Raw genomic sequence first — 288,358 nt, 5'->3', positions numbered from 1 at the left:
GGAAATTAGTATGGAATCACTATGATGTAATGTGAAAGTACTTAGTAAACTCTGACATGTTGTGTACCTAAAGGAATTGTTACAAAGATGTCCATTCCCACACACACACAAAAATTGCATTCAGCATCCTTTTGTGTGCCAAGCACTATACCAGACCAACCAGAGAAGAAGAATAAAAACAGGACAAATTCATCAACTACAAAACACAAGGCACGATGCCAGAGCTATGGGGGATAAAGAGATGGGTGAGGCACGGCTCTCCTTCCTAAACCCACCTCTCCCCCTCACTTCCTCTTAAGACACCTACTACTTTGTACATCTTTAAGAGAATAATTGTTTCTTGTTTGTCCCAGACAAACAAGACACTCAGTACACTGAGTTAGTTACATGGAGGAAATACTCATGAAATATTTATGGAGTTCTGTTCAGTTACGATCCCCAAACCAGGTTATTACATATCTCACACACACACACACACACACACACACACACACACGCACACCTTGGAACTGGAGACTGAAATAAAAGTGAGTGCTAACTTGTATGCTTTATTAATATAAGTGTAAGTAGCTGTCTGGGTCCATTAAAGAGGTCTTCAACCACAATGGACAAATAATTGGGCCACTGAGGATAAATTTTACTGCCTCTGAAGCCACTGCAGCTTCCTGCTCAGGCGGCCAGTGTTCCCAGGAAAAATGAGGCCTCTTGGAGGCCTATAAATTCTCCTACTTATATAAAAATAAATATTTGCCTTTTCTCTGGCAATAGGAAAGCTCTGGAATGTTTGCCTGCCTTCTTGTCTGCCCATAGCTCTGGCCCTGAAACTTGCTCCAGTTAGCCACAGTCCTTAGCGCTGATGAGTTCTGATCAAAGAAAGCTCCAAAAGTTGCTGATCATGAGTTTTCATATAGGGTTTGAGGCACCAGAACTGGAGAGAGCAGCAAAGATGCTGTGTAGAGCCTGGAGGGGAAGTGGTCCAAATAGCTCTTTGGATATAACAGTGTCAAATGTGAACATGAGAAAGGAGCAGGAGGTTTCATTCTGGTACTAAATCCATCCATTCTTCTTCCTGTCTCCTGTTCTTTCTCTCAGCATTTCACACCTACATCACACCAAAAAATAAAATAAAATAAAAAAACATGAACTAGAGCTTGGGGTGTGGGACATGACAAATAATGGTAGTAGTTTGATGGAAGGTTCCAAGAAAAAAAATCTCTGAAAAATTCTAGCGCAAAATGACCAAGAGCCCCTTGTCACCTCTATTGTCCAGGGACAAATAGTCACAGGGACTTGAAGCTGCTCTGAGTTTGTGTATTATATTCATCACATGCCTACCTTAAGGTTTTCTTTTCCTTTCAGTCCCACAGATTTTTGGGAATGGTAATGACAGCTTCAGTCCCACAGAGAGCTATGGAACAGGTAAAGAGCATCGTTATAACTTCTTCTCCACCCCCAGGTTCTTATGTAGTAATTTCTTAAAGACTTTTCCCATTGCCCCCTTTCTAATGAAACTGTTTTGCTCAAAGGAACCCATAAAGACCTTCTAATTCATTCCCTTTATGTTATGCATAGGGATACTGAAATTAGATTGGATGAAATTTCTTCCTGGATTGAGGATGATTTGTTTGAATATAATTGTTATAAAGAAACCCATGTTCCACTATATTATGACTCAGTTCCAGGGCTCCCACCTACAACCACTAATATCATGCTCTCTTCTCTTGGATTTCCTTAGTCTGCCCCAGCAGGTGGGATTTTCATCAAGGAAGATGCTTTTTCTTTTCCACCTCTGAAATGTCTTGGAACAAAAGCAGGGACCTGTGTGAAGCACAAGGATCGACTTTGGCCATTGTCAACACCCCCGAGAAACTGGTGAGAGCATGAGAAAGATACAGTAATGCAGCCCACCTGACACCAGTCTCAGTGGGAGGAGGGGTGGGACAATTTGACTGGTGGAGCTGGGGTGAGGTGGGGGATGAAGAGGTGGCTGTCTGGGAGCTCAGGCTCCTTGTTCTGAACCTGGAGCTGGGGTAGCAATGGGGTGTGCTCCTCAGGTCCATTTGAGCTAGTGAAATCCATGAGGCACAGCAGTAGACTGTTATCCTGGGGATGGGTTGGGACATTTAAAGTGCAGGGAATGACCAAATGAGCTGATGTGTATCAAAGTTATTTAAGAAATATAGAATACTTCAAAGATGTAAGCTATTAATGTATCATGCCAGTCTGCCTCATTAATAAGGAAGATGCCAATTAACAAAATGAGTAAAACACAAACAATCCTATATAATAAGAGGCTAATATGCAAATCGACTGAACAGCAGAACGACCAGTCGCTATGACACACACTAACCACCAGGGGGCAGACACTCAATGCAGGAGCTGCCCCCTGGTGGTCAGTGCACTCCCACATGGGGAGTGCCACTCAGCCAGAAGCTGGGCTCACAGCTGGCAAGCACAGCGGTGGTGGTGGCAGGAGCCTCTCCTGCCTCTGCGGCAGTGCTAAGGATGTCCGACTGACAGCTTAGGCCCGCGGGCTCCTGGACTGATGGAGGGCACAGGCCAGGTTGAGGGACCATTCCCCCCCCCCGCCCCCCCAGTGCACGAATTTCATGCACCAGGCCTCTAGTTAGGTCATAGAATTGGGATTGCAGTATACAATTATGATAATAAAAAAACCAACACTATGCAAAAAAGCTTTGTTTTAGTATCTCCTTTTATGCTCATAACAATTCTGAGGAAGTATTATTATCTGTAGTTTATATATAAGGAAATTAGGGCACAGAAAAGTAATTTGGCCAAGGCCATACACCTACTAAAGGACAGCAGATGGAATTGAGATCTCTCTACCTCCAAAACCCATACTCTACTCAATTTTAGACCCTAATATATTTTATTTTGTAGTTGCCTCTTCAAACCCTAAGCATTTGCTGAGTGCTAGGCATTGTGCTACATACAATAATCGTGCTTCTTTCCCCTCTATCCCTCACCCTTCTTCTAAAAAGTACTCCTGTTATTGAGAAGAATTTGTAAGAGGGTCTTCTGTGAATCTGGGATATAGATGTCCAACAAAGAGCTAAGAACCTCCATGGGAAGGAAAAGTACTTTAACATAGAGAACCAGGAGCAAGAGAGTGGGGAGAAAAGAAAAAAGATGAAAGGAATGGAACAGAAAGTCAATAGTCTCATTGTCTCTACTAACCCTTACGTTTTGTGGCATCTCAAGTGTGGTCCTTGGCATTCTCTACTACTTGGCATTCTCCACCATGCCAATCCCAGAGAAAGCTCATCACACTAGTGGTTTGCTGATGATTCTCAAGTGTGTATCTCCAGCTCGGCCTTTTCCAGCTAGCCTTCTCTAGATCAGACTTTCTCTCTCTCTCTCTCTCTCTCTCTCTCTCTCTATATATATATATATATATATATATATATATTCTCCTTTGATGTTTCAAAAGCATCACAAACTCACCATATTCAAACTGAGTCATTATATTTTACTCCAACTGCTCTTCCTCTTGAATTCCAAATACTTGTGAGTATTTGTGTCACCCAAGAACAAATGCTGACAGTTTCTGGGACTTGATCTTTTCTATTGTCTCCTAAATTAGTCGCTAACCAAATCCTTCCCTGTCTTCCTATAGCAATAATTCACCTGTCATCTGGATTTCTTCAAAATTCTTCTAACTCCTCTCTTTATACCTAGTTTTGACCAGTCTTACCTATCCCCCACAGAACTGATATAATAAAATATGTAAGGCTTTTAACTGTCTGTGCCATTTGCCAAATTAAAATGGGTTAAAGTCCAGCTTCCCCAGCATGACATACAGTACAGCCTCTGCCTTCTGCCAAGGGTTGTGTGCCAGTCCATCTCCCTTCTAGCTCTGCACCAGCCACATTGAACATCTTCTAGTTCCTCAAATGCTCCAGGTTGCTGTGCAGTCTGCTGTGATCTGATGCCCCCTCTTCCAGAAAGGATAAGTCCTGACCCATGTTTTTGCCTGAAAAACAGCTATCTCCCCAAATTCATTTCATATATCACTTCACCTATAGTCTTTCTGGAAAACCCCAAATCCATGTAGAATTGATCACTTCCTCTTTCTGCCTGTGCCAGATCTAGCATGTATCTCCTGGGACACCTCACTATGCTGGTTAACTCATTATCTTCTCTTATTAGACCTGTGTATCTTCAATGTGTTTGGCATGACTGAGGTTTTAGAAATGGTGGTGAAATCTATGCACCTCTTCCCAAACACATTACACAGGCACAGTATTTTGAATAAAATTCTAACAGCTTCATAGATCCCCTTGGAAACTACCCATGGTTTCCAGCAAAAGGGCTAAAGGTTAAGAAACCTTGTTTTAGACCAGTGATGGCGAACCTATGACACATGTGTCAGAGGTGACACGCGAACTCATTTTTTGGTTGATTTTTCTTTGTTAAATGGCATTTAAATATATAAAATAAATATCAAAAATATAAATCTTTGTTTTACTATGGTTGCAAATATCAAAAAATTTCTATATGTGACACGGCACCAGAGTTAAGTTAGGGTTTTTCAAAATGCTGACACGCCGAGCTCAAAAGGTTCGCCATCACTGTTTTAGACCATGGGTCAGCAAAATTTTTCTTGAAGAGCCAGATAGTATACATATATTTCATGCTTTTTTGGGTCATAAGGTCTCTGTCACTACTACTTTACACTGCCATTGTACCTCGAAAGCAGCCATAGACAATATGTTTAAAAAATGGGCCTGGGTGTATTCCAATAAAACCTTATTTACAAAAATGGGCTACAGTCTAGATTAGGCCCACTGGCTGTAGCTTGCCAACCCTTGCTTTCAATAATAATTTCTTCAGGAGAAATGAATTTGTTTCCATATCCCTAGCATTGTACAATGCCTGGTATGTAATTGACACTCAAATGTTTGTTAAATGAGTAAATTTGTTAATTAATTTTTTTAAATAATAAAATTAGATATGTTGAGGAAGGAGAACATTGAGAAAGGAGGAATAAAGGCAACAGCCATGGGGATAGAGAGAATATCTAAGTGGATTCAGATATCCACTAATTGCGGAAGGTATATGAAGAGTACAGAAGAGGCCAGGAGTTCCCAGACTTCTGGCTGGGGTGATTTGTTGTTCATTAATTAACTATGATGTCTTGGATTAGCACCAAGTTATGAAATACTCAATAAACACTGATTATTTCTCATGGAATTATCTGCTTTAGGAATACTCTTTAAATCTCCGTATTTTCTCAAGGAATTCACTTGACCTCAAAAACCTCATTCAGAATGTAAAATTTCTGGCAAGGAAAACAATGCTATGCAGAGAGAATCTAATAAAGGTACATTTAAAATTGCCTTTTTTGAGATAGTATAGGGCAGTGGTCAGCAAACTGCGGCTCGCAGGCCACATGCGGCTCTTTGGCCCCTTGTGTGTGGCTCTTCCACAAAATACCACGTGCAGGCGCGCATGTATAGTGCGATTGAAACTTCGTGGCCCATGTGCAGAAGTCAGTATTTTGTGGAACAGCCACACTCAAGGGGGCCAAAGAGCCGCATGTGGCTCGCGAGCCACAGTTTGCCGACCACTGGTATAGGGAATGTGTTAGAAATTGAAATCTTTAGAGCCCTACAGCAGACTATGCAGATCTACTGCACCAGAGCCCAACAGCCTGTGTGAACAAGAGCTCCAAGTGGTCCTGACGCTGTGTGTAGACTGAGAATTACTTCTCTAGGATTTATGTTGAGTGTCAGCCACAGAGTCCTCTACCAGCCTTCCATATTCCCAGAATTAGATATGATCATGGGCCCACTAGCCCCAGGAAGCAAGAGCAAAGAACCTTCTGTTGAACTGTTTGCTTATTTTTTAATTCCAGAAGTTTCTCCAGGTCATAGCTGGAGCTGAGAAGTATTTTATTGGCTTACTATACCAGCAGGCAACGAAGAGGTGGCATTGGATCAACAACTCCGTTTTCAACGGCAAGTATGTGAACAACCCACATTTTTCTAGGGAACTTTGTTCACTTCAGGAGTCCAGATCTGAGATTCAGTGGATTTGTCCTGGAAGAGCTTAGACCGAGTTCTCTGTTCGGTTTCTCTCCTTTCTTCCAACCCATCCATTCCCAGAGATACTTTTTTTGGTAATTTTTTTATTATGGAACACACCAAACATTTCTAAATAGAGAGAAGAATATTCATACAACAAATTACTTTGTTCAAATTAGGACCCAAACAAACCCACATACTAGTACATACCATTTGTTTGATCTATCTCATAAGTCTCTTTTAACCCACAGATCATATTTTATTACTAAGTTCTGACAAGTTTCCCAGATGTGGCTTCTTTATCCAAAGAAATATAATCATTAGCAACTTGTCTCTGTCTTAAAGTTATAAACTTTAATTCCCAAGAGCTATCTCCTATCTTTCATTCTATGGACATAGCATTGGTGGAGAACATGGTATTGCCAGTGTACATCTGAAGAGGCTGAGTCAGATAGAAAGCAAGTCCGTTCCCTGCCTGTAACTGGGCTTCCCACAGAGGAGTGGAAATTAATATTCACTGTCAAATAAATGCCAGACACTTTACACATGTCATTCCTGCACTATCCACAACGATGCTACAGAAAAAAAAGCTTTTGTTAATCCCCATTTCACAGACAGTTGGATGGAGGATAAGTGACTTAGAAATGTGTTGAATGTCACCAAGCTGAGAACTGATGGAGCCACATTTTGATCCCACATACACTTGACTTCATAACTCTTGACCTTTCCATGAAGCCAGACTCTTTCCAGTCAGCCTAAAAGAGCCTGACTGACAGAAAAAGAGGTGTGAGAGGCCAATGAAGTATTTCTTTCCTAAAGCCACCTGCTGCCTAGGACAAGAAGCATCTTCCTCCTCTCAGTCCTCTTGCTGTGCACATAGTTCCTTCAGTACTAAAACATTACTTCTGGGAGGAAGTGGAACAAATGACCCATGTGGTGCTTCTAACCAAACACAGTGAGTCAGTCCGAGACTGTGCGTCCATAAACATTCACATGAGAGTTGACAGGAAAGGGTCAGTTTGGAGATGGATTTGGGGATAAAAGGGGGACTGGAATCAGGAAAAGGCAGGGCTGAACTGATGGGCCTTAACCATGTTGTTTTCTCATTCAGTATTACCAATCAGATTCAGAACTTCAACTGTGTGACCATAGGCCTTACAAACACATTTGATGCTGCATCATGTGACGTTTCGCACCGCTATATCTGTGAAAAGCGTGCCAAATGATCGAGTTCTCTGTGGTCTCTGACAAGAACAACCAACATACTTATGAAGATAGCAAAAGAGAACATTGACAATTGGGACTGATCCAAGAAATAGAGAATATCAAATTACTGTGTCTGTCTTCTACGGGTTACTGGCTGAGCTCCCTAACCAATCCTCGGGGCTAATGCACGGGCCCCTTTACAGATATACTTGCATGTACACAACTGAGGCAACCCCCCCATTCTGAGCCAGCAATTCCTCAAGAGTCCATTTCCTGTGAGAGTCACATCTGTGATTCTTTTTTATCTGAACAAGTCATGAAGTCAATGATCCCTTCGTGCATCTGTAGACTAGAAGAGGCCTGGCTGTTTGGGGGAATGAGCTCCTGTATTCCACAAGGGGGACTGGATACTAGCCATCTCCAGGAAACATGAACAGTTTTGTGGAGGCAACGCAGTTGGTATAAAGACAGCTATGTTTCTGTAGAACTGAGCATTTCTCATTGGTCAACAGGGCTGAGCCTGTTGCTAGGGTCTATCCGATCCTCAGAGCACCTGGCCATACTACCAGGGAGAAACTGCAGACTGAGCAGGTGTGAACCTTATTTAGAGAGTAGCAAGGGTGGAAGATGAATAAACTCCACTTCTGTGCCCCCATCTCTGTTCCCAAGAGACCCCTCCACACACCCTTCATCCCTGCCCCTGGTCTGAACTGAGGCCAGGCTCTGGGAAGGACTCTTGGAGCCGAGCTTGGAGCAGAGAGAGTGTTGTTCCAGGGATTGAGGAGGAGTCTTGGCAGGCCAGGAATCTGCTAGGAAACCCCTTTGAAGACAACCCAACAGTCAAGATGATCAAGCCGACTGAATCTCTGTTCTTCAACAAAGCTCTAAGAGAGACTCAAGCTAACACTGTTCTTGGTCTTGGCCTGAATCTCCATTTTAACAGATTCTGATTATCTGATCATATTTGTTGAGTATATTTTAACAAACTGGGGTAGTCTCCTGGGCCCCAGTGATCACAACATATTCCTCTTTGCAGTTCTGTAGCAACCCTGCCAGGTACAGCTTTGCACTGGTTGACATCACACTGATCCCAGACAAGTCCAGCTGATCAAGAATTAGAAAAGAAGGGGAGGGATGCTCAAGGAAACATTGGGTGGAGGCAAGGAGTGGGCATATAGGAGAACGGGCACACCAGGAACAAATGCAAATCATTCTGGAGGAAATAAGAGTCCATTTGGCCCGATGGGAAGGAAGGCAAGAAAGGTAGAAAAATCATCGGGTATCCTGTCTGTTCTCTGTACTCAACATAGGCTACAGACCCTCCTCAGTGCATGAAAAAGAGAAAAGAGATGCCCATGGGTTTTCAGTAGCAAGAATTAAACCATGAGAGACTGTACAAAATAAATGGAAATTATAGTCACCTAAGTAAAATGCTTACCATTTATGTCTAATAAAATAAATGTCATTAGATGGATGTCAAATTAAATTATTGTCAGTTTTACTTTTATTATTATACCACTAAGCTCTGTTCCTGTGTTACTAAGCGTCATAGTTTTTGGTTAATTAGCATGCCACTTATTTACAATTTTAAAAAATGATATAATTAGAACTTGCTTGAAGGAGATTGCCAGAAACAATTTCTGTTTGGGGTAGAGTGGATGTTGGAATTATATTAGTAGTCTCATGGTGTTCACAAAGACCAGTGCTGCAGTTGAGGAGGGAGGAAAGGCTAGGTGTGTGGTAAAAAAAAAAAAAAAAAAAAAAAAAGAAAGAAAAAGCAGAATTCTAACCAAAGTTAAGCCCCAGAATTCAGACAACAGAGTGAAAACCACAACCGTCTGTTTTGAGAAGGGAGAACTGTGGTTGCCACACTTCCTATGCGATGACAGGAGAGATTGCAAACTTTTAGAGTCCGGAAATGTAGACATCTAGTGATTTCCCTAGGAGACAGCTCAAATTTTCCCCAAGAAAAGGAGGTGTTCTATACCAGTTCTAAAAGAGGGCCCATGAGATGGGCTGGGGTGCTGATGGGGAGTATATAGGAAATATGTGGACTATGGTTTAAGTTTATTACTGGGGTCAGGGGTGGTCAGATATTAGGATAGATAAATGTCACCTTATAGGATAGCAGCAGTGTGGTTTTCATTTTTTTATTATATATATTTTTAATCCTCACCTGAGGATATATTTATTGATTTTTAAAGATAGGGGAAGGAAGGGGGAAGAGAGAGAGAGAGAGAGAGAGAGAGAGAGAAACATTGATCGGTTGCCTCCCATATGTGCCCCAACTGGGGTTGAACCCACAACATAGGTATGTGCTCTGACCTGAAATCGAACCCACAACCTTTTTGGTTTACAAGACAATGCTCCAACCAACTGACCATCCAGCTGGGCTGTGTTAGAGTTTTTTAAAAAAAGCAATGTAAATCTAATAAACCACTGGATTCGAGTTTTGACTCTGCTTCCAATATGGTATGGGAATCTGTATAGAATTCTTATGTTTTCTGTGTCTTAATTTCCTTATGTATAAAATGGGGCAGTAATCTCTCTCTCACAAAATTCTTGCATATAATAAATAAGAACCTCACTATGTGTCTCAATGGTGATAAACAATAGGGGAAGCCCTTAGTGGAATATTTGCAGTTAAGACCTTTATCTTAGAATTGGCTCTTCAATTTGACTTTTCATTCTCTTTATAGTGTCCTTCGATGCACAAAAGATTTTAATTTTGATGAATTCCAATTTATCTATTTTTTTCCTTTTATTGCCTGTGCTTTTGGTGTCATATCCATTAAATCACTGCCAAATCCAGTGTCATGAGACTGTCCCCTATGTTTTCTTCTAAGAGTTTTATAGTGTCAGGTCTTATATCTAGATTTTTCATCTATTTGGAGTTAACCTTTGTATATGGGATAAGGCAACAATCCAAATTCATTCTTTTGCATGTAGATATCCAGGTTCTCCAAGTGCCAGGTTTTTAATCTCATAAGATTGAAAATAATGTTCTATACAATTTTTTCCTTCTTGAATCTAATTATAAGCATATATCTAGATTACAGAAGCAACAGACTATAACAACAAAAGCAAATTACTACATGTAATATTACCCTATCTTAGACAAACATAATCTTACACCCCTGGACTGAAGTTAGGCATTGTGGTAGATTATATTATTGTTCACAAATTCACTGTCCCTCCCTGCAGGAGGACAATCCTTTCCTATCCTGCTGATAGCAGGCTTGGCCTTGTCACTTGCTTTAGCCAATGAAGACTGACCACAATTTACCATACTCTTCCCTGCCCCCACCCCAGTTGGAGGCTGGCCCATTAGCCTGGACTATACAGAGGACAATGAGGAGCAGAGAGACAATTGACCCATAGCCAAATACTGGGAACAGAATAAACATTTGCTGTTGTGAGCTATGAAGATATTTGAGGTTGACATCATAACATACGTAGACTATCTTGATGCAAGAATGAATATCAAGTAGTTCACATAAAGATATACAATTAGCATTGCACAAGTTAGCAGTGTAGGTTATTTAGCACACTGGTTAAGCAGATGAACTCTGATGCCAGACTGCCTAGGTTTGGATCCTGGGCCCCTACATACTAACAATGTGACCTTGGGCAGTCCCTTCCTGTCTCTGTACCACAGCAATGCTTTTCCTAAGCTTGCAACTTTTATGTTAAAAACTAAAAATATTTCCTAAAATATTTTGATTTAACAGGTAGCTCCATTTACCAAGTGTCTTCCAGTTAGAGAAATATGTGTATGTAAATAGCAGTTATTCCTGTATAATAGAAGAAATAAATACATAAATTCATAAATTAAAAAGGGTGAGAGGTTGAATTACTACATCCCTAAGACACAAAATAAATGCAATTATTTTATTTTTATAGGCAATATGCACACATGATTACACAAATAATAAAAAAAAATCTTAAAAGGCATGCAGTGAACAGTCTTGTTCCCTTCCCCATTCTTTGTGCCCATCCCCCTACCACAATCCCATAGGCAACCACCTATTAGTTCCTTATCATGCTGTTAACAAGCAAATCTATATATATAAAAGCCTAAGTGACTGTTAGGACCGAACAACCAACGGGAACAACCAGAAAAACCAGTCGACCGGTCACTATGACGCGCACTGACCACCACGAGGCAGGTGATCAATGCAGGAGCTGTCCCCTGGTAGTTAGTGCACTCCCACAGAGGGAGTGCTACTCAGCTGACTGACCAGTCATGGCAGCCCACCAGCCTGGCAGCAGCCACTCCCTCCCTCAGTAATCCTGCAGGTCCAATCTCTGGAGAACAGGCCAGGCACCCATGGACCAGCACCACTGGCATGATCCCAACTGCGCTGCAGGCCTTCTGGAAGTCAGCCTTGGGCACCACGGCCGCTTCCCCTCTCTAGATGTTCCACAAGGAAGAAACAACATAAAAGCAACTGCCAGGTGACTCCCGATAATTGGCGCAAATGTCAGTGGGACGGATCCAGATCCCAGGCAGGCAAGGGCATTTTACCGCCTGCCCTGAAGGGCTGATTGCGTCCCCCCACACCCGGACCTCACCCGTGCATGAATTCGTGCACCGGGCCTCTAGTATAAATACAAATATGCAGCAGGTCTTGGGCAATTTGTTACAATGTTGCCATAGGAACTTAACTCTCATTTATATCAATTCACTTATGGCAAAACTGGCTTTATACTACATCATTTTGCCACTGTTCCATGGACCTATCAACAACATTAAGTGAGGACTTACTATACATTCTTTTCTACTTCGTCCTTACACAAAAGGCTGAATACTGAAATTCAATGTGAAAGTCAATGTACTTTGCTTTTCTCACTTACAAATATGGCTTGGAGATCATTTCTAACCATTGAAAAAAGAGCTTCTTTATTCTTTTCACAGCTACATAACATTTCATTGTACAGATAAACATAATTTTTTTAACCAGCCACCTATTGATATCCCATTCAATTACTAATATTACAAAAATGTTGTAGCAGATGAAACTGTGCTTATGACATAAGCAATGGAAACAGTGGCTGGAACAGAGTGGGGCAGACTAGGGGGAGGGCAAGGTTGGGAAATGCAGGAAATGAGGCATGAGAACAGCTCAGTGAAGAGCTGGATAATAGCACTGTAAACTTGGGGGTTGGGAGGAGCACAGGAAAAGGAGAACTAAGAAATACAGTGGAGAATCAGAGCCACAGACAAAGCCTATAAAGAGGAATCAGGAGAGAACGTGGGCAGGAGACGACAAACAAATGACGGGGACAGGAAGCAGCAGAGGGTGGTGTCATAGACCATGAAAGAGCTGGAGAATGTGGGAAAGGAACTTCCTCTCAGCCTGGGAGCCAGCTTGGTTTGTCACTTCAGCCCCATGCAGCAGCTCTGTTGCCCCACCTCATTTGTGACAGGCAGCATGATCTGGGGCCTGTCAAGTGAGAGAATACCTCCTTACCTAGCTCTTCTCAGAAAGTCCACGACTTAAGAGATGTGTCTGTATGTAAAAGTCAAACCACCCTGGGATTGCAAAGGTGCCCAGAATTGTGGAATGAGTTCCTTCTCTATACTATGCAGAGAAGAAATGAGGCAACCGGACTTTGGGAAAGAAAACCAACGAAATATGTGTGAGCCAGAAAAGGAATAGGGAGCTTTACATGTAGGACACAAAGCACAGGACATATTATGGGAAAATGATTCAAAACCTAGAATTAAGTAGTCATTCAATTCTTCTGTTGGAGAATATTTTGTCTAGCCTTTTCTGTTTAGAAATCTAAAGATTTCATATATTATTTTTACATTTAGTTTTTAAAAGTTTTACTGTGAAATATGTCATAATTTGAAAAAGCATATGTGTTTGCGCACACACAGGGTAGAGCAAAAGTAGGTTTACAGTTGTGAGTATGCAAAACAAAGAGTTTATTCTTGTATTATTATTTACTAATTATTGTATTATTTTCCATACAAACAACTGTGAACCTGCTTTTGCCCCACCCTGTATATGTATCTATAACAAACTGGATTTTAAGATAATAAAATGAATTTTTTAAGATAATAAAGTAAATTTTCAAGTTAATAAACAACCACATTAAAAACCATGGCCATGACTTAAAAGATAAGACTTTTGTTGCACACAGACTATTTGATGATGACAAGATGCAGCTCCAAAGATAAGTAAGTACTTTTCAGCTTATTCTAGAATCCATAAGAGTTTCCCCATGTAAAAGCCTTAGGGCATGAGAATCCCGCCCCCACCCCAGCATGCACCCTTGTCTCTCAATTCACAGGACATCCTATTTCCAACTGCTCTGACCTACCATCCTGTCTACTTCCCTGCTCATTTTTACCAACACCCCTTCCATCCTCAACGGCCTTAACTGTCTTCTATGCTTGTTATGCAATGCTCTGCAAAATACTTTTAAACAGTTACAAGAAACTATCCCTAACCAACCCCATCCAGATATGATTATTTCTTTCCTTTGTATCCTCCAAGACAAGGCTCTATTTGCATTGTATTCATTCTAAAGTTTTTTTTTCTCCAGTTGTATTTATCAGTTTGGGGTTGTTGTGGGAAGTGGGGTCTAACTAAGACACCATCACAAGAAAAGAGCTATTCTGAGACAAAGTAATGAGTCTTTCCCTAACTTGCTGGCTCCCTGAAGTGGATTACCCAGCTCTTTCCATTATTGTTAGAATGAAAGCCATCCTCCACCTCTCATTCAATAAAGCTCTGAGATTTCTCATTTCCTCCAGCTCTGAGATTTTGATGCCTCTGGTCCCCAGATGACAACAGAGAAGTGGGGTCCAGAAGGAACTTCCATCTGTTCTGTATGGTCTCTACCCCGGGGCTAGAATACAAGAAAACAGTTGCTATAGAGGCAACATCCTTCACATCCTTCACATTCTCTCTATAATCCCAGCAGGGGATACAAGACCTGGGCAGTTTGTGCCTCTAACCAAACTGCCGTCGTCTCCGTCTCATAGAGCAACTTGGAAAATTCCAAATAGCATATCTGCTTGTCTGTGACATTCCATTTTCTCCAGAGCCCTGAGAAAAGAAAAAATATTAGAAGACACCAAAATAGATCACATGGAGTTCCTTAGAATGTCTAGGCTCCTTCCCTTGACCTTGAGTAACAGCCATGCAGATCTTCACTTAAATATCTTCTCTTCTTGGGCCCTTTTCCTCTCATCACTTCTAATGCAATACATGGACAATTTCACTAACTCTTTTAGACTGTATTTTTCTTTCTATTGGCTCTCATCAATATCTCAAATCATGTTATACATTTACTTGATTATTCATTTATCATCGAAATCCCACATTAGAAAGAAGTACCTTGAAGGCAAGCTCTTTTTCTTGTATCACCACCAGTGATAAAAAGAGAGTCTGCCAATATCTCATATGACTGTCAGCTGATTTCTCAACAGAAACTATGCAGGCCAGAAACTATGCAGGCAAGAAATATTCAAAGAGATGAATAGCAAGAACCTACAACCAAAATTACTCTACCCAGCAAAGCTATCATTTAGAATTATAGGTCAGTTAAAGAGCTTCACAGATAACAAGCTAAAGGAGTTCACCACCGCCAAACCAGTATTATATGAAATGCTGAAGGGTATTCTTTAAGAAGAGGGAGAAGAAGAAAAATATAAAGATAAAAAATATGAACAACAAAGTGGCAACAAATACATATCTATCAACAAGTGAATCTAAAAATCAAACGAATAAAAAATCCGATGAACAGAATAAACTGGTGAATGGTATAGAATCAGGGGCATGGAAATGGAACAGACTGACAGTTCTCAGAGGGAAAGGTGTGTGTTTGGGTGAGAGATTAGACAAAGATCTTATATGTATGTATACATTACCTATGGACACAGATAATATGGTGGTGAGGACCTGGGGCAGGGTGGGAACCAGGTGGAGAGGAGCTATGAGGGGAAAAAAGATGGACATAATAACTGTAAAAATCTCAATAATAAAGATTTTTTAAAAAGAAAATAAAACTTGAAATCAAACCAGAAAAGAAGATCTAGAGAGCATAAGACATAAGGAAAAATCATTGTTCAGTTTATGATATCTGTAGGGGCATGTGACAGGGAAAACAGAGAGGGTGAAAGTTCAAGGAAGTTTTTTTTAAGTAGGCAATTCTTAATAAAAGAAAAAACAAATTGAGAATTTGAGCAATACCTGTATAAGTATATTGTTTATAAATATGTACCAGCAGAAGTAGTTAAACATAGCTGCCTCTGGTTATGGATTATCACTGGTTATCACTATATGAATCATTTAGAATTATTTGATATTTTTTCTTTTTTATTGTGGTAAAAAATGCTTAACATAAAATTTACCATTTTAACCATTTTAAGTGTACAGTTCTGTGGCATTAAGTACATTCACATTGTTGAATAACCATCATCACTATCCATCTCCAGAACATTTTAATCATCCCAAGCTGACACTCTGTACCTATTACTTAATAACTCCCATTGTCCCCTTCCTCACACCCTTGATACTCATTTTTTTATTTTCTGTCTCTATTCTAGTTACCACATATAAGCGGAATCATGCAATAGCCATCCTTATGCATCTGTCTTATTTTACTTTTACAATATTCATCCATGTTGTAGCATGCATCAGAATTTTATCGCTTTTTAAGCCTGAATAATATTCCATTGTAAGCATATACAACATTTTGTTTATACATTCATCTATCAAGAGACTTTTGGGTTATTTCCACTTTTTGACAATTGTGAATAATGCTGTTATGATTGTGGATAATGCTGTTTTCTTTTATTACAAAGTCTTAAGAGTTATTAATAGTAAACTATATAAATACGTGGGTATAAAAGTCAGTGTTCAGGTATGGCACATGAATGGGAAAATCCCCAGGGTTGGGTTGACTGCTCTGATTCAGAGCTTACAGTTGCTATCCACTTGTGGTGTACCTGAGTGCGGCACATGACGTCAGGCACAGTGTTCAAAACCAACATGGGCTCTTAGGATGGCAAGGACGGAGGCTGAGGGTATAACGGATGAGGATTCTAACCTACTAGGATGACCTGATAAAGGTACAGGACTTCTTAGGAGTTGTAAAGCTACAAGAGAACTTGGTGCATTGGTATCATGACCATAGAAAGACAGAAAATGTGAAAGTAAAGCCACAGGTATATGCTGATGAGAGAATCAGGAGCAAGCCTAATGTCACAAAGGAAAGACAACTATGCCTTCATTTAAAATGAGACATAGAGAACAGGTATGAGAGACAGAGGAAAGATTGACCTTCTACCATCAAAGAGCCCCTACTCAGCACAATGGTCAGGCAGAAAATTTACAATCATGCATTAATTGAGAGAGTATATTCCTTGGGGCTTTCACTATAGATTCAGCAGTGTCCCAATCAATATCCCAGCAAGCTTTGTTTAGATATATACAAAATGATTCCAAAATTTACATGGAAAGAGAATGGTAATAGAATAACCAAAACAGTTTTGAAAAAGAAGAGTCATTTTTTATATTATTTATTTATATCACAAATTGATCTAACCACATGTATACATATATTCACCTAAATATGATGCATATTGATATCTCCAACACTACTAGTAATCCACTACTAGATGCCTTATTCTAGCCTTCTCTCCTTGCTCATCTGTAACTTTCCTATCCACAGTGAAAGACCCAGGCCCTACCACCTGCCATCCTTTATTTATTTGCTTAGCTGTAGTATACACATCCAGCAATTTCAGAATTGTTAACTCATCCCCCCAGTGAAAAACGACTTTACTGACAAGAGTACTATGATTGGGCACGGTTCCTTTTCCTAACTTAATCTTGTAGACTCCAGTCTAAACACTGCTTTTCAAAGTCACTTCCCTTTTTCCTCACCACCTCGGTGAGGTCATCTCATATATTTATAATGTTGGGAAGGCTGTCTTATGTGCACAGTCTTTTGTGACCTACTTGGCAACATAAAAATGGCAGAAATATTGATAGACAAGAGTGGTGCAACAGAAACTGGGATGGAACAATATGGAACCTGAGACATACAAATTTTGGGTCTCAGTGTAGAGCTGGAAGACAGCTTGGTAAACCCGCTCCTTGTGAGGGAGAGGAGGGGAGGGGAGGGGGAAAAGGAATATAGAAATGTAGCTACCAGAGAAAGGAGATGAAATGCTCCATGTCAGGGTTGAACAATGTGAGAGGCTGCCTGTTTTCTGCCCTCCATGCAACCTCCCTCAGCCAGGGGCATAGTTAAGTTCAACTCTCCCTTGTTACTTTAGCACCAAGAATACAGCCCCACTGCCCTTCCACATTGGGGGCTGGCATGATGATATGAGTGATGGCAGGCAAGAAAATGTCTCTTTCAAGACCTTCCCTCCACACCCTGAAGAAGTGTCTGTATGATCATCCAGCCCTGAGGTTAGTAAGAGGTCAGGGCTGTGGAGTGAGTTCACTCTCACTACTGCCAGTCAAGGAAATCTATAGGGAGGTACTGTCACTGTTGGACCTTGGGGTAGAAACCTCAAGAAATGGGTGAAGCCTGAGGCTGGACTTGGGATCATGCAGAGAAGTAAGAGAGGGACCTTTAGGCAAAGAGATCATGAAATCATAGGACAATATAGGCGAAGATGACCCCAGCCCTTAGAATCAAACATTTAGGTCAGCTGAAAGAAAATGAAGTATCCTTTTCCTTGCTTTTTCCAGTCAAAGATCTGATTGTTCTTAAAAAAAAAAATCACACACATTTTGTATATCTACATTTGTCAAATTTATATTGTAAGACATATAACTACAGAAGTATAGATAAATGTATTCATTGCACTTAACAGTTAATAAAGTGAACTCACATATAGGAACCATCCAGTTACAAAATGGAACAATTCCAATTTCTTAAAATTCCCTTGTAGATTACAAACTATTTGTTGATGAAAAAGATCATTTCAGATTTGAATTAGGGCTTTCAGATTACTCGGTTCCATGATGATGAGTCCATGATTGTCTTTAGGACAGAACTAACCCTTGAGGAGGTGACAGCAGCGTTTCATGACATCTCGAAAGGCCTCTATGAATTTGTCATTCCGGAGGGTGAAGATAAATGGGTTCAGAAAAGGAGTCACTACTAAAACCATCACTGATGCTACCCTGTTGTATTCAGCTGCCTGCGTTTGCTTGGGTTTCACGTAGAGGAACAGGCAGGTGCCATAGCCGATCACAACAATGGTGAAGTGTGAGGCACATGTGGAGAAGGCTTTCCTCCGGCCAGAGGCTGAGGGGATCCTGAGGATGGTGGAGATGATGTAAGTGTAGGAGACAATTGTAGGGATCAAAGAACCAACAATAATGAAGACAGCCATTAAAAAAAGAATAAGCTCTGTGAAAAGGCTGTCATCACAGGATAGTCTGAGTAGCTGCCCTCGATCACAATAAAAATGGTCTAACACATTTGATTTGCAGAAGGTAAGCTGAAATGTGGCATAGACTGGCCAGATTTGAAAAAGGAACCCAAACACCCATGACATAATTACCACCCAGATGCAGGTGTGGCTGTTCATAATGATGCTGTATCTCAAAGGGTTACAGACAGCCACATAACGGTCCACAGCCATGACTCCCAGTAATACCAACTCCGACGTGCCCAAAGAAAGGTACAAGTATAGTTGTGCAGCACAGGCAGTCAAAGATACAGCCTGCATCCCAGGGAGCAACAAGCCCCAGAGCATCAGGGGGACGGCAACAGATGTGATCAGGATCTCTAGGACAGAGAGGTGGCCAAGGAAAAAATACATGGGGGACTGCAGACGTTTATCAATACAGACAGTCACAATGATGACTATGTTTCCCATTAATGTCACTGAATAGAGGAAGAGGAAGACAGCAAAGAGGATATTGTGTCGTTCTTTGGAGCCATAGAAACCAAGGAGATAAAAATCAATGGCACTAGAGTAATTCTTCAACATTTAGTCCTGTGTTGTTGCTCTTTGTGAAATCTAGAGAAAAAGAGAGAGAAAACATGTTCACAATTTCAAAAGACTTCAGAAAACATTTCCTCTGCTCTTAGGCTCCCCATCATGATCAAGTGGGCTCATCTCCTACTATTCTTTGTATAAGATTGATGCTAAATGTTTTATGAGAAACATATAATATATGAAGACAGATGTATATGTCCAACAAGATGATCAAAGTCACCAATACTATATCCCAGGCATAAAAACCCACCCACCCCATATGCACCCTGTCCCTTAATTCACTAGAGATCCTACCTCCAACTCTGCTCTAACCTTCCACCTGTCCAGTTCCCTGAGCATAGGTGCTCAGTTTTACCACCATCCCTTCCATCCTGAATGCCCTAAGTTACCCTTCTGTACCTATTATGTCCATGCCCTGCCAAACTGCTGCATCTCAGCAGTTACAAGGAAGTCTTCCTAGCCAATCCCACCATACTTGATTACTTCTTTCCTGTGTTTCCTTTAAATGTAGGCTCCCTTTGCCTTCTGTTCACCTAATGTTTTCACTGCACTCTTCTTTATCATCATTTCTGCTTTTTAGTAGGGCTGCTGGCAGGGAGGTGGGCTCTACTCAGGACATTATCGTAAGAATTATTTTGAGACACAGTATTGAGTCTTGCCCTGACTTCTGGGGAGCTGACTCCCTGGAATGGATTATCCACTTCTTTCTCCTTATTCTCATGGTAAAAAGCCATCCTCCACCTCGCACTTCAGTGAATGTGCCTCCTCCAAGATGACAGAGGGAGTCGGGGTCCACAGAAGTGCAGAGGAGGCTTGGACTTTGATCCCCAACTCCCATCTGTCCATCATGCCCTCCATCCTGGGAGCAGGAGACAAGAAAGCAGCTAGAGTTTACAGGCAACATACTCTAACTTCACCTGGTCTCAAATCTCTAGTTCCGGCAAGGAGACAGGCTTACTGTCCTGGGCAAGCTGTCCTGATCACCAACCAGGCATGATCTGAGTCCCACAGAGAAGCTTGGAAAAGTCTCCAGAGAATATCTGCTCATCCATTTTCGTCAAAGTCCTACAAATGAGGGAAAGTGTCAAAAAAACACCAAATGAATCTCACTGACTTGGGATCTCTGGGCTCCTTCCCTCACCACACGCAGGTCACTGATCGAATGTCTCCAGTCCATGGGCACTTCCCCAGGCATCCTCTCTAAAACAGCACAAGCACTTACTCATATTGGACCGCTCATGAGGCTGTATTTTCTGCTCATTGGCTTTCATCAACAGCTGAAATTGAAGTACCTTAAGGGAGTTTTTTTGTCTTTCTTATTCACTGTCACATCTCCAGTGCCAAGAACAGAGTATGCATTCTTTTCATGTTTATTCAATAAATAAATCAATGAATGAATCACAAACAAGTCAATGGATAAACAAAGGGTATCCATCCTGACCTGCTTTCTCTCCTGTTAGAGGATAGGGTGCTCTTTTCACTCCTCACTTACAAAATGGCAGACATAAAAGAAAAAGGGAGGAGGGAGAGAGCAGGGAACTGAGTGGTGGCAGAGAGCTGTGTTCATTCGCAGCACTGAGAAGGGCAGAGTCTGCTCTCTGCTGTGGAGAAGGAACCTGATATACAGTCATTCACTCTGCAGCTCCTTTAGTCCATGCCTCACGCTCCAGGTGTCCTTGTGCTGAACAATAACAAATCCAAGAACTGCCCATCCTGAGCCTCTCCTACTCTGACTTTCACGGAGAGGAACCCTTGGAAGACACTCACCTCCAGAGAAGGGGACTTGCCTGGAAAGTTGCACAGCTCTCCAGGGATCAGCCCAGGCTACCTGCTGCCTGGCTACTGCTGAGCTTGCTCTGTGGGCCAGAACAGCTCCTACTGTCTTCACTTGTGGCGGTGGGGGGGGGGGGGGGGGGGGTAGTGGGGGGTCGGGGGATCCAGTGGTAACAGTGCTGTGGGGAACCCAGTTGTCTCCCTCTGTCTCTCTCCCTCCTGCTTTCCTTCTCTCTGTCCCCGAGGAGAGTTACTCACTGAGGAGCTAAATTTGTCAAGTTCAGACAAACCCTAGGGATGCTGTGAAGGGAAAGCCAGAGAAACTTTCACTCCTCCCTCCCGAGGCTAATCAAACTTTAGAAGAAGGAAAAGTTTCTGTAACGGGAAAACTTGACGTATCCCAGCCAGGAGTTTCTCAGTGCCCAGGCTGCCTTCCTCCTGGACCCCAAATCCTGGTTATCACCAAACAGTCCAGGTGGTAAATGGCCAGCCCCCTGCTGCCTGGTGTGACTCTCCCTGATGCCAATTAGCCCTGCAGAGCCTGCTGGACTCTCAAGCAGAAGACACCAAAGCACACATCCAAAACCCAGTGGCCACCAATACCCTCCATCAAAAAGTTTTTCAGCTCATCTTTCCCAAAGATCTGCTCTCCGTCTACCAGATACTCTCTGACCATAGTTATGGGAAACCTGGTAAGAGAAATAGAGGATCTGCCACCCAAACCAACCTCTCAAGCAGCTCAGGCCCCTGCCCATTCCAGACTCTCCAACAAACATGCATTCCAGCTGCGGCTGTTCAGCCATATTTCCCATCTAGGTCTTCAGATGCAACCCGGGCACCTTCCTGAGCTGCTTGAATTGAGAGGAAAAGGCTGAAGAACCCACATACTGAACTGATCCCAAAAAGTAGGATATAAAAATGAGGGTGGCTGGGGTGCTAGATAAAATAGAAAAATAACACTTAAAATATTTGCATTTAGAAAACAATTTCCATTTTATATAAAATTAGCACAATTCGTGCCGAAACCGGTTTGGCTCAGTGGATAGAGCGTCGGCCTGAGGACTGAAAGGTCCCAGGTTCGATTCCGGTCAAGGGCATGTACCTGGGTTGCGGGCACATCCCCAGTAGGAGATGTGCAGGAGGCAGCTGATCTATGTTTCTCTCTCATCGATCTTTCTGACTCTCTATCTCTCTCCCTTCCTCTCCGTAAAAAATCAAAAAATATTAAAAAATAAAATAAAATTAGCACAATTCATGTTAAAAACTAAAATTGTGTCGAAACTGGTTTGGCTCAGTGGATAGAGCGTTGGCCTGCAGACTGAAAGGTCCCAGGTTCGATTCTGGTCAAGGGCATGTACCTGGGTTGCGGGCACATCCCCAGTAGGAGATGTGCAGGAGGCAGCTGATCGATGTTTCTCTCTCATCAATGTTTATAACTCTCTATCTCTCTCTCTTCCTCTCTGTAAAAAATCAATAAAATATATTTTAAAAAAAACAAAAAAAACACTAAAATTGTATAGAGGAATATAAAACAAAATGCAAATGTCCTTCTCACTAATGCCTGATTTTCCTGATCTACCTCCAACAGGTAGACTAATAGGACTTTCTATTGTGTCCATACAGAAGTTTTCTGTGCATACACAACATATCTCTAAATAATCTTTACTTGCAATTTTAGTAGAGATATTGTCCTGTTACTTTCTTTTTGTTATATGTATATGTGCGTGTGCATTAAACCTTCTCATTTGAGCACCCATATATATCTCACATTTCAAGTTATTGTTAAATAAATATTCACCTTATGAAAAAGCCATCATTTACTTAATGAGTAGCCTGCTGATAAACATTATTTTTCACAGCATAAATGATGCTGCAATAAATATCTGCACATGTAAGCCTGTGCATTTGTATAGTTATATCTTTCTATTAAATTTATTCACTGTTACCAAATTCTCCTCTGAAAAGTTGTGTCAATTTATAAACTCTTGAAAGGAGATTATATTGGGACCATCCCCCTAGCCTTCTGCAGGGATTTGCAGAAAATTTCCTTTCAATGCTAACCCTGTGCAGATCCCAGAACGACACTAACATATCAGGAGTTAGTGAGTACACTGTGAAGTAAGGAAACGACCCAGAGGTCCTCATCCCCATGGGAACTGTGCTGCCAGCTGCCCAGGCCTCCTCTGTCCTAGCATCTGCCTGGGAGCCTCTCAGCAGCTGTGTTGGGTCATGTGATGACTGCTTGAGAAATGTGAAGCCAGGCTGATGGCAAATGAGGAATGACAGCAGGGCTGCATCTGGGAATGGCTGAGGGCATTTCCCCAAACCTGAAAAGGGATTATTGCTTGGCTGCCAGACAGCTCAGGGCATCTTAATCTACATGTTATTGCCTCCTACTGGCCAAACACCTGAACAGCCGTAGGCTAATTCCCCCATTCTGACAATGCTTGTGTCTGCCCTTTGAAGTGTATATCTCTGCCTCACCTCAGGACAAGTTGTGTTAATAAAAAGCATGGGGTCCTGAGACGAGGAGACCTTAGACCCAAGACCTTAGAACTTAGATCTTAGTTTCCTTTAAACTAGGCTCCTCTGACCCCCAAGTGCCTTTCAAAATTATGCTTCGTCTCTAGACTCTTATTTAATCTACGCACAGCCTTCTCCAGATTGCTGAACCCTTCTTGATGCTGGAACAAGAACCCCGTCATAGGATGGGGTGTAAACTAGTAAAACCCATTGGAAGAAGTTCATACATTTCTTTAAAGCTAAATATATACCCCTATCCTATGATCCAGCAATTCTAGCTCAGGTATTTACCTAAGAAAAATAAAAGCATATGTCTTCATCGCACAGAATGTCAAACTACAGCGGGAAGACTGGGGACGGTTTGGGGGCGGGAAGAGGGGGTAAGAGATCAACTGAAGGACTTGTATGCATGCATATAAGCATAACCAATGGACATAAGACACTGGGGGGGGGGGAGGGGAGGCTGGGGGAATGTCAAGGGGAGAAAAAAAAAAGGAGACCCATGTAATATTCTTTATAATACTTTAAGCAATAAAAAAAGAGAAACTGAATAAATAAATAAATAAAGCAAAAAAAAAAGCATATGTCTTCACAAAGACTTCTATTAGAATGTTCATAGCAATTTAATTCATTCTAGCAATGGGCACTGAACAAATATCTATCAACGAGAGAATGATACGGTCAAGCCTCATTATTCACAGATCCTGTATTTGTGTATTCATCTGCTCGTTAAAATTTAATTGTATCTCCATTTGCCACGCTTTTGACGTGGGCATGGATGCTCTGAGCAGTAAAAATGTGAGCCATAGGATGCATATGTTCCACCTGAGGCTGAAGAAGGCTAACCTGCCTTCTTGTTTCAGCTCTCAACTGCCAACAAGCATCTTCTTAGCTATCTAATCATGTTACCATGTTTTTGGCATTTTTGTGCTTTTTGTTGGTGATTTTGCTATTCAAGGTGGCTCCCAAGTGTAGTGTTGAAGTGCTATGGAGTGTTCTCAGAGCAAGGCTGGGATGTGCTCTGTGGAGAAAACAAGCTTAGATAAGTGTCAGATAAGCTTTATTCAGTCATGAGTAATTGTGCTGCTGGCTGTGAGTTCAATGTTAATGGATCAACAATATATATTAAGTAAGGTGTTTATAAAAATGTTGTGACAGAGACTCAGCAACTTTAGAGGATGTAACTATCATGAATAATAAAAATCAACTGCATATTCGTATGAGGAAATACTATTCAGCAATGGAAAGTAACAAACTGCCAATCCATGCAATACAGACGAATCTCACTCATACATTGTGCTGGATGAAAAAAGCCAGACACCAAAGAATGCATACATTCTAACTCCATTATCTGATGCTCTAGAATAGGCAAAGTAATCTCATCTATGTTTTTTAAAAGCCCCAAAGTGATTGCTGTGGAGCTGGGAGGAAATGGACTGGAAAACATTATGAGGAAATTCTGGAATATATTATCCTCTTTATATATTGCTGAATTCTATTTGCTAAATATTCTATTTTTACTTCAATGTTTGAGAGATACTGGCCTGTCATTTTCCTTTCTCATAAGGTCTTTCTCAGGTTTTGGTATCAACGTCATTTTGGCTATCACAAAATGAATAGGAAAATATGTCCCTTTTTTCTATTTTATGGAAAAACTTAGTATTATTCCCTCCTGCAGTGCTTGAAGGTTTTCATTAGTGAGCACATCGAGGCCAGGAATTTTCTTTGTGAGAGTTTTTAATTATAGGTTGTGGTAGCTAATACCCACCCACCCCACCCCCAAAAATCTGCACCCTACTTCCCAGAACCTGTGACTGCTACCTCACATGGTGAAAAGGGCTTTAAGATATGGCTCTTGAGATGGGAGGTTATCCTGGAATATCTGGAAAGTCTTGTAATATTTCTTGCCTTAAGTCTGCTATTTCTAATGTTACAGAACACCCCCAGGTTTCTTAAAGCTTATTGTTTGCATGTTATAACAATTTAATTTCAGTTTGTCTTTATATTTTAAGTACATAACATGTAGACATCATAGAGTTGGTCTGATAATCTCTGCCTTTTAATTGGAGTGTTTGGTCCATTTACAAAGACTATGATTATTGATTTTTTAAAAATTTATTTAGGTGCATTTTTTTCTGGATTAATTAATATTTTTATTTCCAATTACAATACCTTTAATGGCATTTAGATATATCTTTGGGGATTATTTTAGTGCTCGCTACTGGGATTATAATATGTACTCTTGAATTATCACACTCTACTAAGTGTTGATATTATAACACTCTACATAAAATCTAAGGTACAGTTACACTTATGCCCCTATCTACTATGATATTGTTATATATATTAAATGTACAGGTGCTATAATCCCCAAAATACAGAATCATAAATTTTGCTATATTGATTCATATGTCTTTTAAAGGAATTATGAGAAGGAATAATCTATTTTACAATTGTAAGAGATCTGCATTTATAGTCCTAAATTCTACCTTAGTGATTATCTTAGGCCCTTTATTCTTACTTTTTTGTCCATTTGTCCTGAGACATATGTCAGAGAAGCATTTAGGAATGACTCTCCCAAATGTGATAGTTATGTGACTGAGTCAAAAAAAAACTCATAGATTAGAAAGCACCGAAGAGGTTACCTATTGAGAAAATCTTCTCCATAACATTATTAATTGATGGGCATTGAAATATAGCTTGACAATTTCTAGGGATAGTGAACAGAGCCTTACCAACTTAATATTTAACTGTTGAACTATATGTCTAACCTTAAACTAACAATGTAACTTTCGCCCAAGGTCCAATTTCTATCTTTCTGAGTTTCATGGATGTTTAAATGTCTTCCCTCTTGAATCTTAAATACAAAGTATTATCCATCCCAATAACTATGCCGTGGAATCTTAACCTTCCAACATCCAGACTACCCACCTTTGGATGCAAGGTGTCTTGCTGTGGGTGTTCTTTTATATGTTCATGTGCTTTGTACTTAGAGACTTCTAACTGCAGAGACAAATCTTTCAGTTCTGGCAGATTTTCTTATATTTTCTTTTACAATTTGTTTATCTATGTTTCCCTTACTCTATCTTTAGGGATCTCTTATATTCAGACATGGGATTCCTGAATTAATCCTTTAAATTTCTTAACTTGCTAATTTTCCAACTTTGGGGCTTATTTTTTATATTTTTGTGGATATTTCTTCATTTTTTGTCAACTTATGTATAAATTTACTTTTGCTAGTCCTAAAATTATATTCTAGGAGCCCTTTCTTATACTTGTATTTTACATAGTATCCTCTTCTTCTTTAGTATTATGTTCTATTTTCTAAAGATAAACATTATAGGGGTCTTTTTTGTTTTGTTTTTTTCTATATGATCTCTGTTTTTCTCAAAATTCCTTTTTTTCTGTTTATTTCTCTCATAGTGAAAGTTCTTCTCAAGTATATCTATCTTTGACATTCCTTTAGTAATTGTTTTTTTTATTTTTCTCTCCCTCACTCTTCTTGTGCTATAAATTTTGTATCTGTAGTCCTAAAACCTAGAGCTTTCCCAACTTAATACTTTTAAAGGGAATAAAGTCTTGTCTCTGGTTATTGTGGTGGGTTGGTGGAATGTGGACAGAGCGAAGAATGTCCTGGCTTGAGAGATGACTGAGGAGATGACTGAGGATTGTCCCAGTTTTAATTGGCCAAGTGGTCACCCTACTTGTGAAATAGGTATTTCCTTAGCTACACAGAAAATGCAGGGGACTCTTGGTGCCTAACTGCTCTGTATACAAACTTTTCACCAATACCCTTACACTCCTATGGTGGCTGGCACCTCCACATGCTGAGTCTCCCAATGGTTCTACTGGATGCATGGACCTGCTTCTTTTTTGTTTTCCCCTTTTCACAAACTTAGTTTGTATTTCATTGTCTTATTTTTCTGGAAAACACTTCACTCTGCTTTCCATATAAAAAAAAGTTTTGCAAAATATCATCAATTTTACCTCCACCCCTCCCTATTGTCTTTGCCCTTGTTAACTTCTTTTGTACTCCTATAGTGCCTTTTACTATGGTTGGGAGAGCAAGTAGAAATAAATGGTCAACTGAGCATTTTAAACTTAAAGTCAAGCTACTTATTTCTTCTTTTCCCTTTACTATAACATCCTGGGTGAGGGTCAACTCTCTGGTTTTCAGGAATCTTGATCCTCCTGATGCTTTACCCGCTATGTTTCAGCCGTGGACTAAGGGCACATAGGAGTTATTAGGTAAGCATATATAGTGAATGTGGTGCCATTTGGAGAGAACCAGAGCTATGAACTAGAGAACTAGAGCTGCATTTTGGTGGAGAGGAATGGGAAAGAGTTGAAGAGTAGCTTGCCAGAAGCCGGTCCATCCTTGCTGCTTGACACAGTCGCTGCAGGGAAGAAACATCTGCACAGCATATGTTTCAAGGGACCTGGCGTATATAGCATACTGTTCTTAATATGTTTGCTCCCCTTCTTGGCGCTATGTGTTTTAACCAAGGTCACCTCTCCGAGAAAGGTTGTTTCCCCAGGTAGGGATTTTTCCCTGAAGTTAGGGAGGGAATAAAACCCCTTAACTAAGTGCCAGGCGGGTAGTTAATCACTTTAACTACGAACAATCACGATTAAGCTACATAATCTTTACTCCCTGGAATGGAGATAAGAAATGCCCTAACCTTTGGAATAGAAATTGATAGGATTAAAATCAACTGGTATAAATGCAGATGTAACAAGATAATAAAACACAGAACCTGGCTGGAGATCCTGGCTAGAACCTGGCTAGAGAACCTGGCTAGAGAACCTGGCTAGGCTGCTGATCAACTGAATGCTGTCTCCGTGTCATTCCTTCTTCGCCGACTCCATACACACCTTTGGGAACCCCTGGACCAGCTGGGGTTGGACCCCAACAGTAGCTTTAGGAAAGGTTCCTCCTCTGACCTCTCTCTCTCTCTCTCTCTCTGGTGCGTAAGGAGGCATGGAGAGAAGAGGTACGAGTAGCTCTGGTCACAGAGACTTGGAAAATACCCTCTTCTCTTGGTCTATAGACAGAACCTGGCAAAAGGGTCAGGGACAGTAGATTAGGAAAGTAGAAAAAGGAATAGGCATAAATTGCCCCTAAATAGTGCAAGGAACCAAGATAGGTCACTTCCAACGTCAATGCCATTGACACTATAATTGAAGAAGAAACTTTTTTCACAATATGTAACACAGACATCTCAATGCAGGGCTACCCTCTGACTCAAGACTGCTGATGTTGCACTAGGAAGTGGAGTGTGGGGTACACCTGTGTGTGTGTGTGTGTGTGTGTTTACACTTGCATGTATGCACTCACATGCGTACATCATAGGAACATAATTTACAGAGGTTACTTTCTAGTTAACAGACAGCTGTTTAATCCTTCATTAACATCTCCAAATGCCATTAGACAGTAGGTAAATATCTCCATCTTTGAGCATCTGTAAATGTCAGGAGGCATCTCTAAATCAGGAAAAATATTTTTCTCCACCTGAAAAGTTTCTTTGCACTGAAACCCAAGGGACCAATTATTTCCTCACTTTGAAAACTTTGTAATAACTTAAAGCAATTATCTCCTTCTTAGATGGTGTGAATTTTCCCTTGGCTGATACTAATATATCAGGGCACAAATCATTCAGAATTTCCTCTTGATAGACTCTTTGCTGCAACTCTCCCAACCTCTGAATCATGGCCTCCTCCCCATCACAAGCCAAGCACACAAACCTTTCATTCCTACTCTCCTCTTCTAAAGTGATAAAGTTCTTGACTTCTGGGTTTGGAAATTGGTTTAGGATAAACAAATCACCCCATCATCATCAGAATCACACAGAAACAACTCTGTCTCAGATCTAGATTAATATAAAATACATGTTATTATGACAGTAGTAGTCAGGTATTTTCTTAACTTTAGACCTGAAGGACCTCACTAAAGGAGTATTTTAAAGTTATTTGCCATTAATTTTCTACAGACCTTTTTCCTTAGTGACTATTCTTCCAGATCTTACTGCTGAAGATAGTCTGAGAGTTAGAACCTCAGGAATCTTAAGCTTTGTATTAACTTGTTAGGTAAGCTAGATCAAATAATTCAGCTTCCAAAATCTATTAGAATTGGGAGAAAGGGTATCTTGAAAATTGGGAGAAAATCTGTCCTAGTGAGATTGATCCTTATATTCTTTGGTTCCCTTACATTTTCTCTTGATTTGTCAGAGGCCATGGGCATATGTAATGTCATGTGAGAAACTCTAGGATGGTATTTGCATGTGAAGTGAAATGTGAATTGAATACAACAAGTTGCTAAATGGAAACCTTAAATCAATTAGTTTTATAGTATCTTAAATCAATTAGTTTTATAGTATCTTCCTTCAAATCCAAAGATGAAACTTGACTTCAATTTCTTATCTGACTGATTGAGGGTGAGCATAGCAGGGAGACTGCTTATGTGAACTACTCATTACTCCTCTGCAAAAGTGGCCTAAAATGGCTTTCAGGAACTCAGCATGGTGGATAACTATGTTTCCCATATTCTTACTTCATCTGCACCCTGATTCATAAAGGAAGTAAGAGGTCTAAAGAATCTTCCATGTTTCTAATACTGAGAATATACTTTATGTTGAATAAGGTTATTTTCTGACATAATAAGGAAATCACTATCACACATGAGAAAAATAACATTACTTCAGTAATATAAAATGTATAGTCCATATTAAAATTTTCTAATTTTTTACAAAAATACCTTTATAGCTTTATTAAAGCTCAAAGATCCTAACAAGGTTCATGTATTGCATTTGATTTTTTAAAAATTTATTTTAATTGATCACATTTCCTCCAATTATTTTTAGCCTTTTATTTTTTTATAAACCATTTTCTTTTTAAATTTTTCAATTACAGTTGCCATACCATATTGCGATTACATATTTATATCTTACAAAGTGATCACACTAAGAAGTCTCATAGTCATTTGGCATCATAAATAGTTATGATAATATCATTGATTATATTTCCTATGCTGTACTTTAATTCCCCGTGACTATTTTTATAACTGGAAATTTGTGCTTCTTTATTCCTTTCACCTTTTTCTCCCATTTCCCCAGTCCCCCTTCCATCTGGCAACCCATGTTTGTTCTCTGACAGTTTTTTATCATAAACGGACGTTGGATTTTGTCAAATGCTTTTTCTGCCTCTATTGATATGCCCATGTGATTTTTTTTAAATCCTTTATTTTGTTTATGTGGTGCATTGCATTAACTGATTTACAGGTATTGAACCAAACTTGCATCCCAGAAAGAAATCCCATTTCATCAAGGTATATGATTTTGTAATGTATTGCTGAATTCAGTTTGCTAATATTTTGTTGAGGATTTTTGCATCTATGTTCATCAGGGATATTGGCCTATAACTTTATTTTTTATAGTGTCTTTGTCTGGTTTTGGTGCCATGATAATGCTGGCATCATAAAATGAGTTTGGCAGGTGTGCCTTCTTTTCAAATTTTTGGAATAGTTTGAGAAGTACTGCAGGAAGCCCAACGGTCTCTCTTGGACTTTCTCCTTCCTTTTCTCCCCAATGCGTCCCCAAGGAAAGCTATACACTGAAGAACCCCAGGGATGCAATCAAGGGAAAGCCAGGGAAACTTTCAGCCCTTCTCTCCTAAAGCAAATCAAATTGTTAAACTCTTTAAAGTTTTTTTATGGGAAAACCTAAAATCTCCCATATCAAGAGTTTCTTAGCAGCCAAGCTGCCTTCCTCCTAGACCCCAAGTCCTAATTACCACAAAAGAGTTCACACCAGCCTCCTGTTCTCTCCTGTGTATCCACCTCATCCCTTTTAGCCTTACAGAGCCTAAGAGACCCCCGAGAAGAAGATACCACAATTAATTCCAAGGTGCACATCAAAAAACCACAGGCCAGAGATGGGCAAGTGACAAGAGTAAAATGGTGGAGTGTGCAGTAAGTATTTCCACAGAAACTTCAGAAGCTGTGAGAACTTTGTCAGAATTTTGAAAACATTCAAAAAGTGAAAGCAACCAAGGAAACTGATTCAAGAAAAAGACAAATTAGAAATGTTAGGAAAGCTTTGTGGTGTTTTTACTTCTTTTTGCCCACTCTTTTGGACAGCAACCTTGAAACAGCAATCTGCATTCCCAGCATGGGACCCCATTTCCTGGTTCTAGAGCGAGCAGAGGAGACCTTATGCAAAGTATTAAGCATGTGTGTTCTAACCAGTCTGGCTACCTGATGGATTCATACAGGAGGTTCATCTTTGTTTAATGTAATACAGAGCTTATTCAGAGTGAAAAGAGATGAGCATTGGTCAAATGGGCTTTACTAAAAATCTGCAGCCACCAGAGGCAAAAGATTATTGTTAAGGATACAACAGACCATCTAAAGCAGCGGTTCTCAACCAGTGGGTCGCGACCCCTTTGGGGGTCGAATGACCCTTTCACAGGGGTCGCCTAAGACCATCGGAAAACACATATATAATTACATATTGTTTTTGTGATTAATCACTATGCTTTAATTATGTTCAATTTGTAACAATGAAATTGGGGGTCACCACAACATGAGGAACTGAATTAAAGGGTCATGGCATTAGGAAGGTTGAGAACCACTGCTCTAAAGCCTCAGCAGGAAAACTGGGGGAAGTTTTTTTGGAAAATTAGGGGATCTAAAAGCATATGCACTTACTGGGGAATTTAAAAACCCCATACGTATGTACAGGGCAAGATGCATATTCAGAAAAAATCTGAAAAGACACCAACCTTTTGCTTTAAGTAGGACAAACTCAGAGAGATCTATACAAAGGCACAGTATAGTCAAGTCAAAAGAGAAAGACAAGGAGACAATCCTCAAATCAGCAAGAGAAAAACACTTTGTCATGTACAAGGAATCCTCATATGATTAACAGCCAATTTTTCATTAAAATAGGACAGTGAAGGCAGTAACATAGCACATTTAAAGTGTTGAAAGAAGCCCCAGCCAGTTTGGCTCAGTGAATAGAGCATCCATCCTCGGAGTGAAGGGTCCCGAGTTTGATTCATGTCAAGGGCTCATATCTCAGTTGCAGGCTTGATCCCTGGCCCTGGTCAGGATGTGTGTGAGAGGCAACCAATTGATGTGTCTCTCTCCCATCAATGTTTTTCTCTCTGTGTCTCTCCACCTCCTTCCCACTCTCTCTAAAAATCAATGGGAAAATATCTTTGGGTGAGGATTAACAGAAAATAAATTAAAAAGTGTTGAAAGGAAAAACTGTCATCCAAAACTTCTGGATCCAGCAAAAATGTCCTTAAAAATGAGGGATAATTAAGACAATCTGAGATAAACAAAACCTGAGGGAGTCTGTTTCCTAAATTAAATGCCAAAGAGAGTCCTTCAGGTTGATATGAAAAAACACTAGACAGTAACTTAAAGCCACATAAAAATATAAAGATTTATTAATATAAAAGCCAGGGTTAATATAAGCCAATTTTATTGTTTTTTGGTTTCTTTTTTTGTTTTGTTTTGGTTTTGGTTTTTGTAACTCCACTTTATTTCCTGTATAATTAAAAAATAAATGTACAGAAAATAATAAGTATGTCTTTCTTTGTTAAATTATAGAAATCCTTTCTGTATTGGATAGTAAACTTTATAGATATATGATTTGCAAATATTTCATCCTATTTTGTAGGTTGTCTTTTCACTTTCTTGATAATGTCCTTTGGTGAACAAAAGTTTTTAATTTTGATAAACTAATTTATCTATTTTTCTTTTGTTTCTCATGCTTTTGGTGTCATATCTGAGAATCTGATGGCAAATCAAAGTCATGAAATTTACCCCTATCTTTTCTTGTAATATTTTTATGATTTTAGCTCTTATATTTAGGTCACTGAACCATTTTGAGTTAATTTTTATGAATGGCATGAGGTAGGGGTCCCACTTCATTTTTTAACAGGTGGAAATCCAGTTTTCCCAGAGCCACTTGTTATTGAAATTATTCTTTTCCTATTGAATATTTTTGGAACCCTTGTTGAAAATCAATTGGCCATATGAGTTTGTTTCTGGATTCTCAATTCTATTCTAGTGGTCTACATATCTACCCAATACACTTGTAACACACTGACTGTTTTGATTATTGAAGCTTTGCAGTAAGTACTGAAATTGTGAAGTGATTGAGTTTTTTATACATATAAGTAAGAAAGTCTTTGAAATGTAGGATAGTCAATATCTAATATTAGAGAATATGTGGTCAAATGACTTACTCAAGGTCACACAGCAATTTAATAGCAAAATGGATTCAATGCCTAGGGTCTCCTGATTCCTGTCTAATGATCATTATTAATACAAAATACTGTTTTGTAGAGGGTTTCTTGTACAAAATAAATTGTTCTTGAAGATCTCTTAGAATCTACAAACTTTGAAATTATAAGACTCAAAATATTCTGTGGAAATCACTTGATTTGGGCACATAATAGAAGTTCAGTGAAATTTCCCCACACATCTTATTCTATAGTAAACTCCAAATAGATAGAAGGGCTAAATGTAAAATTTTTTAATGGAAAAAAGAAAAATTGGTAAATTTCCTTTAAAGTTGAGAGTACAAAAATATTTTCACTGTGATACAAAGCCCAGAAGCATAAAATAAATAATAGATTTGACTACATAAAAATGACTTAAAGTTTAACTTTTGCCTGTCAAAATAACCTTGAGCAGAGTCAAACACAAGACAAATAAGACTGGCAAAATGATTTATTAGGAAGACTGAAGCAGAACAGAGAAAACTGTTTTCTCTGATGACCAACTCCTTGAAGGTTCAAGGAGGCTCACAAAGGGGTGGAGCAAGGGTGGGGGTGTCTGCCTACTGTCCTGTGAAATGTGGAGACTAGGGTTCTTTCTGTTCTGTACTAATAGGAGACTGATACTTTTGGATTATATTTTGTGATAAAACATCCTCAAGAACACACATAAAAGGAAGAGAAGTTGATGGAGATAAACATCTATATATATATAAAGAGCCAGGGGCCGTCACATCCGAAACAACTGAACGGATGACTGAACAGGCTTGAGTGAGGCGACAAGGCCGGCAGGGGGGTTAGTGATGGGTGACCAAACCACTGAGCAGCAGACTGTGTGGGATGACCAGGCCGGCAGGGGGCAGTTAGAGGCAACCAGGCCAGCAGAGAGGGGCTGTTGGGGGTGACCAGGCCGGCAGCGGGGGGTGGGGGGGGGGTGGGGGGGGGGACGGGGGAAGTTGGGGGCGACCAGGTTGCCAAGCAGAAGCAGTTAGGGGCGATCAGGCTGGCAGGGGGGCCAGCAGTAAGGAGCCAGTGGTCCCACATTATGAGAGGGATGTCAGACTGCCGGTTTAGGGAGTAGGGCAAGAGATAGAAGTGTTCAGGGACAACCTCTCCTAGAAACCAGTGAGACAGGGAGTAAATGAAACTACCCTAATAATCACCTATCACACTCTATCATACAATCCACCCTTCTGATTATATCCAGTTAATCTTCTGTGTTCACTTGCCCTGTATTGTCCCCCCATTCTGGACTACTTACTGTTTGCCAAGTGCTTACTTACCAAATGTTATCCCTATCTCCCTGAATTCAGACTCCTGTTCATGCTGGTTCTTGAAATGCCCTCTCTTCCCATCTTTGTTCATTAATATTTTACCCAGAGTTTATGGACTAGCTCAAATGATTGCTCTTTAAAGTAAGCTGTTCTTCCCTATAGATGTGCTCTCTTCCTCTTGGAATTTCTCAGCACCTAGAAAGCACTCGGCACCTAGCCTCAACAACTTCACAGGTTCAGCACTGCACTGTCATTATTTGTGGATATGTCTTATCCTAGTTACATGGCTTTTAGTTCACAGTTCCTGGATCAGGGACAGGGTTCATTTTTGCAGTGTTCATAGAGTCTGGTGCAGTATCGAACATAGTGCAAGTATTCAGTACATTTTTGTTAAAAGAGGAATAAATGTACTTGTGAATAAATGAAGGAGTTCCCAGATGCTCATTTCTAGAAAAGTTTTGCCAACTAAAACCCAAATGTTGCCGAAACCGGTTTGGCTCAGTGGATAGAGCGTCAGCCTGTGGACTGACGGGTCCTGGGTTTGATTCCGGTCAAGGGCATGTACCTGGGTTGCAAGCACATCCCCAGTAGGAAATGTGCAGGAGGCACCTGATCGATGTTTCTCTCTCATTGATGTTTCTAACTCTCTATCTCTCTCCCTTCCTCTCTGTAAAAAATCAATAAAATATATATTTAAAAAAATAAAAAATAAATAAAAAACCCAAATGTTCTTTGATAAATGCAGACATATATTGTGATCTTCAAAGAGAGTGATGTTCTTCTGAAAGAACAATGATAGAGCAATTTCAATTTATAGTATACCTATTGTGTGTCAGAGGCTTTACAGCTGTACGTTATCTCATTCAAACAATGCAATAGCCCTGCTGCCAAAGGACATGATAACATTTATTGAAATCTTACTATCTACTATGTCCTTTTCTAAGAACTAGATACTTATTATGTGATTAATAATCCACAGCTATTTGGTGTGGTAGTAGTAGCATTACATACCCAAGATTCTCATAAGTTGGAATAAAGCCAGGATATAAATGCCAGCAGCCTGACTCCACAATCTCATTCCTTAGTCAATAGTTATTCTTACCCATCTGTGGAATGGCAAAACTGAGTGCGGTTTAGAAGGTTTAACTTTCCCCCAGACACACAGTTAATTAATAGTGAGGCTGGATTTTGAAAGTAGAGCTATATGATTCTACAGCTTCATATCAACCCCTAACATCTACTACCTGCCTTACAAATGAACCTCCTCTCCTGTGTAATAAGCTGAAAGATATTTTGAGTGGCCAAGCTTTGGGCCTCAATTCAAGAAGGCAGGATGGAGTCTAGGAGAAATAATAATCTGGAATTTCTATAGATTTATATACAGCTATAACTATTATAAATATCTATAGATATGATAGCCATCTATAGGTCATCTAAATGCCTAAGAAAACACATTTTTATTTTCCCCCATCAAACATAATGCTATATCAAATTCCTAGCAGGTGCTTCAGGGTCTTAAACCATCAATCCCATTTCCAAATAAAGAATAAATGCAATGAAATGTGAATTATTTAATGCATAAATGGATGGGTCATGTAAGGCCCTTTGACATCCTCCAAACCATTCAAGTCCACCAACGGGATGGAGGTGTGGGGATGGAGATGGCAACAAGAACAGAACTCGAGGCTGTGAGGCTTCTGTAGAACTAGCATTATCAGGAATATGTATGTGTGGTGTGTAGACCGTATTGAACTGTTTGCTACTGTGCTGTGGAAAAAAATTACAAACCAAAAAGTAAATATTTAAAAACACTTATGGCAACCTGCCTTGGTATGAGATCCAGAAACAAATCCAGGAGTTCCCTGATTCTGAACTTCAGTTGCCTTATTAGAATAAAGATGGCTCTTCAGAAAGCAGAGATACGGATTAAAGAGCTGACACTATTTGAAAGTTACAAACCCGGGGAAGTAAGGGTGATGAATTAAGTGGGAGTGAGGCAAGGAGAGAATGAAGCAAAGCTACAGGAAGATGTGAAAGACAAAACCACACCTCAGAGCAGCCCCCAGCAGGGAGAGAACAGTGGGAGTTTGTGTAGCTCTCCTCTCTCATTGCTCATTGGTCAAAGTTCATGCACAGGATATAATTACTCAGACTTCTTAATGGTACTTTCTACCCCTTGACAGCCACTCAGGAAGCCAAAACCAAGGCCAAAAATAAGTAAGTAAATAAATAAATAAATATGCCCTTTTGTAGGTTTTAAAGTAGTGTGGCAACTTGGCATGATAGGTTCAGTATACAGGTATGAGAGCTATTCATGCTCAGAGCTTCAACTCAGCCTCCAGCCAGCCAGCTTGGAGAGCCCAGAAAGGTGGCACCAGCAAGATCCAGGAGGCAGATGCTGCCTTTGGAAAGAAGAAGGCAGTTGAGAAGATCTGAAGAGATCCAGAAGGTTTAAAACACAAATGGCCCCACAGAGAGTCCATGAAAATTCGACTAAATAGTAAGAATGAACATATGAAGCACCTAGCATGCTTTAGTCTAGATGGATAGTAGAGGTAGAGGAGTTTTTAGAAACCGTATCATTTGCGATTTTTTTTTCATTTACTTGAGTAATACTTTTTTCCACTATTATTTTTTTTAGCTTTATTGAGATATAATTGACAAAATTGTAAGACATTTAAAGTGTACAATATGATGATGTAATACACATATAATCTGTGAAAGGATTCTCCAAAGAGTCAATGAGCACATCCATTACCCCACATTTACTTTTTTTTTGCCAAACCATGTTTTTCTAATTTATTTTATTCTTTATATCTTTATTGTTGAAAGTATTACATATGTCCCCCTACATCCCCCATTAACCCCCTTCAACCCACCCCATTTCCTGACCCTAGACCTTCACCACCCTATTGTCTGTGTCCATGGGTTATGCATATATGCATACAAGTTCTTTGGTTGATCACCTCCCTCCTACCCAACCTCCCCTATTTTCCTTCTGAGATTCCACACTATGTTCCATGCTTCCATGTCTCTGTATCCAATCTGTTAATCAGTTTATTTTGTTAATTAGAGTCCACATATGCATGAGATTATGTGATATTTGTCTTACTCTGACTGGCTTATTTTGCTTAGCATAATACTATTCAGGTCCCACCATGCTGTCTCAAAGGGTAAGAGATCCTTCTTGTTTACTGCTGCATAGTATTCCATGGTGTAACTCTAAGGCACAAAGAAGTTAACTAATTCCCAGAGCAGTGAACTGAGGCTCCACACTGATATGACCACACTTCCTAAAGACTAAAATTGTAACCCACCTTACCATTCTTTTAACATTGTTTCTATAAATCAGGGGTGGGGAACATCCAGCCCATGGGCCATATAAGGTCCTCGAAATCATTTGGTCTGGCCCTGCCAAGGCATTAGGGGTGAGTTTATTAAATGTTTGACCAAATAGAGCAGGCTAATTTTTAAGCTGATAATTTTGTATGGCCCTCGAATTATACTATAAACATCCAACTGGCACTTGGCAGAATTAAGGTTCCCCAGCCCTGCTATAAATGATGACCTGTTAACTAATAAGTGTCTACAGATAAACAGCCTATTCACTTAGGAATTCTAGGAACTAACTTCAAAAGAAGAAGACTCCAACTTTCAGATCTTCAAACATTACAGCTCTGGGAGATTTGCTGACCTTCAACCAGTTATCCGAACAGATTGTGTTGACTTGCATGTAGTCCTCTCAACAGAGAATTCTCAATCCCCTCCTTTTGATTCCTTGTTCTGTTTTTCTTCTTCCTCCTCCATCCTTATAAAAACCCTTGCCTGTGTCAAATTGTTAAGACAGTCTTTGCAACAAGAGTGTGCCATCTTCTCAAGCTGCCGGCACTTTAATAAACCACTTTTTCCATCCACCAGCCTGTCTCTTGATTATTGGATTTTGTGCAGTGGGCAGCCAAACGTGGCTTTGGTATCAAAACTACCTAATGAGCACTACCTGTCTAACAGTGAGCCTAACTCTCCCCAAAAGGCTCCGAAGCACAGCCTTTACTGCTTGTTTGTCAGCACACTATCTGGAAGTAATACTGGCCATAAACTATTATAGTAGTTAAAACTGTGATAGATACATGGGATTCTATTACTATATTTTTGTGTTTGAAATTTCACAGAATAAATAGTATATGTAGAGAGCTATCTTTTCACAATAAAAAAAAAAACTGTTATTCTTCCAGAGACCAAAAATATTTCATGTGAAGCTCACTTCCCAAATATTAAATATTACTGCTATAACATTTTAAAACCAACAATGACAAGAACAACATTCAATTAATTTATTCCAGGAGTCCAGTCTGATTTCTAGCCCCTTCCACTCTATCTAGTGTGGTAAGAATGACCTGAAGCAGTTCTAAAGAAAGCAGTGTGGAGTCAGGCTCCTTCAAAGACCCTGAGGCAGTGGTACCTAGAATTGGCAACCACCTGCTATCAAAACAAAGTCTGGAAATTAAGTCCTTTATTAAATGTCTAATACAGCTCATTATGCAGGGATTCAACAGCAGCAGCCACATTCACTGTGCGTCTCAATTTTCTACACTGTATCAACAGTCAGTGGTGTACAAAGCTCTGAGAGCCACCTCTCGCCCAGCCTTCCAAATACTGGTTCAGCCAGTGTTTTCCGAATTCTTTCCACAGCTGTTCTTCGAGTCTATTCAAACACTGCTTCCAAATCAAATATATGAGCTTTCCCCCCTCCCCCCCGCCCCCCCCCGCCGAACCCTGTGAAGCCCATGGTGACCGCCAGCTGCGGGTCCGGTCTGACGCCTCAGAGCCTGTCACTTCGCTGGGCCCGGGGCGCTCCGTTGCCGCTACCTGCTGCAGAGCCAGCAGCGGCAGCAGCCCACACAGCCGCCTTTTTAAAAATTGTTTAAAGTATTACATATGTCTCCTTCCCCCCCCCCCCATTAACCCCTCCCTGGCCACTCCACCCCCCAGGGCAAACCCCCACCGCCCCAGTGTCCGTGTCCATTGGTTTTGCTAATATGCATGCATAAAAGTCCTTTGGTTGATCTCATACACCCTCACCCCCTCCACAGAACTGCCCCCCTCTTCCTTCCATCCTCGCCTTCCCTCTGAGGTTTAACAGTCCCTTCGGTGTTTCTCTGTCTCTGGAGATGTTTTTAATTGTAGTAACAGAAAGCCCAGCTCAACAGAGGCACTGGTGCATGGAAAAGAAAGTTCAAGTTCCCAAACCTTAATCAGCTGAGCAGTATAGTCCAAGGGTTCAGAGCATTGTCTCCAGAGATAGACTGCCTGGAATTCAAGAACCAACTCCAGCCGAAACTGGTTTGGCTCAGTGGATAGAGCGTCAGCCTGCGAACTGAAAGGTCCCAGGTTCGATTCTGGTCAAGGGCGTGTACCTGGGTTGCGGGCACATCCCCAGTGGGAGATGTGCAGGAGGCAGCTGGTCGATGTTTCTCTCTCATCGATGTTTCTAACTCTCTATCTCTCTCCCTTCCTCTCTGTAAAAAATCAATAAAATATATTTAAAAAAAAAAAAAAAAAGAAAGCCCAGCTCAAACTGTCTAACACACTGAAAGGAATTTAGATGATAACTAAAAATATCCAGAGAGAAGACCTAAACTTTAGCATAGTTTTATCAGGACTTTAGGTACATTTGTAGGCAATTCTCGTTTTGACCTCTTCTATGGATGCAGTTCATCCTTAGCTTCCCTGATGGTTGCAAAAACAAAAACAGCACTTCCAACATCCCATTCACATGACTCATTGCCTAGGCTGTGGTCGGCAAACCGGCTCTCAAGCCATATGCGGCTCTTTGGCCCCTTGAGTGTGGCTCTTCCTAAGCCTTAGGAGTACCCTAATTAAGTTAATAACAATGTACCTACCTATATAGTTTAAGTTTAAAAAATTTGGCTCTCAAAAGAAATTTCAATCATTGTACTGTTGATATTTGGCTCTGTTGACTAATGAGTTTGCCGACCGATGGCCTAGAGCAATGTCTCAACCTAGTTTATTACAGGGTTATCTCAACACTGAACATAATTAAAGGGGTAGATGTTCAATAAGCCAAATTGTGTCATATATCCACCTGAACCAAGCAAGGGATTTCACTGATTAGCTTAGGTCAAGCAGTCCACACCCGTGAAGAGGATGATTGTGACATAATAGAGGAGGGTAGAGTTGTTATAGGCACCTCTCACCAACATGAGAGATGTTATTGGACAGGACAGCCCCCTGAGCCAGTGGGAAAGGGCTGTCCCCAGTCCCGATCCTTGTCTTCTCATATAAATAAGTTTATAGGAGAGACCTTAATTGCGTTGTGAAAAGCTAACTTTTAAAAGCAATTAAAGCATGCACCTTTATTGAAAAAGCAAAGCAAGCAAGCCGATACATCTGGATTATGAAGCACAGACGGGCTCTCGGCTAATCTGAAGAGCAGGTTGGATGGGGGTCTGGGGCATTATATACCCTCCTGTCTATAGCTCTCAAAATTCCTCTGCTGACTATTTTGTTACAGATTCATTCTCAAGGTCTTTTTTTTTTTTTTTTACTTTGTTGTGGCCTTCCCAGAATTCATCAGAAGCACCTGGCAACTTTATCTTGCCAAGCCTTGAGACTTCTGGCTTCTCTGCTTAGGGAGTAAAACTTACTTTTTTCCTTTCTCTTTTTCCCCTCCATTTATGCATTCTCCCATTAGGGAGGTTTTTTTTAACCATTTTCTCTAATTTCCCTGGCTGGGGAAGATAATGGTTTGTTAGTTACAAGCTGGCTGCAAATTTCCCACATTGTTTGGCCTTGTTTTAATTTTCCTGTCTCCGTTTCCCTATTCCTCCTGCCCTGAAATCCTGTAACAGAGTGGATGCTAAGAAGGCAATCACTGTGTCCACTGTCAAGACAATTAAATCTAAGCCTTTTTTATAGATTTTTAAATAATTTAAACCCAAAACACAATGATTTTCCAAATTTACATCATTCATCAATTCTAGGCCAAGAATGGAATTACAGTCTCCTGAATATCAATCCCCTACATATTTCCAAAGAAGGAGGTGAGCTGGGGAAGAAAAGATATAAAGTCAGAAGTATGCAAGCAACTGTGTATAATAAACACGGTGAGATTAGAATAGTTTACCCAAGAACCAATAGAAATCAAGATTTCTGGATGAACTCTCCAGGAAGCTGGAGTACGTCCGGGATGAATAAATAAAAACAGAATAAATTAGGGGTAAATAGAAGCCAAATATTAAATATCTGCTTATGAGTTTCAAAGGGATCTTTGAAGTCATCTATGAATAAAGTTATGGACCCAAGAATGGTGATCTTTCTCCTCCTGAGCTAAAGGTGGCACATGATCAATCAGAAGTTTGGAGACAAGATGGGAGCCAGAGTGCAGAGAAGAACCACCTGACCCAACAGGGCAAGCCTTCCTGTTCCCTTTGTTGTGTTCCTCACTTACCATATTGAAATCTGCTCTCAGCTAATCTGAAGAGCAGGTTGGATGGGGGTCTGGTATCCATTTCAATGCAATGGACTTAAACTAAGAAGAAGGACATGGAACATTAGCCCATGCAAAAAGAAAAAGAAATCCAAAATGGAATGCAACAGTGATTTGTGGCATGTCAGGAGAGGAGGTAGATGAGAGAAGACAGAGCACAAGAAGCCTAAAGTGCTTGGTAGACAAAGTTAAAATGAGGATAGGAAAGAAAAGGCTTTAGAACCAACCATCTATGGGATTTGAGCTTAGGAGAAATTGAGAGTAATTAGAAAAGTAGTGACACTCTTACAAAAATTAGTAGTGTGATGAATGGTCTAGTCTCAGAGATAGATGATAGATAGATAGATGACATATAGATAGATGATAGATAGATAGATAGATAGATAGATAGATAGATAGATAAATTTAGCCTTTTCTTTTCATATTGGGGTGTGAGATGAGATGGAGATAAGGGAAGTAGTACCAGAAAGATCAAGTCCAGAAGATATAAAGAAGAAAAAATGCCCAATAATTGAAGAACTGGTAACCAAGCAATTAGAAAGCTTGATTCAAGCCAGAATATTTACAGTATAATGGTGAGAGATCTATAAGTCTGAAGCCAGGAAAACATAAAGGACAGACATGGAGGTAGGTTGTTAGAAAGATCTTCCCAGTGAAAAATTCAGGTTGCAACTAGCTTAGCTGGCTGAGGATAATACACCATCTGGTATAGATAAGTAAAGATGGAGAGCATGTCTAACAACTTTAGTAGGAATTAAGTAGGCAACAAAAAGGTGAAACAGGTGGAAACTGTTAAAATTACTAATCACTGCCCAATTCCTGAACCCCCCTGTGCACATTGAGCATTTCCCATATTATTTCTGATGCCCATTACTAGTCTCAAGAGAAAGATTTCATCTAATGAACAAAATAAACAGATGAACAAAATAGAAGCAGGGACATGGAAACATGGAACAGACTGACAGCTGTCAGAGAGGAGGAGGAAGGGGGACTGGATGAAAGAAGGTGAAGGGATTATCCAAAGAATAAACAACAATATGGTGATGCCCAGAGGGAAGGGGGTCAGGCTGGGCAGAGGTGGGAAAAGGGGGGAAGGAGAATGGCGACATCTGTAATAGTGTCAACAATACAAATAAAGAAAGAAGAATGGCTTTTGTTGTGTGAGGTTTTGTGAAAGTAGGTGATTTATATCAATCAGATAGCAACTTAAACAAAAGAATCCCAATATTTCACAGGACAAAACAAATTATGTTTCACATTTCTTGAATGCCGAATATTTTACATGAAAATGGATAGGCTTTAATTTAGAAATCAGTTTAATCTATCATGTATTAATGTATCCTATCTAATAAAAGAGAAACATGGTAATTAGCCATACCTCCGCTACCTTTCCCATTGGCTAATCAGGGCGATATGTAAATTAACTGCCAACCAAGATGGCGGCCGGCAGCCAGGCAGCTGACGCGAACAGGGAGGCTTGCTTGCTCCAGTGACAGAGGAAGGCAGGTTCCCCGCCTGCCTTGCCAGCCTCTCAGCTGCTCTCTAAGAAACATTGTAATAAATATAGAAGCTAAACAAAACCCCAGAAACCTGCTTTAATCAGCCGGGCTTCAGCCAGCAGGACCACAACATTGTTTCAAATACAGAAGGTAAACAAAGTCCAGAAACCTGCTTTTTAGAGCTGAAGCCAAGCCTCAGAGCTAAAGCTGGCCCAGAATAAAAAAAAAGAAAAAAAGGACAGGTTGGGAGCTTCAGTCACCCGCCAGCCTGAAAATGGCCCTCAGCCCCTCATCCAGGCTGGCCAGGCACCCCAGTGGGGACCCCCACCCTGATCCAGGACACCCTTCAGGGCAAACCAGCAGGCCCCCACCCGTGCACCAGGCCTCTATCCTATATAGTAAAAGGGTAATATGCCTCCCAGCACCAGCATCAGCAGAGCCGTGAGGCCTCCCGGCACCAGGATCAGCGTGACAGGGGGCAGTGACCAAACCTCCTGATCGCCCTGTGGCTCTGTGTGTGACGGGCCGGGGCCACAACCTCCCTATCCGCCCTGCTCTGTTCGTGACAGGGGAAGGCGCCCCAACCCCCTGATCAGCCCTGCGGCTCTGTGTGTGACAGGGTACGGCGCCCCAACACTCCCCCATGGGCCCTGCTCTGTGTGTGATGGGGTAGAGCCATAACCTCCCCATCGGCCCTGCCCTGAGTGTGATAGTTGCGGTGCCCCAACCCCCTGATCGGCCCTGCTCTGTGGGTGATAGAGGCAGCACCCCAACCCCCGATCCGCCCTGCTCTGTGTGTGACAGGGGGCAGTGGCCCAACTCCCCCATCGGCCCTGCTCTGTGCATGACAGGGGGCAGCACCCCAACTCCCCAATCAGCCCTGCTCTGAGCCCGACCAGGGGCTGCACCTAGGGATTGGGCCTGCCCTCTGCCACCCGGGAGCAGGCCTAAGCCAGCAGGTCATTATCTCCCGAGGGGTCCCAGACTGCGAGAGGGCACAGGCTGGGCTGAGGGACCCCCTCTCCCCCCCCCCCCCCCCAGTGCACAAATTTTTGTGCGCCGGGCCTCTAGTATATATATAAAAGGCTAAGCAACCATTCGACTGTCCGACCAGTAGCTGACCACCAGGGGTCAAATGCAGGAGCTGCTGAGCGGTGGTGACTTGGTAGTGGCAGTTCTTGGGTGACGCACCCTGGAACCAGAGAGGAAGGACCCTGATTCCAAGGTGCGTCACCCGAAAACCACCCTCTCACAATCCAGGACCCCTTGAGGGATGTCAGAGAACCGGTTTCAGCCCAATTCCCACAGGCCAGGCAGAGGGACCCCACCTGCTGGAGGGACCCCAAACACTCCACAGACACTCTTTAAGCTGCAGCACTGCCCCAGGTGAGGCTAGCTGGGGAGGGACATCAGGAGGTTGGCTCCAGGGCGTATCTGGCCCTTCTGGCCCAGTCCTGCCCCACCAGCCACCTTCTAATTAATTTCCTTTCAATGTGCATGAATCCGTGCACTGGGGCACTAGTTTAAAAATACTGTGTAGAGAACACATATTTAAAAGTAAGCAACAGGTACCTCTGGGACATGCTTGTGGATGAAAGTGTATGCTCATGAATGCATGCATGGTAATAGAAAGTGTATCCAGGGACATGTTTGCAAACTCCTATGCATAAACCTCATGAACTCCACCATTCTCATGCCCTTTCAAAATGATTTGTGATTCTAAGCAAAAAAAAAAAAAAAAAAAAAAAAAAAAAAAAAAAAAAAAAAAAGCAGTAGCCCAGCCAGTGTGGCTCAGTGATTGAGCATGAACTTATGAACCAGGAGGTCAGGTTTTGATTACTGGTCAGGGCACATGTCCTGGTTGTTGGCTCAATTCCCAGTAGGGGGCATGCAAGAGGCAGCTGATCAATGATTCTCTCTCATCATTTATATTTCTATCTCTCTCTCTCTCCCTTCCTCTCTCTGAAATAAATAAAAACATATCTTTTTTTAAAGCAGTAAACTGGAAGGACAATGCATTAGAAAAAAATCATCCTACCATTTATGAAATCCTTGATATTCATATTATAGCTGTTGTTTAAATACAGAAATCCTTATTCCAAAAATTACACTGACTTTTGCATAACCTCAGCAAACCTAAGCAAAACTTGAATTCTAGAGATCTTTTAAGTAGCTAATGAAAAAGTTAACTATAACCACCCATAGACATACACAAGCACACACACATGCACACACACACACACACTGACCCTATAGACAGTTGGTCTTTAGAAGAATTGCTAAATCATCTAATCAATTTTTAGAAAATTACTGTTCACATACTGTAGCATTTGGTTTATATGTTGCCCAGATAGACTCCTGGTAGTTATTGACCCTCATTTCTACTTGTCTTTTTTTTGTTTTTAGGATAGAGCAGGGAGTATTTTAAGAGAAGTAGCTGAGTTAGTAGGATCCAAAACGCTTCCTGGGTCACCTCCACTTCTTGACACCAACATTCATGTTTTCAATGTTATAAGCAGGTATTCATGAGTTGGGGATAAGCAAGCAAGCAGTTAAAGAAATTAGAGGCATGCCAACACCCACAAATCATCACTGATCTCTTTTGAAATTTCAGCCAAGCCTAGATCCTAGGAAAGCCTGGGACTGAGATGCATAATGTGGTTGCCATGAGTCAGTTGGGATGTAGGGTGTCAGTGGAGCTCCAGATCAGCTTATTTCATAGAAATAATGCTCTTGATCCATGGACTGTAGCTGGAGAGGTCAGTGAAGACAATAGTGTGTCCTGTCAGAATACATCCAGTTGCCCAAGACATAACTCCTTTTAATTCATAGCCACATATGACTGGTGCAGCTGTGACCACCTGCCAGACAGAGTAGAGCGATCAGAACTTCCCTCCCATCTGAGAATTCCTCAATGCCTGAACAAAAGTGAAAGCCACTATATTTGCCATGCAAAGGAGCCCAGGATATAAGAAACTATTTTGAAGGCTTCTTTCCACTGTATTAACTACCTCCAGGAATCTATAGAGACAGAAATTTCAAAGCAGTAGCTGGAAACTGGAAAATAGCTTTGAATTCACAGAATATCTATTTCTCTAACCTCTAACACAGGGAAGAGGACAGAGTCATCCTTCTTCAGCTCCTTGCTCTCAGAGCTCTTAGGTTGAGTATAAATTCCACAGCCTCGACAAAGGAATGAGTGGTAACAGAGACACAAAGCCAGGAAGAAAAGCTACTGAGAATATGTAAAAATGAGATAAGGAAAGTTACCTGGCATGGCTGTTGGCTTCCTACTTTGTTTCGCATACAGAACATGTCTTCAAGGAATTTTTCACCCAGTAATTTTGTGCAGTCTAAATGAGGATTCAATTGTATACGAATGCTGTGCAGGCCATAGTCTTGATTTCCTAAGTACAAGAAATAAGAGAGATTTCCATTCCTGTCTGCATTTTCATAAGGCATCCTGCCTCCTCCTTCTTTGGGATTTATTCTTGGTTAAAATAGACTGTAGCCCTGGCCGGTGTATCTAAATGGTTAGAGCATCAGCCTGCACTCTGAAGAATAATTGGTTAAATTCCAGGTGAAGGGCATATACCTGGGTTGTAGGTTCAAACCCAAGCCCCAGTTGGGACACATGAGGAAGGCAATCAATCGATGTGTCTCTCTCACATCGATGTTTCTCTCTCTCCCTTCCACTCTCTCTAAAAATCAATGGGAAAAAAAATATCCTTGGATGAGGATTAACAACAAAAAAAAGAAATGCAGAGAAGAACTGATGTACCTCATCATGGATTAAACATGTCCTCCTGCTCAGTTTATCATCAATGAGCAAGCAAGATCTGAATCCAAGCTATGGTGTATTACCATAGACAATGAATTAATTTCCCTGAGTCTTGGTTTTCTCACTTAAAAGATATAAATCCTAAGAAAACATGATGTATGATGACAACCAAATAATATGTGGAGGGGACTTAGTGCCTAGTACATAATTAGTGCTCAATAAATGGTATCTATTGTTGATGTTGTAGTTATAACAATATCACTCCTGTTAGACAAAGGTAAAATATTATTTTCACACATTTTTAAGATTCAAATAAGTTAAATAATGTGTCCATAACCCTATAATAAATGGCAGGACCAACACTCAAGCATAGATACAGCATCCAGCCCCCTGCTGCATGGGCCAATATGATATACACATGTGACCCCTTGATTTAGGATTTGATTCTCAAAGGCCTAAAAGAGCCGCCTCTTCTACTTTAGGGAGCCATTGTGGTTGCTCCATTTCTAATTTCACACATGTGCTTAGAAATCTGGCACTGGGCCTATAAGTTCCAATCCCTTCCCCTAATTCCTCAGAGGTCTGAGGTGTGAATATATCTAAGAATACAACTAACTCTTCCTTTTGACAGTCACTCACCAAAATAATCTTCACCCTGTAACCAGGTGTGAACCAAGCAATCTTTAACTTCATTATTCACAAGAGTAGGCAACTGAAAAAACTCAGTGACAAAGATGAAAGGTAGAGACAACTTTATCAGCATGAGGTCATTTTTAGGAGAAGTGGCAGTGAAGTTTGGGTGAATGAAGATCTTCTCATAAGGTATAATCTCCCCTGTAAAGTCTTGAAAACTGTGAGAACCACCAAAAAAGATGACCTGGAGATCTCTAGAAAATGAAGGGGGGAAAAAGATACTATCATACATCACAAGGCTAATCTCTTTCTCACTCACTCACACACACACCCACACACACATACACACACATACATTTCCTTCTATAATCACCCACTTCACCTTCTCTTCTCATCTTTGTCCATTTGATCTTTTATGTGCAGCTACTACAGGTGGTCATGAAGTTTGTGCATTATGTAAATCCAATAATTTGCCATTTCCATAACCTATAATGTGATTGGGCTCTACTCTTAGCATAATTCCAGAGAGTAGTTCCAATTCAAGACCAAGAAAGTTGAAAGATGCATGCAAATGGGTTGTCAAAGCTTCTATGAAAATAATAGGTTCTATTAGGGAAGCTCCTTTGATGGGAGGGAACAAGAAATGTGAGATTGTACAAAGAAAGCTTGGAGAGTTGAAATATTTTTAAGTTAGGGAGGCTTGCCTGAATACACTATGCTTTACCTCTCTATCAAAACTTTGCTGGATCAACAAGGTTTTCTGATGGTCCTTTAGGAGAACAATAGTCAAAAATCCTGGATGTTCCACTGAGATCCATTTGAGATCTACTTACTATCCTGGCTCAACACTCTGGTTTCAGAACAGGACACCTCCCTGAGTCTCACTCAGGGGTCTCTCCAACCATGAAGGTAAGGTAAGCAGCACATAGGTAACTGAGCACCACTTTTTTTGTTGAACTCCCAAATGTCAAGTTTATTTTGTCTCCTAACAACAATACCATTTGCCTCTCAATCTGTTCTTGTAACTTTGTTCGGAGTTTATAAGATAAAGTCTAAAGCAGTGGTTCTCAACTTTCCTAATGCCGTGACCCTTTAATACAGTTCCTCATGTTGTGGTGACCCCCAATTTCATTGTTATAAATTGAACATAATTAAAGCATAGTGATTAATCACAAAAACAATATGTAATTATATATGTGTTTTCCGATGGTCTTAGGTGACCCCTGTGAAAGGGTCATTCGACCCCCAAAGGGGTCGCGACCCACAGGTTGAGAACCACTGGTCTAAAGGGATAAGACAGGAATGGGCCTGATAAGTCCATCCTTAAGCCAACCCCATGGACTGACAAGTTTAGAAGATCTCATAAAAGCAGCATCCTTTTGATAAACTTTGCCTTGGGTCAATTTTACAAGACATTGTACACTACAAGAGTTTTCCTTTGTCATGTTTTTGTGTCCCTGAGAACTACTGTCCTATTTTCACCTGCTTGGAGTGAAGGATTTTTCTGGGCCTCAGGTGGGGATGACAGGTCTTTGGTCAAGTTGTTTAACTGACTGTCGCAATTCTCCTTAGATCATATCAGTCTGTTTGGTTGTCTGTACCAAACATGTGCTCCCTTCATATGTAAATTCACATGATATCACTCTAAAGGGCATAATTTCCCATTCAAAAGGCTGTCAAGAAACTGCAGTGGCTACTTTGAGGAACTTTTGACAAGAGCAAGATTGTTCATTTGAGAGATACATTAGAACAAAAAGGGAAGAAACCCTCGTGATAAGTCTCTCTTGTCGGTCTAAATGAGAAATCACTTAATGGATCCCCTCCTCTATTTTCATCCCTGGGAATTAATAAGAATTGGTGTTTTAATTATTCAACATGATGGAATTGTTAGGTCCAACCTATGGTTTAAATCAGCTATAGCAGCTCTCTTGTGTGTCTGTGTTAATCAAATTGGCTTTTTCTGCTTCTAAGATTACTCTCCTTTCTTGTGGAAGAAAAATCACTCACATTTACAGTGTTAATAACTATATAAAATGGGTCCCTCATGTTTTCTCTTCCCCCTCAATTTCCCTTTTTACCTTCTCTTAAGAAACTACTTTGATTTACCATAAAAGATGTTTGCAAGTAAATACAGAAGTTTATATTGGAGAGAATTCATGATAAATAGATGACTCAGACAAATTATGTTGAGTGAATCGGGGCTTAAAATAACTCAGTGGCATGAAAAACTAAACTATGGTGGAAAAACAACAAAATAGTGGTTGCCTCTAAGGGATATTGATGGAATATAAGTGAAAAGGGACATGAGGAGGGCATTAGGATATTTTTTAACTTTAGACCTTGTTACATTAAATATTCATATTAGGAAGAACCAAGATGGCGGCATAGGTTAACGCCAGAGTTTGCTGCCTCGAACAACTACTTCAAAAATACAACTAAAAGACGGAACGGACATCACCCAGAACCACAGGAAGACTGGCTGAGTGGAAGTTCTACAACTAGGAGGAAAGAGGAAACCATACGAGACTCAGAGGAGGCACAGTGCTGAAGTGAAATACTAAGGTTCGGAGTGCATGTGAAGTGGGCTGGCGGCGGAGGGCACGGTTGTTGTTTTCAATCGGGAGGGAGTTTCAGACTCTGAGCTCCAGATCCAGGCGAGTCTCTAGGGACCCAGACTCAAACGGGAGAAGCAGGAAGGCAGCTTTCTCTCCGAGGTCTGCAGCGGTTGCAGAGCCGCTGGGGACGGAACTGAGAGCAGCCATAACTGCTCGCTTCGCACGCCCTGTAGATCCCCTGGGACCAGCCCCGCCCAAGCCCTGCACAGAGGCATTTGCCGGAGAGCCTCAGGCAAAGGCTAGATTAGCACCGCCCTAAAGATTCAGCACAGTAGCTCTCCCACTGCAGACACAGCTGACTCTCATAGCCAGCTAGCCTGGAGGTCAATTCAACCCCGTATTGCCGTCAACAATCAAGGCTTAACTACAACAAGACTGCGCACAAAGACCACAAGGGGGTGCACCAAGAAAGCATAAAAAATGCGGAGACAAAAAAACATGACAGAAATGGAGGATATAGAGCTAAAAAACGCACTTTTAAGGGCTTTCAATAATTTGCTAGAAACTGCCAATAAACTTGATGAGAGCCTCAAGAAATCTAATGAGACCCTCAATGTTGTGATAAAGAACCAACTAGAAATTAAGCATACACTGACTGAAATAAAGAATATTATACAGACACCCAACAGCAGACCAGAGGAGCGCAAGAATCAAGTCAAAGATTTGAAATGCGAAGAAGCAAAAAACACCCAACCAGAAAAGCAAAATGAAAAAAGAATCCGAAAATACAAAGATAGTGTAAGGAGCCTCTGGGACAGCTTCAAGCACACCAATATCAGAATTATAGGGGTGCCAGAAGATGAGAGAGAGCAAGATATTGAAAACCTATTTGAAGAAATAATGACAGAAAACTTCCCCCACCTGGTGAAAGAAATGGACTTACGGGTCCAAGAAGCGCAGAGAACCCCAAACAAAAGGAATCCAAAGAGGACCACACCAAGACACATCATAATTAAAATGCCAAGAGCAAAAGACAAAGAGAGAATCCTAAAAGCAGCAAGAGAATGAAAGTCAATTACCTACAAGGGAATACCCATACGACTGTCAGCTGATTTCTCAACAGAAACTTTGCAGGCCAGAAGGAATGGCAAGAAATATTCAAAGTGATGAATAGCAAGAACCTACAACCAAGATTACTTTATCCAGCAAAGCTATCATTTAGAAGTGAAGGTCAGATAAAGAGCTTCACAGATAAGGAAAAGCTAAAGGAGTTCATCACCACCAAACCAGTATTATATGAAATGCTGAAAGGTATCCTTTAAGAAGAGGAAGAAGAAGAAAAAGGTAAAGATACAAATTATGAAGAACAAACATGCATCTATCAACAAGTGAATCTAAGAATCAAGTGAATAAATAATATGATGTACAGAATGAACTGGTGATTATAATAGAACCAGGGACATAGAAAGGGAATGGACTGACTATTCTTGGGGGGGGAAGGGGTGTGGGAGATGCAGGAAGAGACTGGACAAAAATCATGCACCTATGGATGAGGACAGTGGGTGGGGAGTGAGGGCGGAGGGTGGGGAGGAACTGAGAGGAGGGGAGTTATGGGGGGAAACAAGAAGAACAAATGTAATAATCTGAACAATAAAGATTTAATTAAAAAAAATAAAAATAAAAATAAATAAATATTCATATTAAAATGTATAAAGTTCTTCCCAACTAACAAAGAATCAAAGCAATTCTAAATAAATCCCAACAGAATTTTTTAATTGAACTTGACAAGTTATTTTAAAATTTATTTTTAAAAAAATACCTAGGTGTTCCTGATTTAGAATAAGATACCTGGTCTACCCTATCAGATGTCATAGATTTATGATAAAGACATAATTATTATGACATTGTGGTATTGGTCCATAATAACTAAAACAATGGAACAGCATAAAGGGCCCAGAAACAGACACTTAGATACAGGAGCAGCATTGTGTATCACCAGAGAAAAGAGGGAACCATTAGGTAAATTATATTTGGATATTTGGTTTACTATGCTAAAAAAAAAACTCGATTCCTATTTCACACAATTCATAAAAATCAATTCAAAATGATGCATTTAAATATGAAATCAAAGCTTTAAAATCTGTATAAGTAAATTTAAAGGACTATATTTCTGATCTTAAGGTCATAATGAATATTTTCAACTAAGTACAATACCCAGTAACCACAAATAAAGATTGATAATTCAAGTGTTAAATTGAATTATATCAAAGTTAAGACTCTTATTCAGCAAAATACACCATAAAAAGAAGATCAAGCCACAGCTGGAAGAAGAAATTTTCAACACATATACAACTGACAAAAGAGAAATAACTGGATCATTTGTCAAAGTCCTACAAAACAATTTTCAAAAAATTCAAAACACAAATATTCAAAAGAGTAGTCCCTGCTTATTGTTTGTTGATTTGTTTATGGTAGCCATTCTGGCAGGTGTAAGGTGATACCTCATTGTCGTTTTAAACAGAACAAATGCCCATTAGTAGATAAATGAATAAAAGTGTTGTGGTACATTTATAGAATGGAATACTATGCAGCTATAAAAAAGAAAGATCTCTTACCCTTTGAGACAGCATGGAGAGACCTGGAGAGTATTATGCTAAGCAAAATAAGCCAGTCACAGAAAAACAAGTATCACATGATCTCACTTCTATGTGAAATCTAATAAACAAAATAAACTGATGAACAAAATAGACCCAGAGATATGGAAGAGACTGATGAATCTCAGGGAAGGGGGTGGAGGAGAGGGAAGACATTAACCAAAGAACTTATATGCATATATGGATAACCCATAGACACAGACAATAATGTTGTGAAGGCCTGAGGAGAGTGAACGGGATGGGGGAAATAGGGGGTCAATGAAGAGAGAAGAGGGGGACAGCTGTATACTTTCAACAATAAAGATAAATTTTAAAGAAAGATATTTCCTAAAAGAAACATTACTGGCAGAAGTAGGAGGAGAAATAAAATGCTAATAAAATTGGGAACATAATAGATATTTGATAGTCAGCAACAACAACAAAAGTTGGACAATGCCCAATGTTGGAAGAATGCTTATAAATTACGGAAGGATGTGTAAAAGCTAACATTTGCATCTTCTATGACCCAAAAATTCCACTCCTAATTATAGTAGTCTCTCCTTACCCATGGGCAATATGTTCCAAGACTCCCAGTGGATGACAAGCTGCAGATAGTACCAAGCCATATATATACTATGGTCTTTTCCTATATATACATACCTATGATAAAGTTTAACTTGTAAATTTGACACAGTAAGAGAATAACAACTAATAATAGAACAATTATAACAACATACTATAATAGGAGTTATGTGAATATGGGGTGTCTCTCTTTTTTCCCCCCTCTCTAAATAACCTATTGTATTCACCCTTCTTCTTGTGATGATGTAAGATGATAAAATGCCTATGAGGTTGAGAACTTACACCTTTTCACTTACAGGTAGCACTTTACAGCTTCTCTTTGGCATATCCAGAGGGCTAGCATTACTATTCGTGTGTTTTGGGGCTATTATTATGCAAAATAGGGTGACTTGAACACAAGCAATGTGATACCATAATCATTAATACCTTAACCCAAATGGCTAAGTGACTAATAGGTAGGTAGGGTATGTAGCGTGGATGTTTCATGTCCTGGGCAGGACAAAATAGAATGGCACCAGATTTCATCATGCTACTCAGAACAGATGTACAATTTAAAACTTATGAATTGCTTATTTCTGAAACTTTCCATTTAATATTTTCAAACTGCAGTTGACCACAGTTCACTGAGACCATAAAAAGCAAAACCATGGATAAGGGGGGACCACTGTGTTTACTCTAGAGTTACGCAACAGGCATACTTGCAGATATACACTGTGTGGCCAGATTATTATGACCACCTGATGTTTGTAGGCAAATTAGCCGTACACTGCATAGTATGGGATATAGAAGCCGAAGGCCTGTTCGAACACCTTTACTGTCTGCAGTTACCAAGATAAAACGTCTCCAATTCGCACAGGAACACAGTGATTGGACAGTCGAGCACTGGAAAAAAAAGTCTAGTGGTCCAATGAATCACATTTCCAGTTGCATCATGCAGATGGCAGAGTGAGAATATGGTGGAAACAGCATGAAAACATGCACCCCCACATGCATGAATACAACCTTCAAGCAGGTGGGGTCAGTGTTATGGTTTGGGGCATGTTTTCCTGGCATGATTTGGGCCCTTTAATTCATGTGGAACAACGTCTGAATAGCACAACATACCTAAGTATCGTTGCTGATCAAATTCACCCTATCATGTTGATGGCGTATCCCAATGGAGATGGGTTCTTCCAACAAGATAATGTGCCATGCCACGGTGCTCGTATTGTGCAGGAGTGGTTTCAAGACATGAGGGAGACTTTACCTTGCTTAGGTGGCCCCCACAATCATTAGATCTCAATCCAATTGAGCATTTGTAGGACGAAGTTAAAAGAGCCATCAGGCAGCTGGTTCCACAACCATCAAATCTCACAGAACTGGACAGTGCTATTCATCAGGCATAGTGTCAGATTCCTCGCATCACCTTTCAACATCTCGTGGAATCAATGCCAAGAAGAATCGCCCCAGTATTGAAGGCAAAAGGTGGCCCAACTAAGTACTGATGGGGTGGTCATAATAATCTGGCCACTCAGTGAAAATCAATATGGATACATACCAACACATATAAATATTGCAGGTATATACACAAGAATATTCTTTAAGGTGCATGGTACAAATATGCTTACAGTAACACTTTTCAAAAGTACAGAAACTAGAAATAACTCAAATGTCTGTTAAGAAAAGAATGAACAAGTTGTGGGACATTTGAACTGAAATATTATATCACAATTAAAAAGGAAATACAATCACACGCCTACCACTTTGGATGAATCTTAAAAAATATTAAGAATAATTTGCAGGATTATTTTTACATACGTGTAAGATATTGTACCACATTATTTTTCCTTCTGGACATGTTAAACAAAGGAATGTGGGACATTCCTTAGTCAAGGGTTATCTGAGTAGCTGAGCTCCCCTGGACCATCAGAAGCCTAGGATTTCTTGACCAGCACAAGAAGTATTGAGGCCCAGCTTTGGAGCTTTAGAACAGAGGGAACTGATCCTCAGTACTTACGGCAAGAAGCAGTGAGCTGCTGTCACCACCCACTGAGGGGCAATCAGTGTTCCCACACAGGGCTTGTAACTAGATTTCAGATATAATAAGTACAGCATATGACCTAAGTCTTCCATGTCTTCACTAACAAGTGGAACAACACCTGTGACACAGAGAGAAGAGAATCAATAGATAACCCAGCTGATTAAAGGAAGTGGACTGGTTATGGAGATTTTAGGATCCAGTGTCAGTCCGTATCAGTATTTACCACTTATTAATCACGCAGCCCCCATACTATGGTACTAGAAAATCATATGATAAAAACACTGTACTAAGCACTTCACATACTTTTAGACTTTTTTGTAGGGTAGATACATTTTATATTACTTTACATATTAAGAACTTAAACATTAGGAAAGTTCCTTGAGGCCACACAAATAGTGGATTATGGTTGGTTCAAGGTTTCCGACTTTAGTGTATCTGATTCCAAATCCAATGTATGCACTTATTCTCTACCTAATCTCCCTACTTCTTTCCAGACATCCTTGCTCATTTCTAGTCTCTTAAAATCTTACTATTTCTTAGCTCTATCCAGTCACAGTAATGCAGCCTTTCCCACAGCTCCCTGACTTTTCCTACTAGTCAACTGTAGGGATACTTTGGGACCAGACATCATGACTCCAAGAGAATAATTTCTAAAACCAAGACTAGAAGACCCTCTACAATATATAACTCTTAATCTACTTCCTTCCTCTGCACTCCAGCAATAGGGATGGTCTTTTAGTTAAGTATGTCCCACTTTATGACCTTCACACTTGCTGGTTCCTCTGTGTGAATGAAACAAGCTACCCATCCCCTACTGCACTTAACTTGGTTAACTACAGTCAGTCTTTAGGAAGCATTACATGTCATTAAAAGACAGACATTATTTTTCTCATTTTTCATATAAGAAAACTGAGGTTCAGAGAGGTTAGGGTATTTGTCCAAAACCACTTAACTATTAAGTAGAAGAGCATTATTGATTAATTACAGAGCCATACTAATTTCATTATGGGCAAGATACTTAATTTCTCTGTGCCTTAGTTTCTTATCAACTAAATAAGAACAATAATACTTATCTCAAAAAGTTTTAATAAGAATTAAATGAGTTAATATGTATAAAACAGGGTAGTGTTCATTACTAGAGGCCTGTTGCACGAAGAGATTTGTGCAATAGGCCTTCCTTTCCCCTGGCTGCTGGCACCGGTTTTCCTCCAGCACCGGCACCCAGGCCTTCGCTCTGGCCGGGCTTCAGCCGGAGCCGGCCCCGGGGCCGTGAGGCTTTCGCTGCTCCACAGGCCCCAGGGCTGTCAGGCTTCGCTACACTGCTTGGAGCCTATGTATGCAAATTAACCACCATCTTTGTTAGGTTAATTTGCATACTCTCCTGATTGGCTGGTTAGCATAGCGAAGGCATGGTCAATTTACATGTTTGTCTATTATTAGGTAAGATATGCTTTTATGGTGGTGGTGGTGGTTTGACTATTATTATTTACTACACATTTTAAAGCCCAAAGAACAAAATCTACTTTTTCCTTTTGTACCACACATCAAAATACCTACTGTCTTTGCTTTTTATTTTCTTTTATAAATTTCTATGCCCTCTTCCAGGATCCTATCTCCATCCTCCCTTTTGATATCCTCCATGTTTCAACCAGAGAAGGTTATCAGACATTCACAGAAGGTTTTAAGACCATAATAAAAAGGTGTAGTTAGATATAATAAATCGCTGAACCTGTACAGAAAATAACTAGTATATCACCTACTTCCCAAACTTCCATGTTCCTGATCCACCCGCTCTCCCTCTCCAACAAGCTCCAAACCTCTCCCCCCCCCCCCCCCCAAATAGAGTTCTAATCAACTTGGTCATCACTCACCAGTCACCATCAGTAAGGTTAATAGTACACACTTCATGTTGATGCCTGAATCCTGTTCTGAAGATAAGGATGTAGTGGAAACTAATAGGCACAAAGCAGGGATAGAACTTATAACCTGCGTGGGAATTCAGTGGGAGGAGGTGCAGGGGAATGAACCAGGATGAGGACTCTATACAGGTTTGTAGTCTCAAGGGCTCTCTTTCTGGTCTTGAGTCCCAGTGTAAAACAGGACAGTAGATATAGAAATCTTCTCAGCCTAAGTAAAAATCCACCCTATAGGAGGATGAGTTCCTAGGATTTTAGCTTTATCCACCTCATCTAGGGGAAAGAATTCCAAAGTAGGAGTCAATTAAACCTTCTGTGGAGTTAAAAATTCATCCCAAGTTCCTTCTCTTGCCTCTCAGTTTTTTCACCAGTTCCTTCCCCACAGTGTGTGACTTGCACCCCTCCCTCTACATGTCCCACTGACCCCTCTACGTTCTGGACTACTCTGATGAAGCAGAGCTGTCTCCACCCCTCTGTGTGACACTGACTCCCCTCCCCTTTAAGCATATGTCACACTCAGCCCACCCCTCCTCAGAACTGCTTCACTTGTACAGATCCATACCACACAACCACAGATATAAATTTGAATAAAAGTTTCCAACCAATACCCATACCAGTGGCCCCTGTCAATCTGTTCTTACCACACTGCTCCCTCGGATATGGCCCGTTTATGCTCACTTGCTCGCTCTCTCACGCGCTCTCTCTTCATCTCTCTCAACTTTCTCTCTAGCTGCCTTTTTAAAATTTATTTTTGGTGGCAAAATATAACAAGAGTATTACTTAATTGGTAAACCAGATGGCAGAATAAAACAATAATAGATTTAGAGTCCTATAAACTTGAGATATTCTGTGGAATGAGGCTGGGGACAGATATGTCTCCATATGTACAGAGAAGCTATAATAACAGTAATAAAGAACTTAATAACAACTAATTTACAAACATACGAAAAAATGTTGAACATCACACACACACACACACACACACAATCCACCCATTCATAAGATTCTAAAGTTAATTTTTTCCTGAGTATCTGCTAAAACCATTTTAAAATTATTTTTTTCAAAGAGAAGCTTTAAGAACTATCAATAACCTAAAACAAAAAGGGAAAAAATGAATGGGATTCATAAGCTTAAGGATGAGTTAAGGGCTAAAGTTATTAGTATTAAAACAAGAAAACCCACATTAAGTTTGGTAGACCTCAAAAAGAAGTGTATAGGCTGGCCAGGTAGGAGAGGGGTATCAAAGAGGGATGAAAAGAAAGGCTGATAAAGACAAAATGAGATGAGGATCAAGGGCGGTCCCTAAACCATTCTCAGGTTTATTCTTTGGGCAGCAGGGAACTACTGAAGAGTTTTAAGAAGACTAATATGACCTCATTTGGATTTTAGAGAAAAAACAATTCTGAGGCAGAGAGAAAGAGTCAATTTGGGAAACAATGGGTGGTCACATACATTAGATCATGGGAGACAAGTGTATGACCTAGATTAGAATGATAGCAATGAGAATGGGAAGATATGGATGGATTTTAGGAATTCCTCAAAATAGGGAGGATTTGGGGACTGAGTGGTAAGAAAAAAAGAGAAATCAAACAAGTGGAAGGTAGATTTATGTCCCAAAATAAGGAAAACAGTTTAAAAAAAAATGAATCTGAAAGGCTGGAGAAACGAGGGGTGTAATTTTAACATGCTAAATGTCAGGGGCCTAAGGAAGATGCCAACAATGGCCTCTAAAAGGCATTTGAAGATGTGGGATTGGAAGTCTGGGCTAGAGATACCAATTTGAAACTCATGGAGAGGTCGTAGTCCCCAGTGCTAACTTCCTCCAGAAAAATCTATTGTTTTTAGAGATCTTTTCCTAGATAGTGACCCTGTTTTTCTGCTCTTAGACCTCACACTCCCAACCCAGGCCTCAAACTCCCGTCCTACCCCATAGTATTTCCAAAATATCTGGGGGAAACAACCTCAGAGTAAGTATATCTCTTTCTCAACTTTTCACCTGTGTTAAGTAAGTCCATCCTACACCACAGAAAACTTCCCACAACTCCATGCTGTCTTGGAATCTCAGTATAAAGGGTAGGGCAAAAGTAGCTTTACAATTGCTCTTATAGAAAATAATACCATAATTAATAAATAATAATACAAGAATAAACTGTTTCATGCATACACAACTGTAAACCTACTTTTGCCCCACCTGCATTTCCTTAAGCAGCCCTCTCCACAATGTACCTCTGTGTTCATTGCAACATTCAGGAAAGTATGTGCCACATCCGCTTTTCATTTCACACCTGAGGGACTTGGTGTGAGGGAACTTTGTAAAGTTTTCCAAGATTCATGAACGCTAGTTGTTTAGTTGCAGCCTAGAGTATGTACTTGAAAAGCTGTTTATCCAGTAAGACTCAGATTTGACTTCTAGTCTTTCCAGTCATGTGTGATTTTGAGAAAATTACTTAAATTCTCCCTGTTTCAGGTGTCACCTACAGCTCCAGAAAAAAAATGCTATCAGCCCAGCCCTGTCTCCTCTTTCCCCGGCTGTGACATTGAAATGAGATTATGGGCTTAAGAAAATTTAAAGGGTTATAGTGATACATAGTGTAACTTACATCATATTAGAGTAAGTTAATATAAAATCACTACTAACAATGTCTGTAAAGAACTTAGTTCCGTGCATAGGATTCAGTAAGCCTTCAATGGGTGTTAGCTATCAGCATTACTGCTCTTTTTCTTGTTAAAGTGTATTCCCAATTATTCCAAGATGAAAGAGGCAGATAATCGGCTGAGAAATCTTTTCATTAGGTTAAAAAACCACTTAGAGATCCTGCCTTCTTAACTGTCATCAACATACAGTAGATCCTATAGCTGATGTAATCTAGAATTCAAAGCATTCTCCAAATGTCAAAATAACTGCTCTATGAATGCTTTTTATTCCTATATTTTCTTAGCTCAAAAATGTTGATCAGGACGGCTAGACTAAGTTGGTGATGATGACCGAGTGATGAAACAGTGACCGCAGGGAAAGATGAAGCTAGTGTAATAAAGAAGGGAGGGGCTGAAAGAAAGTATAAATAACTACTAGGGGGTTCAGAGCAAACTTGGGGACACTGTCTTCTTGAGCTAAGGTGCAGAATCCTGTCCCCTATAGTCCTGGCCTCAGACACTCCATGGGGAATATAAGTCCTGAGTCTAGAGCTCCCTTTCCCACAGACAGCTGAACTACTTTTAGTCAGGTGAGCTTTTAGGAACAGCAGATAGAGAAACCTGGATCCAGAAGTCTAAAGAGATAGGCTTCTTTTTCCTTCCTTCCCTGAAAGACCCCAATAGAGGTACAGTCCCCTCCTTCCCTGGTGCAGAAGGGCCTCCATTTGTTTATGTAGAACCCCATCCATCCCCTTTTAAGCCAAGAGCTGCTTTCCAATCTCATTGCCATTGCGTGTCCCCTATACTAACTATATCCACTGATTCTACCAGGCGTTCTCAAGGAGAAGACTGAGCTGAAAAAGTTCCATACTCTACTGATCTTCTTCTACATGTCACAGGGAAAGATCTAGATTGCTATGAAATTTATCTTCTGTTTGAGTGTCCTTGTTGGTATGTATACATGACCTTCTAATCTATCCTGTAAGATATGGGTTAATGTAGGATGGAGTAAGGCAGATGCATGTGTAGAAGGTGCAAAAAAGAGTCAAGAGAAAGGGTCATGAGCAGAATTAGCGTTTTCCCTTCCTATGCCCCATTCAAGGGCTCTCAGGACAGGTTGAGCCCACTCTTCCAGTGCTAATTGTTGGTTTGAATTTACTCCCAGACTTTATTTTATTTGTATATTTTTGCACTTAAATGGTTTATTTGTTGCTTCTTATTTTAGACCATTGAATTACTGGATTTAATTATTTTTAATTTAAAGAAAAGTTACCAATATTTCCTTTGCTGTTTCATATTTATAAATATTATTTATACAATCTAATATGTATGATGTTCCATTTGTACATGTACTTTTTCATTTCAATGTCCAACATTACTGTATTGGACATTTATGTTTCCAATGTTTAGCTACTATAAAGAGTGCTAAAATGAGCATACTTATTCATAATCTTTGTCTACATCTGATTATTTTAGTAGAATGGATTATTGGGGCTGGAACTATTAGATCACAGGTGATGAACCATTTATAATTCTTGATACCTATTTCTAAATTGTTTTTCAAAAAGTAACAATCAATTCACATTCCTACAAACAGTGAATGAGAGTCCTTCTCATTGTACTTTCCTTGATTGAATCTTATCAACATTAAACAAAAATGATTATTGTAAATATTAGATAAAATGGTATGTTATTTCAATTTACATTTTTATTAGGAAAAAATGTCAAATATTTCCTGGCCAATTACTTCTTTAAAACTGTACATATTCCTTTTCAACTAGGAAATTATTGATGATATTGTTATAAGAATGTCTTATATATGAAGATATTTTATTTTCTCAGGAGCATTTTTCTTCACTCACTCGTCTGTGCAGAAAGAAGACCATGCTCCCTATCTGGCATACCTCAAGTCTCACTTCAACCCCTGTGTGGGTGTCCTCATAAAAAAAAACTGGGTGCTGGCCCCAGCTCACTGCTACTTAACGTGAGTGTTGGGCATCCCAAACCCCCTCCAAAACAGCTACCACTCATTCTATATCAGTGGTTCTCAAATAGAGGCAACTTTCCCTCCAGGGCACATCTGGCAAAGTCCAAAGATATTTTTGGTTGTCACAATGAAATTGGGGTTAGGGGCAACTATGCTATTGGCATCTATCTAGTGAATAGAAGCCAGAGCAAGGATGCTGCTAAATGTCTAACAATGCACAGGACAACCCCCACAACACATAACTACCCAGCCCAAAATGTCAACAGTGTTGCCATTGAAGAACCCTGTTGTAGATATTATGCCTCAGCCTCTCATCAATTTTCTCAAGTTTTGTACTGGCAATATGAATGTGTTTTATAAGTTAAGGACCAGCAAATAACTTGTGATGTACTCAAACTGGATAAATTGAGGAGAATTTTCAAAAAGAACTAACAACAAAGGTATGGACAAGGGAAATAGGAACAATACAAAGAATAGTTCAGTACTCCCGTGGTTAGTATTAGAAAAGTGCAGCCCTACCTGGTTTGGCTCAGTAGACAGAGCATTGGCCCATGGACTGAAGGGCTGCAGGTTCAATTATGGTCAAGGGCCATGTACCTCTGTTGCAGATTCGATCCCTGGCCCTAGGGTTGGGGCAAGTGCAGGAGGCAACCCATCGATGTGTCTCTCTCACATCGATATTTCTCTCTCTGTCTGTCTCTCCGCCTTCCTTCCACTCTCTCTGAAAATCAATGGAAAAATATCCTCCGGTGAGGATTAACAAAAAACAAAGAAAGGTGTAGTTACTACCCCTAGACCTAAAGGGGTGAGGAGAGAATGGGAGGAGAGAGAGAGGGGATAGGGGAAGCAGAGCTAAAGGAATCATTTTATAAAAAGACCACCTTATATGAGTTGTAACCTTTGGTCATGAGACACAGCCAACAGCCAATCTGTGGCAACCTGCAGGAAAGGAGCCAGGAGGATAAATTCTCCAACCTCACACTTCTTCGTATGGTTACTTTCTAGTGCTTCCTACTTGCCAAAACCCATTGATTTAATCAACATATATCATGTTACAAAGGTACAGAGCAGGACAAAGTAAAACTGGGAGTGGATCTGATGAAGCAAACAGGAGCTACCCAACATTCAAGTCATCCCATTCTCTTACCTCTGCCAGAACAGAAATGCCCAACTGGATAGGTTGGCACTGGAAAGAAGGGAAATAATGTATCTGTGCTGTGCACAATTTTTTTTCATTCTTTATTGTTGAAAGTATTACATATGTCTCCCTTTTCCCCAATTGACCTCTCCCTGCCCGCTCCCGCCCCTCAGCACGGGCCCTCACTCCCCTACTGCCTGTGTCCGTTGGGTATCCATGCACAATATCCCTCTCCTCTACATTAAGGACACTGCATGAAAACATAGTAGTTAAAGGCTCCGCCACTGGCTATGGGACTAAGGGTGAATACTCTTATGTGCCTCCATGACTTTATCTGAAAAATGGGGATTAAAAGTAGAATTCACTTCATTAGTTCGTAGGAGTGTTAAATGAGGTAACCCAGAATCCAGATGGAGTCCTTGGCACAGTACCTGGCACATTGTGACATTCAATATCAGCTTTGGTGATGGGATGGTGATGGTGATGACAATGATGATGATGGTGATGGTGATGACGGTGATGACAGTGATTACTTCCAAACCCTCTCCCTCCAGAAATCTGAAAGTGTTGCTGGGAAATTTCAGGATCAGAGTCAAAGATGGGACAGAGCAGACCATTAGCCCCATCAATATTATCCGCTACTGGAACTTTACTGATAGCTACCCCCAGGATGACCTCATGCTCATTAAGCTGGCCAAGTCAGCCAACTTCAGCCACAAAGTCCAGCCCCTCGCCCTCGCCACCAGCAAGGTCCGGCCAGGCACCGTCTGTCTGCTTTCAGGTCTGGACTGGAGCCATGACAACAGTGGTGAGTGCACCTCTCACAGCAACTCAGGGCCATCAATTATCCCTCAAGAGGACCACTCATGTCTGTAGAGATGAGGGGAGGAGATTGGGAGGAACGCGGGGAGGGAGAGACTACAGGAGCAGTTTGGCAAAAAGAGACCCCCCACCCCAGAAGTCCAAAGCTCCTCCTTTGCCGGGATGTCTGATGCCCCACTGCCTCTTCAGGGCTTCGGCAGCTGGATCACAGGCCACCTCACTTTACAGAGGACAAGGGTCCTGATTGTCAGAGGCAGGATTCATATTAAAGAGGCTGTGCTCCTCCCTCTCATACAGGCTTGTTAATATGCAGAGGAGACCTCTGAGGACTTGATTCAGGTCACCTTCTATTCCCCCAAGCCTGGACACAGAGTAGAAAGAAAACTCTGCTTTTTACAGAGACATAAATGCTATTTCAAAATCCTCAGGACTGACTCTCATGAATGTCCAGGATCATTTCCTCCCCTTTCCTCATTCCTCCTTTTTCTCAGACACACAACCAGAACCCTGGTTGCAGTGGAGGGTGGAAGGGCTAAGTACCAGATTGAACAGGAAGGGTTCTCTCTCCCTATCTCCCCTCAGGCAGGCACCCTGACCTGAGGCAGACCCTGGAGGCCCCCGTGATGTCTGATAAAGAGTGCCAGACAACTGAGCAAGGAAGAAGCCACAGGAACGCCTTATGTGTGAAATTTGTCAAAGTGTTCAGCCGAATTTTTGGGGTAATCTTTCCTCTATTTTCAGCTTTCATGAATATGTATGTATCTAGTTAATCACTTAACCCTGATATTTTAAAAAAATAGAAAGTTTTCATCCTCTCAAATTTTTTGAGAATCTTATATGGCTGCAGCAAGCCCACGTTGTTTCTCCAGTAATGGGCTCTCCTTACAAATGTCTTTATTCATTTAAGGGCTTCGTGTCGGGCCTGCAGTTTGTAATACTTTTATTCTCATAGCTGCAAGTGAAAATGGGCATTGCTGACAAAAATAATTTACACTTTTCACAAATTGAAGCTGGCTTCACCAGTTCAAATAAATGGGGTTTGACTCATTTTATATGTAAGTTCTAAAGAGGTTTTTCTCTAACTTTCTCAAGATCACATAAGGCTAATTACAGCAAAGCCAGATAAATGTCTCTAGAGCTTCCTGTCTTCCAGTTCAGTGCTCTGGTCATGACCCAGCCTGCTACCTCTAGGCAGGGCTCGCCCAAGTTGGGGACTAGAGGGCTCCTTTGAGGAAAAAATCTGACCATCTCTCTCTCTGTCCCTCTCTCTGCACCATCTCTGATAGGAAGTGGCTGTCGCTACTGTCATCTGCAAAAACAAGCTCCAGGGGATCGAGGTCGGACACTTCATGGGTGGGGATGTCGGCATCTACACCAATGTTTACAAATATATAACCTGGATTGAGAACACCACTAAAGACAAATGAGACCCTGCTACTCGCTCTGCAGCCCACCAGCTCCACACCCAACTCTGCTACTTCCCCCAAACTCAAAATAAAAGTGTCCAGATAGAAATATCTGGAAGTATCATACAAGTAGCCTATGTTTTCTTATTTGATGGGGAGGACCAGGGGGAAAAAATGAAGTGAGCACTTGTTATACTGGATTGGGGGTCATCTACTATCTCATTTAATGCTCATAACAAACCTTTAAGGTTATCTTTTATCTCATTATAAATGAGAAAATTCTGACTGAAAGTGGTAACTTAACATTGTCCATAGCTGGTTAGATATCAGATCCTGGAGTGGAACCCCAAGAAGTCAGATTCTCAATCCCATGCTCTTACACTCAAAATTACAGGAGAGTCCATGTGGCATCACAGCACATGTTGTCTTTTATTTTCCTGCTACCTCTTTTTATCATTCAAAGGGCTTAAAGCTCTCACTTGGGGCTCACACCCTGGGTGCTGGCATAAGCTTTCCTAAGAATAGCCATGCTTGATTCCACTAATGTGCTGTCTGCAGCATGCAGCAGGGAGAGAGCTAGTGGATGGACAGAAAGTAAAAAACGGAACTCCAGAGAAGAGTCAACAGCCATGAATCAAGTAAAAAAGGAGGCTGGCAGTTCCAGAGCAAGGTGAATAAGTCACCTACATACAAGAAGAGCATACTTTCAGAGAAGCAGCAGAGCCCAAGAGGTAGAGGTGGCTGAGAGGAGATGAAGGATAGGTATAAATTGGACTTACCCACAGATCATGAGATTAACAAGGTCAAGAAAGTGGGTATCAGTCCTCTTGTTGAGGACTTGGTAAAGCACCTATCCAGATATGGAATTCAATACGTAAGAGGTTGGGGCATATAGAACAAGGATGGGTAAAATAATCTCCCAGAAGAAGATATAGGAAGCAATCACGCCGTATACATGGGCAATATTTTCTATTCTGAAGGTTTAAAGTACAACCTATACTTTATGACTTCTGTGTTAGACATAAAAATGCCCCCCATAAAGATGTCCACATCCTAACCCCCAGAACCCATGAATATGATATCTTACATGGAAAAATGCAGCTCTGCGGATGTGCTCATGTTTATGGACATTAAAATGGGGAAATTATCCTGGATTATCTGGGTGAACCAATGTAATCACAGGGGCTCTTCAAAGTAGAAGAGGAAGGCAGAATAATTGGCCAGAGAGATGCGACAACAGAAAAAGAGGCAGTAGAGATTCAAAGGATGAGAAGGACCTGACCCATCATTGTAGCCTTTGAGGATGGAAGGGAAGAAGGGAACTGCAAGGCAAGAAATGTAAATAGTCTCTAGAAACTGAGAAGGACCCTCAGCCACCAATCAGCAAGGACACAGGGACTTCAGCCCCCTCTAAAACTGCTCTTTCTAGCCCTAACCAGTTTGGCTCAGTGGATACAGTATCGATCTGGGGACTGAAGGGTCCCAGGCTCAATTCCGGTCAAGGGCATGTACCTTGGTTGCGGGCACATCCCCAGTAGGGGGTGTGCAAGAGGCAGCTGATCAATGTTTCTCTCTCATCAATGTTTCTCTCTATATCCCTATCCCTTCCTCTCTGTAAAAAGTCAATAAAATATATATTTTTAAAAATAAAACTGCTCTTTCTAAATCACCAATGAGTTGTATATTTTTAAACCTAAAGGTCAATTCTCAGCTCTCCTTTTACATGATATTATCAGCATCATTTGACAAAGTTAGTCATTTCCTCTTCCTGTACTTGGCCTCCAGGACATCATGATCTTTTGTTCACCAGCTACTTCTTTCCAGTCTCCTTTACTGATGCCACCATATTTCTATAATCTCTCAACATCAGAGTTCCCTGAGTTTTAGTCTTGGACTTCTTCTTTTATCTATTTACACTCACTTCCTTATTGACCTATACCAGTCTTATGATTTTAAACATCATATTTAATCTAACAACTTCGAAATGTACATCTCCATTTTGATCATTTCCCTTGACTTCCACATGTTCAGCTCTCTACTCAACATCTCCAATAAACATCTCAGATATAACTTGTCCAAAACAAAACTCCAAATCTTACCCCCAGATCAACATACTTCACCCACTGTCTTCCCCAGATAAGCTGATGACCCTGAAAGTTACTCAGGCCAAAAATGTTAGAATCACTTTTTTCCCCTCATTTTAAAATTCTTTAAAAAGTGGTATGACTGTTGAAAGAAAAATTTATAACACTGTATGATGAGATTTTCAATGTATTTTTCCATATTATTAGCCTTTTATTATTGTTCTAGACAGTATTACAGATGTCTTCAATTCCCCCTTTTTCTCTCTCCTCCCAGCCCCTGCCCAACCCTGGCCTTCACCACACTATTGTCTGTATTTATTGGTTATGCATATAAGTATATAAATTCTTTGGTTAATCTCTTCCCATCTCCCTCCACCCTCAAGATATATTGAGTAGCGAATAAGAAGAAGACAAATATTGCATGATCTTACTCAGGAGTAGAATCTAATGAACATAATAAACTGATAAACAAAATAGGTACAGAGGCAAAGAACAGAATGACTTCTGATTCCTCTCTTCTCTGATATCTCATATCCATTCTATAGCTAAATCCTGCCAGTTCTTCCTTTAAAACATTGCAACAATCTTTATGTCTTTAATATGTCTTTGAGTGTAAATTCAGTGTTTGTACATATAGAGTTAAGCAATTATCACCACTATTTAATTTTAGAATATTTTCATGATCCCTAAAGAATCTCTACACACATAAGCAATCACTACACATTTTCTCTATATTTTGCCCCTGGAAACCACTAATCTACTTATAATCACTATAGATTTTCCTCCTCTGGACCTTTCATATAGTAAATGGAATCATATGATATATATAGTCTTTTATGACAGGCTTTTTTCACTCAGCATTATGTTTTCAATTTGTATCTATGTTGTAGCATGTATGAGAACTTCTTCCTTTTTATGACTGAATAATATTCTATTGATATATATATATATATATATATATATATATATATACACATATATGCCCAAAGATATTTTATTTTAGGCAGAAAAAACATTTCTAGACTTTTCTTCTTGGTGTCATTTGAAATTAAGAATAAAACATTTACTAGAATAAAATGTAATGCAGAATCTTGTAATGCAGTCTGCTCTTTCGTAAAGCTCTATAAGCTTTCCTTTTATCTTTGATATTAAGTTTTTCTATAATGTGCGTAAGAGTGAAGGGTTCTGTCCCAACTTATTCATCTTGTTTCACACCCTGTGAGCCTTTTCAATCTAGTTTTTTTCATTTATTTTGTTTATTTGTTTTATCTATTTACTCAGTGCAATTCTTGGTCATTAATTCTTCAAATAATTTATTCCTTCTTTTCATTTTTAACATCTCCTTCTGGAAATCAATTTACACAGACACTTACCCTGTTATTTCTTTTATCTTTTTTTATGATTTTATTTTATTTTACACTAGGTGGTGGGCCAAAGCTATCCTCCTTAATAAAGTTGACAATTAGCTTCACTTAGAACATTTTTAATAAACCACATTAACAAAAAGTATTATTGCAAATTGTTCTGCAATCCAAACATACAATAGCTTGGAAAACAACGTTTAGAAAACAAAAGCCAATGTAAAAAGATAGATAAAAACAACTAGAACAGTGCAGATTTTGTATGGCTCTGATTTCACCATTTCTTACTGTATCGTCAAAGTCAAAAATCCTTTCCTTCCGCTGGCTCCATTGCTCAGGACTTAAAAAAAAAAAAAAAAAAAACACCTTTCTTCCTGAGTTCAGTTCACCTCAGGATCCACCCAGTATTCTCTAATATAGGCCTTTTCCTTTAAAGTCCCCAACGCTGATGTACCTTGTTTTCCCAACCTGAGATGTGTTACCCTGTCTGCTGCTGCTGCTCTGCTTGGAGGATGGCAGAGCTCTTGACGTTTCATCTGTCTTTTGCTTCTTTACAGCTTTTTCTGGAGTAATGTGCTTCTTCCTCTTTCACTTTGTCACCTTCACTGTCAGAATCACTGCCAGAAGAGCTCAAAGAAACAAGTTCTTTGATTTAGACACTGCTCTGCCCCCACCCTGTTATTTCTGTGTCAAACAGCCTTTCTTCTCTTTTACATGTTCCATCTCTTTATTACTTCCCAATGCCTTCTAAGAGAGTTATTTGAATTGGCCTTCCCATTCATCAATTCATCATCAGCTGTATCGATTCTGCTGCTTAATCTAATTGCTGTGTACTGAAGGGAAATCAGACTTGTCCTCTCCCCAGGACTCTCCACTAGGGCAGGAGTGTAACCTATAGTCAGCCAACCAGAGGCCCATGGCCAGGATTTTGGACCTTGGAGCTGTGACACAACGGGACCCATTCACAGAGGCAGTAGCAGTGTCCAGACCCAACGTTGACAGGTGCAATGTGGGGGAGGGGGGGTGCCAGTATCAGTCCTGTACAGTGACTTGGTTGTGTTCTGAGAGGTTTAAACCCTCTTAGTTCCCATATTGACACTGACTCTCTGGCCTTCCCATGGATTCTTTGAGATAGCCTATTCTCTTCCAACAGGTTTACTCTCTCATATGAAGTTGTACATATGAACTGGGTTCTGGGAGAAGTATAGGAGAGTTGAAGCGCCAATTACTTCCTCCTACATAATTCAGATTCTGTAGATACTGTCGTAAGTTGTGGTTCAAATAAATAAAGTTTAAAAACATAGTACTTAAAGTTTTAAAATGAATTACTGGTAGAATGACAAATAAATAAAACTAATCAAATTTAGGATAAGGGAACAGATGCATGGTTAAGTGAGATACTCCCCCAACTTGGATGAATGGGATTCAGAAGTTAAAGTTCAAAGCTGATAAAACCAAGTAAGAGAAGCAAATCTTATTATTTAGAGTTGTGAAAGAACTAAGAACTAAGGTAAATGGTAAAATATGACTCTATTTGGTTAGTGAGACATACTAGAGAGTAGAATGAGCAAGTGTTGCATTTCATTTTCTACACCATTTAAATATTTTTCAGTCCTCCTGTGGCCACATCGTCACAGATCATACCTCGTGATAGAAAGGAATGCTAGTATAGTAATATGTACATACAGGTGCGCATGGAGCCAACTGCAGTGCCGCAGCTCTGAGAATGCAAACTATAAAAGATTTAATTACATAGGAATCAAGTCAAGAACACAGATTTGCCTCCAGATTTGTTTTCTTGGATAAAACACAAAGCAGCCTCACACCCATCATGAGCTAAATCAGGTTCAGAAAAGGAAGGAAATCCAATCCCAAAAGGTGACTGGGAAAATGCAAGTGTTTTATTCCTAGGAAAAGCAAGTCTTAAAAATGTCCATCTGTCATGATTTGACCTTGACTTCCAGGCCAAAACCAAACTTGCAAGATTAGTTGCTTATTTAATCTGTTTAAAAATACTCATAAACTTGAGCATTCCACAGGCTAAGGCTAGCATAAATTCTTTCAAGTATGAACAAGAGGGACTTAAGATTTATTGGAATACACAACAAGACTTGGAGTCCAAAATTCTGGGACTGTTTTACCTGCATTTTTACCAATTGATAGTCGATGATCATCACTCCAGCCCAAGTATTTTTGTCTATAAAATGGGCTTAGCATCACTAACTGCATAGAGTTGCTATTAAAACGTAATTAAATTATGGACTATATACAAGAATACTTGATAAAATGTAAAGTCCTAAAAAAATATTAGGTACTATTATTATCATTACAACAGTTGGTCACAAAGGACATCTGCATAAACATAGCCATGGCATAATGAAAAATTCATCCTGCTACTAAAAATATAACCAAGGAGAAGCATCTCTCTATATGAAAAGATGGATTATCCCAGAAGGCAAAAGATGGTGCTTGACCTCACACAACTCACAGTGGTGTCAGCGGAGCCAGCTCTTCCCTTAAGGACTAGCATCCACATGGACCTACCATGAACCTCAGTCCACAACTTTCAGTAAGGAAAAGACACATGTTGGAGAAAATAGATTAATAGAATAGATTAACATGATATATAAGTGAAAAAAAAATAGGTGTATTAAGGATTGTCCATTAGATTCCAGCTCCCCTAGAACTAAACCTAAGTCATGAGTTTAAATAAGGCTAAAACTTAAGGCTGAGAAAGTACATAGAGAGAGGGATGGGATTCAGGGGAAGGCAAAGCTAGCTCTTCAGGAAGGTAGCATGTCCAGGAAAGAGCCTTGGCCCAGCAGTCAGGACACTAAGCTCTGGTCCCAGCACTGCCATAGGCTCTCTAGGAACCTCTGGGCCGGCCATGACCCTCTCTGGGCCTGAGTTTCTTTATAATATAAAGAGAGAGAGAAGTTGTAAGATTAGTGAGCACAGCAAACCGATCATTTAGAACAGGGGTCCTCAAACTACGGCCCACGGGCCACATGCAAATACAAATATTGTATTTGTTTCCATTTTATTTTTTTACTTCAAAATAAGATATATGCAGTGTGCATAGGAATTTATTCATAGTTGTTTTTTTTAAACTATAGTCCGGCCCTCCAACGGTCTGAGGGACAGTGAACTGGCCCCCTGTTTAAAAAGTTTGAGGACCTCTGATTTAGAAAAAATTTACTAAGTGCCTATGATGGGCTAGATGGTGTTCTAGGCACCAGGAACCTAGAAGAAAACAAAAGTAGATAGAGTTCCTGATGCTACAGAGCTGAGTCTACATCAACTCGAAGACATGCATGCTCAGACTCCGGCTTCAGGCTACAGAAATGCCAGCGTGGGCAGTGTGGATGGTACATGACCAGAGAGGATGTGGCCTGACCTCTTCAATGAGAAGTGTTCTTTTTGAGAGCAGAGCAAGTGCTCCTCACACCCTTCTTGCCTCAGTCCAGCTTTGGACTTTGAAGCTTAATACAGATCATAGTGGCTAACTGACTTTTATGACTCAAAGAACCTTCCACAAATATAAAGATGATTTGTTGTTTTTTAATTAGATAAATAGACCTACTATCTTAAGTAAATGAGAAAATTATTAGATATATCTTTTTTTTAAAGCTTATCCAAAATGACTAACATTAATGCATAGGTGAATTTTCATAAAAATTCATAATCACTGAATTAATTGTTCCTAATCTCTGTTTTCTATAATAGAAAAATGTAACTTATAGATGTAATTTTAAAAGAAATTAATTACTTACTATATATATATAGCATCCTTTTACCAAACATAAAGCCCAAGTGTTGATTTCTTTTTTCTTTTTCTCTTTATTTAAATATTTTATTGTTGACACTATTGCAGATGTCCCCCATTTTCTCCCCCTTTGCCCACCTCCACCCAAGCCTCTGCCCTCCGGGGTTGATTTCTATAATACATGAAAATAATGTACTTTGCATTGCCAAGAGAGAAATAATTTGATTTTTTAAAATATATTTTTATTGATTTCAGAAAGAGGAAGAGAGAAAGAGAGCAAGATAAAAACATCAATGATGAGAGAGAATCATTGATCGGCTGTCTCCTATATGCCCCTCACTGGGGATTGAGCCACAATCTGGTCATGTGCCCGACTGGGAATCAAACTGTGACCTCCTGGTTCATGGATCAGCACTCAACCACTGAACCACACCAGCCTGGCAGTATTGACTTTTATTCTGTATTTTCTGTTGCCCATTTGTGTGAAAAAAGGAAAAATTTAAAAGATGTAAAAGTCTTATAGAGATCTATCAAAGGAGTGTCTCAAAAGAGTATCCTGGCCACTTCTTTTTTTTTTAAATATATTTTATTGATTTTTTACAGAGAGGAAGGGAGAGAGATAGAGAGAAACATCGATGAGAGAGAAACTTCGATCAGCTGCCTCCTGCACATCACCCACTGGAGATGTGCCCGCAACCCAGGTACATGCTCTTGACCGGAATTGAACCTGGGACCTTTCAGTCCGCAGCCTGACGCTCTATCCACTGAGCCAAAATGGTTTCGGCCCTGGCCACTTCTTTCTCTGCAGCTCACAAGCCTCAGGATTTCCAAGCGCGCACTGTCTTCCACAGGATTCTCTGACAAGCCTGCTTTATCCTGGGATTCCCCATGATCAATATGACAGAATGAAGAGAAGGATAGGCAGCCATGACTGTCTCCGAGATGAAGACAGTGGTGAGATCAACAGGAGAAGACTTAGAGGTGATAGAGTAGGGGCTGGCCACGATGTAAACCAAGTAAAGTATAAGGAAACAGACCAAGGACTTCAGGACAGTGATGTGAGCCTTGGCTCGAGCATCATTCCGGCCAGCTGTATGGACCTTCATCTTCTTATGGTGTCTATACAGAGAGACAATTAACATCCCAGAGGAAATTAGAAACACCGAGAAAGGAAACCCACATCCTGCATTGAGCTGTAATATATACAGATACTGCCAGTCTGAAAGGGAGTACAGAATGCTGCCGTTTCCTTGGAAAGGACTGTGGGGCTTTAAGCCAACATCGGCTATAATTAGCAGATTGATCAGGAGGCACCCCAGAAGACACCAGGCACTCAGGCTATAGGCCCTCTGCTTCAGCCATAGGTAGACAGGGTGTTCAAAGGTCGTGATCTTCTTGCAGTAGAAGACACTGAGGAAAGTGGCAAACCACAGGCTGGCCTGGCTGACCACAACCCAGAAGACACTGATATAGCGAAACCAGATGCAGCTCTTGAAAATCGAAAATAGTATTAGGTCCACCATAATCAGGTACTGCAGGAGAAGTCGGCAGCCAGCCAGGCCCAGGACAATGAGATTGTAGGAGGACTCCTTGAGTTTTCTTACCCATTCTACAAAACTCCAGACCACAAGGACTCCATTTCCAACCAGGCCAATGAGAAATTCGGTCACTGCCACCACCATCAGCAGTCCTAGGGTGGCAGTATGCATAGCTGAGGAAGGAGTCCCTCACGATAGGCTCAGGAGGTACTCTGCTTCCCTGCTGACGAATGTGTACGGCTCCTGGCTGAGCTTCAGATCCCCTGAGGATGACACCACACTCACGGTAAATTTTCACATCACAAAATGTGGATTTAGCCTTGCCCTTCTGTAACCTGTCCTCAAGCAGAGTCTGAACAGCTGTGACCAGGAAGAGACAGTTCAGAAGTTATGATCCCCTCTGTATTTGCATACACATGAATGAACTCTGACCCTAGACTCAGAGATATGAAACAGTAGAACAGACACTAACTTTCCTCCTCCAGGGTCACAAGCTAACATCTAGACACCAGCATGTAATATGATAAGACCTCCCAACAAGAAAGGTGGGATCAAAACATTCTCAGATTCCATACCTTGCCAGATGTGAACTCTTATGTATAAAAATAAATTTTATTTTCATATAAAGAACTTTGAACATATAGGCATAAAAGCTGGATAAATGCAGACATTTTAAAAATATTTCATTATCAAAGAGATAGAAGTAGGGGAAGTTTTGAGAAGAAATCAATCAAAGAACCAAACATTAAGTGCCAAATAATAAAAAATATAGGTTAGGTAGAGAAGCCATTCTTGTTAATCAGGATCTTGAAGTCACTTGCCCTTTATGATAACGATCATCGCACACTTGACTTGGCATATACCTCACATTAAGGTCTTAGAGAAAGGAAATGAGGAAGAAGATGAGCTCAAAGAAGTAAAAAAAAAAAAAAGACAAGCACAGTTATCAAAAAATATAGGGAATGTGAGAGACTTTGCAAGAGCCTCTCTCTTGCAGCTCGGTCACCATCATGCCATCCAGACTGAGGAAGACCTGAAAACTTTGGGACCACATGAGCCACGGCCACGGGTAGCCAAGCACAGGAAACACCCGGGAGGTGGGGGTGGGGGCACAGTAATGCTGGTGGCTTGCATCATCACAGGATCAACTTCAACAAATATCACCCAGGTTACTTTAGTATGAGGCATTACCACCTAAAGAGGAACCAGAGCTTCTGCCCAACTGTCAACCTTGATAAACTGTGGACCCTGGTCAGTGAGCAGACACAGGCAAATGCTGCCAAGAGCAAGACTGGAGTTTTTCCTATCACTGATGTAGTGCGATCGGGCTACAACAAAGTTCTGGGGAAGGGAAAGCTCTCAAAGCAGCCTATCATTGTGAAGGCCAGATTCTTCAACAGAAGAGCTGAGGAGACGATTAAGGGTGTTGGTGAGCCCTGTGTCCTGGTAGCTTGAAGCTACATGGAGGGAAGTTCATTAAAATGTCCACAAGTAAAAAAAAAAGAATAAATAAATATAGGGAATGTGCTCCATTTATTGTCCAGATTCAAACTTCCCTGGGACTGGCCCAAAACAGATGTGTTTGTGGAAGACTAAATTCTAAGATGGCCCAAGACTCCCACTCAGAATAATCCTTCAGCTGCAACAGGGCTATGAATAAAATGGGATGGCATGTTTGTACTTACATTACATAGCAAAGATGAAGGGCTTCTGCAGATGTGATTAAGATCCCAAATCATTCAAGTTTGAGTTCATCAAAAAAGAGATCACCCTGGATGGTCCCAACTTAATCACCTAAAGTCTTGGAAGAGGGACAGGGCTCTCCTGCCAGCCTTGAACAGTCCAGCTGCCACATGGTGAGAAACTGCAGGAAGCCTCTAGATTCTGAGACTGGCCCCCAGTTGACAGCTAGTAAGAGAACCTTAGTCCTACAACTGCAAAGAACTGAATTCTTTCCACAAAAGAGTTCTCTGAGCTCCAGGGAAAGTACAGCCTAGCCAACATCTTCACTGCATCCTGTGAGACCTTGCAGAGCGAGTCCACTAAGGCTGTGCCCAAACTTCCTGATCCCAGAAGTTGTGACACAACGAATGCATGTCCCTTTAAGCTTCTAAGTTTGTGTTACTACACAGAAAACAGAAAAGCAGCACAGTGTTCAAACCAGGCTAGAAGCGACTTTGAGGAAATGAGGAGAAAGAGGAATTGGATGAGGAAGAAGGAGGAAGGCTGGGCTAGCTTTTTAGGAAGGCAGCATGAGCGTGGTGGAAAGAGTTCTGTAGGAGGAGTCGGGAGCTGCTTTTCTGTTTCCTGTGTAGCAACACAAACTTTGGACTCAGAGCTGTCTCAAGCATTCTACAAAGCTGCAGGCAAACCACTGCCCACTCTGGACTTCAACTGGTCTAATAAAAATACAATGGAGTTTAGGATCAGATTTCCATTCATTCACATAGGGTGAGAGTGTGTATTATGTGCCAGGCAGTGTACCAGGCACAGGAGCACAGCAGTGAGCATGCACAGCCCCTGCTTCCAGGGAACACACCTTGTAAGACCTGGGGCCTACGGCTGTGGAGACGCAGAAGAGAAGGTCATAATCTGCCACAGGCCAGAAAACCTGGGTGAGAGATGAACCTCTCCCTTTTTATTGAATTTATCAGGGTGACATTGATTCATTGCAGTGTTACTTACAATAGCCAAGATCTGGAAGCAACCCAAGTGCCTATCAGTAAATGAGAGGATAAAAAAAGCTGTGGTACATTTACACAATGGAATACTACTTGGCCATAAAAAAGACGGAAATCTTACCTTTTGTGACAGCATGGATACATCTGGAGAGCATTATGCTAAGTGAAATAAACCAGTCAGAGAAAGACAAGAGTAGGGTTTTTATGGTGACTTTTGACAGCAGACATAACTGCTCTTCTCTCATACCCTGCCCTTCTCTAGGTTCTGGGCAGTGAAACATCATACAAAGCATAGTAGCTGACTGATGTGTATCCAGAAAGCCTAGACTGGCCTAAAATATAGATTTAGATATAGATATAGATATAGATATAGATATAGATATAGATATAGATATATATAGAGAGAGATAGAAATTGTCATAAATATAATGGTTTCTTGATAGACTATTTTATTAGTGGTATTAAGCAAGGCTAGACCCAGTCAGAGAAAGACAAGTATTACATGATTTCACTCATATGTGGAATCTAATGAACAAAATAAACTGATGAATGAAATAGATCCAGAGACATAGAAGCATGGAACAGACTGATGAATCTCAGAGGGAAGGCCTGGGGAAAAGGCTCACTTATAGAGGGGGAGATTAACCAAAGAACTTATATGCATACATGCATAACCCATGGACATAGACAATAATGTGGTAAAGGCCTGGAGGGTAGGTGGGTGCAGGGTAGAGAAGGTTAATGGAGGGAAAAGGGGGACATCTGTAATACTTTCAACAATAAAGATAAATTTTAAAAAATAAATTAACATTAATTTTTAAAAGGCTAAACCACATAGGAAATTGAAATAATTGGTTAAATCCAATAACAAAAATGCTTGCCTAGACCCGTAGTTGAAGTAGACCTATGAACCAAAAGTTCACCAGTTTGATTCATGTCAGGGCACAAGCCCAAGCTGCAGGCTCAAAGTGTGGGTGTGCAGGAGGCAGCCAATCAATGATTCTCTCTCATCATTGATGTTTCTATCACTCTCTCCCTCTCCCTTTCTCTTTCTGAAATCAATAAAAACATATTTTTAAAATAATAAAAAAATTTTAAAAAGAAAAATGCTTTAAAAATATCTAGCAACTAATGTACAAAGTTGTATTTTTTGAAAATCACACATTATTTCAAAATAATAGCTATTTTCTACTTCCCTTCATCAGGGGAGACACAGTGTGTTGGTGAAGAAAATGGAATTATCTGAAGCAATTTAGAAAAATGTGATACTTCCCATGCAAAGTATAAAAACTCAGTTTTGTGTTCTGGGTTTTATTAAAATAATGTACTTTGCATTGCTTGGGGAGCAATAGCTCTGGTTTCTACTCTGTTTTTCATGTTACCCTCATATTTTATTCCAAAATCAAAGAAGAATTGAGAACAAAAATGTTAACTTTACTTAATTTTACAGTAAATTAATTGTATGCTGGCAACTGTCTGGAGTAGGGCTAACTAGATCTTTTACCCATGCCATGGCCTCTAGTACCTTCAAGCCCAGACCACCTTCCACAGAATTCTCCAATAAGTCTGATTCCTCGTAGCCATTACGATAGAATGTAGAGAAAAAGTGTAGGCCATTATGTGTGTCTCAGAAATGGGACAGTAGTGAGCTAGGAGGGGGAAGAGTTGGAGATTATGGGAGAAGGATAGCTATCACACAAAAAGGCAAGTCGAGGAGAAAGAAGTAGCTACACGATTTCAGTTTCAAAGACTCGGGTCTGAAACCTTCACCCAAAAAAATGCCCTCCCCCATGAAGTTGCAAGGCTAACTACAGCTCCATCCCTCTTCTACATCTGACATAGCTCACTGACCCTGTGTATTCCAGTACACAGGCAGCCTTTTCAGGGCCTCCTAGAATTGTGCCCGCATTGCCACTAGATGGCGTCAGGGCAGCTCTTCTATAGCAGCTGTTAACCTAAGGCAAAGCAGTTCTCTTAACGCGAGGAATGAGTCCAGAAATTCAGAAACTGAGACGCCTAAGCACATCATTAACAATCATGTGTAACAGGAACAAAAAGTGCAGCGTATATATATTCAGAATTTTTCCAGCCCCTTTCCCACCATCCTATGAAGAGGTGGGGTTGGGGCTCTGGTTTGGTATAATTTAGGTCCTGGGAGGGGGAAAGGAAGCATTCCTGGCCTGCGTGCAGCAAGGATCACAGTCTTAGAGGAAGAACGTGATAAGCACGAGCAGGGATGGAGACCGTGAATGAAGAAAAGCACAGAATGGGGCGACTCGGCAGATGAGAGAGCAGGAGCCCTTTTTGTCTGCTTCGGTAAGTATGAAGATTGGGGAAGAGAGCTAAGCACAGTAGACAAGATTCAGGAGACCCCTGTAGGAAGCTGGGCTTCATTCCCTTTCCCTTGGGAGTGAGCTGGACTGAGAGATTTCTAAGAAAGAGAGTCTGAAAAGGGAACTAGAGAATTGGGCAGTGGAGAAACCCAGCAGACACCACCTTAACCAAGCCATCGAGGGTCACATGACCAGTGATAAGCCATAATGATATCACTACCCATGAGGAGATGTGATGAGAAGGGCACTTCCCCTCCCCAAAGGCCCATAATCCCAATCTAACCATGAGAAAAAGATCAAACAAACCCAGATAGAGGGACACTTCACAAAATGCCTACACAGTAATCTCCAAAACTGTTAAGGGCATGAAAACCAAAGGGAGGTCGAGAAACATCACAGAGCAGAGTACACTAAGAACTGAGAACTAAATGCAACATGATATCCTTGATTGGATCCTGGCAAAGAAAAAGAATATGTGTGGGGAAACTGGTAAAATTTGGAGGAGGTCGGTAGGTTAGTGAATGGGTAATGTATCAATGCTAGTTTCTTAGTTTTAACAAATGCATTAGATTATATAAGATAATAACAGCAGGAAAACTGGGTGAGAAGAGGGATCTCTCTGTACTCTCTGTAACTTTTCTGTAAAATAAAATTAAATTAAAAATTCAAGCTTTGAGGGAGGGAGGGAGGGGAGGGAAGGGGAGGGAAGGGGAGGCTGTGGCTAGTCTCGCTGAAGGTTTCGAGTCTCGAAGGCAGGACTCAAAAAAGCCTCTGAGTATTGTCTGTAACTCAGAGACATGGGCGGAGAGGACCTCACTGGGAAGGAGCCCACTGAGGTCAAGGTTCCCAGGAGACCCGAGGGAACGGGAAACAGTGGGGTCTCTTTAAAGGGCAAGTAAGAACTTGGGCAGCACAGCATGGGCGCCCACCAAGGCCTCGAACACCAAGGGCAGAGCGGGGTCCTCTAGTGTGAGTGCAGGGCAAGCTTCCGATCGCATTTTCTTCTGGACACTTACAGACACTGAGCCCAGTTACTTCGTCTGCTTTCAGTTCACTGGCTCTTAAAGCTTCAATCGCCTAAAGAGCCTTTTTTAAAATACATTTTTTATTGATTTCAGAGAGGAAGGGAGAAGGAGAGAGAGATACAAACATCAATGAGAGAGAATCATTCATCGGCTGCCTCCTGCACACCCCACACTGGGGATCGAGCCCAAAACCCAGGCCTGTGCCCTGACCAGGAATCGAACCGTGACCTCCAGGTTCATAGGTCAACGCTCAACCACTGAGCCACGCTGGCTGGGCGAACCCCCTGAAGAGTCTTCATAAAGCGCTCTTTCCAGAGCGGGGTGGGGGCGCGTGCTGGACAAAGGCCCCAGCTGGGTGGTTCCCCTGCGCGTCTCTGAGAAAGGCCCACCCGCCCCCATACTGACAGGGCCAGGGCGGCCCTGCCTGGGCCCCCAGGGAGAGCCGGGCTTGGCCGAGGCTCGGGTTGGCTGGGAGGGTGAAGCAGCTCCCGCAAACCGGAGTGCGTCCCTTCCGCAGTGTTGCTCTGGATTGAAAAGCGCTGGTGCAGGAGAGATGTCCACTCGGAGCTCTCTCCCGCTCAGGCGTCCATGCCAGGCCTGGAGGCTACGGATGGGGAAACAGAACGCCGAGTTCTACAAACAGCTCAGGTGTACCAAGAATCCTTCCCAAGACCAGAGGTAACCCGGGCAGTGCGTCTGCATATCTGCCGTATGATCTACGCTCCTGCCAGCTTCCAGAGAGCTCCGGGTCAGGTCACATGCATAACCACATCAGTAGGTGGCAGATGGCCATGTTGAGTCTGCTATAGGCATGCACAGGGTCCAGGGTGAGCGTTCCTGAATTTCTAGACTCAAACAATACCTCTGTCCTTCCCTTCCTCTTCCTGCCACCTTTATACTTGGCCTAGGCTCTCAAATGCTTCTAAACCTCCTCCTCCTCCTCTCTGCCTTCACCCTCTCACTTCTAACCCAGCCAGCCCACCAAAGAGATAACCTTATCTGGAGGCCTGCCTGCTCAAAAGCCCTGAGGTGCCTCTTTTCCTTTAAGACTCCAGGCCATACCCTTCGCTCAGGCTACTGACTCCATGTCTCAAGTCACCAGCCTGACACACCCCTCCAAGCTCAGTCCCCACTGGCCCTCACTCTGACCATCAGCTCCAAGCAATGGATCTAGCTCAGTATCTACAATGAACCTTTTACTTTGGGCCCCGGTGCCATCCCTGCTCACAACACATATCCTCCCCCACACTCTAGTCAATTCCAATCCCAGATCCTTCAAGAAAGCTTTTCCCAGTACTGCAGGCAACACCCCGCACCAACAGAGCACCTTCTAGGTTCCAGGCACTGTGCCAGGCACGGGGCTGCATATAAAACACAGGTTCACCAACAAGAAAAAAAAAAAAAAAAAAATTCAAGCTTTACTTTTGAAAAGTTACGTAAAACTCGGTTACAGAAAACTGTATGAAAATTATGTTTTTAACAAGTTGGGCATTGTGTTTTTCCAGAGGAGACTCAGGAGGCTGAGGGGTTTCCCCTAACACTGTAAGATCATGCTAAGAAGAGATGGCCGACAGGGCTTTCTGGATCTCTGCTCATCCAAAGCCAAGTGCTCCCAGGTTCAGATGAGCCCTGGACCTCAATGAGACACACACCTCATGACCAGCTCCCTGTAAGGCAATGGTTCTCAACCTTGGCTGCACATTAGAATCACCTGGGAATCTTTTTAAAATCCCAATTTCTGGGCCTCATCCTCCGGAAATTCTGTTTCTTTGTTATGGGGTGGGGCCACAACCTAAGTAACAAAGAAACAGAATTTCCGGAGGATGAGGCCCAGAAATCAGGATTTTAAAAAGATTCCCAGGTGATTCTAATGTGCAGCCACGGTTGAGAACCACTGCTGTAAGGGGATTTATAAACGGGGCACTTGCAGCCATTCATAGAAAGACATTGTACTTCAATGTCAGATTCCGGTCTGCTTTCCAACTCAACCAGTGGGTAGCCATATCCTTAGAAGAGTCAATTGAACCTCTCAGATCTTCATATTCCTCTTTTTAAAAATTATAACCATGTTCACCTCACAGGGCTATTGTGATGAGAAAAGGACATATGAAATTATCCAGCCTGGTGTCTAGAAAATATTATTACCTAATTAATGTTACTTTTCTTTCCTTCCTTGGTGGTTTCTCTCAATAATCACTCCTTTCAATAAAGTAGGAGAGCGCCTGAAGTCTGATATAATTCACAGGATGCAAATACAGGAAGAACTGAGCTGCTACTTCTAAAGAAAGGTGGTCAGCTCTGTCTGGTTCCAGAATTTCTGGAAAGCAAGAATAAAGAAGGAAGACTAGCCCAGGCCTTTAAAAGCATCCACTAAAGTTAAAGATATAGAGACTTAGTGCATAATATCAGTGCAGCTATTTCTTTTCTTGAGATTCAGATCATCATTCTACAAATCTACACTCATTGTCCCAACTATGAGGGCAGCAAAATTGAGACAAATAATTTTCCTGTATTTAAAATAGGTCAGAAATGCTATTAAACAAATCAAGTATGTACCTATGTGTAGACAGCTCATTTGCAAGCAAGCTGTACCCAAATGGAGTCATTTATCAGGCCTCTTGCTCCTTCCTATTGAGGCAGTCTGTCCTGGCTTTTCCCTATGTACCCCACAGCCATCAGTCACAGTGTCCCAGCTGTTCTGACATAATGGTACTACAGGTCCCTGAGAAGACGGACCTCACAGCTGCCCCACCCAGCTTGGGGACGATGGTGTGCAGTCCGTGTCCCTCCCCCTGCTATTGTCTTTACCCTTCATGCTCCTTTTCCCTCTTTCCTATGGGACCCCCATTAATCCTTCCACTTCCTTGTCAATTTCCACATCAGACAAATTCTCACACATTCAGTTTCCTGTCACCCTTTTTCTCTCAGGGAATAAAACTGGTCCTGGGCCAGTTATCCAGATCCCTGGGGAGTTTTGTTTGTTTTAAATTTTGTAATGTTGGCATCATTGAAGGAGTCCCCCTTTCCCCACTCCCCTTTGCCCAACTCCACCCTCCCCCGCTTCCTACTTTCTTGGCTTTTACCAAATTATTGTCCATGTCCATGAGGTATGCATATATGTTCTTTAGCTATTTCCTTCACCTTCTTTATCCAGTCATTCCCCACCTCCTCCCCTTGGGCACCAACCAGTCTATTCCATGCATTCATGCTTCTGGTTCCATTTTGTTCATCAGTTTATTTTCTTCATTATAAATTTTAATGAGATCATATGGTATTTATCTTTCTCTGACTGCCTTATTTCATCCACAATGTCACAAACAGTAGTTTTATCAAAATGCTTTAAAAAATTACTGTTTGTACTTTGGGCATACATATTTTATTTTACAAATATTGGTATCATACTGCAGATTTTTTTTATTTCACTTACTAATATATCACAGGTATTTTCTCAGATCATATGAAGTGTTTTTTTGACTATAAGAATACATAACTATAAACTACTTCATCATGAAGATATATATTATTGTATGCATTTATAGTATAGCCTGAGTTATTTGAATAAGGCAAGAGAAACTACAGTGTCTAAAAGAAGGGAGATGCTTATTTCTCATGAACAGGCCTGCAGTTGGGGTGTAAGCAGTCAGAGCTGGTGTTACAGCTCCTCGGTGTCAGGAACCATGGAGCCAACTCTAAGATGGATAATTGTTCCACCTTTCCTAAATAGTCACCTCACCTGCATGGTCCAAGACGACCAAACATTACCTTCCAGCACAAGGACAAAGCCAAGGCAAAGGGGAAGGAAGGGCTTACCTGCCTAAGGGCGTCACCTAGAAATGACACATCACTTCTCAGACTCTATTGGCAGAACTTGATCACATGGCAACACCTACTTATAAGAGGAATCTATAAAATGTAATCAGTTGCCAAATTTTGATTAGCTAAAAATTCTTACTATGACAAAGAGGGGGAAGATAACAGGTACTGGGAACCAAGAGGGTTTCTGCTACTCATTTGGAGTTCTTATGTCATAACTTGCATTTAGTCACTCTCAGGAGTCTTTTTACTTCATAATCTTTATGTTCTAAAATAATGAGTACCTCCAGGTCTTGTAGTATAAAAAAAACTGGTTTGGCTTATCCTTACTAAATATTGCAGTCAAGATTCTAGTATTCAAAATGAGAAAAATCAGATAATTTGTAAAATTTGATGATTTCTCTTTTTTGTTGTTAATCAAGAGAAAGTTATTTTAACAAGACTATTTTAAGGTCTGCAAATATTATGTAAGTATTTTATAAACACCAAAAGACTGTATAAATTATTATTCCCCAATTCTCATTCCAAAAGTGATCAATATTCCATCTTCACATTCCTGCTCCTCTATAGCCATAATTCTGATGCTCCAACAGAGAAAAAAAATTTTTTTTAAAAGGCAGCATTCTCCATGAGAATTGTACAGTGCCCATACAGCTCAGTGCATAAATTCACAAAGAGATGGCATAAAGTCACCAAAAGTCAGGCACTCCCACTACCAGTCCAATGGCTTCTCTTGGTTTTCCACTGAATACCATATCATATGCTGAGGTACACTCTTTTGTAAAGTTGCACACATCTTGTGTTGATTTCACTATTTCAAACTTGCTTTTTAAAAAAATTTGAAGATGTAATTGGCCTTAATTAAGAGATTCTCAAATGCAACAGCTTCCCATCAAGCCACTAGAACAGCGGTTCTCAACCTGTGGGTCGCGAACCCTTTGGCAGTCAAATGACCCTTTCACAGGGGTCGCCTAAGACCATCCTGCATATCAGATATTTACATTACGATTCATAACAGTAGCAACATTACAGTTATGAAGTAGCAATGAAAATAATTTTATGGTTGGGTCACATAAAATTATGGTGGAACTGTCCTGGATTGGACTTCTTTAATACTAGTCACTCCCCTCCACCTAGCAACTCTGACCCTTCCATTCTTTCTAGTACAAACCTAGAAATTCAGTCCTCCATACTGTTTTCCAAGATATGCAAACAACCAGAGTCCATCAACACAGATGAATGTCTAAAGAAGATGTGGTACACATATACAATGGAATATTACACAGCCATAAAAAGATAACATATTTCCATTTGCAATAATATGGATGGGCCTTGAGGGTATTATGCTAGGTGAAATATGTCAGATGGAAAAGTACAAACACTGTATGATTTCACTCATATGTACAATATAAAACAAAAAAGAAACAAATGAGTAACAACAACAACAAAAAAAAACTCATTGATACAAAAAAACAGATCAGTGGTTACCAGAGGGAAAGGGGAGTGGGGAAGGGTGAAATGGATAAAGCAGGTCAATCAATATGGTAGCACATAGTAACTAGACTTTTGTTGGTAAGCACTATACAGTGTATACAGGTAACAAATTATAATATTGCATACCTAAAATTTATATAATATTAATAACTAATATTATCTCAATAAAAAAAGAAAAAAGAAGAAAATAAAAAATTCAGGCACTTATATTACAAAAAGGATAAACAACTGTCAGGGCTTAAACTACAGATATGTGAACTATAATGTATTAATTTGGGGGAACTTCCCATTATACTTCAGTAGCCAATAAAACAATGTGGTGATTTCTATTATCCAGGAATGTAATGCCCATGCAAAAAACATATGTAATACCGCAAACAAGTTCATTTTAAAAAGTGCCTAATTTAAAAATATTAGCAAAAAAATTTTGCAAGCTGAACTGAAATGCAGGCACTCAAAGGCCTAAGAAGTCAGATCACAATTACAAAGTGCATACATCAGACCACTGGGAAAACTGCTAACAGAGAAAAATCTTGCTCCCAAGCCATGAATTGACTCCAGCCACTGTTTACTACTGATATTCCACTATTTGTTGAAGCAAATAATCTTCTTTGCTTTGCTTTTAAGTTTAGGATGTATAAGAACAATGAGAACAGAATGTCCTGGAATGTAAAAGGTGGAAATTATTATACATATGGATCTGGTTCCCAAATCCATCTCTTTAGAAAGGAGGTATTGGAACAGGGTGGCAACTGTATACAGAATGTAGAGGAGGAGGAAATAAGCCATCAGCTTTATAGCACCCACATGAGCTTCAGTCTGGGGATTCCAAAAGCCAGTGGCGTTTCTCTGCATCTTCTGTATATGTCTCCTCAAGGAGTTTATTAACAAGGAAGCAGAAGTCACATTAATGATGAACTGGAGAAATGAGTTCAAGAACAAAGAGATCACCACTGACAAGGTGCCCTCATCGGCGCTAAATTCTGTGCCATTTCTCTCCGTCGTCACAAATTCAGGAAAGAGTAGCTTCTGTCTGAGCACAATATACAGAAGCATGGTGAAGGCAGAAAGCAACACACAGGCCAGCAATAGCCTGGGGGTCTTTGGGGAGAGATTTCGTTTCAGCAGAAGAAAAATTGAGTATTTCAAGTTAGCAATCGTCACACAGTACAAGACATTGAGCAAAGTTACAAACCAGAGGCTACTGGAGTCCAAAAACATCCAAAACAGCAGGAAAAATTTGGGTAAGTAAACTAACCTTTCAACATTTGGAGAGATGAAGCAGCAGATGTTCACCAGGGACATTCCCATCATGAGAAATCTGGTGATGCCTAAGCTGAACAGGATCCTATCCGAAGAGGACATTCCGTGGCTTTGGACCCAAGTCTTGTAATTGATCACTGCAATAAACAGATTCACAATGAGTCCTACAAAATCCAAAACTACTGAGATAGTAAAAACAGAGAGAGAGAATATTTGGAACATCTTTAGTCATGGAGGACTCAACAGCTGTGGTGCTGATGTTGGGAACAGGGGAAATACTGAAATGTAGAAGGAGGCACCAGCATCCAGCCAGGAGGGCATTTCCTTTTTCATTTTTCCCCAGTGTGGCAAATGAGCCATTAGTGGTCTAAGAGCCAGCTGCTTTTACTGAGATGCAAATCTTCCAAGGATTGTATTACTATTTCTTCATATCCTGTTTTCTTTAGAAACGCCTAATTCAAACAGCAAAGGTGGACCTGGGAATCTACTCCTCCAAGAGAAGGAGAGCTGAAGGGAGGAGTTTTGGCAGGCTCCAAGGACTGCAAAGCCAAACAATAGAGTTCCTTCCAGCACTGTTTCTGTCACTGCTCCACAGTGAGTGCAGCTTTCTTCACAGCAAGCCCAGATAATGGTGGGAATCCCCATGCCTCACTTCTATGCACCCCCATCCACACATCCATGAATTACTTGAATCCACCTTCTCTCACCCCTCTCATCTGTTATGTCACAGCTGTCATTCTGGCCATGCTGATGTTACCCTTCCAGGCAACCAATCGATGTGTCTCTCTCACATCGATGTGTCTCTCTCTCTCTCTCTCTCTCTCTCTCTCTCTCTTCCTCCCTCCCTCCCTTTCCACTCGCTCTAATAATCAGTGGGGAAAAAATATCCTCAGGTGAGGATTTTTTTAAAAATGTGATCCAGTTGGTTAGTATGATCAGTAAGCTGGTTCTGTCAGAAGTTATTTCTGAAGGATTCAATGTGGGAAAAGTGTTAAAACCCTTCACGAAAATTTGCCCTTCAGTCAAATATAAGTATCTTATGAAGATCCCTGCTCTGGAGTTCCCTGAGTATGGTGACTCTTCCTGTGTGTTTGTCCCATGGCTTGACCCCAAAAGCCATGTCTATGAAACTATTACAAAACAAATTGGCTCCTTGGGGATATGAAGGTTTTATTTTAGGGCAGCTCCCACTCTTACCCAACTGTGGATCTCATCTCCTTGCCCCTGAGCTGTGTGATGGGCAGCAATGACTCTGCAAAGAGGAAGGCCTGATACGGCCCTGCTGGTGAGCTGGATCCTGATCTATATCCACCTGAGTAGACGAGTGCCACAGTGGCCTGAAACAGTCTTGTACATCTGACTATTCACTGGAGCACAAGACGACTCCCTGGTGGGTGCACTGCAGTCATGAGTCCAAACTTTGCTACCTGGCAGATCTGTAGGGAAACCTTTAGGGCAAACAGTCAAAGCAAAAGGATGGCTTAGCTTAGCTTGATGAAGGCTTTGAAGAATGAGATCAGTCACGAATAAATAAGAATTACAAACTTGGAATTGTTTTCAAAAGAGTATCAATATTGCTTAGGAGGAAGAAAGAAGGAAGCTTACAGTTCTTTGGCTTTTCTGAGTACTTACTATGTCTCCAGCAATGCACAGGGACATTGCAAAAATTCGGTTAACCTAAAATAGTTCCAGGAGGGAGACATGGCTATCCCTAGTTTGGGGTGAAGAAATGAAGATCAAAGAAAGTAAGTGACTGCCAAAAAGCATAGTAGCTAAGTTAGAAGGTCTTTCTGAGACTCAGTTCTTTCAACTATACCAGGCTGCCCCTCATTGGTTTGTTCATTCACTAAATTGTTATTATCATCTAGGCACTAATATATAAGGTGCTAGCAAACAGAGAAGAATAACTCATATCCCACCTCCAAAACACATACAGAATAGTGGGAGAGGCAGACAAATAGACGTTTACATCAGTGTATTAGGAGCTATAAGGAAAAACAAAGGGTGCCTTGGGATGTTCAGGGGGGACATTTCACCCAGCCTAGGAGTTCAGAAAAGGCTCCCTTAAGGAGACATATAAATTAGGTCTTAAAGATGCAAAGTGGTTATTAAGCAAAAGGCTAGGGTGGGAGGGAGGATACTGGAAACAGAGGGAGAACTCTACCGAAGGAGGTGACAAAGAGTGTGGTAGGTTCAGAAAACAGAAGGATGGAGGAATGCAAAGGGAAAGAAGTGGTCAGAGATGAAACTGGAAAGATAAATAAGAGTGAACTACTTGTGCCATAGTAATGACTTTCAACATAAATAATCATTCTAATAACACTATTAGAGGCATGTACAACATTTTCGAAAAACATAGAGTAAGTGCTTAACTTTTTCTGAGAGAGCCTGAAGGAGGCAGGTCTGGGGGGGTAAGAAACATTAATAAAACTGATGAGTGAGAGAGGGAAGTCTAGGCAAAGAAAGCAGCTTACACAGAAGTGTAGCAGCTAGAACAGTATGTCACATTTGAGAAGTAAAGCAGTTCAAGGTTCTTTGGGAAAAGTAAGGAGTGGGAAGATGAAGCTAGGTAGGAAAATAAAGGCCAATGACAAATGGCTTTATGTTCCAACGTAAGAAGTTTAGACTTTATCCAAAGCAATGGACATGGAGGCGTTGGTGGTATAGTGGTGAGCATAGCTGCCTTCCAAAGCAATGGACAGCATTGCAGAACTTCAGAGAGGAGTATTATGATTGTCTTTTCACTCTATGAAGAACATAATCCAAGTAATATAAGTATGTTTTGCTGGAAAGGGATGGAATTGGAAACAGAAAACTAGTTAGAATCGTATTACAGTCACTCTGGTGGACTGAAAAGAAGAAATTGAGACTGAGGGACATTTGAGAGAAATGTTTGCAAAGTACAACCAAATGGATCTAGTGGCCAAATGGCAGATGAATACAGAAGCTGAAGGCGAAGAAAGAATCTGGGACAATTTCCAGAATTCTAGTGCACTTAAAGAAAATAAAACAAAACAAACAAACAAAAAACCCACACATCTTTTCATAACAAGAAGCATAGGCTGAAATGGCATTAGACTTGAAAAAGGTTTTAGGTGGTAGGGAGGAAGAGAAGGTGGACAGAATATTCAGACAGTCACGTAGTTCTGATACCATAAAAAGGGGAGGGGGAAAGAAAAAGAATGGGTAGGCAGAGCCACAGACTGCAGCACAGTTCTTCAAGCTTATGGAGAGTCCTTGGGTCCAAAGTGCCTGTTGGAAGGGTCTCATGTCAACAGAACAAACCTGCCTTAGTACCCCACAGTGCTCCATCACTAGGTGAGAGCAACCTTCAGGAAGTGTGGCCTCAAAGGAATGGATCTCAGCAGCTGGAGCCATCTGTCAAGTATGTGGCTACTGCAGAGAACTTTGTATTTTCATGACTGCCACAACAGGGAGCTAGACACAAAAAACACCAGAGCCAGAACCATCTGTGCTAAGATGATCCCCTCCTCAGAGCTGAAGCATCTGTTTCAATGATGCAGAGATGTCTTTATTGCCCACTAGCTAGGATGTTTTTGAGAACAGCAACTGATCTAGCATAGTGCTTGGTGCGAAGTGTTAGATGAATGTCTGGCACGACTGAGTAAACTGGAATCAAGATAAGCCAGAATCAAAACGGGGTGAGAAATGTATTTACTCCCGGACTATTACAGCAGCAAGCAGCAACTGGCCAGACCCACCCCTTTCTCAGAGAGATCTGTTAGCTGAGCAGTAAGAATACAAAATTCAGCCGCCACAAATATTTCATATATATTTCTCTCTGGCTGGAAGTACATAGTTGGAACAACCAGATAGAAAGGCCAAGAAACTCCACTCGTGAACTTCTGAAAATATATTTTCCAGGGCTAACCTGGAAATATTGTTCTGGTCACCTGGCCAGTTCCAACAAGTCACAATGACAATTTAATCATAGTGGAGTCAAACAAAATATACTCACTCTGCAAACTCAGATGTACAGAGAAAGCATAAGGTTCTTAATTTTGCCTACAAGTAATATGGTTTATGTCCTGAGCCCCCACCTACTGGCTGGGGGAAGTGTTTAACCCAATGGGATAATATGAAGAATGTCTTCAGCCCTAACCGGTTTGGCTCAGTGGATAGAGTGTCGGCCTGCGGACTGAAGGGTCCCGGGTTCGATTCCGGTCAAGGGCATGTACCTGGGTTGCGGGCACATCCCCGGGGGGGAGTGTGCAAGAGGCAGCTGATCGATGTTTCTCTCTCATCGATGTTTCTAACTCTCTATCCCTCTCCCTTCCTCTCTGTAAAAAAATCAATAAAATATATTTTTTTTAAAAAAGAATGTCTTCAGAAAAATGTTCAGTCTCTTCAGATTTATTTTTTAATCTTTATTGTTGAAAGTATTATATATGTCCCTCTTTTCCCCCCATTGATCCCATCTAGCCTGTCCCTGCCCCGCCCTGCCCCGCCCCAGGCCTTCATATGCATAGAAGTTCTTTGGTTGATCTTTTGCCACCAACCCCCACCTTCCCTCTGAGATTTGTCAGTCTGTTCCATGTTTCTGTCTCTGGATCTATTTTGTTCATCAGTTTATTTTGTTTATTAGATTCCATATATGAGTGAGATCATGTGATACTTGTCTTTCTCAGACTGGCTTATTTCACTTAGCATAATACTCTCCAGTTCCCTCCATGCTGTCTCAAACAGTAAGAGATCCTTTTTTATTGTTGCATAGTATTCCATGGTGTAGATGTACCACAGCTTTTTTTCTTTTTTAATATATATTTTCTTGATTTCAGAGAGGAAGGAATAGGGAGAGAGAGATAGAAACATCACTGATAAGAGAGAACCATTGATTGGCTGCATCCTGCACACCCCACACTGGAGATCGAGCCTGCAACCTGGGCATATGCCCTGATGGGGAATCGAACTGTGACCTCCTGGTTCATAGGTCAATGCTGAACCACTGAGCAACACCAGCCAGGCTACCACAGCTTTTTTATTCTCTCATCTACTGATGGGCACTTGGGCTGTTTCCAGATCGTAGTTATTGTAAATAGTGCTGCTATGAACATAGGGGTGCATATGTTCTTTCTGATTGGTATTTCAGGCTTCTTGGGATATATTCCTAAAAGTGGGATCAGAAATCTCTGAGACATCCTCCCTGTGCCACACTTCTCTCCTTTAATTAGGATCCAGTTGTATGGGGAGAAGGGCGAGATTAATTCTGCCTCCTGGTAACAGAGAAGTGTCTCGACCTCTCCCTTAGTATCCTTGTCTCCTCCAGCTTCTAGAAAGAGATCCTTATTCCTTGGTTGCTGCTTGACCTGCCAATATTCAAGACTGATTTTGCCTGTGCTTTTCTCCTACCAACTGCCAACAGAGAGCTTTTACGTAGTTCTCACAGAGGGGGGGAAATCAGGACTCTTACCTGTTCTACTAAAATCCCTTTTCTCTCTCCCTCTCTCCTTCCCAACATCTGCTGGGGACTGGGAGGTCTGCTCCTTCCATGTCCTCTTATTATCACCAGCAACAAGAAAGTTCACAGATTCACTGTCATAAGAGTAGGACACTATGAGCTACATATTCCAGACTCAAACCCTGATAGATTAAAATAGTAATAATATTGTAGTGCAGCCCTGACCAGTTTGGCTCAGTGGATAGAGCATCGGCCTACGGACTGAAGGATCCCAGGTTCGATTCCAGTCAAGGGCATGTACCTTGGTTGCGGGCACATCCCCAGTGGAGGTTGTGCAGGAGGCAGCTGATAGATGTTTCTCTCTCATCAATGTTTCTAACTCTCTATTCCTCTCCCTTCCTCTCTATAAAAAATCAATAAAAAATATATTTAAAAAAATATTATAGTGCATTTACTATGCTTTAGTTGCTAAGATACTTTCCATACATTATTTTATTTACTCCTCACACCAATCCTATAAAGCATGCCAATTTGATAGTGAAGGAAACTGAAGTCCAAGGAGGTTTGGTAACTTGATAGAACATGCATCTAATTAGTGGTGGGGAGTCAGGATTTGAACCCAAATTTGTGTGATTCCAGAACTAACTCTCTTAGCCACTATGTTATACATACTTCTAGTCCAGCAAAATGTAGAAATACCAGAAAATAATATACAATTGTCAGCAGCAGTTGTTGGAATTTATAAACCACTTTTGCTCTCTTAAAAAAGAACTTCTTGCAGAATAGGAACAAATAACATTGACTTTCCACTTATCCAAAGTTAAGAAAATTACAAACACAACTTTAAGATGCTCTACCTAGCCCTATTCATCAATGGTTGGCAAAGAGAAGGGACATTGCATAAAGCAAAGAGTACTCATAAGCACTGAAACTGAGAAATTTTGGAATGTATTTTTGTTGTTGTCTTTTTCATTGATAATCCTCTTGGACCCAAACTCATTAATTGTCAAGATCTATGAACTTGGCCCAAGAGGTAAGAGAGTACTAAAAATGAGAAGTGATCCCATGTGACAAAATAGAGGTTCTAATGGAAACTTGGAAGGTCTCATGAGCTACTGACATAAGTTGCTATTGAGTCACGTGTTAAAGTCCTCCCCAATACACCAGAGATAGATGTGTGTCAGAGGACACACGTGGCCATAGGAACAAGCTCTAACATATAACTGAACTCCCAATACAGGAACAATTCTCATCCCCATGCTTTCACCCAGGGAACCTGGTTATAGTGGAGGAAAGCCATGCTCTGGTCCCTTGTGTAGCAAACAACTAGATTTAAGAGTTAAGGGGTTTAGAAACTCAAGCTAATTCATTGAAAGCAAACAAAACAAACAAGATGGCCCTTTCCAGTGTTTCTCAAAACTGGGCCTGAGGTATTAATCAGGTAATTCTTCCCCATGCCCTGGGACTCAATGAGGAGCTGGCACTCAGCCAACTGGACTCCCACAGCAGACTCCCACCCAGGGAATTCCAGGTTTTCCAGCCACACTCCGGGCTCTAGTGGAATGAACAGTAGTGGTAACTTTAGCATGTTCACTGCACCATATCTAAATCTGTTAGGTCAGGGTAGGGTTTAATGGAGCCACAGGGAAATTGAAGGGAGGGAGCATTCAGAAGCTAGTCAAAGGCATCAAGAACCAAACAGCAGCCAAGCCAAAATCTCCAGGAAAATGTCATGTTCCATTAAAAGAGAGGAAAATCCCATGCCTGAGGCAGAAGGCAGAATCGGAATTCAGGGAAGGGCGGAGAACCAGAAGGTCGGAGCTAGGCAGAGAAGTTGTCAAAGTGACAGAAAGTAGCAACAAGTGATCAAGAGTGGGTAAGGAGCCGAAGCCAGTTTGGCTCGGTGGATGGAGCGTCGGCCTGCGGACTGAGGGTTCCTGGATTTGATTCCGGTCAGGGGCATGTACCTGGGTTGCAGGCACATCCCCAGTGGGAGATGTGCAGGAGGCAGCTGATCGATGTTTCTCTCTCATCGATGTTTCTAACTCTCTGTCTCTCTCCCTTCCTCTCTGTAAAAAAATCAATAAAATATATTTTTTTTAAAAAAGAGTGGGTAAGGATGAAACCGAGAGCAGGGGGTGGGTCAGGGTGAAAAGCAGATGTCAATCCAGACAGCATGGCTCTCCTCTGCTAAACTGCCCTGTGCTGAAGAGAAGCACAGATTTTTACCAATTACAGAAAGACCTGTTTCAGAATCCATTTTGGTAAACTGGGAATGAATATGAAATCATTCTTTTAAGTTTCAACAGATGCCTTTTTCAAAGAGAATTTTAAGTTATGTTGGAATTATGTTTCCCAGCAGCTTCAAGAGGCAAGCATTATTTTGAAAGCAAACAGATCAAACGACATTTTATTCCAGTAATTTTAGAAATGAATATATAAATCTCAGAACCATCCTAAAATTGATTTCTGGTTACATATGACCAAATGCAAGTAGTGTGGTGATCCTTCATGCTATGTCAAAATATAACAAAATAAGAACAATAACAATAGCAATATTTATGGAGTATTTTTATTCCATGTGGGACTCTAAGCATTTTTCATGTTGTTAACTCATTCATTCCTTCCAACAATTCTACCAACAGAATACCATTCCCATTTTATAAACAAGAAAAGTGAAATAGAGGGAGATTAAGGAACTTCCCCGAAGTCACCTTGTTCCTAAGGGCCGGGAGTCAGGATTTGAACCCAGGCTCTCAGGGTCCACATTCCGATAGCTTCACCTGGGAGAGCTCCGTTAATGATAAAATCCTGATTCAGAATTGCCACGTGTCCTGGGTATGTTCACAAGTTGGATAATTCTTCGTGATCTTAAGCAATAATATTCTCATTTACTTGTAGCCACGGTTCAGTGAGAGGAAGTAAATTAATGCCTATGTAATTGTATTAAAATAAATGTGATTAAACTTATAAAAACTACTTATATTATTTTTCAATAAAACTCTGAAAATTTAAAAGCAGATGTCCATCTGGGGTCATTTTAAAAATGCTTGGACTTTTGCTCAATCTAAAAAAAAACAGAAAGTACTTGAAATTTTATTTTAGAAAAATGGCAAAGGAAGGCAAGGACAATTGCAATGGAAGGAAAATGACTTCACCACTGGAAGACTGGATTGGAAATAGGATCCAAGGGTCTTGATGGTCATTCCTCAGCGTTGGTGTATTTGTGGAAACTTGTAACTTGTTGCAACTGCTGCACAGTTCATGGTTACAATGAGAGCTGCACCTGTTGAGCACTTTATACCATATACTGTGCTAAAATGCTGGCACACATGGTCTCATGCATCTCTAAGACTCTGTGAGGTGATCTCACAGTCCATATTTTAAATGAGGGATGAGAGGACCAGACAGGTGATTAAAGTAGCTCACTTAGGACAAAAGTCTTGGAAAATGGACAGAACCAGAATTCAAACCAAAGTCTGTAGGACTGCAATGCTTTTGCTCTTTCCCTCAAGTCCACTACACTGTTTTACTTACAAAAGCTTATCATTATCAGTATAAACTTTATCTTAAAGCTAGATATCAGCTCACTACGTTGAGCTCATAGTTATTAAAACACAACTCTATGACTACATAGTGACAGTGCTCTTAATATATTGACATTTTCCAAAGACTGTTTTACGGTCTCCAAAACAACCACGCAAAGAGAGACAAGAGAAGTGTCCTTCTGTTATTTTATGGGGAAAAGCGTTCTCTGGATCCAGGCTTCAGATGACCAGACTTATACCAGAGCAGCTCCACAAACGTCTGCTTCAGCTTACTGTTTCCCAGAATGAGAACAAACGAGTGGCAGGCAGGATAAAACATTGCACTTACTTCTGAAATCATCTTAGTCAACACAGTTCCTGATAGGAAATAATGGGACGATGTGAGTAAATAGGCAAGAAAGTAAAGCAGGAGGAGAAAGAGGAAGGAGAGGACCATTTTGATGGCCCTCTTGTGGGCCTCGGTGCTTGGATCGCTGGGGCTGGTTCTGTTCTGCTGCATCTGCCGCGTGTGCCTCCCCAGGGAGAGGATGAGCAGGATGTAGGAGGCCAAACACACAATTAGGGGAAGGAGGTTCCACAGTGTCCCAAGAACATGGATCACCTCATATTCATTCTTTAGCTCTCTAAAGTGCTCAGTCACATTCCCTGAGTCATCAGCTCCACAGAGAACATAATACATCTTAAACTGAGGAATCAGAGACATGGCATTACCACACGATAAGAGCAGCCCACACAACAGCATCCATACGACCACCCTGGCAACTTTCCACTTGAGCCAGAGGAATGTGGGGTGGGAGAAATTGGCGATTTTCAGGCAGTAGAAGATACCGAGACAGGTGGCAAGCCAAATGCTCAGATGGTTTGTAAATGTCCAGAAAATATCAGCAAGTTGTATGAATACTACATTATTTAATATTTTAGAAAAGAATATCATTGTTACAAAATCAGAAAAAAGAATACACAGCTGAACAATCCGGGAGAGAGCCAGGTTAGTGATGATGAAGTCACACAAAGAGATTCTCTTGCTCTTGACCCAGCTGCTGCCATTGACCAGCACAATGAAGCCATTCCCCAGCATTCCCAGAAGGAACAGAGTGACAGAAAGAAACAGAACCACCCACTTGGCGAGTCCTGACATTCCAGCTAGTAGGCAGACCTGATCTTTGTTCCTTCTGCTGCTGTACAAGCTCCTTGCTGATTTGAAATTTCTCCCTGTGAACCTGTTGCCTCTACCTGCTGCTTCACTGAACCTGTCTCTTTTCTTTTCCCAGTTTAGGCTGCTGTAGAGCATAGTTTATGGAACCTCTCTGGCTCTTTCGGGTTAGTCTGTCCTCTTCACAGATGACATGGATCTGTGATCTAAACTCAGCTGCTTGTTGCCAACATGCAAATAGATCCGTGTCCAGTGTCACACAGAGAAGGGAGAGATGTGAGTCACAAAGAAGATGGAGGACTTGGACTCAATTTCAAAGGGAGCAGGGCTCTGAGCCACCCAGGACAGAAGCGTGAGTGTCACTGGAAGAGTCACACAAATGATCAAGAGGGAGGAGAAACAGAAAGGGGAAATAACAGAATTCTACCATAAAGCACTGTCAAGTGCTCCCCAGGATCGCCCTGGAGGAAGGCCAAGTCTATAAATAGAAAAAGTTCAGCCAGTACCACTATTGTGCCTCTTGAAGTGTGCCTTAGTGAGGGGCCCCGAGTTCCTCCCAGTGAGCCATATTATCAGAAATATAACATATATCAACTATCCAAATACCTGCATGATAGCAATAATGGAACACAGCACATATGCTATTCAAAATACAAATGTTCAGAATACATGACCACTGTGTAGGGGTGGGCAGAAGCAGATCTGAGTTCAACCACCTCAGGAGGCAGTGGGATGACCCAGGCAGGTCACTGATATCCAGGTTCCTTTACTGATTTTCAAAGACTACAAGAACGTGTGAATAATGAATGCAGGCAATTCGAGCACTTACGGGATTGTACCTCTGAGCACTGTGCCATTGTGACATCCTTTTCAGTTAATAAAACTACTGTAATTATCATACCCTGCATGTCTTTTTCTATATGAACCACTGTAAATCTACTTTTGCCCACCCCATACTGATAAGTAGTTAAGCTGACCGAAATTACCCATAGATAGCACTTGTCAAGCAAAGGAGGCTTATTTATCTACAGCAATGCCTTACAAATGTTGACCATGACTAACAATAATATTTTATATGACATATATATGTGACAATCTAAATATAAGTATATATGTTGTATACTTGTGTGTGTGTGTGTGTGTGTGTGTGTGTGTGTGTATTTGGGAACACAAAGGTTTCACAAAACCATAGTTTGTGAAATATGGTTCTATATGTGTGGCTTTCTGATATTTTCTATCATATTCTACTTCCTTCAATGTTGCTTGCTGATCACAAACTTGATTTTGCAATCTACTAATGAGTTATGATAAATACTGTTTGAAAACACAGTATTTATCTGGAGGATGGAGAGAAATCAAGATACAGAGAGTTCAGCAACATTATCCAATGAAAGACAGAAAGTTATACTTTTAGGTCCTCTGAAAAGAACCTCACAGAGTAGCAGATGATAAGTCTGAATAAATGAGACAGTCTCTTCTGAATGCATGCCAAGGAGCCACTCATCTGAGCCAGGTAAGCGTCCTCAATCCTGGCATCACGTGGTGTACAATATGATTTCAGAATACTGCAGTGTCCACTCGGGCATAAGCACAGTACTCCTTAATCCCCCTCAGCTTTCTCAGCTTTCTTAACAGCCTGACCAAGTGCTCCCAGAGCTGCGTGCTGCAGAATCAGGAGGCTAGTTCCCAGCTATCTCAGGGAGTCCTGTAACAGAATCCTAGTTATAGGGCTTGTCCCACAACTTACCACCTACCCTGTTATGCTTTTCTGATGGCCTCGCTTCTAGATCCAGAATTTTGTTATTTTAACACCTCTTACATCCCCTCATGAGAAGAAATACACTAAGATCCTCCATCCATGTGTTAGAATTAACCAGTGAGAACAAGGTTTAGAATATCCAATATATTAGATAGATTATATGTCATATACTATTTCATGTTTGATCACACATTTTTACTAGCCCATTACTTTTACCCCTTCCAAAGGTAGAACTTGTAACTTTTTATAAGCCGATTTTTAGCAATTCAGGGTTAACTACAATTTTTCTTCCTTGTCTTTTGATCCTTGCCCAGGACAATGAGCACCACATTAGCTGGTGACCAGAGTTCAAAGACTTTGCTGGATACCATCACTACCACTGCTATTATTCCATCAGGGTCTGCTGATATGAATTATAAGCCCACAGTTATACCATTCTGATTTTTAACATAAATACTAAAATTATCATACTATGACTAAATGTCATAGCATTAGTAATGGTTGCTTCCAAATTGAATGCTGACCACGATCCACCAAAATAATTACATAACCTTCCAAATACAGTTCTATAAAGCCTGCAGCTTTAAACACAGTTTGTTGGGGGGATCAATACCACAGCCATGGTATCAGGTCCTTGGCTCTTGGACTGCAGTCTGCAGACATCTAGAAAGACTACTGAGAGATCATGCTGTACTCTAAACCATTCTTTTGAGTCAAAGATCAAAGCAAGTGCATCAGTCAGGGCCATGACAAGAAACAATTGGCACAAACTAGATGATTCTATAAGTTCTAAAAAGGGTTATTTAAAAAGGAGGACTACAGGTACACCTCATTTTATTGGGGCTTTCCTTTATTGTGCCTTACATATACTGTTTTTTTCAAATTGAAAGTTCGTGGCAACCCTGTATTGAGCAAGTGTATCAGCACCATTTTTCCAACAAGCTCAGATGATGGTTAGCATTTTTTTAGCAATAGAGTATTTTTAATTAAGACATGTATACTTTTAGACGTAATCCTATTGCACACAACAGATTGCAGTATAGTGTAAACATAAGTTTTATGTACTGGGAAACAAAAAAAAACTGTGTGACTTGCTTTATTGTGTTATTTGCTTTATTAAGATGGTCTGGACTGAACCTGCAGCATCTCCGAGCTATGTCCGTGTTTACAAGAGTGCAGGCAGAGTGTAAGGAACCCTAAACTGATAAGGCGGTACTCCGAGGCACAATACCACCACACCACTGAGAGAGAGAGTGGAGGGCCCTCCTGACAGCAGTTGAGATTTTTCAGTTGGGTGACCCTGAAGAGAGTGAGCTGAGAGAACAGACGTCAAACCCCAGGTCAGCAGACTAACAAGGCGTGCAGTCCAATATCATCTTCCGACCCTTTATTATCCTGGCTCTTTCTCCACAGGGACTTAGACATAATGGTCCAGGTTTTTGCATCATTCCTGCTTCTGCTACTAATCTGCATGACAACCGTGCTGATAAACATCAGCAGTGCACTCAGAATGACATCAAGACCAGTCCTGGATACCTGGTAACAATGCTGATCTGATGAGCACAGTCACACGTACACGGCAGAGAGATCAGCAATATAAATAATGATAAATGGGGTGCAGGCTTCCAGGTCTCTAAAACCATTATAAGGAGAGTACTCAATGGCAAGTATTAAGCTTGCATAGTGAGTCTCTCATCAGAGTCCTGAAGGCTCACCTTCGAACACATATGAATTCACATATTCTGTCTGTGGCTAATGTGGACAAGGCACATTTTGTCAATCCTGGTCTCTTACTGTACACAATCCCCTTGCACAGCACTGTACAGTTTTCCCACTCAGAATGAACACAGGCCTCATTTATCCCTTTCAGTTCCAACCCCTAAACTGATAAAACTATGTTTTACAAAAGCAGAACAGGTGTCCGTTGCCCAGATGTTTTCACTATCGTGATACAATAAACACCAGCGACAGGCCCCATTCTTTTATAGTGCTACCCCAAAATGTCCAACCAGTCATTTCCTACCAGACACTGGGAAGAGACACTCCTCCAGGGGTTTCTCATGCTCCTATAATCTTGCCAGATGTGCTAAATATGCAAGGCTCTGCCCAGGCTTCAGCTGGGCCACTTTTTAGTGTTGTTTGCTGCAAGCAACCTTGAAGAAGATAGAGGTCATGTCCCCCTCCAGGACAAACAGCAAGCAGTCTTGCCTACTGCTGACTATAAAAGCAGTGATTTCCCAAGCTCAGTGCACCTCTGCACAATGAAATCCATCTGGGCCCTCTGTGTTGCTTTTGTGGGACTTGTTGGACAGGTGGAACTGATACAAACATGCTGACGTTCATGCCACTTGCTCTGCTGTGATTCATGTGATCATTTCTCTCTGACCCAGAAGTTTCACGTCTGAAACTTCTGGGTCAGAGAGAATGAAACAGTGATAGGCTAAGTTATTGGCTTGTAAATCAAGTAAAATCAAATCCCAGACCAATTTGATCACCATTGCTTTTGGCAACCTATTCTAGCTATTTACTCGATGGCTCGTAAGCTCCTTCTACACTCCGCTCTACACTATGGGGTCCAGGATTCTACAAACCATTTCTCAGACTTCCTTTCCAGATGCCTTGCTATTAGTGTCTGCCAATATGAAAACTGGCAGATGAGGAGAAAGGAAAATCCTGCTTCTTGCTTCAACAGGGTGGCACTTGGTGGCAGTCCCTTTGATTAGGAAAAGGATGGGAATACAGACTGCAGGAACCTGGGGAAAAAACATCTATTCAGTGCTGCTAGCCCTGCCCAAGGCTGTACCTCTTCACCACACCAGAAACAACTGATAAACACTTCTTCAAGAAGGCAGCAACAGGCGCAGGCAGAGGCTCCAGCCCAGGGATGTTACCATTTCTGAACTCTGGGTATGGGACTGTCTCCCTTTTGGCTCCTGCAGAACCCCTTCCTTCTCCCCTCTCCCGCATTCTTGTAAATAATCCCTTACATTAAATGCCCTCAGTTGGAAATACTTATACTGGCTTCCATTTTCCTGACTGCACTCTGAATGATACCCGATCTTTCCACCAATTCTGTGGTTTGGAATCCTAGTTTCAACTAAGATTTAACATACTTTTCTGTCTCATTCTCCTTGGGTTTCTGGGTAACTTTCAAGAAGAAAAGACACACTGTTTAAACTATAATGCCATTTTCATACTGCAACTCCTGTCAATGGGTTTATAATGCATATTATTTTCATTATTTTAATGCCATCCACATGTTGATAACCCCAAAATGCACGACTTTGAGACCACCCTCTGAGCACTATGCTCCCATATTCATCTACCTATTTGATTTCTTTACTTGGCTCTATTACAGACATCTCAAAATTAACATATCCAAAACTAAATTCTTAATTTAGTCTCATTTTTTTAAATCCCTCTCACCCCAATCTTCCCTATTTTAGCAAATACCACCACCTAAGAATTAACTTGATTCTTCCCTTTCCTATCACCCCACACTAATTCATCAATGGCTTACCTATTTTAATTTTATATTTCTACTGCCTCCATCATGGTCCAAGCTGTCAGGATCTCTCATCTGAGCTACTCCGTGGTCTCCTACTTCATTTCTCCGACTTCTGATCTCGTACTCCATAATAGAGTCTCCATATGGCCACAAGAATGATCTTAAAATGTAAATTAAATCACTTCACTCCACTACTTAAAATACTTCAATGGCTCCCCAGTCCAACTACAACAAAATATAAAGTCCTTACATTATATTGTACTAGAGGCCCGGTGCACAAAAATTTGTGCACTCGCGGGTAGGGGGTCCCTCAGCCCAGCCTGTGCCCTCTCGCAGTCTGGGACCCCTCGGTGTTGACCACTTGCTGGCTTAGCCTGCTCCCCGGGGGATTGGGCCTAAGATGGCAATCAGACATCCCTCTGGCAACCCAGCAGCCCTCAGGGGATGTCCACTTGCCAGCGGGGAGCAGGCCTAAGCTGCAGTCAGACATCCTTAGCGCTGCTGAGGAGAGAGAGGCTCCCACCACCACCGCTGTACTGGCAGCCATCAGCCTTCTTGTGGCTGAGCAGAGCTCCCCCGTGTGAGAGCGCACTGACCACCAGAAGGCAGCTCCTGCATTGGTCGTCTGCCCCCTGGTGGTCAGTGTGTGTCATAGTGACCAGTCATTCCCAGTCGCTCTGCTGTTAGGGTCAGTTTGCATATTACCCTTTTACTATATAGGATAGAGGCCTGGTGCACGGGTGGGGGCCGGCTGGTTTGCCCTGAAGGGTGTCTCAGATCAGGGTGGGGGTCCTGCTTGGGTGCCTGGCCAGCCTGGGTGAGGGGCTGAGGGCCGTTTTCAGGCTGACCGGCAACTGAAGCTCCCAGCCTCTCCTTTTTTTCTTTTTCTTTTTTATTATGGGATTTATTTACCTTCTATAATTGAAACTTTGTTGCTGTCACTGGCACTCCCAGCTCTGAGGCAGCGGCTGCTGAAAGCAGGTACCTGGGGTTTGTTTAGCTTCTATAATTGAAACATTGTTGCTTCCAGAGCTCAGAGCTGGGCCGCGGCAGGCAGGGAACCTTGGCTTCCTCCATTACTGGAGAAAACTAGCCTCCTGTTCGCTTCAGCTGTGTGGCTGCTGGCCGCCATCTTTGTTGGCAGTTAATTTGCATATCCTGCTGATTGGCCAATGGGAAGCGTAGCAGAGGTATGGTTAATTACCATGTTGTCTATTATTAGATAGGATACTGATAATCTCCTCTGCGCATCCTCCTGCGTGTACCAGGATTCAAGATAAATTTTACATCACATGATTTAAGGAATAGGCTTTGGAGTAAGAGAAAACTTACATCATCAGAAATGAAAGCATGGCTCCTTCCCATCCTCCAGCGATTACACAGATGACCAGGTCATTGCTGGGTTACTAGTGTACTGGTGTTTCTGTATGCCAACGGGGCCTCCCTCTTGCTCTCACTTCTTATACAGAAAGGGTGAAAGTAACTTTGTCAGTAGAAGAATAAAGTCTGCTTCATGCTGGAAAATCTGGATTTGGGAAGCAATTATAGTTCTCTGGGAGGGCCAGCTGCCCAGCACCTGGGGACCTTGGAGCCCATTGGATGTTATAGTTCCCACTGCTAGGAGAAAGCCACCAATTCTGTGGGAACTGAGCTCATGTGAAGCACTTTTTGTTGGGAAAGTGGAAGAAATTCTCTTTTCCCAGCTGTTATCCAATCTAGATTGAACTCCTAGGGTCATTTTTTGGACAACTTTCTTCATTGTGGTATAAATTTCCTACAATAATGATCTTATTTCCCTGTTTGTCCAGGACAGTCCTGGTATGTGCCTGTCACTCCAAATTAATAATAATGCCCCTTTTGGTGTTTTACCCACTGAATACTCTGGCCATAGACTCAGTCCCTGGAACATAGAACCTCAATCCTATATAACAAAAGCCTGATATGCAAATCAACCGAATGGGGAAATGACCAGTCGCTATAACGTGCACTGACCACCAGGGGCAGACACTCAATGCAGGAGCTGCTCCCAGCCCGCAGGCCCCAACCAGTGGCAGTGGCAAGGGGGCTGGGCTGGCGAGCAGGTGGCACCAGGCCAGCCAAGGCGGATGCCAGCAGGGGCCACCGATCGCCCCACCCATCACCCAGCAGATTGGCCCTGATCACTGGCCAGGCCTAGGGACCCTACCCATGCATGAATTTTGTGCACCAGGCCTCTAGTCTACACTAATAAAAGAGAAACATGGTAATTGGCGTACGACCGCTACCCTTTTCATTGGCTAATCAGTGAATATATACAAAGTAACTGTCAGCCAAGATGGCAACCGGCAGCCAGGCAGCTGATGTGAACAGGGAGGCTTGCTTCCTTCAGTGACAGAGGACTCCAACGTTCCCCGCCGGCCTCTGAGCTTCAGTTGGAAACATAGTAACATTTATAGAAGATAAACAAAAGCCCAGAAAGCTCCTGTCAGTCAGCCGGGATCTCAGAGCTGGAGTCGCAACATTGTTTCGAATACAGAAAACAAAGGCCAGAAACCTGCTTTCAGCCGAGCCTCAGAGAGAAAGCCGGCTCTCAGCTCCAGTGACAGCCATAGAAGGTAAATAAATGCCAGAATAAAAAAAAAAAGAAAAAAAGGAGAGGTTTGGAGCTCCAGTCGCCCGCCAGCCTGAAAACGGCCCTCAGCCCCTCACCCAGACTGGCCAGGCACCCCAGTGGGGACCCCACCCTGAAGCAACAAGATGGCGGCTAATTTGCATACTGAAGGCAGGCGGCAGCAGGCAGGGCTGTCTGCGGTCTGGGACCCGGATCTGTGACCCTGCCGGGCAGGATCAGCGGAGCCTCGAGGCCTCCCGGCACCGGGATCAGCGTGACAGGGGGCAGCGCCCAAACCCCCTGATGGCTCTGCAGCTCTGTGTGTGACAGGGGGCAGCACCCCAACCCCCCCACGGGCCCTGCTCTATGTGAGACGGGGTAGAGCCATATCTCCCCATCGGCCCTGCCCTGAGTGTGACAGTGGCGGCGCCCCAACCTCCTGATCGGCCCTGCTCTGTGTGTGACAGGGTGTGGCACCCCAACTTCCCCCCCCCACGGACCCTGCTCTGTGTGTGACAGGGGGTGGTGCCCCAACTCCCCTATTGGCCCTGCTCTGTGCATGACAGGGGGGAGCTCCTCAACCCCCTTGATCAGCCCTGCTCTGTGCGTGACAGGGGGGAGCTCCCCAAACCCCTGATGGGCCCTGCTCTGTGTGTGACAGGGGGGAGCTTCCCAAACCCCTGATTGACCCTGCTCTGTGTGTGACAGGGTACGGAGCCCCAATCCCCCTGATGGTCCCTGCTCTGTGTGTGACAGGGGGCAGCGCCCCAACCCCCTGATCAGCCCTGCTCTGTGCATGACAGGGGGTGGCGCCACAACCTCCCCATCGACCCTGCCTTGAGTGTGACGGGGCAGTGCCCCAACCCCCTAATCGGCCCTACCCCGAGTGTGACTGAGGGTGGCATCGCAACCTCCCGATCTGCCCTACTCTGTGCATGACGGGGGGCGGCGCCCCAACTCCCCAATCGGCCCTGCTCTGAGCCCGACCAGGGGCTGCACCTAGGGATTGGGCCTGCCCTCTGCCACCCGGGAGCAGGCCTAAGCCAGCAGGTCATTATTTCCCGAGGGGTCCCAGACTGTGAGAGGGCACAGGCCAGGCTGAGGGACCACCTCTCCCCCCCCCCCCCCCCCCCCCGCCCCGAGTGCACAAATTTTTGTGCACTGGGCCTCTAGTAAATATATATTGAATAAGTGAATTTTTTAGAAGTTCAATTTTTGTTTTTAGCTCAAGTTTTATTTCAGTTTATTATTATTATTTTTTTTTTTACAGAGAAGAAGGGAGAGAGATAGAGAGTTAGAAACATCGATGAGAGAGAAACATCGATCAGCTGCCTCCTGCACATCTCCTACTGAGGATGTGCCCGCAACCCAGGTACATGCCCTTGACCAGAATCGAACCTGGGACCTTTCAGTCCACAGGCCAACACTCTATCCACTGAGCCAAACTGGTTTCGGCTTTATTTCAATTTTTTAATGTTGTTGGTTTTCAGGAAACATAATGAGAAAATAAGTGAACTAGAAGTTAGATCCTAGTCCTCTGTCTGCCATTTATTAATCTAACATTTCTTGAGCATTTACTATTGGACAGGCACTATGCTGGGTATAGGAAATGATGGGCTAGTGATCAAGAGATTACATAACAAAAAGATTACACAATGATGTCACTAATACAAAATGCACAGGTTACCCTAGCCAGTTTGGCTCAGTGGCTAGAGCATTGGTCCTTAGAATGAAGGGTCCTGAGTTTGATTCTGATCAAGGGCATGTAACTCAGTTGTAGGCTCAATCCCAGGTTCTGATTGGGGTGTGTGGGGAGGCAACTATGTGTGTCTCTCTCACATGAATGTTTCTCTTTCCCTGTCTCTCCCCCACCCTTCCACTCTCTAAAAATCAATGGAAAAATATCCTAGGGTGAGGATTAACAGAAAAAAAAACATGTTGGCACAGAGAAGGGACCAAATTCTGCCTCAAATAGTCACAGGCTTGAAAGAAGAGATGATCTTTGAGATAAGTCTTTAAAAATGAAAGGGAGTTCATCTGGCAAGCAAAGTAAAGAAAGGGAATTCCGTGCACTACATAAATAGAAGAGATAATGGTGGTGATGATTTTTCTGCTAATATCACACATTATCTGAGCTAGAAAATAACAAATATACATAGGGCTTAATTATATGCTATGCATAATTTTAAGGTATCTAGAGTAAGCCACTTAATTTCCAACCCATGAGGTAAGTTACATTATTGACCCCATTTTTAAGGGGCGGAAACTAAGACTTGGAGATTTTCATAGTAAGCAGCAGAGCAGGGATTCTTACTCAGGCACCTGGCTTCAGAATCCATTGCCTTCACTAAAGACCTTAGAGATCACCTATTGATGACATCTCAATAAATAAAAGGGAAGAAATGGGGCCCTGAGCAATAATATTAGATCAAGGACAAGATCTTAGATCCCCTTTCTCTTATACTTCAGGGCTTTATCTGCTCTGGCTCCCTATGATCCCCATGAACTCTCAAATCATGGATGTAGCTCAAAACAACAGGTGTTTAATGAGACCCTATATAATCCTCTGGGTCCCTTACCATGCCTTCAACATTACTCATTTTTCTGTATAACACACTGTATCATGTAATGGTCTGCTGCCATGGTAATTTGGAAAAACTCTAGAAGATAGTATCCTAGGATACTGGCATCCTTGTCCTAGCAATGCTTTATGCTATGTGACATTAGGCAGATTTCTTGACCTTTCTGACCCTTAGGTTCAAAAATAAATGAAATGAGGAGGGAACAGTCAATATAAATTAGTTGGTTAAGAGCCTGGGTTCTCAAATCAGATCTGGATTTGGATCTGAGTGCCTCTGCTCATTAGTTGTGTTACCTTGGGCAAGTTAATCTCTCTAAACCTCAATTTGCTCATCTGTAAAATAGACATAATAGTACCTACTTTATACAGCTGTTACAGTGATTAAACAACACAGTGCCTATAAAATATGTAATGCAAAAGTGTTCTCTGTTAGCTATTTTTTTTTTTTTTTAGTGAGGAGTGCACGGATATGCTTGTGGGTTAGCTACTATTATCATAAGCATTAACAGGATCATTGCACTATACATCACCTATACTTGGAACATTTTTATGGACTTTTTGTTTAATGTAGAATTTAATATGTATAAAAACTCATGCTACATATATGCAAGTTATAAAGCAGTCCATGTCATACTTAGGATCCAGTTATTTTGCAATGGGAGGCCTCCTCACTCCGGATTATCTAGTCTGCATTCCGCCAGGGGAAACATTAGGACAATATTTATTTTCTTAACCTAAGTGCTCCTTTATTTAACAAGGAGCTATTAATTAAGGGCCTTCATTAAAAACTACAAGCAAAATTAAACTACTTATTTGATGAAAAAAATGTGCTTATATATTGTCCAAGCTGGTTTGGCTCAGTGGATAGAGCATCAGCCTGGGGACTGAAGGGTCCCAGGTTTGATTCCAGTCAAGGGCACATGCCTGGGTTGTGGGCTTGACCTCAGTGGGGGACTTGCAGGAAGCAGCCAATCAATGATTCTCTCTCATCATTGATGTTTCTATCTCTCTTTCTCTCTCCCTTCCTCTCTGAAATCAATGAAGATATATATATTTAAATGTGCTTATATTCACTCTTTTTAAGGCCATGGCTAAAGTCTTTGTGCATTTTATGTCAAAGTTCCCTCCCCAAACTTAAAGTGATACATCGGGTAAAAGCCTGAAGGATTCTGGGAGCACAGGTAAGATTATACTTCTACTTGCAGTGGAACTCATCGAAGAGAAAGCGTAAGAATAGAGAGTTGATCATGTATTTGAAAATAAAGGTAAAAATGTGTACATTTATAAGGATTGGGTTTAACTACAACGCACAAAGAAGTGGCTTAAACAAGGTTTATTTGTGTCTCCCACAGAAGTCCAGAGGTAGATTGCCAGGACTGATGGTGTCTCCACGGTCATCACAGACCCCAGCTTCTTCTGTCTTCCATCCTGAAGATCGTCTCATGGTCCCAGATGGCTTTCATTTCAGACATGAAACAGCCAGATATGAGGGTCTGGAGAAGCACAAAGTACAAGACTCCAACAGAGTCACCTCCTTTAAGAAACTTGCCTGAAAGCACCACCAAATGATTTCTGATTGTACCCCCTTGGTAACCTTGAACTGCAAAGATTAGGAATGCAGTATTTCAGCTGTGCACACTGTTACCCCCAATAACACCTGGGTTCTGTAAATGCAGAAGGGATAATGGATATTGGGTAGTATATTAATCATGTTTCCTATTTTCTGTATTTTGTGATGCATTGACATCTTGGGGCCTTGCAGACCAGGGGAGGGACCACCCTCCTCCCAAGTTTAGCTAAGTCCTAGAAATAGTAAATGGCTTGCCCATGAGCATGCAAACCAAGCAATCCTAAGTCCCTGAGTCCATACGCTCCATTAGCCTCCTTTTATCAGGCTTCTACAGTACAGCACACTCCTCCTCTACCCAACATCACCCCAGGGCTTGTACCTGACAACCAGGGGCTGCCTGCATAGCCCAGAGCCTGCTGGAAATTATTTCCACGGTCCAATCCTGAACTTGCTCAGCTTGCCTATCCTGTCTTATCCATCCTTTCCCCATGAAAAACAAAAAAAACAAAAAACAAACAACAAAAAAAACACAATAAAATCTCTGGCCCATACACCCCCGCTTGCTCCTTCTGCCTCCTGACCTACCCTGGAGCTTCCCGTGTGGTCCTGCATGGTGTGGTGTGGTTCCTCCTCTTGGGAACAGTATGTAAGAAACTTCTCTCTCAAAGGCAGTTGTCTCCATGTCTGTCATCCCATCATATCCAATTAAAGCAAATCCCAGTAGCTGGGCCGGCGTGGCTCAGTGGTTGAGCGTCAACCTATGAACCAGGAGGTCACGGTTTGATTCCCAGTCAGGGCATAGGTCCAGGCTGCAGGTCCGATCCCCAGTGTGGGGCATGAAGGAGACAGCTGATCAATGATTCTCTCTTATCATTAATGCTTCTATCTCTCCTTCTCCCTTCGTCTCTAAAATCAATAAAAATATTTTAAAAAATAAAACAAATTCCAGGTATATTATAAGACAAGTAGGCATCTGCAAATCTTTCCCACATTATGGTTTTCCACAACAGAAAGCTGGAATCTAGACATTTAAAAGTTATTTCACAAAATCTGTTTACAACGTATTTGGCAGAAGAAGAAAAAAGTTGCTCGTCTCAACTTATCTTCTAAGCTCCAGGCTCATTAATCACCACCCTGACAAATATAAGCTTAAACTTACATGTTCAAAACTAAACTCATTGCTCTGGCTGTTGTGGCTCAGTTGGTTGGAGTGCTGTCCTGTGCACTGAAAGGCTGCGGTTTGATTCCTAGTCAGGGCACATGCCCATGCTGCAGGTTTGATCCCTGATGATAAATGTCTCCCCTCACCCACCCCACCACCCCCCTTCCTCCCTCTCTATAATCATTAAAACATATCCTCAGGTGAGGATTAAAAACAGAACACAACACTGCACTGTACACTCATTATCTTCCCTCTTCTCAAATCTGCTCCCACATCCATATTCCTTAGTCTCAGAAACAACGTGCCACTACCCACACAGCTGTCCAGGCTGGAGCTTCAGAATTATCTGTTGTCTTTTTTTTTTTTTTTAATATATTTTATTGATTTTTTACAGAGAGGAAGGGAGAGAGATAGAGAGTTAGAAACATCGATGAGAGAGAAACATCGATCAGCTGCCTCCTGCACATCTCCTACTGGGGATGTGCCCACAATCCAGGTACATGCCCTTGATCGAACCTGGGACCTTTCAGTCTGCAGGCCGATGCTCTATCCACTGAGCCAAACCGGTTTCGGCTTATCTGCTGTCTTTTACCAACTCTTCTGTCACCAGTAGACTCTGGGAGGGGGTATATGCTCTTAGTATCCCCAACCCTGAGCCTAATAGGAGCCTAACACATAACCGGTACACAACAAATGGATCAATGTGAACCCCGAATGCCCCTCATGTCACCTCTCACCCCCCCTACCAACCTTTCTAGGCTTGTTCAGTCCCTTTCTAACTGCCTCCAGACTTTCTCCCTCTAACCCTTCACGTACCTTCAATGTTCATTTGATGAGATGTCCATCTTAAAACTTTCTAGAGCAGTGGTTCTCAACCTTGGCTGCACACTAGAATCACCTGGGAATCTTTTTAAAATCCTGAATTCTGGGCCTCATCCTCCGGAAATTCTGTTTCTTTGTTACTAATGTTGTGGCCCCACCCCATAACAAAGAAACAGAATTTCCGGAGGATGAGGCCCAGAAATCAGGATTTTAAAAAGATTCCCAGGTGATTCTAATGTGCAGCCAAGGTTGAGAACCACTGTTCTAGAGCTCCCACTGCCAAAGTCCTCTGCAAGCTTTCAAGGCCCTTTCTGATCTAGCCTGACCCACTCTTCATGGTTCTCTCTCTCACAGCTTCATACACTTTTAAGTTTCTGGGCCTTTGTCCATCCTGATTCTTCTGTTAAACACTAACCTAACTATGCTCTTCTGTGCCCCACACAGGACTTTATTTCAACCATATTACACTTAGCTACACAGGCTCCTATTTGTCCTTCCCACACAACCCTCATCAACCTAAATCAGGAGCTCCTTCAATGCAGGACTCCTGTTATACTCATCCCTACACTCAGGCCTGCAGGATACATGGCATACAGCAAGTATCTAATTGACTTTTGAGTTTAAACAGATGCCCAAATTAATTGTAAAAAGCCATGGAAGAGTAAAAACAAACAAACAACAAAACATATCCCAAGAGGCATATGTGCTTAGTAATCATGGACGTTAGTAACAACAACAAAAAAGATCAAGTACAATACACTGAAGTTAATATGCTCTCATAAGTATCTATGGGATTTGATGCAATGGGCATGGTGACACAGTGACATGCCTTGTTTAAAATAACTACAGCAATAACAATAGCCCGTATGTGTTGAGCACTTGATCCAGTCACTCCGTGCTAATAAGTAAGCTACATATATTATTTATTATGCTCTTCACAGTAGACCTCTAAAGTAGATACTACTATTGTCCCTGTTTATTCACAGAAAACAAAACAACAAAAATCCAAGGCAAGGAGAGTTAAGAAACTCACCAAAGACCACTCAGCTGGTAAGGGAAGCAGGGATTCAAATCCAGGCTTTCTAACAGCATAGCCTTAAGGGAACTAATATGATAGACCACTTTTTCTCAAATGACAGGTGCAACAGAAAAACTAAAATGTCAAGATGTACTACTTTATGGACTAACAAGACTCTGAGGTCAAAAGCACAGGCGAGAGCAAAAGGATGAAGAGGAAAGAGACAAAAAGAGAAATTTCATTACTGTGGCTGCATGATTCTGACGGCCGAAAGAAACATCCACAGTCCTATCACAGACTGTGGGACTAGCACAGAGGCAAATATAGCAGCAAGAGGGGGCTCAAATATTGTCGATACCTGCCAAGTCTCATTCTCCAGTGAGCCTGACAAATTCTAGAACCATCTTCCTAACAATTTCTCTCTCCACAGGAAGGAAACAATGAGGAGCACACACAATGAACTGACTTTAACCAGAAGAGGCACTGCTTGGTTAAAAGAGGAATGTGAGAACCTGGTAGAGACATTAGCTGTGACTTATTTTCCTGTAGGCTATCGAATGAAAATCAGAAAGAGTAAAAAGATAGAGGTATTTCTCCCTCACGTGTGATTCTCCCCCACCAATTATGTATTAAACTAGAGACCTGGTGCATGAAATTCGTGCACTTGGGGGGGGGGGGGGCCCTAGCCCGGCCTGTGCCCTCTCACAGTCCAGGAGCCCTCGGGCGATGTCCAACTGATGGCTTAGGCCCATTCCCCGCAGGTGGACATCCTTAGCACTGCCACAGGAGACGGGAGAGGCTCCCACCACCACCACTCTGCTCGCAAGCCGTGAGCCTGGCTTCTGGCTGAGCAGCACTCCCACTGTGGGAGTGCACTGACTACCAGGGGGCAGCTCCTGCATTGAGTGTCTGCCCCCTGGTGGTCAGTGCGCATCACAGAGACCAGTTGTTCCACCGTTCGGTCGATTTGCATATTACCCTTTTATTATATAGGATTCCCTGTGAGATTCATATGCGTCCTGCATGGGGGGCTGGTCGAAGGTTAGCAGTGAGGAGTTGTGGATTCTAGGGACAATGGGAGTGGGAGGGTGCCAGGAAACAGGCAGTGGGAAGAAAACAAAATGAAAACTTCACATACCTAAGTTCACACTCAAGGTTGCCTCTTTTAAGCTATATGACTTCAATATGCTACTCAACCTCTGCTTAGGGTTTCCTCTTCCCAGGTAAAATGAGGCTAATACTACCTTCTTCCTAGGGTCAAAGTTAAATGAGACAGTGATAAAAGCACTTAGCCTGGCAGGCAGTAAGCACACAATAAATGTCAGCCATTCGTACGATTACTGTAAGAGATTTCTCTAAACTCATTACCTGTGATCATCTCGCATTTTAAATTTGTTTGCTGTTGCTCCCACCTATCTGCATGGCTTATAATGCAAACCCTGACAGATAACTCAGTAAAATGATCCTGCCCTCATTTTCATGTCAGTGTCTAAGTGAACTCCAACTGAAAAACAAATATTCACAATGCACTAAAATGTCGCTGTGCTAGGCTGAGCTGGACAGAGGCAAAGGGTAGTCTGAATCAACGGCAAACCTGCCTTATAGAACTGCATGGCCTAGCCAGGGTGGCTCAGTGGCTGAGCATCAACCTATGAATCAGAAGGTCATGGTTCAATTTCCAGTCAAGGCACATCCCTGAGTAGTGGCTCAGTCCCCAACAGTGGCCGTGCAGGAGGCAGCCGATCAATGATTCTCTCTCATCATTAATGTTTCTATCTCTTTCTCCCTCTCCCTTCCTCTTTGAAATCAGTAAAAATATATTTAAGAAAAAAAAAGAAAAGAATTGCATGTTCTTTAGGGAACAAAGGGAAACTATTACTAATTTCTCCTGAGCTACAAAGATTAGGCTGTAACCCGGTTGGCAATGACAAGGAATTCTCAAAACAGCCACAGAAGCATGTCTTTGGTATTTTTGGATATCTCTAGATTAATCATCCAGTGGTATTTAAGAAATGGATGTTGGCTGAAAACTGTATAGGCAGTGAACAGTGCATCTCATCTGGGTTGGTCTTTACAGTTGGTTGCTCTGGGTTGTGTACACATATTAAGGGGGAAATGAAAGAAAAAGAGGTTAGAAAAAAAAATAAAAGAAGTGAGTGTCTAAGCATGAGATGCCAAGATGCAGATGATGGGGGAAAAAACACGAATGTTTGATTACCTGTTCCCTCCAGTACATGAAGCTGTACTAGCTGAAGGTGACTGAGTTTAGCAAGCCTGCCTTGGAAATAATGGAAAGGTGTTTTTTTTCCCCAAAATGAAAACAGCTTTATTTTTTTCTTATTAAAAAAGTAATACACTTTCAATGCTAAAAATTAAAATTAGGACATATATATAAAAGTTTAAGGAAATAAGGAAAAATCACACAAAATCCCCCCATCCAGAGATCATAACATTTAATGTTTCTTCCTCTAGACTTTTCTAAGTATATAATTATATTAACTGCAAATTTTTTTTTGGAAACTGGGATAACACCACACATGCTGCTTGATACTTTTTCTCCCACTGTTCTATGTATCATACTCCTCTCTCCACTTAACATGGAATCTCAAAATCAGTCACAGAGCAGATTTCGGCAGGTTTATCCGACACCATACCTGAAAAAGGGAAATGTGGGACACACTTGGACCAGATGATCCCCACATTCTATTACTGCTATTGGGTTCCACATATCTCCTCTATGCCTAGACATGTTGGGAGCAGCAGATGGGGCTGCCTCAGTGGGAGGGCAAAGTTCGTACTCCCACAACCTGTCTGATTTCAATCGCCAGGTCTGCAGTACAAAGCACATCTGAGGCCTCCGCGTTGAACACCTGACTCTGCAGGCTCTGCCGCCCCAGCCTCAGAGCCTTTCAAGAAGTCTGCAGGGGGAGTTTGGAGAAGAGGTCCTCGGCTTACGAGGATCTCGTAGGACACAATTTCTGCCCCTGTGCCCCAGGCTCAGAATTCCTTTCAGGTGGTTATTAAGAGTCAATACGCAGTGTGTGAATTCTGAACCTGTTCAAGTCCAGCACCTCCTAAGCTTCAGTGAGCAGCATGCTCTCAGGCAGAGGGGAGAGGACATGTACCCCAGGGCACATATACATAGGCTGGGCCTGACCCAGATGGAATGAATAACTTCTATAGCAGCCAACCTCTAAAACCCTGCAGCAAACTAGAGGCGAACCTGTGGAGGACTGACGCAAACTTTAAGTACTAAAAGGTACACTGAAAAGCTGTGTTTCTTTCATGTGATCCTTGTTAGTAAATTATTAGTACTCTGTAATTTCCAGAACCTTATAATAAAAGCACACAATTTTCTGCATGAATACAAGTTTCTCTTATGTATATGTGCATCCAAACCACGTGGAAAAAGAAAAGGAAAATGTCATACTGAGGCTCCAACCTAGGGAGGCAAGGTTAAAGGTTGGTCAGGGGACTTCCCTGAGAGTTCTGGATGAGAATAAAAGGAAAGAGAATCAGAACCAGAGCCCTGTACCATCCTCTAGAGATGAACTACTTCACCCCTAGCTATATTTCAGGTCTTTATTGCTAGTAAACTTCATTTCATAAATGCTACTATTGAAACTATCCACAAACAAAAGATTTGAAGAAGGCAGGTTAGATACCAACCTGCTCAGCAACTCCCTTCACTTTGGGCTAAAGCTGAATATCCCACTGGGATCATGCATCTTTCAAGACTTATCCACTGTCTGTTCTATACCAAGCTCTCATTAAAGGGCAGGTACACAGAGCAAACAGCTAAGAAAATCAATATTTACAACAGGGAGATAGATGCCTAACATATAGTGATACTCAATAAATACTGAATCAATACTATAACAGAAATGCGCACAAAAAAACAAGGGGTCTTCCTAAAGGACATTATTCCTTTGCTATAGCGCAGATGAACCTGACAGTTCACTATTCTGTATACTTGTACATAGAAACCACCCCTAAAAGAATAAACAATTAGTGAATGTCGCATTAGACAGCAACTACCAAGGTTGATGGCACAAAAAGGGAAGTGGAGAGCAACAGTCAGGAGAAAGGAGAAATATTATCATTTTATATAAAAGAATATTTTAATTTTTGTCCTTAGAAACTATAAAGGCTATACATGATTTGGAAATGAGACTATACCAAACACTGGCCAAAGAAGAGTGGTCCGCTCTATGCCTTCTCTTTTGTCTGGTCACTCAGAAATATAATGTTATCTGTAAAGAAGCCAGAGTATAAATATTATTTTCAGAACACTTTTCCCATCCCATTTAATCATTCCCCTCTAATACATATATACTTCAGTGCTGTTACGTAAAAGGATTCTATGCCAATTCTCAAAATACTGAACAACTCTTGCTGTTCCCTAGAGGTATATACAATTGGCAGGATGGAGCTCAAAGCTGGGCTTCGGCTATCTGTCAACAATTCAGACCTTGTTAAAAGAGGTGGCATATTTCTTTTCTTCCCTGAACAATTAAGGTCTTCTCAGCAATGACTCTCTACCAAACAACAAGTCACAAACTTCAAAGCTTTCAATGCTCAGGCAGGTGCCATTAAACAGGCAGCACATCCTCACGTAGAAAAGGACCAGGCATAACACTCCTCATGCTGGAGGTGGGGGGAAGGACGGGGTTCAACACATGGCCTTGTCGGCAAGGACAGATTTATTTATGTTTTAAAGGAAGTTTGAACGCTCACATAGAAGACATTTTATTTTTAAATGTTAAAACAGAATGACTTTTTATATACTCATTCTTTGGAAAAGATTGACTAATCAATATTACAAAGAGAACATTTTTATCTAAGAACATCAGACATTACTCTTAAAATGCTGTTCCAGACAGAGTTAGTTTAGGACATGCAAAGAAAAAGAATTAGTAATACTTCCTGTATAACTCCAAAAGATCTAGATTCTTTTAACTTTGGAATTATTTAAAAATGGTTATTATATAATGACTGAATAATTATTGACTATCCAGTCTTCAAAAAATGGAATATTTTGGTGCAGAATGTTTATTTCAGAAGAGATTGTTAGAACTGCATCACTGTGTAAAGACAAGAGTGCCATTTGGTTTATAGTAAAATATGAAAGTGGTAAATGCTTCATAAATAAATAGTTAATAGAGATTTAGAAATTGTCAATTATTATGTTATTAGAAGCTTGGTTTCCCACTGCTGAAATCATAGGTGTAGATCTATATACCATATGGAGATCTGGAAAAAAATTTGAACAGTTGGATATGGCCAAAGGAAGAACAGGACATGGAGGAAATGATTTACTGTCAAGACACTCAAGAATTATGAAAACAAAATGGTCATGAAGAACCTTGTCTAAGGTCTGATAATGAAGGCAGAAAATTACCCATGCTGGTTTTTAAGGTCAATATACTTTCAAAAAAGCCAGTAAGAAAATACATATTGTAATTATTATTTACAACAAATTGTAATTTACCAATATGGTTTGGTGGGTAAAACATGAACTCTGGAGCAAGGAAGAGAAACATTTAAAAAAAAAAAAGTGTTAAGTAAAACAGACTTAAGTTGCCCTGGTCGGTTTGGCTCAATGGATAGAGCATTGGCCTGTGGACTGAAGGATCCCAGGTTTGATTCTGGTCAAGGGCATGTACCTCAGCTGCAGGCTCGATCCCCGGCCCTGGTCAGAGTGTGTGTGGGAGGTAACCAATCGATGTGTTTTTCTCACATTGATTTTTTTTTTCCTCTTTCTCCCTATCCTTTCCACTCTCTAAAAAAAATCAATGGAAAAATATCTTCTGGTGAGGATTAATAAAAGAGACTTAAGTTCTCAGATGTCCAGCCTTCAGAACTATAAGAAAATAAATTTCTGTTGTTTAAAAAAAATGAGCGAGACTTAAGACACATGTAATAATGTAAGATAATGTTTGGATTTATTGAGCAATCAAGGAATTCTGAACACTGTGATAACTGGTAAAAACAATTTTTAACAGTAATTTCTTAACAGCACTGTAGCTGTGTTTAAAGTGGAGCCCATATCTTTCAGAAATACCTACTGAAATATTTATGGATGAAATAATATAACATCTGAAATTCAAAATAACCCAGGTGGAGGAAAAGTGGCTGGAAGTTTAGATGAAGTAGTATCAGCTCTCAGTTAATAATTGTTGAAGCTAAATGATAAATGTTTTTAAAAAAAATTTCTCTCCACTTTTGTATGTGTGACATTTTCCAAAATGAAAAATTTAATTTTTAAATAATTTTGGCATGACTCAGAAGATCCTAAACATTGAGACATTATTACTACAATAAAATGTCTTTCATTCTCATCTACTTATCTATAAAAACAAAGTTTCTCGGTGTTTATATCCATAAAAATGAACAAAAGAACAGAATCAGTTCTTAACTACTGTCTTATTTTAGCACTTTCTCCAAGAATGGGGAAAAAAGAACCATGATAACACAATGAAGAAGAAATGTAACATTGAGCATCTTACTGTCAGAATTTTAAAAAATATTTTAAAATTTCTATTTATGTATGTATTTTTCTTACAAATATAACTGGATGAGTAATAGAAGATGCTTAACTATACAATCTATTAAGATACGCTTCGGAGGAGAAAATGGGATGGGAAAACAAGTTCAGAGAAAAGGGAATACAGTCATGTGCCATTTAACGATGAGTATAGGTTCTGAGGTATCGTTTGTTAGGCAGTTCCATTGTTGTGCAAACATTGTAGAGTTCCCTTACACAAACCTAGACAGTATAGCCTACTACACATCTAGGTTGTATGATATAGCCTAGTGCTCCTAAGCTACAAGTCTGTACAGCCTATTACTGTACAAAAATACACAAGATTAATCCTACCAGACCTGAAGCCCTGAACCTAACGGTCCCCTATACCTGAGCTCCTGAGCATTAAAGAGAAAAAAACCAACATAATATAGAAAAATGTTATCGTTACATGCAAACAAGTGGTTAGAATATGATGGAACTTGGAGACATTGTAGAAAATAGGTCTACCTTTCATCTACCTTTCATCTAGTGCCAATATTCCACCTTTGTGTGGAAATTACCAAAAAATCGGTACAGCGGTCTGGTAGGGTTAAGTCAAGCACAAGAAAAAATGATGCAATCAAGAGCTGCTGGGTGTAACACCCATTCTGTTTATAGCAAAGTTTTTTTTAAGAAGTAGAGAGAGTACAATCTAAAATAATGATAAAAAGTAAATACACAAACCAGTAACAGTCATTTATTATCAAGTATTTTGTACTATATATAACTGTATATCCTGTATTTTTATACAACCGGCAGCGTAGGTTTGTTGATACCAGCGTCCCACAAACACGTGAGTAATGCACTGTGCTTGAGATTACAATGGCTATGATGTCACTAGCCGCTAGGAAATTTTCAGCTCCATTATAATATTACTAGAGGCTTGGTGCATGACATTCGTGCACTGGGGGGTGAGGGGGCAGGGTCCCCTCAGCCTGGCCTGCACCCTCTTGCAGTCCAGGGCCTCTCGGGGGATGTCCACCTTCCGAGGGATCCTTAGTGCTGCCGTGGAGGTGGGAGAGGCTCCTGCCACCACTGCTGTGCCCGCCAGCCATGAGCCTGGCTTCTGGCTGAGTGGTGCTCGCCCTGTGGGAGCGCACTGACCACCAGGGGGCAGCTTCTGCATTGAGCGTCTGCCTCTGGTGGTCAGTGTGCATCATAGTGACCAGTCATTCCACCATTTGATTTGCATATCAGGGCTTTATTATATAGGACTAGAGGCCCAGTGCACAGATTCATGCACCGATGGGGTCCCTTGGCCTGGCCTGAGGGTATCAGGCCACAACCGGCTCTCCAACATCCTCTGAGGGGTCCCAGATTGCGAGAGGGTGGTTCTCAGGTGACACACCCTGGAATAGGTCGCCCTCCTCTCTGGTTCTAGGTGTGTCACCCGAGAACCGCAGCTGCCAAGTCACCACAGCTCGGCAGCTCCTGCGTTAAGCATCTGCCCTCTGGTGGTCAGTGCACGTCATAGCTACTGGTCAGAGCGTCTGCCCCTGGGTAGTCATTGTGTGTCATAGTTACCAGTCGGATGGTTGAATGGTCGGTTAGGCTTTTATATATATAGATAATACCACTGCTGTGTATGTGGTCCTTTGTTGACTCAAACGACATTATGCGGTGCATGACTGTACTATAAAATTTCCAAATGTTGAAGAACTTGTTCATAGATTTTTAAAAAATGATGATTGATATCAAATTGCTATGTTTAGATCCATTAATACATTGAAGAATAACAATATTATATTGAAAAAATGTTAATGTCAATTTAAAGATGTCCAAATGGATATAGTTTTCAAAATTTTTGTAGAATTTTCAAAACAGTTTGAAAACTGCTCTAGGGGATAACTTCTTCACCTTCTTTAAGCTGTGTCCATCTTTTCTAAGTTATTTTAATGAGAATAGTGATTTAAAACAAAACCATCATGGTAAGTACCAAAGAGGTTCTGAATACTAGTAAACCTGCACAAATGTCTAATGCCACTCAATTAATCTAACTCTATCTTCCCACATGCTTCTCCCTATTTAGGCCATATCCTTCAAAGACTCTAACTCCAATAAGAACTGGCACAGATAGTTCAATGTATACTCTACTCAACATTACTTGTGAACTAAGAAGGTCTGAGTGTAGAGGTAATTTTCTAAAGGAATAGGTAAGCGTAGAAACTCATAGCAAGCCCACAAAGCACACTCAGCATTCTTCTAGTGAGCTGCCTTAAAACCTCATTAGCATCAGTATCTCAGCCCCAGTGAAAGTTGCTTATAACACAACCAAGCTTTTAAAGAAGGGAAAGAACAGCTGTTATCACAAGCTTACCAGCTATGATTGTTGTTGCTTGTCGCCTCACATTATTTTTATCCATATATTCACCATAGTCTACTTTCCCTTCCACATAAATTCGAGACCTGAAATAAAATGTACAGTTTTTAGTCTGGAGATTCTAATATGCTTTACAAGAGTCAGATCAGGGGCAGTAATGAGAATACACTAAGGATGAAATATGTAATCACACATAACCTCATTTCTGCTACTACTATTTCATAAAGTTCAAAATTAAGTGTACTGAAACAGAATGTACACACATTCTCATCTCAGTAAAATGACTCATCTCAGTAAAAAGGACAATGTTTTCATCCTTGAGCTGACTGTGGTCCATAAGGAAGTTTAAAAAAATTTATTCAAAATCTTAAGCTAAAATTAAAAAAAAAAAAATTTTAAAGGCAAAGATAGTAAAAATGAAAGAGTAATCTAGTGACAGCCTTTAAATATCTAGGATTGATTTCAAATGTGTCATTTTCCTTGACCTTTGATTTTGGACTCCCTAATAGATTTGATTTTCACTTATTTTTCAATTCCTAAAGTTTTCCTCAAGAGACTTAGATAATTAAAATTCTAAATAGAGGTTTTCAGCTTAGTATTTCACTCAGTTAATTACTAAGACTATTTCTGCACTATCTAGAAGGATGAGCTAGAAGACACACCAGGTGAAATTGCATAGACATTTTCCTAGAAATTTTCTACATGTTTATATGTGTATATGCACATTACTCAGACATAGATACATACACAAATGGTGAAGGAGGTACATATGAAGAAAAGGCATGCAGTTATGGGAAAGAAATTGAAATTGTAGTGGCTGCTGAAATTACTTTTCATGAAATATGTTAACTGTGAATACAACTGCTGTTAAACACACCCTTTTGTCCTGTGGATTTGGAAAAAGCACTTTTTATTCATAATCAATACAAGCATTTCTAAAGGGACCTAGGTAGCCTATATAAAATAGTCAAATATAAAAAACTGACGTGTATAGGACCATAATACCTCACTGTGCCAGGCTTCACATTCCAGGTCCTCTGCTAAGGCCATCATGTGGAGGACAAGACGCACGACCCAGCCGTCAGTGATGCTGCCTTGTTCACAGGGCACTTGGTACATTTTGCCTTCCCTCTGGCCTCATCTGCTCCTATTTATATTCACGTCCTATTTTCCCTAAACTTTAAGTTCTTAGAATGCTAAACCAGGTTTTATACACCTTTCACACAGAACAACACCTGCATATACTATTAAGCACTGAATGAATATTTCCTGAGTTAATATAAATTGATAGTACTCAGGAACAAAGGAATTACACAATTCATGAGAACACTTGTTGTCAGTTTTTAAACCATTCAAACTGTAAGATTCTTCCTGCCCCCACTTACCCCTTTTTCACATACTGATATGCCACATCTCTGAGGCCTGGTCGGAATACTGAAATTCTGTGCCATGTTGTCTTTTGACTGACATCACCTAAATCACAAGAATAGGAAACATGGTGACAAATGCCAACAGACAAAATAAATGCCAAAGAACAACATGCCTGGCAAAACCAACATCACAGTGTCAAAGAGAACAAAACAAAGTCAGAGAAGAATGGTCTTTGCTAAAAGTAACTTATCTCTAGTTAATTAAAACTAAACAATGCCTCTTTATTGCTGATAAAATTATCACCCCAGTCATTTATACTCACCCATTTGGTAGGCTTCACTTTCTCCTGATTTCCACATTTCATTTGTTGCTAGAGAAAATATTGTGACTGGGTTTTTCCCTTCCACCTGTCTCATGACAGGATCCTGACCAACTCGCCCCAGTAACTGCACACGATTCAGGGCTGAAATACAATGTATAGATAAAATGAGGTTCAGAAAAGTGTCCTGAAGAGGGAAATCAGTTGAAATAACACATAATGAGAAGCTGGGAGGAAAAAAAGGTTGGTAAGAAAGGAGAAACTATTCTTAGAGTAGCCCACAAAACAAATACCAGTATTAAGTAAGCTCTTTATCTTAAATTCTTCTCTAAAATACCTTTAAAAAACCGTGTCACTAAAATAACATCTAAGATCTGAAAATCTTTATAAATACAAGAAAATATTTCTGTGAAACAACGGGTTTCATAAACTTTCAGTCCCTCAGACAAATAGCACATAACGCTAGGTAACTTAGATAACCAACTACGACTCAAGGAAATTATATGGCAGGAAAGTGACAAGAGGGAGTGAGATCTGATTGATAAAGAAGGGCCCAATTTACACTAGGCCCTGCAGCCTGATGGGGCAAGGCCAAGATCCAAGAGGCAAATGTGAGCCAAAGGCATGGTGACTTACAGATTATAAAACACCAGTGCACCCCTGCAACACATTTGAGAGAACATTAGCACATTGCTACAAATATACTTTAAACGTGGAAATTAGCTACTACTTACATCTTTCCAGAACCAAGCTGCTTACTGCTTCAGACTCATGTCTTACAAATTTATGAAACACCTAAAGTGGAAAAAATGAATAAAATGGATGTAAGTTTTTGGAATTTTCAGGGAAAAGCAAATGCAGACAGAAGACCTACTCACATATGGTCACCATCTAGTCAGCTGCTCCTACAGCATATACATCCACGGAAAACAAGAGATGTGCTTCCCATGTTCTCCATCACACGGTGCCAGAAGGACCATGCAACACTTAAGGGCAGCCCACTACAGAGCCCAAAGGTACAAAGGAGGCACTAGAGAGCATGCCCGAGAAAGTTACTTTATGGCCCTCTCCTGTTTCTTTTGTGATAACCCTCCTGTTTATGATGCTTCTGTGGCTGCACACAATAGGTAAAATCCAACATATGCTGAAAAAACTCATGCTTTCAATAGGCCAATAAAAAGGTCTAAGATAAACAAATTTGGTTCCCTGATAAAGTACAAAGATATGTCCAAATCAGTTCGTCAGAGAAAGGTAGTTGCTGGCACATAACAGCAGCACTCAATGATAATAACAGCTGTCGTCACTCAATTCCAGCTAAGTGCTTCAGCTCTTATCAATTCATCCTCAGAATATACCTATAAACTATGCAAAATTGTCCCCACTTTAGAGATGAAAAAAAAAATGAAGTTCAGAGAGATGAAGTAACTTGCCCAAAACCCTACAGAAAGCAAGGGGCAAGTCATGCCTAGAACCCAGAACCTTTGGCTGCTCTCCTCAGTATGCGGAGATGGGTTGGGAGGCAGTCGACAACAAAGAAGGTAGGTAAGGGTGTGCAGGAGGCAGCCTATCAATGATTCTCAATGTGTGTATATATATGTATAAATATGTGAATATATATATATACACATACACATGTGTATATATATATGTGTATATATATATATATATATATATATATATATATATAGTTTTTGTTAAGAAAAGAGTTTCAACTTATTCTGCATTATCAAGATCATCCTGCACAGACTACATGGACTCTTCTGTGAAGAGTCACCTCACAGTGTGATCTGACCCTAAATTCCTAACTGGGCAGGTCATAGTGGGTAGTCATTCCCCAAGCATATAACTTTTATGTAGTGAAAGGTTTATCTCTGCCTGAAGCAAGCCATTGTTTCTGTGCATCTAGGTTAACTCACGTTGGAAATAAGCCACAACTACCACCTTCAAGAGAGTACATAATCCTAACTACCTTGTAATGCAGTGGTTCTCAACCTTCTGGCCCTTTAAATACAGTTCCTCATGTTGTGACCCAACCATAAAATTATTTTCGTTGCTACTTCATAACTGTAATGTTGCTACTGTTATGAATCGTAATATAAATATCTGATATGCAGGATGGTCTCAGGCGACCCCTGTGAAAGTGTTATAAAGGACAGCCAAAGGGGTTGCGATCCACAGGTTGAGAACCGCTGTATGCAATCCCCACCTTGCTCTCTCCCACTTCCATGTAATCTTCCCTAAATTTCCTTCTTAATCTCAATAGCATCATGAAAGAAGCTGCAAAACTGTTATTCTCCAGAGCATTTCAGTACTTGTTCACAGGCATGTGTCCGCATTTTGGCTCAAACTCTCATAAAATTTCACACAAAAAAAGAAGGTAGGTGGTCAGAAAAGGAACCACATGCCTTATAGAAAAATGCTGGGACAATGATTCTCAGTCTTTGGATCAATAAAGATTTTAAATGTTCTCGAGCTGATCTAAATGTAAGTAACATGTTTTAATAAGGAATGACTCCCCATTATACATATATATGAAAAACTAGAAAATATTTTTGTTTCAGTGAACATTATTTACACAGGTAAAATCTGTCTCCAAACCTCCATATCAAGTACACATAGAGTGGGTGAGCTCAAAGTTCTTTTGCCTCTGCAGTCAAAAGCCTGAAGAAATCTAAACAGCACAATTATGGAAAAGTGATTGATTACCTGCAATACAGGTCTTCGAAACATTGCTTCTACTTTTCCTACAATCTAATTTTTAGTCCTTTCCTGAAGGAAAAAAAAGGGGGGGGGGGTAAATTAATACTACATCATATAGCAAGAGCACAAATTCACTAATCCTAAATTCCTAACTTGCATTCCTGATATTTATGCAATCCATCTTATGACCATACACATCAACATCCCTGCACCTTTGACGAGTTTTCCCCCCAAAGGAAACCTTACACCTGTACCTTTTTTATCCCCTTTAACTTCCTCCTCCTCCGACCCATACAAAAAGTTCCTATTCTGAGTTATTCTCGTTTCCATTCTATTGTCTTCTAAATTTTTATTAAAAGGCAAGCTCCCGGAGGGTAGGGATTTTTGTCGGATTTACTCACAGTCAAGTCCAATCCACCTAAAACAGTTCCTAACACATATGAGGGCTCCATAAATATTACAATGTCATGAAGGGACTTAAATCGGAAACTTGTTGCTGCAAAAATTGCCTCCATCCCGGTTAGTAAAGACTAAGGCAGATTCCTGGGCCCCGGCCTCACCGCCGGGGCTCCCAACCAGCCAAGTAGAGGGGCGGGAGGGGAGAGGGAACGCGGAGTCCTCCCCGCGCGGAAAGAGAAGGGACAGACAGCGACAGCACAGCACCACCTCCAGACCGACGCGGGGCTGCACGGACACCTGGCACAGAGATCACGCCTTCCTCCCGCGCTCACCGGACGCTCCAGCCGGGCAGCTCCGAGACCGGAGGACACTTCCCGACGCGGCCGTGACGCAAGACTCGCGAGAGGAAGGAGAAACCGGAAAGGCCGTGGCGTGCCTGATGGAAATGCTGCCGGCCATCGCCACGGGAAACACGCCCCCAGAACGCGTTAGTTCCGGGACCTTTTTTTCTGAGTCAACACCGCCAAGTGGTGAGTGGCGCTGATTTCAAGTTTATCATGAAACGAAATTATTTGATGAGGTTCCCACCCCGGCCCGGGAGGGGGCGAGGTAAGCGGCACAAAAGATAGCTCCGCCTCTGGAAAACACTGGAAAGGTCCCGGCCTCCTAAAGCAGAAAACAAGAAAAAGGTGTGGGGATAGGGCTTAGAGCGCCAAGTAAGGAGACGCCAAAATATTGGCAATCAAGGTAAATATTTTAATTCAATGTTTAAAAAAGTCCAAATCAATGAAAAAAATCCGTGCTGAGCAAAAAATTGAAATCTTAGTTAAATACAAGTATTCTGAGGCGCAAGGGGAAATATGTGCTCCTATAGTTTTATGTATTTAAAATTTTTTTTTCAGAACACTACGTTACTTGAAGAAATATTGAATATTTGAAAAGTAGGTGTATTAAAACTCAGAATATTGTTTTAGGTTTAAATATTTTATTTATACCGAAAACTATTATAATTTTACTTTCCTGGCTTTAATGGACATAAAATGGTCAATATTTTCAATATCTACTTCTTATTTCCAGTTGCAAGAATTGCCATGTCTGACAACATTTTTTACAAGTGTCTTAAATAATAATTTTAATTAACTTCAGCTTACAGGTCTTACTGTTATGCCCAGATTTCAAGATTCCCAAGAAACCACATCAGGGAGCCATCCAATCCAATGCAAAAGCATAAGAATCTGTATTTCAAGCTAACTTGAGCTCTCCATCCACCAGACTCACCGACACATCGGCTAGCCAAGTGGCCAAGAGAGAGCCAACCCCGCCCAGAGACCGGTTATATAGGGGGGGGTCGGAGTAAGGGGAGGGGAAAGGACTGTGCTCTGCCGATTGGCCAGGCGCAAGCCGGGTCCTGTTACACAGGATGTGGTCATATCTATGGTGCACACTTCCCTTGATTGTCATTGGTTAGTTTAAAATCCCAGGCGTGGCCAGCAGAGGCCTGGGCCTCCGGGAAGAAGGCCGCACGTGGCCCCAACATGGAGGATACAGGCAAGATGGAGGGCATAGCCCTCGCCCTTTCATTACCTTTATTTAAAATTCTGGTATTTTGTTAATTGTGGATATTTTTATTTTAATATTTTTAAAATATTGCATTAAAATATTATTAATCTTAAAGGTGGGTTTTTTGGACACCCCTTATATTTTGCCTCACACCCTAATCTTGGCCCTGATAATGAAGAGGGGTATGGAACCCCACAGATTGCAGAATACAGGCCAGAAAGGGTCTCCCCCTTATCGTGGCCCTGGCACTGCCCAACTTCTAGAAAGGAAGGTACCCTCCACATCGTTCCAACACGAAACTTTCCTCAGGACTCAGCTTAAAACCTTTCAATGCCTATTCTTGCCCTTGAAGGAAAAAATATGAATGGCTTAACATGATTTCCAACACACACGTTAACCCATTCTAAAAGTAGACTTACTAATTGTCATTGTCAATGTAGACAGTCCAAACCTGTGGAGAATTTTTACAAGCTTATTGAGCCAAACTGACGACATATGCCAGGGAGCAAGATCTCAAATGCTCCATAGAATGGAAGTTTTGCAGCTTATTTTATATATTAGAATCAAAGGAGAAAACTTAAGAAAGATGCATGAAATCCATTGATGGTAGGTTAAGGAGCTGGGAGAAAGCAGGGGGTGGCAGGAAACCTCTAGGATTGGATAAAAGGCAAAATGGAGAAACATATAGAGTGTCCCCCCAAAATGTATGCACACACAATCAATGAAAAAAAATCGTGCTGAGCAAATTTTGGATGATTATAAAGGCAGTGTTTATTAAAATACATTTCATTTTCAAAATTGAGCTATCAGCTGTTAAAGTGTGTATACACTGTTTTGGGACACCCTGTGCTTCTTTTACATTGGTGGGTAAAGTATAGTTAATAACATTTACAGCACATAGAGATGGTATTCAGAGACAAGATAACAACAAGGGGTTCTGTGACCTCACACTCTGGTGGTCTTGTGCTCTGGTGCTGAGAGTTGTGTCTTCCAGGCATAGAGAAAGGAAATTACTCTGACATTTCAAAGGTACTATAACTGGACAACCAAGGGGTCGGGCTGCCTGTGACCACTTGAGCCAATTAAGTGGAGACAGGGTTGAATCATATGTGAGCATTTATTCCAATAATGCCAGCAGTGTGGGAGAGCAGTCTGTCTCCCACACAAATCTGCTCTGACACCCGCCCCCCCGCCCCTTGCCAGTTGGCTGGTTATATACACACGAGGGAGAAGATAGCTACATGCAGCTGCGAGCTACAAGTGTAACAGGGAAAGGGGTGGGGGGAGGAGAGGGTCTGCAGTCTGGCCTTCAGAAGCTCAAAGTCTAACAACAAGGTGGCTAGTCTTCTATGATGTTACAAACAGCTCGGCCCCTTCCTGGGACCAGAGAATGGTCAGCGTTCCTGAGAAAAACTCCCGGAGGGGGTCAGGGTCCAGGTGCAGCAACCAAATCAAAGCGTGTCCTGTCCTTGGTTGTTCTCAAAACGTGTTTCTTGTTTGAGTAATGGACCCATTTGGGCTCTGAGATATCTTATCTTTTACAGGCCTGTTTCATCCTCCAGTTTCCAGGGTCTTTAAGAAAACTTCTCATCTATCATTAGTAAGGTGAATAATTATTAGACAGCTGTGGTTCTATTCTTATTATATGTCCTTCCCCGATAACAGTACTAGTAGATTATCCTAGATGCATAAGAACAATGGGCAGAGCTCACTTAAAGATTGGCCTCTGCCAAACACCTGGGATGCCCAGTTAGGAATTTGTGATCAGACTATCCTGTGGGCTTACTTTTGGTAACTGAGCTTGCCAGGCCTACCATGTGCCACCCCTACCATCACCACCACCACCACCAACCACTCCCCACCACACCCCGGGCTTGTAAGGTTTATTGCATAGCCCCCTTTTCATTCAGAGTATATTTCTAGATACTTAAGTTTTACTTCCACCTTCACAGTTTAGTTTTTGAAATGCCATTGTTAATAAAGATTTGAGGCTCTAAAACAAAGGTTTATTTGGGGTCTTAAAGGATTCAAATCCAAACAAGGCAGATTTAGGTAGCAACCCAACTGCACTCTGGAGAGAACAAAGGCAGGGAGGGTTTATAAAGGCAAAACCCACAAAATGTAATTCTTCCATGCAAATGAAGAATTGTTGGCCAGTTTAACAGGATTGGTTGGTTCCAGTATGCAAATGAGGCAGTGAAAACTACAAGGAAGGATAGGAAGGTCCTTATATGTCCAGGTATCAACTTTGTTCCAAGATGTTTATGGCTCCCAGGATGTTTATGGCTGGGCCTTGAGCTGAGTTCAGCAACAGGTGACAACTTAATAGCTGCTCTAAGAACTGTGGCACAAGGTGGGCCTCACTTCCTTAATTGCCTCCTGACTGTTTTTAAGTGACTCCCTTAGCAATGTTTATTCCATTTTATTATACTGCCTTCAGTCCTTGCACAGGTATTAATCATTCTACATTCTACCCACTAAGTTACTACTGTCAGTGCCCTTCAATGATATCCTATTTAAAAACCCTTCCATTTGAGTGGTTCAGTCAAATGAAACATTAAATGTACCCTTTCCTTCAAAGACAGTGTGCCCCCTTTAATCTCTTTGTTAGTGGTACCAAGATTCTCCCAGACCTGAACTTTGGAATTATGTTTAAAACTTCTCCCTGATCACCTACATCTATCCAACCATATCCAATCATTTGGCCTTAAAAGGTCTTTCTTCATTATGCCACTAATCTCTCCCTCTTTCTTTGTATTCACAATTAATTTGGTGTGAGAAGCATGGAAAAGGTTGTTTAAAATGAGTGAATGAATGAATGAATTAATTAATTAAAAAGCAGAAAGCACAATGCAAATTGAAAACAGACCCAGTCCCTTCCATACTCAGCAGTGTCTATGCAGCTACCTGCTCTTTTGGTGACTTCCTGCTCCCATGGAGCCCAGCAAAAGAAGAGGGAGAGAAACCAAGAGTCTGACACCAGGTACATTCAGGTGTCACTATAGAAATGGAGTAGAGTCCAGTGGTTCTCAACCTTCCTAATGCCACGACCCTTTAATACAGTTCCTCATGTTGTGGTGACCCCCAACCATAAAATTATTTTTGTTGCTACTTCATAACTAATTTTGCTACTGTTATGAATCATAATGTAAATATCTGATATGCAGGATGTATTTTCATTGTTACAAATTGAACATAATTAAAGCATAGTAATTAATCACAAAAACAATATGTAATTATATATGTATTTTCCGATGGTCTTAGGCAACCCCTGTGAAAGGGTCGTTCGACCCCCAAAGGGGTCGCGACCCACAGGTTGAGAACCACTGCACTATAGGACTGGAGTAGACCCTCACAGTAGTAGGTGTCAATTCCTGAGAAGACAAGTATAACCAAAAAATTCTGGTCTACACATTGCATACTCTTAATATACCTGTTTATAAATCACAAATTGTGGTTGACCTTGCACTGTACTGCAAAGGGCATGGCTGGATTCGAGAAGCAAGAGATAAATTAACTTGATTTTAAAACCTTGAACAAAGACTGGTTTTAAAAAATGACATAGAGCAATATGGAGCACTATACCCCATTTAATTGCATGGAAAGAATTGCTATTCCAAGACAGAAGAAAAAATGGTCTGATGGTTTATTCAGTTAAAAAATAACTTTAAAATTAAGGCAAAAGAAAATAATGCAGGGAAAAAAGGCCTTACAAACTATTTACAGGCTACATTTATTAATATGACATAATTAGCAAATGCCTTTATGACCAATATTATTTTATATCATAGCTTGGCCATTATAAGCTTCTAGGCCTGTGAAGTTGAGGCTGGAAGCAGACCTATTAGTACAAGCCTACCAAATTGTCTCACCTACCTACTCATGAAGCCCTTTCCAACATAAATTTCTCACTCTGTTAGTTACATATTACAAAGAAGAGTGCTTTCCCAGTATTTGGCTTTGGACAAGATAAAAACCTTTATTTACAAATATTCTATTCCTTTAAAAAATATATATATACAGGAAAAAGGATTTGGATAAAATATGATAAAAACCACAGGAAACAAAGCCAAATTCTGATCAAATCAAGGAGAAATTGGTGACACCCAGAAAATCAAATCCAGTCATAACAGTTACAACAGGGTCAGGACAAATAGACTGAGGGAGAACAACCACATCAAATTTCCCTCACACCCCTAACCAGTGTTTTTATCCCATAAGTTAATAGCCAGCTCAGAAATTTCAAGTTATACATAGCCTTACTTCTATCCACCTCAAATAATGGTGAAGTCATTTATATTTAATAAATACAATATCAAAGGAGGTGATGGTCTCCATTCAGAGAACACAGTAGGAAAACTAAAGTGGTTGAGAATTCTTTTACAAATACCATCAGATAACCCAGGGAATGTTTGTTGAAATCCAGGTGCATTTTCTTGTAAGCTGTTACAACTCAACATTTTTTTTCAATGTGCAGGAAGAGTCACTGGGGTCCTTCATAGATAATTAATGAGAGCAACGTCTTAGTTCATGGGCTGCACTGAGGGCTGGTTCCTTCTCTTCCATCCGTTCAGAAGCTCATGCTTTCCCATTGTGTCCAATGAATATAACAATAGAGGAGATTATGGTACCGGAGACCCTTGCTAATAAAGGCCTCAATAGCTTTAGTATCTTGGCTATAAAAGCTAAATTAGGAGTAGCTTTCGACATCTTTGGGTATTGAAGTGGGTTAAGCTTTCCTTTTACAAGAGATAGTTTGGCATGGTCAATATATATTGTGGGTTGATGTGAACTGAGTTCTTATGGGGAAGAATCCCCACAGGTGAAGCTTGAAGACTTTGCACTCTTTCCTCCCACTAGCCGTTTGGTGCTTCCTGATCTTGTAAGGGTCCCCGAGACCTCAGAGTCACTGTGGACTTTCCAGGGCTCCCGGACCCGCTTGGCTTCTCTCAGTTCCCTAGCAATGAAAGAGGAAAACCACGTGTTACTCCATCCTAAATTAGAGATGTTCATGATCAAAACTACCATATAGATAGAGATTTTTTTTATTTCAGTATTTATAGAAACAAGCCTAAGCTATACACAGAAAATTTGCTCCTGTGATTGTCTTAAAAAAAAGCCCGGCCCACAGGTGCTACAACATATGGCAGGTTTGGTTTCCTAAATCCTATTGATTGGGGCATAAATGGTCTTTAAAATAAGAAGAAGGGCCCTAACAGGTTTGGTTCAGTGGATAGAGCGTCGGCCTGCAGACTGAAAGGTCCCAGGTTCGATTCCAGTCAAGGCATATACCTTAGTTTCGGGCACATCCCCAGTAGGAGGTGTGCAGGCAAGGCATATACCTTAGTTGCGGGCACATCCCCAGTAGGAGGTGTGCAGGAGGCAGCTAATCGATGTTTCTAACTCTATCCTTCTCCCTTTCTCTCTGTGAAAAATCAATAAAATATATTTTTTAAAAAATAAGGAGGGAACTACAGATTATCCTGTAGTGCAGGCTGTGGCCATGGGTCAAATCTGGCCAGCCACCTGTTTTTATAGATGAAGTCTTATTGGAAAACTTAACGACACCCATTCACTTATATGTTGCCTATGGCTGCTTTTACATTATGTTGAGTCATTGCAGCAAAGATCACATGGCCCACAAGTGTAAAATATTTACTATCTGGCTCTTTATGAAAAAGTTTGCCAACCCCTGGTCTAGACAATTTCAAGCAGGCATCTGCCCCATCTCTATAATGGATGTCCATTGCTGGTAGTGACTGATGACAGTCACCTGTGCCTGCATAGCTGGTTTTGCAGAATGTACACACCACACCGAAGAAAAACGTATATTCCTGTGACATCATATCTACACTAATAAAAGAGAAACATGGTAATTAGCGTACGACCGCTACCCTTTTCATTGGCTAATCAGTGAGTATATGCAAATTAACTGTCAGCCAAGATGGCGGCCGGCAGCCAGGCACTGAAGCGAGCATGAGGCTTGCTTGCTGCTCCAACGTTCCCCGCCTCACTTGCCAGCCTCTCACATGCAAGTCTAAGCAACTATGTACTATGTTGCAAATAAGAAGCTAAACAAAACACCAGAAACCAGCCGGACTGAAAGCCAGCGGACCGAAACTTTGTATCAATGTTTTCAGCAGCGAGGCCTCAGAGCTAAAGCTGGCCCAGAATAAAAAAAGAAAGAAAAAGAAAACAAGGAGCGGTTGGGAGCTTCAGTCACTCGCTTCAGGAAAACAGCCCTCAGCCCCTCACCCAGACTGGCCAGGCACCCCAGTGGGGACCCCCACCCTGATCCAGGACACCCTTCAGGGCAAACCAGCCGGCCCCCACCCATGCACCAGGCCTCTATTCTATGTAGTAAAAGGGTAATATGCCTCCCGGCACCGGGATCAGCATGACAGGGGGCAGCGCCCAAACCCCCTGATCGCCCTGTGGCTCTGTGTGTGACAGGGGGCGGGGCCACAACCTCCCTATCCGCCCTGCTCTGTTCGTGACAGGGGAAGGCGCCCCAACCCTCTGATCAGCCCTGCTCTGTGCCTGATAGGGGGAGCTCCCCAATCCCCTGATTGCACTGCGGCTCTGTGTTTGACAGGGTGCAGCACACCAACCCCCTGATCGGCCCTGCTCTGTGTGTGACAGGGTGCGGCGCCCCAACCCTCCCTCCCCCCATGGGCCCTGCTCTGTGTGTGACAGGGTAGAGCCATAACCTCTCCATTGGCCCTGCCCCGAGTGTGACAGTGGTGGTGCCCCAACCCCCTGATCGGCCCTGCTCTGTGGGTGATAGAGGGTGGCGCCCCAACCCCCCTCCACTGGCCCTGCTCTGTGTGTGACAGGGTAGAGCCATAACCTCCCCATTGGCCCTGCCCTGAGTGTGACAGGGTGCAGCGCCCCAGCCCCCTGATTGGCCCTGCTCTGTGTGTGACAGGGGGCAGTGCCCCAACTCCCCTATCGGCCCTACTCTGTGAGTGACAGGGGGGAGCTCCTCAACCCCCTGATTGCCCTGCGGCTCTGTGAGTGACCGGGGGCAGCGCCCCAACCCCCTGATCCGCCCTGCTCAGTGTGTGACAGGGTGCGGCGCCCCAACCTCCCCATCGACCCTGCCTTGAGTGTGACAGGGGGCGGTGCCCCAACCCCCCAATCGGCCCTACCCTGAGCATGACTGAGGGTGGCATCGCAACCTCCTGATCCGCCCTGCTCTGTGCATGACGGGGCGGCACCCCAACTCCTCAATCGGCCCTGCTCTGAGCCTGACCAGGGGCTGCACTTAGGGATTGGGCCTGCCCTCTGCCATCCAGGAGCAGGCCTAAGCCAGCAGGTCGTTATCTCCCAAGGGGTCCCAGACTGCGAGAGGGCACAGGCCAGGCTGGGGGACCCCCTACCCCCCTCCGAGTGCACAAATTTTTGTGCACCAGGCCTCTAGTCTATAAATATTTGTATTTTGGATTCCATTTTTCTGGCTAATAAACAAAACTAGAGCAAAAAGATAGTAAGTTGCTTATTAGGAAGAATTGCCTGATTAAAGTCTTCATAACTCATTGCCAATACATCATGTTGTGGCCTTTTCAAGGTAATTATTTTTCGATGGATTGTGTATCCAAAATAAGTTGGACTTCTAAGCTTATTTTACACATGGACCATCTTCTTTTATATTTTTAATAGTGCACAGTGTATGTAAAAATCACTTTAAAATGCCTTTAGAACTCTGCTCAAACATCACTGCCTGACCTTTATACCAGCCCTATCTGATTAATTCCCATTTGTTTAATGAATAAATAGATTAACAAATTAATGCACACATGAATACAAGTTACAGGAATAAGTCATCAGACTGCTCCCTTTAGCTTGGAAAAATACCTCTTCCTCTGAACATGTACCAAGAGAGAATATCTGCCTGCCCCTGAAATTTAGTGGGATTCTAAAATCAGCCTCTGCCCACCTTGACTAGGATTACCTCGCATTGGGAGATCACCAGTTTCTTGAACACCTGTTGTCACTCAGAATCCCACTAAGTTTTCTTTACTGGTTGTATTTGCAATCTTCACTCTGCTTCCTTTGCATTAATTGAATTTTCTCTCTCAATCCCAGAGCCTTCAACCCTGTGCTACAAAGGGCTGCATGCTGCTAGTCTCTGTGTGGGCAGAGACCTACGTATTATAATATTGAGTTCCACTTGCAGACACAAGTTCCACTTATGAAACCACAAAGCAGATACACCAGTCATATCACTATGAGCAGTTCATAAAAAGGTTCTTTCTCAACTGCAGCATCCAAAATCTACCTTTCCAGTGTGGCTGTCTTCATCCTTTCCAAGTTGAGCTGCTGCTGGAGCTCTTCTGTTTTCCCCAGGGTGGGACGGAGAACCCGGCTTCTGGCCAGAGCTGCTGCAGAGGGTCTCTCCCTGGGATCAGGGTGGATCATGTTCTGATAATGTGAGGAAACAGAAGCTTCACTGTTTGGGAAGTCAGCCCACCCAAGCCCACACCAAGCCAGCTTCTGCTGTGGGTTTTGTGAAACTCTGCCTCTCCTTTGTGTGGAGGGAAGAAATAGATGAAAATTTACCTCCACCCTCTCTGGTAGGTCAGTCATCCATACCTCTGACTTTAAGTATCATAGTTTAGAGCTAGTGGGATGATTAACTACTCTAATGCCTTAATTTCAAGGAGGAAGAAACTGAAGTCCTAAAATAAAGTGACTTGTCTACGTCATTGACAAGACCTAGACAAATCCAGGTTACCCAACTCCTGGTTCAGTTTACTTTCTACCACAACATGCTCCTTTTTCACTTAAATTAAGGATACCACACCATAACAACATTCATACAGCACTTATCTTCAGGTGGGGGGTGTCTGTAACCTAAAATGATTTTAATACGGTAGAAAATGCCTAATTATCTGCAGCAATTAGCAGTGTTGTATAATGAAGAAAACACTGCACCTCCATCTGGGGAGCAACGGTCAGAGCCAGCTCCCGATTACTATGTAGTTCTGGGCAAGTCTCTTTTTTTAAAAAAAAATTTTTTTTTATTGATTTCAGAGAGGAAATGAGAGGGAGAGAGAGATAGAAACATCAATGATAAAAATCATTGATTGGCTGCTTCCTGCACACACCCTACTGGAAATAGAGACTGTCACTTAGGCATGTGCCCTTGACCAGAATCGAACCAGGGACCCTTCCGTTCGCAGGCCGATGCTCTATTCACTGAGCAAAACTAGAGCCTGGGCAAGTCTCTTTGCTGAAACTCAGCTTCCCTTTCCTGATATGTGGGACAGCGATGTTCATCTTCCAGCAGTTGTGAGAATTAAATGAATTAACATATATGTATTACCAGCACTGAGGTACTCAATACTTATCTACTAAGTTGAAGGGCAATTTACACATAAAAATAGGTGATTACACTGTGAACAAAAACCACTCTGAGGAAGGGTTTGTCTCCTTTCAGGAAAGCAGAAGTGGGGAAGGACAAGTTTGTGACTAAATTTGAAGTTTTCAGGGTAACTGTGGAACTCAAATTTAATCCCTAAGAGTAGGTATTTCTAAGGCTTTTAGGGATCCTAACAGATCCTGTTCCTTAAGCCCTGAAATAAGTCTTACATATACCTTTTGTTTTCTTAGTATAAGTCCAAACTTCCCGATAGTGTAGATTTTTTTGTACCTCTCTTTGTTTCAATGTAATATCTCCCTTTCCTAGTTCCTACAGATATCATTGAGTACAAGTGACACATAGATTCCTGAATTGACATTACCTTTCTTCCAACAGCTCAAATGAATGGTAGTATTGTCAGTTATTAATAAGTTAGCTTATACTTTCTTCTATACACTCAAAATTTAGGTGGTGTGTGTGTGTGTGTGTGTGTGTGTTTCAGTAATAACATCACTGTTACTATTGACAATGGTTAATTAAAACCCTGAAATAGGAGCAAAAAGAACAGGTTTGATTTTGGAGTTAATCAGTTATCAAAGGTGGAATACAAGTCCAGAAACTGCTGTGAGTCTAGGTCTTCTCAACTATGTACCTCACAGGGTTGTTCAGAAAGGCAAATGAGAAAAATGTAACAGGATATTTAAACCATAACATAAAAGGTATTTATGATAGTTTCTAAATGTCCTTGAGATGCTTTCAATCAGCCGTCTCTGCTGGGCTTCCTGGTCCTGATTCCCTTTTCCTCTGTCAGTGGCACTGCCAACATCGCCTTTTCCCTTTCCCTACCTACTTGCCATTACATTTTTTTAAAAAAAATCAGTATTTCCATCTTCTCTTCATTTCTTAAGAGGTATCACCTTGAGCAGATTGTAAAATTCTTCTGAGAGCTCCTGAGGAATGTGTGGAAGGTTACCCTCTCGGATATGATGCCACTCAGCACCATTGCTGGGTAATGACTCTGCTCCTGCAGCCATTGTCATTGTTAATCCCAAGGCAAATATGTCTCCTTTAGGGAGATGCCGATAATCCTTCAAAACAGAAGACAGGAAGGCTAGTTTGTTTGCCAAGTGAAGAGAGTCTAGATTAAAATACAACTGGTAAGAAAGGTTCATTTGAATGCATGTGAACTTAAACAGACACATCCTCCGTGGTTAGTGCTTTACCTCTAGGAAGATAGAGGATAGAGCACAAATCCACCCGATTAACATCACTGTGCCAGGCCTGACTCCACAGACATCCTAGAACAGCGGTTCTCAACCTGTGGGTCGTGACCCCTTTGGCGGTCGAATGACCCTTTCACAGGGGTCGCCTACGACCATCCTGCATATCAGATATTTACATTACGATTCATAACAGTAGCAACATTACAGTTATGAAGTAGCAACGAAAATAATTTTATGGTTGGGTCACAACATGAGGAACTGTATTTAAAAGGCCAGAAGGTTGAGAACCACTGTCCTAGAAGGTAGGTAATAACTAAAGGTCATTTCAATGACCAAAGCTGATATGCTGCCAACAGGAGAGTAGTAGAATAAAGATGGGCTGGGCCAATCAATTCTTTCTTCCTACTAAGCAATCCAGGAGTTTGGGAATTCTAAGAAATACTAGAAACAGTAAGGGACCTTTACAAAGAACAGTACAAATATTGATTAATCCATAAGTGAGCCAGCTTTCTCATGCTTTTTTAGGGAGAAATTCTCTCCTATTTTTGGTCTCCATTCTGAATAGGAAAAGAGATAATATCAATTTAAATTATAAATATATACTTTCCATTTCTTTCATTTGAGAGTCAAAAGGTTAAATGAATTATAAAATAGCCTCCGTTTCCCTAATCTATACCTCTTGCAAAATCTCTTTAGCCAGGAAGTGAATATCTCCCTCTTCCACTTTGGGTTCACTTATTGATGTTGCAAGACCCAAGTCTCCTAAAAAAAAAAAAAAAGAAATAGAGCTCTTTACAAGCATGTCTTTCTTAAAACAGGAGTAAATGGAGTCATCAGTAGACATTTTACAGGATAAAAGAATACAGGTCAGAGTATAAGGCAGACTCACCAATTTTGTATATCACATTGGTCGAGAGAAACCAATCAGCATCATTTTCAATGTCTTCTTGCACTATAGGAGAGTCCCTTTGTATCTGATGACAAATGAAGATGTTACCTGCAAAAATATAGAATTGACATAAATAATGATTCCTATGTTTTTTCATCCCAAAGACTCTTTTTTGTATCTGCCACTACAGCACCTTCCTCTCTTCCTCTTCTGCGCCTGTAACAACAGTACAAGGGGCCTCTCCTTCCCTGGAATCTCTCACACTACTTATGAACAGCTCAGTGATTGATAAGTGAAACTGATTTCAAATATCCTCTGAAGAGGCTAGTAGCCACAAAACAAAGAAATAAGAAAAACACATAATACAGTAACGACAGTTCCTTGAGTTTCATATTGATGAGGGCCCAAAGCATCCATTTCTGCTCACTTCAATCGGTGTGAATTAGAAAGGGTATAGCACCAGTAAACACAGTCAGGATGTAGCCAATATGTTGTCATTTATCTATGTGGTAAATTAAATAATTATTTTCAGACTTTGGCTTCACTATCTGAGAAAGTCTTTTCTCTCTGTGTTCCATGTGCCCAGGGAGAAAATGGTGAAAGCTGTTTAATTGAATTTGTTTAGGGGAAACAAATGAAAGAAAAGGACTCTGCCAGCAAACAGCATCTTTGACACTGATAGACAGATAGGCACCGATTCTGACAAGAGGGAGGTAAGAACTAAATACGGTTGGAGGGACAGAGGGGAGCATACTGACTCGGTTTGATGTCCAGGTGCACCATGCCAGCGTTGTGGATGTACTTGAGCCCAAGAGAGATCTGCAGAAGGATGTCTTTGAGTTTTGGCTCTTCAAAGTGATTGCCAGACTTCGTGTTTTCAGATATAGCAGCCTGTAAGCTCCCACCTAGGAAAGAGTGACCAAGGGTAGCCCCCAGAATGAGAGAAAGGGTGTGAATCTTACAGAGGAAAGCAGAGTAAATAATAAATTTCTTGTGAATAAATCCAGTCCAGCAAGTCTAGATTACTCCAATGTCAATGCCAAACATATCTTCCCCCTGCCCATACTACAGACATGTTAGAAAAGAAGAATTACAGGGCTTTTAAAGAGGAAAATGCCATATCCCAGATATCCAATATGTGGCCCTATTGTCTCGAGTATGCCTCAACTAACTAATTAAAGTTTTACCTAATTATTAACCAGGAGGCCAGTCAGCCTTAGTCATATAGCTACTATTAGTGTGATGATTAATTTCATGTCAGCGTCAATCTAGTAATTTAATGTAATTGATTCTAAGTTTAATTCCATTAAAAATATACAACCAAATAAGAACATTTAATGATTGTTAACCAAGGAAAAATATAAAACATCAATATACTCCCATCTCCAAGTTGAACCACAAGATTTGTGCCTCGGTTTTAATCTCCTGATTTATCATTGTTATCAATAATAAGTAAGGTCTGGGTTCATCTGACGCCCTGGTCTTAGATGCCCCTCTACTAAGGTATTAGAATGCTTACAAATCCTTTATTTCATTAATGAGCACTTAGTGATAGCCTCATCAGTCAAAATTATAGAGCTCAGTGTCTCCCTGGCAGTTATAAAGGCCATTGTTCCACCCTTTAAGTGTATATCAGAACAATAGGATTTCAGTAACAGTATTTTTTAGGAAATCCATATTTAAGAGTATCCTATATAAAAGATGAATCTATTGTGTTAAAGTACTTAAGTTCCGGAAGGAAAGGAATCCAGCCCCTTTCAGAAACACAAGGAGTGCTAAATGGGGTTTTTTTTGTTTTGTTTTTTATGGGAACCTTCTTAGGAAAGATTTTATGTACTACAGGTGACATTAATTAGAAAGGAAGAATAACTAAAGAATACGTTGGAGCTTGTTAAAAACTAAGTCAACTGGAAGCTAAGTTTACAAATGAGGTAATGAGATGTGACAGCGAGGGAAGGGCTACATCCAGGCCCATGTCCATTAGAACACTTGTTTCTCTATCAGCCAGGGTGTCCCTTAGGGCAGGGCTGCATCTTATCTTCACTTTCCCAGGTCGGGCACATAATAAATATTTTCTGAACTAAATGTCTATCCTGGCAACAGAGGGAAGAGCAAGATTGAGTCAAGGATCCCATAAAAGGACAGAAAGAAAGGAGTCTGGGGGTACTTAGAAACCCTTTAACATGTTCTTTTAGAGCAGTGGTTCTCAACCTTGGCTGCACATTAGAATCACCTGGGAATCTTTTTAAAATCCTGATTTCTGGGCCTCATCCTCTGGAAATTCTGTTTCTTTGTTATGGGGTGGGGCCACAACATTAGTAACAAAGAAACAGAATTTCCAGAGGATGAGGCCCAGAAATCAGGATTGTAAAAAGATTCTCAGGTGATTCTAATGTGCAGCCAAGGTTGAGAACCACTATTTTAGAGGATTAGCAGAAATATTTCTAATGCCCCCAAGAGCTACAGGTACAGTACTTAGTAAGGATAACTAGACCTGTGCTAGCAGCACTTGTAATTACTTGGAAGCTCTGTAGGTCACATTACAGTTAGCCAAGTAATAATTATCAATAGTAGAAGTTACTGAAAAGTACTCATGTATACAGTACACAAAGGTATTTGAATATCCTTATTTTGCTACAGCTAAAGCTGACTATCCACCTCTTATAGAAGAGCATAATTAGCTGTTCTTTACTGAACAGTATTAACAAGCAAGTATGTGTGAATAGACATAGCAATACTGAGGAACTGGTGTTTCGCAGAGGACACCGACTTCCAACGCCATATCACTCGGACAAACGTGAGAATCGCCATTCTAGCCATTCTAAAAAACTTCAGTAACAGAAAACAACACAGGAAAATACTGCCTGTTAGGGAGATTCACCGTCCAGCCCTGGACCTGATAGAACCTACCTGGTGTTTGCAGAACCTACCTGCTCCTGAACACCTTCAGGTTGCTGAGGCCGACCCAGAGGTAACTTGTAGGGGATCTTGGCAAGGGTGGGGGAGGAGGAGGGAACATTTAATTGGTTCAGGGCTCCAAAGGGACAATAGGGGAAATCAGATGACTGCTAGTCTCTAGGAGTTATAATCTAAGTTGTCTAAATCATATCTAATTTATCGTCTGAGTTAAAGCCATAGCTGATTGTTCAGACCTGACTGCTCTGACATGCTGGGGGCACAAGGTAAGGGTGGGTATGGGCAGACAGGACAGGAGACGAAAAAGATGAAGGTAGGGAATTGCCGCGGGGGGTGGGGGGGGGGGGGGGGGGAAACGAGCCACTGGTTACTCTGGTACCTTACAGATACTTTGAACTTATCTTTTGTTTAGAGCCACAGGGCAAAGTCTCAACATGAAGTATCCATAACTACAAACAAGACAAGGTAGAAGGACATTCTTTATTTTCCATGATTAGTTCACATTTGAAAGGTTCAAAGTGTGTGAATTACATTTGATAAATCATAGTTACATTTTAATTGGTAGGTACTCAGTGAAGTTTGAGGACCACCATGATGCATAGACAGTGATTCCCCATAATCCATCACATCCAGTCCATCTGGCTTTCGGGGCTTTCTAGATTTCCCACACTTTACTTTGTTAATCTTTCCTTCTATAGGGGTCCCCTCGGTCCCATTGTCTCCTTACTGTCTGCTAGGCTAGACCCACTGCCCTGTGCTTGTGGCTGTTTTCCTAACTGGATTCTTCCTTTCCCTTCCCTTCCCTATAAACTCTCCTAATCCTTCAGCATGGTCTCGTCAAGTCTTACCTCCTGTAGATTTTCTCAGGCTATTCTAATAACACTGACTTCTCTCTATGTATGGGGCATTGTCACTGTGCTAGCATTTGACATAGATGGTTGCTAATTCTCAAACTACTCCCTTAAGTCATTACTGCAGTCTCTCTACTCAGTGAGATTAAGTGACATCCCAGCGATCTTACAACTAATGTGCAGCAAAGCTGGGTATCAACCCCAGGTCTGCCGACTTCAAAGCCCTGGCCCCTTGTACCACTCCACGCTGCCTCTTGCTCACATTCCTCTTCTCTGGACCCTTTTTATCCATAGTTGTACATCTGGCTCTGCACCTAATTGTCTCCTGTGTATTCACTGTCACAGAGCAAGTGGAATAAAGCTCCTTGAAGATAAGGACTTATCTCACTCTACTGTGTTTCTTACCCTAGAACAGTGGTTCTCAACCTTCCTAATGCCACGACCCTTTAATACAGTTCCCCATGTTGTGGTAACCCCCAATTTCATTGTTATAAATTGAATATAATTAAAGCATAGTGATTAATCACAAAACAATATGTAATTATATGTGTTTTCCGATGGTCTTAGGCGACCCCTGTGAAAGGGTCTTTGGACCCCCAAAGGGGTCGCGACCCACAGGTTGAGAACCGCTGCCCTAGAGCTTAATAAGTATCAATCCTGTAGAAGGTAGTAAATGTTAGAAAGAATGAAAATGTGATTTGTAATAGGAACAATCACTTCATTTCTTTCTTTTGAAAATCTGAAATCTTTATATTGCCTCAAATATGTTTTGTTTTGCTTTATTGAGTAATTTTTATTTGATATTATCTTTGTCAGTAGCTAGAAGTCATAGAAATAAAAACTAGTATTCTTATAGAGAGGGGAGTAATGAAATAGGGAATCTCAGGTCACGATAAAAGGAAATTAGGAAGAGAAGATGACTAAAAAGTTTCTACCTTTCAATTCTAAGTATAAAGATGGGGTCCTTTTTCTTATCCCCAAGAGACATAGAAAAAGGGATTTGGGGTGAGCCCGTTGGAGGAAATCCCCCACAAAGTTCACAGGTAAGGCTACAAACAAACCAAGCTATAAGGAAACAACAAGGAAATGCCAAATAATTGCTACTCCTCAAATGATGGCAAGTTTCTATTCAATGTGATAGTACTTTTTCTACTTTACCACTCAACTTTCTGATGAAAAATATTTCTGAGCATAACAACACAAAACTGCTGTCATGTCAACCCCTTAGTCATGGATTAGAAATATGTTAAACCATAAGACCACTCTGTAACTTAAATAGCCCAGAACAACAGTTTTACTGGTTACTGTGTATGTACAGTTCTGAACGACCCTGGAGAATAGACCTGGAGTCACGTGTTTCAACCCCAGCTCCCTCCCCATGCCCTTATTCTGGTGAGAACACAGGCTCGTAAGCTTAAGAAGCCGCAAGAAGCAGGAACAATCCCAATTCAGGAGTTGGCTGTATATATTTACCACCTCCTAACCTCTTCCCTCCCTAAAATTGTAGGGACCATGCTTGCATCTTTTAGAATACCTAGCAAACGATAAAAGGGCAATTTACCATTCAAATCACTAGGATAAAGTTCTTTCTCTAGTGTTAGTTAAGTAAAGTGTGAAGGGAGTGAGAGCTTCTATGTATCAGCTACACATCAGCTTCAAAAGAAATATGTAATAGCATAAACCTGAAATTCCTTTTCAGCTCAGCTCATTTCCTCCAGCTCTTTGCTTCCAAGCAAAACTGCAGGGCAGACATTTTAGGTATGACTGTGCTACACCCAGCACAAACTACAAGGAAGAGGCAAAGGTTTTTTTCTGAAGACGTAATAGTTCAGCTCCCATCCTGGCCAGGTAGCTCAATTGGTTAGAGCATTGTCCCCATACTCCAAGGTTGCAGGTTTGATCCCCAGTCAGGGCATATAGAACCAACTAATGAATGCATAATTAAGTGGAACAACAAATCGATGTTTCTCTCTCTTTCTCTCAAATCAACTTAAAAAAATATTCATCTCCCTGTCCATAGACATTAGTCCACATACTTACCATTGCAGTATTCATTCTGAATGATCATGTGGTCATCTTCTACCCATGCAGAGTAGTAACGGACCACATGGGGGTGATGACCAAGTACAGCATGAGCATAAACTTCATGCAAAACCAAATTCCTGAGAGATAGAAAAGCATTGAGGAAAACGAATCAGGATAATATGCATGCAAATGTTTTTTGAAAAGACAAGATATGACTCATTATTAACAATGGCAGAACGCTTATTGAATGCTCACTACTTGCTTATTATTCTATCCCTAATTTTCATAATGATGCAGTGAGATACAGTGGCAAGGATAAAGGCTTTAGAAAGGTCAGTGAATGGTCCAAACTCAAGCAAGTGAAAGTAGACCTCGGACTAGAACCTTAGTCATCTTGACACCCAAGTCCATGGTTTTTTTGATTAAACATGGCACAAAGAAAGAGGAGGCTTAAGTGGTGCTACCTTAACAGCAGACGTGCTTTGGATCTTTATTTTACTGTATCATATTAAAATATCTTGATGGGCTTCATAAGAAGGCCACCATGGACTTGATTGTGGATATTGTCATGAGCCTTCTATCTTCTCTATGAAGGCTAGAGAGTCAGAGTCAATATTAAACTCGCCAATATGTAGTGAGGGGACACTCTTGGAAAGAGATATTTATAGTGGAACATGAAATCCAACCCAAAAAAAGCAAAATACAGTATTTGGTGAGTTTCAGTATAAAAATGATGAATTCTAGCCTGGCTATTGTGGCCTAGTGATTTAGTATTGACCTAAACCAGGTCACGGTTTGATTCCTGGTCAAGGCACATGGCTAGGTTGTGGGCTCAATTCCCAGTAGGGGACATGCAGGAGGCAGCCAATCAATGATTCTCTCTCATCGTTGATGTTTCTATCTCACTTTCCCTCTCCCTTCCTCTCTGAAATCAATAAAATATATTTTAAAAATGAAAGTGAAAATGAGGGATTCTAAAATTGATCATTTCAGATTTGGCATAAGTATTACATCCCCACAATTAATAAAAAAAAACATTTTTGAAAGTGTTATCCTTGTGAAAAAGAAGAACAATTATTTCTGGGAATGAAATTTAATTCTGTTAATTTTTCCTTCCTTATAGTCCTTGAAACTTGACTATAAAATTCATTATTAATGCAAAGTAGAGATAAACCATGGAGTTAACTACTTGGCAATATTTCTGATGAACTAAACAGAAACCATAAGATCATTCCATAAATTTACTAATTATTAAAAAGAAGTAAGACCAGTAGTAAAAGCCACAAAAATCACACACACACACACACACACACACACACACACACACATCACAAAATGACCCGAAATGATCATGGTATATTTTAAGAAATAATTTACATCTGATATGGAAAACTCAGAAAGGTTATAAATGTGAGACAACATACAATGGAGGGGGTGGAGTGATTTAAAAAAAAGTAGTAAATGTTTTTTTTTTAATGACATCAGTGCTATTATTTAAAATATTTTGACAAGAAAAAGCTTTCCAAATCCAAGTTTGTGCTTCTAGTACATTTCAAAGGTACTCACTCATTTGATAATTCTGCAAAAGAGTCCGTGGAGCGTTTTATTGCATAGACACATCCATCCAGCCTCTTAATGCACTTGTAGACTGTACCAAATTCCCCAACTCCAATCTTTTCTACCTCCATGAATTCTTTTTCATAACGGGAAGTCATGTTGGTTTCTCGTAGAACATATCTCTGAAATATTTTAATAAAAAGGTTAAAATAATCCTTCCTAACATGTTGTGAGCAATAAAATTGAGGCATGTTATATTCCTATATTTCTCTAAGTTTCCAAGAAGACTTCCGGGGCAAATCCATTGGATTTTATCTGTGTTGATAGTCATGGTACCAAGAACCTCCCCAGTTGCTGACTACCTTCTCTGCACTATATTTTCCTATCTGGTCATAATATTCTTATCTGTGTGTTCCTAGAGGGGATACTTCTACTCACAGCCAGAGCTACCTTACTGTCCTCAGCTGAAGCAGTGACTGGGAGCTGGGTAGGGCATGTTAGGGAAAAACACAAAACAACCTCCCTTGACAGTAGTCTACAGGTCTCACACCCTGGCTGTTAATTATCTCAAGTTGAATAAACATACTTGGGTTCAATTTGCTTCCTCAAAAATCTTAGTCTGGAAAACAAAATTATCAAATTTATTATTTCATATTATATGCTCAGATATGACAAACACTCCCCCTATTGGCCAAGTAGCAATATCACTGATTGCCCAGCTAGTAAATAACCCCAGGCAAATCATTGAATTTTTAATCGTTTTTCTCATCTCTATGAACCTCATCAGGTTCATAGCAACTACTCCTCAGGATTCTTTTAAATACTACTCAAGAAAATTGTGTATTTGTGTGTGTGTGTGTGTGTGTGTGTGTGTGTAACTTAGTATAATGCCAAGCACATAGTCAACTTCTCAGTAAATGGTGGCTCTGATTTCCATAAATTTATATGAACCTCAATCCACACTGATTTAGTTCCACAAACCCAACATTTTTCTAGTGTCTCCATAAGCATGAACTTTTAAATCTAACTTTAAGTTTTAAAAATCTTGACTCTTACTTGCACTTCATTTTCAACATCCAATATCAGTCAGTCTTCATCAGTAAGATCTATACTTTCCATTGTCCTTAGCCAGTCTCAAGCTCTGTTTCCTCCATGTCTGGATTTGCTGTAGCAACCAGCCCTCTCTCCACCTCCTCTAATAGTAAGAATTATTTTTGAAAAATGACCCTACAGAATAGGAAACACCTCATTGTTTCCCACGAGGATTCCAAACGTCTGATCAGAGGCCTCAAGGCTGTCTACTAGTCGCTCACCCACTCCCTTCCCATCCTCATCTCAGACTCCTAATAGGCCAGCTTACCATCCACATCATTCCCCAACCTCAACCCTTCTCCTTCTCCTTCTCCTTTTGCTTGCTGAACATTAAACATAGCCATGTTTTCATGATAAAGATCTTAATGGCAATGTAATATTTCCCTGACTTTAAACTGTAATTTGCTTGGCCATTCTATTATTGGACAGTTAGTACTCTCTCCTCTTTCATTTTATTTAGTTTTTTTTCTCTTATAGTTAAGTCTGCAATAAACACTTCTGTGATAATATTTTCAGCATTATTTTCTTAGGTTATATTATCAAATGATAGATACTGGATCAAAGATTGTGAACATTATAAAATCAATAGATGTTGACATATTGAAGAACTAAGATTTTATATATAAAAGTGGTTTCATGCCATTTTTCTCTGTTCTGTTTTTCTATTTTGGGACCTTAAATATCTTGGTTTTTCCTTCACTTCTCTACCCTATGAATACAGAACTTCCCCCAGATCAAAGACAGAAGCATTAACCTTTCATATAAAAATACTCCAAAGTAATGATTCAGCAATAATGATTCAGCATATATCAGACAATGTCTGGCAAAGTTAATAACTAGCTAGCCCTGGCCGGGTAGCTCAGTTGGTTAGAGCATCATCCCAATATGCTAAGATTGCAGGTTCAATCTCCAGTCAAGGCACATAAAAGAATGCATAAATAAGTGGAAGAACAAATAAATGTTTCCCTCTCCCCCTTCCTCTATAAAAAATAAATAAAATAAAGTAACAACTAGCTAATAATATAGATCCTGATGAGAGTCCAAATAAATTCATCTGCAAAGCAATTTGCTACAAAGTGCTGGGGGTAGGGGGTGGAGTGAAGAAAGGAAAGAAGGAGGGAGGGAGGGAGGGAAGAAGGGAGGAAGAAAGGACAGAGAATTGCCCTGACCGGTTTGGCTCAGTGGATACAGCGTCAGCCTGCGGACTGAAGCGTCCCAGGTTCGATTCCAGTCAAGGGCATGTACCTTGGTTGCGGGCACATCCCCGGTTGGGGGTGTGCAGGAGGCAGCTGATCGATGTTTCTCTCTCATCGATGTTTCTAACTCTCTATCCCTCTCCCTTCCTCTCTGTAAAAAATCAATAAAATATATTAAAAAAAAAAAAAAAAAGAAAGGACAGAGAAGAAAAGGAGGAGACAGAGGCAGGAGAATGAAATGACTGTTACGATAGCTGGGCCACAGAACTGTGCTCACCTTGGCAGGCAGCCCTTGTTCTACTTTGCCTTCCCCGGGATCAGCTTCCTCGCTTAAAAAAAAAAAGTGATATCAACATATGATCAGGATTAGCACTTATTGATCCTGGTACCATACTGGTTTCTGGGGCTATGAGACTAAATAAGACAATTCCTTCCCTTTTTCAATTTATATTTGGGGACAGGGAAAACCAGAAATTTCAATATAAGAACCCAGGTGAGGATAAGAGCAAGATATTAAGGGATACACAGACAGCATCCAATTAATTATTTCAAACATAAAAGTATTTCCCCAAAGAGAGGATATGTAAGCTAGGCTTCCAAGAATGAGTCAGAATGAGATAAAGGAAAGGAGCAGGGGTTTTAGGCAAATAGGACAATTTCTGCTGAGAATCAGAGGCAGGAACGCACACAGAACACACGTGAAACTGTCAGTGCTCTTCACTGCCACCTACACATTCTCCTTCCACCTCCCCCAGAACCTGGCTGTGCACCTATGAGGTTCCTGGTAAACCAGAAATATAGCAGAAGGAGGTCTGACCCTGGCTAAGATATTGTTGATGACCTTTCTTTTAACTACATAGAATTTAGAAACCTTAAATAACAAAGAATGTCAGAAACAATACACAAAGATTAAATAGAAATTATAAAACAAAAATTGTTGTAAAAATCTCAACTCTCCTCATCTATGAGTGTAATGCCAAGCTAATAAAAATACTAATAGGTTAGCTGAAGTCTCTGACAAACCTCCTCTTTGGCATGAGCAGTTGCATCCTGAATCTTTAAGCAAGATTTTAGTTTCTATCTTGCTTTCAGCCAAGCTATAGATTTTTCTTCTGGAGAAGTACAGAGTATTAATGGCAAATGGAGGGCATCACACTTGTGGAAATAAATTGATACTTGACATGTGTGACCTAAATTGGATATGACATTTGAAACTTTATTAAATACAATAAGTAAGAAAAATGCCCTCTCAGCACTAAGCAACGTTACTAAAGTGTCACCAATTCCATTGCCAGGAATTCAGATGAACTGTCTCGTCTGGCTGGCTTCAGTGCAAGTGAAACCACAAATTCTGATGACTTACAAATAATCCTAAGCAACTAAAACCAACAGAATTCTTGGTAACAAAAATGGGTGGTTTACTTATGCTGAAGTCCTGTTTACTTAAGATCCAGAAGACAGTGTTGAGAAAACCTATTCTAGGCCTAAGGCTGGTTAATATATAGTCATTGATCCCCAAAGAAACAACTTAAGGTAGCACATTCAATGCTCTGCAAACTTCAGATTGCTAGCTGTGCATTTATTTTGCCAAGTACATTATCAGGCACAGAGACTGGCTCATTTTAGAGGTGGTTTCTTTCTATGAAAAAGGAGCCTTGGGGGGACATGGTAAAGAAATGTCCCTGCATGAGACACACGGTGGTGCCGTTGGGCTTTTACCACTTCTGAAAGCAACGCTCTTCTCTTCTCTTCAGCCAGTCTTCCAACACCTGCAGAGAAGTTCAAATCCTTGCCCCACAGCTCTCATCACCAGTCAGACAAGCTGGACTAGAAACAGTAACAGACTCTTTGAAGTGTGAACTGTACTTTCCCCAACTGCTAACCTTCTATTGACCATAGGAGACCCCTTGAAGGCAATTCCATAGCCCATTTAACTTCCTAATGGAAGTCAGAGGTCTGCTGTCCTTTTATAGAAGGCACCTCACAGTACACTTCAGAATGGAAAGATGCTAGAATCTCTGTGACAACCCACGCAAGGGGAAACCAACATTGACATTTAGAAAGGAGGGGATATGTAACCAATGCCAGTTTCCTTCTAAAAGAGTTCTTGCTCCTAATCTCACTTCAACATTCTCTCTTCCTCTTGACCATAGTAAGATCAGTTCTCAAAAATCATTGGCCATGCTATACTTACGGATCTCCTCGGATTTTCCTCTTGCCACTGGATTGATGGAACTCTTTTCTATAGGACTCTGGGGTGAAGGGATTAATATTAACCAGAGCTAATGAGGTCATTTCATCTGTTATGGAGACAGGTGTGAGCCTAAAATGCTTAGAGCCTCGGGAGGGCAGCTTCCCTGTTGAAGAAATCATGGACTGGCTTGGCTGGCCCTAAGGATGACATAAGGCAAATTAGGATGATGTTAGTTAAAAAAAAGTTCCATACCAGTTAGCTAGTTAATATTTGAACCAAAGACTGTTATTGATGAAAGGGGTCTTGAACGTTATCTGGTTCAGTGCAAACTAGTTGCTTCATAACTGGTCCTCTGGTGAGAAATACAGATTCCCAGTCTACCACTAGATATTCTGATTCATGGGACCCACACAGAAATCTACTGTCATTACACTCCCCCTCTTTCCCCTAGGCCAGTGGTTCTCAACCTTCCTAATGCCCCGACCCTTTAATACAATTCCTCATATTGTGGTGACCCCCAACCATAAAATTATTTTCGTTGCTACTTCATAACTGTAATGTTGCTACTGTTATGAACCATAATGTAAATATCTGATATGCAGGATGTATTTAGGCGACCCCTGTGAAAGGGTCGTTCGACCCCCAAAGGGGTCACGACCCACAGGTTGAGAACCGCTGCCCTAGGCACTTCTGATCACCAGCTTGGAAAACCACCAAATTGAGTCCCACCTCCAACTTTTTAAGGATGACATTTAAGTTCAGACAAATGAAAATGACTTTAGAAGACCTGGTCCTTACATCTCAGACTGTGTACTTTAATGCCCCCTCATTCATTTATCGAAATTTGTGTTTGCTGCTGACTAAGTAGCTGACTCTGAGCTGGGTGCTGTGAGGGGTGCAGAGATGAATTCGAGCTCGTAAATGGTCCATTAAGTAGCTGTTCATTGATGTTTCACTTTGTAAGGGAAAGATTTCATAGACTCAACATGAAGGAAAATATTTCCAATTCCTCTTAAAATGTAGGCACCAAATCAAAAGAGCTCCATGAAGTGGGGTTAAAAAAAATGGAGACGTAATGCTCTAAGTCCTTGAGCTATAAGGCTTCGGAGTGGCTTTAATTAATATGTCAATGAGAAGAAAATGTGCAGGACTTACCACTCCAAGTAGGTTACAATAAGAGAACACAGGCCTAAAACCTAACGAGAACTAAACCAAAAGACAGAGGGGGAGAGGTCAAAGACAGAGAATTCTGATGAGACAGCAGAATGCCATTATGACCTAGATAGCAGGGGCCAGAGGAATACCTGTGTCATAGGTCTTCAGGAGTACATGGTAGACACAGGGGCCATGATAAAACCTCATAGTATAAGCATTATACTGTGAGGCTCTTTATTAAAGAATTCTACTCTTTCATAGTCTCTGCCCATGACTTTTCAATGTAGAAGCAGAAGGTAGATTACAACATGATTCACTGCATGCAAATGTAATTTAAAGAATGTGAGGCTACAAAAAAATGAATATTGAACTTATACATATTCACTAAGTGATTGATACAAGCAGAAATGAAGGAAGTACACATAGTAATCTAACATTTTTTAATTGATTTTAGAAAGAGAGAGAAATATTGATGTGAGAGAGAAATATCAATGACAAACTCATAGTCTTCCTGTAAGTTTATTATAGGGCTGAGTATTGGTTCAAAAGAAGTACAACTGGATAATATTTCTGTTGTCAATGTGATTCAGGAAATGGACCTGGAATGATAGTGAATCATTATCTGAGAAACAGTTTTTTTGTGATGCTGATCATCCTATGGAAAATAAAGCACATCTATCTACTATAAAAAAATAGTGGGGCATCCACACCTGGAATGCTGCACAGCTCTGGCTGCCACACCTCCAGGACAGCAAAAAGGGCCTGGACATTTTTCAGATAAAAGGAAGGAAAAGTGTTCACATCAGGGCAGATAATGTCAGAATTTCTAGTTTGGAAATGTGAAAGCTGGTAGATTCTGTGAGCTCCACTTAAAATAGAGGGAAGGATATTAGTTATATTAATAAAGATTGTATTGCCAGAATGACAGAATTATGAGTAATACTTTTGAAACCTATAAGAACATAGTTTTGGACCAGATTCATGAAAGGAATTTCATAAAAGTATAGCAGATTGAAAGTTTCTGGAAAGATGACCAGGTTGAGAGTATAAATATGCTCCAGAGAGTGGAGCTAATTCCGTAAGTTTAACAGCTCTATTATAGATGATTTAGAGAAAGAAAGGAAGTTTGGGCAACAGCTCCCTGACTTCTGAAGGCGAGAAGGCGGCAACCTCCCACTAAGGCGCAACATCATAGTGTATTGAGACTGGGAAAAACTTTAAGGGCCCAGTCACTATAATTAGTGCCCTGATGCTCGAATCCCTTCTATGTCTCTATCAAGTGGTCATTCAGTGACAAGGACCGTACTACTTCCTAAGGAAGCTCTTCTATATCTCCATCCTGCTAGGAAGTCCTTATGGTGAGCTGAAGACATTTTGGGTGATTTCTGGCCCTATCCTTTGGCAAGGCTAAACTAAACCAACATTCCTTCCCCATGCATCCTTGACTTTGGTATAACATCTCCAATTATTATTGCAGTAGCCTCCCTCCTCTGACCCTGAGCCAAACTCTATTCTTCATAAAGTATGTACTTTCCTAGTTGAATTTCCAGTTTCCCTCCCAAACTCTGTCCTCTGCCTGTCTCTCAAATCTTGGCATCATTCAAGACTCCTAACTCAAACCACTTCTCTCCTTACTCAGGCTACATGAACTTATCCACCTAAAGCTTCAACAGCTCCCTAAATGCTGACAGTGCCCATATATTGATCTCCAACTTAAATTGTCTCCCTGTACTCCAGACCCATTTATCCAATTGCATGACATCTCTGCTTTTGCCAAGCCTGTACATCCTCAAGTGTCACCTGTCTTGATTCAAGGTACCATGTACTCAAACAAGAAGCCTGGTTGCACCCCAGCTCTCTCTTCTTCCTTCAACTTCTCCATCAAGTCAGTTACCAATTCCTAAACATCTCTCAATTTATTGCTGTTGTAATTCAAGTCCTTCTCCTTTTTCAACAATTCCACTGTGAATACTGCCCTGCCTCCAGGATCTCTCCTGCTCCATTACATCCTTCATATGAAGGTCATGATTTTTCAAAGGTGCCTCTGGTCAAAACCATTTACTGGCCTTCTCAGCACTTTTAGGATAAAGTCTTGATCTAGCTCCTGCCTACCAACTCTGGCGTCACTGCCTGCACTTTCACATGTATAGACCCTGTCACTACTGAGTAACATGCAGTTTTCCAGGGGCAGCATGGTCTTTCCCCTCGACAATTTGGTAGAAGCTTTTCCTTTGGCCTCAAGTGCTCATTCCCTTCTTCTTTGCCTGGTAACCTCCAACTCATTCTTTAAGATTTCTCTCGAACGCTGGTCTCCTAGGAAAGGCTTCTCTGATATCTTGAGACTTAATTTCTAATTCTTTCTCATCATGTAGTACCACTCCTCTAACATATCTGATCTGAACTTTAATTATTGTTTCAGTATTGTATGTATCTTTATTTTGTGGGCACTCTTTGAAAGCAGTAAATGGGTGTGACAGCAGAGGGTCAGCTAGCATATCAAGGTGTTCAGTTAGCTTTTAAATGAATGACTAATATACACACCATGTCATGTTTTCTCACCTGTGTACTTTTGCTCAGCACCATATTCTCTCAGGCCACTCTCTACTTCCTATATGTTAAAACCATACCAACTTCATTGACCTTCATATGCTTCCTTCACCTTTATTTCTTTCCTGATCACCACTGAGAAGCAATCCACCCAGTGAACTCTGACCTCTCTTGAAGCACCTATTACATAGCGTCTATAGGCACATCTCCTCTTTCTCAGAGACTGTCTTATGCTCCTTGCCCACAGTAGGTTCTCAAAAAAAAAAAAAAGTCAGTGGATTATTGATTGGTAGATATTGGGACCTTTGAAAAACCCACCGATGGACACTAGAGTAGTTTGTCTACAATTCAGACAAGAAGCTTAGTATTTCCTGTAGACACAGTGCCCACACTCAGCAGGTACTAAAGAGACCTGCCGACAGTGACTGTGCTACAATCTGAAGCACAGATGTTATGATGATGAACTTAAGTACCTCAAGCTGAGCCAGCAGAAAGTAGAGCTAATACCATTCCTGAGGCTCACACACCACAGCACCAGCCTGTTAGAGGTAGCCCTGGCTTGAATAACACAAAAAATGTAGCAGGAGACCAGTTACAACAGGACTAGAGGAATATGCCAACTACTCAGGACGTTTGCTTATCGGCAATCCTTGGCTTATACAGAAGTGTCACAGGTTACCTCTTTGCTCACATATAACAGAAGAGCCTGAATGTTACAAGGCCAGGGAAGAGAGAGGACTTCCCTCTGGGAAAAGCAGCCATAAGGAGAAATGAATATGTTCAAACAGAGAATGTGAACATTCTTATATTAGGAAATATGAGTAAATAATCATAAAAGAATAGTTGGCATAATGGAAAGAATAGACTGAGGCCAAAAGATCAGGTTTCTAGTCCTGTCTCTGCCATTGACCTTGATTTTCTCGTGTATTGTGCACTTGGGGTGGGCCTAGATCTCAATATTCCTTCCAGTGCCGATATTCTTTAACTAGGAACTTTCCCCCACCCAACATTTATTTGTGGCCTCCACCAAATAGTTGCTGGCAGCAGTGGTTTTGGGAAGACAGCTGGTGAGACATTTAATTCTGTTTTCTGATAACTTGAAGCTCTTATTTATTTTTACCAATAAATACGGAATTGGGGATAAGACAGCCTGGGAGGCATATTCACCCTATACACATAACGGATCGGTCCTCTTTCTCTAATAGCTGAACTGAAGGAACCTGGGCCCCTCTCCCAAAAACTTACTCACTTTGGGAGTGACAGGACTCTGGCAGTACAGCAGCTTGCTTCTGTCATCTGGCTGGGCTGGTGTTGTAGGACACTTGGGTGGTTCTGACACCAGGGTCCCAAAACCAGGCTCTGGACTCACTTTGGCTTTTTCCTGAAATGTGTGGAGTCCGCGTGCGTCCCTCAGGGGTATCCTGGGTGGTGTAAACGGGGCCTCTGAATCCTTGGATTCAGACTGCTCTGGGGTGAGGGTCTGGGCCTCCCAGCCCTCCGGTGCTTCCTTCTGCTCTTTGTTCTCACTCTCTTCCTCACAACAGAAGTTTAATTTCTGCTTCAGTTCTCTGTTAATACTGTTGTCATCCATCTCAGCCAAAGAACTTTCCACGGTAGGCGAGAAGGCCTGTCAGAGGGGCACAGTATCGAGATGCAGAAGTCGGGAGAGAACCGAGGCCAGCCAGTTCCGCAGTCCTAACCTGCCTTTCCCTCTGCTCACTCACCGCCGCATGAGGCACACCCTTCATTTTCTCCCTTAAGGACCACGTGTCCTAAGATCTCAGCTTGCCCTTATTTCCATTCTGATTAAAGAAAGTGCCAGCAACGCTTTGAGTAATTAAATTCAATTTATGTTAAAACTCTTGTGGACATCACACATAGTCTCCCTGTACCCATGTGCTACAAGCTCATTATTGGAAAGAAATCATTTTCACTCTTTTACACCTGCCATTTAGAAATCTCCCCCTCCCCTCTCTCTCACTCCCCTCCGATGGCTAAAAGGAGTTCATTAGAATTCAGCATCACCTGGGTGTAATAACGATCTAACACAGTGATTCTCAACCTTGGCTGCACATTAGAATCACCTGGGAATCTTTTTAAAATCCTGATTTCTGGGCCTCATCCTCCGGAAATTCTGTTTCTTTGTTACTAATGTTGTGGCCTCACCCCATAACAAAGAAACAGAATTTCCGGAGGATGAGGCCCAGAAATCAGGATTTTAAAAAGATTCCCAGGTGATTCTAATGTGCAGCCAAGGTTGAGAACCACTGCTCTAACATTTCCAGGCTGGAGTTCATCTCCCTAATGGACACACACCTTAGGTCTTTGCCAGATACACCTGGCTTAACTTCAGCCCCCCACAAAGCCCCAGCCACCCTCCCACCTCCAGGTATTGACAGTTAAAACTGTCAAGGAAACATACAAATTTTCAAACTGACAAAAGAAAAGCTAGAAACATCAGTGACACATAGAAGCAGATATGTATCCCTTGAAAATGGCGATTACTTCGGCCTCCAAAGCCTTATTTTGTAAAACATGTTTTCTTGCAGTTTGGATATCTTTAGCATACATTATTCAATTTCAGTCTCAGAGAGGCACCCGCCCCCCAAACCAGGAAGTGTAAAAACTCTTTGAAGAAAAAAAAAGTCACCCATACCACTTTATAAGAGAAAGTATGTGAAAGGCAGCCCGTGAAAAAGGAAAATCATGTACTTGAGCCCCTCCATTGACTCAGGTAACACACAGGAGAGTTATTTACATGATAAACATGGGCCCAAAGAGAGAGAAGTCCTGAGGGTGAGTCTGATGTTGTCCTAAGCAAACTTAATTTCCCTTCTCTTGATAGTCTTTGGTTCCCCTTTGCCTGTCACCCACTTTCCACTTTCTCTCTTCACCAATCCCTTCACCCCTTCTCCTCTGTCACTTCTTTCCCATTTCCCACCTGCTTGCCCCAAACCTCACAGCAGTCGGTTCTCCACCCAATAGCCAAAGGGATGCTTTTTAAAGGATCCAGTCCTCAGATCCTCTGGGGCTTCCCATTCCTCTCAGAATTCACAGCCAGCCCTGATACCAAGGCACACAGGGCCTTAGGATCCACCCCACAGCCTGTCTGATTCCTTACACATTCGGCTCTAAGCTCCTTCCTGTCCCTCCAGATGCCAGTCTTCCCCACATGTCTCACTCGTTGGGCTTCCTCCAGGTGTCCCCTCAAAGGTTATTTATCAGAGAGGTCTTCCCAACAACCCCACATAGTCCCCATCACCCATCCTCTGGCCCCTTACCCTGGGTCACGTTTCTTCACAGCACTTAGGGCTATCATATATTACATATCTAAAGGTTCATTTAAAAAATCCTGTCTCCCCCATCCCATCCCCAATAGAATTTAAATACCATCAGGACAGGGACTTAACTCTTATTTGATGTTCTATAGCCATTACCTGGAACAGGGCTTGACACATAGTAGGTGCTATGAATCAAGGTGCATGCTGTACATTGTATGTATCCTCATGATGGACACTATCGTCAAAGGAATATCTTTTATGAGCTTTCAAATTTTTAAATTTCAACTCCAATGCAAATTTCAGAGGCCTGAAAGGCAGGGATATGTTGATTTTAAGTAACTCAGTAAGTTTGAATATATATTCTATTTTATCAATCCCTACACCAACCTGAGCTCAGCCTCTGAGGTATATGAGTTACTGTCCTTTCAACACCAATCAGTGCCTGCAGCCCAGAAGATCTGGGAGAAGTGAAGAGAAATATCAGTGCAGATGGGGCTGATGTTGCAGCTACTGTGGTCTAATGCATGAAATAGATGTTAGGAAGTCGGGAATCAGAGACAGATCAAGAACCCCAGGATGTCTCTGGATGGCTTTGGGTCCACAGTGTCATGGGACAGATAGGGTGTAGATAGTCCCTAAACCATTAGGAAGATTATTTTCTTCACCTCCTCCACTCACATTCTTAATTTCACCCTGTTACACCTCAGCTTGTCCCAGAGTCTGAACTCCTATCTGGACCACTATATTTGCCCTGGTCAACTAATTATGCAGACTGATCATGGAGGTGCAGAAACCTCACCTGGTAGGAAGACTGGTCCAGGCAGAGAGAATAAAATGGCTTAGTTATATAAGTTTGTTGATTCTTCTCCAGTAAATATGTAAATCTTATGCCATTTGAAGGGAAAAAATATCTCACTGTTTTTTTTGGGGGGGGGGGAACTGGATAAAATGATTTTAAATTTCAAAAGGAAAAATAATTGTCAAAGAAATAGCAGATTTAAAAAAGAGTAGACTACCTCTCTGAGAAATAAAACTTTAAATTATACCAGCATATTGTTTTTTTAAAATATATTTTTATTAATTTCAGAGAGGAAGGGAGAGAGAGAGAGATAGAAACATCAATGATAATAGAGAATCATTGATCAGCTGCCTCCTGCACACCCCACAGTGGAGATTGAGCCCACAACCCAGGCATGGGCCTTGACCAGGAATCAAACTGTGACCTCCTGGTTCATAGGTCAACACTCAACCAATGAGCCACACCAGCTGGGCTACATATATATTATTTTATGCACATATACTTAGTGTGGTGGTAGTGTAAGAATAGATAAGTGAATGGTGAAGAATACATAGATTAGTAAATATCAGTAATTTAATATTGTACTTTAAAAGGGAATTATAATCATAGGACCCAGAAGGTTTTTTTATAAGTGGTGTAGCAGTTATAGGGTAACTATTCAATTAAAAAAAATTTAGAGTCTTATTTCATATCACATATAAATATTGAATAGATTAAGATATCAAATGTGGAAAATCAATCAATAAGTAACTAAAGAAAGAAAATAAAAGTGAATGTTGGTCAATTTCTGGGTGGGGACCAACTTCCCAAATGTTAAAGCAGCACAAGAAATCACCAAAAGAATTGCTAACTTTGACTACATAAAATTTAGAACTTCAACATTTCATCAAGCAGTTAGGCAGCATTAAACTACACAGTAAATTGGAAATGATATTAACAAAAATTATGCCAGCCAAAAGATGAATATTCTTAGTGCATATAGACGTTATGCAAATGCAAATTGATAAGAAGAGTATCAAGACCCCACAGGATAAGTGAGCAAAAGGCATCCTGATCAGACAATGCACTGAAGAGGAACCACAGTCAATAGCATATACTTGGAAACTAAGATTAGATGCAGTCACAAAACATTATCTTAAAGCAAAATGTCATTTACATGGAAAAATTGGCAAAAAATATTCTAAGTGGCAATATCTAACTTGGACAGGAATGAAATTAAATTGATGCCCTTACACACTTGTGAGTCAACAATTTGGCAGTACAACCGAGAACCTTAAGAACATGAATACAGTTTAACCCGGTGTTCCCACCTCTGGCAGTCTGTCATAGTCAGCAACCTCAATGGTTGGTTGCATTTGCCCTGCCTGTCACCCCTCATTCTCGATTTCATTTCTTGCTTGCTAGCTGCCTTCCCTGCCAGGCTGTAAGCCTGACGAGAAGGGATGTCTGTCTTCTCCACAGCAGGGCTTGGCCTGTAATAAGTATCTAGTGTTAGTTCAGAGTGGAATTTGGCCAACGCTTGAGGCACAACAAAAAAAGAGAAAGGGCTTGATTTTCCAACAATGAGAGTGAGAATGGTTAAGTAAATTTTCCAAACATACAATGAAAACCATTAAAATAATGCATATAAAAAGTTCTAACAGAATAGCAAAATGGTTGTATTCTGAGGTTAAAGAATAAACATACAAATTATATACAGTATGATTTCTACATGTAAATATAGAAAAGAAAAATATCTAAATCTATCATCTATTCTAAGATATACCATTATTTACCTGCCACTAAGAATAAAAAGTGCCCATGATGGGTAATTTAAGATGATACACTGTATACAGCTGTGACAAATAAACCTCCCATGCGGAGAGGGCCAGAAACTTGCTTCTCTCCATTTTGCCTTTGGGTGGAGGGAGAACAAACTCCACCAAAGAATTGGAAATATAACCCAGGGATCACCCTAGCTTTCATTTTAAATTCATACTACCAGCGTGGTTCAAAGAACCTCAAGCAGAGAATTTAACTCAAAATAGTCTCAGCTTGGTGGTGTCTCCAGATGGCTGACAAAGGCAAACACAGGTCTCCTCTGTGAGCCCGGGACCTCCGTGGGGCCTGCAGCAACTACGAGTCACCATAGCAATGTGAACAAGTAAACATTTTGCACCCTAGAATTGATGAAGTAGGACCAGTAAAATCTTAACAGGGGCCAATTCAGTGGTGAGATTATAGATCAAAAAATACTTTAATATAATGTATTTTATATACACTTTATTTTTAAATATATTTTTATTGATTTCAGAGAGGAAGGGAGAGGGAGAGAGAGAGAAACACTAATGAAGAGAATCATTGATCGGCTGCCTCCTGCACGCCCTCTACGGGGGATTGAGCCCCAATCTGACCATGTGCCCTTTGAGAACCCCATGTCAAAATTTTAAAATAAAATTATTTTACTTTCCACATACTAAATATATCTTTATTATATAAAATACACCCTGTAAAATAGATCCTCATTAACATTATCCTAGAGTCTCTGAATGTGCGTGCCCTTTATTCCTTCTTGCTCCTCACACTCGTTTTCCACCAGAGCTATTTTAATAGCTAAATTCAATGAGTTTCCTTCCTACCATCTTATGAAATTCAGTAGACACAGAGAAGATAAATCTCATGGTCAGACTGTGACTGTGTTAAGAAGGGTGTCATCATGAACATTTTGAACACCCACTATGTACAAACTACTAGGGTAAGGCTGGCTGGAGGGGCCAGTCATACAGAGGTATACATCTCTACTTGCCTTCGCTTAGTTGACAAATACTTGGTAAGTACCTGTTCGCAAGGCAGTGGGGATTTGAAGAGAGACCTGATGGCTGATGAGCTAGAACCCTCATGTAAATGAAATATGGAAAAGGCTCTAGGTTTAGGATTTGGACATTTTGGCCTCCTGTTTACATAGAAAATTGATTGGGATGAGTATTTTGAATTTTTTCCTGGCTTATATTCAGCTTCAGGATATTAAACTAAGGGATGCTGGGGTGGGAGGCTGGGCTCACACAAAAGACCAGGAAAGGGAAGTCCTTCAGGGGAGAAAGAGGAAAGTCACACCTAAAGCTGGTGTCTTTGGAACTTGATGAAGGATTTTCTAGAACCCCTTTCTGTATTTAGAATAGTGATAGCGAACCTTTTGAGTTCGGCGTGTCAGCATTTTGAAAAACCCTAACTTAACTCTGGTGCCGTGTCACATATAGAAATTTTTTTTTGTATTTACAACCATAGTAAAACAAAGATTTATATTTTTGATATTTATTTTATATATTTAAATGCCATTTAACAAAGAAAAATCAACCAAAAAAATGAGTTCGCGTGTCACCTCTGACACGCGTGTCATAGGTTCGCCATCACTGATTTAGAATAACTTCTTAAATGGCTCAACCCTCGGACAAATCTGGTGGCTAAAGCACTCTTTTACAGGAGGGGGAAATAAGAACGAGGAATAGCTATTAAAGTAATGAGAAAAAACATGGTGAGGAGGGGGACTTGTTCAGATGCCTAATTCATCCAAGGTTCAGGAGGGCGGGCAGCTTGCCCCTCTAAGAGGACCCAGTGGACTCATGCTAGGTGTTACCCAGAGGGCGTTTATGAAGATTCTCGTCCGGTGTGCCAGAGATGCAGCGATAATATGATTTAACCCATCTTCCCAAGGAGATGCTCAATGACTGCCCAAGGCTGCTACTTCCAGGCTAAAACTATGACAGAACAATAATCTATTTATGCAGCATTTCTCCCCAAAAGAATAGGAACTGCTTTAATCATTTATAGATTTAGTTCAACCTTTCCCCTACTCTCCCACCCCAGGACAACTGCCACCAGGACCTGTGGAAACAGTCTGAAATGGGTGGGGAGCCCCAGAGTCCAGGAAGGCCAGGGCCAAGGCACTATCCGGCTCATCCCAGGGCACACCAGGCTGCGTTATAGACACACTACCCCAGGCCAGACACCAAAGCTCCCAGCTCCAGGACACCAGCCCCATCCCAAAGCCCGACAGCACCTTGCAGCCAGTACTCCCTCTTCTCCACTTCCCAGCACAGCGGTGGCCCTGGCCACACATCCAGGATTATGTAATGCACATCTGTCATGGTCCATATGACAAGGGGGCTTTCAAAGATAATGGTGACATGTAAAAAATTCACGGTGGAACAGTTATCCCACGGAATTCTAGGTGAGAAGAGGCCATAAGCCAGGCACAGGTAAACAGATCCAGGTGGATGCGCGCACCGTCAGCACACATTTCCTGTACCCGAGCGCCTAGGCATCCGTGCACTCTCCAACTGGGCACGCAGTTCCGCGAAGCCTGTAGGGAGGACGCCCGACGCCCGACGCCCGTGGGAGGGCAGCGGGGCCGGGCGGGGCCGCCGGGGCAGGTGCGGGCGCGGCGGCGGGAGCCGGCCGCGGGCCGCGGGCGAGGGGAGTTCCGCACCCGCCCCTGCGCCCGCCCCTCTCGCCCGCGGCTCCTCCTCGCTTCGCCATGGTGGAGCGGGGCGACGCGGCGCCGCTGCTGCGCTGGGCCGAGGGCCCCGCCGTCTCCCCGCCGCAGGCCCCGGAGCTGCAGGCTGGAGGCCGGGGCTGGGGCGGGGGCGGCCGGGGGCCCGCGGAGCCTCCGAGGAGGCGGGAGCCCGAGGAGCTGGGCGCCTCCGAGGTGCTGCTGCAGCCCGGGCGCCTGGAGCTGGGCGACGTGGAGGAGGACCAAGTGGTGGCCGTGTTCGTGGTCACCTTCGATCCCCGCTCGGGTGAGAGCCTCTCCGAGACCCGGGGCGGGAGGGGGTCGCCCCCCAACCGGGCCTGGGGGGCGGCGGGGGAGGGGCTCGCTGCGCGCGCACCCGCACCTACACACCTGCACCCCCACCCCGCCGCGGGCTCCGGCGGAGGGAGCAGGACGTCCCCGGCAGGATGTCCCCTGGAGTTGGGGCGCGGGACGCGGGACGCGGGGCTTTGTTCCGGGCGCCCTCCGACCCCCTCTCCTTCCGTCAGGCTGCCGCTCAGCAGTTCGCAGCCCGCGCGCCCATCCTCACTGTCGTGTTTGTGCTGCTCCCATAGAGGGTCCTGTTTGTGGCTTTTGTTTTCTTTCCTTGCTTGGCTAAAAGGGTTTTTTTTCCCCTTTAAGAGCTGGACCGCCGCCCCTCCTCCCCCCCCAGGGTAACTCCTGAAACCAGTGTCCTATGCTCCCCACCTGGCCCAGACGGTAACTTTGCAAGCAGCCAACTTTACTTTCTCTGACCTTATTATTTTGCGGAATTAACGCCGGCGGCATTAAGGGATAGGATTGAGGGACTGAGCTGGAGTACGAGGAAAGAAAAGGGAAGCCTACTTAGGGAGGCTCTTGCTGGGTTGTTTGGCGATTGAGGGGTGATGGCACATAACCTTCAGCCGGCCACCCAGTCAGGAGGTGTACACTGTGGTGGTGGGAGACTTCCCGGGGTCAGAGGGAGTGAAGAGCCTCTCAGCTGGTCCTGGCCGCCAGGGGCCTCTCCCTGAGAGAGCTGCTTTGTGGTCATTATGGGAGGCAGGAGAGCTGAGTGATTCTATGGTTTAAGAAAACCCAGGTGTGTCTTTGTGTCCACAACTCCAGTGGAGTTACTGGAATGTGGAGTGCCTGTTAGTGAAGGATATACATAACGCTTCTTCCTGGAATTCCCCTCCCGGTCCTCCAACAATGAACAGGGATCCCATTATGAAGAATTTTATGGGTGCCATGCAGTAGGAGAGTGAGGTGGGGGTGCAGACAGGCAGGAGAGAGGTCCTGGCAGGATGCTATAACTTTGGTCAGGGATTATCAAGCAGCAAGACACAGGAAGTGACAGTGCTTGGGAGGAGACCACGCCATTCTGACTGTTCCTTGGACCCATCCCAATGGCTTTCAAACTTTTTTTGACTGTGACCCACCCTATGAAATGAATTTTACATCACAACCAGTACACTCACATGGATACATATGTAACTCAGACAAAAGTTTCATGAAATAGTACCAATCCCTTCTATATGTAGTGCACACAGGTATTTTCTATTCCATTTGTTAAAAAAAAAAAAAGTTTTTAAATGCTATTCACATATGGTTAGGCCTCCCAGAGACCAGTAGTTTGAAAAACTGCTCTTTTTTGACCAAAGTAACCCTTACTAGTTAGACAAAACAGATACTTTGTAACTAATATATTCATTATGCCCTACCCCATCACCTGCAAGTAAATATAGCAGGGCCTCAAGTAGCATTGTTTCATTCAACTAGTTTGGTTATAACGTTGATGGGGTGGGGAGGGGGATCAATTCCTGGCTAGGGCCACCATCTGTGGAGTTTTCACATTCTCCCTATCTCTTCGTGGGTTTTCTCCAGGGACTCCAGCCCCACCCCCACTCCCACCCCCACCCCGGAGAGGTGCACATGAAGTGAAGGGCATTGCTAAATGGTCCCAGTCTGAGTGTGTGGATGTTAGTGTGTCCTGCCATGGAAGGGCATCCTGTCCATGGTGGATTCTCACCTGTGCCCTGAGCTGCCGGGAGAGGGTCCTGCCACCTGCTATCCTTAACTGGACGCTTTGTTTGTGTTAATTTTCCTTAAATGCATGTATAGCTAACATTTATTTCAACGTTTAATATTTAAAGTATTTTGGGTCTTTAATTAGAACTTTGGTGATGTTTTTGTTACGAGAAATATGGCATAGGAGTTTAATTCTTTTTTATACCTTTTTTACCCTTTGGTAAAATTGATTTCGTTATATGTCATTTTGCTTTAAAGTCACAGTTTCCAAAACCCTAGAGACAGTGTTAAGTGAGGCCTTACTGTTGATGGGAGCGTGAGATTCATTCTGTGAAGTGTTAGGGTAATAGAAGAAATGGAACATTAACAGTGATTCAGCAGTGGTAGCTCTGATGGCAGAGTTTAGGGAGGGGAAGGAGAAAAGAAAATCCTGTATTAACCACAGATGGAGTTGATTAAATTGAAAAGCAGAGCTGGCACCCTCCCTGCCTTGCCAGTCACAGCTGGTGAGCATGGTTTTGTGGGTTTGTGTGATATAGACACAGGTGTGTATGTGTAATGGTTTTCAGATTAAGGTTAGTGTGGGAAGAAGGCATTGTAAATGCCACCTGGACACTTACTTTAAGTAGGCAGGCATTTTACTACAATGGTGTTTCATTTGATTCTAATCACCGCTCTTACTTGGTGATCATTTATACCCAGTTTATACATGAGAGTATAATTCTTCTGGATACAGAAGAGAGTAATTCCTTTATACATTTAGATACAAGGTTTGGAAAGCTGGGTTGAGCATCTGTAGGAAAAATCTGAGAAGAGGGTAGAGACATAAAAAGATGTTCTTTTCATGGGACTCATGGTTGAAAATGATAGTTGTTGGATCTATAAATGGAGTGAGGACTTAGGAGCTTGTGCGCACACGCACACCCGGGCCTTCGCACACTCCGTCTTTATCTGGAGCAGGGAGGCCCTAGGATGGCGGTGCTGGCCATCTGGGCTACAAAGCTGCTATTGAAACTGGGCCCCGATGCTAACGATGCAAGCTGATGGGAGAGGTCGGCAGCCAGAATATTGCTTTTTCATGTGTTCAACCCACTATTTAGAGCCTTGATTTAAAGTATTTTGCTCTTTGGGTTTCTAGTAAAATGTTCTTTTCTCTGCTTAATTAAGGGAAAAGATATTGCCACATTTGGAAATCATGCCTCTGTCTGTCTATGGAGGTGACATAGCTGTCTCACCATGAGACTGAGGACTTGTGTGTGCGCCTGAGGCAGATAAAGCTTCGGATCTACAAAGCATGACGCCTGTGAATCTGTTTCTTTATAAGATTCACTTTGAATGGCTACATTTTCCCCAGAGTTATTTTGTGGGTGTGTGTGTGGGGAAATTTCTGTGCTGTGTCTGTGTGTGCATTGGGGCAATGTTGAGGCGAGGATGGCTGAGGCAAAGAGAACCCATTGAGGTTTTTAAAATATTTCTATTCCCTTCGTTCTCCTGATTAGGGATGAATTACTACTACCTGTTCTTCCCTCAGTCTCTACCAGTGCCTAAATTACATCTAAACACCTATTTAATTTAGTGCATCTGAATGTTCCTATGTTTATGTCAAATGAATGCTCCTATGTTTATGTCAAATGAGTGTACAGAGATCACTCACACTAATTGTAGTCTGCATGTGCTTTCTGTGTAGTCAATGACATATGAACATTTTTCTTTTAAACAGTGGAGATGGTGGAGGTGCACTGGGGTTAGGGCTAGGTGTGGTGTCTGGGACATGACTTGGATACTGCCCAGGTCATCTGACTTGTGCAAACAATAAATGGCTCCAGCCATGGGTGGGAAAGTGACAAAGAGGAATGGGAATGGAAAATTTGGAGCATAACTTTGAGATGCAAAGAGCAGTCCTGAGAATGACAGGCTGAAAGAGGCCAGGAGAAGGCCAGTTCTGAGAGCCAACAGGAAAGTCTCTTAGGATGATCAACTCTGTTGTGTCCTTTCTCTGAAGTTTCCATCTGATGCCAATGATACAATTGTGGTTAATTTCACTAGTCCTGCAGTGTGGAGTCTTTCCCAGGTGACTCACCTGCTGTGGTTTTCAGGGAGAAGTCAGTTTGTGGCCATCTGCTGTGAATTCCTCTTCTTCTCTTGAAAGTCTATGGAGGGTAAAGTAGGAGTGGGAATTCTAATGCCCACTGGGTATTGAGTGCCCACCGTGTGTCAGGAACTAATCTTTCCAACAATCTTCTAGACTGTAATGATGAGAAAAACTGATGAACAGAGCCTACGTCATCTTACCTCATGGGGTGGAGAGGGACAGAGCCCAGAGGCGATCCAGCCCAGCCTGTCTCCAGTGCCTGACCTCCTTCCCCACACCGCACCGCCCAGGGTAAAACGATACCTGAGAAATGGAAGGGTTTTTCCATGTCAACTGAATGCACTGGAATTCAGGCCTGGATGGCATGTGGCTGACTCAAAACCGTCAGGATGAGTTTCTCTCTGCCCCAAGTTTCTTTATACTGCCTCTTTGTTCATTTGTTTTGGAAATCTCCTCATTCTAGGTGACTTTAAGACTACATATTTAAAACTAGTTAAGAACAAAAATGAAATGATATGGGCTACTTACTTTTCTGGTGTTGGATTGTGAACCAAATAATCGTTTGAGGTCTCTTCCATGTGGAGTTGGGGCCATGGATTCTTGCCTTTGTTCATGAGGCAGGATTCCTCTGTTTCCCCTTTGGAATTAGGGCACATACACTAGTATATGCTGATGGGAAGAAGCTGTGGAAAGAGTGAAAATCAAGGCATACGTATGTTGGAGAGGGGAAACCTGGGTACAGGGAGCTGTAACTAGACCTTCCACTGAGGCAGCCACTGCTTATGACACGAAGACAGCAACAGGAAGTTCTTGATTGGGAAACACCCAACAACAAAAGAGAAGGAGGAAGGAAAGTCAGGTATTTCCCATTAGAAAGAGATCATTTTGGTTCAAGATCATTGCCTTTTCTACTTTAAATATACTGTATGAGATGAACTTTCTAACAGGCGGCAGCAACTAATGTCTATTCTCCCTAAAGAAATGGTGGTTGATGGAATCCAAATATGCCTGGGTGTGGTCATTAGGCAGCCCTGTATGTGGATAGGTCAGAATGTATCTGACCTAGCGTAGGAGCTTGTGACACATCAGCCCTGGGAGGCCCTCACGCAGAGCTGCCAGGCTGACCTTGGAGTGGCAGGTACGTCTGCAGCCAGGACCAGCAATGCCCCCTGGGTAATTGAGCTGCCAACCCAATAAGCTGTTAGTCCACGTTCCTTTAAACAGGGCTTATTTGCTTTTGCAGGAGCATGAGTTATGTTCCACCAATATTTGCTGAATGACTGGCTGATTGTACACAATGCAGATTGTCATTTTACAAGGGGACAGCCTCATGCGGTCATGTGGACCCCTCCTCAGAAGTCTCTTTGCAGCAAGAGGCTAGGCAGGACCTGTAGATACCTGCCATAGGCCCAGAAAAGGGTGAATGGGGAGATGGAAGGAGAGAGAATTAAGGGGAAAAGGCACTGCCAACCATGATGCATCTCTCTTTGATTGACTACCCCTGAGTGAGCCCTTCTGTTGAATCCGTCCAGGCCCCAGGTTCCTGGCTGAGCTCCTAAAGTGCGGTGAGCATGTTTGCAAAACCAAAGGGCTTGGCGTGTGTAGACAGCCTGGGAGAGGGAGTGTTCAGGTTTTCTAGCAGTAAGTGGCTTGCCGCAAGGATACCTATGTTTGAAAAATCACTCTCCTTTAAGCTCTACAAGTTCCTTATACAAACTGGTTTCCAATATCTGAGAATAGTGGAATATTTCTGTTAAAGGATGACCTTTAGTCATGATGCCTCTTCATCCCCTTGTTTATAACACATCACCTCAATTGTTTTTTACTTTTGCAAAGGCCCTTGTGCTTGCCTTATGTTTTTACACATCTCTATTATTTCAATTATGTTCTCCAATTTGTATGTTGAAATATTTTAAGTCCCAGAGAATCTGGAAGAATAGTACAGTGAAAACCTATATATCTTTCATGAGAGTCCTCACTTGTTGGCATTTTACCTTATTTGCTTTATCCTTATGCAGTCAGTTCTGCTGTAATGTGAAATATGCATTCACAAGAATCACTGTACTGTGCAAATCATGCAGTAAAAGTCACAGGTTTACGAGAAAAATGGGGTCAGGGGCACAACACTCAAAAACCGCCAGTGACCCATTAAAATATGATAGGAACCTAATGAAAATGGTAGGACAGTTTTACATATGGTCAGTAGTTTCATTCACACATACTCAAAATATGGCACTTTACCTTAGGAGGGACCTGAGATTTGCATATGAAGGTGAGTGTTGTAGGGATTGAGCTTGTGAGTTATTGTGAAATAGTGGATGAAGAGCTATGTGAAATTTGATGGAAGTAGTAACGCTGGAGGTGATTGCCATGGCTCATCACACACACAGTGACCTGAGGCAACAGGCAGGTGTTTGAGATTTGTATGGGGGCGTGCATTTTGCGTACTCCTATGTATCGCAGTTCAGCTGCGTGTAGTTTTCTGCATTCACGTTGTGAACCTTGTGGTTGAAATCACACATAACCAAACATAAAATCCCCTGTGATCTAATTGTTCCTTAATGTATCAATTGCTGTGGAGCAAATCTGGCCAGCGTTATAGCAGAACTGACTATGTATAGATAAGCTTTTAAAATTATTTTGCTGAACTTTTGAAAGTAAGTTGCAGACATCATAACATTTCATTTCTAAATTCTTCAGTATAAATTTTCTATGAATAAGGCATAACCACAATGTCACTACTGCCCAGGCTTAATTAACCTAAGTTAATTTATTAATTTTTTAAAAAATTATTTTTTAGAACAGTTTCACGTTTATAAAAAACTGAGCAGAGAATGCAGAGTTTCTATATACCACTAGAGGCCCAGCCCACAAAATTGTGCACGGGTAGGGTCCCTAGGCCTAGCCTGTGATCAGGGCCATCTTCGGCCCGCTCACCAGTCCCCAGTCCCACCCCACTGCCACTGCCCACCCTGGTTCCCCATTGGCCATCTGGCGATCTATCGAAGCCTGCGAACTGGGTGGGGAGGGGGTGGAACCAAGAGGTCAGCCATTCTGCCCACTCGCCAATACCAGTCCCGCCCCACTGCCGCCACCTACCCTGGTTCCCCATGGTTCCGGCAATCAAAGCCTGCAGGCTGGGGGGATGGACCGAGAGGTGGTCAATGCACCTCATAGCAACTGGTCAATCAGTCGTTCTGGTCGTTACGCCATTATGGTCACTGGCCTTTTATTATATAGGATTGTTTCCCCTAATATTGACATTTTGCATTAATGTGGTATATTTGTTACAGTTGGTGAACTAATATTGATATCTTATTAACTAAAGTCTGTAGTTTACATTAGGGTTCACTCTTGGTGTTGTACTTACTATGGGTTTTGAAACATGTATAATGTTATGTATCCACCATAACAGTATCATGCAGGATAGCTTTACTGTCTAAAAATCCCCTGTGTTCCAACCACTCATGTTTTCTTTCCCCTGATCTTTTTACTATCTCTATAGTATTTTTCTTTTCCAGAATGTCATAAAGTTAGAATCTATATAATCTCTATATATAAAACCCTAAAATGCAAATAGACTGAATGGCAGAACAACCAAACAACCAGTTGATATGACGTGTGCTGACCACCAGGGGGCGTGCATGTAACAGGGTGGGTGTCGGCCATGGCAGGATGGTGGAGCAGGTGAGCAGGGGCCAGACCAAGGCAGGGCGCCAGTCGCTGTCATCAAGGCAAGCCTCTGGTGGTGACTGAAAATTCTCTGCTCCCATGTGCCATGGTCCTGCCCAGTGCTCGCATCTGCTGCTGGCGCCAGTCCCACTTGGCCCACTACCGGCGCCAGAGCTGCCACTTGCACCCGCCTCCAGTGCCTGGTGCTGGTCCCAATCACTCGGTGCCGACAGCAGCTGCAAGCAGTGGCTGCCGGCCCTGATCACCCCTGAGGGCTTCTCCACCTCCCCCCACTCCTGAGGGGCAATTGGGGCAGCAGCCACCACTCGCACCCACTGACGGCACCAGCCCCACTCACACCCGCTGCTGGTGCCAACCCCAATCGCTCTGCGTCGTCAGCGGGTGCGAGTGGGCTGGCTCCATCAGTGCGTGGGAGCTGCGGCAGTGGGAGCGGGGCTGCCAGCAGATGGAGGGCTGGGGGCCATGGTGGAAGGGGCCAGGCAGGGGTGCAGAAGATGGGCCGAGACCCGCCCCTGTGCCCACCGCAGCCTTGCGGCCCACAGGTCCTTTCAAGGTGCACGAATTTGTGCACTGGGCCTCTAGTCTATAAAATAAAAGCCTAAGCAACCATTACGGCAGAATGATCAAAACGACTGGTTGCCATGATGCGCACTGACTGCTAGGGGGAAGATGCTCAAAGCACTAGTGGTTAGTGTGCTGTGGGAGCGCTGCTCATCCAGAAGCCAGGCTCACGGCTGGCGAGCACAGTGGTGGTAGCAGGAGCCTCTCCCACCTCCGTGGCAGCGCTAAGGAGCAGCGAGCGAAGTGGTAAGGAATAGTGAGCAGGCAGGCGGTAAGGAGTGGACTGTGAGAGAGATGTCTGACTGCCGGTTTAGGCCCACTCATGGGGAGCGGGCCTAAGCCAGCAGGCGGGCATCCCCTGAGGGGTCCCAGACTGTGAGAGAGCGCAGGCCGAGCTGAGGGAACCCCCCACCTTCAGTGCATGAATTTAGTGTACCAGGCCTCTAGTCATATAATATTTGATTATTTTCAGACTGGCTTCTTTTACTTAACAATATACATTTAAAGTTCTTTCCTGTCTTTTCATGGCTTGATAGCTAATTTATTTTTATTGCTGAATAGTATTTTATTGTACAGACAGTCCACAGTCTATTCACCTGTTGAAGGACATCTTAGTTGCTTACAGTTTGGGGCAATTATAAATAAAACTGCTGTAAACATTCATGTGCAGGCTTTTGGGTAGACATTAGTTTTCCACTCATTGGTTAAATGCAAAGGGGCACACTTGCTGGATCATATGTAAGAGTATGTTTAATTTTATAAGAAACTGCAAAACTGTCTTCCCAAGTGGCTGTACCATTTTGTACTCCCACCAGCAATGACTGAGAGTACCTGTTGCTCCACATCCTCACCAGCATTTAGAATTCTCTATGTTTCAGATTTCGGCCATTCTGATAGGTATGTAGTAGTGTCTTGGTGTTTGAATTTGCATTTCCCTGATGACATATGATGTTGAGCATGTCTACATATGCTCATTTGCCATCCATATATCATCTTTGGTGAGATATCTGTTCACATCTTTTGCCCATCTAAAAAATTGGGTTGTTTTCTTAACGTTGGGTTTTAAGATTCCTTTGTGTATTTTGTATATAAGCCTTCATCAGATATGTTTTTGCAAATATTTTCTCCCAGGCTTTGGTATGTTTTTTGTTTTCCTAACAGTGTCTTTCATAGATCAGAAGTTTTTAATTTTAATGAAGTACAACTTGCCAATTTTTTTCTTCAGAGATCATGCTTATGGTGTTATATCTAAAAACTCATTGCTAAACACAAAGTCACTAGATTTTCTCCTATATTACTTTATAGAAGTTTTATAATTTTATATCTTACATATAGATATACTATTCATATTGAGTTAATTTTTGTGAAGGGTGCAAAGTCTCTTGTCTACATTCATGCTTTTGCATGCAGATGTCCGGTTTTCAGCACCGTTTGTTGAAAAGACTCTTTTCTTCATTGTATTGCCTTTGCTCCTTTGGCAAAGATCAGTTAACTATTGTTGTGGCTCTACTTCTGGGTTCTTCTGTTCCATTGATCTGTTTGCCTAATCTTTCACCAATACCACATTCCTTTTTTTTTTTTGATACATAGATTTTTATATCTAACAATTTAAAAATACACATTTTTCTCAACTATACATGGAACATTTTATAAAAATTGATATGAACAAGTCATAGAGAACACATCAAAAATTTAAAAAATATTGTTAGGAATTATCTTTGACTACCACACAATGAAATTATAAGTTAATGTAAATAGATAAATTGTTAAAATTCCCCATGTATTTTGAAAATGTAAAACCACACTGCTCAATAATTAATGCAAATTTAAAATACCTAGAACTGAATGATATGAAAACATTACATAGCAATATTTGAGGAATAAAGCAAAAGCAGACTTTGAAGAACATTTATATTTTAAATAGATACATGAGATAAGAAGTTAGAGAATGAAGAGAATAAACTACAGGGGAGAAATACATTTAAAAAAGAATAGATTTTCATGTACAGAGTAAAGACTGCTGGGATTTTTTAAAATTACCATTTACATTCAATACTATTTTGTACCGTTGCAGGAGTACAGCTTAGTAGACACTCATATACCCTACAAAGTGCTCCCCCTGTTATCCCAAGCACTCACCTGGTACCATACATATACAGTTGGCACAATATCATTGTTCCTTATGCTGTACTTTACATCCCCATGACTATTTTGTGACTGTTTGTACTTCTTAATCCCTTCACCCTTTTCACCCAGTCCCCCAGCCTTACTCCCCTGTGGCAACCATTACTCTGTTCTCTGTATCTATGAGTCTGCTTCAGTTTTGTTTGTTTTTTCTCTTCTTTAGATCCCACATCTATATATATAAAAGCCTAAGTGACCGAATGAATGACCAGTCGACTGGTCACTATGATGCACACTGACCACCAGGGGGCAGACGCTCAATGCAGGAGCTGCCCCCTCATGGTCAGTGTGCTCCCACAGAGGGGGCACTGCTCAGCTCACCGACGGGAGCACCGCTCTGCCAGACACCGGGCTCATGGCTGGTGAGCGCAGCTTCAGCCTGCAGGGATCAGGCCAAAACCAGCAGTCTGACACCCCCGAAGGGGTCCCAGATTGCAAGAGGGCATAGGCCAGGCTGAGGGACCCCACCGGTGCACGAATCTGTGCACCAAGCCTCTAGTATAAGTAAAATCATATGGTATTTCTTTCTCCGTGTGACTTATTTCACTTAGCATAATATCCTCTAGTTCCATCCATGTTGTTGCAAATGATAAGATTTTATTACCAAGTAATATTCCATATTGTAAATATAGCATCACTTTTTTATCCACTTGTCTATTGATGAGCACCTGGGTTGTTTCCATATCTTGTTATTATAAATAACACTGCAATACACATAGGGGTGCATATATTCTTTCAAATTATTGTTTTGGGTTTCTTTGTATAAATACCCAAAAGTGGGATCACTGGGTCATAGAGCAGCTCCATTTTTAATTTTTTGAGGAAACTCCATACTGTTTTCTATAGTGGCTACACCAGTCTACATTCCCACCAACAGTGCACGAGGGTCCCCTTTTCACCACATCCTCGCCAACATTTGTTATTTGTTGATTTATTGATGATAGCCATTCTGACAGGTGTGAGGTGATATCTCATTGTAGTTTTCTGTGTTTTTTTTAATCCTCGCCCAAGGATATGTTTATTGAGGAAGGGGGAGAGTAGGAAAGAGGGAGGGAGGGAAAGAAGCATTCATGTGAGAGACATCAATCTGTTGCCTCCCAACTGGGGATTGAACTCACAACCCAGATATGTGCCATGACCTGGAATTGAACCCATAACCTTTTTGGTATATGGGACGATGTTCCAACCAGCAGAGCCACGGGCTGGGGCTCTTATTGTGGTTTTAATTTGCATCTCTGAGAGAGACATTGAGCGTCTTTTCATATGTCTATTGGCCATCTGTATGTTCTCTTTGGAGAAGTGTCTATTCAGGTCCCCTGCCCATTTTTTAATTGGATTGTTTGGGGGTTTTTTTGGTGTTGATTTGAGTTCTTTGTAAATTTTGGATATTAACCCCTTCTCAGGTGTATCATTGGCAAATATCTTCTCCCATTCAGTGGGTTGTCTTTTCTTGATGGTTTCCTTTGCTGTGCCAAAGCTTTCATTTGGAGTAGTTCCCTTTCCATTTTTCCTTTTGTTTCCCTTGTATACCGCACTGTCTTGATTACCATGGTTTTATAGTAAGTCTTAGAATTGGATAGTATCAGTCCTCTGACTGTTTTTCTTAAGCATAATGTTGGCTATTTTGGACCTTTTGCCTTTTCATATAAACTTTAGAATTAATTTGTCAATATCCACAAAATAACTTGCTGAGGTTTTGATGGGAATTGCCTTGAGTCTATAGCATAAGCAAATGTGAAATTTCCTCTGCTAAAATTCTTCCTAATATATCAGCTGTGTTACCCAAAGTCAGCATTATATCAGAACTTACTATATACAGATATACCTTTTCTCCCCCTGAGCTTTTTGAAAGTTAATGGTGATTTTTCACTTCTAAGTACTTGTATATAAGCCACCTAAGAAGGACATTCACCTATATAACCACTATTATTGACCCTAGGGCAGTGGTCGGCAAACTGCGGCCCCTTGATGGTGGCTCTTCCACAAAATACCACGTGCGGGTGCGCACGTACAGTGCGATTGAAACTTTGTGGCCACACTCAAGGGGCCAAAGAGCTGCATGTGGCTCATGAGCCGCAGTTTGCCGACCACTGCCCTAGGGTAATTAACATTAATTCATCAAAAAACATTCCTGTCCTCAATAAAGCTGAGGTTTTTTGTGTATTTTTTTCTATTTTTATTTTGCTTTTGATTCCTGTCCTGTACTAATCACTGAGCTGTTGGGATGTGAAGATAAATAAGCAAAGTGCCTGCCTTTAATCAATGCAGTCTCCTGCCCTGGCTGGTGTGGCTCAGTTGGTTGAGTGTCATCCCATGCACCAAAAGGTCATGGGTTCGATTCCCGGTCAGGGCACATACCCAGGTTGCTGGTTTGATCCTGTTTCTCGCTCCCTCTCCCTCTCTCTCTCAAATTAATAAAAACATTTTTTTTTAAAGTTCAGACTCCTGCCCTGGCTGGTTTGGTTCAGTGGATAGAGCATTAGCCTGTGGACTGAAGGGTCCCGGGTTTGATTCCAGTCAAGGGCACATGCCCGGGTTGCAGGCTTGATCCCCAATGGGGGCATGCAGGAGGCAGCCGATCAATGATTCTTTCTTATCATTGATATTTCTAGTCTCTCTCTCTCCCCCCCCCCATCCCTTCCTCTCTGAAACCAATAAAAATATATTTTTTAAAAAAATAAAAAATAAAAGTTCAGACTCCTGGGGAGACAGACATCTAAGACAGAGGTGATAGGCTGGGATGAGGGCCGCAGTAGCTCTATCTACCTCCCTTCACTCCAGGAGGGTGTCAGCAGGAATACTCTCCCTGCGGATAAGGAACTATTCCGAGTGCTGCTCGGGAGCCTGCGCTCTGTTCCCTGGTTCCTCAGCCTGACGTGCCTTTCTGCCCAGCCCTGACGGGCTTGCGTCTGTCTAGATGTGAACAGGATGTCATTAGTCTATCTGATTCTTTCCGTTTCTGTACGAGGAGGCAAGGCCAACCACAGAGGAACAAGGAGGGAGGCTTTGAGAACCAGGCTGAGGATGGTTGCTTACTTCCACAGGTCAGCTGCATCAGATAAAACATGGGTTCAGCCATGAATACCACACCCAAATTAAGAGTGGTTGGATCAAGATCGCAGGTGGCTGGCCCAGGGCGGGAATGCTGGCTCAGACCCAATGAGGTCATCCAGGGACCTAGACTCACAGTGGCTCTTGCTCCATCATCCCCCCCATGACAAGTAGGCAGACGCTGTCACCCTCATGGTTCAGAATAGCTTGAACCCACCTCTACATGCCCAGCAGCAGGATAGAGGAAGGGGCATCATTCTCCTGCCCATTAAGCCACATTTTGTAAACTACACACCTCACTTCTGTCTACATTTCATTGGTTGAGTAAATGAGATGGCTAGAATTTACGTAGACAGCCATACGTATATGCAAGAAGGGACTGAGAAACGTAGTTATCATTTGGAAGGCCATGTGCCAAGCTAAACATAGAAGGGTCTGTTTCCTAGGAAAAAGGAAGAATGGATGCCAAGGCCTACTTGCTGCCCCTTATCTACTAGCATGTCTATAAAATGTCCCTTAGATGCCCCTTAAAAATAGGTTTATTGGCCAAATAATTGTGGAAACGTTAAACACTGTATTCATTTCATAGAAATTCACAGTGCAGAGTAACATATAAAGGCTCTGAGAAGTTCTGCAATAATGTGTCCTGTCCATCTTTATATAACTTGTTTGGCTCAAATCCCTTTTTAAAAACTTGTTTTATTTTTTGCAGAAGCCCTGTCAACCTAAGCTTTGGGAAACACTACTTGGGGAACTATTGACGTTTTCTAGTTTGCAGCGATGCGAGCATTTTTACAGCACTTCTTCTCGTGATGTAGTCAACAGAAATGTGTGTTTCTTGTGTCAGTCAAAGGTTAATCCAAGAGAGAACCACTGGGAGATACATACAGGGATTTATTTCAGGAATGTGGTGTTGCACAGTGTGGGAGCTGGTTAGATACTGTGTACGGCTGTAGTCTTTGTGTGTGATCATGGAGCTCAGAGTGTACTAGTGAGCAGTTTTGGAAGAAGGCGGTAACATTGGGGAGAAAGAGAACAATGTGGAATTGATGAGGATGGATGGGAACCTGGGTCAGCCCGTCACTAGGTGAGTGTCCTGGTGAAGCTAACGCCCAGCATTATGTAACTAAACACACTCCTGGCTCGTGAGTCAGAGAACTGGTAGAGGATCCGAGGAGGTGGATCCAGGGAAGGGTGGCCTCAGCAGGCCTGGCTGCACCCCACACTGGGAGCTGCCTGGTGCTCCTGCACCACCTTCTGTTGTGAATACAACACAGCTGCTGCTTTACTTCCACCTTCCCATGTGGACCCGAAACACACAGGGAAAGGAGTTCTGAGCAATGGAGTTCGGTCTCCAATTGTATCCACCAGACAGTCTACAGCAGTGATATTTGTAATAGCATTAAATTGAAAATGAGCTAAATGTATATCAACAGTTAAATAGATAAACAGTGTTATATGCATAGGATGGAAGTACTTGCTCCATGCACCGATGTGAATGAATCTTGCAAAAAAAATACTGAGCAAAAGAGAACACACACAATGATCACATTTATACAAATTTCAAAAACTAATGCATCGTGTTGGAAGTCAGGAGAGGGTTGGTGACTTGGAGGGGGCTTGAGAGGCTTCTGACTTGCAGATCTGTTAGATCTGTTCTGCATCTTGGTCTTGGCGCTGGTTACAGGTGTATGCACGTTGGGAAAATCCGTTGACCTGTATAGTTATGAGAGCACTTTGTATAGTATTTTTCTGTACCTACACAGTACAGAATGTAGGTAAGTTAAAGTTTTAACAAGTTACTGAGTTTGTTTCTTGTGGTGCTAGCTGTGCTGAGGCCTGCACTCAGCCTTGTTCTTTGAATGACTTTGCTTCTTTTAACTGTGTTTCCCCTTCCCCACAGGAAACATGGTAGAATGGTGTTTACCTCAAGATATTGATCTTGAAGGCGTTGAGTTCAAGTCTATGGCCAGTGGGTCCCATAAAATCCAGTCTGATTTCATGTAAGTACTTCTGAATGTAAGTCGTCTTCATTTTCTCTCCACCTTGTACTTCGCCAGAGCATAAGGGGGTCTTCAGGAGGCGTGTATAAATGCCCTGAAAAAATATATATAGTTTTGCATTTATATTATTTTTCTAGCAAGAAGGTCCTTACATTTCATTAGGGTTTCAATGGGTTTCATGACCCAAAGAAGTTAAGAGCTTCTGTAGTTTTTTTCTAAAAAACTATTGGCCCTCACTTGAGGTTTTGCTTTAATGAAAACATGGAGTTTTGGTTTAGTTTTAGTTAACTCAAGATATTTATGTGCTAAAGCTTGAAATTCCAGCCTTAAGTCAGGCCAGGTTATTGTCCTGTGTAATTAAGGTTCTTGGGAGAAGGAGCAAAGGGAAAGAACATAGCGTAATGAAGTAGCTTTAATCTTCCCCTTGGGCTGAACCCATGACTGATGCAGTGTGAGAAAGAGGAAAGAAATGTAGCCGCTCTGGTCACAGGCTCTGTTAGATCAGAGCCTCAGGAAGTGAGGAAAGAGTCAACACTGTTTATGCTGATGACACGGATTGCTGGTTCCAGACAGGCCTGGAGACGAATCTTTGTACTAGGTCTTCCATCAGGTCCTTAGTTATGCAGGAGAGGAGAAGGGACATATTCATGGTCATGGGCAGTTGGGTAGCAGGCTTGCCAGAGATCAGTCCTGGCTCCAGCTGGATGCCCCTTGGCGAGCTCCATTTCTTTACTTGGGTGTCTCGTTTGGGAGGTTGAGTAGCCTAGGCTAATTATTCCCCTGAGATCCTAAAAAGGTGATATTTTTAGGCTGAGCTTTCTTACAAAGAGCTCTGGACACAGTTTTTTCTTTTCTTGGGGACTGCATCTCAAATGAAAAAAAACCAAAGCAAAACAAAATCTCTCTCTCTCTGATTTTGAACCACACTGCTTATTTGGTCCATTTTAGCTATTTCCGGAAGGGCCCCTTCTTCGGCCTGGCCTGCTTCGCCAACATGCCGGTGGAGAGCGAGCTGGAGCGGGGAGCACGCATGAAGTCCGTGGGCATCCTGTCTCCATCCTACACCCTGCTTTACCGGTACATGCACTTCTTGGAGAACCAGGTTCGGTACGTGGCTTAGATACACCTTCGGGGAGGCAGCAGGGATCTGTCCGCTGGTGTCTTGACGAGCCCTTGGCAATCAAGGTTGTGTGCCAAAGCAACAGCTGCCTTTCCAAGAACATCTTCGACCATGTTTCATGCCTCAGGTGGTGGTCTTTTTGTTTTAGCTAAGGTACCACCTAATAATTCTTCATACTATAATGAAAGCTGGGGTAGGTTTTGCCTTATTTTAACACTGTCATCCATTTCGTCTGATTAAATAATTTGCTGCCAGGTGCATGACCTTTGTTTCCTGGAGTCATGATAATAACCTCCTTGCCCCAGGGAGGCAAACAGACTCTTAATTTTTTTAAGCCTAATCATTTATTTAGAGTAATTATTATTACTTGGGTAATAGGAAGGGAATTTTTGGCAGAAGCAGCAAAACTATTAGTCATTTAACATTCCTTTTCATTATGTAAGTACTCCAATTTCATTTCAGATTTTGAGGGAGAAATCTATCCCTAGTCCTTAAAACGCTGTTAAAATTTAGTACATTTGCCTCCTTTCTGACGTGTGTGTGTGTGTGTGTGTGTGTGTGTGTGTGTATACTATAAAAATATATCCTTGGCATCATATGATATACATACATACATACACTTTTATCTCCTGTATTTTTTAAATTTATCATTATTTTGATTTTTAATATAACAATCTCTCTTGATCATTATCTTTGAAACAACATGAAATTTATTGTTTGTGGGGGGAAAACATGTTTATTTAAAAATTTATATAGAAGTACAAATGAATTTTTAAAATCCTCCCACTCAGAGATGTCCATTTTTAAAAATCTTGCCACTCAGAGAGATATCCATTCTCAATATGCAGTGAATGCCATTGTAAAATAGAAATAATTTTATAAAGATGGTATTAGTATTTTATGAGGATTTAATTTAACAAATAGGCTGTTTTCATGAAATATATTTAATTTTAGTTGTATCGATTAAGAACAGAATAAATGAAACTGAAGGAATTGTCAGACTTTAAGAGAATATATATTTTTTCACAATAAGATATCTTATTTCTTGATCTCTTCCTCCAAAGTTAAGAAAAAAGATGAAAAACATGAGGATACAGCATCATTCTTATTTTTATTGAGGAATAACATGTACAGTAAAGTGCAGAAATCTTTGTATAGGTGTCATTGGTTTTTAAATTGCATTTCAGCTGTTGACAGAGTCCATTATCTTCTACTTTTTCCCAGCTCTTTTCCCCTGCTTCCCATCTCAATTTTTATAGTTTGCAATATCTATTACATAAAGTTTTATAATTATAATCTCCTCAGTTCTTAGCTCTCAGTTGTGAGATCCAATATACAGCGAATCAAACAAGATAGAAATACCGCTCTTTTTTTTTGCATGATTGTCTCAGAGAGGGAGAAGCCCTCCTGGATGGTAGGTGGCTGTGTTCTACTGGGTCATCCTGGGACCTAGGTCTTTCTGTCTTGTCTTCTGCCATCTTCTAGAGCATTGTCTTCATCCGAATGGTAGAAGCCTGCTGATCATTAGGATGTCGTGTGTCCCAGGAACACATTGCTTCTGCTCGAATTTCATTGGCCACATCTTAATTACTAGCCACACCTTACAGCCAGAAAGTCTAGGAAATGTGGTCTTAAGCTTGGTGGCCATGTGAGCAGCTAAAATTTGGAAGGTCCTATTACTAAAGGAAGAAGAGAATGGCAGTCTCTACCACTAGCAAACAATTAAGTTGTTACCCAGTTCCCACATCCATCCAATTGTCCCAGTAATCACTGTCAGTTTCTCGTGTATTTTTCTAGACCTTGTGTATAGACCTTTGTGTCTATACAAATACAAATGTAGATTCTCACTTCCCCCTCTTCATATAAAAGTAACATGTTCTACATGTTTTGTGCCTTGCCTCTTTCATTAAACACTGTATTTGGGAGGTCTTCTCATATTCCATATCTTCAACAAGGTTTCTTTTTTGTTTCTTATGGTTGTAAAGGTGCCCTGTATAGAAGAACCAGGTTTTCTTTGTCAAGTTTTGTATTGATAGGCACTTGGTTCTTTCTAGTCTTTTGCCATTTCAAATAACACTGCACTGAACACCCATGATCAAGTATCATTTCATAAGTCAACAGAATCAGTGTACATTCAATTCCCAGAAATAAAACTAGTGGTTCAAAAGGTATGTATTTGTAATGTTAAGAGAGATTGTTGTATTGCTTTCCATAGAGATTGTACCATTTTGCATGCCCAACAGTAATTTAAGGGGGTGATGTTTTCTCACCACATTGCCCACACAAAGATAAAAGCTTTGAATTTTTAGCATTCTGATAGGTACATGAGTAGTTTTAATTTGCATTTTTTAAAAAATATATTTTTATTGATTTCAGAGATGGAGAGGGAGATAGATATAAACTTCAATGATGAGAGAGAATCATTGATTGGCTTTGAGCCTGCAACCTGGGCATGTGCCCCAGCTGGGAATTGGGAATCAGGAATCAAATTGTGACATCCTAGTTCATAGGTCGATGCTCAACCACTGAGCCACACCATCTGGGCTACATTTTTATAAGTGAGGTTGAGTTTGAATCATTTGTCTTTTCTGTGAACTGTTCCCATATGTTTGTTTTGGGTTGTTGGCCTTTCAAAAATTAATTTGTAGACGTTCTCTGTACAATGGGAGATTTGTTCTTTGTGACATAAATTGAAAATAGTTTTCCACTTTGTCATTTATTGTCTAATATTTTTTTGTCATGCAGATTCTTTCCTTCGGTGAATTCATTAATCTTTTTTTCTGGCTTTTAGATTTTGAGTTATAACTAGAAAGGTGGTTGAAGAGGGCTTGAGGTAACACGAGAGAAGAGACTTGAAAGAGAGATGATGAGGAAAAGAAAGAAGCATCGTGAGGGAGGCCCGGGTCTAGGCAGGGCTGATACCAGACTGCAGTCATGACGTTTATATAAACTAACCAGACTTGATTTCTGAAAACACCTAATCTCTGTTTTCGTGTACAATTTAAAACACCTAACCTATTCATTCTTATTTCTGATATCCCAAACTTACTTATTAGTGGTTCATCTACAACTCCAAATGCTGGAGAGCTGCTTTATAATAAAACAATGAGAAAAGGAAGAGGGAGTGTTGTAAAGTGAAAGAGTTAAGATACATCACTACATTTTGGGACCTTGCTTAGATCTTGATTCATATAGCCAACTCAAACGACATTTTGGGGACAGCTGGTATAATTTGAATGTGGACTGGATATTAGTTTTTAGTAAGGTATCATTATTAACATAGGTGAGATAATGGCATGGTGATTATGCTATTTTTTAATTAGATTTTATCCATTAGAGATACCCATCAAAGTATTTATGGGTAAAATATTATAAAATATTTAAAATATTTCAGGAAAAAGAGTGGAGGGGAACAGGATATAGATGTAACCATATTGATAAAACATCATAGTTGAAGCTAAGTGATGGATAGAGGGTTTATTATTTTATTTTTTCTACTTTCCACATATAATTCAAACTTTCCATAGTAAAATGTTTAAAAAGACTAAATATAAAATTAGCATTTACTTAACATAGAAAACTTTGAAAAATAGACACAAAACTCCAAGAAAAAAAGAACATGATACCACCAGCCGGACATATCTACTGTTAACATTTATATCCTTCTAGTCTTTTGCCCTTTTATAAATAAGCACATATATGTTAATTAAAAAAAAAAACCCAAGTCATTCACTATCTAAATTTTCTAACCTTTTAGTATATCAGGTTATACTAAAGTCCTCACCGTCATTTTGGTGGTTTCATTGCATTTCAGCATATAGATGATCACAATTTATGTAACTGTTTCACCATTTGGGGGCTTCTAGATTGTTTCTTATTTTTTCATCACTATAATATGAGCATCCCTGTAGGTAAATGACTGTTCACATCCATATATGGAGCTCTTTAGGAAATGGAGCCCTAGGGTCAAGGGTGTATACAGTGTACAATTTAATAGACATTGCAAGTGACCCTGCAGAAGATGGTACCGTTTGGACCTGCACCAGCAGTCCGTGGAAATGCATGTTTTCCTGCACTTGCAAAGCCAGAAGATATATATACACCCGAGCGATGGTGTAGTCGTTGCCCAGCGGCATCTCTCGTTCTTACGCCGGGTGCCTTGTTGCTGGGTGTGGTGGGGGAAGGTGGGGAGAGCCGCAGTGGGAGTCTGCATGGTCTCATAAAAGTCCGTATCCCTGAAGGGGCTGTGCGTTTCAGGAGACCGCCAGTGCCAAGGTCCTGCCGGGATCCTTGGTCTGGCCCAGAAGCCTGAGCTTCATATCAGTAGCATGTACTAGTATTGTGTCAATTACTCGTCAGCTTTTACCATGTCACGCCTCTTGGACATCTGCATAGATGCATGGTGGTAGTGTCTTAATCTGTGCATCCTCCTAGGTCAGATCACCAGGAGGTCTCCTGCATCTTTGATGCCCCCTTTACCTTCTAGCACTGAACTTTGTTGCAGCACCTTTCAGTTTATCTTGGTATTATGGTTTGATGATCAATCTTGTTTATTACAAAATCTATAGTGTTTAAATTTTGAGGCTTTCCTACCACAGTTGTTTACCAATTACGCAGGAACTGCCAATTTGTGTTGATGTCGATGTTCATATTCTACATTTCATATTCCTGCCCACTCCGTTCCATCAGCTGGGAGTGTCTGAGGCGGTCAGAGGACAGGACTCTGAAGCCAGCTTTTTGTCTAAGGGACCCTGACTCAGCTTTTCTTTAGAGTCTTGGTTCAAGCATAGCATTTAATGCAGCCAAACAGAACAGTTAGCGGAGCAGCAAATCACCAATGAACCGAGAAAATAATAAAGCATTACATAAATTACCCCCTTTAACATGGAAAATACAGTACTAAAAGAACAGTAAATGAATCTCACTCTTCTCTTTAGGGAAATTAGGTCCTAATGAAAACACCCTTGAACGTAATCTTGTCTTTGGGTTATTTTATATTCATCAAACTTGCCTCAGTTTGACACACAGCCCTGAAGACTGTCTGAAATCTGCCATCTGCTCAGATAGACAAACACAACTGAGTGAGTCACTGCGGATTTCCCATCCACAGGAACGTTTTTGTAAGAGTGAAAGCAGTGATTATAAGTACCCCCGGCAAAGCTTAAAACAGACCGTATAGGAACCCCCGAGTTAGAGAGCTGTAACTCAGGAGACATTTATTTTAGTAATCATTCATTGAATGGAGCTGATGTTTTTTTTTTCTTTTTAAAATGTAAATTTGCCTGAAGGTCTCCTCTTGGGCTTGCCCAGAACCTTCCCCATCCCCCTCGTTTCTGAGCCCTCCCTGTGTGCCTGGCTAGCCGCTGCAGGATCACTGGGACTGATGTGTGTGTGACTGACGTGTCACAGATAGCGTGAGGCACCTTTTCTACTTCATTTCATTTACATCTCAAAGTAATCCCTCTGGAGGTGGTGCCGGTGTCTACTGAAATGCACCATCTGCATTTTAAGGAAAGAGAAAGTGGGTTTTGGAAAGTGTAGTGACTTGCCTGGGACCTCAAGGTGAAGTGGCAGCCGTGGCCTCAGGCTGGGGCCGCTGGTCACTCTGGAGTGGAGCTGGTTGGACGATGAAAGTCTTGGGTCTAGTGGTTTGTGTCAGCGTTTGCAGTCAGCAACAGTGACAGTTTGGGGAGATGGCCTGTGTTAGTCTTCGATGTTCCAGCCGTAATTAGAGGAGCCTCCCCTTGCGCGATAAAGCTAGATTTGGATTCTTTTTGTTGCAGTGGGAGGAAATTGTAGGGTGCCGAGAAAGCACCAATGGGCTAAAAAGGTGTAGGTGCCTATTTTATTCCCACTATGTCAGTGTCCTAGGGTTACCTTAACAAAGTACCAAAAACTGGGTGACTTGGAACAGATATGTGTTTCTCACAGTCCGGAGGTCAAAGAATACAACCAGGGTGCTGGCAGGGCTAGCTCCTGCGAGGCTGGGAGGGGTGATGTGTCTTTGCCTCTCCTAGTGGGGTTTGCTGTCGGCCTTGCCTTCACGGCTTGTAGATGATCACTCCTGCTCTCTGCCTTTATCTTCTCATGGCGTCTTCCCTGCATGTGTGTGGCTGTATCCAAATCTCCCCTTTTTATAAGGAACCCAGTCACATTGGGTTAAGACTCACCTTAATTATCTGTGAAGACCCTATTTATATATATAAAAGGCTAATATGCTAAGTGTCCGTCTGACTGGTAGCTATGATGTGCACTGACCACCAGGAGGCAGATGCTCAACGCAGGAGCTACCAAGCTGCAGTGGCTTGGCAGAGGCAGTTCTCAGGTGACACACCCCAACACCAGAGAGGAGGGAGCCTGATTCCTCGCGGGGCCTCGAAATTCCACCTTCGGCCATGGGTTATATTGTTGCTGGGGGCACTGTTGGCCTGGAATTTGGATTACTGCACTTGCGTTTGTGTTCCACCTGCTGTATGATAGCAACTTTGCAGAGTGCCCTCTCGCACTCCGGGACCCCCCGGGGGATGTCAGAGAGCCGGTTTCGGCCTTATCCCCGCAGGCCAGGCCAAGGGACCCCACCTGCCGGGGGGACCCTGCTCACTCCAAAGACACTGGGGAGGGACCGTGGGATGTTGGCTCCAGAGCGTGTTCAGCCCTTCTCGCCCAATCCTGCCCCACCAGCCACCTTCTAATTAATTTCTTTTCAATGTGCACCAGGTCACTAGTTTCCAAATAAGGTCACATTCTGAGGTGCTGGGGGTTAGAACTCCAACATATTTTTTGGTGGGGACACAGTTCAACTCTTAGCACCCCCATTAAACATAGTGCCAAAGAGTACTCCCTGCACTCCCGCATTCACCGTGAAGGCAGAATCCCCATTGCCCAAGTGGTCCAGGGCCTCCAGGCAACTTTCTTGATTTGGGGTCAGTTGGCAGGGCTGCCCACCACCAGGCTCTGCCATCCCAAGTGGGGAAGGTGGGAGGGGAGGAAGAGATTCTGAGCTTTTTAGTCATTACTTGGTACGGAAATTCTGAGCCCTTAGTGACATCTGATAATTGTTTCCTCTTGTTTGAGACACTGCTTCCTCTTATTCTCTCAAAACAACAAAGCCGCAAGCATGATTTCTCAACAAAGAGCAGCTCAGAGCAGGGATCATGGTCTTCCCAGGGCCCCCCTTCTCAGGCCCACAGCCAGGCTCTGGGAAGCCCCACACAGTGGTCAGCACACCTCGCCCAGGAACGATAGGCATTGGTCACAGTCTGAGAATTCTGCCTGTTCCCCGTGAGCAGGGGAATGCGTCCCCACCTGTCAGGGAGTATCAGATCCCATGTTGGAGCTTTTCCTAAGGATCTCCTGTAATTCCCAAGGGGGCATCCTGGGCAACCTCAGAAAAGGGGTCTTTTCAGTTTATCAGGACCTTTGCCCCAAGTGTTGCAGCCCTTGGGGCGGGGACGGGGGGGGAGGGGGGGGAGGGACAGAGCTGTGGCAGCCACCAGGTCTCCATCTCACCCTGCATGTGCCTGTTTGCAGACACCAACTGGAGATGCCAGGACATTACTCCCATCTGGCTGCCTTCTACGAGGACAAGAAAGGGGTGCTCCATGCTGGTCCTGGGAGGGGTGGCAGCCTGCCCCCCGTCTACTGGCTGCCTTCCATCCACCGGTACATGTACCCAGAGATGAAGGTGAGGTCTGCTGTACTCTCGCACGTTTTGGGCTTGTGTCTGCATACAGTAGTGCTTACTTGTGTTTTTAATTAATAAGGGATTTATGTCTTGGGCTCGTGCCCAACGTCCACTTTTGATAGAGGAGGATTGCTAACTAGCATTTGGGTTCTTTTAAAACGTAAAGCAAGTGACCTTAAACACTGTGCTTTCTAGACCCTTCATAATCTTTGTGCAAAATCGTATTGATAGGCCAGTCTGGGTGGATTCTGGGCGGAAGAGGTGGTTTTGAGTCTATTGATTCAGACATTTTAAAGTCAGACATCTGAGCTAATGATGAAGAGTTACAGCGGGTATCACGTTTTTTTATTAGAGTATTTTGCATATTGCTTTATTGTGTATTTTTTCTGAAGTACTTTGCCTTTGTACTTGTGGGGCGCGGCTACAGTGTTTTGGCCAGGTTCAAGCCTCAGACTAATGAAAGGACAGGGTCCTCTCATTGCCACGTGCAAGTCCCAGCTGGAGGGCAGGGCCCCCCCCAGCACAATTAGAGCCAACGGCTGTGGTTGTAAGCTTGAACCTATGGTCCAAACACGTAGCCCCACGTGCCTTGTGCTAGAGTTCAGGTGCATGTAGTTGAGTAGGGTTGGAGCTCACGAGAATGCTGTAAACAACATGATCACATCCCTACTTTGCCTCGTGGCATCTGTTATAAAATAAAGACTCGGCTTGTGGGTGCTGTCATTGTCTCCTCATCAGGGAGGCAGCGTCCCACCGAGACCCAGCTATTATTCTCTTGTCTGTCTTTTCCTTAATCCTTTCACCCACCCACTCGGGATCACCCTTGGTCGTGCAGCCACATGTACTAGGATATATTTGTTTACAGTTAACAAAACACCTGGCCAAGTGTTAGGTGTTGGGAGGGGAAAAGATGACTATGAACTTGTGACGTTGTAGGTGGTCACAAGATACTTCAGAAACCTTGAGCTTCCTGATAGAGAAATTATGTCATGAGTTTAAGGGAGAAATCAGGGAAGGCTTTTTGGAAGAGGAGGTGATCCCAGAAGTGTTTGGATAGGCAGAAAGTGAGGGATGCTGACTCCAAACTGAGGGAAGGCATGGCCAACAGTGGCTCCCATATTAATGGTTTAAACCAGTGCATATTTATCATCTCACAGTTTCTGTGGGTCAGGAATCAGGTACGGCTTAGCTGGGAGTAATGTCCTGGCATCTCCAGCTTGTGAGACCACAGTTAAGGTGTCAGTCAGGGTTTGAGTCTCATCTGAAGGCTCAACTGGGGAAGTGTACCCACTTCTGAGCTCACGTAGTTGTTGGGAGCATTGAGTTCCTTGAGTGTTTTGGACTGAGGGCCTCCGTACCTTACTGACCGAGTGACAGGCTCCTGTGTTTACCATGAAATGAGGGATGGTTGCAGTTGAAGTGCAGTGGACTGTTCCGCCAGCAGGCCCTGTGAGTCTTCCTCCTGGTGACCTCAGAATGCAGGACCACCTGGTTACTCAGGTATCTGGACAGTACAGAGCAAAGCCCTCAATAGCATCCTTGGAGGCTGAGGGCTCAGAGGCGGCCAGCAGGCTTCGCAGAGACCTCATTCTGCACAGCAGCTGGGTCCCCATACATTTGGGGACCTAATTTGGGACCCTTTGCTCATCATTTTATACTTTGCAGTGACCAGTAATGTTTGTGAGTCAAATGTTCTTGCTGGGGTGTACGGTCGCATCAGATACTTCTATTTATGACTTTTAAGAAGTTTCGTTCAGTCCTGTTTCCCCAGCACCTATCTCTCCTGAGTAAAGTAGTTAGTGACCCTTGAACTCAAACTTCAGAGTGTCAGGGGAGCTGTTGAGTGATAGGCATGTAATTTAAAGGTGGGACTTTGAAAGAGGAAACTATCACTTTATGTGGAAATAACCTGCATCTGTTTGGTTATACTTTGGGGTTTATTTTAGAGGGGTTCACACCCGCCTGTATTGAATATTTTTTGTAGGAATATGTCCATTTCTTCTAGATTGACCAGTTTGTTGGAATAGAGTTGCTCATAGTATTTTTTTACGATTCTTTCTGTTTCTGTGGGGTCTGTTGTTATTTCGCCTCTTTCATTTCTGATTTTGTTTATTTGGGTCCTCTCTCTTTGCTTCTTGGTGAGCATGGCTAGAGGTTCATCAATATTGTTCATCCTTTCAAAGAACCAGCTTTTGGTTTCATTGATCTTTTGTATTTTTTTTTTTTTTTGGTCTCTATGTCATTTGTTTCCGCTCTGATCTTTATTATTTCCTTCCTTCTGCTCACTCTGGGATTTTCTTGTTGCTCTCTTTCTAATTCTTCAAGTTGCAGAGTTAGATGGTTTATTACCAGTATTTCTTGTTTTTTTGAGGTAGGCCTGTAATGCTATGAACTTCCCTCTCAAGACTGCTTTCACTGTGTCCCAAAGATTTTGGAATGTGTGTTTTCATTGTCGTTTGTTTCCAGGATGTTTTTTTATTTCTTCTTTGATCTCTTTGGTAACCCACTCATTGTTTAATAGTATGCTATTCAGCCTCCAAGTGTTTGAATTATTATGATTGTTTTTATTGTTTGAATATTTTTAAAATGACATTTCTAACAAACTATTCCTCCCTTTTTATTTTTTTCAGATCACACACCCAGCTGGCTGCATGTCTCAGTTTATTAAGTTCTTTGGAGAACAGATCCTCATTCTTTGGAAATTTGCCTTACTTAGAAAGCGCATTCTGATATTTTCTCCCCCTCCTGTGGGTGTCGTGTGCTATCGAGGTAACTAGAGGCCAATGTCAGAGGCTCTTCCTGAGTTCCCCAGGGCAAATGCTTGAGTCTTTCCATTGTTGACCAAGTTCAGAAGGGTCTGGGCCACATCAAGGGAGGGGGCCAGAGTTTTAAGCCTGGAGTGACCTGGTTGGATCTGGATTTAGAATGTGGACTCGTGGCAATGCAGAAAATGCACTGGGTGATGTACCAGTGGTCCCGTGACAGATAAGGGTCTGGATTAGAACAGAGAAGATGGATTGTAGTTAAGAGATAAGCTTGACAGCATTTGGTGTGTGGTTGGGTTGTGAGGTTCTGATGTGTGTGAGGTTGTAATGGAGGAAGAGTCTAGGGTAGTGGTCGGCAAACTCAGTCAACAGAGCCAAATATCAACAATATAATGGTTGAAATTTCTTTTGAAAGCCAAATTTTTTAAACTTAAACTATATAGGTAGGTACATTGTTAATAACTTAATTAGGGTACTCCTAAGGCTTAGGAAGAGCCACACTCAAGGGGTCAAAGAGCCGCATGTGGCTCGTGAGCCGCAGTTTGCCGACCACGGGTCTAGGGTGACAAGGATGTTGGGGCCACCAGATGGGGACTGAGGAGGAGCAGGTGGTATGAGAGTGAACTTTGGACATGGTGAGTGTGTGCTGTGAGGTCTTTTCCAGATGTCCACCGGGCACTGGTGTAGTTGGGTCAGGACCCTGGGGGAACGTTGGGCTGATCACCATGTGATGGACAGCATCCGTGGGGAGAGGGAGAGAGGAGAAGCTCAGGAGGTGAACCATAAGGAGGAAGACAGAAGAGACTGAGGTGGGACTGTCAGGAGGACGGGGCCAGAAGGTGGAGGTCATAGTAGGCGGGAATGTTGAGGAGGTCAGGTCAGCAGTGCCCCGTCCTACGCAAGCCCTAGCGCGGGGAAGACTGAGACCTGCCCACTGGGTCTCGTAGGCCATCACTGGTGTGGCCTTGAGGACCTCAGTTCTGCTGCGGTACCTAACAGGCTCCCATCACCTCCTTGGAATCAGGACCACCTGCTACTCAGGCGCCTGGGCAGCATAGAGCAAAGCCCTCCATAGCATCCTTGGAGGCTAAGGGCTCAGAGAGGGCCGGCGGCTTCACAGGCGGAGGGGCTGGGAGGGACAGACTCTACCCCTCACCATCTCCGTCCCCACAGTATACTGCTGCTGCTGCCTGGCCAACGTCTCCCTGCCCGGCCTCGGGGGCACCATTCCCGAGTCCAAGCCTTTCTTCTATGTGAACGTGGCTGACATCGAGAGCCTGGAGGTAGAGGTGTCCTATGTGGCCTGTGAGTACGGTGCCCTCCCCGCCTCCTGCCCACACGCCCCTGCCCCGAGTACTTTCCACAGCCTCCCGGCTTCCCAAGGGCCCTTCTCCTCAGGGACTCGGGCTCCTGGGCTCCTGTTCCCCGGTGGGTGGGCTGGTGCCCTTGGTGATGGCCTCTGGGTCCCAGCTCCTGCCCTCGGGTCTCACAGGCACCACGGAGAAGATTTTCGAGGAGAAGCGGGAGCTGTATGATGTCTACGTGGACAACCAGAATGTGAAGACACACCACGACCACCTGCAGCCCCTGCTGAAGATCAACAGCGCCGACCGGGAGAAGTACCGGCGGCTCAACGAGCAGAGGTAGAGCCCTGGCAGCCCCGGCAGTGCCCTCGGGGAGATGTCCCCAGGTGGGACCCTGGGCTGGGGTCTCTGCCATCCCATCCAGCCCACCCCTCCCCTCAGAGCAGATGGCAGGCCTGGGCGATGGGCGGTGATGAAGCGGGGCCCAGCATAGCCTCCTGATAGCACAGCAGATCCATGTGGGGGTGAGGGGGGCTGCTTTCTGATGGACTTGAATCTGCGAAGTCCAGGGCAGAGGCCAGGCCTGGAGCATTTGGCATGTGCACCACAGTACTGAGCTGCCCTATAATGCTCCGCAGTTCACTGTCCTGCACAACCAGTGGCCTCATTAGCATCCCATCTGATGGGCAAATGGGAAAGATTGCCACTTGCTTGAGGTGACACAGGCCAGACCCGGCCCTGGACCCAGGGTTTGACTCCCAGTCCTATTTATTCCTGTCCGGCCCCGTCTCTCTCTGCCTTTGGATGGGGGACCTGCTCTGGGTCCTCCTCATTCCTGGGTGGAGGTGGTCTGTGTGGACGCCCTCACGATGACCTAGCCAGTGGTCGGCAAACTGCGGCTCACGAGCCACATGCGGCTCTTAGGCCCCTTCTGTGCATGGGCCACAAAGTTTCAATCGCACTGTACATATGCGCCCGCACGTGGTATTTTGTGGAAGAGCCACACTCAAGGGGCCAAAGAGCCGCATGTGGCTCGTGAGCCGCAGTTTGCCGACCACTGACCTAGCCAATGACAGAGACCTTGCAGCCCTGCAGAGTCTCATGGTGCTTCCCCACAACAGGCAGACACTGCTGTACTCCCAGGAGGTGGAGGGGGACTACGGCCCTTGTGAAGAGGACCTCTTTGTGCTGTAAGTCGCTGGGCTGGGCTGGGCTGGGCTGGGCTGTGGGGCCTCCCTGAGGGCCCCATTAGCACCAGTGCTGTACACCAGGTCCCTCCCAGGTCACACTGCAGGCCAGGGAGGTCCCTCATTGCTGCCGTCCATGTAAGAAACATACAAACCTGTAGGTAATTTTTGACTTTAAGCCAAATAGACAACAATTGTTGGGAAATAAAATCTCAAATGCTCTGGAGAATGGCAGTTTTGCAGCTTATTTTATGCATTAGAATCAAAGGAGGAGACGGAAGGATGGTGCCTGAAGCCCACTGACTGTGTGTTGTCCGAGCTACACGACAATCGTGGATGGAGCTCACATAAGGCAGAGTCCGACCTTTGCTGAGGAGCTGTGGGCCTGGGGTGGGACTGCCTGCCGTGACCTGCCAGGTTAGGATCTGGTGGTCAGACCGTCCCGTGGGGTCACTTTCGGTCAGTGAGCTTGTCAGGCCGCCATGTGCCCCCGAGCTTGTCAGGTGTACTGCACGTCCCGTTTTTCCTTCCCACTGCCCAGGGCACTCAGAGCTGGGCTCCATACTGTCAGCCCTGAACCCCGACATGCTGTTAGTGGGGGGCCCACAGGAGTTAAGGAAAAAAGCAGGGGAAGGTCATTAAGAGGAAATGGGGTCCTGGGGTTTGTCCTGTTGGGCATTTGCAGGATGTCCACTGCATAGGAGCTGTCTGTCCCTCAGGATTCAGGGACTTCTCCTCCACTGCTGCCTTTGAGTAGAACAGTTCTTTGCACTGAATCTTATGGGATAATCTGAAAATTTAACCCTTGAACCTAATGAAATCATCCCCCCCCCCCCTCCGCCAGATCTGTTGGTGGTCAGGGTGGGAGCCCAGCCTGTATCCCTCAGAGCATCGACTTCATTCCTGAGCAGCTTTGAACTAGTGCTCAGTGAGGAGACCTTTGCCCCGTCCTGGGTGGGGTGTGGTCTCCCTGCGCCCCGACCTGGATGTGGGGGGTGACAGCTTGCAGTGAGAACCCTCTCTGGCTTTGGTGTTGAAAATGTAATATTGATATTTCAACGAAGTGCAGGACTGTGATCCTGAGAGAAAGTGTACCTTCTAGCGCCCACTTAAAGCTGTTGAGGTGTCAGGGTACCTGGGAACGGTCTCCTCAAGGGTTGACACCTTCCCTGGTACCTGGAGTTCCTGGGCGTCCACAGCGTCCTTGGCCATGAGGCGCCGTTGCAGAGCCCGCCCGAGAGCACTGTGGGACCCCGCCGAGCAGCCTGGACACCGAATGCCTTCTCTGGGCACGGTTCATATATTCGTGTGGTTCTACAAATCAGTGACGTGAGAGCATGCTCTGTGAATAATTTTTAAAAAGTAATCAAAGGGAAACAGACCCCAAGGATGACGGTCAGCTGTGGCAGTGCTGGTGCCTGCAGCGTGGCTCGGTGTCTCCCTCACCTGTCATGCGCAGCCTTGCTGGTTTCAGAGCGCCCCATGCCTGCCCCAGCTCCTCCGAGCTGCACCTTTAAGGTGGGCATCTGTGTGGGCCAGTGAGGCCTGCAGAGGCCCACGTGTCAGTCGTTTTAGAGCCTCCTGCTGCCGCTGTTCCCCAGCCCAGGCTCAGAAGGTGCATTTGTTTCTCTCTGAAGGTCCTGACCTCAGAACTGGAGCTCCAGTTGTCTTAACTCCCCTGTGACTAAGCACAGAGAGGAACACAGCACGCCCCCACCCCCCCAGGCCGTGTTTAACCTTCTGGTCCCCTCCCAGCAGGCCATCACTTGCTCAGATTCCCCTGATCATACAGGGATTAATGCCAGTGTTTTCTTTGCAAACCTTAGTCGTACTTGAATAACCCTCCCGTTTAACTTTGGTCCTGTTTTCTTTTTTAAAAGAGATTTCTGATTTTTTGAAACCATTGAAAGGTATATTCAATCAGACAGTGTGGGCTGGTTCCCCAGGCGTGGACTCCCTGGTGAGCTTCTTGTCTTTTCTGCCCTCCCTCTTCTGTGTCTCGTCTTGGAAATGCAGGTTTTTCCTCGAACAAAACAACCGGATATTCCAGACGCTGCTGGAGGTGTCCGCCAGTCAGGACAAAACTCTGACAGCCGAGCATGCGCGGGGCATGGGCCTGGACCCCCAGGGCGACCGCAGCTTCCTCATGGACCTGCTGGAGGCCTACGGCATCGACGTCATGTTGGTCATCGACAACCCCTGCTGCCCATAGGAGGGGAGCCAGGCTGGTGAGCTGCTTGCGGGACACCGCCAGGCCCCGAGGGCTCACTTTTTATTAAGTGGACACAAAGGGATACTGTTTATACTTCCCAACTGATGTAATTTTTGCAATCGCCGTTCTTCCCTTGCTCTGGAGAGATGAGATGAGACTGCCGTGGTTTGTGTGCTGGACGCTGGAGTCTGCCGCCTTCTCCCAGAGTTGCTGCCTGCTTTGGTCTCGGGTGTTCTCATCAGCGTTGACTCTCTCCTCTCCTTGTTGGATGCCCTGAGATGCGGCAAAGGCCAAGTGTTGCTAGGAGTGGGCTGATCTCTGGAGACACAGGTGGACTGTTCCGGAACTCTGTGTGGCCCGCGGCCCACGATGGATTCAAGGATGAGACCACGTCTTCCCTAAGTGTGGTCGTGGGTGTCCCTCGTGGCGGAAGCTAGACCAGGTGACCTTTCAAGGTCATCAGTTCTGAGAGTCCAGGCTGGGGGTCAGATCCATTTTCCTGTTTATTAGGACAAACCTGTGTCTTCCTGTGAGTAGAGATCTGAGTGGGACAGAAGGATGTTTCCGACCCAGAGTACGAGCTGCTCCTGGGACCAGGCGACAGGAAGAGGCTCCCTGTCAGTCAGCTGAGACTCCTCCCAGTTCTTGGCGGCCACTCAGTGCAGTAGTCCTCTTCCTCAGAATCCCCCTCTCGGGATGGGTTGGCAAATCCATTTTCCAGTTCAGTCTCCTTTAAGGGCTACCCATCCTCTTGGAATAATTTGGGTATTTTTAAAGAGTAGCATTTGTTGCTCAAAGATGGAGGAATTGAGGTGCAGGATAGATGTTCCTTCATCCGGGTGAGCCCTCTGGAGGCGTGACCAGTAGAGCCTCGGATCAAAGCAGAGCCGCCCTGGCTTCTCTAATCCAGCTGGGATCTGAGCTGGTTAACACCGAGCTGAGAGCACATTAGCAAGACCGTGAGCTGGCATGGAGCCTCAGAGCTCCTCCTGCAGAGAGGACAAGGACCTATCAGGTTTGTTAGCAAATATGACAGTGCCTTTCCTGGGAGAGTGTTCGGGAACCCAAGTATCAGGTGAGTTTCTGCTTTCCTCTCAGAGGTTTCGGTCCGGACAGCTCCCATCCATCCCTGCCTGTTCGCTTTGGCTGGGCGTTCGATGGACGGATGTCAGCTTTGGTGAGGTAGCGATTGTGACATAGGAAGCTGGCACCTGTGAGTAGTCTTAGGGCTGTAATTTAGGATTTTAACTTAAGGAAATAATTCCTTCCCCTACCCCCTTCCTGCCTGGCTGTTAACGGAATAGCCATCAGTGTATCGTGTCTGTGGCCAGGCTAATGCACACAGCAGAGAGAAATAACCTTTCAATGGGTGAGTCGCATGACTGAGCTGTTTTCACTGTGGCTCCTTCTGAAGGAATTCAAGGCTACAGAAATGCATGCGTGGGACCAACAGGCATCGAGTCATCAGGGCAGTGCCTTTTCTGTAAATATGTAAATATGGGCATTGAAATGTAGACTGTGCAGTACATTGCTCTCCCTGCAGTCATGTCAATAGTATGTGTGTTTATAGAAGAAAACATCCGTGTGCAAGTGGAAGCTGCCCTGCTGTTTTCCTAGAGGAGCGCCCTCTCTCAGCTCGGGGGCGGCCTTCTCACCGGGCCGGGTCCTGGTTAGTCGGTGGTGTGCGTGTGCGGAAGGTTCAGGGGTGCAAAGCTGGGGGTGGGTGGTCGGAGCAGGGGTGGGGGTGGCAGGGCAGATTCCCGTGGAACTGGCGAGTGTGTTGGAAGAATGCCTTTTCAGCACTTGGGCTCCAGTCTGTGTGCATGCGAACACTTGTGTCTGTGGTCTTATAAACTCGGAGCTCGGAAGTGCTGAGGTACAGGTGGTGGGGTGAAAATGAGGCTCCTGGAGTTCCCTTTGAATGGTGGGCCTGGGGCTCTGGGCTTCGCTCAACTCCACTGTTGTGGGCAGCCATCTGTCTGGCATGTCCGTGTGTCCACCCTCATGCCATGCAGAGGACTGGGGTCTGGGTGCCCCAGTGGGGAACATACACATGAGGCTGTGCCATGTCTTAGGTCATGGGGAACCTGGCCCCAGCTGACCCCAAAGCGGAACTTGTCTGTCCCCTCCCTGCCGGCCTTCTCCGCCCTGCCGCTTCCTCTTGGGACTAGAAAGGGGGTGTGGTGCCACCTCTGCTTGGCTGACCAGCGTGCACACTGGCTCTGTAGTCCCTTTGTCGCGGTTTGTCATCTCCCAAGCATTTCTTGCTTCGATTGAGATGTGGAGGTTCCCCTTTGAAAGCTTGCTGTGGACCTGACTGCCATCCCCCTGCCTCCTCCCCACTGTCTCGGGTGGGCAGCCCAGCCCAGCATGATTCGCTGCCTGTTTCCTAGAAGGGGAATGAGTTTGTGAGGTCTGAGGCAGGAATCCTTGGGTGGCGGTGGTAGAAGCTGGAAGCCGCCTGGGTTTGGTTTTCTGTCCCTGTTGAAATACTGAGAAACCATCACTTTCGTTTGGAAGATGTTGGTGAGCATCCTTTGAGGTCCTGCCTTCCTGGTCTGTAAGCTGGGATGCCTATGGAGACCACTGACCTGGAACCTGTTGGAAACCTAACCTGGGGTGTGGCCCCTTGATTGAGGGCTGTTGCTGGAGCAAGCCCTCCCTGCCCCCACTGGCCGGGTCCCTTGCGCAACTTTCAGCCTGAGCTTGTGTCATGCTGGGAGCTGTGAACCATCCTGGGAACTGCTGACCTGAGACTTCTGGGCTGCGCTGACATCCTGAGGTTGCGTTGGAAGAAACTCCAGGTTGCGAGAATCCTGGTGAGGCCTAATCCAGGCGTGGGGGTTACTGATGTTAAAGTGGGTTTTTCAAGTTTGCAGGCTTGGCAGATGGCAGTAGTCAGCCTTTGCCACCATGTCCAGTTGTCCTCTAGCTCGGGACTGCCTTTGGAAGGAGTCAGAAATGGTCGGGCTTATCTCCTATCAATTGAAAAGTCTGGGCCACGTTGTTTGTTGAGAATTTGCTTTGGCTTTCGTGGAGCATGACGTTCTGCCCAGTTGGGGCCCTGGGCCTCAGTAAATTATGACTCCATGAGTTAGGAGGCGTGTGCCTCCCAAATCCTTCATCCATGTGACACCTCTTCTTGCAGTTGGCTGGGGCAGGGAAGCCGAATTCATGGATGTATTTATTGGTAGAAATAAGTTAGCATAGGAATTTGCATCTATAACTTGACCTCGTTTGGTTCCATGTGAAAGTCGAGATGGGGAATTTAAGTGTAGCACGGGGTGTAGGTAATTCTAAATACCGTGTGTGAAGATTCATTTATCAGTGTAACGGCCTGTGATATTTTAGCTAGAGGATAAAGACAAAGCTCAATGAAATCACAGCTGAATCACTGTTTCTCCAGCTGGTGGCGAGGAGGAGGAGCCAGCTATTTGTCTTGATACATCGAGAGCCCTTCAGGCACAATAAAAAGAGGAGATTATTCACCTTTACACTGAGGCCTTTAGGGAAACTTTTGCAAAGGGCAGTAACAAATTAACCTTTTAATGGTGGTATAGGAACCCTCCAGGGAAGAGGCCAGACCGGACCTCAGGGACCTTTTTTTTTTGTTTTTCTGGTGTGTTTTTTATGAAACGACAAGGCCCAGGGAATGGACTAAGATGCTTTCTCCAGGCCCAGAGCAGCTCATTCTTGCAGAGGTACAGGAGGGGAGGAAATCATAAGACAGTGTTCTGATTGGCAGTGAACTTGCCTTAGTGTGATGACAGAAAACAGCAAGTAAGTTAATCTGGGGACCAACACGCATGCACAGCTTTATCTCTGTTAGGTTTCTCGCTAGTGGGCGGAGTATCCAAGAAAAGTCCAGTCCTGGGCTTTCCCCTGCCCTGCTCAGCTCCACCATGTCCTGCAGCCAGTGAGGATCCTGCAGACCCAGATGCTTATATCCGCAGGCCCCACCCCCCGCATTTCAGGAAAACCGTTTTCTGATTCAGGTAGCAGAAGAGAAGGAGTTAAGAGCTCCTTTTACTCCCAAATTGTGGATTTTTAATATTCCATTGTGTTACTAATATACCTCTGTTCCCAGGAGCCAGTGGAGTACTGAGTATTATGGGGAAAGGCTAACTGTGAATTAAGTTAATGGTTTTTCTTATAAGAAATGGAAGTTTATTTTTATACCAATATTACTGTGTGATGAAATGAGTATGCAGATGTTAGAATGGAAGGAAATTTCCAAACTGTAATCCTAGAAGAAATGGGCAGTTTGGGAATTTAGAAGCAACTGAGACCCCATGAAAGTCTTATGACTAGATGTTCTGGAGAGTGAACAAGGACTGTGAAATCTTTTTCTTATACATATGTTTTTATTCATTTTAGAGAAGGGAGAGGAATAGAGAAACATTGACCTGCCTCCTTGCATGCCCACTACTGGGCATGTGCCCTGACCAGGAATTGAACCTGTGACCTCTTGGTTCATGAATTGACGCCCAACCACTGGGCCACCCTGGCTGGGCAGGACTGTGAAATCTAATAGCACTCTGTAGGAGATAGACCTGACAGTCCGAGGGCGGGTGACATATAGTCCCCAACCTAAAGTAAAACTCCCGTACAAAGGGGGCAAATGGAATAATGCTGATTAGGCCTCTTGACTATGGGAGGCAGTTTTATAACTGGCACTTTAACTCACATTTGGAGCTGGAGAACAGGGGAAGCTGGGTGAAGCTGCACATTAAGAAAGGAAATCAGCATTTTCTAATGCCGTATAAGTAATGACGCTTTCATTTCTTCCATTTATTATAGAAGCTCAGCATAGCATGGGCTTTCAGAGGCAGCAGGACCTACATTCAGAAACTTGATTTAATTACTTAATGGGAGGTCAGTGTGAATCACCTGTTTGTGGTGGAAAGCCCAGTTAGACTGAAGATCAGTTTGCTTTGCTTTCTAAGGATAGCTGGGAAGGCGGGGCAGGGTATTACAGATTGGCCAGAGATGATCCAAAAAAGGACAGATCTACACAGAGGTCACTGAGTTAGTTGACTGCTAATTTGACATTCGAATAAAAACTTCCTCTGGGCAAATTAAGCAAAGATAAAAGTGTAAGCATACTTTTGAAGTGGCGTCAGGAAAGGAGTTTCAGTCTAGCGTGCTTAGGGGAGGTGTAGATTCTGGGCTTTTGTCAGACAGGGTGGGAGGGGCCATTAGGGGTATAGAGTAGAAAACAAAAGTAACATCCTTTATTTACCCCAAGCTTGTGGGCTAAACTTTTTGTGGGTCTGAGAAATAAACCTTTTCTGAAAAAGTTGTAGCTTTGGAAAAGATTTTCCTATTTTTCCCAAGTTAGGAAAAGCATAGCTTCCCTTGTCACCTTAAATGTTCAGCCCCTATTTTGATTAAAACCCCAGTATAAGAGTTATAGCAATAAGAGGAACTGAGTCTACTTTTGTTTCAAATCTTTACCTCATCTTATGATATCAGTATGTCAGTTGATAAATTTTACCCTGAGTACTACTGCTTATAGGTATGTTATTCTTGCTGTTTTCAATGGTGATAATTTTAAAGGCCCAGAGATAGTTGGGATTATCCTGAATTTCAGAGTGTTTCTTGAATTAATTTTGTTCTGTGGTACAAATAACATCTGTGTATATCATATCTGTATATATCTGAACCAAGTTGTGTGTAAAGAGGCTGATATAACTATATTTACAGAAAATAATTTTTACAATTAAAATTCACATTTTAACATGAACACATGTGCGCAGTCCTTCACCTGGTCCAAGAAATGTGTCTGTAGTAGGGAGTGACGGCTAATGCAAGAGCAGAACCCACGGCTGCACGCTGACCTCACTTCCCGCGACAGTGTGGGAAACCCGAGAGCTGGGGCCTGTCCTCCTGGAGGCCACGGACAGACGTTCTCCAGGTAACGGGAACCAAAGCCGGAATAACTGCCATCCGGAGGAGCCAGGACCTCGAACCCCAATCCCGTCACACGACTTCTAGAGGAGGATACCACAGAGACCACAGCCCTTCTGTTTCACGTCTCCTTCCACCAAAGGTTACTTTAAGACCTTCTACTATATTATATGTATATTCACATATATGTATGATTGAGAGAGATATACATATATATCATGTGTGTGTGTGTGTATGTGGACATGAAAGTTTTAGTTTTATTTGATTTTTAAACATAGGCAGTAAATTGCTAACATTGTTGATGTGTTTTTAAGCCAGGCTCCTATTTTCCCAGCTACATGACCATGACATTACCTACTTCCTAAGGCTGCTATGAGAACTGAATCAATCAGTTGCTTGTGTAAAGCACCAGACACACAGTAATGATGACCATGCATGCAAAGGCTTTCCATTAAGTTATTTAATAGAAATAGCCTTAGCTTGTGAGTGAAGTTGGTGTGACAGAGGTTTGTACTAAACAGGAGGCGAGGGACTCGGGTTCTCTGGATGCCTCAGCATCCCCGGGTGGCTGACAAGGATGACCCTCTCCTAGCTGCACGGCTAAATGGCCTTTGCATGCACATTATATGGAAGGACAAGGCAGTAGATAAGGAAACCATAGTCTCACAGGATATAGTTTAAATCAGGGCATATTTATATTTAAAGTGACTGAAAATAGTAATCTGGATTAAATATCCTCCCCAATGCTAAGTTCCATTATTTTGATGGAAGGAATAGAAGCCCTGACACACACATGCTGGTTGCCTACCAGATGCCGGCTGGTCCTTTACTCTATTCTAGAATCAGGATGTGCTCAATTCTCCGGCTCATGTGAAAACTTTTCCTTCTACCACAGCATCTCCTCCCCTCCATGGGCAGTGAGTAGGTGATCCTCACTCTGCTTGTTCGGACCCACCTGTTACTTTTTTGTGTGTGACAGAAGCACAGTTTTAAACACCTCTCTGAAGAAGTCATAGGTAAGCCTTGTTTTCTGTGCTGTTCTCACATCGGCTTTTCGTAGCTGCTTTACAAAGCAGGGGTGAGGGAGATCCGGCCCAGCCAAGGTAATTGTAGCCGGGACTAGAAATTCAATAAATCTAGGAGCTTTTTTTCATAGCAATTATACTTTTTAAGCTGATAATTGTGCACGGCCCCTGAATGATGTTATAAATATCCACATGGCCTTGGCAGAAAACAGGTCCCCAGCCCTGCTTTAAAGCATCAGACAGCAAGGGGCTCACAGCATACATGCTGCCCTGAAGCTGATTAAGCCCTGACAGTCCCCCTCCCCGTTTTACTTCCTCTTTGTAAAAGAAGGCGGCTTTTCATCCATCTTACTGAGGTGCTTTGCCCTCTAGAGTACAAAACTTGGCACTGAACTAGGGTGATGGTGAGATTAAAAGCAAAGGAAGATGACTGGCTAACAAATCCTTAGCAGGCCAGGAGTTTTTAGTTCTCTGCTTTCAGCCAACTAAAGGGAGATCTCGTCAAGCTGTTAACAGATCACTGATTTTTGACATATAACAGTGTCGTGCAGCTCTTCAAATTCATTTATGTGCTTAAATCTATAAAAAACAGAACAAGGAATATAGTGTTCATTCCTATTCCATTTTAGCTACAAATAATATGTGTTCTTGGATAAATGAAATAATTGGATAAAGAACATCCTAATAAAATTAGTTAAGTCTTAAAATTAGTTAATTTTTAATTATCAAATTCTTTTATCAATTTTATAAATATAACATTTATTCTGTACTGTGTTAACACTTAAGAACTAAAAAATTCAAGCATAAAAATAGATTGCATTATGATAGCATTTGCTGAAATAGTATGGAAATATACATACAAGGAGAAAAAATTTAAAATTTTCAATAAAGAATGTATTTTTTTGTAAATGGATGGATATGTTTAAAAGAGTGAAGTAACAGATTTTATTTCAAAATATCAATATTTACAGGACAGCAGAAAGTACATGCTTTGGCAACTTCCCATGAAAAATTTTAGATGTCAACTTAAAGTGGGACGGGACACCTGGTTTTGGAAAAACTTCTAGGAAGTACAGGGCTTTACAACACTGTCCAGGTGAGGCTGGGGGACGGTCTGGAATACAATCACCTGGGGAGGGAGGGAGGCTGCTTGTCAGGAAAATGCAGGTTCCTGGGCTCCATTCAGATTGAGTTATGTAAGTTTGGGTTGGACCCCAAGTAAGTCAATTTTCAACATGCATCCCAGCTGGTTGTCATGCAAACTAACATTGAAAACATTTAGTAAACACTACTTATACTGTAAAATACTCCTTTTTGTTTTTCAGCCCAGGCTGAAGAGGGAAACACCTCACCTACAGTTTAGGGTTGAGAATCGACCTGAAACAAGCCAAGTCAGAGCTCACCAAGCAGCGCCCAGGGGAGGCCTGCAGCCAGGACTCAGGGGGCAGAAGTCCTTAGGGTTGCCCAAGGACAGACAGACGGAGGGAGTCTAGGAGCCTGCTTGCCACTGCAGTTGTACTTGGGGAGATAACAAAGTCTAGCCTAGTCCTCTTCCGGCCACTGCGTGTGAGTGTCCTTGAACTTAGCTGGGGGAAGGACTGTCTCAGAGTCAAAAGCATGCGCTAATGGAAAGCAGGTGGACAGAGCAGACTTGGGGAAGCACTGTGAGGGAAGGGCAGAGGTACTTGCCATGGAAATGCCCTGGGGATCCTCTGACAACACTGTGGGGGCAGCTGAGGCATTTGTTCCCTTTTGGTCCCACTGGTGGCCTCAGTGCAGTCCTGGGGGCCCGTCTCCTGGCTGCTCATGGGGCTGAGCTCAGCAGCAGCTGCTCTCGCTTCCTCGGGTCACAGAAGAACTGCAGTTTCCGGGGCAGCAGCTTCACCTCCACAGGCATCGCCTCATACTCCTCACTGTCGATGCTAAAGGAGCCCCCTGTACCCTGTGAGGAAGAGAGTGTTCAGCTCACACCACACCTGGCAGAGTCCTGTTAGCACCAGAGCAAGTCATTCATCCTCTGAGGATTTAGTCTAATGATCTTTTAGGAAAATATTTCAATGTCTATGCTGGTTCTGAATATATCCCAATTCCACCATCCATGAAAGTGGTTATTTTCTTAATCTCTATCCTACCAGAGTATTTTGGGATTTGACAAGCAAGGTTACAATGTTCAAATATATATTAAAAGACAGGGGTCCTGCCACATCTTGGAGGAAGGAATTCATAAACATAGTCATGCTGCAGGTCCTCCTCTGCCCCAGTCTTTCTTAAAGGAGAAGTGAGCAAGACAGCACATTCCCCTAGGAGAGCCATCGTGTGTCCACCTGACTGTTCAAGGTTCCCTTTAGGATTTGCTTAGCTCTGTACTTAAGGTGTAGCAAGCACCACTGCAGAGTCTACAGAGCTTTTCCCTGTCGATGCATTTAACTCGACGTTTCTTTTGAAACTGTGGGGCACTGCAGTCCTTCCTGGGGAAAGCAGGGCAGTCTGCAGCAGCTTGTCTCCTGTGGCATCACTAACAATAACCTTACAACTGAGATGGAATTTCCAGCTTTTTCCCACTTACATAGATTATTCTCATAGGCTTGGCATTTATCAGAAAAACTTAGTGCCATTCTGAAAACTGCTTCCAGATCCTTCATGACAAGTGTGAAGACAGAATCCACTGTTAACATTTGAGAATGTTCTGGGTGTGATAATACAGTAACGCTTTGCATAATTTACATATCGGGAAAGTTCAGGAGACTGAACGATCACTTTAGAGAACCTTGGCTTAAAAACATTGATTCTGTCATCTTCCAGGTCTCCCTTGTATGACGCAGAGCCTGGCAAAGTGCTCAGCACAGCCCAGGTCCCTAAAGGAGAGGGAAAGCCCAAGGAAGAAAGAGCTGAGAGCTGTTCCCAGCCAAGCCGCTTACCTCGGGCAGGACCAGGGTGCACTGGCTGGCTTGGAGACACTCGGTGCCCTCAGGACGCAGCTTGGGGTCTCGTACCTTTTTACTTCTGTTAGGGGAAAAGGCAAGCTTGGAAACTAGTACTGGTGACTGCCTTAGACTGCAGGAACGTAGCAAGTTCCTTCTGTTTTTTGATGAGGTGAAGGACTCATCCATTGAACACCGTGGGGTTCTGTAATTTTTCCCATGAGAACTCTTGCTCAGCATTCTGGGTTGAGGAGGTCTACTTGCTGTAGAGAGCTGGGCATGTCGTTAGTCCTAATTTTAAAAAGTCCACATGTACCCAATTCTTGGGCTGTTAAAAACCCCAAATTCAAAGATTAGAATGAAATTAAATTATTTAGGAAAAGTACTAAAGTTCTGTTATTTGGTACTCCTTGTGAGTCAACTCTTAAAGGAGAAACTTAATTTAAGGTATATGTATACATACATACACACACTGTATATGAACCATCCATTTTACACTAAGCTCTCTGCTGAGTCTCCATATGAACTGCCTACTTAGCATGATACATGCTAAATGGCGTTGGAGTCCACTATCCAAATAACTATCCATACACAGTCCCCCCTTCACAGCTAGTCATGGGAAGTAGAAAAAGAACAAAACCTGATCCAAGCAAATTAGTCCATTCTTTTTTATTAACTGACAACAGTAATCAGTTTGCAAGAGCAACTCCACAATGTCCTATTCAGATACCTAGACAGACATTACCGATTTCACCTCCTGTAGAGACCAAAAGGAGACTATGCTATTGCTGCTGATGCTAGCAGTAATGAGGAGCATAATGACTTCACTTAAGCAAAATGATCGGTTTTTCTTTCTGCTTTTGGAGGTCGGTACTAAAGGAGATTTGAATATAGTTGGCCCCACTGGTCAGACTCTTAAGTCACTGTGTGGCTTCTGCACACTCTACAGAGGAAGGAAATGGTTTTCCTTCTTCCTTTTGCTACAGATACAGCAAGTAAACCAAGGCTGCAGAAGCAGCTGTTCAGCACCTGAAGAATTTGTAGCAAAGGCAAAACACTGTGCTGCCACTATCGGTGCAGATAATGAGATAGCCATGGAGACCCAGCCGCTGCAGGGAAATGCCTAACCCTTCAATGGGCACGAGAGGGAGCTCTGAGCCAAAGCACAGAAAACACCGCTGAGCAGATTACCAGTGGGCATGGTAACAGGCGCTGCGCAGAGGCTGTGAAGATGGGGGAGGGCCGAGAGCATTCTTAATAAAACCCCGGCAGCACTAGGGCTTAACAAATCAGATGGCTTGGAAGGAGAAACCTGGAACATGTCCAATTTCTCAATACCTTTTCAGGTTTTTCATTCGCACCCAGAAAATCGGACAAGTGAACTGACAAACTGCAGTGATATTGTGAAGTCTGTCACAATGAGAAAGGCTTTCCCACATTCATCTGAGCCTCAGAAACACTCTTGAGATAGACGTGATTCTATTACTCCAGTCCACACACAGGGAAAAGGATTCAGAGAGGTAAGGATTTGTCCAAAACATGAGGCCAGAAAGTGGCCGAATCCAGCAGTTCCAACCCAAAAGCTGAAATTCCAGACACTGTGTGCCATGCTACACTGAGTTCTTTCATTTCAACTGAAAGGCAAAGACTGTTCCCATCCTCCGATCTTTCCAAAATGAACTGGGAAGGCCAGAGAGAAAGGAGCACTAGACATATCCACCCAATGAAACAAAGAATGCTGTGACTCCCAAACAAATCCTGCGCTGGGTCTCTATCGCAGACTTCATGGGCAACCTGAACACGATACAAGACAAACGACTTCAGCCTCAAACCAGTCCACCTATCTACAGTTATGAAATCGCAATCCACTTACCCTATAGTGATGAAGTCTCCTTTGCTGACACTGTCGGGTTCAATACAGATGTTCATAAAGTCTTCTGTGCTCTGAAAGATTAAGATAGACATTAATACTCTGAATTCTGGCTGATGCGGCCTGCTGCCATCCTTAAGCCCTGCAGGCTCATATTCTGAAGCTGTGTATGAAGTTATACATACAAGTCTAGGATTTGTCTTTTGCAAATAGTGCGATTACAAAAACCAATGTGTTGTTCTGCATTGACAGATAAAATGAGAAAACCTTATCTCAATAGATGCTGGAAAAGTTCCTGATAAAGTTAAATATCCACTCATGACAAAAACTCTTAGCAAACGAGGATAGTAGGAACTTCCTTAATCTTACAAAGGGCATCTGCAAAAAACCATCACACTCAAGAACAAAGCAATGAAACCTTTCTCTCTACAGCAGGAATAAGGCAGTAATGCTTCTATCACTGTTTCTATTCAACACTGTGCTGAGGTCCTAGCCAATGTGGTAGGTAAAATAAGATTAGAAGGCTAAGTATTTGAAAGGAAAGAACAAAACTTGCACTATTTGCAGATGTGATTAAATCGATATAAAATCCAAAGGAATCCATAAACAATATAACTAACTAGAATTAGTCTGCTGATTTACCATCGATATAAAAAATCAATTATACATTCTACTAAATCAGATAGTTAAAAAATGAAACTTTAGGCAATACTTTCTACAGTCACATCAAAAAGTAAGATTACCAGATATATACACACACACACACACACACATATGTATATACACATAGCAAAGAGAAAACTATGAAACTTCATTGAAGGACATTGAAAATCTACACAATGGAATACTACTTAGCTGTTAAGAAGAAAGAAATCTTACCCTTTGTGACAGCATAGATGGACCTGGAGAGCATTATGCTATGTGAAATGAGGCAGTGAAAGCAGAGAAAGACAAGTACCATATGATTTTACTCATATGTGGAATTTAATAAAATAACAAAATAGAAACAGACTCATAGAGAACAGACTGACAACTGTCAGAGGGGAGGGAAGTTTCGGGGCTGGGTGAAAAAGGCGAAAGGATTAAGCAAAAAACAAAACCCCTCATAAACAATAATATAGTGATTACCAGAGGGGCAGGGGGATGGGGTAAGGTAGAAGAGGGTAAAGGGAGTAAGATGGTGATGGAAGGGGACTTGACTTGGGGTGGGGGACACACAATACAATATACAGATGATGTATTATAGAATTTTACACCTGAAACCTATATAATTGTTAACCGGTGTCATCCCAATAAATTCAATGAAAAAATAAAAATCTAAATAAATACAGAGCGATGCCCATTCAGTCAATAGGAGAGTCAATATTGTAGAAATGTCATTTTCCCTCAAATTGACCTACAGGTGTAATTCTGATCAGTGTAACAGATTTTTATGTGGAACTTAATATAATAAACATCCCAAGGGATTTATAGATGCTTAATATAATAAACATCCCAAGGGATTTATAGACTGCCCCTCTCCCCTCCTATTATAGCTAGGAGATTCTTTAAAAATAAGGAAAAACTGGACCTATAAAACAATACTAATTAAGAGAAGCACAGAACTAGTACAACTATAGGAAAATAGAGCAACTGAATAGAGAAACTACAGACATTTCCATGTGCAGACACTTGATGTTTGACAGGTTTTGCAATCAGTGTTGTGTGTGTGTGTGTGTGTGTGTGTGTGTGAGTGAGTGAGAGAGAGAGAGAGAGAGAGAGAGAGAGAGAGAGAGGAGAGAGGGAGAGAGAGAGAGAGGCGGGGTAGACATTTGAATAAGTGGTTCTTCAACACTAGCTTTCTACATGGAAAGAATATAAAATTGGGGCCTTACCTCTACCATTCATAAAACTGCTTTATAGGTGGAAGTATTTCTTTTCAAAATAAAAATGGAAGCATTTGGTGCAAATCAATTTAACCTGGTTTTCCATTTAACAATACATGATGATCATCGTTCCATGTCAGTAAATACAGAGACAACCGTTTAAATAAGTGGATTGAATCAGTCCCCTGATTAGCTTGTTTCATGTGTTCTGCTGTTATACATTGAGCATAGTTGCACAAGAGATCCTAATTTTCACACATTCCACACCCCTAACGCTTCTTTGAGACTCTGAATATACGTCTTTAAATGATAAAGGAACATTTTGAGCTATGACTTGGCAGCTTCATTGTCTCTGAATATTTTATTGCACTTGCTTTTATTTTTATAAAGAGGTATGGGAAAAAATGAATGTGCTGCTACTAGTGATAAGAAGCACAGTATCATATACTTTTATAATTGCCACAGAGATAAAAGCACTCAGCTTGCTTCATGTGGCTTATCTTGAGCCACAATCGCACACTCACTGAACTCAATCAGTTCACTGGTATTCAATCATCAGAGAAAAGAACGGTGTTAAAGAATATGAACAAAATACTGGAAATACATACTATCAGAGATTGGGTATAAAGGACATGTACAATTAGAAATCTTATCTTTCTTTTTTAAATCCCTCTAGAACAGAATCTATCTTTTAAAACCATAATACATTCACATTCACCTATGTTTCCAGAAGTCCATGCTGTAAGAAATAAGGGCTGTCTACACGAAGTATTAGTCTGTTGACTTCTGTAGGGTACGATTATATTTTAGATGCTTCATATATACAGCCGAGATGCCATTGAGGAAGGATGTTCTGATTTATATTCCCCATCAGAAATACGCAAGACTGCCCATTTCCCTACCCACACCAACACTGAACACTAGCATGCTTTTTAATCTATGACAGTTCAGTAGTTACTATTCAATTTGCATTTCTTGGATGTTGAGTACCTGTTCTGTTTCCTTACTTATGAAATACAGCTAAAAGTTATATCTACCTACTAATGTAGACATGAAGGTTGATAATGTAAAATTCTAAGGACAGGGCATAGCGTGTAGTATATATTCAGGAAATATAAGCTTTTTTTTCATCTTTATTTCTTTTGTGAATTTCTATTCTTGCCCTTTGTTGTCTATTTTTAAAAAAATATATTTTATTGATTTTACAGAGAGGAAGGGAGAGAGACAGAGAGTTAGAAACATCGATGAGAGAGAAACATCGATCAGCCACCTCCTGCACACCTCCTACTGGGGATGTGCCCGCAACCAAGGTACATGCCCTTGAACGGAATCGAACCGGGGACCTTTTAGTCCGCAGGCCGATGCTCTATCCACTGAGCCAAACCAGTTACGGCTATTATCTATTTTAGTCCTTTGCCCAAAGGAGTCTGTTACAAAGGAAAGCTATTAACGCCTGGTCTATCACATTCTATTATTTCCCACAATTTGTCATTAAACATGTTGCCTATAGTTTCTTTTTAATAAAACATGACAAATACATCAGTATGGTTTTTGCCTTGGGTTCCATGCTCAGAAAGGCCTGGTCCTCCCCAAGTTTATATTGATAATCACTTAGATTTTGGTCTGGGGCTTTAATGGTCCTATTTCTTTACATTTAATTCTTAATCCAACTGGAATTCATTTAGAAGGTAAAGGGAGCTATGTTATACAATAAGCATGCATTACTTTTATAATCAGAAAACAACTCAATACTCTGAATATTAACATTGGGATAAAAATTTTCAGTGCATTCCTCGCACTCCACTCACACATTCATCACTGCCTTCAATTCCATGTGCCCGTTTCCTGACTGACCAGGTTAACTCTAAGCACACTGCTCTGATTTGCATAAAACCTGATTATAATAATTAGTCTAGAGTTCAGGTTAACTTTTCTATTGGCATTCTCATTAATATACACTACTAAGGCTTTCTCTATATCGGGGGCCAGTAAACTTTCTGTGAATGGCCAGATAGCAAATGTTGGAGGCTTTTAGGTCATAGTCTTTGTCACAACTACTCAGCACAAAACTGGCCACAGACAGCATGTATGTGGATGAATGAATACGACTGTGTTCCAATAAAACTTTATTTATAGACACTGAACTCAAATTTCATATACTTTCCATTATCACAAATTATTAATTATTTTGACTTTCTTCCAGCCATTTAAAAATGTAAAATCAATTCTTCGCTTGTGGGCTATCCGAAAATAGGTAGCAGACCAGTTTGCCAACCTCTGCTTTATTTCAGAATTTTTTAGTGTATTGTAGGTAGCAGCACTATCTACAGTAATGCTAAAACTTTTGCAGTAATGGAAACGGTTTAGATCTTGCTTTCCAGTATGGTAGCTACCAGCCACATACGGCTATTGAGTTTTCAATTTTATTTAATTGGGATTAATTTGTTTAAACTGCCACATGCTACCATATAGGACAGTGCATATCAATAGATTGGACTAAAATAATATGTAAACAGATAGGTGTTTGTGTATACATATACATAAATGTGTGTGAGTGTGAGAGAGAGAGTGTGTGTGTGTGTGTGTGTGTGTATAGAGTTGTTTTCTTCTGGGGACCTAAACCTACATATTTAATATAGTCACTCAAGTGAAAGTTCCATGACTTTTTATTCCTGTGACAAATGAGAGCAAGCTAACTCTTCATTCTAAAGGTCTTTGGCCCTCAGTCTTTCTAAGCAGTGCCCAGAATATGTGATCAAGCCCCTTAAGCTTTCAGCCACTACTTTGCTCAGCTGTTTCTTCTCATTGCTATTTTTCCTTCCTCTCTACTGCCACAGGGTAAAAGTAAAAATACTGAATTAGTGGAAGAGCACCTTTGTCACTTCTCCCAGATACCAATAAAAAGCACACTTACCGTTAGGTCAAGCTGGCTGTTCTGTGTCGTGATGGACAGTTCAATGGTGGACAGCTGCACATCTCTCCAGACCTCAGGGCTCACTTCCTTGGAAAGGCCTGTGTGAATGTATTAGACACAGGTCAATTTCTCCCATTAACATTTCACCCTCCACCACCCACGGCCAGCTGCCAGCTGGCTTCTGCCTGTCTGCTGACTCCACCTTTTTCTTCATTGCATACTTCTTACACACGGGATAAAAGGCCAGGCTCAGAATGGAGTCTCTATGCCTGAAACATCCTACCAACACAGCCAGAAATACATAAAGCTCAGTGACTGAAAGAGGGAGCCACTGTTTGTCTTAAATGACATGGGGTGTTCCCACTCATGGGACGTTGTCCTGGCTTGGGCCCTGCTCTGTGGTGCACAGAAGGCTGACTGCAATGGTCCTTGGAAGGCATCTGCTCCAGGTCAGCCTGACACTGATTTTGGGGTCTGCGTTAGGCAGTCCTGAACTGACCAGGGCTCTCAATCTTCGACCACCCGCTGCTCACCGTCCTGCGGTTGTGCCCAGTACGATGCAAGTCTTCGCAATATTCTCCGGTACAGAGAGGGCCGTGGAGGGGTCTCTTCTGCTTCACTGGGAGGTCTCTCTTTAGGTCCCATGTACGAGATAGAGGCTTGATGAGTCTGAGGCCACTCCTTTTAAAGTGAAGAGAGAAAAACATTCGTCATGAACACAAAATTCCAACCTCTGGGAGTTTCTCCAAGCAAAGGTTGGTAAGCCAACTAATTTCTCCCTGGATGGAACTGTCTCTAATTTGGATCATGGAATCCTCAGGCTTTCTTTTCCTATTAAAGGCCTATCTTGAAAACCATGAACTCAGTGACTGCTGCCTCCACTGATCTGTCACATGGAGCAGAGAAGAGATCAAAGTGGACTATCAACAATTGCTTATGCTTGTCCACAAACCCCAATATGAATGAGCATAGATCCTACCCCAGGATAAATTTATCTTTGGTCTACTGATGATGACACATAAAAGAAACTGATGAATTCAGCTGCATCAGTACTTTCTTCACTTTTGGAATCATCTTCCCACAGCGGCCAGAATGGTGTAGCCCAGCCTTGCAACCCAGCTCCAGGCTCCTCACTCCTGCTTCAAAGATCATCATTCTCACACTCTAGGGCAGTGATGGCGAACCTATGACACGCGTGTCAGAGGTGACACACAAACTCATTTCTTTGGTTGATTTTTCTTTGTTAAATGGCATTTAAATTTATAAAATAAATATAAAAAATATAAGTCTTTGTTTTACTATGGTTGCAAATATCAAAAAATTTCTATATGTGACATGGCACCAGAGTTAAGTTAGGGTTTTTCAAAATGCTGACACGCCGAGCTTAAAAGGTTCACCATCACTGCTCTAGGTGTTTCGTCTTCTACTTCCTGCACCCCAAGTTCAGTGTTGTCCTGGGTCTCAACAGTTTGCACAGGAACTACTAAAACAACAGCCTAGCCCTCAACATCACCTCTCATTCACCACAGCTGCTCATTTCCACAACCACATCTGGTCCTTCCTGCCACCCAAAATTATTCCATCTTGGGCATCTATACCCCTGTAATCACACCCCAAAATCTACTTATCTGGTTGATTCTTTGGTGCCCAATATGTCTTTTTGGGCAAACTAATCCCTGTTCTTAAGCTTTCACGGGTGAATTACAAAAGAGTAACAACTCTTTTTCTCACTCCACCTCTTACTTCTCTTCAATGCATGGACCCAGCCCCTCTTCTCTGACTCACACTTGTGCTGCTTTATCACGCCATGAGCATACTATGGCAGTCTGCACTGACGGAGATGTGTTGAATGGATAAATTCAGTTGGGATATTGAGAAATCAGACAGTGACCACACATCTCAGCTGTGTCCATCACTCCTGCTGACATTTCTAAAGCTAATATTTTCATCTCCATCTGCCTGTTCCTGCGTTTGTTTTTATAACTTGGTTCAAACTCAGAAGAGGAAGAAAGGGGAGTTATTTTTTGGCCCCTCAAGATCCTCCCCACACCCAAGTTTTCTATCACATTGAGAAGTCCAGTCCCTGGCCACACCATTTTCCCTCAGTGCCTAATTATCAGTTAATTACTTTAATGCTCTTTTTCCATCGCTCTTGGCCCTCTCGTGTCTTTAGTCTTCCACAATATGTGCCCTGAGAAGCTCCAATTCTGGATCAATCTTGTCACCAGGTTTCTGTATTACTTCATCAAGGCTCAGCATTGTTGGAGGGGAAAATATTCCTGCTGAGCATTGATACAGGGAAAACAATCACCCAAGCAAGCATATCTGTGTCATAGCCAATTCTTGGTCTCAGGTCCTCAGTGCCACTCGATAATCCTTCTAAACCTCCCTATTTTCTTTATCTTTAAATTCCCCATAGCATCATCACCTCATTTTCAGTAGGTCACGCTGCTTCCTACACTTCAGAGAGAATACCAGGATCTCAGTGAGAACTGCCTTAACTCTCCCTGTTTGTTTTCATCTGTACCGCTCCTTCATTTCTCTCCTGTCTCAAGGAAGAAGTGTCCCTTCCTCTGTCCAAGGATAACCCAGTACTTTAGGTCCCATACCCTTCTACTTGCTCACGAATTCTGCCAACTCAGTCATGCTTTTTCTCTCCTTTGTTCACCTCCCTCCCCCCCCTTTTTTTCTGTTGCTTCATGGTGTAAAGACATGGATATCTTTCCATTTTAAAAAATCAACACTCCTTTGATCCTATTTTTCTCACTAGCTTTTGACTTTCTCATTTCCCTTCAAAGTCAAGCTTCTCGAAGGAGTTGCCTACCCTTGGTGTCTCCACTTTACCTTCCTGTTTATTCCTTAACCTTCTTCAGTATGGCTCAGCCCCTCCACTTACCAAACCTTCAGAGGTTACCAAATTCAATGGATACTCTCCTGTCTTTAGACTCTTCGTTATTGCTTCTTAAAATCTCACTTTCTTCCTGAAAGTGTCTCTTCCATTGGCTCCTATATCAGTATTCTCTCCTCCACTTCCTCTTAGCACTTCTCAGGCATCTTCCCTGGTTCCTAAGGGCTATTTCTCACCATCTGTTCTCTCAATGGTAACGTCACCAAACCCATAGTTTCAATGCTACACATACACTTCAGACATGTAATTTATTTCTTCAGCCCACATCTCTTTGCCAAATTCTAGACCTAAGTCACAACTGTACCTCCACTTGTCTGTACCAGGGGTATGGTAAACTCAGTATGTGCCAAACTGAAAATTTCATCTTCACACACTTGATCTTAAGCCAATATTATTAAAATTAATGGAAAGCTCTTTGTTATTAAACTGTAGTTCCTCAAATCAGAAATCTCAGAATCCTAAACTCTCCTTCCAACTTTTGAGGATTCCACCTCAATATCTCTTTAACCCATCTCTGTTGTCAATGCTACACCTCATGACCACCTCTCACCCAGATTACTTTCACAGTCTTCTGATGCCCTTGCCTTTAGCTACCCACACAATCTCTTGTCCTCACTGCTGCCAAAAGATTTCTGTTATTTCCCTAAGACTCAATAAGTCCCCACCAGTGCTTTATCAATAAATGTCAGATCCCATCTGCCATAAACTGCCCCTACCTAACATTCAAAGTCCCTTTCTGGCCATGCTACTGCCATAATGAAAGACCAGGTTTCACCGCTGTGACTTCACACACCCTGGCCCTCCACCAAGAAGGCCCTTTATCTAGTCCTACAGATAATTCAATATTTAGAAGTGGCACCTGCGCTGCGAAGACTGCTGGCCCTCAGTCAGAGGTGGGTGCCCTCCTCTCTCCTCCATCTTAGTCCTTCTGTGTTTCTTTCATCACACTTGCCAAATTGATTTACTTGTGCTTCACTCTCAGCACATGCACACTTCTTGAAGGCAGAAACCTGTCCTATTGAACTCTGTATTCCAAGCACATAGAAGGGCTGGCCACACAACAGAGATTCAATGATGGTTTGCTAAAGAAATGGTTGGAATAGTTTGATTCTCCCAGGTTCTACAACTTAACTATATAGTTACTAGATTTCTTCCTAAATACCATACACTCACTACTCCACCAATGAAATTATTCCTTTGAGCAATAGTAATTATGCATTTTACTATCCGAAATTTATTTGGAAGGTAAAGGGAGCAATGTTTTGCAATGGACATATACTACTTCCATAATTAGAAAACCACATGATAATCTGAATATTAACATAACCAAACTTTTCACTTCATCTGCCCGTCCTCAGATCAGCCAGCCAAACTGTGAATATACTACTTTGATTTGCATAAAAGCTGAACACTGTGTAGTCCACAGGTAAGGATGACACATATTAGCATTTTCATTAATACACATCGTTCAGTTTTTCTCCATGTGAACATTTTTCAGTGTACTGCCTATAGCAGCACCACTAATGGAACCTCCTCTGGTGATGGAAATGTCCTATATCTGGACCGGCCAATACAGTAACCACCACCAGTATTTGGTTAGCATGGTTTGAAACCTGTTATATTACACTGGTGGGGACTTTTTGAGTCTTAATTAGGGAAATATATCAAACCTGTATGATAAGATATATTCAGAAACAAATCTTCATTTCTAGATACTAATTCAGACATGCAAATGATGATGAGATATAGGTCATTCTGTTCAAGGTTTGTCCGGCCAGAGTGAGTGAATGAATAGACAATGGAAAGTTGTCTATATAAAAAAGAAATTAACGCCTGGACAGTATCACTCGGTTGAGTATTGTCCCAGACACCAGGAAGTTGCCAGTTCAATTCCCAGTCAGGGCACATGCCTGAGTTTCAGCTTGATCCCCAGTAGGGGGTGTGCAGGAGGCAGCCAATCGATGCTTCTCTCTCATTGATGTTTTTTTTTTCTCTCTCCTTCTCTCTTCATCTCTCTAAAATCAATAAAAACTTATTTTTTTAAAAATTTAAAAGAAAGAAATTAACTATAGACTTGGTAATGGAAGGAATGAGTTGGTACACAAGGAATGCTTTCTGAACTTGTATGTAAGTAAATATCCCTCATTTTAGTACTAGAGCATGTCAGATACATCTGTCAGATACAAGGAATTTTTTAAATATCCAAATATGCACATCCTGGTATAACAACAAAATAACTCAGGGAACATTTCTACATTGTAAATTGCATTTACCTGAAGAGTGCTGAAAAAATGCGCTGCTTTGGTTTTTAGGGGCCCAAGATACCAGTATCTGAGAAAGATCAAGATAAAAATCTAATTAGAATATTAAAGGAATGATCAACATGATAGAAATTACACCCCTCCTATGAGTGTCTGCTCTGAGGCCTGGGGATTATGGCTTAGCATAAAAGAGTATTATAGAACATTTTAAATCTGAATTTCAATGCCATGTCAAACAGTACGCAATTAGTTACACAGGAGCTAGATCCTTGCAATTTAGGAGGAATATATAATCAGAGTCTCCTTGAATCTCTAAATTCACAAGTATTGCTGTAATGCATCCTTAACCACAGAATATAGTTGAGTACACATCCAAGGAGCACTGAGTAGAGAATGACAACGCCACAAAGAGATGCAATGCTGGTGACCTGATGTGTTACCCACAAGCTAAATGTGCCTTCACACACACAAACATACCATTAAAATTTATGAAGCAGCATAATTTCACATTGCTTTTGTTATGCAACTTTAAAATGGCAAATATAGAACCTGGGAGTGAAGAGGGTCTACTTCATATTGCTAAATACATAAAAGCTGCTGAAGAGAGAAAGGTGCCTCCTTGGAATTGGAAAAGTGGTAAAAACTAGATTCCTCTTAAAATTTACATGTCACAACCAGCCCATCTTAACTGCTCCCTATTTGATTCTCGTCAATACGCATTTATTTAGTGCTTGTGGAGAAAACTAAAGAAATATAGAGTATAAAATTCCTGCCTTTGAGGGCTTATGAGAAAATATGGTCCAAAAAAGTAACAGAAAACAGTAGACAACTATATAAATATATACGATATCATATAAACGGATTACTATTTATTGGAAAGGAGAGTCAAGAAGGGATACGAAATCATTAAGGGCTTAAAATCACTGGAACAGCCATGCTTGTACAGCAAATGGCACAAGCACACAGTATGGTGTGTACTTTAGAAAGAGGCACTGGGCTTAGATACATGATGGAGGGAAAGAACTCATTCCAGGCAAAAGGAGTGGCCAGGGTGCAGGAAACGGTGAGGATAAGAGCCAGAGCAAAAGCTTAAAAGGAAATATACATAACTGTGCAATCAGGGGCGGTGATGGAGGAAGGTGGGCCTCGAATGCAAGAATGAGAAGACAATCCAGGGAGCAATGGGGAGCCATTCTAAGCATTTTTCAGCTAATGTTATGATTTGTTTCAGCTCCTGGATAGCCAGATAGAAATACATCCCAATGAAGGCACTTTATTTCCAAATGTCTGCAGTTCCCTTCATATCTACCAAGAGCAAATTTTGTCACTATGTTGGTCACCTTGCATGGCCAGTTAGAAGTCATTTCTTGCCTCTTTATAGTTTCCTCATACACAGAGCAACTGTGAGGATGGCCCTAGTTGAGGTATTACATAACAAGTGGAATTTTAAAATCCATTGTTCAGAAATCAATCAAAATATGGGCAAGTGTGTGAGACAGTCCTAAAAGGGCTGACCTATGGTTGTGTGTAACTATCGATCAACACATCTGAAAGCAATTTGTCCTCACCAGACTTTTTCTGGAAAAACTAAGCAATTCCTCTCGGTGAATTGCTGGTATTGACATTACAGATCAAGCACAAGGTACTCCTGGCAGACTTGCAAATAAAAAGATGGGAACTATTAAATAACGCAGAGTGTGAAACAACACAGTAACATCTCTGTTGACATTCCACTGTCAACAGGGAACATCATTAGCAGGAATAATGAGTGAACAGCAAGAGAAATCTGCAGAGAAATTGTGGCAGGAATGCCCATGAAGTGAAAGATAAAAGCTGTGTGTGAAATCCATCATAATCCATTCAAACTATACTAAAGCTGTAAGCCTGTTTTTAAGAAAAGGTAAAAATCAACACCCACCCGGTGTGACGTGAGCCTCACACAGCGGCTCCCTGGGTCACGTCTCAGGAGGCCTCTGCCTGCCCTTTCCTTCCCTGTCAAACAGACAGGATGCAGCCCTTCTCCCAGGCAAGAGTTCTATGTTCCACATGAATTTTCCAAAAGTAAATCCATTCCCATTAAAAGCCAGCGACGGCCCTCTAGTCACAGCCCCAACAGGTCTGCTGCTTCCATCTCACAACACAACCAAGCAGCCACTTTCCTTCCAAGAGGCAGCGTGGTCTCCCAACCTGCCAGCCTTCCAGGGCCGCTCTCAGGGAGTCCTCCGGCCAGGGCTGGGGAAGCGGCTTTGGCCTCAGCCGTGACTGTCACTTGGTACCAGGGTGACAGGCCATCCGTTCCCTTTCAGTCTAGCATGAGCCTGAAGCAGTACCTCTAGAAACAGGTCCCCCTCTCCTCCTTGGCCACCACCAAGCCAGCGCGGAGGAAACCCGAACTTCCCCCAACCTTTTGGCACAAGATGCAAACCTCTGACTCTATTAATCATAGATAAGTCAACCTCCAGACCCACCAGATCTATTCCTGGAAGATCAATGTATAGTGACACCTGAGAGACAGGAACAGAATAAAAAGATTTTATAAAAGTCATCGCAATCCATACAGTAATCCTTTACTTGCTAACTTTGACGCCAGCGTCTCTGAAGGATCCCCACCGAAGGCCAGTCATTGCAAACACGGGCTGTTCCTTTTCACCCTGGAAGTAAAACACATTTAATTTAAAGTAATGCTGACAATAACTTGGAACTGTCTACAGGTAAGTACCCAGCGAACGAACATGGCCTACTTTTCATCAAACAAATTCTAAAAGGATGTTCACAATTTAAGAAATCAACTCTGTGAGTGTTCAGGAAAAGTACTTGAATAAAACATACTCTAAATGAAACTAACTTTTATATATTAGAGCTCATAAACCGGCTGGCAAGGGAACATGTTATCATACTTCAGCCTGGAAATTAAGGAGTACTTAACTATTCTGGTTCCTGGACCCCATTAGGTGTCGGCTCAGCCAGAACTTCTGCTCTCATGCACCTGCTTGAGCCCAAGAGGATTTGAGCCTGCATCCCCTTAAAAGGGCCAGGGGCTCTCAAGTAAGATCAGAATCCTGGCACACTATAATGTTTCACCTGAATATGTGAAAATACAGCCTGCTACTTGTTGTAATAAGTCAGAACCCAAAGTGATTTGGATTTGGTCCAATGCTTTATGGCGAAATATTGCATATCTACACTAATAAAAGAGAAACATGGTAATTAGCATACGACCACTACCCTTCCCATTGGCTAATCAGGGAGATATGCAAATTAACTGTCAGCCAAGATGGCGGCCGGCAGCCAGGCAGCTGATGTGAACAGGGAGGCTTGCTTCCTTCAGTGACAGAGGACTCCAACGTTCCCCGCCTGCCTTGCCGGCCTCTGAGCTTCAGTTGGAAACATTGTAACATTTATAGAAGATAAACAAAACCCCAGAAACCTCCTGTCAGTCAGCCGGGATCTCAGAGCTGGAGTCGCAACATTGTTTCAAATACAGAAAACAAAGGCAGGAAACCTGCTTTCAGCCGAGCCTCAGAGAGAAAGCCGGCTCTCAGCTCCAGTGACAGCCATAGAAGGTAAATAAATGCCAGAATAAAAAAAAAAGAAAAAAAAGGAGAGGTTTGGAGCTTCAGTCGCCCGCCAGCCTGAAAACTGCCCTCAGCCCCTCACCCAGACTGGTCAGACATCCCAGTGGGGACCCTCACCCTGAAGCAACAAGATGGCGGCTAATTTGCATACTGAAGGCAGGCGGCAACAGGCAAGGCTGTCTGCGGTCTGGGACCCGGATCTGTGACCCTGCCAGGTGGGATCAGCAGAGCCGCGAGACCTCTCGGCACCGGGATCAGCGTGACAGGGGGAAGTGCCCAAACCCCCTGATTGCCCTGTGGCTCTGTGTGACAGGGGGCAGCGCCCCAACCCCCTGATCGGCCCTGCTCTGTGGGTGATAGAGGGCGGCGCCCCAACCCCCCCACGGGCCCTGCTCTGTGTGTGACGGGGTAGAGCCATAACCTCCCCATCGGCCCTACCCTGAGTGTGACAGTGGCGGCGCCCCAACCCCCTGATCGGCCCTGCTCTGTGCGTGACAGGGTGCGGCGCCCCAACTCCCCCCCCCCTCCCCACGGGCCCTGCTCTGTGTGTGACAGGGGGCAGCTCCTCAACCCCCTGATCGGCCCTGCTCTGTGCGTGACAGGGGGGAGCTCCCCAACCCCCTGATTGACCCTGCTCTGTGCATGACAGGGGGGAGCTCCCCAAACCCCTGATGGGCCCTGCTCTGTGTGTGACAGGGAGCAGCGCCCCAACCCCCTGATCGGCCCTGCTCTGTGGGTGATAGAGGGCGGCGCCCCAACCCCCCCACGGGCCCTGCTCTGTGTGTGACGGGGTAGAGCCATAACCTCCCCATCGGCCCTACCCTGAGTGTGATAGTGGCGGCGCCCCAACCCCCTGATCAGCCCTGCTCTGTGCGTGACAGGGTGCGGCGCCCCAACTCCCCCCCCCCCCCCCCCACGGGCCCTGCTCTGTGTGTGACAGGGGGCAGCTCCTCAACCCCCTGATCGGCCCTGCTCTGTGCATGACAGGGGGGAGCTCCCCAACCCCCTGATTGACCCTGCTCTGTGCATGACAGGGGGGAGCTCCCCAAACCCCTGATGGGCCCTGCTGTGTGTGTGACAGGGTAAGGAGCCCCAATCCCCCTGATGGGCCCTGCTCTGTGCATGACACAGGGGAGCTCCTCAACCCCCTGATCGGCCCTGCTCTGTGCGTGACAGGGGGGAGCTCCCCAAACCCCTGATCGACCCTGCTCTGTGTGTGACAGGGTACGGAGCCCAAACCCCCCTATGGGCCCTGCTCTGTGCATGACAGGGGGCAGCGCCCCAACCCCCTGATCGGCCCTGCTCTGTGCGTGGCAGGGGGTGGCGCCACAACTTCCCTATCGACCCTGCCTTGAGTGTGACAGGGGGCAGTGCCCCAACCCCCCAATCGGCCCTACCCTGAGCGTGACTGAGGGTGGCATCGCAACCTCCCGATCCGCCCTGCTCTGTGCATGACAGGGGGCGGCGCCCCAACTCCCCAATCGGCCCTGCTCTGAGCCCGACTAGGGGCTGCACCTAGGGATTGGGCCTGCCCTCTGCCACCCAGGAGCAGGCCTAAGCCAGCAGGTCGTTATCTCCTGAGGGGTCCCAGACTGCGAGAGGGCACAGGCCAGGCTGAGGGACCCCCTCTCCCACCCGAGTGCACAAACTTTTGTGCACCGGGCCTCTAGTACATATTATAATCAGCAAGTTTCTAGTAAGTCAGTGACATAAGCAACGTATAGAAAACATGCACAATGGAGCCACCTCTGAGAGTTTATGCTCTGTGATGGACCTTCCTTAAAGTATGAATAATATACATACCAGGATATATAATAATTTCCAGTTAATTCCTAGTTACTGTGGAATGCATTACTTCTTGCACATGTACCAAAAGCACCAAGCTTTTAAATCACTCAATTATTAAGATATATCCAGATTCACCTTCTTGAGTAATAATATTTTTAAATATCTTCATAGAGGCTGACGTGTAGTAACTGCTAGGTTAGAATTTCAGCACAACCCTCCCATTTTTGTGAGAACAATTTAGCTTTATTATATGCCAAAGACTCAATTGCAACTTAAATCCTGTTTATTGTGACCAATGAGGTGGAGAGTCCAGACATCAAGAACAAAGGAAAAAAGGCCGCAAGCTCATGGGTTCGCCAATTGTAAATATGCCTACAGCCTATGCTATGTAACTAATAGCAACATTTTAGGATAGCAGTTCTATTAAGGCATATGTTCCCTTTGCAATTACTAAGTAATCTGTGATATTGTGAGAGTATTTGTTTCCCAACAACGCTTTATCTAATAGTTCTAGCAGCTATTGAGGATCTCAATGACTTCATTGGTGATTACAAAATGGTAATTCTCTCACTCTATCACTCCTTCTGTATTTACAAACTGGCAATTCTTCTGTAATATTACTGTGGACTCTTCATTTTTACTTAATGTATTATAATTCATGGCATTATACTTCTTTTTGATGTTTCAACTGCCCCAAAATTGGCCAGGTGGGCACCACCAGGCTGTCTTCTATGTCTTTCTGTGTTGCCTCTCTTAGTTTCTGAGTACTTCCTTGCCCTGCCTCTGAAAGCCAGCCCTTCACAGAGTCTTGGTAACGCATCTTAGAGACTGGCTTTAGAGACCATATTTGGATGCCAGGATGCTCACTGCTTTGGGTGTTACTGGTCCTAAGCAATATATTTGCATTGCCAGCAAATATATTTCTAAAACAATTCATGAGTTCATCTACAAATCACTCAGCGTGAGACAACCCAATAGAAAATATTGCTCCCATCTAGGATGTAAGAAGTTACAAAGAACATTGTTCCCATCATAAAAATGAGGAAAAGCCAGATAATCTAACAAAATCATAATACTTCTTACGCCCACCTGCGGACTAAGATTGCAAGACAACCAAGTAACCTGAATTCCAAAGAATGACAAGCCCCAGCAAAGAACAGATGGAACAAAAGAAGGATTTTACCATTCGCAGAACATGGGAGAAAGAGGAGGCCACCATGCAAATAGGTAAGATGAAATCAGGCCCTGTCCTAAGTGCTTTACATTTAGTAGCTCTTTTTATTCCATTTTTAAAAATCCTTACCCGAGGGCATGCTTTAAAATAAAATTAATTTTAGAGAGGAAGGGAGAGGGAGAGAGAGAGAGAGAAACATTGATGTGAGAGTGAAATATTGATCAGTTGTCTCCCACACACATCTCGATTGGGGATCCAACCTGAAACCTGAGTATGTGCCCTGACCAGGACTAGAACCGCCATCTTTCAGTGTATGGGACGATGCTCCAACCAACTGAGCCACACCTATCAGATCTATTAGCTCTTTTAATACTCAGAACAGCGATATGATGCAGAGAAATACTTGAGGTACAAAGTTAATCAATAAAGGAACTACAAATAGTGACAAAACTATATTGGGAGGAGATGCAGAGCAATTCTTATGCATAACAAAGAGGCCAAGAGATAAGGTCTAAAATTTATAAATCAAAAACTAGTATTGTATACTTAACAGTGCTGAACTGGACACTTAAAAGTGGTTACGATGGTAAATTTTATGTATATTTTTAACACAATTTTTTAAAATAGCATCATAAGCATATTTATTTGTGGTGGCTAGAATAAACGGGCAAAATTTTTTTCCCTGGGAAGTTATACTTGGGGTAGGAAAGAGTAAGAAGAGGACTGCAGTTTTCATGATCTCATTTGAAATGTTACATTTTGTTTTCTCTATGTGTATTACTTTGTTAATATTTTCAAACTCAAGAAAGGACTTACCTTGATCTGCAAGACATCAAGTGGGACTGTCTCTCCTTTTACAATGGCAAGTGTAGCGTCAGTAATATGTCTGAAAGATAACAAGAAGGACATGGTCATGTTGTGAAAAATAAGCAACAGCTCCTCTCTCTCTCTCCCACCCACAGTACTAATAATTGGCTCTGGAAAAAAACACATAGTCCTTCAAAAAACTGAGAACACAGAACAAAGAAGCATAAAAGAACGACTGACACAAATACAGTGGAGGCTCTGACACAGCCCCACAGACCCCACCCCGCTCGGCGTGGTCAGGCGGAATCATGTCCACTGGAATGGGTGTTGCTAACAAAGTTAGATACAACTGCAGAGACCTTAAAACCCAAGAACATGCACATTAATGCAAATGCTTAATTATATTCTGGGTTCCTTAGTAAGCAAGTTGGGACATAAGAAACAACCTATTTTACTTTCTCATATTTCTTTATTGAAATGCCTTTACCCCATTTTTTCCTCCCAATACAGATACTATCTATGAAGTGGATAGCAGTTTAGAAAATGAGATTCAGTTTAGGAAACAGCAAGATGCAGTATCACAAGTTTAGATGACCCAGAACATGTTCATTGTGAAGGAAGTCAGGAGGAAGGGTCGGAGTCACTGTACGTGTTCTGCATAGTAGTTAGCACACTGAGAGGGTTTAGGATGTGCTTCTGTGAGGCTGACCTTAACAACAAATGTTGCAACTATAAAAAAAAGCCTTCTTATATTAATATTTTTTTCAAAACTGCTTGGCAGAAGACAGCTAAAACACAACCTAAATTTATTCTCCAGCAACAACTGCCAAGTTCTAAACAGATCAGCACCGTAGCACATTACAGCTATTTTTTAATGATAATTTACCTGCAATCTTCCAATCCAAGATTCCTCCCACACTAATTGTGGGACAACACATCTTGACAGCAGTACAAAAAACAAAGCCTGTTCTTCCCAATAGCCTCAGGCATCTGCCATGTGCAGAGGCCCACCCGATTCTGAACCCAGGGCAGACTGACTTCATTACCTAAGAGCCCTGGGGTGCTCTAAATTATGTTTCCTCAATCTTTAAATAGAGCTAGAAGCAGCAACATAATAACTACAGGAAAATCAGCTCCCCAAAGCCGAAGGCTACGAAGACCTTCAGGATGGCCGCGCTGGGCACAAACTGGCTTTTGGACAGGGAAGGGTTCTCCAAGGACATGGCTCCCTCCTGATGGGTGACATGTTTGAGAATGTTGGCTCTGCAGTTCAATAGTCACTACTGATACAAAGGGAAAGACTAGCTCTCTACAGCGACCAAGACCTAAACCAGGTGGGATTTATGTTGGATAAACAAAACTGTTCGAGTAATTCATTGCCACATCTACTGCCCCAGAAATTCTAAACTGGGAATGAAAAGACAGTGAACTGACACGGGCTTCAGCATGACTGTGAGGAGCTAAACACTCCCTATTAGTTAAGGTTTGACACGCAAGCAATGTTTCAATGAAGGCTCTGATATGTCTATGTTTATGTCTAGTGTTTGATATGTGAACCCAGGTTTTATAAAAAATAGAGAGAGAACATATAGAATAAAAAGATGTAAGATGACTCCTAAAATTACAATAGCAAAAATAAATCCACAAAAAAAGCCTAATCAAAATCCCAAAGGAAAAAGCAAATTGAAAGAAAATCACCTGAGTATCATTATTGTTACTGATTCTAAATGGTTATAATAACCAGAAACATCATAAGATCTTAATTAAGTCATTCAACAAATATTCATCAGCTGACTGCCCCTCAGGTGTCACCAAGCTTACGGTAAAGGTCAGGCAACTGACCGTGAGAGCCTGGGAACCATCTGCTCCAGTTCATATTAATCCCTAATTCAAACCTCAAACTCATGATTCCTATCTCCTCGGAAGGCAAGGGCTTTTTACACAATGCTTTGGATAGAAATGAACAATAACAATTTAATTTAGACATTAGGGCTACACCGCTCCCTCTGCCTGCTTTATCCATACACCTTCCACGTCAGGCGATCCCCAAAGGATGTGACTATATTTCGTTGTTTTAGCTACTTATACAATCAAGATAATGAAGCCAAGGCTACTGTTCCATTTTCACAAGGGACTTGCTATTTGTCATCGGATAGACCTAAAGCAAACAAATGATTAGTGCACATCTGTTTTCACTAGGGAATCTTAGAATGCAAAAGTATGAGAACAGTTTGAATCAGGGAGGCCATTCTTATGACTGAAAAGGATTTTGGTATTCACCTCCATACCTGACCTGGCGACTGCATGTCAGATCATCAGGGTCCCACAACCCAGCAGGGAACCTCCCCAATGAACTGACAGGTTAGTCTCTGATCTAGGGCTTCTCAATGATTTGAGGATCCAGGCTATCAAAACTGAACACAAATATCATATCTGACAGGGGAACTGCCCATCCCCAGGCTCGCTCAGCCACAGCCCACATTGTCAACCTACTGGACTTTGTTTCCACTTTCGGCAAAAAGGGTCTGACTCAAACTGCTGGTCTGCCCCAGTGGGATAAATCCGATGGGAATCCTGCTGAAGGCAGCCTGGGAGAAAGAAGAGGAAAGTGTTATTGTCATGGTCAGAAAAGCAGGCTGAACAGAGGCACAGATGTGTCTCCTATGAGACAAATAACTGGAAGTGACCTGGGCCCGCCTCCCTGTCTCCCTTTCCAGGCCCTGGACCAGCAATCGGGCCATGCCTGGAGCAATTTCTAAAAGGAGGCAGTCCAGGAAAATGACAGGACTTTGAATTTGAAAGAAATATTTTGGTGCTCATTACTAGCAATTGCTTTAAAGAAATCTGGTAAAAAAAGAGAAGGTTTTAAAGATACCAGATGAATGCACAATTGTGACCGTGTATTATGTTGTTACATTATTTGAAAAAGTTGCAGATAAAATTCAACTAAAAATATCTAACATATGTACAGCAGCCAATGATAGGGAAAGTGCTTTATAAACTATCTCAAGTATAACTAGGGCAAAGGGGATCAGCAAGTTTGTGTAGCAGAAAGTAATGGCACAGCCACTGAATTAAATGCCACAAACAAAGACACACTGTAAGGCCCTAGCAGTGGTTCTCAACCTCTGGCCCTTTAAATACAGTTCCTCATGTTGTGACCCAACCATAAAATTATTTTCGTTGCTACTTCATAACTGTAATGTTGCTACTGTTATGAATCATAATGTAAATATCTGATATGCAGGATGGTCTTAGGCGACCCCTGTGAAAGGGTTGTTCGACCACCAAAGGGGTCGCGACCCACAGGTTGAGAACCACTGCCCTGAAGACTATGTTGAAGATGATCTATTATTATTGCCAAAGGGACCAGGAAGGGTCTTCTTTCTTGTTATTTGCAAAATATGTTAAACTGCTGTAGAAAAATGTTTAAAATAATGTCACAAACACTCATACACCCACCACCCAGATTTATCAAATGTTACTTTTTGCCATATTCGCTTCAGATGTTTTAAGAAGTAAAATGATACAGAAATAACTGCAGTCGCTTCTGGTCCTATTCTCTCTCTCACTCGATCTCAGAGGAAGCCATTGTCCCAAGGGTGTGATGCCTTTCCATCGTGTTGTTACTCTTTCACTACATAAGGCATCCACCAACATAGATCTGTTTTTTACATTTTAAAACTTTGCAGAGATGCATAATGTGCTTTGGCAGCCTGCCTTTTTTACTTAACATTTTTTAGATTTCGCCATGTAAATATTTATTTATAAAGGAATCCTCTGAAAAAGATTGTATAAAAAGCTGTATGTTTTAAACAACTCCTGGTGAAAGCTGTCGGATACCCCGGATTCCCAAAGCAGGTAAGTCCGCCGCAGGCTAACAAAAGTGTCCGAGGACACAGGCAGCCCCACGTGTCTTTCTAAAATCCAAGGACCCACACTTGTGCTGCCTTAAAATACAAAATGGGGAAAAAGGTAAAAGAAGGAAGTAAAGAGATATAAAAAGAACAGAAACATAAAAGTAAAATGCAATGACTCTTCTTAAAAGCTCACCTCATCTGCTCTTCGAAGAACTCCAGTAACAACCTACAAATGTTACAGAAAAATTATGAACAACATGTATTTCCTTTATCATAAAAGAACTGGATTCAATTTTCATGGACCACAAACTTCTTCCTGTTTTCTTCCTAGAAACTATGTCAAAAGCTGCATTGGCTATTGAAACACAGTATTCTCTAACGGATCAGAGCTAACTTAAATTGTATTCTTGACCGAAGGCCCATAGTACAATCAAGACTAAGATACAATAATTAATTTTTTAAATATATTTTTATTGATTTCAGAGAGGAAGGGAGAGGAAGAGAGAGATAGAAACATCAATGATGACAGAGAATCACTGATTGGCTCCCTCCTGCACGGCCCACACTGGGGATCTAACATGCAACCCAGGTATGTTCCCTGACCAGGAATCAAATTCTGACCTCCTAATTCATAGGTTGATGCTCAACCATTGAGCCATGCTGGCCAGACTCAGTTAAAATAGCTATAAAATCTCCACATTATATTAGCAAAATGTTTTAGTTCTAGAATATGGGTCTAAATGTGTGCTCACATCAACTGGATACAAGAGCCTAGTCTGTCACAGTGAAGTGCACATACAGGAAACACAACCTGTGGCTACACTCCGAGATGCCTGCTCTCCACAAATGTTTCTCACTGATGAAGGTAAAGACACGGGGGATAGTAGTCCCTCTAAGAAAAGATACTTTTTATTTCAATTTTTACATAATTTATGTTTCATTTTAAAACTATAGCACATATGTCTTATAAAAACAGAAAAATACCTGAAGAAAAAATACTTCCTCATAAACCCACTATGCAGAATAACCATCATTAGTCAGTCATTTATATTTTGGTACATTGCCCTCATATTCCTTTTTTATCAGGGCATATTTTTATGACTGGGTCATACCAAATGCACAATTTGGTGTGTTTCTTAAAAAGATTCTGTAAAGTAAAGGCTAATGCCCATCTTCTCCTTTCATCTCCTGCCTGACTGCATTCTAGGATTAAATGGAGTTGTCAGGAGGTCTCCTTCATTCTTTGTTGGCATGCTATCAGTATTCTTCACACTTCATTAAAAAGCCATAAAAACAATTACAAGATCATTAGCACAACCTTTTAAAAAGAAGCTTACTAAGGCTCACATAATTGTTGAGTCAAACATAGGACAACTCTGGCGGGTGTGGCTCAGTGGGAGAGTATTGTCCCATGCACCAAAAGGTCTTGGGTTTGATTCCATTAGGGCACATGCCTGGGTTGTGGGCTTGATCCCCAGTAGCAGGCATGCAGGAGGCAGCTGATCTATGTTTCTCTCATCGGTGTTTTTCTCTCTCCCCCCTCCCTTCTTCTCTCTCTAAAATCAATAAAAACATAGTTAAAAAAACAAACGCATAGGACAGTGCCCTGTCTGCGGTGAGCCCCTGATTCCTGAACACCGATGAAACCACCGAATGGAGGAGAGAAGAGGTGTAGATGTGAATTGTACACAGGATGGGAAGGTGAGTGGAAGGGCTGCCCGTGCCAGGCTCTTGAGGAGTTTCCAATATATAATGGAGGTTCTAGTCTATTGCTCAGAAAAGAAGAGCAGTTCAGGACAATACACTTCCTGTCCTTATTGGACCAAAGTAAGCACCAAGGATATGGAACTTCCGAACAAAGGCAGATGCATACATCTGAACATGGAGACCTCTGCCTCCTAATGTGCTCTCAGGAGATGAACCATGTGATAGAAATGAAGTGAAAATGGACAGACATCTCTTTTAAAGGAATCTTTCTTTATAAGAAACTTTCCTCATCACTGAAACTATGATTGCCATAACAGTCTTCAGAATATAAAAAGCTTACCATACCCACCACCATTTTGTTTCCTATTCTATTCAATTTTATCAGACTAAAAAAAACAGTGCATGAGAAAAAAGTAATGATATACTTGTTTCAGAAACAATCCCCACAAATGGATTACAAAGAAATAATTTCCTTAAATTATAACCACTGTATGCCACTGCTCTAAGATCAACTTTCTGTCTCCCTCACCCAAATGGTTTCACACAGGAAAAGGGCCATACCTCCTGCAATGTTCCATCTCCTCCGGCAACGATGATCACGTCTGTGTTTTCCATCAGTTCCAGCAGTTTCTTGGCTTGGCCCTCATAATCTGTCTGAAATACAAAGGAAGCCTTGGGTCAATTTATTATCCTAGGGCCACTGGTGAAAGGCTAAAAAATACAAGTTATTAAATACATTGAGTATTTTCTTAAATTCTACATAATTGATAGACATGAAACACTAAATAGCTAACAAAGCAACTCTGTACAGTTTTTATAGTTTATACCTTTAGAACTGGAAGGGACCTCAGAAACCACCCAGTCAGCTCCTTACTTGATTTATCTGTTAACAGAAAGCTCATCAGAGAACCCATTTCCAGTCCAGTGCAGTCTATGACATCATTTACCAGTGCCTTTTATCTGAAAGCAGGAAGTGCAAGTGCAAAGAAGGAGAAGCAAATGGGATGAAAAGAGCACAGATTTGGGTGCCCAAGTGACCTAGATTAAGTCTCAACTCTGCTACTTTTTAGCTGAGTAGCCTCAAACTCTCAGATCTTAATTTCCTAATCAATGGAAGTATGTGTGTTAGGAGAGGGGCTAATCATAGCTTCCCCATAATGCCATTGTAAAGCAACTAGCAAAGTAACCCCTCATATCCGATACTGTACTAAATCAAAGGGGGTTATTATTGTACATAGGAACATTGTACATAAAATACAGGTATGATTCAAATTAGTCAAGACGCACCTAGGCATCACCATTTTTACTGATAATATTTATCTCAGATACATACGCAGACTTAATGGACCATCTAAGCCACCACCTCTAAAACCAAACATTGAATTTTAATAGACATAGTGCAACTACTGCTAAAATAAGGAAATATTCCCTCCATCTGACACTATACTAGACTAATAGGCAAAAATTAAAGATTTGGATTTCAGAGAGACTAAAGCACCTGAGCCAATAAGTCAGTTAACACAAAGGAAAAAGGAAGTCCCTAAACTAACACCATTAATTTTATGATGAATGGTCCTACTTTTATTCTAAAAATTGGAATGACTGGTTTTATAATTATATATTTTCAAATATTCCATTAAAAAATATGCCAATCCTAATTAAAAGGATGGTTTGTGAGCACCACGAAATGGGTGATCATTGGGAATGAGCCTGGGTTGGCTAAGAGTGACGCATTTCAGACTCATGCTCATCTCTGACAGGTCACTAGATCCATAGATCTGGGAAACTAGACAGACATTATAACTGGTTTTCAGCAAGGCACCTGGCAAGCTATTTAACAATATCCTTGGAGACAAGGTGGGAAAATATGGAAATAATATGTTAGAATACAATTAAATTAGATACCAGTTGACTGTCTAGGCTCAAAGTGAGATGCTCAGAGAAGCAACATCAAAGTGTAGGTAGAGTCTTAGTGACATCTCTTTAGGGTTCTCCCTTCAGCCTCTTCCTATACAACACTGTATCAACAATGGATGCAAATTATAATTTACTGAATTCGAAAGTAATACAAAGTTGATAATCTTGCCCCTCCTTCTTTGTCCAACCTCACCCTCTCTCCCTGTCTCTCCTGATTCATTCCACTCCAACAATGGCCTCCTTACTCCCCCTCAATCACCCAAGCACACTCCCGCCTTGACTGTGAAGTCTGCTCGGCCTGGATTCTTTCCCTCTTTGAGCAGCTGCATGACTCACTCATTCCCTTCAGGTCTCTGTTCAAAGATCATCTTATCAGACGGGCCTTCCTTGGTATTCTGCACTAAACTAACATCCCTATTACTCCTGGTCTCTTTACCCTGCTTGATTTTTCTCCTTGGCATTTATCATCATTAGACAAATCATGTGTTTATTTGTATGTTTCTTTTCTGCATCCCTTCCTTTCACACTTTGAATGGAAGCTCTCTGAGGACAGATAGGGCTTACCTAATAGTAGGCACTCAATAAATATTTGTAAAAAAAGTACAGGCAGGAAAGAGCCAAAGCGCAAAAAGATCTTGACAGATTTAACAGACCATAATTTAAAAGGTTACATGAACAGGGATAACACATTTGGGGCTCTGATCTTAAGATGAAAATTCCAAATGCACCAAAGAGGAAAGATAAAAAGTGGCATAATGATGCAAAAAGATGAATCAACACATTAACCTCACACTTTTCCTAAAAATTAACTCAAAATGGGTTGTAAACTTAAATGTAAAATAAAAGAAAACTATATAACTTCTAGAAAATTGCACAGGAGAGGATCTAGATCAGCGGTTCTCAACCTGTGGGTCGCAACCCCTTTGGGGGTCAAACGACCCTTTCACAGGGGTCGCTTAAGACCATCGGAAAACACATATATAAGTACATATTGTTTTTGTGATTAATCACTATGCTTTAATTATGTTCAATTTGTAACAATGAAAATACATCCTGCATATCAGATATTTACATTATGATTCATAACAGTAGCAAAATTACAGTTATGAAGTAGCAATGAAAATAATTTTATGGTTGGGGGTCACCACAACATGAGGAACTGTATTAAAGGGTCGCAGCATTAAGAAGGTTGAGAACCACTGATCTAGATGATCCTGGGTTTGGCAATGAGTTTTTAGATAAATCAACAAAAAGCAAGATCTATGGGAGAAAAATAGACAAGTTGGACTTTCTTAAAATTAACAACTTCTGCTCTGGGAAAAACACTGTTAAGACAATTACAAAACAGCTTTACAAGACTGTATAAGAGAAAATATTTGCAAAACACATATCTGATGACGTGTATTCACAATATACAAAGAACTCTAGAAATCAACAGTAAGAAAACAAACAAAAAACAAGAGCAAAGATCTGAACAAACATCACACCAAAGAAGATATACAGATGGAAAAAATACAGATGAAAATATGGTCAATATTGTATGTAACCCACTTTTGCCCTCCCTTGAACATACATTCCCATTAGAATGGCTACAACCCAAAACACTGACAACACAACTATAGGAAATTTCATTCATTGCTGGTGGGAATGCAAAATGGTACAGCCACTTTGAAAAGGCAGTTTGGCAATTTCTTTTTCTTTTGAGGGGGGAATTTTTATGACTTTTTTGAGTCAAACTGATGACATGCTGGGAAGCAAGACCCTAAATGCTCCCCAGCAGTTTCTTACAAAGCTAAACACACTCTTACCATACAATCCCGCAAATGCCCTATTAGGTTATTTACCCCAGTGAGCAGAAAACATGTCCACAGAGAAACTTGCACATGAATGTTTATAGCGGCTTTATGCATAATTGCCAAAATTGGGAGCAACCATTCAGTAAGTGAATGGATAAACAAACTGTTGTACATCCATACAATGGAATATTATTCAGTGATAAAAAGAAATGAGCTACCAAGCCATGAAAAGACAGGCCAGTAAGGAGCCCAGGCTAGACCAGCAAAAGAATAGCTCTGAACACAGACTGCTGACCAAGACTCATAAGCAGAAAAATAGTTGTCCAGGCAGTTTGTTATATAGCAATAGATAACTACTATAGAAATAAATCTAAATAAATCAACAATTATAATAATTGTTAATGGATTAAGTGGCCTAGTCAAAAGCCAAAAAAATTGATTTTTGAAATATCCTGTTTTGCACCTTTACAAATGGTGCATCTAAAACATAAGGATACAAAAGGCTGAAAGTAAAGAGATTTAAAATTATGCCAGGCAAAAACTAGCCAAAGTAAGCTAGTACAATTACTACTACGAATAGGTAAGACAGACTATGGCAAAAAGCAGGATTAGTGCCAAAGAGAGTCACTCTATGATAGGATCAAAATGCAAGGAAAATAAAATAATCTGAAACTTGAGTGCGTATACTAATAGTCTCAAAATACAAAAAGCAAAAATTGACAAAACCATGTCATGAAATAGACAAATCCACAATTATAATGGGAGATTTCTAATACCTTTCTCTCTGAATAACCTATAGCTAAACAGAAGAAAAAATCAGCAAGGGCATAGATTTGAGGCACACAATAGATTTGACTTAATGGACACATATACAGAATATGCTCTCCAGTAACTGATATAAATTCTTTTTAGGCATACATGAGACATTTATGAAAACAAACGATATGCTAGGCCACAAAACAAGTCTCAACAAATTTTAAAATACTGGAATTTATAGACTACACTCTTTAAAATCAGAAATCATTAGCAAAAGGATTTGGAAAAACTTTAAATTTGGAAATTTAAAAACATGCCTTCCTAATTCATAGGTCAAACAAAAATCATGATGAAAATCAGAATATACTTAGCAATGAAACTTCTAGGATGCATCCCAGTCAGCGTAGCTTAGGAGGTCACAGTTCGATTTCCAGTCAGGGCGCATGCCTGGGTTTCAGGTTCAATCCCCAGAGTGAGGTATGCAGGAGACAGCCGAGCAATGATTCTCTCTCATCATTGATGTTTCTATTTCTCTCTCCCTCTCCCTTCCTCTCTGAAAGCAATAAAAATATGTTTTAATAGAACAAAAACTTCTAGGATGCAGCTGAATTAGAGTACATTTATAGCTTTCAATGTTTATAGCAGGACAGAAGGGTAAAATTAATAAAAATAAACATCCACATTAAAATGTCAAAAAAGGACAGCAGAAAAAAAATCCAAAGAAAGTAGAATGAAGGAAACAATAAAGATAAATTAGATATTAATGAAACAAATGAGAGGATCAACATGCCAAAAGATGGTTCTTGGCAAGGATTAAACTGACACACCTCTCACAAAACTATTGAAAGAAAAAAAAGAGGGGACAAATAAATTATATTAAGCATGAAAATGAGATAGTACAGATGTTACAGAAATCTAGAAGTTAAAAAGAGGATATTATAGATATTATATATAGAAGTTTTTGTTCTATTAAGATATATTTTTATTGCTTTCAGATATTATGAACAACTCAATTCCAATTAATTTGAAAACACTGATGAAATGAAAAAATTCCTTGAAAAACTTACCTTTCCAAAATTAATTCAAGAAACAGAACTTGAGTTCTTCTAGAGCCATTAAATAAATTTAATATAGATAAATAAATAAATCCCCAAAGAAAGCTCCAGGCCCAGATAGTTTTACTTATGAGTTCAACCAAACATTCCAGGAACAAGTAGTACTAGTGTCAAGTAAACATTCTATGATCTCTAATACACAGAGTATGCACTACAGATACATAAATAAATGTTAGTTTTTTCCCCCCCAACCCTGTTCCTCCATCATGGAGGCTGACAACTTAGTCTCAGATAAGCTAGAGAAGAGAGTTCACCATGAAATGGTAAATTGGACTAACTGACCTTTTACGTTGTTATTTAATGAAAGTGTGTAATGTTAAAAATAGGTTATTCATAGACTTAGCAATATGGTAACAGTGATTTTCATCAAAAATGCACTCCTTATACACACCACACACATATCACTTTAAAAAGTCAACAAAAGTGGAGTCTTTAAGCATCTTCTGAGACAACACAATTCCCTCAAACTTATTTTTGTCACCTGTTTTTCTTACCTAAATCTTGCAAATTCTGAAGCTTTACCATTTAAAATTCCTCCCCAGAGATAATACCTCATCAGAGAAAAAATGTTTACCTGTCTATGGAACTAGCAAAAAATTAAATTAATTACTCAGATTTGCAGGGTTTTTTTTGTCTTTTGGAAAAAACACGCTATTTTCATCTTCTAAGAGACAATAATTCCACGTCCTATCTTCACATGAAAGGCAATCAAGCTATGCCTCCATCTAATCCTTTTCTGAAGATGAAAAGCTGACAATGCTTTATAAAAACAAAATTGCCTTAATTATCAGAACAAGTACACAATATTGATTGCTCTGCTCTTGTCGTAAGTGGTAAGTGATTTCTGCAAACAAGTCAGGAGAAGAGGCTATGTTACAAGGAGTAGGAGCTGGGATCAAGTCGACACTCTGGAGCAGTCTCACCTTAACGACAGTCACATCCATGCCAGATAAGTGCAAAATTGGGGCAGCATTTTTTTCAAACAGAGTCCTTGCTTTGCTGTAGACAAAGGAAAAAATACAAAAATTTTATCATGAGTTCTCAAGAGGACGAACAGGAAGTCCAACCACCTTCTCTTATGTAGAACAAGAAATAGACTAGGGAAGAAACACTGTTCAAATAACAATGAGAAATGAGTTTCTACGGATAGAAACATAGAGTCTCTCACTCAGGGGCCTCAGGAGTTTACTGTTTGTCTAATATAATAAGCTCTTATCCATTTGGGATGCCTCAGTTTATGGTCGTTCCTCTAGAGCAGGGGTGGTAAATGTCTGGCCACGAGCCATTAGAGGTGAGTTAATTAAATGTTTGACCAACTATAATAGGCTAATTTTTAAGTTGGTAATTTTGTATGGCCCACAAATGATATTATAAATATCCAAATGGCCCTTGGCAGAAAAAAAGGTTCCCCACCCTTGCTCCAGAGAAGAATGTACATGGGATATGGCTCCACTAAGGAAGCAATGTTTGATTCATTCAACAAGTATTTATTGAGTACCTACTATGTGCTAGACAGGTGTAGGAGCTGGAGAGACCACATGAAAAAGCAGACAAAAATACTTGTAACTTCAGTATAATGTATTAAGTCCTCAAGGAGCTTATTAATATTCCAGTGGTAGAAGGAAGAGAATGTATTTACTGTAACATTTTTCAGATGCCCCAAGGGAACAGAGTGAACCAAACAGAATATTGCTTAATTCTAACCCAGTGGACATAACCTTTGGGGAAGAAGCACATCATTTGTAACAATTCCAAATACTATATCCATTTCTTAAGTCTTAAACTGCAGTAAAATTCCTGGAGAAAGAGCAAAATGTTTTTCCACGAGGACCAAATTTCTGCTGGGACAGAGAAAGTTAGAAATTGTCTAACTACAGGATAATCAGCAGCTTGCCCCAAACTTCCAGGCACCATCATGCCCTTCTGTGTGTTAACCAGCACTATCTACACACCTGTCTTGGGAACTTTCACAGCTAATGACGACTAGTGAATTGCAAGACAATCTTCAGGACTAGGCTTGAAGCCTTGCAAAAACAGACACCAAATCTTATGCATCCCCGAATTCCCTAGCCTCCAGGAGTATGTCTGGCACAGGTAGAACATATTTAATAAGTATCTAATGAGTTAATAAACAAATGAATGAATAAACCCATCCCAAAAATGCAGGCCTGTAAATTCTGAGGAAAAGGAAATGACATGATTGTGATGTCTTTAACAACGGCAACAGTTACAAAGCACTTAGAAGAGTCTGTGTATTTTAAAAGTCTCATACACATCATTCCAATAGTGACTCTTGTTCAAGTCATGTCAGGATTCGAAAACGCCTAGGAATCAAAGGATGTAGAAGTTGCAGAAAAGTCCCCAATTGCATAGTCTCAAAGTTGAATAAAATCCGTGGAGAAATGTTTGGGTAAAAGACAGGTCAACTTATTAGTACTTTCAAAACAGTCAACTAGCCCTAGCCAGTTTGGCAGAGTGGATAGAGTGTTGGCCTGGGGACCGAAAGGTCCCAGGTTTGATTCCGGTCAAGGGCACATGCCCGGTTGTAGGCTCGATCCCCAGTGGGGGACTTGCAGGAAGCAGCTGATCCATGATTCTCTCTCATCGTGGATGTTTCTATCTCTCTCTCTCCCTCTTCCTTCCTCTCTGAAATCAATAAAAATTAAAAAAAAATTCAACTAGCCAAACATCTAACTTTTACATCCACATTACTCAGCTCTCTTTCAAAAAAAATTTTTTTTAAACCAGTGATGCATGCTTTGACTTTCTAGACTATGTTTTATACTAGAAAGAGATGCAGAGGTAGCCAGTGAGGAACATGTATAGACCAAACTCAACATCCTCTACACTAAAGAGAATAACCACCAATGAGACAGAACACAAAACCTTTCCTATTATGAATTAAATGGAAACTGAGAAGCTTGGATACATGTTCACAAGAACCATTCAAGGGAATATCTCAAACCAAGGGCCTAACTGAGCAGGTAAAAAGTAAATTAAACAAATGTCCCCTATCTTTACTGCTGCTCTGAATGCTTAATAGAATGAACATGAAAAACTAAATGGAAGTTTCTCCTCCCCAGCTCACCATTTCTGGGCCTTAACCGGACAATAATGGCTGAGGCAGTGATAATGCAAATATTTCTCCTTCCTGGGGTGCTTTCATTACTAGAGTGATGAGAAAAGATCTGCTGGAAGTGGACTGGATCTAACTCTGAGAAGCAAGACCCTGGATAAGTCTCAATCTGCTATATTCATCATTACAAAAATCTGTAAACTCCTTTATGTTAGCTTAAGAAGTAAGACTGGAACATTTGGACTTTATTCACGCTTTTATGTGATGCTATGGGTACAGAAAATTTCTGAAATAAAAGTGAAGACATTTTTTCCCCTTCTAATGTTCCATATAAAAGGTTGAAAAACAGGTGCTACCAGTAAGAAATGATTATATAAAGGGTGAGATAGCACCGGAAATAAAAACTTTATATACTTGTAGCAATTTCCAAGTTCACACATGCACAAAAAAAATAATTACTCCTTAATGTATTATTTATTAATGCTAAACACACAATTATCTTATTTCTTAATGCTCTTATATACATTTAAACCAGTACTACATGATGAAATAGCTACACAATAAGTTATTAATTATGTGTCAGAGCAGAGTCAAGATGACAAAAAGAGTGCAATTTTGGTGAAAGCTTTAAAGAGATGCTGGAGAGTTCCAGAGTGGCTGCTTCCTAGGCTGTGCAGGGATTCGCCTGCTAAAGGGACAGTGACTTTAGGAGAGAAAGCCTTTCCTTAGCCTCATCCTTAGAGAAAGATGTTACACTTTTAAAACAATAATCTACCTTTAAAAAATGCAAATACATTTATATGTAAAAATGTAAACGGACCTAAAAATAGTTTTAATTTTTAAAAAATGTACGTATCTCTTAGAAGCAGAAACTCAAAATAACTGATTATACCTCAAAAATATATTGCCATATATTTTCCTTCATCAGAATTAGCAAGTTGCTAACTTACTAGGTTTCTAAGGGAATAGGACCTAGAGTAGTTCAAGGAGGCAGCAGGAAAGGTGCAAGGACTTTCGGGAAGGGTGGGAGAGCAAAGTAGAGAATGTTGTGAACCCAGCGTGCAGGTAAATAACAGCAGCAGCAGCTTATATTCCTTTTATCCATGCTTACTGTGAAATGGAAATAAGCCAAACACTTCAAAGGCATCATTTCATTTCATCTAAAGGCACCTATATATATGGTAATTTTATATGGGATGGCTATTCTCCCATTTTACAAATGAGTAAACTGAGCATTTAAATTAAGTAGCTCCCACAGTATCACACAGCAGAAAAGTCTTCAGATCTGATCCTTCTAACTATGAAGCCCACCGAGTTCTGTGGCATTCTAACACAGACCACCACTGACCACTCAGTTATTGTTGTGTTGTGTTAGGACCTGTTCAATTGTTGGTATTATTTAGTAATGTTGTTAAACAAGAATGATCAATAGGCATTATGACTGGTGTGTTTAGGGGAAGGAAGTGGCTTTAACGATGTCAGGCAAATAGGGCTCAATTAGGCAGAGCAATAGAGCCAATTTAAACAATCTGTAGGTAAATATCTTAAGCTACTGACTTAAAAGAAGGCATGACTTGTCCTCATACTTGTGAAGCCGCACTCCGTCCCAAGAAATTACTAGAGAAGCTTATTTCAGAAGCTGAAAGCCTTTCCTCTAAGATCAGGAATAAAACAAGGATGCCCACTCTCACCACTTCTATTCAGCATAGCACTGAAGTCCAAGCTACAGCAATCAGACAAGACAAAGAAATTAAAGGCATACAAAATGGAAAGTAAAACTCTCATCATTTGCAAATGACAATATACTACATATTGAAAAGTTGAAAGACTGCACCCAAAAACTGTTAGAACTAATAAATAGTTTTAGTAAAGTTGTAGGACACAAAATCAATATATTGAAATCTATTGCATTTCTGTACACCAATAATGAATAAGAAAAAATAAGAAATCAATCCCATCCACAATTGCATTAAAAAGTATAAAATACCTAGGACTAAATTTAACCAAAGAGGTGAAAGACCAGTATACCAAAAACTAAAAGAAGTTGGAAAAAGAAATTAAACAAGATACAAATAAATGGAAGGATATACCTTGCTCATAAATTGAGAGGATTAATGTTGTTAAACTATCCTTACTACCTAAAGTAATATACAGATTCAATTCAATCCCTATTAAAATACCAATGGCATTCTTCTCAGAATTAGAACAACTAATCCTAAAATTTATATGGAACCACAAAGACCCCAAATAGCCAAAGAAATCTTTAAAAAGAACAAAGTGGGAAGTATCATGCTCCCTGATATAAAATTATACTAGAAAGCTACAATAATCAAAACAGTATGGTGTTAACAAAAAAAAAAAAAATTAAAAAAAAATAGGCATACAGACCAATGGAACAGAACTGAGAGCCCAGAAACAAGCCCACACATATATGGACAATTAATTTTCAACAAAGGAGCCAAAAACATACAATGTAGAAAGGAAAGCCTCTTCAATAAATGGTGTTGGAAGAATTGGAAAGCCACATGCAAAATAATAAAACCAGACACTGCTATCAGATACCATACATAAAAATGAACTCAAAATGAGTTAAAGACTTAAACATAACACCTGAAACAAAATATGTAGCAGAAAGCATAGGGACTAAACTTATGGACCGTGTTCTCAGAGGGGTTTTTGTGAACTTGACACCAAAGGCACGAGAAGTAAAACCAAAAATAAATGAATGAGACTATATCAAACTAAAAAGCCTTTGCACAGCCCTAGCCGGTTTGGCTTAATGGATAGAGCATCAACCTGCGGACTAAAGGGTCCCAGGTTCGATTCCAGTCAAGGGCACATGCCCAGGCTGCGGACTCTACCCCCAGTAGGGAACGTGCAGGAGGCAGCCAATCAATGATTCTCTCTCATCATTGATGTTTCTATCTCTCTCTCCCTCTTCCTTCCTCTCTGAAATTAATAAAAATATATTTTTTTAAAAAGCGCTTCTGCACAGCAAAAGAAACCATCAACAAAACAAAAAGGCAACCAACTGAAAGGGAAAAGGTATTTGCAAATGATACCTCTGATAAGGGGCTAATATTAATATTCAAAATATAAAAAGAACTCATATAATTAACCACAAAAAATTCAATTTTAAAAAAGGCAGAAGACCTGAATAGACATTTTCCTAAGAAGACATACAGATGGCCAACAGATACATAAGAAAATGCTCAACTTCATTAGCTATAAGTGAAATGTAAATCAAAACACAATGAGATACCAGTTCACACGAAGGGTTATCATCAATAAGACAAAGAAATAAGTGTTGGAGAGGATGTGGACAAGAAAGAATCCTCAGACATTGCTGGTGGGAATATAAATGTATACAGCCACCATGGAAAACAGTATAGAGGTCCCTCAAAAATTAACAACAGAGCTACCATATGACCCAGCAATCCCTCTTTGGGTACCTTCCTGAAAAATGTGAAAACATTTATTCGTACAGATATATGTACGCATATGTTCACTGCAGCATTATCCTTAATAGCAAGATATGGAAACAACCTCACAACAGATGACTGAATAAAGAAGATGTGGTACATATACACAATGGAATACTACTCAGACATAAAAAAGATGAAATATTGCCATTTCGACAACATAGATCCTAAGAGTATCGTGCTAAGTGAAATAAGTCAGATGCTAAAGGGTAAGAACCATATGATTTCACTCATATTCTATATAATAAAAACCTAATATGCTAAGTGTCCAGTCATCCATTCAACCTATCAAAGCATAATATGCTAATGATATGCTAAGGCCACTCAACAGCTCACTATGACATGTACTGACCACTAGGGGGCAGACGCTCCGACTGGTAGGTTAGCTTGCTGCTGGGGTCCGGCTGATCGGGACTGAGCGAGACAGGCCGGACACACCCTGGAGCTCTCCCGCGGTCCCTCTCTGGCTGGCCAACCTCCCACGTCCCTCCCTGCCCCTATCATGCACCAGTTGGGTCCCTCAGCCTGGCCTGAGCCCTCTCGAAATCCGGGACCTCTCGGGGGATGTCAGAGAGCCGGTTTTGGCCCAATCTCGAAGGCCAGGCCGAGGGACCCCACTGGTGCACAAATTTGTGCACTGAGCCTCTAGTGTGGGATATAAAATAGAAAGCAACAAACAAACAAAAATAAACTCATTGACAGATAACAGAGAGGAAGGAAAGAGGGGGAGGATGAAAAGGGTAAAGGAGGTCAAATACATGGTGACAGAAGGAGACTAGACTTTGGGTGGAGAGCACATAATGCAATATACAGATGATGTGTTACAGAACTGCATGCCTGAAACATGTTATTATCCAATGTTACCAAAAATTTTTTTAATTTTTTTAAAAAAAGTACAAAGAGTTCCCTCAAATTCCTTGCCCCCTTATACACACAGCCTACCCCACTTTCAACAACCAGTGTGGGACATTTGTTAGAATAAATGAACATGGACACAATTATTATCCAAGTATTATCTAAGTATTCTTCACACCTTATTTGCCACAATTCCCTCACAGGACCTTTCCAGGCCAGCCAGACCAGTTCACTGACTATCCTGTGACATACATAGCAAGAAACATGATTAGTTACTCCTATCTCCAGGCCCCTGTCCCATGGACATGTCCTCAGTCAAGAAGACTGAGTGTTCTCCCTCTACTGACCTCCAAGACCTGGCTCAGGGATCATAGAAAGAGTGTTTTTGACCTTGCAAGCCCACAGAGCCTTGGGCCATCTCTAAACATCTCGTAACAGAGAAGGTCTAATAATTTACATCACAGCAGCAGGAGTCTTCCCAAGGGGCTACTGTCAAGCAGAGAAGACTTATTTGCGAGTGTTAATTCTGGAATGATTAGTGAACTTCGATTAGACAAGTTTGCTAAGCATCAGTTAGTTTTACAGTTGTACCCCATTAACCATTATTTCTCCATTACAAATAAATCTGTTATCGCTAGAAGAGTATTGAACCTAGTCCTTCCAACCCCAAACAATCCAACTAGCTGCCTGATAGTCTGACTTTTTCACTTTATGAAGCATGAACAGGTAACAAGCCACCCACCCCTTGCAGGCTGCAGGGTTGAGAAAGACGGTTGCCTTCTTCACGTGTGCATTGGGAGGAATGAGCTGATTGCCAAACACCTAAAAAGGAAAAAAGACAAGTTGTAAGTCAATGTCCTTTTATTCAGTTAGTGATCACATATATTATTTTGTTCCAAAAGAATTTACTCCCAGAAGATGTAATATCTACTCCAGCAGAAAAAAATGTTCTCATGATTTCATATTCACAAAAACACCATAAACAACAGCACAAAAGTGTGCCATTATTTAATAAGCTGAATTGTATATTATACTAAACGAACCCTACTTTACCTACTAGAAGTAACTTTTCTTTTCTCCATATGATATGGCTATGTTTATTATAAACCCAAGATGAGTAAGACATCAGTCTGTCAGAAGGGAATTTTAATCCACTTGTCTTTAGATTTCAGAGTATAATCTTTTTCTACTTCAACTTATTACTAAAGCTTATTCATGAAGAATCTTTGTGTTATTAACCTATTAATCTTCATATCTTTATAGATTTTATATATATGTGTGTATATATATATATATATATATATATATATATATGTGTGTGTGTGTGTGTGTGTGTATATATATATATCAAATAACCCTAATATGCTATCTGCATCCTCTTCTTTGCTACCCTGTATGATAACTAAATAGCATCCCCTGTCACAGGGAAAGAAATGTAATTAATGTTTACTTAGCACCTCGTATTTGCCACTTTCACACATTATTCTTAGTTCTCAGAAACCTCAGAGGTCTTAAATATTCTCATTTTTAAAGATTAGAAAAACAAGATTCAGAAAAATTAACTCAAAGTCACATTGTTAATAAACTGCAGCCTAGAATTTACATTTATCTAACAACAAAACCCAAACTTTTCCTACTTTATCAACTCTAAAGAGCAGATCGAGGACAAGGCAGAATGAAGAAGCAGAGGTCTAGGCCTTGGGGACTAGAGGGAGCTACTGCTATTACGTCTGGGTTAGACAAGATCAACAAAAAGAATGGGAGGAAGAAAGCACCACAAAGGGCGAAATTCCAAGTCTTAGATGGTGGGGAGCAGGTCTGGGCCAAGAAGGCAGAATTCAACTAAGTAAATATAGGAAAAAATGAAAGTTAATGAGGTTTTTACTAAATAGCTGCCTCTAACTCCACCTCCACCCTGAAAGTCCACTGGAGATCCGTTCTCACCATTGTCTATTTCCTGCTTTAAAAAAAAACACAAAAAACTTTTTCTGAATACTTCAGAAAGACATACTGTTTCTTTGTTAAAAAAAAATTCTGGTACATTATAATTTCTACTCTGTTTTCACTCTTACTGAATTAGACCTTAACATTTTGCTGCCAAATCTCCAAATATTATAATTTGTTCTTGTTCTATCCATATTATTTCTGCAATGTGGCCAGAAAGAATATAATGAACCAGGTTCCTATTCCAACCTGACTCCAGATCTATAGTTCCAGATTATTCCTCCTTGTCCTGGTTTCTAGTCTCTTACAACTCAAGTCTCAAGTTTACAGCTGGTAAATGAGTTTATGTAAGACTACAGTGAGCTAAGTTTTCATGAGATAAAAAAGAATCATATTTTTTCAAGCATTTGGACTGTGAAGGGAAGGGCATAAACAGGAAAAGTAACTAGAGGAGGCTATAAGAATGAATTCACTTACATCAGAGAGAGGAGCTAAACGTGTCCTGGGAAGTGGAGAATTAGAACAGTGGGAAGAGGTAAAATATAAGAAGGGGGAAACAACTCAAGGAACAGAGTCTCTGAAAAAGTAAGAGGAGATGAAATTCAGGACAGAGGTGGAGGCATCTTTCTTAAGAAGGGGAGGACCCTACGACCATTCTTTTCTTAGAAAAAAAGGTTCCCCGTCCCAAGGAACTTTCCAGTTGCTAATGGCAAATTAGCTTGGGGTGGGGACCACCTCAACTTGAATATAAGGTTTGATTTCCAAAATAACTAGAGTCATATGAGATAAAACAAGCAAAGAAGTAATAAAATTCTGGAAATACAGATTTAGAACAATTAGAAAACCACTCAAGAGAGGAGTTTACCAATAGTACCTATTGTCACTGTCGCTGTCATCCATGAAAACATGTCAGGAACAATCAGTACGCTCACTACCCACGTCTCCTACTATAAGCATCATACCTTTTTGAATTCCTGTTTCTTTTTTTGGTATTTCTGACATCATAAACTTAAATGTCATATAACAAAAGGGCAACTCAGTCATGGAAATTCACCTGCAAGGTAGAATGTACAAATTTGGAGGAAAGGGAAGACCAAAAATATGGTCTTTAACTTAAAAGGATTCACAAGTCAACTGCAACTAATACAGCAAGATGCATGAATATTTAAGTCACTCTCTATGGGCTGGATAACTATGCATATGGTATGAGTCAGTTGGGCTAAAAGAGAAAGGCTTTAAAATATGAACCAACAATTATAATAAGTTTTGACTTGAAGAGGTAACACCTGTTCTGAACTGATATCTTTGGGGGTTATTTGGATCAGGGATGATTCAGGATGTCCCATCCTCAAGGACAACTACAGATGGGAACTAATTCCCATGTGCTCTTAGGACTAATCCAGAAGTAAACAAATCTAAAGAGGTGGGTGTTAGAACTGCTCTTCACCAGATGGTCAATTTCCTCTGGTTCTATTCAGAGTTGGCTCTTAGCCTGATTCATCCCCTGACAGTGGGAAAAAAGAGCCAGACCTCCCAGATGCAAGGCACTGCACAGAGCCCTGGAATAGCACGAGTTTTCTGCACAACAGAGACAAGGTGGTTCTGGTGGTTCTGACTGTTCCACAGCAAATGGCATTACCTGAGCTTCTTGACAGGCTGCTCTCCTTAGCAGGTTATCACTATCAAAGCAAACAAAAGATAGTGAGCGTTAGCTTTAATAAGTAGGCCAAAATCCAAACAAAACTTGTGTTTTTTTAAAAATATGTACAACCTTCCCTACAAAATACCCAAGTGAAAGTTTCTTAAAGACCTTATAACAAATTATGACCATGTCTGAAAAAATACTTTCTCTGAATGAAACACTGTTAATTATTTCAGTATAAGGCAGGCAGATTAATGCTCCCTAAAACATCCATCGTAATCCCCAGAACCAGAGAGGACGTTACCTTACAGATGTGATTAATTTAGGGGTGGAGCTGGGGAGGCTATTATGGACTGTGAAGGTGTGCCTAAGTTAATCACAGGGAAATTTTGCTGGCTGTGATGAGCGGCAAATCCGATTATGGGACAATGTTGAGAGAGGCAACCTTGCTGGTTTTGAAGACGGAAGTCAGGGATGTGGACACCACCTAGAAGCTGGAAGGCAAGGAAATGGGTTCCTCCCTAGAGCCCCCAGAAGGAGCGCAGCTCTTGCCGACACCTTGACTGGAACCCAGTGAGACCTGTGTTGGATTCTAACCCACAGAACTGTAAGATAATAGATTGTGTTGTGTTAAATGACTAACTTTGTGATAATTTGTTAAGGCAGCCATAGAAAAGTACTGCACCTACCCAGCATTTTCTTACCCAGTGGAAATCCTTAGGTTATTCGCCAGAAATAAATTTGATGTTTGTTGCTTCTGCTGTTTTATCTCTTATTTTTTTTTATAACACTGTCTGACATTCACTTATCATAAATGGAAAATTGTGGCATGAGACAAAATTTTGGCTTGCAAAAATAAAAAAAAAATTCTATCAAAATGCGTTCTCTAAAATGTGCTTATTATTTATATCATAAGAGCACTTTAAATGGCTGACTGCTGCACTGATGGCTCAGCTGGTTGGAGCATCATCCCTCCATCAAAAGGTTGCGGATGCCCTAGCCGGTTTGGCTCAGTGGATAGAGTGTCAGCCTGTGAATTGAAAGGTCCCAAGTTCGATTCCGGTCAAGGGCACATGATAGGGTTATGGGCTCAATCCCCAGTGGGGGCTTGCAGGAGGCAGCCAATCAATGATTCTCTTTCATCTTTGATGTTTCTATCTCTCTCTCCCTCTTCCTTCCTCTCTGAAATCAATAAAAAAAATATATTTTTAAAAAAAGGTTGCAGATGGCCAAGAGACATATAAAAAAAAGGCTCAACATCATTATCAGAGAGATGAGAATTAAAATGACAATGAGGTATCACCTCACACCTGTTGGAATGGCTGCCATCAATAAATCAACAAACAACAAGTGCTGGTGAGGATGTGAAGAAAAGAGAACCCTAGTACACTGCTGGTGGGAATGCAGACTGGTACAACCACTATGGAAAACAAGGTGGAGTTTCCTCAAGAAATTAAAAATGGAACTGCCATTTGACCCAGTGAGCCCACTTCTAGGGATATATCCTAAGAAACCTGAAACACCAATCAGAAAGAATATATGGACCTATGTTCACAGCAGTGCAATTTATAATAGCTAAGATCTGGAAACAGCTCAAGGGCCCATCAGTAGATGAAAAAAAGTTGTGGTGCATTTACACATGGAATACTATGCAGCAGTAAAAAAGAAGGATCTCTCACCCTTTAAGAAAGCATGGAGGGACCTGGAGAATATTATGCTAAGCAAAATAAGCCAGTCAGAGAAAGACAAATATCACATGATCTCCCTTATAGACACTGAAGCATGCAAAAGACTGACATATTTCAGAGAGGGGGGCTGGGAAGAGATTAAGCAAAGAACTTATATACACATATGCATAGTCCATGGACAAACTATACTGTGGGGAAGGGGTAAGAGTGGGGTGGAGGGGAGAGGACATCTGTAATACTTTCAATGATAAAGATAAATTAAGAAAAAAAAAAGGTTGAAGTTCTATTCTGGTCAGGATGGGTACAGGAAGCAACCAATGTTTCTCACTCACATCGGTGTTTCTTTCTCCTCGTTCTCTTCCTCTCTCTCTTCTCTCTCTCTTCCTTTCCTCCTCTCCCTCTAAAATTAATTTAAAAAACAAACAAAAATAAAACATATCCTCAGGTATTTAAAAATAAATAAATAAATAAATAAATAAATAAATAAAATAAATGGCTGCTTGCCCACAGGGCTCCAGAGCTTTCTTGTAAGAGGCATCTCTAATACATGTTGCTGGCCCTGCTAAGATAACTGTTCTTAATTAGGTTGAAGTTAAGAAAACAAGTTCCCAGAAAGGATGACCAATAAATAATTTATAGAAAAGAATTAAGAGAAATGGGTATTTCACTTACATTCTCTTTTTAGACCTTTCTTGTAACATCAAAGTCCTCAAATGTTGCATTTTTACAGTAATTCACATCTAATTTTGGTATTTGAGGTTGAGCTAAAATAAACTACCCCTTGCATTTTGCCACAGGTGCAGTCACTGTCAGGTTTCACAGAGCATTCAGCTCCAATCAGGAAACACTAGCCCAGGGGAGGGACCAGTGCTGTCCATCTAACCTCTGATCCATGTGCCATTAAAATCACAACACCACTACCTCAAAGTGCACGCTGTGCTCTAACCAAGACCTTATGGGCACCAGTCCCTTGTGAAGTCTCGCTCATAGGGACCATTATTGCCAGGCTCAGTCCCCACTTGCCTGAGTGACACTGCTCCACGACCACCCAGTGGCAAAGGGAGTTAGTTGTACAAGCTTCCTCTCCACCCTCACCCAAGACCCACTGATATTCATGCAGTCCTCTCCCCAACACACACACACACACACACGATAAGGAAAATTCAGGGTACAAACTAGTAACACATTTTAAAATACTTAACATGTCCACAACCCTTTATAGTTGACTTGATCCCTCACATTCATAATCTTTTATACAAGGTAAAATACTGAGCCATCAGCAACCATGCATCACAGAATACAACTAGGTTCCGTGTGGTAACCTGAACATTGTGACCAGATCCCCCTGGACTGGAATCCCCAATCCAGTTTCTCCCCTACCCTGAGGGTACCGCTTCCAGCCTGGCCGACTGCTCCTCCTACTACCTGCTTTAATGCCTTTCCTAGTACAGGGATTAACCTGTGCCTCCAATCTCTGATTCTACAAACATATCCTGAGGATCATGCTGTACAAGTCCTCTCTGCTTCTATAAAAGCAAAGTATGCCTGTCTCTGTCCCTGTCCTTTCCCCAGCCGGCTCCTCCCTTTTCCTAGGGACAGGCGTCTGAACGTTCAGGCTCCACTGGGTCATAGCAGAGACCATCTTCCTCACATCTCTGCCACAGATTCCTGTGGATCTAGCTGGCAAGAGAATAGTCCCAAATATGGACAAGAATATGGGCTACCACCTGTTTTCTCAATTCTTTTTCACTAGAAGTAAAATTCTGATGGTTAACTTGTAATTAAGAATATTACTAAAGATGTCTCTCTTGAGCTTGCCAACACTGCTTATTTTATCAGAGTGCTATTCAAAATCAAAAGACTTTTCTGATAGTTAATTTCCTGAATTTTAATGTGTCAAATGGAATATGCTGTCAGTCCTATCTGTGAGAAAGCCAGAATATGTATCAATTTAGATACTACAGAAGAAAACCTCATTAATCATACTTTTATTAATTATCAAAAATACTTAATATTTTTGATATTAAATATTTGGCCTTCCACCTTGGTCTTCCTCTGTGAACCAAGCTCTTTCTAAAAATCAAACATATTCTCAAAGAAAAAAGATTTCTCCCACTGAGATAATTCTGGTGGTGTGTAGCAAGCTCTGAAAACTATTTCAAAAGAGAAATTCCCAAACTGTTTCCGTAACAGCAGCATTGTTGGAATAAAGAGAAAGTAAGTTAAAATTCACCGAGCAACTACCATGTACTGGGTACCACAGCAGATGGTTTCATAAACCTTGAATCTCTGTAACAACCTCGCACCCCAGGCATCCTTGTGTCATTTTAACAGATGAGGAAGTTGAGGCCCAGAGAAGGAAAGTGACTTGCCCAAGAGCACAGTGTTACTAAGTGGCAGAGCTGAAATCCAAGCCCACGCCAACCTGACTCTGATACAAATGCTTTAGTGCATTTTCTTCATAATGTCAGACAATACAGCATGGGCAATGATCATCTGGATATATATTTTATAGGACATTTATTAAATTAATCACATTACTTCTAGTCTTATCTAACTGTTAGATATGCATTATTTAATATTTGTATACGCTCTGGTGCATAAGCTGCCCCAAATAATTGGTGAAGCAAGCTCATTCAACACAAAGTGCCAGGTACAGTACATACACACGATTTGGCCCTGTCCTGAACAAACTCTGGACCAAGTGACAAAGAACAGCTTTTGGTAAAAATCAGTGGTACAGGAAAAGGCATGTTCTTGATAAATGACATGCCAGCACTATGCTAGGTGTCTGGGATATACTGGTAAATAAGGCCAACACTCCCCATCTCCATACAGTTTACTGTTTAGAAGAAGGACAACTCAACGGGCAATCATCATGTGATTTGCTTCTATCTGCTCCATAAAAGGGACACATTATAAGGGGTAGCTAACCTAGTCTTGAGGAAGTGACACTGAAGTAGAGATCCAGGGGACAAATCAAAAGTAACCAGGCAAAAATAGGAAGGAATTTAAATCTGGGCAAAGGAAGCAGCAGGTGAAAAGCCCCCAAGTGCTAGAACAGGACTAATATGGAGCCCTGAAGGCAGTGTGGGGCAGCAGGAGGCAGCATGCCATGGGAGGAGCAGTGAGAGAAGAGGTTTGAGGAGTCAGGGGCCTTTTAAGCTAGGTAAGGAATTTGGATTTTATCCTAAGGGCCATTTTAAGAAGAGAACTGATGTAACTAGCTTTACATGTCTGAGGGATCATTCTGGTTGCAGCGTGAACACAGCACTGGTCAAAGGCAGGCAATTTAGGGAGACCAGGGAGGGCTCTTCCAGAATTGCAGGTCGGTAATAACAGCGATGACTGGCACCTGGAGCCTGGCAGCAGGCAGAGCGTGAAGAGGACAGATTCAGCAGATACTGAGGAGGTAAACTTAAGGGCTGGCTTGTGGAAATTAAAGGAAAGGGAGGGATCAAAGACAGTGCCGAAGTTTCTGCCTTGACCCATCTAACCGAAGGTGATGCTCTTCACAGAGATGAAATGCAGGAGGAGGTAGGCACAGGTCCAGGAGGAAGCAGCTGAGTTTAGCTCTGGATCTGTTGATCTGAGATAGTGAGCAGAGTTCAGGTGGAGGTGTCCAGGAGACATCTGGAAACACACACCTGGAATTGCAGTCTGCCAGCCTGACTAAAGATATACATGGTAAGAGGAGGGATGAGAGTGGATAAGATTATACGAGTAGGGTGAGCAGCAGAAGCAGCAGAGGGATTCGCTGGGCATTGGGACAGCTGTCAGAACACACCAACTGAAGCTCAAGTAAACTGACACGGCGCCTCACCTGAAAGCCAGAGGAAAAATGCGGTGGAACAGAGGAAAAGGTTAAGCAACATTTTCCTCATCTCCTATCTTCCCCTTGATGCTGCCTCTACTCTCGACAAGCTGCATGTTTGCTCTTCCTAAAAGACACACTGACTAACCCCTCCAAGGACTGACCATTTTATCCCTCCGTCTTTTTTTTTTAAAATATATTTTATTGATTTTTTTACAGAGAGGAAGAGAGAGGGATGGAGAGTTAGAAACATTGATGAGAGAGAAACATCGATCAGCTGCCTCCTGCACACTTCCCACTGGGGATGTGCCCACAACCAAGGTACATGCCCTTGACCAGAATCAAACCCGGGACCTTTCAGTCCACAAGCCAACGCTCTATCCACTGAGCCAAACTGGTCAGGGCTATCCCTCCGTCTTTAAGAAATAGAAGGCCAAACACATACCACCACACCCTTACCGCACCACACATAAAATTGGTTGTCTTAGCTTCCTTCTGTGACTGTAAGCATCTTGCAGTCGTGGATTGGCTAGTTCACCACTTTCTCTTCTATAGCACAGATTCACAGATAGAAGGGACTCAATAAATACCCGTTTAATCAATTCGTGGCAAATGTTTGAACAGGAGAGACTGACGCACTATGCTCAGAAAGGCTGGCTTTGTCCTGTGGGGAAAACTAAAGGTTATTCTCTGTGATTATTTGGCAAGCTTGAACCAAAGGATCAAAGGGGATGGTCCTTCAGTGTGATTACCACCAAAGGCAGGAGGAAGGATCACTGTGCTGAGCACAGGAGAGGATTAAAAACTTACAACAGTCTCGGGAGTGTTACTAGAGCAAGATGACCCAAGGGTGTGTGTGACTGTGTGTGTTTAGGGAGAGGGTAATGGAACTAGAACCCTCTAAAAAGGCTAAGCGAGGAGCTACAAGAAATGTTCCAGCGGCTGAGTCTGGTCATCAGAGAAACCCCAGACTGCTAATGGGTCAAGAATCTGAATGTGAGCCAAAGACCCTGTTACAAAAAAAAAAAAAGGTTCTGTATATAAATTCCAAGCCCATGTTCTTTCCTATTTTCACTGCACCATGCTGTCTCCAGGGTGAAGTGCGGTTAAACACAATTTAAAGAGGTGCTACAAGATGTAGTCATATCAGAAAGGGTCCCCAAAGCCCTGCTCAGTCCTCAAATGCAGGTTTTCTTTCTGAGGAATTAGAAGCTTCTGGATTATAAAGTGAAAGAGCATGCTGATGTCACTCAGCCAGAGGCTTTAAAGCACAGGACCATGCCGTTTCCACAGGAAATGAGACGCTCTCGATTTATTCTGAGCCATAAATGTTTTACTTATTACTTTAGGACTGCAAGATAAGATAAGTTGTTATTTCAATAACAACTTTACACAGAGAGAAAAATCACATTGATCCATTCTCTTTCCCTAAAACCAGTATTTCCCGCTACGTCCAGAGGCAAGCCGAACAATTTCTACCACCCGCTTTTCCCTTGGTGTATGCAAATAGTTTTTGCTTCACACAAAACACATTTCAAGTTTCGATGTTTATAGCAACTACTTCCACTTATCCAAGCTTCCCAGGATAATTAATCATTACATTGCCAGGGGCGGTGCCCACTGGTTGCCTATGTAACAGCAGGAATGGGATAGAAATGGAAGTAAAGATGAAAATGAACCTTGGAGAAGGGATGCTCTAATGTGCAGAGGGGGAGAGCTTTTTCAAACTACACATCGCCCCCCTTTCCCATACACCCACTCCCCACCCACACAGATGACGATCTGGCAGTCAGGCTCTGCATCCATGGGAAAATGCTGACCACGTCTGCCCAAGAGAAAGACATGTGTCCAAAGGGGGAAATGTCAGTGCTAAGGAAGAATGCCTGACCTTCTGGACCTAAAGGCTGTTCCCTCGGATAGGGGGAAAATAAGCAGTGTGAGAGGTCAGAAACTCTAAGATAGCAGTAAAAATGTTAATGATTTTTACAAGGACTTTAGGGCCTCCCGGTCTGGTCTTTCCACCAACCAAAGGACGATAATGTCTCTTCTTGTTCTCCAGGATTCCCCATCCTGTCACCTGCTACTTAAGAATTTATATCTTCTTATCTGTCCTGAGCACAATGAGATAAAGAACTTCCCTAATGTCACAAAAGTATAAAGGGTCAGGAAGAAATCCTATTGATTACCATACAGTATGTGGTGACTCTTCATTTCAATACCCTTGAGAGTGCGTAAAAGAAGGGAGAACATAGGAGCCCCCTAGGCAATCACTGGCCTTAAAACTCCATCCTCTCTGTTGCTGATGGCGAAAGTTTAGCAAAAGAAAAAGAAAGTTAACAATGCCTACCATCCAATGCAAAGGATGAGTGCGTGGCACTGCTTTCATCTGGACCAGTAAAAAGTAACTACACCTGTGTTCAGGAATTTTGAGGCCAAATGGTACCTCTGAATGGATTTCTTTAGTTGGTGGTATATTTGGCAATGCAAAATCAATATTTTAAACAATAATAATATAAAGCAAGCCAAGAGCATTTTCCCAAGACTGAATTTGGTGGATTATAAAGGAAGGAAGGAAGGAAGGAAGGAAGAAAGGAAGAAAGGAAGAAAGGAAGGGAGGGAGGGAGGGAGGGAGGGAGGGAGGGAGGAGGAAGGAAGGAAGGAAGGGAGGGAGGGAGGGAGGGAGGGAGGGAAGGAGGGAGGGAGGGGCTGTAAATCTACTCTTGCCCCACCCAGTACCTACATGTACTTCAACGTATCAAGCCACTGCTTGTAGAGATTTCAAGTACCTCCTAACTTCCTGGGTTTTCTCCACAACAATTTGCTCCAATTCAGGATAGGAAATTACTTAATGAAAAATGGCATCCCCGAGGGGTCCTCTCACTAACTCAGCTAGTCATTGTAGTCTTCCGTAGAACTTCTCCTCTACCAAAAAGATGGAAATGGGTTCTGTAGGTTATCCCCCCATTCTACTGAGAAAAATACAGGCGGAAAGGCCTATATCTTCATATCTCTTTAAAAAATATATTTTTTATTGATATTTAGAGAGAGAGGACGGGAGAGGGAGAGAAGCATCAATGTGAGACTGAAAGATCAATCAGTTGCCTCCTGCATGGCCCCTACCGGGACCAGGAATCAAATCAGCAACTTTTCAGCGCACAGGTCAGTGTTCAACCAACTGAGCCACAACAGCCAGGGCCACATCTTGCTCTTTTCCTCCTCTTAGAACATGTAATTATTCTATCTTTGCCCTCTTATTCTAGCCTCAGCTTTCCACAAAATATCAATTTCTATCCTACTCCAACATCCTATTATTCACAGGAGCCAAGTGAGTTGGTGGAGTTGCGTGGACTGTCTCCGACTGGCTGCTACGTTAATGTTCAAGTCCAATCTGCAACACCATCGGGTAAGACTTTCGCTGCCACTAAAGAGCATCATTCTTTGAGCTGCTACCATCAGCTATTTTTCCAATGATTTCTACCCAGACATAATTCTCCTAAGGATTCTAGTGACATTCTTTTATGGTTCATTTACTTCTTCTACTTCCTGCTCTTTTTTCCATTTGTTCATTCTCACTTAACACCTCAATTTAAACATTCTATGCCAGATATTTTTCTTCCACTTACTGTATAACATTAACTTTACTAGGCAATCAAAACACTAGTTCTTTCTGTTTTATTGACCATTATACATTTGCATACACAACTACAAACATATAATGTTGAGTGTCAATTATACACAAGGTACTCGAATCTATAGAGATTATGACGGCTATTCAAGAAGACAAGCTGTCTCCCACCCAACAAGTTATTCTATACTTTGGGCTCCAGGATACAGGGTAGATCTGGACAACTTCTGATCTATAAACTCAAATTATATTGTCAGTATTTGTGCTGTTCCACGGCATGACATATTTGAGAAGTCAGTTATTACCTAGAGAGGGGTCAGTTTTAGCATCAACTATGATTATTCTATCTGCAGTGCTGGAAGCAGCTAAACCACTAATTTAAATATCACTAAAAATTGTAACATCAACAAAACAAACTATAGCTCTATAGCTTAAATATATCTCCTGCCCTTCCATCTCAGTACCCACCCCCCCAAACACCACTAAACACGAGGAAGAAACTAAATAATATAGATTTATTTTTAAAAAGAAAAATCTGTTTCTAAATAATCTGCCAAAAGAGCTGAAAGAAAAGGGAATATAATGAAATTACATTGCACTTAAAAAAAAAAAAAGGTTCCCTGATTACCAATCAAATCTGGGTTGATAGGCATATTATTTAATTGCCCATAAATGAGCTTCTTTAAATAGCACCTATTAATACCCCAAATTTCAGCATCCACTTGCACACAGAGAGACACACAAACCTTGAAACAGCTAAAAAGTAAAACAAAGTGCTCTCTTAAAACTGCAACAAAATCTGAAATGAAGAGAAGCCATGCGGGGGAGAAGCCCTGGCTACCCTCTCCTGCGGCTGAACCAGTCAGGCCCGGACCCCTGACTGCCAAGACAGGCGCTTCCCCGACGTCAAGTAAAACATCTGCTCTGCCCAAAATCCCAGAGATACAAAAGAAGCACAAGACATTACTGATATCACGATCTGTACCAAAAACAAAACACAAAAAAACAGGTCTAGTCAATTTCTCACCACCCACCACCCACCCCCAATTTAATGGTTTTTGTAAGTGCATGCATAATTTCCCCCTGGATCTAACATTTCCCCTTGGGTATCCTGTCAGGATCTCAAACTCAACATATCTGAAAGGAAATATGCTACCATCTCCTTAAACCAGTTCTCCTGGCAATTTTCCTCTTTAGCCAATTATCCTAGTCCTGAAGCCAAAACGTGATTTTCCTACCTTCCTCTCCTTGACCCAAACATCCAGTCATCTAGTAATCCTAAGGGCTAGCATTTACTGAGATGTAGCTATGAGCCACGCCCAGTATCAGGCACCTAACATGCATCATCTCACTCAATCTTTACAACCAACCTGCTAAACAGATCTCATCATCCCCACTACCAAGGTTACGTTGATTAAGTAATTTGTTAAGGTCACAGAGCCAGTAAGTAGCAAAACCCAAGCCCAACAGAAGTCTATCTGCCTATATATAGTGCCCACGCTCAGGTATTATTCACATCATGACAAACCTCATACCTGCCCTTTTATTTTTCCTACTTCTAATGCCACCACTCTGGTTCTGGCCTTTCTTACCTCATATGTAAACTACAGATACCTTCTCAACCTTTTAGACTTTCTATTGAAAAAAAATGAAACTCTATGCCAGGCCAGTGGCTCAGTTGGTTGAGTGACGTCCCATGCACGAGGAGGTCACTGGTTCCATTCCCGATCAGGGCACATACATGCCCAGGTTGTGGGTTTGATACCCAGTAGGGGGCGTGCAGGAGGCAGCTGATAGATGTTTCTCTTTCATCAATCTTTCCTATCTCTCTTTAACTCCCTCTCTCAAATCAATAAAAACATATATTTTAAAAATGCAACTCTATAGTGAAGTCAAATTCTTAGCCAATCTCTGAGATACACTATGCATTTCCATTTCCTGCCTATGTTCAGGTCATTATCATCACCGAGAACACTGTCCTACTCACTCAAGGCCCGATTCAAATGACACCTTTGTTAGGACACTCTCTCTGATAAGGAGGGAAAAGCCAAAAGAGAAAGAGAAGTGCTACTTCTGACAGAGCACTTCCTGTGTGCCAGAACCATGAGGAAACCTGCATGACCACCCAGTGAGGTGGGTACTGCTGTTTACGGACAGAGAACTGACCAACAGGGATGCGCAGCTGGTAAGTGTAAAGTCCACATTCAAGTCCATACACGCAGTTGCTTCTCCTCTTTACTGTGTTGCTACAGTGAACTCTCAGGAGCCCCCTTCTTAACTTTCTAGTGGGGGGATCAGGCTGACGCCATCTGAATCCACAGCTCAATCTCAACATCGCCCAAAGCAGGACAACCAGACCCGTGTACTGCCTGACATGACACTGCAAGAAATCCACACATGCTCCGAAGCATTCTGGCCAAAACAATTAAACCTGAATCTGATTATGCCTCCTGAGCGGTGCTCCTCCAATTGGAATGTGCACTCAAATCCCTTGGGGCTCTGGCTGGAGCAGGTTCTGACTCAGCAGGTCTGGGCTGGGGCCTGAGATTCTGTATTTCTAAGCTCCCAGAACAATCTGTGCTGCTGGACGACCACCCATGCTTGGAGTAGCAAAACCTAGAATCTGGCCCTCATCTCCAGTTTACAAGACAGAGAAATAAACAACTAACTCATGGCCAGGACTAGCAGGAGGGGAGTGAGGCGCTCGCCTCAGGTGCAAAATTCAAGCGAGTGCCAAAACACACACACACAGCAATGGAGATAAATACTTTAACACAAAAATTTAAATGAATGCCAAAACGCCCCATGATGCACCCAATATCACAGTTTTAAATAAAGACAATCAGTATCACTGATTTTTCTTTTTGTCTCAAACTCCACTATGGCTGCACAGCACTGAACAGTTAGCTGCCAAATGCAGAGCATGAAAAATTCTACAGGGCAATGGAGACCTGCCTGGTTTCTAAAGCAAATCAGTCCTATAACAAGGAGGGCTGGAGGGCATAGCTTATGAGACAGACACCAAATGCAATCTATAAAACTTGTTTTGATATTGATGGGAACAAAACTGTAAAACTGAGAATTGAGTGACAACAGGGGAAATATAAACAGATTGACGATTGGGTGATATGGGAGATTTTTAATTCTGTAAGGTTCATGATAATGGCATTGTGAATTTCTTAAGTCCTTACTTATTAGAGATAAGGTACTAAAGTATTTATGGATAAAATGATGTAAGATAGAATATGTGAGATATTCCAGGGAAAAAAGTAGAAAGATAACAAGATTAGTAAAATGCTACTATATGCTAAAGATGGAATATGCGGATTCATTATACTATTCTCATTTTTATATTTAAAATTTCCATAATAAAAAAGTAACTAATCCTTTTATCCTTAGGCAGCCCTCCCATGGACTGAACCACTCTTAACACAGAGCAAAGAGGGCCTTCTAGGTCTATCACAAAAGCAGCTGCTTTTTTTAACATGTGCCCCCAGCGGTGATTATCTCACTTAAGTGTCACAATTACGTAGTGAGTTCCTGTGTGTGAAGAAAAGTGAAGTTCAGGGAGCTGGGAGAACCTGCCCAAAGGCACACAGCCAGCAGATGACCAAGGGCAGGCTGGAGCCCAGACCGGACTGACTGGGAAGCCCAGGTTTGAAGCAGGACATTTTAACATCTATCTGATGCCACTCGGGGCTTATGGCATAAGCAACCTCAGCTTACAGTTCTTCCTTTCTCACACGCTACCTAACATCCGAGCCATTCTGAGGATTGCCTGGTTTTGAATCATGGCTCTAACACTTACTCGCTGGGTGACTTTGGGCAGATGACTTAATCTTGCTGTCCTTTAGTTTCTGCATCTGTACAGAGCTATTAATCTCAAACTACTAGGAGATTAATAATCATCTTATAAAGATGTTAGGAAGATCAAATGAGTTAATAATGTAAAGTGCTTAGAGTCGTGGGTGACACGTGGCAAGCACTGATTAAGTGTGAGCTATCATTGTCATTATTCCTAAGTTCTCAATAAAACTGAAGGACTCTGAACCCACCCTCCGGCAAACTCATAACCATTTATTTGTATGTCTCCCAAGAATTTGAAAGGTGAGCTCCCACCAGTGTTTCTGAAAGCCAATGCACTGTAATCTAGATTCAAGTTCCTATGTTCAGAGGACAGAAAAACCTCCAATATTAGAAAAGACCTAGGGACAGGGGACCCAGGCCCATCACTACAGAATCACATTTGCTTTGCAAGTTTAATGTTGAGGAATTTATGGTGTTGCTAGGATTTAATAACTCTAAGAAGGTACCACGAATTCCTGCTAAACTGAGAGGCTAGATGCTCCACAGAAATAAGCTGGAGAGAGTCCTGGGTCAAGGCCAAGGTGGGTGGCTGAATTGGTGCCAGCAGCATGGAAATGAAGGAGTAAGCTGAGAACCAGGAGCCAGAACTAAGCAGGAGCACATCGCCGCTAGCTGCTGAGCCAAGAGGGTTAGTTGAGGAGTTGTATGCACCAAGGCTCAGCAGAAAAAATCATGGGGAGAGACCAGAGCCCGGATAGCCAGGACAGGTCTCCACCGATGAAAGGAACAAAGAGCTCAAGACATGCACAGTGATCGCGACTTGCTGGTTTCAACTGCTATGCCCTGACTCCTCTGAGGCCATGTTCTGTCATTTTAAAACTATACTTTCCCAAACGGTCTTGCTGCAGAGGATGAAATAAATAAAAGGCTCAGATCTTATTAGCCCATCTGGCAGGTCCCATCTTCCTTCCCCACTGGCTGTCTCTTCCATCACTCATTGGCCCGTTAACAAACATTAATGCAGTCTCACTCCCAAAGTACTTAGTGTGTTTATATCACGTCTATTCACAATCACGATAGGAAAAATATACTTGTCTATACATTACAAACAGGGAAGGCAGCTTAAAAAAGGACAAAAAAGTAAAAGGCAGAGTGGAAGGTAAGTAAAAAGGAGAACAAATTAAAGAGTCAGACAAAGACATAAATTAAAACGTATACAGAAAACTGAGGGCATGGAGTAAGAACCTGAACACTTTGCAATGAGTTTCTTGGCCCCGGACAATGTGTCCAGTGCCACCACTAATCTATATTAAATGCTAATAAATGTCTTCTATTTTATAAAGGAGTTTCATTCCATTAAAGCAGTTAAAAATGCAGCAGGCTCTGGCCAGTGTGCTAAGTAGTTAGAGCATCAGCCTGTGCACAGAGGGTCTTGGATTCGATTCGGGTCAAGGGCATGTACCTGGGTTGCAAGTTCGAGCCCCAGCTCAGTTGGGGCACATGAGGGAGGCAACCAATTGATGTCTGTCTCTCTCTCTCCCTCTCTTCCTCCTTCCCTCTAAAAAATCAATGAAAAAATATCCTCTGGTCGGGATTAAGAACAACCACAACAAAAATGCAACAGCAACATAACAGAACAGTACAGCTCTGATAAAGTTATATGAAAGGCATTTAAAAGGTAATGTCATCAATAAATAGCACAGTGTATATACTGAAGTGAACACTGCTCTCCAAAGCTGTCACAAGCAAAGAAATTATGTGAGATTTGGAGCATGATTTACCTGGGTCCAAATTCCCATGTCATGAATAAGTAGCCATATGACTTCAGACAGGTTACTAATTCTTCTGAACCTCAATTTCCTTATCTGTGATATAGAAATATTAATACCTCTCTCACAGGGTGATTTTGAGGATTAAATGAGACCATATACATGGAAATGACTAGCCCAGCACCAGATACAAAGTAATTCTACATTAGTTATTGTTTTCCTTTCCTCCTATTCTAATAATGCCATCATTGCTTAACATAGTTTTGTGACACAGTTTTTGAGTTATTGGCCAGGTGAAGCGGAGTGTTCCCGGTGGAGGGAAGAACATGCACAAAGGCAGAGATGGGAACAACAGCAAAGAGGCCTTCTTTTAAAGACTGCTGGAGCACAGAGGTCAAGTTTAAGGTTATGGAGGGAAGATGAGAAGGGATCAGAAGAGACCAGAGAGACCGGAGAGGAAGATAAGGACAGAATCAGGAAAGGCCTTTCATACCATGCTAAGGAACTGGGTCTTTGTCTTCTAGGTATTGGAGAGCCATTTATGGGTTGTCAATGGAAGAGTGACAGGGTCAGAGTTCTCTTTTAGAAAGAATATTGTGATGGCTGACTGTACTGTACAACTCCAGGGACACTGTTAACATAGAATGTCACCAGAAACAAGACATGAACTAGAGAAATATTCTGACTCCAAAATCTAAATATCACACCTGAAAACACTAGTGTGGCTATGATCACCTAACAAGTAAGTAAAATGAGAATGGAACCTGGGGGATACCAACTTTTATTTAAGGGACCAGCAGAGCAAAAAGACACCCCAAAGAGAACTGAAGAGGATATGGTCAAAGAGAATCAAATGTGGCAGATATGGATTGAAAAGTAACCACTGAGCCCTGGCCGGGTGGCTCAGCAGGTTGGGTGTCATCCCACACAGCAAAAGGTTGCAGACGCGATTTCTGGTCAGAGCACATACTTAGCTTGTGGGTTTGATCCCCAGTGGGGGTATGTACAGGAGGCAAGTGATCAAGTGATCAATGCTTCTTTCTCACATCTAATGTTTCTCTCTCTCTCTCTCTCTCTCCTCCAACCTCTCTCTAAAATCAACAAACACATATTCTTGGGTGAGGATTTTTAAAAAAAGTATCCATTGACTTGAATAATTAAGAAGCTATTACTAACCTTGTCAAGAGCAGGTTCAACCAAATGATGGCACAGAAACCAAACTATACTAAGCTTATTCTAAAGTGGAGACAGAGACTGCAAGTGTGAAGTACACTTTCCAAAATGGTATAAACAGAAGAGAGAGAGAGAAAGAGAGATAGTAAATAAATGGGGATACACAGTTGGGAGATGACTTAAGCTACAAAGAATTTGACAAAAGGGGGGGAAAGAAGTAGGAAAGATGAGATTAAAGATACAGTGAGGAAAAGGATAACCATCAGAGGGGGAAAATGGGATGCAGATCAGGGCTTGCAGGGCTGACTTGGGCAGGAGGATACCAACCTCATCCAATGTGACAAAGAACAAACATGTGTACACGGGCAACTGTCCAGTGTTCTTTATTTTCTCCTTGAAACAGGAGATAATGTTGTCTAAGAATGAGTATGGAAAAGGCAGAGCAGGAAACTGAAGAAATCTGGGAATATTTCAAAATAAATTTGTGGAAAAGGACGAGTAACCTGGCTATGGATTTAGTGTATAGTTCTCTACAGGAACATCCAACAGTCTGGGGTTGTGAATTCAGAAGTGGCCAGGGATTCTGCCCTCTGACTCAGACCTACATTCTCATATTTGTTCCTTCTTCCATAAATAAAATATATGACAAGTACCTTCTATGTGCTGGGCCTTGGGAACAACACTGAGAAAGACAAACAGGACCTCTGCTCTTTAGAGTCTTATGATAGTAAATAAGAAATAAGTGGAACAAATAATTACAACAGTAATGAGCATTACATAGGAGAAGCTCACAGTGCTATGAAGAAAATGTAGGAAGACTGACTAACCTAGACTGTCTCTCCAGACAGGGAATACATATCACTGAAGAAATGGTAGAGGACTGTTGTTATGTGAAATGGGAAGAAGAGTAAGGGAAAGAATTCGATGAGAGAACAGCATATGCAAAGTCCCTTCAAAGAACCCTGAAACAGAAAGAACATATCACTTTGCAAGACTTGAAAGTTCTCTATGCTACAATGTAGAGTGTGGCAAGGCTAGCAATGTATACACATGGGGCCAACTCATGTGAAGCTGATAAGAATTTTGAACTTGAGTCTAAAAGCAACAGCAATCCGCACTTTTGATAAGTCTGTTCCAGCAATGGCGTGCAAAAATGATTAGAAACAGACAAGAGTAGATACAAAGAGTACAGTTAGGAGCCATTTAATAAGAATCCAGGCCAGAGATGATGGTAGTAATACGGACAAAGGTGGTGATGTGAGGACAGACAAAAGAAATCGAACAAATTAAGAGATGTAAAGAAAAGCAGAATCTATTAGAATGTATAACCTGAATGTGGGGAGTAAGTATGAAGGACAAATGGAAGATGATGTTCAAATTTTTAGTTTGGGAAATGAGTTGGTGATGAGTGGTACTAATCACTGAGAAGGAAGAGGTTTACTGGGAAACCTTTTGATTATATGTTTTAGTCTGTTGAGGTTGAGACACCTGTGAAGCATCCAAGTAGACAGGTAAGGTAAACAGTTGAATACATACATAGGTATGGACCTCAAAAGATACCTTTATGGAAACATAAACCAGGGGTTTGTCTACATACAGCCAAACTGAAGCCATTGTGAGTGGAAGAGACCATGTAAGGAGAAGAGGGACGAGGGCAGAGTCCAAGATAACCACTTCCCTACGACTTGATAGATGGAGGAGTAAAAGATGAGAAAGAATAGCCAAACATATAGGAGGAAAAACAGAAATCTAGGAGTTAGAAGCCAAGGAAAAAAAGTGTTACAAGGAGGGTCAACTGTGTCTAAAGCTGAGTGATCAAAAAGAATGAAAAATGAAACTGGTGAAAATAATTCTAATGAAGATGATGAGAAGCATAGGGAAGCGGAGAAAACCTATTCAAAAACTTTAACTGAAAAAAAGGAAGAAATGAGAGACTGAAAAAGCCAGTGGAGAACATGTGAAAAATGGAGTTAGGGAGTGAGGTGTTGGTTGAATCAAGAAATCTAGGATAGGAAAAATGAAAGGGTATATATTTGGACAAAAATGGAGAGTCCAAGGGACAAGAGGTCTTGCTAACACTGAAAAGTAGAAGGGAAGAAAACTGGACTAACAGAAGGTCATATGAGAAACTACGATACTGAAGCTTCATATTTCAGAAGTGGAACAAGGGCAAATGATGGTAAGGTTTAGCGTTCAACCAATGAGAGTGCTTAGAGTTGAAATAGGGTAGAATAATAGTGAGAGCCCCAAGAATAGATGAAGTTATGGTGTCAGATAGGTCATGCACATGAACACTCAAGGCATCCAAGAAGCTAAAAGCACTTAGAAAGAAAGGAAATTGATAATCCAGGCACCTAAGCCTAATGTAGGTGAGATCCCAGAGAGCTGGAAGGCTTACAGTTCTATGATAGAGCCTCAAAGGAGAAGGGGTTTTTATAAGAAGAAAGACGAGTGATTTGGAATAGATACTGAGGACCTAAGAGAATGCCAACCCATTGAAGGGGCAGGGCAGCTTCTACTCAAAAGAGCTGTAGGGTAAAAGTTCCTCAGGGAAAAAGAAACTAGATTAGTATAAAGAAAGAATGTGAGGACTTTTCTATGACAAAGTTAGGGATATATATAGATTTTTTAAAAAAAAGACAATAGAGGGAAATTACCTCAACATAATAAAGACCATGTGTACAAAGCCAACAGCTCACATCATACTCAACAGTGAGATATTTAAAGCTTTTCCTTTAAGATCAGGAACAAGACAAGAATGCCCACTCTCGCCACTTCCATTCAACACAGTACTGGAAGTCCTACACAGCAATTAGGCAAGAAAAGAAATAAAAGGCAGCCAAATTGGAAAGCAAGAACTGAAATTATCCCTGTTTGCAAACAACATGATCTTATATGTAGAAAATCCTAAAGATTCCATGCAAAACAACAACAAAAGTTAAAATAAATTCAGCAAAGTTGATGGATGCAAAATCAACATGCAAAATCAGTTGCATGTTTATACATGAACAATGAACAATCTGAAAAAGAAAATAAGCCCTGGCTGAGTGGTTCAGTTGGTTGGAGCATTGTCCCAGACAACAAAAGTTTGTGCGTTTGAATATTGGTCAAGGCACATACCTAGGTGGCAGTTTAATCCTTGGTCCCTGGTTGGGGTGTGGGTGGGAGGCAACTGATCAACATTTCTCTCTCACATCGCTGATTCTCACTCTCTCCCCCATCCCCTTCCTGTCTAAAATCAGTAAAAACATAACCTTGGTGAGAATAAAAAAAAAAGAAAAAAAATTTCATTTAAATAAATGAAAAAGAAAATAATCCTATGATAGCACTAAAAAGAATAAAATATTTAAGAATAACTTAACCAAGAAGGCAAAAAACTTGTACAGTAAAAACTACAAAACACTGCTGAGAGAAATTAAAGATGACACACATTAATAGAAAGATATCCCATGTTCATAAATTGGAAAACTTAATGTCCACATCACCCAAAGCGATCTACAGATTCAATGCAATTCCTATTTAAATCTCAGTGGCATTTTTGGCAGAAATAGGGAAAAAATTCTAAAATTTGTATGAAATCTCATGGGACCCCAAATAACAAAGTTCAAAGACTCACACTTCCTAATTTTAAATCATATTACAAAGTTATAGTAATCAAAAAACCCAAAGAACATAATACTAGCATAAAAACAGATGTGTAGAGCAATGGAACAGAACAGAGAGCCTAGAAATAAATCCATGCATATATAATTAAATGATCTTCAATAAGGATGCCAAAACAACACAATGGGGGAAAGACTCAAAATAAATTAAAGACCTAAATATAAGACCTAAAATTGTAAAACTTCTAGCTGAAAACATATGGGGAAAGCTTCATGACACTAGATTTGGTAATGATTTATTGGATATGACCCAAAAGCAGAAGCAACAAAAGCAAAAATAGATAAATGGAATGACAGCAAACTTAAAAACTTCTGTGCATCAAATAATACAATCAACAGAGTGAAAAGGCAATCTATGAAATGGGAGAAAATATTTGCAAGTCATATATCTCATAAGGGCTTAAGGAATACCTAAATTCAGCAACATAAAACCAAATAACCTGACTTTTTTTTTTTTTAATGGTCAAAGGACTTACTTTTCTCCAGAGAAGATAAATAAATGACCAAGAAGCATATAAAAAGATGTTCAACATCAGTCATCATTAGAGAAATAAAAATCAAAACCACTAGATGCCATATCTCATCCATTAGGATGGCCCCTATTAAAAACAAAACAAAACAGAAAATAACTAGTGTTGGTGAGGATGTGGAGTAATTGGAGCCCTTGTGCAGTTGGTGGGAATGTAAAATGGTATAGCCGATATGGAAAATAGGATAGATGTTTCTCAAAAACATTAAAAATAGAATTATCATATGATCCAGCAATCCCACTTCTTAGTATATTGCTGACCCAGTGCACAGATTCATGCACATTGAAAGGAAATTAATTAGAAGAAATATTTTAATATTGCTATTCGCCCTTTGTCTATAATAGAAGCGTCAACCAAATTCACCATCGACAATGACAGATCGAAACACACACATGCACTTGGCGCCAGTGAGAGCTTTATATGTATCATGCATGCACGAGTCAACTTAGCCTTTTATATATATATATATAGAATAAACTTGCTTAATTAGACCTGCTTTCTGATGTAGCTAAACTTTTTCCAGCCCAGTGAAGCACCCCCAATTTCTCTTTCAGGTAATTGTCAGCAACACAGCAGTGAGTATCAACACAAAGCAGATTATTATTGTAGACCATGCAGGGAGAACAAAGGGTAAAATATTTAACTGCAGCAGTGTTTGACTATATTCTGCACAGTGAGAAACCTGAAGTCATTTTCAAGGACCACTATTTCTTACTTCTTTTCAGTCAGGTCAAGTCTCTAAACTTTCTAAATGTCCATGTTCCGGTTAATGAAAAGAAGAGAGGATTCTACCTATCTACCTACTCCAGGACTTCTGTGAGGATCAAATGAGATGAGGCACGGGAAAACACTTCACAGACATTTGGTTAAAGTGTGAAATGTTTACACCTGGCTATAAAGCAAGTCATGTTTCTGGGCTGAAAAAACTGCAAGGAGGCTAGTCATCGCTAGGGAGAGGAAGCCGGGCGTTGCTACATGACGTTATTACCCGGCACCCACAGTGACCGTTTCTGGGCTAGGGGCCACATTTTGCACCATGGGGTCTCGGCAGTGTTGGCTGCAATTTGGTGGGCTGTCGCTCCTAGGTGGTGGCGGGGCCTGTGTCCCATTTGGGGGAAGCTGAGTGTTGCCTTGTGAGCAACAGGTCTGCGGTGTCACAGCAGTTCCTGCATTAAACATCTGCCCCCTGGTGGTCAGTGCTAATCATAGTAACTGGTCAGACAGTCGGACACTTAGCATATTAGCCTTATATATATATAGATTATATATATATAGATAGATAGATACCTGAAAGAACTGAAAACAAGATCTCAAAGACACAGCTGCATACCCTAGTTCACTGTATTAGCATTAGTCACACTAGCCAAGAGATTAAAGCAACCCAAATATCCATCAACAGATGAATGGATAAAGAAAATGTAGTATATACATATAACAAATATTATTCAGCCTTAAAAAAAAAAGAGGAAAAGTCTGCCATATGTCACAACATGGATGAAAATTAAGGAAATTACACTAAAAAAAATAAGCAAGTCACAAAAAACAAATATCATGTGACTCCATTTATACCAGGAATCTAAAGTAGTTAAACTAACAGACACAGAAAGTAGGAGGGTGTTTGCCAGGGCTGGGGGAGGAGGAAATGGGGAGTTGTTGTTCAGTGGAGAGCTTCAGTTTTACAAGATGAACAAGTTCTGGAGATTTACTGCATAACAGTGTGAATGTACTTAATACCACCAAACTGTGTACTTAAAAAATAAAATGAAAAGAATGAGGCCTCCAATGTGCTGGAGACTTAATGGGACTACACTGAGGAGAAATGATTGTGCACCTCTAAAAGACATCTGGAACAGAGGACACGGTGATTTCCTCAAATCGTCACCTAGGAAAAGAAACAGCAGTAGTCCTCAGTGGGTGGGAGGTTCTCCCTGACTGAGCTTGCCAAGGACTACACTGGGTGCTCCTGCAAAGGAAACCCTAATTCCTACTGTGGCAGAAGGTATAAGGAGCTGATAAGGAAAAAATACCAGGCCCCCAGTGGTGTCACTCATGCCCATGATACCAAACCCAGATTTAAGACCTGCTCCAACTGCAGTTTCAACTTTGCCCAGAAACATAATCTTAATCACTCAGGAATTTTCTGCTCAAGAACCAGTTAACTGTCACATGGCCTTCTCCATCCCCCATACATAGAAGAGGCATGATTGAACCTTTCCCATTCTCTTCCACCACTACCCCTCCCAAAGAAACATCCTGGAGCAAAATGAATCCTTGATTTTGTTAATAGCTCCCCATCCCCGCCCTTCCTATCAAAACCTTCCACTTTATACAACCCTTCAGAGCAGCCTTCTAGTTCAGTGATGGTGAACCTATAACTCATTTTTTCGGTTCATTTTTCTTTGTTAAATGGCATTTAAATATATAAAATAAATATCAAAAATATAAGTCTTTGTTTTACTATGGTTGCAAATATCAAAAAATTTCTATATGTGACTCGGCACCAGAGTTAAGTTAGGGTTTTTCAAAATGCTGACATGCTGAGCTCAAAAGGTTCGCCATCACTGTTCTAGTTGCTAGATGGGGTGCTTGCTGTCTGATTCAGGAATCTCTGAATTCATTAGATCTTCAAATTCATTCAGTTGAATCTTGTTTTTTAACAGAGCCTTTCCTTGAGGACTCAAGTGTAGTTAGAAAAGGGAGGAAAAGGCAAACACCATATGCTTCATATTCCGTTTGTTAAAGCTTTCCTCCACCCTTTTCTTTTTGATCTATTACCATCTTTAAGCTCCTCAGGCCTGTTCTTTATATACTAGCTAATGGAATTCAAGTGCTTAGCATTGAGGATACTTAGAAAGAAAGGGGCGGGGGGGGGGGGGGGGGGGGGGGATGTTCCATCTTCTCCACAACTGCAAAATACTAGACACTGTGCTGCATCATAATTATCCCTGCCGTGGAGAACCAAGAACGTTCACAAAAGCATCATTGCAAATCTCCTTTCTAATGTGGAGGCCATCACAAAGCCTCGCTGCTCTGTCTTCTGTCTGATAAGCACTCATTGAACACACCTGGATCACAGAGAGACTTGCTATATACTTAAGATGTAGCCCTTAATCCCCCAAAAGCCTGTAAATTGATTGGTTCTTTTAATAACCTGCATAATTTTTATGCAAAAACTGTTTATTTAAATCTTATTACCATATTAAATCAGAAGAGGAGCTCAGGCGCTTTCTCCTCCCTCTAGGCCTGAAGGCTAATAAAACCAGGGCTCTGTAGAATTCCTTATTTAAACAAAAGGTTTGAAAGTCTTTGTCTCATTCATATTAACCCAGGCTAAAGGGACAGAGGAGGAAAGTCACAGGGGTTGGAGGAAGCAGATTCAGTAACTGTCCAGCAACCAGAGTGTTAAGAGACCCAGAGGCTATAGAAAGAAACTGAAGGAGTAAAACCGCAAGGAGACCCGAGTCCCAGTTCCTGTCTACTATTAACCTGGTAGGAGACTTATCTCTCTCTAGGTTGGGCCTAAAGTTTTCCCCTTCCCATCTCACAACTATAATCTATATCTGCTGCAGCATCGGTGCTAGTAGCTCCGCATAGTTCCATTTTATAGAACTGGTTACAAGAAGCCTTTGTCTTTGTGGTTTCAACGCCTGTTTTTCTTTCTGCACCACAATGTTTTATAGCCACAAGCCCAGCTGAATGAGATTTTAACCTTAGGCCCTTTGGGCAGTTTTGCTGTAGGAGGTGAAGGTGGGGTGGGAAGGGGGCTCTCAGATATTTACCAGTGTTTTTCATACAGCCAGTGGCATCCCCATGACAGCAGGCAGATTCCAGCTGCTGTTTTCTTCCAATGGTTTCGAAGTTTTGTAAAGATAGTCATCTTCTAGAGATTTGCCAGGTTACAGAGGCAGAAAAAGAAAAAATATACACATGATTATCCAAGGTCAGCATGCACAGTCCCTATGAATCTGTCTTCCCTTCGTTCATCCTCTCCCTGTCCCCCTTCCCTTGCTCCTTTCCTTCTTACCGCCTCTCTGGCCTCTTCCCATCTTCTCCTTTCTAGTCTCACAGTCTTCATCTCCTCACCTGCCCACCTATCTTTTAAAATTTCTTTCTTCACTTCTTCTCACCTAAAACTACACTGTTTCCTTCTCTGATCACTTTTACCTTAGGAGGCAGGAGGAGCAGAAAAAGAAGAAGGAAATTCCAGGCTTCCTGTTTTTCCTTTCTTCTATGGTACAGTCACTATAAGAGTATTTGTCAATCTATTACATGAATACTAGAGACCTGGTGCACGGAAATGCCATGGCTATGTAAAAATGTTCAAACTTCCCGAGTAATCTAAGACATGCAAATTACAAAGAACTATCACTAGTCACCTATAAAATCAACACATTTTTTTAAATGCTCATATTCACTGATGACAAATAAAATGAGACAGACTCTCACACACTCCTAAAGGGAAAGTACATCAGCCCAACTTCACTGAAAAACAAAGGGACAACATACATCCTTATTCTGTTTGTTTTCTTCACAGCACTTATTACTTGATGATCCTCACTTGCTAATTTATTAGCTCATCCCACTGAATGTGACCTCCATGAGAGTAAGGACTTGGACTGTTCTGGTCACTGCTCTGTCCCCAGTGCCTACATAAGGCCTGGCACAGAATATCTTTGCAATAAGTAACTGTTGGATGTGATGGAGTTCAGGACATGCTCCCCCCAAATTGATTATTTCAACCTGAAAGAATCTGAGAAAATGGTAGAAGCGGAAAGGTCACTCTGACCTCCTCCCCTACCTCACCAACTAGCCTGAAACCAGTCAAAAAACCCTGTGAGAGGTGCCCTCTTTTTACCTAGTGGAAAAGAGCATCCTTCTCTCCTAAGACAAAGGGATGCCAGGAAGAATCCTGGCAAGCAGCCCCTGCTAAGTTTCTGATTTAGGACAGTTACCTCATACTCTTTCTGCGTTCATACCCCCCACTCTTCCTCAAACCCAGCACAGAATACTCAGGTCTGTCTGCTTGGGTCTTCAATTTCTTTTGCAGGCTCCCATGTTACGTGAAACTCAGTAAATCATTGTGCATGCTTTTCTCCTGTTAATCTATCTTTATCAGGTTAATCTACAGACCCAGCTTGGGACACTGTGAGGGTCAAGTAGAACTTTTTCCTCTCCTACAGTAAATTTTTCTTCACTAAGAATTTTTACTGATGTGGAAAAAACTTAAAACACAATGTTAAGTAAAATCAGCAGGCTAAAAAGCCATATATAATTAGTATTATCCCAGTTATGTCCAAGCACAAATATAAATGGAGAATATACTGGTAGAAATAAACACAAAAAATTTGAAGTAGTTCGCTCTTGGTTGTGTGATAACGGGCAACATTCATTTTATTTATTAAATTGCAATGTATTTTCTAAGTTTTCTAAAATGAACATAAATCATTTTCTAAACAGATAAATATTTAAACAGAAAAAATTTTATGACTGTGTGTGCATGCGGTAAATAAACTAAGAGAAAAAAAAAGCTGCTTTCACTGAAAATTCTAGTTCTCTTATTACTCCCTTTAACCACAGACAAAGACTCTCTTCTTGGCCTAACTCAGGGGTGGACAAACTTTTTGACTCGAGGGCCACAATGGGTTCTTAAACTGGACCGGAGGGCCGGAACAAAAGCATGGATCGAGTGTTTGTGTGAACTAATATAAATTCAAAGTAAACATCATTACATAAAAGGGTACGGTCTTTTTTTATTTTAGTTTTATTCATTTCATCCGGCCCGAGGGCCGTAGTTTGCCCACGGCTGGGCCCTAACTCTAATCAGGCTCCTTTGAGCTCTCTGCTGGAGGAGGCCCAGCCTTTGGCTTCCCTCTGTCCTAATAGAATCCAGTTTGAATAAGAATTTTGTTAAGTCAGTTTAGCAAAAAAAAAAAAAACCAACCAACCAACCAAACAAACAAACAAACAAAAACCATCGTAGGTATCTGACCACCCTGGCAAAAATTCTCTTGAGTCACTGTAATAAGAATCCCTTATCTCTGATATCCTAAGTAATTTTTCACTCACTAACCTCCACCTGGTTCTTGGCTACCAACCCCTACCCATCCTCAGTGGTGGGAGCCGAGCCTGATCTCCATCCCCTACAGCAAGATGCCCATTACAGTGTTCTCTACATCCATGGAGACGCCTCTCGCCCACCCCTTTGAGTAAAGTCTGCCTTGCCATTCTTTAACAAGTGTTACTAAATAATTTTTTTCTTTAACACCACCATTGGTTAAAATTCCTCTGAAGGCAAGCAACATCCTTATCACCAGCAATAATGAGACTAGGCCAGAAAACACAGCTTCCCGTGAATCAGGGACACAGTCCAGGCTAGCTCATAATGGAACCCAAAGGCACATCTGATAATAGACTGGAGGTGACATAGTGGTGCAGGGAGGGAAGTCTTCCCAGAAGGCAAGGCACTGCACTGAGTCTCGAAGAATGAGGAGGAGTTACCAAGAAAGGAGTTAAAGAGACTAATGTGCACAAAGACACACAAAATACCAAAGTGTGTTCAGGAAAACACAAATAGGTAGTCAGTACAGATGAAGAAGAGGGTAAATATGGGCGAGTATCTAGAACAAGGCCTTTCTCAGGCCAGTGTAAAAGTTGCTAAAATGCTGAGGACTTGTGTAAAATGCAGGTTCTTGAGCATTATCCCCAAGACCCCGATTGTTCTGGTTGGGCTGTCATTGTCGTTTTTAACAAGCACACAGGAACCTCTAAGGCAGTGGTTCTCAACCTTCTGGCCCTTTAAATACAGTTCATGTTGTGACCCAACCATAAAATTATTTTCATTGCTACTTCATAACTGTAATGTTGCTACTGTTATGAATCGTAATGTAAATATCTGATATGCAGGATGGTCTTAGGCGACCCCTGTGAAAGGGTCGTTCGACCGCCAAAGGGGTCGCGACCCACAGGTTGAGAACCGCTGCCCTAAGGGAAGTCAGCACCACACCGCACTTTGAGAAACACTGGTTGGGAGATAAAGGAGGTTCACAAAAGATCAGGAAGGACCTTGAATCCATGCTAGGGACTTTGGATTTTACGTTGAAGATGATGAAACCTTGAAGGGACGTAAGCAAGTGAGTTATAGGATTACATTTGAACTGTAGAAAGGTCATTCTGGAGCAGAATGGAAACTAGGCTGGATGAAGTTGAGCTTAAACTAAAGAAAGCCAGTAGGAAGTTATGACCATAACCTCCAGTCACCAAAAGGAAGGAAGGAGCAACAGAGGTAGAGGATGGATTTGGGAACTCTTTATAAAATAGAATTTGGCAGCATGTGGTGATCAATTGATTATAAGAGGTGAGAGAGGAGGAATCAAGCCAGGTTCATACCTGGGTGACTAATTGGATAATAATGAGTTCAGTCATTACATTTGGCAGTATGCGCACTTTAGGACATACTAAGTTTGAGAAGCCTGTAGGGCATCCAAGTAGAAACGATCCAAGTAGAAGCGAGGAGAAATTGTCAGGGTAGAAGCTAGAGATTTGGGACTCTTGGCTATGAAGGAGGTCAAGTTTGAGTGCAGATAAAAATCATCCGAGCGAGAAGCATCTAAGAGTCCCTGTGTCTGTTCAAAGGTCATCTATAACCCAACGAATAATTCGTATATTATAAACGAGTGGAAACATAGAGGCTGCCCAGTGTATTGTAGCGAGCACTAGTTCAAGGGCCCTGAGGCCTAGATTGGAGGCCAAGCTTTGTCACTTACTGGCAGTGAGAGCCTGGGTGGGTCCTGTAGCCTCTGCCTCTACGTCCTCATTAGTAAAACGAGGACATACCACCTGTTCTAATGAGCTCATTAGGCTGGAAGGAAGGCATCTGATAGGGCTGTGAATTACGTTCCTCATTAATAAATGATACACCACCTGTTCTGATTAACTAATTAGGCTGTGAGGATCGCATCTGATGGGGCTCTGAATGCACTCTGCATATTTTTCTGTAAGCACTTCCACTGTCATCCCAACATGCAATATATCAGCTAACAATGTACAGTCCTTCCAAGTACCCAACACAGTTCTTCTCCAGTCCCAGGAAAAGTCTAAATTTCCTATGTTCTGATAAACATCCCTTTGCCTGAAAAGCAGAGTTGGTGTTTTTCTCCCCCAAAGAATTGCTAAAATAAAACTGTACTCGCCCTCCTCACCTGTAGGCGGGGGGTTCTCTCACCAGACGCGAACCCCTCACAGGCTGGGTCGGTCCATGCACCTCTAGCGAACAGAACCTAGCAAAGCCCCTGGAATGAATGAACCAACCAATCGATCAGAGATTATTCACCCCCTTTTGCAAACGACTACGCTGAAGCCCAAAGGAAGACAGCGAGGAAGGGTCACACTAGCTAGCGACAGCCCTGGGACCACAACCCCGGCCGGCGGACTCCCTCAGGGACCACCGGGGACCCGGCCGTCCGCGCGGGGCCCTCCCCCCGACACTGGCGCTGGGCCTTCGGGGCGCCGCCGCACCCGCGGCCCCGACGCCGGGTCCCCACGGCCGAGCGCGACTCCGACCCGCCGCCCGGGCTCCGCTCACGCCTAGTCCCAGGGCCCGCGCTCAGCCCGCGCCGGCACCGCTGCACTCACCGCCGCCGGTCCGCTTGGCGCCGGCCTTCCTGTGTGCTCCCTCCAGATCCCTCCGCTCATTTGAGGGAAACCGCTGCCGACGCCCTTGGGTTCCGGCCCGGGATCCTGACACGTAAGGAGTGCGGAGTGCAAAGGCCGCCACCTGGGGGCTACCTTCATTTTTCATTCACTTATTTATTCATCCATCCAGCCTGCCTGCCATCCATCCATCCATCCATCCATCCATCCATCCATCCATCCATCCATCCATCACTCAATGATATTTTATGGAAAGCCTTCCAAGGCAAACACTATTTTCGGACCTGGCATGACAACAAGGAAATAACTCAATGAACAGGGCAATGTGAGATAGTGATAAGGGCCACAAAGAAACTGAACCAGGTGATATGAAGGGGGGGGGGGGGGGGGGAGAGCTATTTTAAATTAGGCAAAGTTAGGCCTCTCTGAGTGAGGGGTAATTAATCTGAGGCCTGAAAGGTAAGAAGAAGCAGGTCAAACAAAGATCCAGGGGAACAGAGAGCCAGAGGGGAGGGAACAGCCAGTGCAAAACTCTAAAGCCTGAGGCATTTGGCAGGTCAGGGGTCAATGTGGGTGAAGCCAAGGGAACTGGGGGTAAAGGGTAGGAAGAAGCTGGAGAGGTGGGCAAGACAGGCCATGGTGGTAAGGGGTTCGGACATTATACCAAATGGGATGGGAAGGCATTGAGAGGATTCAGACCAAGGAGCCATGTGATCTGGTTTACATTTTACACGTCTCTTTGGCCACAATATAGTGAAAGATTCCAGAAAACAAGAAAGCTACAGATAAACCAGCAATTCTAATTCGTTTTTCCTCTCCCACCCCCAACCCCAGTTGTGGAGACCAACCCATTCAGTCCAGGCTTCTTTCCTTCCTCCTTCAGTTCATCATTCTGTCAACTCAACATTTGCTAAGTGTGTTCCTGCGAGGCACCAGCATGCACTCAAGTACAGCACCCCTTGGGTTCCTGCCCTATAGGGCTTGCAACCTGGTTTCCCGTTTACAGGCTGCATAACAGCTCAGCTTCTCCCTCTGCCCAGTCCTGCTTCCTGCCCGCCTTTTTTTAACAGGTATTAATTCTGAACACTGAAAACTATGTTACACAGAATGACAGCCCTCCTCCTCCCCCCCCCCCCCCCCCCCGCCCCCACACACATGGAGATGTCTGTCTGAATCCCTGAAACATGTGAATGCCATACAGGTGTGATTAAGTTTAGGATCTTGAGATGAGAAGTTTATCATGGATTATTCAGGTGGACCCAATGTAATCACAGGTGTCCTTATGAGAAGGAGACCACAGATGAGATAGATAGGAGAGAGAAAGAGAGAGGAGAAGAAAAAGAGAAAGAGAGGAGAGAAAGAAAAATGATGGTATCTGCTGGCTTTGAAGATGAAGGAACCATAAACCAAGGAATGTAGTTGGGATTTGGAGTGGTGGAAGTTCTAAAATTGGTTGTGGTGATGGTTGCACCACTCCATGGATATACTAAAAGCACTGAATTAGGGACTTTAAATGAAAAAAATTGTATGGTATGTAAATTATGGGTCAAAAAGCTGTTTAAAAGAGAGATGGTCCCACATTTTCCCTTAGCTAGGATCACAGGTGTGGAAATACCTGAAACTGCTACAACCATAGTTGAGCCATGAAGGGAGTCAGCCTGGGGCAAAGCCCACAGAGGATGGGAGGGAAAAGATGAAAAGAACCTAGGTCCCTGATGACATCATTGGGCCAAATGGTTCTTCTGTGCCTAGAGCTTGCTCAAACTCTAGACATCCTATTATGTGAAATAATGAAATTCCTTATTGTTAAACCAGTCAAAGTCAGGGATTTCTCATCCTTGAAGTCAAGAGCACCGACTTGATAAACTACAAGCCACAAGCTATTAATGGATAGGAGACACAGTGAGGACAGTGCTTTAAAAAAAAAAAAAGATGTAGTTTGAAAGGAACAAAAAAGATAAAAATAGATGGCAGAAAGGAGCTACAATAACTGACATCAATGGCATGCTTAAACTATTTTTGTTCCTAAAATTATTCTCCAACTATTTCCCTGGGCCTGTGCCATACTCATATTCTACAGATTTATTAACAATAAAACAGAGGTAAAGGTTCAGAAAAAGTGATATAACACTCACATCACCTTGAATAGCCTTATATGTAGTAAATGGATCCTGCTTGTGAGAATGGATCCTCCTCTGTCAGAACTTCTATCACAGAAAATTATCTACAAATTCTTATAACATTCATGTTGGTCTATTTACTCATTTTATGCACACAGATCCTTCTTTAGCCTACTTTGTTTTCCTTTAAGAAAAAGTATGAAATGGTGTTCTTATGGTATTTATGCTTCAAATCTCTTCCTTATTGTAACCTTTAATACCCACTGCATCTACTACTATCAGATTGGAAACATGCAAATGAGACCTTTCAAGAAACCAGTGGGTCCTAGGAGAGGGAATGTCTTCCGGAGTATGACATGGGATCTTACAAGAACCCTCTGTAACGCCCATTCTCATGCATGATCTACAGGGGCTCTGCCTTTTCCTGAATGTCACTTCTTTTGTTAATGTGTCCCTTGTCATCTGTTGCCACCTACTCCCCCTGATGACATCTGGGCTCTGGCTGGCACTTTCCAACTGCCTGTTTAATGTAGGAGTGAAAAGGGACAAAGATTGGATCCATGTTGATTGCATCAAGCAGTCTCCAGTATTGTTTTTGCAAAACCCAGTCTGCCAGAGTAACCCAACTTCTAAATATTCTGAAACAAGAAGGTGGAAATTCTATCTACAACAAACTTAAGTAGCTTTTTTAAGACCTTACTTTTAGAGCAGTTTTAGGTTTATAACAAATTGAGAAGAAGGTACAGAGATTTCCCATATAACCCCCTGCCCCTGCACTTGCATAGCCTCCCATTATCAACATCACTCACCGGAGTCTCTCTCTCTCTCTCTTTCTCTGTCTCTCTCTCCCCTCCCCCCTACCCCAAGGATAAGCCTATATCAACACATTATAATCACCCCAAATCCATAGTTTACCTTAGGATTCACTCTTTATCTTGTACATTCTATGAGTTTAGACAAAAGGATAATGATGTACACCCATCATACAAAGTGAATTACGCTGCCCTAAAAATCCTCAGTGCTCTACTTATCTCTCCTCACCCCACCACAGCAACCGCTGATTTTTTTTATGGTCTCCATAGTTTTATCTTTTCCAGAATGTCATATAATTGGAATCATACAGTACGTAGCCTTTGCAGATTGGCTTATTTCCCTTTGTAATATGCATTTAAGTTCCTTCCATGTCTTTTCATGGCTTCATAGCTCATTTTTTTATGTGAACACTGAGTACCATTCTATTGTTTGGGTGTACACCATTTATTTATCCATTCACCTAGTGAAGGGCATTTTGGTTGTCTCTAAGTTTTGGTAGTGTGTGTGTATAAACATCCATGTGCAAGTTTTCGTGTGGACATAAGTGTTCACCTCCTTTGGGTAAAATACCAAAAAGCATGATGGCTGGATCTTATGGTAAGAGTACGTTTAGTTTCTTAAAAAACCACCAATTGTCTCCCAAAGTGGCTGTACCCTTTTGCATTGCCACCAGCAATGAATGAGGGTCCCTGTTGTTCCACATCCTCACCAGCATTGGGTGTTGTCACTGTTCTAGATTTTGGCCATTCTAATAGGTGGTACCTCATTATTTTAATTTGCATTTCCTGCTGGAATCTCGTAAAGTAGATTTTCATATGCTTATTTGCCAACTGTGTGTGTGTGTGTGTGTGTGTGTGTGTGTGTGTGTGTATTTGTTGTTAAGGGGTGAGGTGTCTCTTAAAGTTTTTGTCCTATTTTCTAATCAGGTTGTTTGCTTTCTTGTCATTGGATTTTAAAAATACTTTGTATATTTTGGATAGCAGTCCCTTACTAGATGTGTCTTTTGCAAATATTTCCTTCCAGTCTGTGGTTTGTCTTCTAAGTCTCTTGATATTGTCTTTCACAAAGCAGAAGTTTTTCATTTTAATGAAGACCAGTTTATCAATTTTTCTTTCATGAATCGTGTCTGGTTGTATCTAAAAAGCATCACTATACCCAAGGTGACATAGGTTTTTCTCCTATTCTATCTTGTAGGAGTTTTATGGTTTTTCATTTTACATTTAGGTCTGTGATCCATTTTTAATTCATTTTTGTGAAAAGTGTAAGGTTGTCTCTAGATTCCTTTTTTTTTTTTTTTTGCATGTGGATGTCCACTTGTCCAGCACCACTTGTTGAAGAGACTCTCCTTTATCCATTGTGATACTTTGCTCCTTTGTCAAAGATCAGTTGACTATATTTGGGGGGGATGTCGATTTCTGGGGTCTCTATTTTGTCCCATTGATCTATTGTCTGTTCCTTTGCCAATATCACACTGTCTTCATTACTGTAACTTCACAGTAAGTCTTAAGGAAGCAGGTAGCATCAGTCCTCCAACGTTGTTCTTCTCTTTCAATAATGTGTTGGCTATTCTGGGTCTTTTGCCTCTCCATATACACTTCAGAATCAAAATCCATAAATGAACTTTCTGGGATTTCTATGGGGATTACATATACATCATATTGGGGAGAAATGACTTCTTGATAATATTGAGTCTTCCTATCCAGCACATGGAGCATCTCTCCATTTATCTAGTTCTTTTTTTTCATTTCATTCATCAGAGACGCAAACTATAAGAGAGTTAATAGGAACAAAGTACCCAGCGATAGAAGGCAAGAGCATTAAGATGGTTGCAGTCCGGTTGGGCCTCTCCAGAGTTAGAGCACATGCAAAGCTGGCTGCCACAGTGGTGCCTGAACAAGAGACAAACGGGTCGGTAGACATTAACTGATGTATAAGATGTGTCAGAGACATTGGCTAAAAGCATAACCCTGAGTTTTACCTTTACCCAGTGACCTTGATGGAGGCAATACCCAGCTGATAGTCTAGCTTCAAATTCAGTAAGAATATGATTCTCTTGGTGCCAGCATTTCTTTATTGGGTATTACATTTTCTATAAAATGGGGACATGAAGCAAACATTTTAGAAGGAGGTCACTGTCACTGGGTATCTGTGAGCTGCACCATCCCTACTTCTACTACTTTATTTCTTGACTTGTGTACTCTGGCTAAAGGAGGAATAGTTATCATGTGTCATGCTGGTTCAAAGAATATTCTCAACCTACCAGGCAGCACTCCATATTGAGAGTGTTTATTTAACCAGCAGGAGGCATACCTGAAGTTTAATAAGCCATTCTACTGTTCTATAAGGCCAGCTGCTTCTGGGTGTTGGCTACATAATGAGACCAGTGACTCTCAACAGGCTGTAGCCCATTATCTAACTTGGGCTCGTTGGTTAGGAGCAATGTTGTACAAGATACCATGACCATTTATAAGGCCCCTGCTAAGTCCCCAGATGGTGGCTTTGGCAAAGCATGACAGGCATGCAAAATAAAACCAAATTGTGAATCCTTCATGGGTCTTGCTGTACGCTTCATTCAACACCCTGATCTCTCCCCCAGACCCTGGGAGAATGATTAGATCTGCTAGGTCTTCAGGGCTGAAGGACAAAGTCAATGGTACCAGATCAGCAGAGGAGCCCTCTCATGCTCTGAGTCCACTCAAACCTGATGGCTTTTCATTCACCTGTGCAATGGGACTCTGCGGCACATACAAATGTCATAGCTGTTGCCTCCAACATGTGTCTCTTCTGGTGGAGGGTGCAGTGCACAGTGCCCTCCTTCACTGTGATGGCACTAATGGAGTGGCCCAGCCAACATGATGTCTTTGGGGTAGTGGGCAGTAAAAGTATCTTGCCCTCAGTGGCCACAAGGTTCCAGGTGACCATAGTTCAGAATAGGTGTCAGAGGTGATGTTGAAACCTAGGGCACACAGAGCTGGACAGGTTAAGATGGGCCACCAGAGTGACTAGCAACCATGAAAAGGTGAGAGATGGGAGAAATAGAAAATGAGAGGATACTCTACCATAGATACATTTGTAATTTTCATGGAGAACCCTGGAGATAATCACTGTGCCACTGAAATCCTGCTCTCCTACCTTAATTCTTTCTTGAACAGGGAAGTTTACAAACAAGAATTTCAAAATGATGCTCTGAGCTCTTTTTGGCAAGTATACCCAATGATGATTTTAAAATATTGAGTCCTTTTTCAGTTCACAACTATCTCTCCAGTTAGACTCTCCAGTATATTATCTCCACAAGCATTTCTCATGGTGTGTTTATAGAGTACCATTTCAGAGCAAAGTTAATACAAACCAAACAACAACAAAAACCTAATAATTCCATGAGCATGGGAATGACTAGGCTAAACATGTGTTTTTACATTAGAATTCAATAGAAACTTTGATATATAAATGAACATACAGATTTCCCAAAGAATGATATAGGATACAGTGTTTCATGTATTTGTTAAGTTGGGAATAAAACTTAGACTTTCCTGACTTCAAGTCTTGTGGAATTGAGAGTTGTAGAAATACTACCAAACTTTGAGACAGGACACCCAGGTTTAATTTCCAGGTGTTCTTTTCAGTTATTACATCATTAGGAGTGGTTATTTAAAATGTCTGAATCTCTGTTTCTTCATCAATATAAAGGTAATTCTCTAACTTACCTAAAGGGCTCATCATGAAAATTAAATAGGTTATTGGTTGTAAAATCACCTACTGAGTAATTAATGCCAAATACATATAAGTTCTCCGTTTAACTCCAAACCACATGCTCTTTTTTCCTATTTATTTATTTATTTATTTACTTATTGTTAGTACTCAACCAAGGATATTTTTCCTTTGATTTTTAGAGAGAGTGGAAGGGAGGAGGAGGGACCAAGAGAGAGAAACATCAGTGTGAGAGAGACACCTGGATTGGTTGCCTCCCACATGTGCCCCCACTAGGGCCAGGATTGAGCCTGCAACTGAGGTATGTGCCCTTGACTAGAATCGAACCCGGGGCCCTACAGTCCATGGGCCAATGTTCTATCCACTGAGCCAAACCAGCGAGGGCCAAACCGTATGCTCTTAAAAATAGAAGTGCAGTGTTTAAAAATCCATTGTGAATTGTATTAATTATACTTAAAATGTTACATACAGACATGAACCTAAAAGTCCATAACAGATGAAGGAAATATGAGTTGACATTATATATATTTAATGTATAACAAGTGTAATAAGCTGCCATCCAGTGAATGAGGGAGGGGGTGACCCAAGCCTTTAGAAGGACAGTTTGTGGGTATAGAATAGAATAAAGATGACTGACCCACTGGTAGGAGAATATCAATGCAATTGTAGCAAAAACAAGGCAAATATCAAAAGAAAGGAGCACTCTAAAGCAGCCGGGTTCTTGCCTCACTCTTTGCACGTTTGACCTTGGGCATTTAACGGAGCCTAAGTTGCTGTAATTGAGAAATGGAAATGACTTTTCCTCTTCCTGGGCGTAGGAGCTGGATCAGATTCTCTTTTCCACTTCTCAGTTCTACATTTCCTTTGCACAGCTTTACTTTTTATCTTGGTTGGCCTCATTGTCCAAAATTGTTCAGTATCCCAAACTGCAAAAACGATAAGCATAAATACTAAATCCTGCTATTAATTGTGCCTATAATTGCTCAGATTAAGTTCTATGGCTTAAAATTCTCTGACGTTAATTCTAAAGCTCTCGATGTGTTCATTACTTCCACGCGGTCTCTTATCTTGAACCTTAAGGGGGAAGGCTCTAATCCTTGGTAGTTTGAAACCAGGGCATGAAACCCTGGTTCCTTGCGTTGGGAGCGCAGCCATCCTGAATAGCGCACCACTAGATGGCGCTGAGGATCCGGCCGTAGCAGGAGAATTGGGGATACACACACAAAGCTATTTTCCTCTGGTCTACTGGCTGGCTATAAGCGTTTATGTCCTTCATTGTCGGGGATCTTGGGGATGTCTTGGCTTGAATCTAATGCAAACAGTCTCTCCTCAGTGCTCAGCAGTTTGTAAACGGGTCGTGGGTTCAGCAATAGTATCTCCGGGTCTTATCACAAGATTCATTAATGAGTGGATCTTTCTCTCCCTGCACCTTCGCTCAGTCCCCAAATCTGGGGCCTATCGTGTGTTTCTTCAACCATTCATTCAAGCATTTATTGCATATCTTAAGTGTCAGGTAAAGAGCAAAAAAGTGACACGGTTTGAGAGGTACTGGACTTCAGCATTTTTTTCTTAGTCTGCCATCAGTATCAGGCCTGGTTACCGTGCCTCAGGGTGACTGCTCAGGCCCTACACTCAGGGGACCAAGTTGCTGGCAGCTGAGCTGTGTTTCCAGGAGGAATCAGAAGGGAAATACCGGGGTTGTTATATTTACAACAGCCCATAATCCCTGTCTCCTCTGAGACACGCCATCAATAGGACTGGGCATGTAACTTCTCTGCCTAATCCCTTCCCCCAAGCAAGCTGCCCTAACAGCTTTTTCTTTTTAATTCAGCTCTTGCTATTTAACTAATATGATATGGTTTCTGGTCTTTAATTTTTTAATGTTAAAAAGTCTGTTGGGCCAAAACCGGTTTGGCTCGGTGAATAGAGCGTCGGCCTGCGGACTGAAGGTTCCCAGGTTCGATTCCGGTCAAGGGCATGTACCTGGGTTGCGGGCACATCCCCAGTAGGGGATGTGCAGGGGGCAGCTGATCGATGTTTCTCTCTCATCGATGTTTCTAACTCTCTATCTCTCTCCCTTCCTCTCTGTAAAAAATCAGTAAAACATATTAAAAAAAAAAAAAGAAAAAAAAAAGTCTGTTGGGAGTACACTATGATGGAATATTTTTCAACAATTAAAAATGAGCTGTCAATGAAATAACATGGGAAAACATTAAAAAGCATATTACTAAGTGACAGAAGCCAGTCTGAAGGGCTATCTACTCTAGATTCCAACCATATGGCACCTGGAAAAAGCAAAGCTATGGGAACAGTTAAAAGATTAGTAGCTGCCAAGGGTTGGGAGGAGGGAGAAGATGAATAGGTAGAACACAGAGGATTCTGGGGGCAGTGAAACCATTCTGTGTGATACTCTAACAGCGGACATATGTTGTTATACATCTGTGTCCCCCAGAAGACATGCTGAAGTCCTAACCCCCAACACCTCAGATTGTGGGCTAATTTGGAAATAGGATCTTTAAGTTCTAATTAGTTAAGACGAGGTCATATTGGAATAGGACAGACTGTTACTCACTATGACTGGTGTTCTTAAAAGAAGAAAGACACACCGGAAAGAGTGCCACGTGAAGACAGGGCCACCTGAGAGGAGGAGGCCTGTGACAGCAGAGGCAGAGATTGGAGCGATGCATCTACAAGCCCAGGAACGCCCAGGATTGCCAGAAAACACCAGAAGCTGGAAGAGGCAAGGAAGGATTCTGCCCTGCAGGTTTCAGAGGGCGTAGGGACCCGCTGACACCTTGAGTGCTGCTTCCCAGCTTCCAGAACCATGAAATAGCACATTTCTGTTATTTGAACCCACCAGTGTGTGACGCTTGGTCATGGCAGCCTTAGGAAGCTAACACAGCCTTCATTTTGCTTCCTTCTCCTCCTAAGTGACCTTACCCGTTTCCACGAATTTAAAAACCACCTGTTGCCCTAGCCGGTTTGACTCAGGGGATAGAGCAAAGGCCCTCGGACTGAAGGATCTCAGATTCAATTCCAGTCAAGGGCACATACCTCAGTTGTAGGCTCAACCCCCGCCCTGGTTGGGGCATGCACTGGAGGCAACTAGTTGATGTTTCTCTCTCTCTGTCTCTCCCCCTCACTTCCACTCTCTCTAAAAATCAATGGAAAAATATCTTCAGGTGAGGAGTAACAACAAATTAAATTAAATAAAAAAATGAATAAAAACCATCTGTTTGCTAATGATTCTTATACATGAAAGCTGTATTTATGTGAACAGTGATTTCACTCTACCCACTTGGCAAAGAAAAAACTCTTTTCCCATTTTCCCAATTTCCGCAAACCAGGCTTGGGTGTCCATTAACCCAGAGAAGATACTGTGTGGGGCAGGGGAGATGGGAGTGGCCACAATACAAAAAGAAAAAGAAGGAAGCCCTAGTTTTGAGCTCCCAAAGGTTCAAGTGCATGAAATACTAGAGTTTTCAAAGGTAATTTCAAATTGTGTCTGCTTTGGCCTTATACACTGACTTTACAACTTGCCCCTGAGGTCAGATGAGACTCTCTTATCTCTCCAGCCTGCACCCCACCTTTCTCCCCAGCTGGTATAACTGACCACTGGACCCATCTGCTTGGATATATCACAAACATCTCAAACAAAAATGTCCAAATCTGAACTTGGATTTCCTCTCTAACCAGTTCCTCTTCTATGTCCATTGCCACCTTGCTAATCCCAACCATTATCATTCCCCATGGAGTTCATTGGAAATAACCTAACTGCAAACCCTGCTTTCTCATTTGCCTCCACACCGTCCATTCCCCACATAATAGCAGTGGTGTCACAGCTACTCTGCTGAAAATCTTTAAAAATCTTCCCAATGTTCTAAAAATAGTCTCCTAAGTCCTTACCAGGGTCACAAGACCCTATGAAATCTAGCCCCTACCTACCTCTCCAACTTTGCCTCATGTTTGTTTTTCTCCCTGTCACTCACTGCATTCCAACCATCCCGGCTTCTTACATTCTTCCCAAACATGCACACTCTTTCCCACCTAATTGCCCGCCTCTGGCCGAAGGAACAGCAGTAATGTGGAGGATTTACATGGCTAGCTTCCTCTTAGCCTTAGGTCGTAACTGAAAAACATCTCCAAGAGGCCTTCCCTGACTCCTGAGTCTATAGAGGTGCTCCACACTTTTCTCTCATTGCACCCCATTTTCCCCTTTTGAGAACTTCTTATAATTTGTAATTATATAGTCATTCATTAGTTAACCTGTTTATTGTCAGCCCCACTTACTGCCCCATCTCACCCAGATTATAAGCTCCATATGGACAGGGGCCCTGTCTGTCTTGTTCTTTAACATAGACTAGTATTCAGTGGTGAGCACGGTTATGGACTGAATTGTTTCTCCCAAAATTCATACGTTGAAATCCTAACCCCCATGTGACTGTATGTGGAGACCGGACTTTGTCTTAGCTCAGGTTGCTGTAACAAGATGCCATAAACTGGGTAGTTTTTAAACAACATAAATTGATTTCTCGAAATTTGGAGGCTGTAAGTGTGAGATCAGAGTGCAGCAAGGTTGGGTTCTGGTGAGAACCCTCTTCCGGGCTGCAGACTGCTGACTTCTCACTGTGTCCTCACGTGGCAGGAAGAGAATGAGCCAGCTCTCTGGTCTCTTCTTAGAGTGGTACCCTCACTAATCTCACTTGTGAGGGCTCCACCCTCATGACTAATCACCTCCCAAAGGCTCCACCTCCAAATACCATCCATTAAGGATTAGATTTCTACATGTGAATTTTGAGGGGGACACAAATATTCAGCCCATTACAAGCCGTTAAAGAGGTAATTAAGATTACACGAGGCCATAAGGATGGAGCACTAATCTAATATGACTCGGGTTCTTATAAGAAGAGATTAGGACAGAGATATGTATTCACACAGAGCAAAGGCCATGTGAGGACTAGCAAGATGGCAGCCATCTGAAAACTCAGAAGAGAGGCCTCAAAGGAAACCAAACCTGCCAGCACTTTAATTTCTAACTTCCAGCCTCCAAAACACTGAGAAGAAACATTTCTGTTACTTAAGGCTGTGGCATTTTGCTATGGGGCCCTAGCAATCTAATACAGGCACACAGACCAGTGGTTCTCAACCTGTGGGTCGCGACCCCTTTGGGGGTGGAACGACCCTTTCACAGGGGTCGCCTAAATACATCCTGCATATCAGATATTTACATTACGATTCGTAACAGTAGCAAAATTACAGTTATGAAGTAGCAACGAAAATAATTTTATGGTTGAAGGTCACCACAACATGAGGAACTGTATTAAAGGGTCACGGCATTAGGAAGGTTGAGAACCACTGCAGTAGACACTCAATAAGGTTAAAGGGATAGATGAGTTATACAATTAAAATTTCACAGGTGTGCTAAGTACTAGGAAGGAGAAATAAAGGTTGCTGAGAACAAAGTAACATGACCTGCCCTAGGGTGGAATTACTTGAAGGGCTTATCTAAAGAAGCAATGTTCAGGTTGAGACTGAAGGACTCTGGCCGTTAGTCAGGCAGAAGGGGTTGGAGGTCTGTAGAAAAGAAAGGAGCACAGTGTGTTTTAGGATCGGATAGGTGATCCCAGAGAATAAGAGGGAGATAGTTCTGGAAGAGGCTAGTGGGGCAGGGCAGAACCAGAGCAGGCAGGACATTTCAGGCCACTTTGAGGAGTTGGGAGGAACAGGAGGCTCAGATTTGTATAACAAGACCCCCCAGGCTGTGGTGTGGGGCAAGGATGGATATAGACAGACCAGGAGTCCGTGGGAGGCCGAGTGGGAAATTGTCACTTGAACTAGGGGGGATGGAAGCAGAGATGAACAAGCAAAAAAGGGAAAGACTTCCTGTTTCTGAGCATGGACAGTCATGTGGAAGGTATGGATGGTAGTAGATAAGGGAAGGAATTTAATAAAAATATGAAGAAATAGAACCTGTTTTAATAAAACCCTGAAAGTATTGAAATGGGAATTCTGAGATGAGATAATCTAAGGATTGGGGGTAGATGAAAATCAGGATTGTCTTCCCCAACGCTGTTGGTCTGATAATTTCACAAAATCCCCTTAGTAACACAGGAGCCCCAACATGTACTGGTTCGCCATGGGAAATAATGTTATTTTGCATTAATGCTTTTGGCTTTTAGCCCATCTTCATGCACTTTTACGTCTGATTTTTCTGCTACTCAACAGATTGCACTCTTGGTTGCCTTTTAATTATTGAATTGCTGTTCTTTATCTGCAGTCTTGACTAGTAACCTTATTATAACAATTGCCCAAGACTCAGAACTGAACAGTGCACAATAAAAACCCACAATAATGAAAATGCTTAAATTAAATAAAACTCTCCTAACAAGTAGCAGAGTATTCTGGAATGGATTGTATGAGTCACTGACTGTAT

The 288,358-nt window shown here is 41.9% G+C and overlaps 11 protein-coding genes and 1 pseudogene across 18 annotated transcripts in view; 3 read left to right on the top strand and 9 right to left on the bottom strand.

Annotated features, from left to right (window-relative positions):
- Nucleotides 1-9,029, top strand: part of CLEC5A (C-type lectin domain containing 5A) — an 11,111-nt gene extending 2,082 nt beyond the window's left edge. For both annotated transcript variants that reach the window (XM_070425075.1, XM_070425074.1), the window contains 4 exons: nt 1,360-1,419; nt 1,736-1,872; nt 5,879-5,985; nt 7,159-9,029. In XM_070425075.1, the coding sequence (XP_070281176.1) occupies nt 1,360-1,419; nt 1,736-1,872; nt 5,879-5,985; nt 7,159-7,273 (419 nt within the window). In that variant the 3' untranslated portion in view covers nt 7,274-9,029. The remainder of the gene's footprint in view (nt 1-1,359; nt 1,420-1,735; nt 1,873-5,878; nt 5,986-7,158) is intronic.
- A 9,259-nt stretch (nt 9,030-18,288) lies between these two features.
- Nucleotides 18,289-19,233, bottom strand: OR9A4 (olfactory receptor family 9 subfamily A member 4). The gene has a single exon (XM_070425073.1). It carries the CDS (start codon nt 19,231-19,233, stop codon nt 18,289-18,291), a length of 945 nt encoding a protein of 314 aa, XP_070281174.1.
- Nucleotides 19,234-46,816: 27,583 nt separating this feature from the next.
- LOC139016896 (probable inactive serine protease 58) lies at nt 46,817-58,217 on the bottom strand. The gene is made up of 5 exons (XM_070425071.1): nt 58,181-58,217; nt 56,286-56,427; nt 48,526-48,773; nt 47,376-47,512; nt 46,817-46,966 (listed from the first exon to the last, which is right to left on the bottom strand). Exons 1-5 carry the CDS (start codon nt 58,215-58,217, stop codon nt 46,817-46,819), a joined length of 714 nt encoding a protein of 237 aa, XP_070281172.1.
- A 3,559-nt stretch (nt 58,218-61,776) lies between these two features.
- On the top strand, nt 61,777-66,233 carry PRSS37 (serine protease 37). 2 transcript variants are annotated; one of them, XM_070425070.1, is made up of 5 exons: nt 61,777-61,810; nt 62,702-62,843; nt 64,539-64,789; nt 65,389-65,525; nt 66,093-66,233. In XM_070425070.1, the coding sequence occupies exons 1-5, from the start codon at nt 61,777-61,779 to the stop codon at nt 66,231-66,233; spliced, it is 705 nt and encodes a 234-aa protein (XP_070281171.1). The 2 variants fall into 2 exon arrangements, with proteins under 2 accessions (XP_070281171.1, XP_070281170.1); XM_070425069.1 differs by having other exon boundaries at nt 64,539-64,792.
- A 754-nt stretch (nt 66,234-66,987) lies between these two features.
- On the bottom strand, nt 66,988-71,874 carry LOC139015972 (activated RNA polymerase II transcriptional coactivator p15 pseudogene; annotated as a pseudogene).
- Nucleotides 71,875-74,241: 2,367 nt separating this feature from the next.
- On the bottom strand, nt 74,242-75,132 carry TAS2R5 (taste 2 receptor member 5). The gene has a single exon (XM_070425068.1). It carries the CDS (start codon nt 75,130-75,132, stop codon nt 74,242-74,244), a length of 891 nt encoding a protein of 296 aa, XP_070281169.1.
- Nucleotides 75,133-86,892: 11,760 nt separating this feature from the next.
- Nucleotides 86,893-87,792, bottom strand: TAS2R4 (taste 2 receptor member 4). Its single transcript, XM_070423524.1, has one exon. It carries the CDS (start codon nt 87,790-87,792, stop codon nt 86,893-86,895), a length of 900 nt encoding a protein of 299 aa, XP_070279625.1.
- Nucleotides 87,793-96,724: 8,932 nt separating this feature from the next.
- On the bottom strand, nt 96,725-97,675 carry TAS2R3 (taste 2 receptor member 3). The gene has a single exon (XM_070425067.1). The coding sequence runs from the start codon at nt 97,673-97,675 to the stop codon at nt 96,725-96,727; it is 951 nt and encodes a 316-aa protein (XP_070281168.1).
- A 19,127-nt stretch (nt 97,676-116,802) lies between these two features.
- SSBP1 (single stranded DNA binding protein 1) lies at nt 116,803-126,779 on the bottom strand. 4 transcript variants are annotated; one of them, XM_070424048.1, is made up of 7 exons: nt 126,710-126,779; nt 125,985-126,047; nt 124,013-124,073; nt 123,282-123,422; nt 122,974-123,061; nt 121,586-121,674; nt 116,803-116,953 (listed from the first exon to the last, which is right to left on the bottom strand). In XM_070424048.1, the coding sequence occupies exons 2-7, from the start codon at nt 126,006-126,008 to the stop codon at nt 116,910-116,912; spliced, it is 447 nt and encodes a 148-aa protein (XP_070280149.1). In that variant the 5' UTR covers nt 126,009-126,047; nt 126,710-126,779; the 3' UTR covers nt 116,803-116,909. The 4 variants fall into 4 exon arrangements, with proteins under 4 accessions (XP_070280149.1, XP_070280150.1, XP_070280148.1 ...); XM_070424049.1 differs by having other exon boundaries at nt 126,675-126,751; XM_070424047.1 differs by having other exon boundaries at nt 126,645-126,750.
- A 5,958-nt stretch (nt 126,780-132,737) lies between these two features.
- On the bottom strand, nt 132,738-156,537 carry WEE2 (WEE2 oocyte meiosis inhibiting kinase). The gene is made up of 11 exons (XM_070425066.1): nt 156,196-156,537; nt 151,245-151,441; nt 149,328-149,379; nt 146,772-146,944; nt 145,221-145,342; nt 140,172-140,318; nt 139,414-139,521; nt 139,201-139,286; nt 138,219-138,389; nt 136,219-136,361; nt 132,738-132,894 (listed from the first exon to the last, which is right to left on the bottom strand). The coding sequence occupies exons 1-11, from the start codon at nt 156,535-156,537 to the stop codon at nt 132,738-132,740; spliced, it is 1,698 nt and encodes a 565-aa protein (XP_070281167.1).
- Nucleotides 156,538-163,539: 7,002 nt separating this feature from the next.
- DENND11 (DENN domain containing 11) lies at nt 163,540-197,117 on the top strand. Its single transcript, XM_070424046.1, has 9 exons — nt 163,540-163,801; nt 179,028-179,127; nt 180,076-180,234; nt 187,778-187,931; nt 190,562-190,700; nt 191,870-192,001; nt 192,189-192,339; nt 193,122-193,190; nt 195,204-197,117. Exons 1-9 carry the CDS (start codon nt 163,540-163,542, stop codon nt 195,397-195,399), a joined length of 1,362 nt encoding a protein of 453 aa, XP_070280147.1. The 3' UTR covers nt 195,400-197,117.
- A 6,160-nt stretch (nt 197,118-203,277) lies between these two features.
- AGK (acylglycerol kinase) lies at nt 203,278-275,307 on the bottom strand. 3 transcript variants are annotated; one of them, XM_070424044.1, is made up of 17 exons: nt 275,267-275,283; nt 274,834-274,923; nt 270,415-270,515; nt 246,565-246,604; nt 243,724-243,803; nt 236,492-236,567; nt 230,546-230,638; nt 228,471-228,503; nt 226,911-227,005; nt 224,427-224,496; nt 219,645-219,724; nt 217,086-217,143; nt 212,438-212,585; nt 211,905-212,002; nt 207,129-207,199; nt 205,253-205,337; nt 203,278-204,276 (listed from the first exon to the last, which is right to left on the bottom strand). In XM_070424044.1, the coding sequence occupies exons 3-17, from the start codon at nt 270,510-270,512 to the stop codon at nt 204,139-204,141; spliced, it is 1,263 nt and encodes a 420-aa protein (XP_070280145.1). In that variant the 5' UTR covers nt 270,513-270,515; nt 274,834-274,923; nt 275,267-275,283; the 3' UTR covers nt 203,278-204,138. The 3 variants fall into 3 exon arrangements, with proteins under 3 accessions (XP_070280145.1, XP_070280146.1, XP_070280144.1); XM_070424045.1 differs by lacking the exon at nt 274,834-274,923 and having other exon boundaries at nt 275,267-275,307; XM_070424043.1 differs by lacking the exon at nt 275,267-275,283 and having other exon boundaries at nt 274,834-274,994.
- Between the last annotated feature and the right edge of the window lie 13,051 nt (nt 275,308-288,358).

The sequence above is a fragment of the Myotis yumanensis genome, unplaced genomic scaffold (genome assembly GCF_028538775.1).
Source record: "Myotis yumanensis isolate MYYU_CA2020_CCGP unplaced genomic scaffold, mMyoYum1.0.hap1 SCAF_9, whole genome shotgun sequence".
Taxonomy (NCBI): Eukaryota; Metazoa; Chordata; class Mammalia; order Chiroptera; family Vespertilionidae; genus Myotis; species Myotis yumanensis.
The sequence above is the reverse complement of the archived record's forward strand: the minus strand, read 5'-3'. Positions and strand labels throughout refer to the sequence as shown.

Excerpts from the sequence above, each read along its gene's own strand:
- OR9A4 (XM_070425073.1), bottom strand. The coding sequence starts at position 19,233 with ATGTTGAAGAATTACTCTAGTGCCATTGATTTTTATCTCCTTGGTTTC.
- LOC139016896 (XM_070425071.1), bottom strand. The coding sequence starts at position 58,217 with ATGAAGTGTGTACTATTAACCTTACTGATGGTGACTG. Across the intron at positions 56,428-58,180 it reads AACCTTACTGATGGTGACTG|GTGTTGTTCCACTTGTTAGT; the intron begins GTGAGTGATGAC and ends TCTGTGTCACAG. Across the intron at positions 47,513-48,525 it reads ACAGGGTGAAGATTATTTTG|GAAATCAAGACTATGGCCTG; the intron begins GTGAGTGACTGT and ends TCTTGTACTTAG.
- PRSS37 (XM_070425069.1), top strand. The coding sequence starts at position 61,777 with ATGAAATTTATCTTCTGTTTGAGTGTCCTTGTTG. Across the intron at positions 61,811-62,701 it reads CTGTTTGAGTGTCCTTGTTG|GAGCATTTTTCTTCACTCAC; the intron begins GTATGTATACAT and ends TTATTTTCTCAG. Across the intron at positions 62,844-64,538 it reads CCAGCTCACTGCTACTTAAC|AAATCTGAAAGTGTTGCTGG; the intron begins GTGAGTGTTGGG and ends CTCTCCCTCCAG.
- TAS2R5 (XM_070425068.1), bottom strand. The coding sequence starts at position 75,132 with ATGCATACTGCCACCCTAGGACTGCTGATGGTGGTGGCAGTGACCGAA.
- TAS2R4 (XM_070423524.1), bottom strand. The coding sequence starts at position 87,792 with ATGTTCCAAATATTCTCTCTCTCTGTTTTTACTATCTCAGTAGTTTTG.
- TAS2R3 (XM_070425067.1), bottom strand. The coding sequence starts at position 97,675 with ATGTCAGGACTCGCCAAGTGGGTGGTTCTGTTTCTTTCTGTCACTCTG.
- SSBP1 (XM_070424048.1), bottom strand. The coding sequence starts at position 126,008 with ATGTTTCGAAGACCTGTATTGCAG. Across the intron at positions 123,423-124,012 it reads CAGCTTGGTTCTGGAAAGAT|CCCTGAATCGTGTGCAGTTA; the intron begins GTAAGTAGTAGC and ends ATTGTATTTCAG. Across the intron at positions 123,062-123,281 it reads AAGTGAAGCCTACCAAATGG|GTGATGTCAGTCAAAAGACA; the intron begins GTGAGTATAAAT and ends CTTGTGATTTAG.
- WEE2 (XM_070425066.1), bottom strand. The coding sequence starts at position 156,537 with ATGGATGACAACAGTATTAACAGAGAACTGAAGCAGAAATTAAACTTC. Across the intron at positions 140,319-145,220 it reads TCAGAATGAATACTGCAATG|GTGGGAGCTTACAGGCTGCT; the intron begins GTAAGTATGTGG and ends ACTCTTTCCTAG. Across the intron at positions 139,522-140,171 it reads GCACCTGGACATCAAACCGA|GTAACATCTTCATTTGTCAT; the intron begins GTCAGTATGCTC and ends ATATTTTTGCAG.
- DENND11 (XM_070424046.1), top strand. The coding sequence starts at position 163,540 with ATGGTGGAGCGGGGCGACGCGGCGCCGCTGCTGCGCTGGGCCGAGGGC. Across the intron at positions 163,802-179,027 it reads CACCTTCGATCCCCGCTCGG|GAAACATGGTAGAATGGTGT; the intron begins GTGAGAGCCTCT and ends CCTTCCCCACAG. Across the intron at positions 193,191-195,203 it reads GAAGAGGACCTCTTTGTGCT|GTTTTTCCTCGAACAAAACA; the intron begins GTAAGTCGCTGG and ends TTGGAAATGCAG.
- AGK (XM_070424045.1), bottom strand. The coding sequence starts at position 270,512 with ATGACTATCTTTACAAAACTTCGAAACCATTGGAAGAAAACAGCAGCT. Across the intron at positions 228,504-230,545 it reads GAGATGGAACATTGCAGGAG|GTTGTTACTGGAGTTCTTCG; the intron begins GTATGGCCCTTT and ends TAACATTTGTAG. Across the intron at positions 217,144-219,644 it reads GCTGGCGTCAAAGTTAGCAA|ATACTGGTATCTTGGGCCCC; the intron begins GTAAAGGATTAC and ends GATCTTTCTCAG.